This window comes from Symphalangus syndactylus, chromosome 8 (genome assembly GCF_028878055.3).
Source record: "Symphalangus syndactylus isolate Jambi chromosome 8, NHGRI_mSymSyn1-v2.1_pri, whole genome shotgun sequence".
Taxonomy (NCBI): domain Eukaryota; kingdom Metazoa; phylum Chordata; class Mammalia; order Primates; family Hylobatidae; genus Symphalangus; species Symphalangus syndactylus.
Genome location: NC_072430.2, coordinates 20561005 through 20798933, shown reverse-complemented (window position 1 = coordinate 20798933; position 237929 = coordinate 20561005). Strand labels below are relative to the sequence as shown.

At 42.2% G+C, this 237929-nt stretch overlaps 3 protein-coding genes, 1 non-coding gene and 1 pseudogene across 14 annotated transcripts; 3 read left to right on the top strand and 2 right to left on the bottom strand.

The window, feature by feature from the left end:
• Window positions 1-15799: 15799 nt before the first annotated feature.
• On the bottom strand, window positions 15800-96068 carry ATG2B (autophagy related 2B). 4 transcript variants are annotated; one of them, XM_055288257.2, is made up of 42 exons: window positions 95469-96068; window positions 79487-79649; window positions 77545-77697; window positions 76968-77070; window positions 75551-75713; window positions 73670-73849; window positions 66731-66827; window positions 66024-66209; window positions 64842-64996; window positions 64647-64752; window positions 63719-63980; window positions 61525-61675; window positions 60690-60782; window positions 60364-60552; window positions 57676-57949; window positions 55478-55580; window positions 54124-54319; window positions 53679-53821; window positions 49288-49445; window positions 48723-48895; window positions 48111-48261; window positions 46968-47167; window positions 46727-46807; window positions 43907-44013; window positions 43646-43738; window positions 42669-42739; window positions 42120-42196; window positions 41684-41854; window positions 40036-40177; window positions 37400-37602; window positions 36267-36493; window positions 35171-35279; window positions 33736-33930; window positions 32680-32781; window positions 26505-26583; window positions 25980-26187; window positions 23059-23128; window positions 22626-22708; window positions 21846-21967; window positions 21470-21624; window positions 20695-20844; window positions 15800-17040 (listed from the first exon to the last, which is right to left on the bottom strand). In XM_055288257.2, exons 1-42 carry the CDS (start codon window positions 95628-95630, stop codon window positions 16810-16812), a joined length of 6237 nt encoding a protein of 2078 aa, XP_055144232.1. In that variant the 5' UTR covers window positions 95631-96068; the 3' UTR covers window positions 15800-16809. The 4 variants fall into 4 exon arrangements, with proteins under 4 accessions (XP_055144232.1, XP_055144233.1, XP_055144235.1 ...); XM_055288258.2 differs by having other exon boundaries at window positions 64842-64993; window positions 95469-96060; XM_055288260.2 differs by lacking the exon at window positions 95469-96068 and adding an exon at window positions 82204-82267.
• On the bottom strand, window positions 55280-55373 carry LOC129489088 (uncharacterized; annotated as a pseudogene).
• Window positions 96069-96115: 47 nt separating the features above from the next.
• GSKIP (GSK3B interacting protein) lies at window positions 96116-119845 on the top strand. Of its 4 annotated transcripts, none has more exons than XM_055288252.2 (4): window positions 96135-96223; window positions 112249-112349; window positions 114811-115069; window positions 118082-119845. In XM_055288252.2, exons 3-4 carry the CDS (start codon window positions 114812-114814, stop codon window positions 118241-118243), a joined length of 420 nt encoding a protein of 139 aa, XP_055144227.1. In that variant the 5' UTR covers window positions 96135-96223; window positions 112249-112349; window position 114811; the 3' UTR covers window positions 118244-119845. The 4 variants fall into 4 exon arrangements, with proteins under 4 accessions (XP_063501559.1, XP_055144227.1, XP_055144230.1 ...); XM_055288255.2 differs by lacking the exon at window positions 96135-96223 and adding an exon at window positions 96439-96580; XM_055288253.2 differs by lacking the exon at window positions 96135-96223 and adding an exon at window positions 98021-98042.
• LOC129489067 (U2 spliceosomal RNA) lies at window positions 117186-117377 on the top strand. The gene has a single exon (XR_008659883.1). It is a non-coding gene; the product is annotated as a U2 spliceosomal RNA (small nuclear RNA).
• Window positions 119846-125099: 5254 nt separating the features above from the next.
• AK7 (adenylate kinase 7) lies at window positions 125100-226787 on the top strand. 5 transcript variants are annotated; one of them, XM_055288246.2, is made up of 18 exons: window positions 125100-125232; window positions 131666-131854; window positions 138550-138658; window positions 142789-142883; window positions 155053-155163; window positions 172381-172461; window positions 177191-177279; window positions 180970-181060; window positions 189385-189462; window positions 190996-191145; window positions 195876-196004; window positions 197611-197740; window positions 207131-207259; window positions 208334-208402; window positions 216800-216997; window positions 221330-221550; window positions 224906-225064; window positions 226329-226786. In XM_055288246.2, exons 1-18 carry the CDS (start codon window positions 125128-125130, stop codon window positions 226365-226367), a joined length of 2172 nt encoding a protein of 723 aa, XP_055144221.1. In that variant the 5' UTR covers window positions 125100-125127; the 3' UTR covers window positions 226368-226786. The 5 variants fall into 5 exon arrangements, with proteins under 5 accessions (XP_055144221.1, XP_055144224.1, XP_055144222.1 ...); XM_055288249.2 differs by lacking the exon at window positions 189385-189462 and having other exon boundaries at window positions 226329-226787; XM_055288247.2 differs by lacking the exon at window positions 208334-208402 and having other exon boundaries at window positions 226329-226787.
• Window positions 226788-237929: the final 11142 nt, after the last annotated feature.

Genomic DNA, 237929 nt, shown 5'->3' with positions numbered 1-237929 from the left:
GCCAAGTAGAAAGACAGGAGGAGCTTTCACTCCAATCCGCTCCCAGCTTTGGGTCTGTCCTGGGCTCCAGAACCGCGTGATCAGGGGCCATATGTGGCCTTCACTGATCTCTGCAGTAGGAAAGTAAGAAAACTGCCCCCACTCTGCCCCATCATCACCCCAATTCATCATGGGGAGTGGGCGGCCCTAAGGCCCTCCAAATCCCAGCCTTGGGGAAACTCCCTGATGTTGCAATGGCCACAGGCAGGCTCTTGTTCTCCGGAGATGAGTCACAAGTTTGATGAGGAGCAGGTCAGAAGCCGCCCTGGGAAGTGTTCCTCCCCAACCCTGCTCCCACCACTGCTCCCAGCAGCCTGGGCATCCAACCAGGGCTGACCCAAGCCCTTGGCTTTGGCTGAGCTCCGCGCTGGCCTCTGTGCACCTTCAGCTCCTTCCTGCCATTCTCTTTCCCTGTGCCCAGCCCCTTTCTCCAGAACCCCTTGATTCCCTCTCAGCACCCTCATGCCTCCCCGGACCCCCCCAGCTCAGGCCCCTGACAAGAAGGGCCTCACCGCGGGGCTGCAGAGTGCACAGTGCAGCCAGTCAGAGGCCCAGGTCTCTGAGTCACGCATGCCACTGTTCCAGTCCTCACTCCACCACTGCATGAGCCTGGCCGACCACCGAAACTCGGCATCCCATCTGTAAAATGGGAATGAGGAGAGCAGTGCCTCACTGTGTTGTTGTGAAAATTAAGTGACCCAAAGGACTTTCTTATTCCCTTTTTGGAAAGAGGTAATGAGCAAAGAAGGGAAGGAAAGGGGAGAAAGGACAAGAGGAAGATCAAAGACATATGTGAGACACCAGGACAGTGCCACCCCAGCAAGCACCAACAACCATTTCTCCTATGAGCAGAAGAGGCTTGAACTATGACTGAAATGAATGCATGTCAAAGCACATTCTGAATAAAATCCCAAAAATGGTGTCCGTGTCACTCTCCTGGTTGTATATGGCACCATCCTCATGTGAGATGTTACCATTGAGGGAAACTGAGTAAAGAGTAATGGGGCCGGGCACAGTGCTCATGCCTATAATCCCAGCACTTTGGGAGGCCGAGATGGGCAGATCACATGAGCCCAGGAGTTCAAAGACCAGCCTGGGCAACATGGTGAAACCCTGTCTCTAGTAAAAATACAAAAATTAGCCAGGCATGGTGGTGCACACCTGTAGTACCAGGTACTTGGGAGAATGTGGCAGGAAAATCAGCTGAGCCCATGGTTCAAAGCTGCAGTGAGCCATGATTGTGCCATTGCACTCCAGCCTGGTCAATAAAGTGAGACCCTGTCTCAGAAAAAAAAAAAAAAAAAAAAAAAAGAATGAGTACAAGGCGTCTTTCTTAACACTGTATGCAAATCTACTAAAAACCTTAAGAAGAATGCATCATTAAGTTCAACCACTATGCCTTACAGATGAAGAAACCAAGGTCCAGAGACAAGCAGACTTGTCCAAGCTCACCGAGTAAGCAGGGCTCCTGCTGAAGGGCTCTGTTCAGACCCAAGATGCCCGCTGGGCCCTGGTGACAGGTCTCAGTCTCAGGCTGGGGTCAGAGAAGAGGCCTGAGTGCCAGGGGTCTCATTTGACTGGCCGTGATGATTGCACAGACTCCCTATGGCCGGGATTGTGTTTAAGGCAGTAAACAGGAAGCCAAGCCTACTTTCCAGGAGCTTCAGGGGACAGAAAACTATCAGGAAGGATTGACTGGGACCTAGCAAGTATGAGAGGAAGACACTTCAGGGCTTCAGTCAACAAGGGGCTCGGTGTACTGTAGCTGCCAAAACAGCTGCCAGCTCTCAGCTGCATTAAAAGGAGTATAGCCTCTAAAATGAGGGAGGTCATATTCCATTAATTTAGCACTGGACAGGGTCCATTAGTACTGTGTCCAGCTCTTGGCTGATTCCAAAGACAGGGATCAGACTGGTGAGAGGATGCAACAGCACACCCTCCAGACACATGGCAGCAGAGGGCTTACCACAGAAGATAAGACTTATGCGGAGAGAGGAACAAACGCACTTAGTGTTACCCCAAAGGGACCAAAGAGAAAAAAATCCTGAGAAACACATTCTGTCTTAATTTAACGATGGGCTCTTTGACAGGCAGAGCTGTCCCATGATAGAACTGATGGCCCTCAATGACGTGGGTTCCTGGTCTCTGGAGGAGCCCAGCAAAGCTGCAGGATCTCTTGGCAGGAGGCTGCAACAAGAACCCAGGAAGCATCTACTGCACACTCACCCTTGAGGAGCTCACTGCATGTAAGGGAGGCAGAAAAGAGCTCATTCCTCAGTGTGAGATGTCTCGTCATGGGGTGATGAAGTCTGCTGCAAGGAGTTCCAGAAGGAAAGGGGGTTCCTTGAGCTGGATCTTAAAGTTAAGTAGGACAATGAGAGTGTTGGTCACCTGCAACTTTTCCCTCACCCAAGTTCTCAGCCAACAAAATCAAGGGCTGGAAGATGTATGCCAATCCCAAGGAGTGACTGTTGCCCTCTGGGCCATGTGAGTCAGTGAAGACTGAACAAGGAATTGGCATGTTTGGAACTGCATTTCAGAGAGATCACTTTCACTAGAATATGGATGATGGCTTGCACAGTGTATCAGTTATCTATGCTGCATAACAAACCACCCCCACACTTAGTGGTTTAAATCAATCACCTCAACTCATAATTCTGTAATTGGCCATTTGGGCTGGGTTTAGCCGGGTGGTTCTTCTACTGGTCTTGGCTGGGCTTACTCATGAATCTGTGATCAACAGCCAGGCAGCTAGTCACTCTGCTTCTGGAGAATGGGCAGGAGGCTGCAGCAAGCACAAGGCCAACATCAGATGGAATTAAAACCCACTGATGGGGCCGAGGGTGGTGGCTCACACCTGTAATCCCAGCACTTTGGGAGGCCAAGGAGGTCAGGAGTTCAAGACCAGCCTGGTCAACATGGTAAAACCCCATCTCTACTAAAAATACAAAAATTAGCTGGCCATGGTGGTGCATGCCTGTAGTCCCAGCTACTCGGGAGGCTGAGGCAGGAGAATGGCTTGAACCTGGGAGGTGGAGGTTGCAGTGAGCTGAGATTGCACCACTGCCCTCCAGCCTGGGTGACAAGACTCCATCTTAAAAAAAAAAAAAAAAAAACCCACTGATGGGTTAGGTGAACTGATGGCAGACTAGGGAGTACCCCAATCCTGATCTCCACAATCTAAGACAGAATCAGAGCAGCTTCTTCATTCATGGCTTTGTGTGTCCAACACTTACTGAGTGACCAATACATGGCATGTAAAATTGTAAAAGTAAAATTGTTAAAGTAAAATATAAAATCCCACCTTTAGTGAGTTCACAGGATGTGAAAAAGCTCATCATGCCCATTTTATAGATGGAAAAACTGAGGCCCAGAATGCTTTGCCCCAAGACAGAGCAACTTCGTCAATGTGAGTTCTGGAACCAAGTGCCAGCTCTTCTACTCTGAGTACTGTAGCCCAACACAGTGCCCCCTAGAAAATGGTTCCTGAGCAGCTTGTCTTTTGAGTAGAAGGACCATTTGGTCAATGTTGATTTGGGGTTGGGAGGTGGTGAAGGGCAGAAAATTCTTCTTCCTCATTCTTCTGTGGGAGACATTACTACTGCTCACTGAGAATTCCAGTTCTCCTCTTCTGAAAAATGGGAGATTGAAGGCATTGAAATTCCCCACCCTATAGAGACTAAGAATGGCTTCTTGCTTGCTTTGGCCAATGTAAGCAAAATTGTGTGTCACTTCTAGGCAGAAGAAAATTCAAGGTCATAGTCCTCCATTCTTTCTCTGCTGTAGAAAAACCTGAAAAGCTATGTTAATATAGTGATATCATTAAGATCTGGAGACTTCATCAGCCTGAACCTCTGAGTGACTAGGAAAAGGAAAGTTTCCTACCAACCTACATCAAAAACGTAGGTGAGGAGAAAATAAACATTTGTTGTTTTAAACCACAGAGAGTCAAGGGTTTCGTTACTGCAGCAGAACTCAGATCATCCTGACTAACTCATCAGGTTTTGATGAAGATGGATTGCTCCCTAAACCCTTGGCTTCTTCCCCACCCCTGACTCCACTCCCTGGAAGAGGAGTGACTTCTCTGATTATCCAGTTTCAAAAAAAAAAGGAATTGGGCCTGGCCTGTAGCCTGTAGAGCTCAGTTCCTTACTCCATTCTCACTCTTTGGGAAGTGCCTGACTGCAGGTTGGTCTTCTCTTGCCCATAAGGCAAGCATAGAGTTAAAGGCTCTGCCCTAGTGGGGGAAGTCATCAGCATTGCCTGGGCCCGCGTAAGTCAGCCTGATTCTGGGATTCAGTATCAAAAAGTCTATTTTCTGGCCACGTGCCTGAGTGATACCTTCCAACCTAGCCCTTATCAGTAATAAAGAGAAGAGTGCAGGCCCTGTGCACTGACTCCACCGTCTGCCTCTTTAGTGCAGAACTCATGAGGGAAAACAGGAGTGTCTTCACACCCCAGCTCTTATTATCCTGTCCATCTCTTAATATAGAGGATGCAAATTTCAAATATCTGTTATCCCTTGGAGAAAGCTTGTTGGTGAACTATAAATCTGATTCATGGAAGATTTTTCACAAAATCCTTACTAATATCTTGTTGAGTTCTGATGTGAGGTGTATTAGCCTTATAGATATTTTGGACTCGATAGTTCTTTGTCATGGATGTCTGTCCTGTGCATTATAGGATGTTTACCAGCATCCCAGGCCTCTCTGTGTTAGATGTCCAGAGCAGCCTCCCTCTCCCAGTAGTGGCAACCAGCATGTCTCCAGACATTACAAATGTCCCCTACGGGGAAAAATCACCCCCTTCCCCAGCTGAGAACCACATTTTAGCTGATCCGATCAAGTTATTCAACAATAGCCTCAAGGAAAGCCTGGTTGTCTGGAGAGACTTCTTGGAGGTGGTAGGACTGAAACTGAATCACAGGTTGAATCACTCGCTGCTGGCAGAGTCCAATTAACAAGAGCAAGGCCTGGTATAAAGAAAGTGATTTATTTCCAAAGCTTCACTTAGGGGAAGAAGTACAAGCTCCTGCCTTAAGGGTACTGCTTTGCTTTTGGGGCAGAAAGCAGGGGCTGTTAAACTGGGACTTGGCATGAATGGCACGCAGGGGAGGGAGAGGGCAGGTGGGGGTCTACATGATTCTTCCTAGTTCTGCCTGCAGTGGTGCCAGCTTAACAATCTGGCAGAGCAGAACTAGGTTGTAACGTGGCCTGTTGTCTCAAGATACGGTCCAGGTGGGAGAGAGTTTTCTAGCGGGCATACTTGAGGTTGTAAATTGACTAATGTCTCTCGAGGCAGTCTCCTGGTGGGAGAGGTGCTAGGCTCTGGAGCTTCTAAGCAAGTACACGGTTAGATAAGCTTGCCCTGTCATGAGTGTCTGGTGAAGGGAAGGTTATAAATTGCATTTCTAAAGAGCTAAGTAGGAAGTGGGGAACAGGGGGAAAGGGGGAAAAAGCAAGGAAGAAAATAATTTTAAAAATCTAGCTCACTCTCTTTCTCTTACAAAAAATGGGGGTACTCATTTATAGGTCTTCAGCCCTTGAAGAATTGGACTTTATGAAATGAAGGAGAGAGGCCATGGTGCTGGGAAGGAAAGAGTGAGCAAAGAGAGGCTTGGAGGCAGGCGCTGATGGGATGGCAGGGGAGCAGGAGGATCACACAAACAGCAGCTGGAATGATGACATAGCCAACCATGCACAATCAGTCCGAGCCATCTCTGGCATGCATTGCACGTACAAATATTTGCTAACATCATTAGAGCGGAATCTCTCTGTAAGTGCAATACCTGGCGTCAGCTTCTAGTCACTATTATTGATTTTGGGGTCATTCCCTGGTGTTTCACAACACCCCCAGCCAATGCCTTGTGGCTTCTTCCAATGTGATTTTCCCTTCACTGTCCTACAGCCAACCTTGTGGCAGGGAAAATGTAAGACTGGGAAGAGGTGAGAAAGGAAGAATGGGATTCATCCATCATGAACAAAATGCCAACGTTCTTAGAACAATCAGGATCCAATGGGACCAGGGTGACCTTGAAGGAAGTAAATCAAGCATAGCGATGCCATGTCAAATCATGTCTTCATTTAAAATTTTGAGGTTTTGTTCATCATGGATGTTTTTGCATTAATTTTTATTTTTTAAAACTTTCATTATTGTTTGATGACAGATGTGCTCCCGCCGTAGACTTTGCGCCCAGGTGAGAGCCTCACTTGCCTCACCCTATTCCCACCCTGACTGGGAGGGTGGGGACTGCATTTCCAGCAGTGGGATCTGGCAGAGAAGCTTCCGCAGGCTTCTATTTCACACTCATCTGTAGACAATCCTCAGAGAAGGCCACAGAAGCTCTTTATCTGTATACAAAGCACATTTCTATTCTCTCATGCCCCAAACATGGGCTTTATCAATCTGCCGTCAAAGTGCCACCAGGGGCAATTTTCATGTTGAGAGAGGGCCTGGTGTGCTGGCCCCCAGCCCCGTGTTTACAGGGAGAAATCAATCATGGAATAACATAATGTTTTTCTTTTTAAGCTACGCAGTGTCCTTGACTAAGAGGAAGCTGTCACCGACAAGCCTCGTGAAAGAGTTAGGATAGTTCGGATGCTTCCAAGTCCTTCCCACCGCGCGTGGGGTCGGAATTTGCACGGGCTGGGGTGCCATGCTTGGTAGGGGGTGATTTCCAAACCAAAGTTCCACTGAGAAGAGGGCGGGCGCCCCCTGCTGGCATCAAGGGTAGACTGCTCTTTCCCCAGACGATTCTGCACCCACTTTCTTTCAAAGCAAGCCCTTACATGGGTCACTACCGATCTGTTCCAAAGCGAAACAGAACACAGAAACAGGACAAGGCAACGATGCCTCTTGAAGGGGGTTGTTTAAAGATCTCTTCAAAAAAAATTTAAAAATAAACCTGTTTTGTGAGCATGTCAATAGATACAACTCCTGTGGGAAGACAGTTGACAATAGCTACCCAGATTTCAAATGGTGTCCCATATTGACACAGTGTTATCCGTTATAGTGATTTATCCATCAGATATACTTATCAGAAATGGAGAAGCAGCAAAGTTAAGTGGCTCAAGGTGAACCTTTAGGGCAGAGATTTGGCTGAAATTCCAGTTCATAGGCACCAAAGCAAATGGAAATTAAAGGCTGGGCCATGTTAAGATTGCTTTCCAAATAGAACGCGGTATGGACAATTAAGAAGAAATTAAAATGGAATCTGGTGTGAAGAAAATAGTCATGTCCTGAAAGAGTGGGAGTTGAGGGGGAGTAAAACTTTAAACTGAAATGGAGGCGAGGGAAACTGGATTTGGCCTTTGAAGTGTTTATTATTAATGGAAGGAGGATTTCTGTCTACAGCATTAGAACATTGATACTGTATTGAAAATAGCATAGATGTTGGCATTTTTTCCCACTCATCTTTTACTAAATGCTAAACAGTTTATGGAGGGATTGCCTTGAAGTCTCCATCACAGAAAATAACTGGGCCACATCTGGGCTGACAAAATGTTCACGTTAGAGTTCTGGAAGTCAAGTGAGTACTTTGCACTGAGCAGTTGTGTTTTCCTCTATACTTCAGTGGAATCCAAATTTGAAAGAATGGTTTGTCCTCTTCTGGTAGCCTTAGAAATTCTTACTGTAAGGATGCACTAGTGTTCATTTTTCTCAGTTATTCCAAATCCCAAAAAACTTGGCCTCCAACACCCTTTTTGAAACTGATTTTTAAATACGACCCTTGTATCTCTAAGATTAAATTTTCTTGTAAGTAGGCAATCCTAAATATCAGGCTAAAAAGGAGCTGGCTCCCCCACCTACCCTGATGCCACCCCAGATCTGTGTTTAATGCCAGGGAAGCAGAAGTCCAGACACCCAGAAACAGGAGAAGACCAGGTGGTGTCTTCAAAACCAGGAATTCCAACTCTAACACTGCTCTCAGTGGTGTATGTTCCTTTCCTCAGCATTGTGAACTGCCACTCAAATCTCTCGGGGAGCAAAGCAAATTGATTTACATTTGTAAGAAACAAATGGCTGGGATGATTAACTGTTTCATCTCTTGCATATTAGAGTTTGACATCTTTCTTTTTTTTTCTTTTATCTTTTCTATGGTGTGGAGAGTTTGATGTCTTCTCACTGGATTCTGAGCTCCCTGGGAGCAAGGACCATATCTTTCCTCTCTAGCACAGGCATTTGCACACAGTAGGCATTCAAGAAACAGTAACAATATCTAAGTCTTACATCATACTTACCGTGTGCCAGAGACACACTGTTCAAAGCACTTGAATCCTCCTACCAATTGTATTATTATTTTATACAGAAGGAAACTGAAGCACAGAGAGGTTAAGTAACTTCCCCAAGGCCACACAGATCAGAAGTAGTGGAGCCTGAGTTCGGCCCCATGTAGCCTAACTCTAACGTCTACACTCTTAGCCACTGTGTCATGGTTCCCAATCTTGTCTACACATTAGTCCCCTGGGGAGCTTTAAAAATGCACCCTAGGGATTGGGATTTACCTGATCTTGGGCATGGCCTGCACTTTGGCAGTTTTGAGAGATCCCCTGGTTCTCATGTGCAGACAAGTTCTGAGACCCGGTGCATTACACTGCCCTGCCCCATTCACCAGCAGATGTTTGCTGAATGGGATTTGCTCTGTGTGGAACTGCTTTCAGGGATATAAACAAACAAGCCCAGGGGAAAATACTCCTAACTCTGGCAACAGCAAATTATCTTCGAGTGCAGCGGAATGTAATTCCAATAGAGCATGTAAGCACATGGGTCTGCAGTCAGATATTCCTGCATTCAGAGTCTAAATGGGCTGGTTATGATCTGCAGGTAGCAGTCAGGCCAGGTGCTCACCAACCTCACTTTCCTTCCTTCCTGGGTACACAGGTAGACTCCATTACCCGTGTTTCCTGTTGGCTGTGACCATGTGACAGAATTCTGACCAATGTGGGCATAAGTGATGTTTGCTTCTGTCTCCCTGGCTATGTCCTGGCCATAAAAGTGGTCCTCCTGTCTCTCCTGTGCAGAGATCCCAGCTGGGGATTCTGAGGTTCCAGGGCATGCAGAGCCACAAGATGGAAGGAGCCTGGGCTCCTACATCACTGCTTGAAGGAGAGCTGTCAGATATTCCAGAATGCCAACTGGACTTTCTGTAAATGAGAAATAAACCTCCCTTTTTGTTAAGCTGCTGAGATTTGGGGATCTAGCTGTCACTAGTGACTCGTGTTCCTTAACAAGTACATCGTGTGGCTTGGGGTAGGTTACCTAACCTAAGCCTTAGTTTTGTCATCTGCAAAATACAAATAATGGTACAAATATGAACAAGACAAAGTAGATTCACTCTCCTCTCTTCTGCCTCTCTCCACCTTGCCCTCTGTGAGGTGGAGAAACCCTGTGCCTGGGCCAGAGCCAGGTTCTACCCATGGAAGGCTCCAGCAGGAGACAGGAGGGCAGGAGAGTGGGGGTGGGGGTCTATGCCTCTGGCTGCTTCCCTCCACCTAGGGTCATAGCTCTGGTCAGGCAGGCCTCTTTCAGCTATTAAGTTTTGGGAATTGCTCCCTTAGTCTTTTCAGGACTGCAGCTGTGCCTGGTGTTTGGTCTCTTGAGAGATGGATGAAGAAGGAGGGGCATCCTAATCCCATTCCCACAAGGAGAGCCACAAAAGGAATGGCCATTGGCTCACATGACTTTGAGGCCAGGGCAGGCCCAGAGCTGAAAGGGGATTAGCGAAGAGCTACCAAGTCTTCACTTGGCTCAGAGACAGCCACGAGGTGCCTGTGGGCTTCCCTTACCCTGTGCTGCCCACCCTGTGCTGAGTATTTCCTTCCTAGCACCTGTCTGTCACATGGAGTGGTCACATCTCCTGCTGGGACCCTGGCTGATACTGAATGTGAATGTTACATTGTCAACACTGATACTGAATGTGAATGTTACATACCCTGGCTGATACTGAATGAGAATGTCCCCCTGCCCTGGTGAATGGGGCAGGGCAGTGTAATGCACCGGGTCTCGGAACTCGTCTGCACGTGAGAAGAACCAGGAGATCTCTCAAAAATGCCAAAGTGCAGCCCACACCAAAGACCAGCTAAATCCCAATTCCTGGGGTGTATTTTTAAAGCTCCCCAGGGGACTAATGTGCAGACAAGTTTGGGAACCATGACACAGTGGCCAAGAGTGTTGTCGAGTGCCGAGCAGAGGAGTCGCCACATAGGAAATATTCAATCATTGTTGAACTTTTATTTCATATATATTTATATTTTAAAAATTATTACAAGTATTGCTAAAGTCAAGAAAACGTGAGCTTACATTGAATAAAGGACATCTGTAAGTAGTAATCATGCGATCTTGGGTAAAGAATTTCCCCTCTCTGGGCTTTGGTTTCCTCACCTGCAGACAGGACTAGATGACCACTCCGGTTCACTCATTCATTCACTCATTCATTCATTCACTCATTCACCATTTGCTGATCCCTAACTCTGGGCAAGGCACTGTGCTAGGCACCGGGTCCCTAAGTCCCTTGCCCTCCTGAAGGAAGTCAAACAGGGAAACAGACATGGATCTACAGTATGCGGGGAGTGCTGCAAAGTTTAACAAAGGAAAGGAGAGCATGCTATAGTGGGAAATAGAGAGGAAGAGAGGAAGAGAGGGTGGCCAGGCTGCCTGAAGTGGAGCCTCTGGGCTGAGACGGCAGGAGCAGCCAGAGATCCAGACGGAGCATCCGAGTGGGGGCGGCCATAGCGCGTTCTTGCCCCAGGCTGTGCATGATTTTCCCCAGGAGAGCTCTTAGCCCAGTGATTTTTAACAGGGGATTTTTGTCATATTTGGCATATTTGGCCACGTCTGGAGACATCTTTGGTTGTCACAACTGGGGGAGGGGAGTTTGTTACTGGCACCCAGTGGCCAGAGGCCAGCAGGGGGGTGGGAGGGTGGCAACATCCCCTGCATCCTACAATGCACAGGCTGGTCCCAAATGTCAACTGCTGAGGTGGAGAAACCTCACTTTAGCCCCATTCTGAGATTTTGCTTTAATCAGTGTTGACTGTGGCCTGCGGTGCAGCATTTATAGAAAGAAATTCTTCCAGGTGGCGCTAACCCCTACTCACGGGCATGCAGAACTGAACTGCTAGGGTGGCTAAGCACAGCCAGAAGAGGGGAGAGGGGCTGGAGACGCCGGGAAGAGATCAAGCACATTTTCTTGCTCAAATATTCTAAGAGCCTTTAATCTCAATCTTCTAGCAAAATTCTGTGGTTTCCCAATTAGTGAAGAGTTTTTGCTAAGTTAGGTAACTGTTCCAAGTTTTTCTTAAATGAAGTCCTGGGAAGAGCATGAGGTCTGGGAGTCAAACCATGTGACGGTGAGCAAGTTTCTTGACCTCTCTGAACCTGTCTCCTCATCTGGAAAACAGGGACTCTAGTAACTGCCTCTGAGCGGGGGCTGTGAAATTATAAAAAGAAGACACTAGGATACTTGGCACACAGTAAGCATCTCACAATTGTCCCCAGCCCTCTTTTCAACAAGAGCCATGGGTGAAGTGTGACTTGTCATTTTTCCCTAATTGTTCAAAGTGGACGTTACATAGTGACATCTGTCACAACAAAATCTTTTAAAGTAAGTTGCCTTTTAAAATAAGTATGTCTGGCCGGGCATGGTGGCTCATGCCTGTAATCCCAGCACTTTGGGAGGCTGAGGTCAAGAGTTCGAGACCAGGCTGAGGTCAGCCTGGCCAACATGGTGAAACCTCGTCTCTACTAAAAATACGAAAAATTAGCTGGGCGTGGTGGCAGGTGCCTGTGATCCCAACTACTCGGGAGGCTGAGGCAAGAGAATCACTTGAACCCAGGGGACAGAGGCTGCAGTGAGCTGAGATTGCTCCATTGTACTCCAGCCTGTGCAACAAGAGAAAACTCCACCTGAAAAAATAAATAAAATAAAAATAAGTATGTCTTTTAAATATTCCCTTCATAAGTAAAAATACTCCTCCAAACAGTTATCAGTTTAGTGAGATCAAACTAGGAGGTGTGTTTGCCACAAGTCCTTATTGCAGGGATAGGATAACTAATAGAGGGACTAAAATCCAAAGCGGGGAGGGAAGAACTGTTAAAACTCCATACAGCTCAGACATCAGTAGCAGACAGACCCAAGATCTGCTATCAGAAGCATCAGGGGCACTGGAACATCATTTACCAATAACAAGGTCTGACGCAGATGTACACCTCACCCCAATAAGTATTTTACACAAGTTTTGGGAACACTTCCTGGTGAAAGGCAAGAGTGTTTAAAGCAAAATCCAAAGAGTAAATATTTTAATTTTTTCTTCAAGAGTATTCTTATTTTCATATTATTTAAATAGTCACATTAACAAGGTACATTTCCACAAAAATACTTGTACAGCATCAGTATTCTTATTCACATCCATAATTGCCATAATTAGGAAAAATTAGGAAACTTAGCAAGGACAGTCAATACACATATGTTCTTTTAGTTGTGGTGAGATAAATTCAATGACTAAAATAAGTCAGGATGTATCAACATAAAAGCTGAACCAGACACCCCTACCAAATTTCTCAATGAAAAAGCAAATAGCCCTGGGTGACCAGCAAGTTATACAAACAATGCAAGACAAATCCAACTAGAAATTGGAAGCTGCCATTTCATATACACAAAATACAAGTGAAACAGCAAAGTAAACATATTTTTAGAGGGAGGTGCTGCTACCCAGGACATTAGAGATATAACTGAGCCAGCTGAGATGACATCTACAATCTCTTGAAATACAGCAGATGGCACTCTGGTGCTTCCTATGAAGCAACATGCTTGAAATCAAGGGCCCAACAATTGTTGTAGGAAAGCAAAATATACCTCTAACACCCACGTTTACCAAAAAAGCTGACATCTCAAACTCTTGAGTTGTTGAGACTCAAATTTCTCATCCCCAAAGAAGCCTATTACGGTGGTGTGTCGGATGCTTTTTGTATCTCTGATATGCAGGCACTATAATGGGGGGAAAATACTTCGGAATAAAAAGATTGGCTGACTTGCAACTGTGCATATAATGTCTGTTCAAGGGGGCAGTGTGCCTAGCGTGGTCTGAAAATGTTGAGATAAAAAGAAGTTGGCATTAAAGCACTATTTGTCTTATATGAAAAGAGTGATTCTATCTTCCAGTAAACAAGATTTCCTGCAATGAAAAAGAAATCTTTTTCCTTCATTATCTATAAACTATACAAATAACTTTCCTTTTTAACCTAAGACTCAAAAATTTATATTTTATTTTATTCTATTTGATACCAATTGGTATATCCAGCTGATGCATTTGCAGATACAAAAGAATATCGCTTTGTGTTTGCACAGTCCCTTCCTTTCAAAGAACTTAAAGAACTTGATGGAGAAAAGAACTTGACAGACATTCTCTCTAAAGTCTTCAGTAGGTCAAAGGTAATGAAGGAAAACAGAAGGGGAGTGCTCGTCAGAGCCCACCATGGCCCACAGTTCTGAGGATGCGGGTGCAAGGACTCTGAAGCCAAGCAAAGCAGAGGGATCTCTCAGACGCCAAGTCACACAGCTCTTTACACATCGAAAAACTGAGTTAATGTTAAGACAATGATTAGTCAATCCTGAAACCATTTAGTGCAATTGGGGATTCCTCATTTTAAGTCGCTGCTTTAGAATTCGGCTCCCCTGCTGTCTGTGTTCTGGCGGAAGTGGCACATGCTGCCTTTGGACAAGCAGCCTCTGCAGGGGCAGACACAGTTGTCTGGACTTTTTTGGAACTGAATAAAGACACAGAACATCGTTTTTAAAGGAGACAGTTAAAAAGTAATGCCCTAAAAGCCAGAAATATTTCAATCGGCTTGAAAAGTGACACACAACAGGAGCAGGAAACACGTTTTTAGTATTTTGCCATCTTAGGCACACTGCTACTTGGAAAGATTTTTTAAGTGAACTTTGCCTTACAAAAATATTGATAAATATATGTACTTAAGTGAGAATCCAAATCGTACCCAAACTTCATGAAAGTGAAAGTCTATTGCTATGACGTCTAGAAGAAACACTGAGTTATCTAAAAGGCAGTGTTCAGTGGTGGGCAGAAAGGAAGGGAAAACGGGGGGTTCCAAGTTAGCTCCATTCAAGAGGAAGACACGGCTGTGGCCTCAGCTGCCTCTCTACTCGTGATGTAAGGGGGTCTTAACATGTCAGAACATTGTGGGGTCCTGCAACTTGCTGACAGATCTCGATGGAGCTGCTTATGGGACTCCATGGGGGGAAACTGTAAGGACTCAACATATCACTGGTGGACATGCGCGATCTACTCTAGTCAGAAGCATGACACCAAACCCAACCACGCAGGCACAGTGGCAGTTCAGAAAAATATTGCTCCGAGAGATCTGAGATCTAAGGTGGCCCCTGGCTGCTCAGTGTGATGTCACCAGAGAGGACCTCAATGGACAAGGCCCAGTGGTCTGAGGCTCTGTACAAAGCATGACGCCACATGCAATCATTCTCACACGCACACACAGCCTAATCATCCACAACCCCTCCTTGGGCTTTGTCGTAAAAAACCCTCCATTTACCAGGAGGGATGCTGAGGCTTACAGGGATCAGATGTCCTGGACAAGTCACTCGTTTGGTAAGCTGCAGATGTGGCAAACCACGGATTCTAGCCACACTCTTTCTACTGTGTCATCACAAAAGTTTGAAAAGACACTTGTAAAAAAGAAAAAGTTTAAGGACATTTAATAATGTAGAAGTGTTCAGATATAGATAAACATCTTTCCAGAATCTCAGGTAAAGAACATCCTGGCTGAACTGACAATGAATCTTTTTGAGACACAACGTTTCTGTTCCCAAAATGATTACATCGACAGCAGGTGCAGGAGGGTAGAACAAAGAAAGAACCATGGAGATTACATTACAAAGATATATGTTTAAATGAGATTTGTAAACTTAATTTGTTTGCAACTCAGGGTGCAAAGAAGAGAATAATTATTTTTCTCTATACTGTAGTTAACTGAACTTAAGTATAACTGTGGAAAGTATATTCAAAAGTTAGAGAGATTTTACAATTTTAAGTTTGATCAAGTGTTTTCCAGTTTGACTAATCATAACTGGGTTAACACACAGAGCAAGTTTCCTTAAGGGCAAATGGAGAATGCTGGCATCTGAGTGGGGTGGTGAGAACACACCCCACAGCCAGAGGCGCCTTCCCGGTAACACAGCATGCCTTCCTGTTAGTCTGTCGCCAGGACCAGGCTCTATCCGAATAACAGACGGTCCCACGGTGCTTAAACAGGTGGTTATGCTGTTGTCTTTTTAAGTTTTTTGGCAGTAAAAAGGAAACTAAAATTAAAAGCTATATAACCCCATTTTTATAAATTCTAAACATTTTGATTTTGGGTTTACATTGCTTTCCTGCTTAGAAAATTTAGAGAACAAAATTGATTTAACTTCATTTTCCAAGCCCCAAATTGAAATGCAGTTCTGAAACTGAAGTTCAGTAATATTCCCCCAACTTTAGAAAACAGGAAGTCAGGTCATGCAACTTTAAAAAGTGGATATATACAAAGTTCCACCTTTTCTTTCTGCTGGATCAATCTAAAGTCAGGAATTGACAACAATTTCCCTCTTACTCGTAGGTAATGATTTACCTGATACTAATAAAAATCAATTTTCAGAAAGTGTTCCCAATTATCTTGTGGTAAATCACAGTACTGCATCTATGAATATGCTCTAAGAAAAGCAAAATATTCATGGAAGCATAAAACAATATCACCTTTAAATAAAAACACTTTATTCACTCCTGATAGGTTATCAAAATGTACACTGTTAACCAAGTAAAAATGGTACACTGAAATAGTTAACTAGGGCATATTTGAAGAATTTTGTTTACTTTTAAAAGAGGAAAAATCACTTCCAATCTTCCCTTCCACACATTCCTAACAAGCCTGCACTATACCTGCTTAAAACTGAAAATATAAACAATTACATGGGCCCCACTTCATTATAGAATGTATTTTCCTGTACTCTTAAAGGAAGCTATTACATTGAAGTTACCTTCCTTTGCCAAAAACTTTCGGACAAGTTTACTGCTTTTTATATTTTGTGTAACTTCATAAATTATACAAGAAATATAGCACACAACTTGAATTAATCTAAAAACACATACACATAAACACAGGATAAAGTGCAACACAACAGAACATGTCTGCAACATTCACTTTCTCAAACCCCCACAGAAGGATTTTCGGAGTAAATGGAAGTAATGTTGTTCTCAAGTGCATGAACACTAAATTCAACAGAATAGGTTATTTTTCCACACTGATATTTATATTGAAAATCCTATTTGCTTTGCTTCCCCTGTGGCTTCTGTCTCTCATTTTCAATTAAAGTTCTGAAGCTGTGATTCTTTTTAAACCTTAAGAAAATTCAACTCCACAGAGCTACACAAAGAGTGTTAGAAGGCAGCTTCCAATGATCTCTCATCGGTAACAAGGAGAATTACAGTCATCTTAACAAAAGTGAGCCTTCCACTAACTTGGCAGCAAATGCTTTAAGGACCTTTGACACCAGCCACCAAACATTTCTATAGGCAAGTATCAACTATAAATGTCAGAAGTTTTTGGTTGCATGTTGTTTTGATGTTAAATTATTTAACTAAAAAATGCTTTTGTTCCTGAGATGAGCACAATAAAATTAAACGAGCTTCCTCTGAAGCTGCTGTCGGGATTTTGAGCTCCTGGTTCCACTCTCCTTATCTTCACGCTGTCAGTTCCAAGCCATCAGTCATCCCCGTGGCGCCATTTCTGTGACTCGTCTTGCCGGACATCTGGCCTAATTTGGTTTCTCATGCCACCCAACACGTTTGACGTTGCTTCTGTGGCAACAATCAGAGGTTTCACCACTGCCGGAGGAATCTGGCGCAGAACCTCGCCCACGGCACCAGTCATCCCTCTGCTCTCGTGTTCTCGAGCCGCAGTTTCATAAATGGTCTGAGCCGTGTCTGTGATTCCCTGCGTAGAGGTGGGAGGTAGGAGAGAGGAGAGCAGTGAACAAACTCTGGTCAGAAAACTCTCTAAGCTATCCTGCAGTACACACTTTTAAAGCAAGTAACATTATGTTTGTAACCAGACAAAAAAAAAAATGCCATGATTTTAGATAACCCAGGATTATTATTTTTAATGACAGAATTCTAACGATAAGGGAAAGAGGCAATTATGACTCAGTATTTTGTTGTGACACTAGTGTGTAGGAAATGTAGGTAAACTAAAATTTCGCATTGGGAAGACAGAAATACGGGCTTTGCTGGTACTATTAATCACTCCAGTTACATCAAACTTGGCAAACAAAACTTCTTGAATATATTCACTAAAGAAATATGGTGATAGTTCCCTTTCATTCAACCTAATTCTACTAAGCTCTGGGAAATTACTTCATTTGTTTTAAATTACTGGCTATGTATTAGGAAAAAAAATGGAAAATTCAATTAAGATAAAAAGCTAAATAGAACATTTTATTGGATTAGAGAATTCTGAGAACAAAAAGCAGGAACATGTTTAATAATTCTCAACAAAACTTTAGTAGCATTTTCCATCTTTCTCACAACATAATAAAATAATGATTGCTAAGCTTTCTTTTTTGTTTATTCAGTCTCTACGCTAGTAATGACTTCTAAGCTTTGAAGCTGAATATACAAACATGTAGGTCAAACCAATGTGGTAAAACTTCACATGACTTCTGAATCTTTACCATGTATCTAACTCAGAAATCCCTAGGGAACTCAAAGCAACATTCCATTATTATTATTATATTATTATTGTGACAGCTTCAGTGATGGGGACAGCATAAAGGAACTTTGATTTCTCCAGGGAAATCAAGGACCTTGTCCTAACCCAGAATCTAGCCATCATTTTGGCAAGTTAACAAGAGCATCCTATCTACCCAGTATATCTGGCAAAAACGTGTAATACCACAGAGCAAAAAAAAAGATGTCTAGAAGGCCGGGCGCGGTGGCTCACGCCTGTAATCTCAGCACTTTAGGAGGCCGAGGCAGGCAGATCATGAGGTCAGGAGATCTAGACCATCCTGGCTAACACAGTGAAACCCCGCCTCTACTAAAAATACACAAAACTAGCCAGGCGTGGTGGCAGGCGCCTGTAGTCCCAGCTATTTGGGAGGCTGAAGCAGGAGAATGGCGTTAACCCAGAAGGCAGAGCTTGCAGAGAGCCAAGATCATGCCACTGCACTCCAGCCTGGGCAACAGAGCAAGACTCCGTCTCAAAAAAAAAAAGTGTCCAGAAAAACTCAAAGAAATAATAAGTACTACTTTAAAAACTATCTAGAGGATAACAGCCAATAAGAGAAACCATGAGCACAACAAAGAAAATGTTTACAACTTGTACATTTCCCTGCACCATCTCCCTCCCCTCTCCACCAGCTCCCCTCCCTATCCCACCCGCGATAAACAGGAGTAGATGAGTAGAGTACGAGGCCGACCACCACTATGTTTGCAGACGACAGAAGTAAATTCCAATCTCAGCCCTATTATTTAGCTGTGTGACCTTAGATAAGTCATTTAAACAGGGAATTAAAATGCTGCCTTCCTCCTATGGTGATTGTTAGAATTAAATAATTCATCTCAAGAGCTTGACAGAGTTTGGAAGACAGTAAGTGTTCAATAAATAATTCCTACTACCACCCTCATAAGTGCCTGACTACCACCAAATAGAACTATGTAAGTAGGGGTTGACATACTTTTTCTGTAAGGGCCACATAGAAGGTATTTGTGGGCCATGGTCTCTGTTATTTATTTTTTGTTTTGTTTTGTTTTACAATCCTTTAAAATTGTAAATACCATTATTATTAGCTCAAAGGCCCATACAAAAGAGGCATGGCCAGGTCTGCCCTGCAGCCTAGTCTGCCAACCTCTGATCTAAAAGATGAGCCTATCTATGACACACACAAGGCATTTTCTCTTCATCTTTGACTTACTGACATCTAAAATGGAAAAGAAATACCAAGCGCCACTTAGGAACTTTTTTTTTTTTTTTAACTTTAATAGAGAATCCAGAGTAAGTCCAAACAAGCACATCCTACCATCTCAATCCACACTTACTAATCTCACCCTCCCTTCCCTCATTCTTCCTAGTGACAGCTTAGAGAAAGAGAACTAAACTTTAAACCCAAATACCCAGTTCCAATCCTGGCTCCACTCCCTTCTCGCTGTGGTACTTGGGGGAGGCCACTGTCTGGCAGAACCCGATTCCTCATCTGTAAATTAGAAATATCGCCTGTCTCTAATAGCAATTACCATACATTTGGCACAAAGTAAGCACACATTTATTTTAAAATTAATATAGATTAAATCAGGCCACCATTTCACAAGTTGTTAAATATCAAACTGCTATTACATCTTACTGCCCACTGCCCTTACTAACCCCAGTGTCTGTTTCACAGATATAATTTTAGCCTATTGATAGCTGGCTCAATCCTGACATCTGTAGGAGCAAGTCTGACTGGTAATTATCTCTTTATTCTCCCCAGTAAATCTTTTTTTCAAAGCTGACCATTGGTCTTACCTTTATTTATCCACTAATACATTTCTTGGGGCCCTACCTTCGTGGACTTCCTGCCGTTTGGGACCACAGAGGCTACTTTTCTCAAGTAAAAGACCGTCCTAGGCACATCTGACTATTGTTAGAATATGACTGAGAAAAATATCTTTCATGAAATCCTAAAACACAAATCATAAGTCAAATGACCTCAAACTCCCTTATGTCATATTAAAAAGAATGTCAAAAAGAGTATGCCAGGGAATGACCCTGACAACACCCAGAAAAAAAAAAAAAACAGGGTTCACTGGCACAACCGTGTCAGAGAGCAATTCAGCAATGCTTACTAAATGTCGAGATTCCAACAGTTACTCCCCAGTTGACCCTAAAGAATTTCTTGTACATATGAACAAAAAGACAGTTAAATGAGCACTCCCCATAGTGGTGTTTCAGGGGAAAAATGGAAACTGAATGCCCACCAACAGGAAAATAAATAAATTACGATATATTCATACAGTGAAATACCATAAAAATGTGGAAATTAGACCTACATGGATTAAGATTAACATGGATCTATCTTGAAATAAGTTGAAGAATGAGACACATAACACCATTTATGGAAACTTTTAAAACATTAACACTAGTATGTTTTGCTTATGAATACATACTTATATAATAAAACTATAAAAACATGTACAAAAAAAATATGTTCCACGTTCAGCATAGTGAAGGCACGGGAATAGGATCAGGGTGGGAGGTTCATCTGAAAAGTTCTAGTTCTTAAGCAAATCTGAGGTAAGCAGGGCAGAGTATAAATGTGTTAAACCAGACAGCAATCACACGGCATTTGTTTCTATCACTCTCTGAGTGCTTCTGCAGGTGAAAAGAGAGGATCCGTCCACCCACGCAATCACTAGTCTTCGTGTCAGCCTACTGGTCCCAGACTGGCCCCTTTCCGTCACCTCACACAGATATGGGCGCATGTTATTAGCGGCAGTTGCCATTCTGCTCCCAGGGATTTCTACAGAATAAATTTAAGCCATTAAATGCTCTTTAGGTGAAAGTTGGGAAAGCACACAGAAGGGTTCTGATGTGTCCACCCAAGTATTCAATTACCTCTTTCACAACACTGTAGGCCTTGGCCACACCTTCCCTCAGGTCTACTGGCTGGTGGGCTAACCGATGATGAGGAAACCTTCTGGTCTTCTTGGGCTCGATAGAAAGGGTACCAGGAGACACCATATCATAAGCAGTCTCTGCAGCTGCCTGGATCATTTTGTCAAAAGGAAGAAATGAATTAGAAGAAAGTCTGAAAAGTTACGGACCAGCAGAGTACTTCCTACAGGGAGTGAGGAAGAGCAGAGGAACTCACAAACCCTAACGAAGACACTTCTGCGTATCTGAATTCTTTACCACAAGAATTGATGACTTTTATAACAAGAACATAAAAGTATAAATTAATAACTAACACCTGGATTGAGCTAAATTTTTAGCCCCTCCTATGTTCACTGAGAACACTCAACATTTCCACATCAGTCTATGGAGCTTAATACTTACTAGAATGACCTTTAATACTTCTGTTTAATCTACAACGCCTTCTTCAAATTTAGCTATGATCCTTTCATACAAATATGGTGAAATCAATCCTCTGCTAACAACGTTTACAATTTACCTGAAATAGGCAAACAAATCTGACGCTGTATTCTACTGCTTTATTCTAATTATTTAACACTAAACATTTAAGCAATAAAACAAGCATGACATTAAATCACTATGAATAAAGTATCTACTCACATTTTGTATATCTTCACAGTATTGTTTTAAAAACAAAAGGACCCAACCATTTCACAATGGCTCTTTTTAGATAGACTAAGGCAGTCTAAAAAGATACCTGTATGGTTTGAACCATTCTGTTTGTGAGTTCTAGAGCAGCCATCGCTGTCGAGGTACCAAAGGAAGCAGCACCTCTCTGAAACCCTCTGACAATGCGGCCATCCTTCCGGTACTGCTCTATTGGGAGCCAGACCAAGTCCTTTAGGCCTTGTACTACAACAGTCAACACAAAATCAACATCAGTGCCAGAGTTCAGACTTTTCTATCATTCTAACCCTGGGGTTTTTAACTCCTAAAACTGGAGGCAAAGTTTTGTGTGTACGAGTACATATGTGAGTTTTCTAGACTAATGGTCCTCACATAAATTCTCAAAGGGATAAGAATTACTGATCTGAAAAAATAACATCTTTTGATTAAAAAAGAAGAAAACTCACCTAATTGTACTAGTGAATGCATAGGTCCAACACCTCCCAGGATTCCTGGTAGCTGGTTCTTCTTAATGTCATTAAGCCACTCAGTGATTGCATATGAGAATAATTTGTCAACACCTAGTAAACTAGAGCAAATGATTATTAGTATGTCAGAAGGAGAAATACATTTATAGACATAGATTAGTTTGAGGGTTTTTTTTTTTTACTTAAAACAAAATCTACAAATTATAAGGACAAATATTACAGATGCTTCAAAAACAGCTAACATTTTTCAAATCAAAAAGAAACACAAATCATCCATTTAACTCACAACCTGAATTTCTCCAAATATACATACATACACAAACACACATATATATAATCCAATTCTAATGTTAATAATTTCTACAAGACTCAGGTAATACGTATTAGTGTGTTTTTCCAATGTTCTTATTTCTTGAACATCTAAGGCTTTGGCACAGGATTAACCCAAAGTTTCTAAATTGCCAGTAATTGCTACTAAGAACTTCCAGTCTTTTCACTGAATAAGCTAATTTACAACCTTAGAAAATTATTTAAAATATCCTAAACTACAACTGTTTTTTCCAAACACTACTCTTTTCAAACTACTTCTAATCCCTCAGAATAGAAATCAGTGCCTAAATCTTGAGTCCCCTAAAAATGAGCTCTCTAAATAAAATACTGTAAAACTGTGTATGCTTGCTAAGAAAACTCAGTTTTTAAATTTGTTGTACACTAACTTTGATAACTTCACTTAAAGCTTCATATAATAAATTCACTTACCCATGTCGATAGGAAAGCCTCTTGAGCTTTAGTTCAGAGCAGTTTAACTGAGCCAGACCAATTAAAATCCCAGCTAGTGTACCCTTCAAAATTAAAAAAGGCCAAATTAACCTTACTGTAAATTAAGAGACTCAACATCTAAAATCATTGTTATTTTGAAAGTCAAAGCAATAGTCATTATTGATACTAAAACACTTAAAATATTTACATACAGCAAAAATATATATTTTACAATACATATGACCCAATTTATACCAAATTTTACTTATGGTACTTAAGTAAATATTTACATTAAAAACAATTAAATTTAAAAACCTTGCACTTCATTTCAAACATATATATAAACTATGACAAAGCAAAGTTAAAAATAAAAACGAGTTCATTAGAGAAACATAAGATAATTTTGTGGAGTATATTTGTAGAGTTTCCCAACCTGATCCATTGATACATGTTTCCCATGATAATCAAGTCGAATGGGAACTTCTGACGTGAATCTAAATTCTCTGAAGATAAAGGAAGAAGGGGAGTTATTTACATTTACAGTTACTAATAGGTGAAGTTAGATATTTGTTCAATCGGAGAATAAAAACAAAACCACAAAATAAATCATGTAAATATCTTAAGAACTAAATAAAAGAGAATGTCTTTTAGCTCCATCTTTTCCTAATATAACAATTAAGCAAATGTTAATCGTTTCATATATTATCATATTTGCATTTCTCACAAAAAGCTTTCCTTAGTTACGTCTATATAGTGTAGGAAAGTAAAAATAAAAAATACAAAAATAAAATGTAATAAAAACCTTTTCTCAGTTTATGAAATAATGTACACTTACAAAAATTTATTCTTATATATATTCACAATTCAAAGAATAAATTAATAAAAGCAACCTTCAAGATTAAACCAGATAGTCATGACCAAGAAATATAAAGAGAAGGCCTAAGGAATTATTTTGACTGTCTGGTAAAGAAGAGCCAGCAATCCTGGCATGAACCCCAGATTCATCTATGAGATGCAACTGTGGGCAAGTGACTTGAACTCTCTGCTGCTCAGTCTTCAAAAATTGTTAAAATGCCACCTACATTGTTAAATTTTGTGAGAATCCTTGAAACTAATGCTTCTAAGTAAACAGAATTATCGACAAACAAATATAGGGAACAGTGTGAGAATGAAATTATAATTATACAGTTGTCCCTTGGTTTCTGAAGTGGATTGCTTCCAGGGCCCTTACGGATACCAAATCCCTTGATGTTCAAGTCCCTTATATAAAATGGGATAGTATTTGCATATATGCCACACTTATCCTTTCATATACTCTAAATCATTTCTAGATTACTTATAATATCTAATACAATGTAAATGCTGTGCAAATCATTCTTGTATTTTTAATTTGTATTATTTTTATTGCCATTTTTTATTAATATTTTGATTGAATCTCAGATGTGGAATTCTAGATATAGAGGGCTGGTTGTACACTGATGGTACACATCTAACAAAATGATCTGGCTTCCAAAAGTTGGCTACAAACAATGTTTGGAACTTGAAACACAGTTTTCCCACAGAATTAATGTTGGTGGTTACATCCTAAGCCATCTCACCAAAGTCCACTGCGCCTACAACAAAATGGAGATGCTATATTTACACCAATCACTACCAGAAGCCTCAGACCCCAGGTCACGCCCATGCCCTGAATACTCAGCTCCACTTGGCTGTCTGGCCAGTGCTCTCCAATACTCTCCTTTCGCATTCTTTTTTTTCTCCATGGCACATATTAATAGGACAAACCATTTATTTTAATTATTTGTAATCTCAATTTGTAAACTCAATTAAATATTTTCTCTACTTTGTTCATTTGTGCCTAGATCAAAACCTGGCAAACAGTTAAGTGCTCAGTAAATATTTGTAAAACGAATAAATGTTTGGAGGAAGGGGGCTCTCATGACATTACTAAAAACTGTACTGGATTTTCTGGATTAGAGACAAGAAAATCTGTGTTCTAGTCGTGCCTTGGCCACTAACTGTGGTCTTGAGCAAGTCAACTCATCTCTCTGGGCATTCACTTCCTCATTTGTAAGGTGTGTAATTTAGACTATGGCACTGATTAGGAGCCTTTGAGAGTACAAATGAAAATCTATAAGCTATTCTCAATATTTTAAATAGTCTAATGGAAAAAATAAACATTTACCTAAGTAAGTATAGGGCTTGTGTACTTTTTAAACCTAAATAAATGAGTAACCCTACTTCCTCTGGGCTAAAAAAAGGCAAAATTCTTTGCTTTCAGGCCCATGTTTACAAAAACCAAACTGGCAGTTTATAAATGTGACTAATAAAATAAGAAAGCAAATTATCACTTAAGATACATGTTTTTGTAAAACTAAAAGGATCAATGTAGGAAATTAATTTTAAAAGGTCCTTCTTTGGCGGTGGAAAGATTTAGAACCACCAGGAGTCATCTATTCCAAGATCTTTCCAATTATCGTATTCCATTTTTTCTACCTATTTTCATCACTATGCAAAATATTTAAAATGTGACAACCCTTCCAAGTAGTAATACTGCTGACTTTGGCCCATGCCTAAAGTCTAACTTCAGAACCTAGAGAGAAAGAGAGAAATCAGCAACCCGGGATAAATGAGAAAGTAGCACAGAAAATCAGGGAAGATGTAACTGCTCCTCATAACAAGGGGGCACTGATCTTCAGTCCCTTCTCTTTCCCACAGGGCCAAGCCACCATCCCTACCATCAAGGGTTGGAAAAGAAAGAAGACGAGAAGAATGAACAGGTCTGGAAATGAGGAAACTGCAGTGTGCTGTGCTCGAGCTGGCCGAGCCGCTGGGCAGCAGTCACAGCCAACGGCAGCAGCACAGGGGACCTGGGTCTCCCAACGGTGCCCACTGAGCAGGGAGGGAAGGGTCAGGAAAGACACATAATGACTGGGAAGGGCAGACAGAGAAAATAGGCAGAAAATCCTCACAAGGGAAAAGACAGACAGGCATAGCCAGGTTGAGATTCGTAAAGGAAAAAAAGCAAAAGGATGATATCCCGTTGGGCTGGTACGAACATGCCATAACAATGCTGGAAAGAGGGGACAGAGGAGAAAAAGAAGGAAGAAGCTAGAAGAAAAGGAAATTCCTGCCAGACAATTGAAAGAGAGATGAATTTGGAACCAGGTTACTATGTGCAAATAAGGGGGATGCAATTAGATGGGGACCACATACAGATAAATACACCAGCTGATGATTTGGCAGTGCAAAGAAAAGCTGATGGAACCTCGTGATTACCAGCACACACACATCACAGAACAATCTTCAAAAGTCTAAAATACCTTCATTTGTTATTAAAACTAAATTAGTTACCTAAAAAACACAGGCTGATCCCTAAAAGATGCTTCTTCAGCAGAGAAGTTCTTCTCTTCCATGCCATTAACTGCTTCCACTGAATTGGCACTATCATTTTGGGAAGGCTGTTTTGGCCCAGAGAAAGAAATAACCAGATTTGGCTCCTTTGAGGTACTCAAATGCCTTGGCAAACTGCAGGTGACATCAGCTCCAGGAGACTTTTTAACTGAAAATGTAATGTGCATGTTTGAAAAGTTAGATATGCTTCTTCTGAGCAACCATTTAAATCAATCTTGATCTAATTTGTTTTTCTACATTTTATTTAATCAAAACATGACTCTTGTTACAGAGAAAAGTTGCTTTCACCTTTTAAATTATTACTTTTATATAAACAGCATTCGCAAAAATCAACAAAAATAAACACGGAACACATTTACGTAAGTGGGAATAAATATTGTAAGTACATTCTCAAAAAAGCCTCATAACAATTAAAATCAATCCAAGTACTTGGTATAGCCTTTTCAAACTACACATATTTAATACCTTCTGCATCTGGAGTCATTTGAAGCTCTACTTCTGTAGAAAGACTTGTGAAGAAATCCTTCAGGAAGAACAAGGCATCCTAAAATTAAGAGATGTAATTTTAACTAAGGAAGAAAAAAATCACCTATTTCTAAAACTATGAAACAAAGTATCTTAAACTCATATATTTTACTCATTGTTCAAATATAGCTACAATTTATTGAATCCTTTCTCTATGCCAGTCCTTATTCCTATTCTCCCCCCACCACACATACACACACGCACACACAGATACACGCTTCCCTTTTAATTCTCATAACTTTATGAGGAAATTAATTTATAGGTATGAAAACTGAGAGACAGAAGTTAAAGATTACAAAGGTAAAAAGGACTAAATCAAAGCACATTTGAGTTTTCTTAGAAATGGAGCACTCTCACTCTTGGCCCTGGCTCTCGTTCTGCATTGTGGTGATAATATTACCAATGATCACGTGCTGGACACTTTTTTTTTTTTTTTTTTTGAGACAGAGTCTCGCTCTGTCACCCAGTGACACAATCTTGGCTGACTTCAAGCTCCACTTCCCGGGTTCACGCCATTCTCCTGCCTCAGCCTCCCGAGTGGCTGGGACTACAGGCGCCCGCCACCATGCCTGGCTAATTTTTTGTATTTTCAGTAGAGACGGGGTTTCACCATGTGGACACTTTTAAGTGTCTTCAAAGTTCCAAATGACTTAACTTCTGCTTTTATCATACACTATATTGCCTTAATACATTTCATCATTGAACATGATATTGAAAATAATCAAAATAATCCATTCAGTGTGGTCTCTCCCGAAATTACACAATTACAAACAAAAACTGCATGGCTCTGTCTTCACATTGTACGTACATGCCATATTTGCCCATTACAGGCAGCTTCGTTTTGCCTATCTCACTCAAACTGACAAATGTATCTTCGAGGATATATTTGTATATATGTCTGAGCCTGATCTTATTCTTTCCTTTCATTAAAAAAAATCCTAAACTGGCCGGGTGCAGTGGCTCACACCTGTAATCCCAACACTTTGGGAGGCTGAGGCGGGCAGATCACGAGGTCAGGAGTTCAAGACCGGCCTGGCCAACACAGTGAAATCCTGTCTCTACTAAAAACACAAAAAATTAGCCAGGCGTGGTGGCGGGCGCCTATAATCCCAGCTACTCGGGAGGCTGAGGCAGGAGAATCACTTGAACCTGGGAGGCGGAGGCTGCAGTGAGCAGAAATCGCGCCATTGCACTCCAGCCCAGGTGACAGTGTGAGACACTGTCTCAAAAAAAAAAAAAAAAAAAAAACCAACAACAAAAAACCTAAACTAATATAAAACATTAATACTGTGCCAAAATGCAATGTGAAGGGTCAAAATATTTGGTGGCACACCAAAACAGTTTGACAATTCCAAAAGCTCTGTCTACTGATCACATATCTCAGAAGTACAAATGATGCAAATGAGAAGGATATCCTAGGTAACATGCATATGGGAGACTAAGCAATGGACTGCAGAGCAAGCAGGTGGTTTCGACAGTAGTGGAAATATTCTGGTTCTGAAGCAGGGTAGTGGGTTCATGAATTGTTCATTATATTGTTATGCTTTACATATATATTAATGTATGTATTTTATATATTATTTCCATTATACACATTTAATATATATAATTCATATTATACCAAATATTACATGTTTACAGTTTAACAGCATACAAAATGCTATTCTTTGGCCACTAGATGGTGATATTTTAATGCCATAAATGGTGGGACTCCATGATTACCTTCAAAAAAACAGCAAATTTTCGGGTATCAATTTGCTCTTTAAGAAAAAAAAAAGGGAGACTAAAGAGACAATAGTTTCCACTCATTTTTCACCACAAGTGCACAAAACAACAGATAAAGAGATGCTAATCACCAGCCTTTTTTTTTTTTTTTTTTTTTTTGAGACAGAGTCTCTCTCTGTTGCTCAGGCTGGAGTGCAGTGGCACAATCTCAACTCACTGCAACCTCCACCTCCCAGGTTCAAGCAATTCTCCTGCCTCAGCCTCTTGAGTAGCTGGGATTACAGGCACCCGCCACCAAGCCCAGCTAATTTTTGTATTTTTAGTAGAGATGGGGTTTCACCATGTTGGTCAGGCTGAGTCTCGAACCCCTGACCTTGTGATCCACCCGCCTCGGCCTCCCAAAGTGCTGGGATTACAGGCGTGAGCCACCGCGCCCGGCCACTAATCACCAGCTTTTTAAAATGTTCTCAAAATTTTTTGATTTTGGTATTTATGCTAAACTCTTTACAAATCAGTAAGACCAACAACTCAATTTTATTTTATTTTACAGATGGGGGTCTCACTCTGTCACCCAGACTGGAGTACAGTAGTGCAATCATGGCTCACTGCAGCCTCCACCTCCTGAGCTCAAGCGATCCTCCCACCTCAGCCTCCTGAATAGCTGGGAATATAGGCAGGCACCACCATGCCTAGCTAATTTTTTTTCTATTTTTTGTAGAAACAAGATCTCACTATGTTGCCCAGGCTGATCTTGAACTTCTAGGCTCAAGCAATCCTCCTGCCTTGGCCTCCCAAAGTGGTGGGATTACAGGCATGAGTAACCCGCACCCGACCCAAACAACCCAATTTTAAAACTAGCAAGACACGGACACTTCAGAAACAGAAAAGAAAATACACAAATGGCTAATAAGCACATAAAAAGATGTTCAGCATCACCTGTTATCAGGGAAATCCAATTTAAAACCACAGTGTACACAAAGCATACCAGCTAAAATTTTAAAAACGACAATACCAAGTTTGGCAAGGCTATGAAGCAGCCGCAGCTCTCATGGCTATTGGTGGGAATGTGCAATGCAACAGCCACTGTGAAGAATTGTTCGGCAGCTTCTTAAGAGAGCTCAACATATACCTATCTTATGACCCAGAAATTCTACTCTTATATATGTATTTACTCAACCAAGAGAAATGAAAACGTATGCCCATAAAAAGACTTCTATATAAATTTCCTAACAGCTTTATTCCTAAGAGCCAAAACCATGGAACAACCTCAACGTGAACCAGCAGGTAAACAGATAAACTGTGGTATATCCACAGCAAAATCCTACTCAGCAATAAAAACGACTGTGGATACATGCTACAACATAGATGGATCTCAAAGACTTAACGCTAAGTATAGGAAGCCAAGTACAATTCCATTTACGTGAAGTTGCAGAACAGGAAAAAACTAATCTATGGTGACCAAAAGATCAGTCAGTAGTCACTTTGGGATGGTGAAGATGAACTACAAAGGGACATGAGTGAAGTCTTCAGGGTAAGGAAAATGTTCTATATCTCAACTGGGGTAGTAGCTACTCAAGTGTGTAAATCTGTGAAACTTCCACTGAACACTTAAAAGCTGTGCATTTTAGTATATGTAAATTATACCTCAGTGCAATCAATTTTTTTAAACTTTCAAAAACTGTTTATGCTAAACTTTGACTGTAAAATATGTCTAGTTTGAAGATCCTATGATAAAGGATATTAATACTGCACTATCACTTACAGTGTTAAAAGAATTCCTTTTAATGTCATACTCAAGCAATGAAGCAATAATGATGAAAAACACAATTGTGCAAACTGGTGCTGCTCCATGTTCATCCTATAGAGCCTGGGTTGAGCACTTACTTATCTTACTTAGCAGAATGGTCTCCCAATCCCAGTCCACAATCAGAGTAAGGCTTTTGGTACCTTTACAAAAATCTTCACCTGTCTAGCTCCACTGCACTCCTTAAGACCCACCTTGAATGTCACCACCTCCAGAAAGCCTTTCCTGAGCATCCCTCACCCTTCCAAACTCCCAGTCTAGGTTACAAGCCATCTTCTGGTCAGGCATATCATCCCATGCCTATCTGTATCACTTGAACTCACCACAGCACATTAAAACTATCTCTTTTATGTCAGTCTTCTATAAAGAGACAGATAGAGATGTCTTATTCATCTTTGTATCCCCAGCATCCTAGTATAAAACCTGGGACAAGGTAGGCATTCACCATATGGTTTTGAATGAATTGATACACTTTCCCTGCAGAGTTCCAGGCAGTACAAAACTAAAATGGACAATAGGCTAGCAGAGTCAGGAAATCCCGCCCCCTTCCTATTTTGAATCTCAAACTGCCTAGTTGTATGACTTCCATCATCCACTTACCCACCAGATGGAACTCATTCCGTCTGCAATGCTTATTGCCTGCCCTATGGGAACACTGAGCTTTGGAAGCAGTTGCACTTTTATGACTTCCTCAGGGTAGTCATAAAATTTATTTCCCTGATGGTTCTAAGATTAATAACTCCCCACTTTAAAATCATAATGCTTTATAGTTCTAAGTAAGAAATTATGTTCAATATTAAATTTAAAAGTCTATTAAAGAAAACTAGGGTGGGCACAGTGGCTTATGCCTATAATCCCAGCACTCTGGGAGGCCAAGGTGGGAGGATTACTTGAGCCCAGGAGTTCAAGACCAGTCTGGGCAACATAATGGGACCACGTCTCTACAAAAAAATAAAAATAGAAAATTAGCTGGACATGGTGGTACACGCCTGTAATCCCAGCCGTTCAAGAGTCTGAGGCGGGAGGATAGTTTGAGCCCAGGAGGTCAAGGCTGCAGTGAGCCATGATCTACACTCCAGCCTGGGTGACACAGTGAGACACTGTGGGGAAAAAAAAAAAAGAAAGAAAGAAAATTGGGCTTGCTAAGTTTCACAAAGTCATGCCAGAAAGATGTATCTTACTCAAAGTCTTGTTCACACTGATGATCTCCAGAGATCAATTTTCCCACAAATACTTCATTGTATTTCCACTAGGCCAATCAATATATGGATGAATTTAAAGTATGGATATCAAAATATCTTCTTTTCATAATGATAAAACATAAACTTAAAGTACTGATTGGCAAGTCTAACCTAGCTCAGAGGCTATAAGCATTAACGTAGAGCTATGCTAAGCTTCTGTACTTCACAGTACATTTTCTCTAAGACAGTGCCTATTTTTTGTTTATAAATATTATTTAAGCTCAGTCTTGAAATACTTCTTACCAGCTTTTAGTTATTCAAGTTTTATTTAAACTAATGAACATTATTCAACCAGTACTATTTAAGCAAATTAATAACTTCCACCCCACAAATAAATACTCTACTTCCAAACCTGAGCTCATATCAACACAATTTCTGTCAAGAAGGTTGTTATTTCAAAGCAGATTAGTTAAAAACTCCATTTATGTTCTGCAATTATCATATGCTATATTGTTATTAAATAACAGCAGTTAACATTACTGATCCCTAACCTAGTGTGTCAGGCACCCAGCTAATGTTTTTCACACACTAATTTATTTAATCTTCATTTTAAAAGCATTATGATACACATATTACTATTTCTCCCATTTTATCAGTGAAGGAACTAAGGCTTGGAGATGTTAAGTAACTTACCCAAAGCCATACAACTAGTAAAAGCTACAGAACTAAGACTGGAACCCAGGTCTGACTCCAAACCCATGCTTCTTGCCATTCTATTACTATACCTTGGCTGTGCATCCTATTTTCATACATCTTGGAAAAAAGTTTCTGGAAGAAGCACCAGCTATGTTTTAAACAGCTCTCTGGGTCAAAGCAAGCCCAGAAGAATTTGATGGGATGCCTGCTAGAATACGGGAAAGTGGATTTCACTGTGCCCAACTCCAGTTTTTTTTAGGGAAAGTCTAAATCTCTGTTGTTTCTGACCTCTTTATGTATACCAATTTACTCATTTGTCATTTTGCCCAGCACAGAAAGAATTCTCTTCCAGATGCTGCAATGAAGACAGAGCAGCATTCAATTCATCAGGGAATCCTCTAATACTCTCTGAAAATGTATGCATATCTGAACTGGGAGTAGAGTACTTAAGGATTAGAGAACAAGAAGCAGGTATTAAGGTCTACATCACACCATGAGTAGGAGACTGGGGAATAACATCTAATGATGTTTACTCACCCACAGTTCAGATTCCAAACATCTAATGAATTTGCCCTATTCTTTATCAGAAGTTTGCTTTACATATGTAACTGTGATAAAAGTTCAATAATGATAAACATTATAATTTCCTTATTCTGAACATGCAGTCTAATCTAACTGTAACGGCAGGAATTACGCTCATGCTACAAACCTGGTCAATATTGAGGCGGAGCGGCATCAGCGACACTCTCAAGCAGCACTCTTGTGGGGACCTGCCAGATTCCGGACACACGTGTAAGGCTTTCACTGTCAACTACAAGGCAAGAAAGAGAATAGCATTTTTCCACAATAATATGATGACCTTCTTCTCTTTAAAAATAAGAAAAAAAAAAGAAAAATTCCTATTCCTATACCATATGAGAAAAAGAGGAACTGTTTACCCTCTTTCCTTAAAAGACTGAATCAAACATTCTTGGGTCACATGCCCCCATCAATAATCTGATTAAAGGCTGGGCGCGGTGGCTCATGCCGGTAATCTCAACACTTTGGGAGGCTGAGGTGGGAGGATTACTTGAGTTCAGGAGCTCCAGACCAGCCTGTGCAACATAGGAAAACCCCATCTCCACAAAAAACAAAAAATTAGTCAGGCATGGTGGTGCATGCCTGTAGTCCCAGCTACTCAGGAGGTTGAATGGGAGGATAGTTTGAGCCCAGGAGGTCAAGGCTGCAGTGAGCCACGATCTGCACTCCAGCCTGGGTCACAGAGTGAGATACTGTCGGGGGGAAAAAAAAAACTGCTTAAAGATATAGACTCTCTTTAGAGGAAAAATTGCAAATGGATAATGTTGTACTTAGTAACAGGAGTTTACTGAAACCCTGAAGCTAACCATAGGCCCGTATGCCAAAATCAAATTCTGTGAGCGACCTCCAAAGTCCTGAACGAATCATTTCTACCTTACTAAAATGTAAAGAGTGTTAGAAATCTGGAACACCTTCAGCAATACTACATATTTTGTATTGATCACTAGGGACTTCTACTGTTCCTCAGATATCAATTTATTAGCAATTAGAGTTAATGGACCCTAGAAGTGACATACTAAATAATTTTTAAACATAAAACTTTAAGCAATACATTCAAAAAGGATTTTTCACATTAAAATGAGAAAAGATATCTAGTAATTTTCCCTACTTTAACTCTCCTGCAGCTAGATATAATAAAAACATGTTTCCAAAACTAACATAACACAACAATGAGGTTAACTCTTACCATGTTGGAGTGAGCTTTCCGAGGCATTTCTTTACTGCAATACAGATATAAAAATTTATTCATTTGTGATGTCGCCAAACGATCTCGAATCTCAAGATCCTGAACAATGAACACCTGCCGGGAGACTGGGTGTTCTGAGAGGCTGGAATCACAGTCAGGTTTGCAGGGGGGGTAGACTTCATGCTGAAACTTCACCTTAACAGATAAGGAGAAAGAATGCAGAACAATTCTTTACATTTTATTAGATTGTATTTTCTCTTTAAAATGCAAAATATCACTCATCTTTCCTTTGAATTCTACCTCAGCTTACAATTCCACCTTCAAGAAACTCAACATGACATTCCTTCACTTGTTCACTCATTTATTCATCTACAGTGCTCCCTGCTTGTCCAAGGTTTTGCTTTCCACAGTTTCAGCTACCCATGGTCAACTGAGGTCCAAAAATATTTCAGTATTTTGAAACCAAGAGAAACACCTTTCCTATAACTTTTATTGTAGTATACTGTTATAATTGTTCTATTTTATTATTCATTATTGTTGTTAATCTCTTACTATGCCTAATTTAGAAATTAAACTTTATCATAGGTATGTATGTATAGGAAAAACACAGTATACATAAAGTTCAGTACTATCTGCAGTTTCAGGCATCCACTGAGGCTATTAACCATGTATGCCTGTGGATAAGGGGGACTATGTGGACCCTACCATACACAGAGAAGCTTGACTAATATTTCTATTTGACCTTGGTAAAATCTCTTATTTCCAAGGAAAATTCTCAATAGGAATAAGACATAAAATTATTATCTTGCATACCTATGAAATTGCTTTAAAATGAATCAGCAGAGGCAGGGTTCACGTTCCAAAAGGAGGCACAGATATGATTAAATACATGGAATTGTCATCACTACAATATTGCTATGCTAACCATCCTAAAATATGACACTTGGTACAATCTCAGACAAGCTGGTAGAATTAAATGCATGTGATGCCATCAGTAGTCTGGCCCTACTGGTCTCTAGTCATTCACAAAGGACCTGTCAGATGCACTGTCCAAACACAGGCTTTCCCAGACAGATGCTCTAGGGTGGCATCTCCTCAGTCTGACCCTACCTCAGACTTCCTGAATCAGAAACTCTGGGATGGAGCCCAGAAACCTGTGTTTTAATAAGCCCTCCAGGGGATTCTGAGCTTGCTCAACTCTGAGAACCACCGCTCTAGCGGTAGCCCAGACAAACAAAAATAAAAGAAAAACACCTCAGTCTTCTTAGAACATTTGAGAATGAAAAAGAGGTTAAGAGTTTTATATAAGATCCTTGCACTTTTCCAATCCAAAGGGTTGGGACTTAAGGCTCAAGAATACGTGGTGGGGGATAACAAAAGAACCCCCCCCCAATAGCCTACTTAAGTGGATTTTTCCTTTCAAATGCCATCTTACCTTGCTTAGCTGTATTTCCATTAAAAAGTCATGGTTCCTTCCTTTTCCCCCACATACTGTATTACGTCCATGTCTTGTGGGTGTATGAAAAGGCGAACTGTGGGGACTACTAAAAATGAGCAAAAAAAAAAACAAAACCCTTTTGTTAAAGGAATATTCAAAGAAAGTCAATGAATGACATTAAGGAAAATAAGATGAAAGACAAAGTAAGAGTACAGAGATATCAGAACGCTGCCACAAATTACTAGAAACCAAAACCGTATCTTCTTTACTCTGTAGACATTGAAACATGCATTTTATTATTGCCATTAGAGTAATCATCTGCTTGCTAAATACTCAAAACTATAGGAAAAGCTAATTATGATGCTGGGATCCGTATCACAGGATACACTTAGAAATGAGACCTCCTTATAAGCTTCTTGTTACTTTGGAAACCCTTTATAGTCAGAACACAAGTCCTAGGAATCCCAACTAACACACAAAATAATTATAGTAAAGTTGGACGTGTTTTAAAGTCACTTTTAAGCAGAAAAAGTTGCTGAACTATAGTGTCAAATGTTATTGCTCCATGCAGCCTCCACGCCATGCCCCACTTCAATAAGGAAGTCTGCCCCCTACAAGGATTCTGTCCACCTGATTCTCTCCCAGCGACCGGCACACTGCACTTGTCTCACAGGCGCTCGATGACCACTGGCTCTCTGCTCAGTGCCCTGCTGGATGCTGGGGACAGGGCATGCCCAACCCCGCCTCCTGACACACTTCCTACATTTCACTGCCCTCTGTCACTCACATGACTCACAGGAACTACTCATTTTTTGTGAAATAGGTACATGGTAGATACCTGAAAATTTCTGCTGAATGAAAATGATGAGAGTCAACATTTTAGTAAAAATACGAATAATACAAATAAGTTCACAATTGGAAAACTGTAAGAGTGACATTTAAATTACAGTTTTTAATACTACTTGATTAATAATTCTTAAAATGATAAATTCTATTTTTCTTTTTTCTCTCTAAAGGGGAAATGAAAAATTCTATTTTTCTAACAAAAGAATATATTGGCCTCCCAAATAAACTTATATAGAAATTAACTTACATATAACTTTTAGCCGGAGAAGTGGGAGGGACTGTTCCAAAATCCTTTCCTCCATAAAGATGCCAGACAAGAGAGACCTCCTTCACCACATAGCGAATCACAGGAACGGGAAAGTGTAAGGGGGCTTTGCTCGTATCAGTCTTCTTAACGGGCAGACTGAAATAATTGTCTCTTATCACAATTGCATCATCAACCATGATTTTTATAACTGGTTCTTCTTCCTTCTCCTAAAATAAATAAACAGGTAACACATACTCTCTTTTCTAATTAGAAACAACTGATTATGCTGCACATCTCAAGGGGCATTCTTGCTTCTACATTCTTTTTAATAATTCCAGTATATAAAATAAGGTGATGGTTACTGACATTAGTCATCACAAAGATATTCTGCTTTATTAACCATAAAATAAACTCTCTTTGTTCTACGTAAACCACTCCATAAGGATTTTTTATGGTTTACAATTCGGCTTTCACTACTTGTTTGATGATAAAAAAGCAAAAATTTAGTGTGTGGGTATATTTTTTTTGTTTAAAGTCAATACTGCAAACCAAAAGTTAACGAATTTCAACATATGGATGATATTACCATGTTTTTAATAACAGGTTTATCCTGAGTTTGATTGTTTGGATTGTTAAAAATTTAACCAGAAGGTTCTCAGAACTTTGTAAACAAATACAGTCACCTACTGGACAATTCCTGGAAAGTTTCCAAATACACACACACACACACACACACCTATATGTATACATACACACAAACACAGCCCAACCATCAGCCTTCACACAAACCACATCTTATCTTTTCCAATTCTTGGACTAGCAATTCTGTCCAGCAGATCCTCCTGCCATTTAATTTCACGATCCTTGAAGAGTCATCTTACTACATAAAAAATCTGGAGTTCAATAATCTATGTTGGAAATTTTGCAAATAGCATTCTTCTCTGAGTCTTTAGGAGATGTGTCACAGAAATAGTACAGTAACCATTTACAAACTGTCAACAGTATATTAAAAAAAAAAAGTAATTCTGAACTATAAAGAATTTACAAAATCAACAGAATTTTCTCCAGGTACCCTTTGGTCAATTCAATTTGTAACACCATTCAAGGCTTCAATAATGTTATTAATTTATTACCTGCATGGCTGCTTTTGGTGCAAAAAGAATGCAAAAGTCATCATTCTCATTGGGCACACCTGTCATTGCATCACTGATGAAATGGTGAGAGAATGAGGCATAGGTGGGGCCGGGCTCCTGGGATACATTCCCACTCTCATCAGGAAACAGGAAGAGGTCTGAACAACATGGCTCCTGAATTTGAGATTTTTCATCCAAAACACCTAGATAAAAAGATTACAACATTTTGGCACACTTTGAAATATCAACAACAACAAGCATTTTAACCATATGTCAGATATATGTTGTGTGCTTTTACCTGCAATATCTCATTTATTTCCTAAAATAAGTCTATGAATCTGAGGCTTAAAGAGAACTTAAGTAACATGCACTGAAACACCTCAGCAAGAGTCAGAAATACAACAAAAACCACTAATAGGCCAGGCATTGTGGCTCACGCCTGTAATCCCAGCACTTTAGGAGGCCAAGAAGGGTGGATCACCTGAGGTCAGGAGTTACAGACCAGCCTGGCCAACATGATGAAACCCTGTCTCTACTAAAAATACAAAAATCAGCTGGGCATGGTGGCACACACCTGCAGTCCCAGCTAACTGGGAGGCTGAGGTAGGAGAATTCTTTGAAGCCGGGAGGTGGAGGTTGCAGTGAGCTGACATCACATCACTGCACTCCAGCCTGGGTGACAGACCAAGACCCTGTCAAAAAAAAAAAAAAAAACTAACGAAAAGACTAATGATAAATTTGAAATAGCAATGTCATAAGGACAGTTTCCTCCCAGTTAGTTGGCGTTGGGGAAGCTCAGGACTTCAGCAGTTGCTGGTTAGTGTTGAGTGGAGTTTTGCTTTAGCCAGGATTTCACCTTTGACAATACTGTCCTATAGGCGGAGCTCTGGAAGAAACTTCTTGGACAATATTACAATGCGAGGGGAAACTGGTTACATTCAGCAGAGCCTAAATGTAGGGGAAGGGAAGAGGGAGGGGAGGGAAGAATAGCTGTTGAGCAAGCATTAGGTGGCAGAGGAGGCAGCGATTCAAGTATGAAAAGAAGACCTCTTCCTGGGACCTGGGATACCCAAACTGGATACCTAATCTTAGGTAGCTTTCGCAAAAGATTACATGTGCACCAAAATCTGCATGTCAGCATACATTTTAATATGTTTATATTACATATTAAGAGTCACTCACTCTTTCCCCATTCATTCATTAAAACCAAACACTGTGATGGGGCTGAACACTAAACTGAATCAAGAGACATACTGGCTTTAAGAGACTCACAGATTAGATTTTAAATTCTTCTACAGCAGTACCTCAGAATTACTCATCCTTACAGGTAGCCAGGGCCTAGTACAGAATCTTGTATATTGAAGCCACCCAGTAAATAATCACTAAATATTCTTTCCCATGTAATTAAGGTGGCTGCATACACACACACACACACATAAATATATATAAATATATATAAATACATATATATATAAAATTTATTAATTTTTTGAGACAGAATCTTGCTCTATTACCCGGGCTGGAGTGCAGTGGCACAATCTTGGCTCACTGCAACCTCCGTCTCCTGGGCTCAGGTGATCCTCCCATCCCACCTAAGCCTCCCAAGTATCTGGGACTATAGGCGCCTGCCAACACATCCCACACCTAGCTTTTTTTTTTTTTTAATTGGAGAGATGGGGTTTCACCATGTTGCCCAGGCTGGTCTCAAACTCCTGACTTCAAGTGATCCACCTGCCTCAGCCTCCCAAACTGCTGGGATTACAGGCATGAGCCACTGTGCCCAGCCTAGCTGCTAATATTTATTACAAATAATGTAGTACATAGAACACTAGAAGCCCCAGTTTGCTTCCTTGGTTCTAATTTATCCTAAATTAGCAAGAAAGCAACAGTTAACCCTAGACTTTTACAACACCATGAAATAATTTTTAATTAAGATTTCCCAATATATAGATATAGTTATGACCATTCAATTAGAAAAAAATACTGTTGAAATAGAGGCTTTAAAATGTTTACCTGCTTCCCTTTGGCTTTCAAGGATCTCAAATCACCTGGGTCCCTCTTTGCTTATCCAACTTTATTATCTAATTCTTTTCAATAAGAGAACTTTTGTTTCAGTAACAGCCCGAATGTCATGGCTAAATAACTGAGGCTCATGCATGCCTTTGTCTGTGCTCTGCTGATGTTAATGATCTTGCCAAGATTACCTTCTCCTCCTCTTTACATACCTAAATCCCATCCACTTTTAAAAAGCCAAGCCATCTTACTTTACTAAAGTCTAATAAAATTATCCCAATCCTTTCCAAACAGTAGAGGATATACCACATTTGAAGTGTTTTCTTATATCATTTATCAATCAGTCTAAGTACTGGCACCAGTCTTGTGCCCATTTGTTTTACTAGGCTACAAGCTACCAGAAAACATAAGCACTGCCTTCTACTCACTCTGTATTCCTGACACCATCCTGGCCAGAGTTACCTATTTACTAGACACTGAGTAGACACAAGCTGAATGATTAACAGATATCCATAAAAACTCATATGCGTCTTTAATAAGTGACTTATTAAATTTATGAGAACACAAATAATGTAAGCCCCAACATTAATATCAGTGCTCCCTGAGAAGAGTCCTGGTCTTACCATTAGCCTGTGGTTTTACTGACGAGGTGGCTTGTTGCATGTCGATCTCCTCCATAGCATCACTCATCAGATCTCGTAACATTTGTTGATCTGCTTCAGGAAGTACTGGACCACGTGAGGATGATCGACCACTGGACTCTACCTATAGCCAAAAAACCTAATTAAAAATAACTGAAAATGCTCTTAAGAACCAAACTACTTACATTTATTTTATCCCAGAAATACATTACATTGTACAAAAACATCAGAAATAGAAACCTACTCATTTTTCTATGCCCAGCAGCTGTTATATTTCAAGTTTTTAGTATTATCACCCTAACAAATACTGGCAAAGAGCAATAAATGTGTCATCACCTCAAAGCAAGCACAGTGAACTGGGATCTTGAAGAGGCAATGCATTTGAAAACAGGGAAGCTGAACAAACTGCAATAAAGCTGGGAAAGAGGGGATAACTAAGTAAGTTTTATCTCCTCAACTCTGATGGTTGCAATGACTTTCATCCTTTTGACATAAAGCCCCTGTAGGATGAAGCCTCATTTCTTGGACACCGAACAACAGTAGGGGGCACACACAGCAGGGGAAATCTACTAAACGGTGATTCAGAGTTCAGTTCCAGCACCAAATACTTAACCATTTTGGTTGGTGAACTGTAGATTCATGAAACCCAGATCGTGCTTTTTATATGTGAGCATGACTCTAAAACAGCAAGTTCCAAGCTGAAAGGGATAATTTAAAATAAGAAGAATGTTTTTTAAAAGGGAATAAACAGTGGGGGGGGTGTCATAAATCACCTTATCGTGAGAATACAGCAGGAACAAGGAGTCACAAACAGAAATGTAACGCAAATAAAGCGTAAAATAATCCTGAACAAAAGACAACAAACACAACGCCAGTCAGGCCTTTACTAGAGTACATAACAGAGGCTCTAGAACCTAAGGGGACTGAGATTTCTGTCCATAAGAGAGACCACAAAGAATAACACTGAAAAAGAAAAAATGCTAAACAAACTGGACATTCTTCAATTTGGACATAAGAGAAGTTAGAAAGGTGACACTTGGGGCAGAAAAGTGCATTGAACTGGACACCAAAATATCTGGGTTTGTTGCTGTTTCTGCTACTCTTTAGGGCAATCATCTAAATTCTCTGGGTCTTATTAATTTTTAACCTCTCTATCTCACCAGGTCATCATGAAAGGAAAAGGAAGTCATACATGAGAAAGTACATTGAAAACTGGATTGTCTTAGAGATAAGAAATAGGGAAAATATGATGATATAAGTAAGTCTTCTGGTAACAATACTAACACCTGCCATCTATCTTTTCGTAGCATTTTTACATACAACTTGCATAGAACAAGCTTTTGCATGATAAATGTTTTCTTTCTTCCCTTAGGACAGATGAAAAAAGTCTAGAAAAAAAAAGTATGATGTTTGTTAAGAAGATTAATGGAAACAAAGAATATCAAAACAGCAGAATGGTTTTCCAAAAAGGCCCATGAAATCACCCTTTCAGACCCCATTATTCTGAGGTAAAGAACAGATGAATGACTTTCAAAGTTTCTTTTCTACCTTATGACTGTCATGAAGACCTCAATAATGTAAACATGTCACGACATGGCAGGGACTGGAGGAATCACATTGCTGACTATACCTTAGACCTTCTTTGAAAGGCTCCAGGCTTCATATCTGCCTTGTTAGGTGTCTGCAAGTCACCATAGCTTGCAATGTACTGAATGAGATTCATTAATGCAGCACAAGAGTCTGAGCACGTTCTGATATGGACAACATCGCTGGAACAGTGTAACTCAAAGCGGGGCTCAGTCTGGACAAGACACAGAAAAAGGGATGAAAATGTTTTCCAAATGAGACAAAAGTTTCTTGACAAAAGTTTTTTTTTGCATAGATTTACATTAAATAAGATATATGATAATCTGTCTCGCTACATAAAAAAAGTATTTAAATAAATCAATTTTTAATATATTTACTCTATTTCTGACCAAAATTAGGTACACGGAAAAATGTTAAACTCAATTTTTTTCTCTCTTAAAAAATAGAACTTAAAATTTTCATTTATTTTAATAACTTACTTGCTCTCCATCAGAATCAGACTTCACCGCAGTAATGGTTAACTCCAAAAGCCCCATATCCATCACACGAACATAATCTAAAATTTTTAAAATTAAGAAAATCTCGAGTACAGCTTTCAAAAATGTGTATCCAACCAACACCCAATACAACTAGCATTCCTTTAAAATTCATTGCAGAGAGCACTACAAATAATTATAATGCAATGAAAATATAGTTTCATCCCATAAAAGTCCTAAAATTCACTTTATTTTTTGTTAGAAACAAAAATTATCTTAAAGAAAAATTTGTAGTATATATAGTAATTTGATGTACTTAACTAGCATTATAAGAACATTACAATTTCAAACTGAAAAACCAGTATCTGAAAAACGAAGCTGTGAATATATATACCACATGATCACTATATACTTAAAGACACTTTAATCTTTAAGGATCTTTAATAGGATTCTTAGTTCACTAGCATTATCCTAGAGTTAAAATGCTTTAAAATTATTCACACACAAAAATAAAGCAGAATTCATCTACTCCATTTGTTTTTTAACTCTTACCTCTATTCAGATTTATAGTGACAGTATTGCATTTGTCAGATAGATGTAAAGCAGCTTCATCCAAGATTATTCTGAGGCAAGAACGATAAAACCAACATCTGAAAAACTAAGCTTTGAGTATCATACCCCATAATCACTGTATGCTTAATTGCATCATTCTTTCTGGTATGAACATTGTTGAAATCATAAGCAGTTTCTAACTTATAACTGTCATCTAACATTTTTAAAAAACTGTTTATGAATACTAGGAATATTTAAATGGTGTAAAGAATTAGATTAAATCATCTACTCAAATTAATTCTAAATTTTTGGCAGTTTTTAAAGAGATGCCCAAATTCACAAGGTTTAAACTATAGTATAAAGATAGAGTGGGCCAGATGCAGTGGCTCACACCTGTAATCCCAGCCGTTTGGGAGGACAAGGCAGGAGGACCACCTGAGGCCAGGAGTTCTCAACTAGCCTGGGCAACATAGCAAGACCCCTTCTCTACAAAAACAAAAATTTTTTTTTTAATCAGCCAGGGATAGTGGCACACATCTACAGTCCTAGCTACTCAGTAGGGTGAAGGCAGAAGATCACTTGAGCTCAGGAGTTGAAAGCTGTAATAAGCTGTGATCATGCGACTGCATTCCAGCCTGGGCCACACAGAGCAAGACCCTGTCTCTAAAAAATAAAAAAATTAAATAAAAATTATAAAGTGTATCAGGTACTATGGGAAGTTTACCATATGTTTTTAAATGCAAACTTTTTAAAGAATCTCCAGAATTAATTTCTTCCCTAAAAATGAAATGCAATAATAAATAGGTAGATGAAACATGTCACCTGAGAAAAATTGGGTAATTTGGGTAAAAGGTTATAACTATTAGTAAAAGAACGTTTAACAAAAAATTGAGACTTTAATAAAATGGTTTAGGTAAATATCAACTGGTATGTTTTGAACAGATTTGTTTAGTATACAATGAAGTTTACACGGGTACCTGAGAGTAGAGGAAGATTTATCCAATGCAGCGCTACTAGAAACACTGAATGTTTCCACGGTAAGAAGAGATCGGATTGGCAAATAAAGGGGTCTAATGCCAAAGAGAAACAAAAGAACATCAATTTGCTACGGCTCCAGAAACTCTATTAAAAACAACAACAACAACAATTTGAGCCTTAACTCCACTGAATTATGTATTTTTTTCAAAATTTAGTAGTATTTTAAATAAAACTTTATTTTGTTCCATTTGTGAACTTACCTATAATCAAGTGCACAGCTCCAAAGATGAACATGAAAAGTTGTAAATGAAGTTGGAGGATTATATCCCAAAACAGGTTCATCAGCAATATTCAAGAAGTATAAAATCTATAATCACAAAAAATTAAAATGCCCTGCTTTAGAAGAAAAAAAAAGGTTTCATATCATATCCTTAATACCAATGTAAACCAGAATATCTCACAGAAAAAATCATTTAATTGGAAAATCATAACAGTAAAAGGAAAAAAATCATCATTTTGAAGGAATTAGTTTCAAAAAGTACTTGCATCAGAAAAGAAGGTAATGGATACTGACGGATGTGTTCATTTGTTTGACTATAATAAGCATTTTACTACGTATACCAAAACATGTTATTCACCTTATATATAATAAAAATAAATTTTTTTAAAAGTATTTGCAAAATCAGAATTTGAAATGAAGCCTATCCAACAACTCCAATGCTACAGAAATCTTAGAAAATCATACCTTATGAAATTAATAACAATGTATGCATAATATAATTTCATATTTTTTGGCTTGGCACAATTCTCGGAAAAAATAAATTTTGCTAAAGACTGCTTAAAACTATCAATCTGGCTTCCCATATAACTCATATGTGGGGGCGATTGGTTTTTCATATAAGTCATTGTTGAAGGAAGCTCTTTTTTCCTTAATTTATACCTAGCTCAGTCTAAAAACCAGTCCCTCTCACCAACATCTGTTCTTTCATATTTCTAATCCAAACAAATAAGGAGGTTCTGCTAAATGTCTCCCTTCCAGCTGGTTATTCACGCTAACCACTTCTCTACTCCTACCAGATAGAAAGTCAGACAGATATCCTCATGTTTCCTAAATGCTTTCATGAGAAAAGAATTTTGAAAACATTCAAGTTTTTAAATAATGTATTATTTTCCCAGCACAATTAAGAAGTTCTCCTTTACCGGCTGCCCCGTTTGGGAAGTGAGGAGCGCCTCTGCCCCGCCGCCCCGTCTGGGAAGTGAGGAGCGCCTCTGCCCGGCCGCCCCTTCTGGGATGTGAGGAGCGCCTCTGCCCGGCCGCCCCGTCTGGGAAGTGAGGAGCGCCTCTGCCCGGCCACCCCTTCTGGGATGTGAGGAGCGCCTCTGCCCGGCCGCCCCGTCTGGGATGTGAGGAGCGCCTCTGCCCGGCCGCCCCGTCTGGGAAGTGAGGAGCGCCTCTGCCCGGCCGCCCCATCTGGGAAGTGAGGAGCGCCTCTGCCCGGCCGCCCCGTCTGGGAAGTGAGGAGCGCCTCTGCCCGGCCGCCCCATCCGGGAAGTGAGAAGCCCCTCTGCCCAGCCGCCACCTCGTCTAGGAAGTGAGGAGCGTCTCTGCCTGGCCACCCATCGTCTGGGAAGTGAGGAGCACCTCTGCCTGGCCGCCCCGTCTGGGATGTGGGGAGTGCCTCTGCCCGGCCGCCCCGTCTGGGAGGTCTACCACAGAGGCCAGAAGCAATGTGGGGGCTGGACGTGGTGGCTCATGCCTGTAGTCCCAGCACTCTGGGAGGCCGAGGCAGGTTGCTCACTTGAGGCTAGGAGTTCGAGACCAGCCTGGCCAACATGGTGAAACATATGAAAAATACAACAGACAAACCAACCAACCAACCAAGCAACAACAAAACAGGTCTACCCTGGAGTCGTACTCTAATTTTTTCTATTTTCCTCCCTTTCTGATCCTTTATCCCACTTTCTTTTTCTTCCTCTTCCTTCTCCTTCTTCTTTGTCAAATAGAGGATTGAGTTATTGTCATTGATCCATACAAAGTCCCTCTCTCATTTATTTTCTTTAATTCCCACCCCCCATTTCTATTCCCCGTCTTCCCACGTGCAACCTTCCTAATATGTTTGATATACATCTTTTTGTTTGTATGTACTTTTAGAAAATGTTTATTGTTTTGTGTGCAAAAAAAAAAAAATTTTTAATTAAAAAAAAAAAAAAAAAAGAAGTTCTCCTTTACAAGAAACATGAGAAGCAATTATAGTGCACTAGTTTTCATTCTCACATAAGGAAAGCTAACTTCTTACTCAAAGTCTCCTCTGAAAAATAACCAACTGTATTTTATTACCATAAAAAGTTGTTGAACTGGAAATTAATGAGAGAAATCCTGATAAAATGCTTTAAAGCAACATCATATTATTGGCCTAGGGAATTATATGGAAATATTGCACTTAAAGAACTTCTGATTATAAAAGCAATTCAACACACCATTCACTGCTTCTCTATGCCAGGCATTCTACAAGTCCTGGGATACAGAGTCCCTTCCCTTCCTTTAATGACATATAAGATGAGAGGTTTTGAGGACCTCATTTTAAGGTAAAAAACCAATTACATTCTGAGGTGATAATACTGGTTTTTGTTTTGTTTTGTTTTGTTGAGACAGAGCTTCGCTCTTGTCACCAGACTGAGTGCAGTGGCATGATCTCAGCTCACTGCAACCTCTGCCTCCCGGGTTCAAGCAATTCTCCTGCCTCAGCCTCCCGAGTAGCTGGGATTACAGGTGCATTCCACCACGCCCAGCTGATTTTTGTATTTTTAGTAGAGACGGGGTTGACCAAGCTGGTCTCGATCTACTGACCTCAGGTGATCCACCTGCCTCGTCCTCCCAAAGTGCTGGGATTACAGGCATGAGCCACCATGCCCAGCCAATACTGTTCTATTTCTTAACCTAAAAGGTGGTGACACAGTAGTATTCACTTAATGATAATTCACTGAGCTGAACATGTATGACTTATAAACTTTTCAGTATGTGTATTAGAAGTCAACACAAATTTTTAAATAAATTGATACATACATAACAGCTCTCTTACCTGCTCATGCCAGCTAAGCCCAGAAGGAAGCATTCTATGCTGGAGAGTGGCTCCTTTCAGTCCTACAGCAATGAGAAATTCCTATACAGAACAAGACAAAGAATGACATTTACCACCTATGTAATCCTATAACTCAAAAGTTTTTCCAAGAAAATAAATATGTTGCCTTTTATGTAATTATTTTTAGCTAGAATCAAATCAACAGCAAGTACTTAATGGCATAAAAGTACAAAACACAAACCTTTGTATTGGATTCTGATTTATCAGACAATATTTTAACGGCAACAGACAGCATATTCAAACTGTCTCCTCCAACTCCATCTGAAGAAGTTTTACTGAGGCCATCTTCTTCAGAGGAATAAATAGTAGGTTCCAACCAGTGTGGACGGGTTGAGCTGGGAAGTCGTGTTTCTGTCGGGAGAATCACTCCATCCACTATGCCTAGAGATCCACATTGAGGTAAAAATAGTAACAAAATGATTACTTGAAATTAGCTAATCAACTTACATGACTCAAAAATCCATGTAATTCCACTGAATATAACTTAAGGAGGCATGATAACAAAAACCAGCATGGTATTAATAATCCACTCCTCTTTGCTAATGTTAGTATGACTGACAGCGTACAGCTTAAAGAAACAGAAGATTCTGAAATGCTAGGAAAATTAAATAGAAAACTATCACAAACATCTCATGTCTATGAAACAAGGTAAACTCAGGTAACTGCTCAAAAAATGGTAAGTTCTATATCTGGAACCAAAAGGAAATATTCCTTAAGGGAGAATAAAGAACATAAAGTCCCATCGACTGATGAATGGATACATAAGATGTGATCTATCTTTACAGTGGAATATTATTTGGCAATAAAAAGGAATGAAGTACAGATACAACTTGGATGAACCTTGAAAGTGTGTCAAATGAAAGAAGCCAGTCAAAAAGGCCAAATATTATATGATTCCATTTATAACAAACTTCTGAATATGCAAATCCATAGAAACAGAGTGTAGGTTAGTGTGTTTATAGGAAGGAGAGAGTGGAAGGGGTGAAAGGTTATCACTAAAGTGTATGAAATTTCTTCATGGGGTAATAAACGTGTTTTAAAATGACTCTGGTAACGGTTGCACAACTCTTGTGAAATACTAAAAACCATTGAAAGGTACACTTCAAATGAGTATGGTGTGTGAATTATACCTCAACAAAGCTACTGCAAAAAAAGAACCTGAAGTTGACTTCTAATTTGAAAATATTACTTTGACAGCAGAATGAGAATCCTCCACAGAAAATAATTTCTAATACCAAAGTTCTGTTCTCAATAGATTTTCTCTGTTAAACAAGAAATTTAAACATGTCTAAAGAGAAGAAACCAAGACACATGTTTGTCCTACCTTTATGGTATAGACTGAAACTGCTAGAATGAAGGCAAATGTAGTGCTTGTCATCAAAACCTTCATATTTTGTCACGCAAAATAATGAACCACTATTGAACTCTAACCAGAATTCACCATGCTTGTTTTCCAACAGATCTCCATTATCTTGCTAGTAAAAAAGATCAGAAACACACAGAAGTTATTACTTAAATGCAGAAAAGTAAGCATGTTCCTTGAGATGCTCTTTGTTGATTCAGCTTAGGAAAATCTCCCATACTGCAGCAAGGCAGTCTAATCCTTGAACTATTCAATATCATGGTATAAAATAAAACTGGATAACTTAAATGCTATGTGGAACCTCTTCTATCAGATGAATCTCTGTACTTTGTTGTCACCCCAGAAGCAGAATTAGCACCTGTTTTCCAAAGGGAGAGCCACACAAAGTTTGATCTGCAATGAAAGCTAATCCCCAAAGTTGCTATCATCATGGTTTGCCCCAGAACACTGGTCTTCATCAGTCCCTGAAACAACCTCAAAATATCAAATACTTCAATCACTGGATATATATCCTAGCAGATTTATTTAAAATAAGATACATTTGAAAAAACACTTTGGATTTGTAAACCTCACCTTCACATCTGTGAACACGGCTATTAATCCATGATTAATATTCAGAAGAACTGAGAGAAAACTCTGAGAGTTCTTGTTCTGAGAGTCTAATTTTTTTTTCCTGCGAGAACGATAGTTGGGATCAACAGTGGAAAAATACTGCAAAGTCTCCTCCTCAGATCCACTTTCCTCATCTATGAGAAATAAACACACAATTACATTCTGATAGCATATTAAAACAGCAATGTAAAAATGATCACGAAAATATTTTATATTTATAAATGTAAAATATTTATATTATTTTTAGTTCTACAAATATGGTGTGAACACAGAAATATATATGGTTTTTCTCTTTAGCCTTGAACTTCAATGTGCACACTATCATTCTAAAGAGAACATATTTAAGTAATAATGATATTCTCAATATACAGAAAGAAATGAGGAAATATTCTTATAAATTACTAAAAGAAATTGCAAAATATAGTTACAAAGAAAAATAAATTTTTAAATCCACAATTCAAAGGTTAGTACTTTGTTAATTGATAAACTAGGCATTTTAAATCAAAACAAATTAAAAATATATTACCACAGTGAACTGCAGATTTAAATGCGCTAAAACTATCTTTGTTGAAAGTATTAATGAGCTGACTGGCTACTGAAAGCCCAATGCCATAGGAAATATTCTCGAATGTCTCTACTGGTGAAGGAGCTGTTGGTTCCCACAGCAGCAAGTCATTAAAGATCCTATAAAGACAAAAGTTGAAAAGTAAGTACTTAACTCCTAGCTCAACAGAAGGCAAACTTAAAAAACCCTTTTAAAAGATCATATGAACAATAATTTTTTAAACGGCAAAATGGAAATTAGATCCTACAAGAATTTGGAAAAAACAACAAAAATAACAACTGCATTCTTTCAATGAAAAAATAACTGATATGGCTATAATGCAGGGCAGTGACAAAGAATCTGCACAATTAGATACCTAAATAGATACTTGCCTAATTTTACCTGTGTTATATACACCAAATTACAAATTCATATTATATTTCAAAATACACCTTAGAGACAGAAGCTCACGAAAAATAAAAACCCACAAAGAACAGAAAAGGAGGACAGCTCATCTACATGAGCGCACTTTGTAAACTGGAACTGATCCTGCATCATCTCATTGACCCCTCAGTCCTGTGGGGTGTCCAGGGCAGAATCATTATTCTCACTTTACACTTGAAGAAACTGTCTCATAAAGGTTATGTGACCTTCCCAAAGTCACACGGCTAATTAGTGGAAAAATGGGGATGAAAGTCCAGATTATGTAGATTACATCCAGCTCCCAATTCAGTTCTTTTTTTAACGCAAGTATTTATCTGTGGGATCAATTCAGTTCTTTCCCTAGAAATACCTGATTTTTCTCTCATCAACGACAGAAAGCACAGCTTCACTGGGAAGACTTCATGAGATGAAGAATGCATATGGAGCAAAAAACAAGGAGAGAAAAACCCTTATGACTAGCAAGACTAGCCCAATCAATACTGGCAACCAATGGGAAGGCATATGTCATACCTAGGCTGTCACCACATCCTACTTTTTCAAAGAACTACCTGTCACTGCTCAGATGCCCCTCTGTCCTAGCCTCCTCCCCTCATCTATCCTCGAAGCTTTCAAGAAAACTCAAACTTCATCATGACTTCTAGTAAGCCCATTGTAAGATCTGGACCCACAGCATATCCTTCAGACAGACCCACTTAAATCACAGCACCTACAGCACCCTGCTGAATTTCCTCATTTCCCCTTTGTAGACTGCAAGGCGCCCAAGAGAGGGACTTGTGTCGATCATCTCTACGTGTGCCTAGCACAGTGGCTGTCACATAACAGGCACAGACAGTTGGTGAGGACAGTGCATGACTCACATGGAAGTGCTGCCAAAACCCAGACTCATCGTAAAGCCTGGTGTGAATACCAGTCAAGGCACCACGTGGTGAGGCAGCCCTGCCCCCTTCTGTGAGAAGCCACTGCCAGGACAGTTCCTGAGCTTCTGAAGTCCTAGAAGGTGTACACCAGGACTGAGGATTGCGACTCTCAGGAGATTATAATCCACCCACCTATTATGTTCTCCTTATTTATATTTTGGTCTAAACACAGTCCTGATATCATTAGTACTATCAAATATTGGATGGTGCTTGTAATATCAAGAAATATCAAGAAAACAATGCTTAAGATACATAAGGACATATCACCATGACTCTGTGTCTATGAGGCTGAAACAAAATAGATGCTCAGTACATATTTAATGAAAGCAATTAGAATTCTTTTTTATATTCTATTTTAAACAATTTTCGACACAGAAAAAATTCTCCTGTACCTAAAACCATATTGCTAAAAACAGCCTGTTGACCAAGGCACTAAAGGAGTAAACCAACATTTTAAATATATAAAGGCAGAGTTGGTTATAACTCCTGCTCAGAAAAAAACATAAAAGGATAGTATTTACATATTAAGTGAAACTGGAATGGGGTATGAGGATTATATGGTAGTATGTATCCAGTTTAGCTTCCTGCTTCTGAGAGCTGAATTACCAGTTAATGTAGAATGTCCTTGTATGTGGGAAATACGCATTCAAGTACTAAACACTGAAGGGACTCAGGTCAGCAACTTACTCTCAAATGGTTAGGGCACGGGGAGTTCTTTGTACTGTAAAGCAAATCTTCTCTGAGATGTTTGAAAATTATTTAAACAGTATTAATTTGAAAATACAAAGCCAGATAAGGGGCAAATGATGCAAACCATGAGGAAGTAAGATATGAGATTTATATGATCCCAGAGAGTGAGGGAGCACTTCAGTATTTATGCAATTCTAGGGGCCTGAGAGACCAAAAACTGGTTAGTGGAAGGTATTTAATAGAATAGAAACTCTCTTAAGCAATCCACTAAACCAACTACCCAGATTAACAGATACATACTCCAATACACGTTCTAATACATACTCCCTGACTTAAACAGTCAGCTACCCAATTACCCCCAAGTGCCACAACAACGGAAGCCCCCAATATGCTAACTGCCTGCTGCTGGTGGACATCTCTCTAGCAGAGCTGAGAACCGTTCCTATCAGTGGAGTTACATATTTCACATACTCACCAAAGACCAACTGTGTCTGGCTTCAAATCTGCTTGTATTTGTTACTTTCAAGGATAGTTTAAATAAAAACTGTGCTGTTTTAATTAATGCAGACTGGGGTAAAAAAAAATCTTAAAAACCTACAAAGATTCTCCTCTTACATATCTCTGAAAAAAATTTTTTCACTCCACTTTAAAGAAACTGGAACTAAAAACAGTAGACAATGCCTTCTGGGTACACTTTATGCAAAAAAAAGACAAAACAGTCAGATGCCACATGCAGGATTAAAAAAAAGAAAAGGGGGAAAAAAAAGACAACATAGAATTTCAATCAGTAGCTCATATTCAAAGAAAAGGCCTTGTCCTGTATTTAGAAATGAAGTGGTAAATAAATACACGTTTATAAAGTGAATGTTTAAGGTATGTATTACTGTTCTTGATGCCCTGATTTAATCAAAAGCAATCTGTTCAGTCAATGCAGAATGAGAAAAAAATAGGTCAAGTCTTTTTGATCTCTGGGCTAGGCCTTGAAAGAGTCATTTCATTTCCCTCAATCTCAGCCTTGCACATATATCAGCTCTTTGCAGACACCCCTGAACTATGAAACAAAAGGAGGAGCCTAGAAATCAGTCATTTTGAAACTGTATATCATATATAAACAAACCCCAACATTTAAAAACAGTTTGAAACCTCTCTAATGTGAATTTAATATAAATTAGGGCTATTTATAATGTATATTATAAAACAAATATAAAAATATAAATTTTAAAAGATTATTTTTAAAGTTAAACGTAAGTGATAACATTTTCTTCCTATACCAGAGTGGACTGTTCTCTGAATCTCATTTTCAAGACCACTGAAGTAATGTGAACCCTAGAAGAATCCTGGAACTTAATTTTCTGATTCTAAGAGCAAAAGTCAATAGCACCCAGTGAGAAAACCCAGGGTTTATTACTAACATTTAAGGAATAAATACCGAGTGGTATCTGATACCAAGTAAACCTACAGCAGAAACAACAATCTGAAGTTTCTGAAGATTCATGAAACTAGAATAACTTGTCTACATGTAGGAAGCTAGTGACGACAAACACTAAGGACTTCTTTTTCTAGAAACCCACACGACAACCCTTCAGGTATGCTACGGAGAAATCCCTTCAGTGGGTAGGAATTATAACAGACAACCACTAAGTTCTTACGATATGCCATACACTATTCTCAGAACTTTCCAAGTGTTATATCATTTAATCCTCCAAACCCTTATAGGTGGGAGCCAGGATCATCTCCATTTTACAGATGAGGATGCTGAGTCTTACAGACGCTAGATAAACTGCTCAAGGCCTTCAGAGTCTACGACCCAGAATTCCATTTGTATCAAAATATCTGCCTGGCATAAATATTGAGAGGTATCTAAATACAGTAAATTTAAATTTTGTACATGTTCACAGAATTTTGAATTCCAACAAGATATCTTTTTGAATGCTGAAGAAAAGATGCTTCTTGTACAATGACTGGGGTTCTGATTCTACTCCAGCATTGGCTAGCTGTATTAGCATCTCTTAACTCTTCACATCACTGTACATGAAGAAAAAAATCGTATTTGATGGGTAACCTGCAGTAAGCTGAAGACGGCAATCAGCCAACCTCAGGGCTGAGGAAATAAATATCTCACACACCCAGCACCATGCTAGTTAGGAAACTCTGCTATGACAATAGCACCTCCTAACGGCAACAGTCACCATCAACACCACACAAAGTACACAGAGATGGCACATAATATTCAGGCAAGGAAAGGAAAGGGGGAAGAGGAAAATCAGGGAGGCAATTAGAAAGTCTGATTCCAAAGATTCAACTAAATGTGTATAAACTCACCTATTATAAAGCTTCTCATAAAAGCTCTTATTAGGTAGTGTTACATAAATATTTGGTAACGTAAGTTCCAGCACATAGTGAGAATTGCTGATTGCTTTATCCTGAAATTCTGTCATTTCTACAGGGTCTCCTGGCATCACCATCTAAAACATAATAGTTTAGGGCAAAAAAAAAAAAAAGGCATCCAATAACCATTTTATGTTTAAAATAGTAGTAGCATCTTCTTAGCCTATCCATAGGACTTGGTATGTGAGAAATAAATAAGCAGGAAACATTTAACTAGAGAAAATATACACCAAGAAAAAATAGGTATTATTCAATTTTGAAGTTTAAGACCTAGCAAAAACACTACACAAACCATTTTTTTAAAAATAAAAAATTAAAAGCATTGCTCTATGATAGAGAATAATAGTATTATTCCTTTGTAGCTTGCTCACACTTTTACCTGTTCATTTTCAAACATTACTCTACGAGAAGAAAAAGGAGATGGGGCTGGTCTTCTTAGATCACAAACATCTTTCAAGGAATGAGCACCTCCTTCCTCTTCCTCCTGGTAGTGACCATCATTCTCCTCTTCTTCTTCAGCTGCAATTCTCTCCAAAATGGAATGCATGGCTGGTGGATTTATTTTCAGTACAATTCTGATAGCAAAGACAATTTTAAAAAGACCAAGATCTAAGTGTAAACAGCAAAACTTTAACTTTTGTGCAAATTAATACAAACACCACTGGTTAAATCTTAATGATAGAATTAAACTTCTCTACAAAGTCTAATTATGTCTAAGGTAACCCACATATGAACATGTTGTAAACTTAAAAGTGTGGAACTGAAACAAGTAAGTAACAGAAAGACACCAACATTTTATACTTGGCTAACTGAAGGGGGCAAAAAGGTTATTTTTAAATTTCATTAAAAGACAGCAAACTTTACCTAAGGATTCTAGTTATCATTAAACCAAATCCTCTCACATATAGTCTGTTCTGCTATAATAAAATACTTGTGTACCTAAGAAACCTCATGTTATATCAACCTCATATTATATCAGTTGTTCAAAGGGAAAAGGGAGAAGCTGATTAGGAAACAGTTTCAAAACTCTAACAACAAAGTTATCTTTTCATCTAGTAATTTCAATAATAAAGGGCCGGTGCTGTTTCTGTTTTGTAACCACAAAACCTAAAGATCACTGAGTTAATGCAGCCTATGACTACAAAAACTAATGAGCTTTTCACTCCAGAGTAATCCCTTTCCTTTCCTAAGCTTCTACAGAACATCTCTAGCACAGACTTTTCATTCTCCTTTGATTACCATATCCACCCATTGTTATAAGGAGGCATAGAACCCTCAAAGAGAATAGCTGTGCTGCAACTGCAACTCTTATTCCCCAGGTAGTGGTGTTATTTGGTTCGTAAATGATCACAGGCTTTTTTCCTAATTGATACATATCCTAATGTAAATTGTGCTTCTGAATTACTTAACTGAAGTAGATCCAATTCTTATGAAACTTATGCTCTAAACTCATGCTTATTACCAGGTGTGTATGAGCAACACCTGTCCTAAGAATCTAATCGGTCTAATAGACAGTGGAGAGGAGGAGTAAAGCAAGGCAGGCAGAAAAATGGCACAAGGTTTGAGGGTGACACATCTCACACATTCATGGGAACACCCAACCATCATGCTTACGAACCACAAAAGAATCAAGGATGGACATGTTTTAGCTTATATTTAATAGCCAAAATGCTGGTTTAAAAGAATATTTTTAAAAGGAAAATCCTATTAAACCTATGCATTTGCTTACTCACCGTGGCCAGTCAAAGTCATCTGACGATGTTGTATCTCCATCTACTCCGCTAGACACATGGAAAAACTTAATAGATGGATCTCCTTTCTCTTCCTGGAACGATCCTAAAAAAAAAAAAAGACTGATTTACTGAAATATGTTTCTTCTCAAGTACTAAAAGAAGAGATGGAGGAGCAAAGATCCTCTCAATCAGGAACATAATGCAACCTTAAGTTCTACAGCATTTTTCAATTGTTCTGGTTTCATGTGTACATGTGGTAGACAGAATGAGCCAATAAAGATTCTGTTTTGTGTTCAAACTCAAATTCTTAAGTACCAAGGTACACTGCATAAAGTACATAATGACATAGTAAATACAGCAAGCACTTACCACTTACTAAGTGCCATTAGTGATTATTTCTTCATAAAGTCTATATAATCTACCACTAGAAAGATAACTACATTTCTTAAATATGTGTTTTGTACCAAACACTGTAAGAAATACCTCTGTTCAAAATAATTCTATACGGGCTGGGCACGGTGGCTCACACCTGTAATCCCAGCATTTGGGAGGCTGAGGCAGGCGGACCACCTGACGTCAGGAGTTAAGAGACCAGCCTGGCCAACATGGAGAAACCCCGTTTCTACTAAAAAATACAAAAATTAGCTGGGTGTGGCGGCATCCAACTGAGGCATGAGAATCACTTGAACCCAGGAGATGAAGATTGCAGTGAGCCAAGATCATGCCACTACACTCCAGCCTGGGCAACAAAGCAAGACTCTGTCTGAAAAACAAAAACAACAACAACAACAAAAATTCTATATGTGTTTTTTTTTTTTTTGCTTCCACCTTTTTATTTTTTTTTATTTTTATTTTTATTATTATACTTTAGGTTTTAGGGTACATGTGCACAATGTGCAGGTTTGTTACATATGTATCCATGTGCCACGTTGATTTCCTGCACCCATTAACTCGTCATTTAGCATTAGGTATATCTCCTAATGCTGTCCCTCCCCCCTCCCCCAACCCCACAACAGTCCCCGGAGTGTGATGTTCCCCTTCCCGTGTCCATGAGTTCTCATTGTTCAATTCCCACCTATGAGTGAGAACATGCGGTGTTTGGTTTTTTGTCCTTGCGATAGTTTACTGAGAATGATGTTTTCCAATTTCATCCATGTCCCTACAAAGGACATGAACTCATCATTTTTTATGGCTGCATAGTATTCCATGGTGTATATGTGCCACATTTTCTTAATCCAGTCTATATGTGTTTTTTAAATCCATTTTACAAATGAAAAATGGCTTTCCTCCAGAATAATGAGTTTCTCACCACTGGAGATAAGGGATGATCTCACAACACCTGAAGGCCCTTTCATGAAGTCATAATTGACAAAAGTCAATTTTAAATACCTCTTAAGATATGTAAAACCGAGAGAGAAGAGAAGGGGAACTTTTACAAACTATTCTCATGAAGGCGTGGGAGTGTGGTTGTGGAGAGAGGGTGTCATGGCAGAGGCAGGTGGTCTAGGAACCACAGGATAAAAGGTTTTCCAGGTCTTCATAGACTTGGTTCACTTAAAAATTTTTATAAATTCCCTTCATTAACTGACAAAAACAAAGTAATGCAGAAAAAATCAAAACAAGTTTTACAAACAAAAGTCACTAGCGATTAGTTAGTATAATGGTTGAAAGCTCAAGCTCCACTGTCAGACTTGGGTTCAAATCTTGATTCCCCCATTGACTACAACATGATCTTGGTAGATACTTCCTTCTAGGTCCACAGATTGTCTCATCTATTAAATTATAAAAATAATTGGAAAAATAAACATATGGTGATTATGATGACTAAAAAAACAAGACAATGTGTATCAAGTGCTTAGCATAATATCTAACATACAGTGGCACTTAACAAGTTCTATTATCAGACCTACAATAAATAAACGAGAGGTGATAATAAAAATGTAGGCTAAAGTACTACACTCTCCTGCAGTAAACAGGAATTTTAACAAAGTGAATGAATCATCATCCTTAGTTTTTAAAAAACTGCCTATATCACATATTTGCATACAATACTAGAAAGACATTGTTGCTGTTGATTTTAACATAATGTTCTTTAATTTTACTATATTTCAGGGCTGTCAGATACTTTTGTGATGTAAGTTTCACTAGCAGTTGTTTGTTATCTAGTATGGTTCTTTTATAGGCACATTCAATCTTACCAATTAGTTCTCTAAAGGTAAGTTCCAATTTAATTTGTTCTGGGGTTGATCCTCCTATAAATTCAGTCTTAAATTCTAGATCTATGAAGGCTAAATAAAGGATCTCCTTCTGAAGTGACTTCTTAAACCATGGTCCTCTTTCTTGATCGGATCGAAGATCAGGTATTGGGAAGCGAACAGAAAGGTTTAATGCTGGTGTGGCAACTTGTACTGATATCCGACAATTTGCAGGACTATGTGAATCATCTAGAAACACTTCAGTGAAAGCCTTGTGCTAAAACACAAAACATCAAAAATATGCCAAAATATTAAAGTAAATGAACATAAATTACACAGTATTCAACATTACAATATGTATAATCACTATCTCTCCATTTGGTATAATGCATTAAAAGTCAATTCAAATTAACCACTACCATATTAATTTAGTGTAAAAAAATTTTATAATGCAACAACTATTAGCAAAAGTGAAAACTACTGGCAAAAGTTAAACTCTGAAATAAAAAATTAAAAACTGAGCCAAAGTGAAGACAAAGGCACTACAGATTAATATTTATCTTACTATAAATTTATAAAGAATACAGTGTAAATTAGCCTACGAACAAATTCAATACGGTTAAAAATCACTATAGTGTCCAACATTCAGTTTGATAGACTTTTCCACCAATATATGACTTTAAAGATTCAATGTGAAATCAGATGAATTATGCCAAATACAATCGCTGACTCAACTTTGTACTTCTAAGATAAAACCCAGAGGCTGGCACATCACAGGTTCTAAACAAATATTCACTAAATGACGCACCCTGAGCTCCTATCCAATCCAAGGGTATGATCTCATCAAATGGTTCTATGAGACCAAGATATATGCACCATTTACCCAAAGCCATCTTACGATAAAAGGGTGAAAGAACATCCCATTCAAACAGAAATCTATTTCTATTTTTTCTCTAAAATATATTGAAACTAAAAAAGCTTTATTCCACTCTACGTTGTAACACTCCTCAGTTTCTTCAATCAATTTCTAACCTCCATGATTAGAAAACTCCCTTCATATGCTAGACTTACAAATTCTGTGTTTGTTTTTTTGAAACAGGTCTTGCTGTATCACCCAGGCTGGTCTCAAACTCCTGGGCTCAAGCAATCCTCCTGCTTCAGCCTCCTGAGTTGCTGGGACTATGGGTGCAAGCCACCACACCCATCCAGACTTGGATTTTCAACAAATCTATTCTAACTCTCCCCATTTGATTTGCTAATATTAACCACCACTCTCAGGCAAAAATAACCCAACAGATTAAACCATCATCCGATTGCATATATAGTTAACAGCTAATATACAGACTACCCCACAGAAACTAAAATAACTAGCAATTGATAACAATAACAAATAAAGAATGCCCGGCCTGGGAAACACAGGGAGACAAAATATAAAAACTTAACCGGTGTGGTGGCACATGCACGTAGCCCCAACTATCTGGGGGGCTGAGGTAGAAGGATCACTTAAGCCAAGGGGGTCAAGACTGAAGTGAGCTGATACCGTACCACAGCACTGCAGTCTGGGCAATGGATGTCCATCTCAATAAAATAATAATAATAATAATAATAATAATAATAATAAATAATGCTAATTTGATGTGAATACTCAATACTAAGAGAAAAGCAAAGCAGTAGAAAAATAAAATATCTTTTTCCTTTTCTTTTTAACTAAGGTTGTCTCCATCTGATCCTGGTCCTCTGGCCCCAAAATTCCTAACAGACTTCTTGCAAACCTGACTGATTTAATTTGCTTAGAAAAGACCCTAGGCACCAGATCCAAGTAAAAGTGATATAATGTGATGTTCAATAGATTATTTTCAAAAGTATATCCCATATTGTTCGGGCTTCATGTTTTAGGTAGTTCAATTTATCAAATGTATAAATAGATAAAATTTTATAAAGACATTATAATCACAGCTTATAAAAATTCAGATAGACATGAAAAGTAAAGGAAACCTAATTCCACTGTAATATAAACAATGCTACTGACTGGCATATTTCTAGCCATTCTTTTTCTATACATTGATTTTATTTACACAGGTGTGACAAGTTTATGTAAAGCAATATGTTCTACTTTTTCATTTAATCCTTGATAAACCTTCTTCATGTTGTTATACCATCTTCATAACCACCATTTTCTTTTACTTTTTCTTTTTTTGAGACAGAGTCTCTCTCTGTCACCCAGGCTGAAGTGCAGTGATGCGATTTCACTGCAACCTCCGCCTCCTGGGTTCAAGCTATTTCCATGCCTCAGCCTCCTGAGTAGCTGAGATTACAGGTGTGTGCCACCATGCCCAGCTAATTTTTGTATTTTTAGTACAGACAGAGTTTCACCATGTTGGCCAGGCTGGGCTCAAGTAATCCTCCCACCTCAGCCTCCTAAAGTGTTGGGATTACAGGTGTGAGCCGCCACGCCCGGCCATAACCATCATTTTAAATGACCACATAACATTTCAGTGTGTCTCAAAACTTATTTAGCTAGTCTACTATCAAGACATAAAAGATGTCTCCTTTTTTTATTATTACAAATAATGCTGTTTTAGTAATATATACTGTTTAATCTATTAAAAATACTTAAGTTCAGAAATTATCTCAATAACCCTATTAGCTAACCATAATTATGATTAGTATTTGCAGCTTTTGAATACTTACCAGACTAATATGTTTATTATATGAAGTATACATGTGGGATGCCATCATCTCTACTGTGGCAAGTTTCTGTGGTTGAAGCAAAGAATTTAACCTGTCCACAATACTGATATCCAGCTCACAACACACTGGATTTAATTTAATTTGCAATTCTGCCTTCTGAGGAACTGAACTAAGTCTTGCTTGATTACCCTTTTAAAAATAAAAAGAAAAGACATTAATACAATCACTAAAAACTACTATATAATTGGGTTAAAACCTTATAATTGTGACAAAATATATATCAGATGAAAATTTACAGGCTGCAATTATAGAAAAAGATCTCTTACCTGGGGCCCTCTATTCTCAGAATGCTTATAATGAAGCTGAAGACACACAGGGGAATGGGAACCAGTTTCTTCTTTGGAATGGAACGTTAAAAGCTTAAAAGTAAAGATGAAGATAAATTAAATGTATTAATCACAAGAATTTACAGAGGTGCCCACATAATAATGAGAAAGGCTTTCTGAAGTCAGAAATCTGATTTTAAGTTTCATTTTTGTCAATTACTAGCAATGTGAACCTTAGACAAGTTAGTTAACTCATGTGGTATCTCGGCTGTAAAATGTAGGTGAGGATTCAAATAAATTCATTTCCAAGAAAGTGTTTTTGAAATAAAACAGTATAAAGGGTCAAAGCAACAGCAATGAACGTAACTTTGACAGTTTTCTAAAGTTTCTTTAGGTCACACTTTTACATTAGGAAAAATATCAGAATAATGGTAAATGAACACAAGACATTTAACTTGTCTTGAACAGTGCTTAGCACACAGCAGGCATTTAATAATTATTTGTTCAATAACCAAATTCTTCTGAAATGAAGAGTGCTTTGAACATGAGTGAAATGAAGTCAAAAAAAAAAAAAAAAAGAAATGAAGTCATTTCTCTCATAACCCACCTGTCACTCCTAAACAAGTCAACTCTAATTTAAAATTCTAACAGATCCTTATAACGATGTTGAGTGACATTCTTAAAAATGTTTCTATAGAACACAAATGCAAAAAGAAAATGACCATATTCCTATGACTTTCTATACATTTTTAAAGAAAATCATTGCCTCATACAATTATTAAAAAGCAAGGTAGATTTAAAAAATAATCTTAAAGAAAAAGTATTCAACATTTACCTCTGTATAGTGAGGAGGAACAGAATGAAAATCAGTTGGAAATAGGCACTCCAAAAATTCCATTTGCCCAATGGACATATCAGTACTAAAATACCGGGAAGCTGATCTTTGTCTTTGTTCATAGGATATTTTAATGCCAGTACCTATAAATCTATATAAAAAATGCACCACTTAAGATTATTAGTGTTAACATATAACAATCATCCACCTAGTCTGACAAGTTCAAGCTGTTATCAGTAATTAATACTCCTAAGGAAATTAACCAGAAAGATTGCTTCAAATTTCTCTGTCCTTAAGATAAAAAATCAGTTCTGTTGATGGGAAATTTTCCAGGATCTATTTATTTCCCAACACTGCCCTTCCTCTTCCACATTTAAAAATTTACATTGCAGGCCAGGTGCAGTGGCTCACGCTTGTAATCCTGGCACTTTGGGAGGCCGAGGCAGGCGGATCACGAGGTCAGGAGATCGAGACCACGATGAAACCCTGTCTCTACTAAAAATACAAAAAAATGAGCCGGGCGTGGTGGCGGGCGCCTGTAGTCCCACCTACTTGGAGAGGCTGAGGCAGGAGAATGGCGTGAACCCGGGAGGCGGAGCTTTCAGTGAGCTGAGATTGTGCCACTGCACTCCAGCCTGGGCGACAGAGCGAGACTCCGTCTCAAAAAAAAAAAAAAAAATTTACATTGCCAAGGTAAAATCTTTCAGATCTGTAAAATATATGAAATAGTCTCTTAAAATTATCTAAAAACAAAACATTATGCAATATTTCAAAAACTTTAGTCGGTGAGGACCAAATGAGGTCCACCTCTATTTTCTGTCGCTTTTGTTCTATTTTCCTACTGGCAGATATTTGAAACTTTGTCAAAAATGGGGGGAAAAAAAGTGCAGGCATAGTGGCTCATGCCTGTGATCCCAGCACTTTAGGAGGACAAGGTGGGCAGATCACCTGAGGTCAGGAGTCGAGACCAGCCTGGCCAATATGGTGAAACCCCGTCTCTCTTAAAAATACAAGAAAAAAAAAGAGGGGGTGAAAGAAAACAAAATGTTTTTACAGTTTGATTACAAATACTATAATCCTAACCTCCAGAGTTTTTCTTGTATTAGGTGTAAAACTACTTTTCATATCAATTTTCATACTCTAAAAAAGTTAAAAAGATTAAATAAAAGCCTAAAGTATTTTCTAAAAGTACTAATATATGATATGTTTAAACCACTGTATAAGACGTCATTCAACAATTTATAAATCACCTTCACATTAAAATTGTAAAACAGAGTTTGCATGTTAACAATACCAAAGGCTGGGCGCAGTGGCTCACGCCTGTAATCCCAGCACTTTGGGAGGCTGAGGCAGGTGGATCACTTGAGGGCAGGAGTTCGAGACTAGCCTGGCCAACATGGTGAAACCCCATCTCTACTAAAGATACAAAAACTAGCCTGGCTTGGTGGCACATGCCTGTAATCCCAGCTACTCAGGAGGCTGAGGCTGCAGAATAGCTTGAACCTGAGAGGCAGAGGTTGCAGTGAGCTAAGATTGCGCCACTGCACTCTAGCCTGGGCGATGGAGTGAGACTCTGTCTCAAAACAAAAAACAAAACAAAACAAAAAAAACAACTATATTACAAGTTCAATTATCTCCTCATCTATTAAGACTCAACCCATGAAAGGATCACTCACTGGCTATTTGGATAGCTTTGATTTTTCTTAAGCAGAAGTTGAAACATAGCATCCAAGTTTCAGGATCAGCCTTGGTAATGTTTCCCACCCCATGGCCAGTGGCACATGGATCAGTTCCAATAGTATTATTTTATTTTTCATCACCACTGTCATCTCTGCTAATGCCAGTGACAATAAGAACTGTTTCCACGATTGCAATGGTGTCAATAGGGATGAAGGCAAAAATGTGGTTAAAGAAACCTGACAAGAGCTGGGCAGGGGACTAAAAGAGATCACTTCGAAAACTCCTATTATCTAGATCTGTTATTCTGCATGCCAAATAACCTGAATGAAAGATTCTAAACATCTTTGCAGCATTGCAAGAAAACTTCACTCATTCCATTCATTTAAAAATAAAATGTGAATTAGAAAAACAAATGCAGATAGGCAGATATGAAAGTCCACATGTGGTTCTTTTTCAAGGATCATTAGCATATGTGGAAGTTTAAAGGATCATTAATACATATGTGAGAGTTTACCTAAGGTGATCATGTGAGCAAGCTTCTGCAAACACTGCTCGGAAAGACTTAAAATCTTCTGTTGAAAATCTTGCTGGATCAATCTTTTCTATACAAGTAAAGAAAGCTACTGCCATAGGTGTCAATGGATTAAGGTTCTGTGACGTTTCAGGTGGAGATAAAGGATCAATGTGAAGCACAGAGATTGAAAAAGTTCCCACAGCTAGTCTAAAAATAAGTTCAGGCCTTGATTCATCCACTGAAACAGATCTAGATGGGAGAGCTGAAATACAAGTATTAAAATTATATACATAAAATTTGACACATAAAACTATTAAAATTATAAAACATTTACTCATTTATTAGCTTTAAAAAACAGATGATCATACAACAGTTTGAATGATATTAAACAATTTAAGTAAAATCAACTGCTATCTTGCTGCATCTTATATCCAAGATTTTTGTACTAAAGTACAAGAGTATGTGACAACAGTATATGTACAAACCAAGCTTTTATATTAATAAAAACATACTGGAAAACTCAAGATTAACCAAAAACTGCTCACCACATTTTCCTTTAAGCCTTGGGTCTATATCAATTAAATTTTGCAGAAAAGAAACCTGAGGTTCTCTTTCAAGGAAAATGTAAGCAGTGAAACAAAAATCACATGATTGACTGAGGGTCCTAAACTGCAATAATAATATGACACGTACAGTGTACTTTTAACTAAAAATATTTAAGTATTTAAATACACAAAGAATACAATAAATGAGCAACTATTCTAAAACACTTCACAGTGAATTGTTTAACAATGGTTCATTTTGCTTTCTGAACTTTGTAAATGGCCAAGACCAGAAAAAAAAAAAAGAAGAAAGAAAAGCACCAGTAGAATGGCATTTTAAAAATTCCAGCGGAAACTATAACAACAAATGTCTTATTTTTACTTACGTGTCTTCTGTAAAGATGTTGGGTGAACTAGGTTGGATGGAAATGTTGACCCTCTTACTGGCTGTTCTTTATGATGATCAAGGAACTCTCCCCAAGTGGGCTGAAGCTATAAAAGATTTTTTTAAGCACATGAATGAAGTGTGGAATTTTAGAAGCAACTTTTCAGTCTAGAAGAAAAATTAAGTAATACTTTACCACAGTAGCACTTAATGGAGATCCTGCTGGGGTATTTGTATATGTACTAGTTAATGATAACTCAAGGTCCATGTTTGGGGGGTCCCCAAGGGGTGGAAGAGAAGAGAGACTATGAGACATGTCCATATCAGCCATGGAGAAGAATACTTCTTCTTCTAGAGAGAATTAAACTATGTCACTTGTATTATAATCCCACCAATTCAAGTCTTTTAAGTTAATATACGTTAATACAATCCTCTTCCTTCAGATTATATGAGATACAGTGATGCCTCAAATTTTATGTTACTTTCAGTGGTGTAATTTATTTGAATCCAAAATATTAATGGCATAGTAAAAACTCAATATAAATTAATAAAAAATGAAGCTATCCTACTGATGAACATGTTTTCTTTTGTTTTAAATATATAAATGCAGTATTACCTGGTATATTTTTAATGTGATATGCCAGTTTAGGAATTAAAATCAGATTTTAAAATAGTATAAACATATTGCAACCTCTAGTTTCATCTGGATACAGTTATTTCTTTTATTCAGAGCCAAAAATATTATTTGGAATTCCATTTACATTTCAGTTCCTTCTTTTGGAATTGTTTTACTCTCATGCAAATGAAGTTTATTATGGCCAAAATTTTTTGAGTAGGGTTTGATTTCTTATTTTGTCCAACATTCCATACTTAAATTGATCCATATTATTTATGTTATTAGCACTTATACATTGTGAAACACCTATAAATGTAAAGTAAGCTGGGTAGAGATGATTATTTACATATAACTGATGGAAAGATCAATGGAAAGTTTCCTTACCAAACTTTAGTAGTTTAGTAGTTTCTTAATCTAGAAATCATTACATGAGCACATAATAATTTGGCAAAATATATAGCTACCTAATTTAACTTTCACATAAATTTACATTTTTGTAAATTGGTTTTCCTTAGACTAAATCATTTACAAAACAAAACTACACAATCAAAATCAAAAAAATATACTATAGCACCTATGTGCTGGTGCATTACTATAATATTGTGATTAGATTAATTATAAATTAAAAGTTGTGGATTTCTTACAATGTGGATTTTTTTGTTCTTTCATTCCTAAACTTCTGTTCACAGCAGCCAAAATTAAGTGTAATTTTATCTATGATTATAATATATGATTCTGGTGTCAACTGTTTGAGTTGCTTACCACGGCTAGAAGGTGTACGAGCTGTTTCTGTCTCATAAAAGCTTTGCTCTGAAGATACACCCACAGAGAGGGAATCTTTTCTCAAATAATACCGGTTTAATTCCATCTGAATTCGATACTCGTCTTCCTGCTGCATGGGTCGATTTTTCCTATCTTTATTAGCTAACCCTATTTTGCTAGAATTTTCTATAAGCATACAAAAGGAAACCAAAACAGTAATTAAATTTGGAGTTTAAGCATTTCTTTCCCAAAACCCATTTATGGAACAACAATGGCAACTTAACACCACAGTGCAAAACCACTGCTATTTAATGAGTCAGAGCTCTAAGCAATAGCTTTAAGCAACTAGCCAGGAATCCCAAAATCTTATCTCTGATAGAAGCCATTGAAAATATTTTCAAATGTGTACCACTTACTGTGTTCAAGAATTATACTTTCTCGGTTGTATGAAGTACTATCCCCAACCAAAGAAGTCAGAACAATTTTAGAAAAGTTAAGAATGTGACACACATAATCTGAATGTGAATATGTCCCACTGTAACACAATTCAAAACACCCAATCAAATTTTACTGTTTAAGATTCTTATTTGCTTCTTTCAATTCATATATTCAAAAATAATAGACTTTCCTACATGTACATACATATTTTAAAGTTTTTTAAAATTTAAAAAAGTAACAAGTATATATAATAACAGAATTATACTTGCCTGGTCCAGCAATAGCTGCCAACATATCCAAAAGCAAGTGCACCTGTCTTGGTGACAGGAGTAGATGAATAGAGTCTATCTGTCCATCAACATCCAACTTAAGGGAAAAAAAAAAACTATTCATGAGGAGTATTCTTTATAACCTTATCACCATAAATGTCAGTATATTTTCATGAACTGAGATGAATACTGAGTTTTTAGTCTTGGAGTCCTTCATCTGAGACTCTCTCTACTAATTCACACCATCAAAATGAAAAGACTTAAAGGCCACCAAACTGTTGTTCTACAAGGAAAAATCCTCCTGAGAAATTCCATGCTGACAAGTCCAATGTTATACTTCTTGTCTCTTCAAGTCTTCTGAGTACTTAGAAGTATTTGAGGAGGACTTAAGACATAGTTTCCAAGGATGAATATTAAGGTAGCAATAGCACAGTATTCATCGACTTTCAAAAGACTGAAATCATAATCCTTAAAGTCTGATTCACATCAAGAACAAATAAAGTTGGCTTTCTTAAGTACACTACCAATCATACTCTAGCAGAGCATGTAAGGACCTTCTCCACCAACACTGTGCCCTCCCCGTACCTACTGCGGTCTACAAAGCCCGCTCTGCACGCGAGGGGACGCCACTACAGAAATGTGGACAGAAGATGGTGCTTAGGTGGACTTCCTTTCTCTTTTCCAACTCTTTGCCCACTTTTCCATCTAGAAATAAAAGCTCCATCCCACTCTCTTGATGATTCCTGAATACTCTGACAAAAGCAATTACTTTATTCTCTATATTACATTCTAAAAATCAGATTATCCTTGCCTTACTTTTCACTCGCCTCCTAACACTGACTCCTATTATTTTTATGTCATTTTGCAACTGAAAAATAATAGAATTAACAAAACATTTATATCTAGAAAATGACTACTTCCCAGGAGAAAAAGGGATTCCTTCTGATTCTAAAAAAAAAAAAAAAAAACAAATAAACTACATAATGATTGAGAAATTTCGATGACCTAAGAAATCCAGTAAAATTAATCATTATTATCACTTTTATTTTTCGCATTGGGGTACCATGCTAAGTGCTTTTATATATATTTCCTCTAATTCTTATTACTGTTCCTGTTTTACAAGTGAAGAAATGAGTTCACAAAGATTCAGTGAATTGCACAAGGCCCATGTAGCAGATCCAGAGCTGGATTTTCACCTAGGCTGACCTGGAGGGAAAGCCCTCACTCCTTCCATGTCATGGCTCCCCTGTTCTGCCCACAGACAGCTTATTTTATGGGGCACCTTCCTGACTACCAACATCCCAAGCCATGAGCCAACCTAAGGCTGAGAGGAGAGAGAAAATGTGTTTCTAACTACAGGCCAAATTTAAAAATTGTTTTATAATTTCACAATTGTTGTACTGAAAGCACAATCTCTGACTTTCATTAGAATGGACAAAGAGTTTCATTTCTAATTCATTGAAATTAAAATTTTCATAGAAATATTTCATTATTTGTACATTCTAAGTTTGGCATAAAAAGAACAAAGTACTTACTACTTTCTTTTGAAAATATAAAAGAACACAACTAAAAAACAAATTTCAACTCAATGTAACATGGTAAGTGAAACAAAACATCTCTAAATTCAATACAGGCAGTCTCCAATTTTCAATAAAATGCATTCCTAAAAACATACGCTAAAACTGAATACATGAAACACAGACTTACACACTACTCAAGGGAATACTATTCTGAGAACTTAAAAAAAAAAAAAACATGAAATCTTTCATAACATTTTGAATCTACAGTTGAAAGAGTTAAGGCTAACGTACATCAGAAAGAGATTAAAGACCTGACATTTTCAGCACCCCTAATTAATGCCATCTTTATCTACACTATATTTTATGAGATCTATGTTTCTCAATACTAAAATCCAGAACTTGTCTTTTTCCATTTAGCATCATTTGCATTAAATAAAAACAAATTATACTCAAATACTCAAGTCATTACACAAAAATTACTCTATAGGCAAGGATAGTACCTCTAAATATTAAATATTGGCTGGCACACAATGCCACTACGCAGTTTTTCCAGATGTTCATTTGTCACCTAATATACAGAACTCTAAAAGTAACATATATTTATACATTTGTACAAATGTATACATAATGTTTTATTATAAAAGACATTTGTACAAATCAACACATCATGTGCAAAAGTTTGGGTTTACATAAATAAAAAATACAAATGTTGAGGACTATATATAATTAACCAAAACAGAACTATAAAAGTTATTGCTATGCTTCCTCCTTACAGACATGGCAAACGCATTCCCCAGAGACATAAGCATATTATTAATATTAGTTTCCCAAGGATGTTACCACAGCAGAGGATTCCCTGTAGAGTTTACATAATACTTTGACTATCTGTTCTGCTAACAATCCCAACATGTTACTTGTAAAGGGCCTTTTGACATTGTGAAAGGATTTTGCACTATCTGAAGAAGGACAGAGCAGTAAACAAAAGGGGCCTGAGTAATCAGTAATAGGAGTGTCTTCCTTCTACTTTCCTCCTCCTCCAACTCTAGTCAGAGGTTCCAATCCAAGGAGGGATTTCCGGAGATTCTTCAATCCTCTGAAAAATCATTTTATGTATATTGACACGTACTTAGTGGCTCCCTCTTCTATGTCCACATAGCAATTTCCATACCCCTTACTGTATCTTCTACCAAGGCAAAGGTTGTATCCCATTCATCTTTGCATCTGTCCGAAGAACTGGGACAGGTAAGTGGCTGGCATACGGTAGTCACCTGAACATCTACAACTAGGGAGATCAGTAAATAAACAAATGAATAAATCCTGGTATCTTCTTAATTAAAACTATGTTTTATAGAGATTATGTAGGAAATTTGTTTTCGAGGTGTGAAAATAATGCTTGACAAATACATTTTTAACTAAGTAAATGCAAGTTTCCTGGTTCTCCATAAGACTGATCAATATGATTCCCTAAGAGGCAAATACAGTTGTAATTATACAGTGTCTTTATACAGTGTCAAGGCTATGAGAAGGAGAACCCTCATATGCTTTTGGTGGGAATGTAAATTAGTACAACCACTACAGAGAACAGTATGAAGGTTCCTCAGAAAACTAAAAAACATGTTTTTGTATGCTTTGTCAAAGATCAGTTAGTTGTATGCATTTAGTTTTAATTCTGGGTTCTCTATTCTGTTCCACTGGGCTAAGTGCCTATTTTTATACCAGTACCATGCTGTTTTGCTAACTACAGCCTTGTAGTATAATTTAAAGTCCAGTAATGTGATAACCCCAGATTTGTTCTTTTTGTTTAGTATTGTTTTGGCTGTGTGGGCTCTTCTCTGGTTCCATATGAATTTTAGGGTTGTTTTTTCTAGTTCTGTGAAAAATGACAGTATTTTGATGGGAATTGCACTGAATATGTGGATTGTTGTGGGCAGTATGGTCATTTTCATAATATGCATTATTTCCATCCATGAGTATGGGATGCGTTTCCATTCGTTTGTGTCATCTATTCTTTCAGCAGTGTTTTGTAGTTTTCCACTTGTAGAGAGATTTCAGCTCCTTGGTTAAGTATACGCCTAGGTATTTTATTTTATTTGCAGCTGTTGTAAAAGGGATTGAGTTCTTGATTTGATTCTTAGCTTGGTCACTGTTGGTGTATAGCACTGCTACTGATTTGTGTATGCTGATTTTGTAACCTGGGAGTTTACTGAATTCATTGACCAGATCTAGGAGCCTTTTTGACGAGTCTTCAGGGTTGTCTAGGTATATGATCATAGCATCGGTGAACAACTATAGTTAGACTTCCTCTTTTCCAATTTTGATGTCCTTTATTTCTTTCTCTTGCCTGATTGCCCTGGCTAGGACTTCCAGTACTATGTTGAATAGCAGTGGTGAAAGTGGGCATCCTTGTCTTGTTCCAGTTCTCAGGGGGAATGCTTTCAACTTTTCCCCATTCAGTATGATGTTGGTTGTAAGTTTGTTATATATGTCGTTTATTACTTTGAGGTAAGTCCCTTCTGTGCCTATTTTGTTGAGGATTTTTATCATAAAGGGATGCTGAATTTCATCAAATACAAAACCATAAATTGGTTAAAACACCCCCTATTCAATAAATGATGCTGGGAAAACTGGCAAGCCACATGTGGAAGAAAGAACCTGGATCCTCATCTCTCACCCTATACAAAAATCAACTCAAGATGGACCAAATATGTAAATATAAGACTTGAAACCATAAAAATTCTATAAGAAAACATTGGAAAAACTCTTCTGGACATTGGCTTAGACAAAGAATTCATGACTAAGACCCCAGCAAATGCAACAAAAACAAAAATAAATGGGACCTGACTAAATTAAAAAGCTTCTGCGCAGCAAGAGAAATAATCAGCAGAGTAAACAGACAACCTACAGAGTAGGAGAAAATATTTGTAAACTATGCATCCAGCAAAGGACTAATATCCAGAATCTACAAGGAGTTCAAACAAATCGGCAAGAAAAAAATAATCCCATCAAAAAGTGAGCAAGGGACATGATTATATATTTCTCAAAGATATTTAAACAGCCAACAACCATGAAAAAGTGTTCAACATCACTAATCATCAGGAAAATGCAAATTAAAAACACAATGAGATACCACCTTACTCCTGCAAGAATGGCCATAATTAAAAAGTCAAAAAAAAATAGATGTTGGGATGGATGTCATAAAAAAGGAACACTTTTACACTGCTGGTAGGAATGTAAACTAGTACAACTACTATGGAAAGCAGTATGGAAATTCCTTAAAGAACTAAAAGTAGATCTACCATTCGACCCAGCAATTCCACTGTGTGTGTGTGTTTGTGTGTGTGTGTGTATACATATATATACACACATATATATACACACATATACTTACACATATATATGTATGTGGTGTATATATGTATGTGGTGCATGTATATATATATGTGGTGTATATGTTTATGTGGTATATATACACACCACATACACATATACACTACATATGTATACACCATATACAAATATATGTATATTTACACACACACACACACACACACACACACACAGTGAAATACTACTCAGCCATAAAAAGGAACAAAATAATGTCTTTTGCAGCAACTTGGATGGAACTGGAGGCCATTATTCTAAGTTAAGGAACTCAGGAATGGAAAACCAAATACCATATGTTCTCACTTATAAGTGGGAGCTAAGCTATGAGAATGCAAAACATACAGAGGTATATAATGGACTGCGGGGACTCAGGAGGAGGAGAGGTTAGGAGGGAGGTGAGGGATAAAAGACAACATATTGAGTATAGTGTACACTGCTCAGATGACAAGTACACTAAAATCTCAGAATTTACCACTAAAGAACTCATCTATGTAACCAAAAACCACCTGTATCCCAAAAACTACTGAAATTTTTGAAAAAAAGAAAACAAAGGGACAACAACAAAAACTAAAAATAGAACTTCCATATGATTCAGCAATTCCACATTAGGTATATACCCACAAGAAAGGAAAGCAATATACCGAAGAGATAACTGCACTGCCATGTTTACAGCCCACTATTCACATAGTGAATATATATGATATATATGAATATGATACATGTGATATATGTGATATATGTGAATATATGATATATCATATATATGATATATATACATGGACTCATCCTATATGTGGGCCCATATATGGACCAAAATATGGACTCATCCTAAATATCCATCAACAGATGAATGGATAAAGAAAATGTGGTATGTTTGTACAATGGAATATTATTAAGCCATAAAAAATAATGAAGTCCTGTCATTTGTAACAACATGAATGGAACTAGAAGCCATTATGTTAAGTGACATAAGCCAGGCACAAAAAGACAACGCACGTTCTCACTCATAGGCAGGAGCTAAAAAAGGGATCTCATGAAGATTCCCCTACTCATGAAGAGTAGACTGATGGTTACCAGAGGCTGGGAACAGTGGGAAAATGAAGGGAAAAAGAATATAAATATACTGATTATCACTTAACTTACACTTAAAAATAGTAAATGCTCCTGGTGAGGTGGCTCATGCCTATAATCCCAACACTTTGGGAGGCTGAGCAAGGACTGCTTCAGCCCAGGAGTTCGAGGCCAGCCTGGGCAACATAGTGAGAACCTGTCTCTACAAAAAACATAATACAAAAATTAGCCAGGCATGGTGGCATGTGCCTGTAGCCCCAGCTACTTGCAAGGCTGAGGCGGGAGGGTTGCTTGAGCCCAGGAGGTTGAGGCTGCAGTGAGCCAAGATCTTGTCACTGCACTCCAGCTTGGGCAACAGAGGGAGACCCCATCTCAAAAAAAAAAAAAAAGGAAAGAAGATATATTATATAGGTTTATGTCAAAAAATTTTAAAGCTATGAGACAATGGAAAAAGTCTATCTCTTTTCACAAATATTATACAACTATATAAAAATGGTCATTCTGTTCAAAATAGATGGGTAGATATTTTTACACACATACAATTATAAAAACATCTTCTACAGACTTCTTGCTTGCCAAATCTCTTTTCCTTTAAACTTAATTTTATGACAATAGAAAGAATTTTTTTAATAAATCCCTAGTTATCTGAACTAATGAAACCATGTTTAATACCAAAAAGAGAGGTTTGTCAGTTTCAAATTGTCAGAATAGGGGAGAGTGAGTGTAGAAGGCAGCTCTTTATAAAACATGAGCTGCAACTGTAGGGCAAAGGTAGTCCTCACATAAATTTGATTTTGTGACCTGGGATAGAAGCATCAACTGAGAGTAAAAATGCTAACTCGGTGACAGCGGTACACTAGTTACAGGATAATCTGCAGTAATCAATCAGTGAATCACTGCATAGAATAAAGAATACTTGTACTTTTATTTTGGTTTTACTATAGAAAGTGAAACAAACACTGACCTTAGCTCCAGGAAGCACTTCATTCTGTTTCAACGTGAGACTCAACTCCAACCTACCAATTAACCCTCCAATTTGCACTGGGTCAGAAGGTGCTATCTCTGGTAAATTTCTAGTTAGCTGTGGGTGTGGCTCATAAACAATTTTGGGGTTCCAGCTAGGTGACAGCTTTGGCTCAGTTTCCTACAATAAAGTGACAAAAATAATTATTTAAAATACTTTCATATAAATAAAATGAAATGTAAAATAGAAATGTCAACTTGAGAAGAAAAAAAATATTTGACATGTAAAACTGTATGACGTTACAATGGACAAACCAGTATCGTATAGCTAAAATGAAACACAGTAATATGTTAGCACAGTCCACTGGTAATAAAAGCAAGTCATGAAAAAGGACTTCATGAAAAAAAGCACAGTATCTGCTCAAGTTACAGCAGTAAGAAAACCTAATGGGCACTGTATAATTAAGAAAATCTGATTTGTAAAATAACAAAAAAAGGCAAATTATACAGTGACTGACATAAAAGGACTCTCCTCTTGGAAGGGATTTAACAGAGTTCCTTAATTATAAAGCTTTTTAAAGAGATGATTTGTAGAATAGTTTCATCAATACAGTCCCTGTGTAAGGTAAATTTGAACACTGCTTAATTTCCTCTGTTTTTATTGTAAAAAAAAAAAAAAAAATTAGACGTTAATATAGACTAAACATCTGTAAACCAAAAACCCAAAATTCAAAATGCTCCAAAATCCAAAACTTTTTGAGTGCCAACATGACACTCCCATAAGGTCAGGAAAATACACTTGACCTCACGTGATGGGCTGCAGTCAAATATTTGTTTCATGCACAAAATTATTGAAAATATTGTATAAAATTACCTTCAGGCTATGTGTATAAGGCATATATGAAACATAAATGGGCCAGACGTGGTGGCTCACGCCTGTAATCCCAGCACTTTGGGAGGCCGAAGCTGGTGGATTGCCTGAGGTCAGGAGTTCAAGACCAGCCTGGCCAATGTCGTGAAACCCCGTCTCCACTAAAAATACAAAAATTAGCCAGGCATGGTAGCACATGCCTGTAATCCCAGCTACTCAGGAGGCTGAGGCAGGAGAATCCCTTGAACCCAGGAGGAGGAGGTTGCAGTGAGTCGAGATTGCACCCCTGCACATCAGCCTGAGCGACAAGAGACTCTCTCCAAAAAAAAAAAAACCATAAATGAGTTTTGTATTTAGACTTGGGTCACATCCCCAAGATACCTCATTATGTCTATAAAAATATTCAAAAATCTGAAGCACAGTTCCAGCATTTTGAATAAGAGATACTCAACTTCTACACCATTTTACCCCAAGATACAGTACCCAACATTTCTCTTTCAAACTAATACACAGCACACTGGTAGGAATATAAATATTAGTATTTTCAAATATCTGAAATATATATTACCATTACTGAATATTTGCATTAAATCTCAAGACAGAGATGAAGACATATTATATATCCTAGCAAAACTTAATAGCCCCCATTTAAACCTTTTTAAAAATCTATGATTATGGTTTTTAGGGTGTTTTTCTTTTTCTTTTTTTTTTTTGAGACAGAGTCTCACTCTGTCGCCCAGGCTGGAGTGCAGTGGCACAATCTCGGCTCACTGCAAGCTCTACCTCCCGGGTTCACGCCATTCTCCTGCCTCAGCCTCCTGAGTAGCTGGGACTACAGGCGCCCACCACCACGCCTGGCTAATTTCTTGTATTTTTAGTAGAGATGGGGTTTCACTGTGTTAGCCAGGATGGTCTCGATCTCCTGACCTCGTGATCTGCCCACCTCTGCCTCCCAAAGTGCTGGGATTCCAGGCGTGAGCCACCGCGCCCGGCCCGTTTTGTTTTTCTTACCACTGGTGCAGTTGAACACACTGGGGAAGATTTTGCTGATGCAGAAAACTCATCCCAGAAGAGAGACACTCCAGAGAGCTGAAGTAACTTGTGAGCAAAAGCAGTGGGTTGATGCACATTAATTCCTGAGGATTCGTCAGCAGTTTCATCACAGTACAGAGTTCTGAAATTTTTTTTAAAAAGCATTTACAAAAAGCTCCTAGGAAAACCTATTTACAATAAGAAACGCACATAGCTTTTTTAAGTTAAAGGGTTTTTTCAAGTGTTAGCACTTCTTAGAATATGCCTATAATATGGTCAGTCTCACCGTGCTTTACTACTGTAAATATTTTCATGAAGAGGTCTTAACTCCAAAAAGGTAACTTTATGAGGCTTAAATTGAGAGAAAAAAATTAATAACTCCCTTAAGTTAGTTCTAAGGAAAACAATTCCTGTACTCCCCCACAAAACATCTCTTGGTAACAGTGTGACAGCATTTGGCTCCAAGTCACAAATGACATTTCTTGAATTCCTATATGTGACTAATTTTCAGTTTAAACAAAACACATAATGTGGTTCTAAATGCATGAAATTTTAGACTTTTAAAAATCTACTATTTAAGGCAATGGACCCTTATTCCAAAGATCTGCTAACAATAACTGTTTTACTAATAGGTGTTTTGTGAAAGACAGAAATCATTAACACAGCTGCTTAAAATTCAGTAGAGACCCCCAGCAGATCCACGTACGAAGTGTCTCTGGTGCTCATGCAGTGTACACGCTTCATCCTGCTCATTTCTGTTGGCAGTTCATACAGCATTAACACACGGGTGACCAGTTACTCCCTCAAATCAATACTTAGGTGTATGTATGTAAATTAACCTTGCTTTACAGCTATGTATAAGGGCTTCAAGTGGGCATATGCAAAAAACTAAAAGCAACGTACTTATATTTTTTAAGTAAATATTGCACATATTAACCTTAAAATAATCCTTAGAAGATCCTCAAAACAGTGGCCTTAGCCTTTCTCACTAAAGCAGCACTTAGATTAAGCACTGCAAAACAAAAATGTTTTTCACGTTAATGAAATATGCCTAAATATTGCATTGTTAATATGAAAAAACTGAAACTTTCCCACAGGAATGCCTTAAATTTAGTGGCACTCAAATGCTTATTATTCTGATCTGATATTAACTAAAACAGAGTAACTTGCTTTAAATTCAACATGGTGTTATATATAATTATACCCCAACTGGCACTTTCAAGTTTTCAATAATGGAATTAGAATAATAAAATTAGCAAATAACTTGAAGAGCAACACTTTACTCTGAAATTATGCAATATTTTCATATCATTAGCTCTAATCTCCAAAACCTCCCTGAAAATGTAATATAAGAGTTACAATAGGGTCATTTATTTTTAGACATAAGAATTCTTACCTTTCTATTCGAATTTCAAGTGCAGTTCCAGTTTTGGAATTTTCTGGCACATGTTCAATTCTCAAAACAGTATCTATAAAAGTGACTTTTACTCTTCTTAGTACTAAAGTAAGCAAGTAATTTTCAACGTAAGAGACCACATATATACTAAATAAAAACTTCCAAAAAAAATAAATAAGTACTAGTTTGATAAGAACTTTTGTTTACAAAATAAAGAAGCTGAATTTCTTTCCATTAAAATCCTTAAATCCTGAGTTTTGTAATAAATATTTTGCCTTACTGAGCACTTAACCATGCTACATCTCAACAGATGCTTGGGACAATGACTAACACTATCTGTTGTATTCTAATCCAATCACTATGCAAGCATAATAAATGGAGAAACTAAGGTACAAAAAAAAAAACATGCAATTAAATGGAATATTTAAAATACCTCAATTCTAAAGTTCTGAAGTGGGAACAGTAATTCTTTTAAAAATCCATTCCAATGGATTTGCCTTATACAAAGCTTATTACATGAAGGTACGAAACTACTAAATCAAATCTAAATTTTTGAAAATTCTCAGTAACACCAAACCTGTTTCAATGGTTTCAGCAAACTTTTCAAGTCCTTCAAAAGGCTGGGATCCTTCTCCTTGTTCATCTGTTAGTTTCTGGCTAAGACATTCTTTTGCCAATTGCATACTGCTGGTCATAAAACTTGACCAATACATAGGCTCAGAACCAGTTGCTGTGGAAAATATAAATTAATCCTAAATAATTTCTCAGAGTTACAACAATGCCAGTTCTTAAAATAATACATTTCAAATAGATAAATTCTTAATCCTTTAAGAGATTTTTAACATCATGGTGTTACCCAGGTAAACAGTATTCTAGAAAGTACTCTTGAGATTTAAAATCACCTTATAATAACCAAGAAGGAAAAAAAGATCACAGAAAAAAGTCCAGAGAATGTGCTCTCATAACATGTTATATTTTACCAAATATCAATTCATGTATTCATTCAACAAATACTTAATGGGTATCCTACAGATGCATGGAACTGTTCTAAATATTATAAGCAGGGGTTGACAAACTTTTTCTGTAAAGGGTCAGACAGTAAATATTTTACATTTTGTGGGCCATATGGTCTGTATCACAACTTCTCAACTCTCATATTGTAGCACAAAACAGCCATTAAAGTAAATAAACAAATAAGCATGCCTGTGTTCCAATACAACTTTATTAACAAAAACAGATGACAGGAACAATTTGGCCTGAGGTTATAGTTTACTAACCCTGCTGTTGAAAGTAGAAAAAATAATAGTAAATTCTGCCCTCAGAGAACCTACTATATAGTTAAAGAAATAAGATATGATTAGTAGACAACTATTGAATGTCAACAGAAAACATTATGAAAGCTAAAAGAAGAGGTTAATTCTTCTTTAGTTAATTATTTCCTTCTAGCTGAGAAAATTAACAGGAAATGTGGCAGAAGTAGTAGATGATACAGGCTTTGGAAATTAGTATATATGGAGATAAAATAAAAGAGCATCCTTGGAGGAGGAAGCATATGAGATGTGAAAAATCATTTCCAGATCTTCCCTCATGAGAAAATTCTCCCCACACCTCCCTACATTATTCAAAGCAAAGTGACAGAGATTGCAAGAATTACTGCCTTCCAAAATGGAATTTAAAAGTCTTTCTAATGCAATGCTTTAAAGAGAAAAATATTTGAAAGTTTGCCTTCCCATAGAAAAATATTATATCCACTCATCATGGTTAAAAGATAGAATATTCTTGTAAATTAAATGCCAGATTACTAAAGACGATTTCCATGCGTGCATTATCAGTTTTCAAAATACAGAGTTTCACTTTAATTCTACTAAATATAATTTAAACTTTCATGTTTTGGGCAGCACTTGGGATTACAATTCTGTCATTGCATACCAACATACCTGTCACCTAGACTGTCAATTCTATCTATCATTTTTTTCTATATTTATAAGTAGCTATTCTGCTATAAAGAAGAGCATTCCTTCTCCCTGTCCACCTTACATACTTATTTATCTGTATCAGTATGGTCCAAGAGATCTTTTATTTCATGTGTTACAAACCATTATTGTCATCATTCTTTGTAATACTCAAATTCTCCCAAATTTGGCCAAGGGAAGCCCCCTGACACCCAATCCCGTGTCCCTTTAACATTTCCCCATCAATCTTTGAGCATTCTTCCTTGCTTTCTGGCACAATACTTTTTGATCTTTAAAACCCAAGCCTCATTTTAGATAACTGATAACAAATAATTAAATAAACCAAATAATCTGTATACTAAAGTTTCTGTGAATAATCGGGGAAAGAAACAACTCTAAATGTGTAAACATGCACATTCTACAAAGAGCCAAGTCGTAATGTATTATCAACTGAAAATTTCACAAATACAAAGCAAAAATACTAAATTTAATGTAATCAGGTTACTTTCCCAGTCTCTGAAGAATAAAAATAGAAACACACAAAACAGAAACATACAACACACCAACCTGGGCGAGGTCTAGGCCGGAAGACCATTTCTAATCCTCTCACTTCCAGTGCACAATTATCCTGCAGTAAAGAGCCCCATGGAACTGACAGGGAAATTGACTGAATGAATCCTTCAGTGACTTCTAAGGGTGCATCTGCTGACTCCAAGATCTCATTGAGACACTAAGGAGAAAAAACAGGTTCATTCTGAATCACAAGAACAAGAACACAAAGTTGTGAACTTATTCAAAGGTGTCAAATATGCCCACACACATGTTAGGCACTAGGTATAAAGCAAGCAGAGACTTGTACAAGCACAGGCAATCAAAGCAAAAGTGGACAAATGCTTCTGCACAGCAAAGGACACAATTAACAAAGTGAAGGGATAACCTGCAGAATGGCAGAAAATATTTGCCAACTATCTATCTGACCCAGGATTACTAATCAGAACATATAAGGAGCTCAAACAACTCTACAGGAAAAAAATCTAATAATCCTACTAAGAAATGGGCAAATGATTTGAATAGACATTCCTCAAAAGAAGACATACAAATGGCAAACAGGCATGTGAAAAGGTGCTCAACATCACTGACCATCGGAGAAACACAAATGAAAACTATAATGAGATATCATCTCATCACAGTTAAAATGGCTTCTATCCAAAAGACAGGCAATTAAATGCTGGAGAGGATGTGGAGCAAAGGCAACCCTCATACACTGTTGGTGGAATGGTAAATTATTACACCCACTATGGAGAACAATTTGGAGGTTCCTCAAAAAAACTAAACATAGAACTACTATATGATTCGGCAATCCCACTGCTAGGTATAGTCCCCAAAAAAGGAAATCAGTTTATCAAAGAGATATCCACGCTCCCATGTTTACTGCAGCAATATTCACAATAGCCAAGATTTGGAAGCAACCTAAGTGTCCATTAACAGATGAATGGATAAAGAAAATGTGGTACATATATGCAATGGAGTACTATTCAGCCATGAAAATGAATGAGATCCTATCATTTGCAACCACACGAATGGAACTAGAGGTCATTATGTTATACGAAATAAGCCAGGCACAGAAAAACAAACTTTGCATGTTCTCACTTATCTATGGAAGCTAAAAATTAAAACAATTGAATTCATGGTGATAGTAGAATGGTTACCAGAGGCTGGGAAGGGTAGTAGGGTAGCGGGGATGGTTAATGGGTACAAAAATATAGTTAAAATGAATAAGCCCAAGGGCCAGGCATGGTGGCTCACACCTATAATCCCGGCACTTTGAGAGGCTGAGATGGGCAGATCTCTTGAGGTCAGCAGTTCAAGACCAGCCTGGCCAACACGGTGAAACCCCGTCTCTACTAAAATTACAAAAATTAGCCAGGCGTGGTAGGACGTGCCTGTAATTCCAGCTACTTGGGAGGCTGAAACAAAAGAATCACTTGGACCCAGGAGACGGAGGCTGCAGTGAGCCGCTGCACTCCAGCCTGGGCGACAGGGAACTCCATCTCAAAAAAAAAAAAAAAAATGAATAAGATCTAGTAATTAATAGCACAACAAGGTGGCTACAGTCAATAATTTATTGTACATTTTTAAATAACTAAAAGAGCACAACTGAATTATATGTAACACAAAGGATAAATGCTTGAGGTGATGCATACCCCTTTTACCCTGATGTAATTATCAGGCATTGTATGCCTGTGTCAAATGTCTCACATACCCCATTAATATATACACCTACTATGTACCCACAAAAATTAAAAGTTAAAAATTAAAAAGAAAGCAGAGACCAAGATAAAGATGATCCCAGTCCTCACTAAGCTTACAAGATAGTATACCATGAAAGAGACAAGTAATTAAAGTGTGATGATTGTATACAGAGGAAACACACTGTGCTATTTGAACACATAATAGAACCTAACCTGCAGATTCAAGGCAGCCCCCTTGAAGGAGTGCTATTTTAAGCTGGGACCAGAAGACCAGAAGGAGTTAATCAGGCAAAATGGTCCAGGCAAAAACAAAGCATGTGGAAGGATTCAAAGAAAGCAGAAGTCAAAGAAATACACGCACACATATTTGATACATCACAGTATTTGAAAAAGAAAAGTTGCTTTAGGCTTCAGTGTGCCAGGGCGAAAACCCAGAGACAAGGCTATGTAGATAAGGAAGAGGAGGATCCAAAGAGCCTTGTAATGCATGTTAAAGAGTCTGAAATTTATCTTAAGGGTGATGTGAAGCCATTGAAGGGCTTTAAGCAAGGACGCCATGACGAGATTCAAACCCTGTGTGGGCCCCTTCAGTTGCCATGTACAGCATGAAGGGAAGATGCCAGCAGGAAGGTTGTTATGAGTAATAGAAGCTAGAGAGGCTGGTTTGGCACAGACAGCAACACTGAGGACAGTCACAAGTGGATAAATTTTTGTAACATATTTAGGAAGTAGAATAACTAATTGGCATCATGAGGGGTAAGGAAAGAAAGAATTATGAATGACACTTAGGAGGCTGGCTTGGGCAGTTGCTTAGATAGAGGTGTCATTTACTGAGATACAGAAACACAGGGAAGCAGGTTAAAGGGAAGATGAGAAGTTCACTTCCAAAGTACACATTTAAGGAGACCTCCAGGTAGAGGTGCTAAGGAGGAAGTTGGAGCTTCCTCCAGCTAGAGCTCAGGAGAGCCATCTGGGCCGGAGATACGGATTAACATTACAAACACAGAGGGTAGGTCGGGTATGGTGACTCACACCTTTAACTCCAACACTGGGAAGCCGAGGCGGGAGGATCTTGAGCTGAGCAGTTTGAGACCAGCCTGGGCAACACATCAAAACCCTGTCTCTACAAGAAATACAAAAATTAACCAGGTGTAGTGGCGCACACCTGTAATCCCAGCTACTCGAGAAGCCGAGGTGGAAGGAATGCTTAAGCCCGGGAGGCAGAGGTTATAGGGAGCCAAGACTATGCCCCTATACTCCAGCCTGAGCAACTTAGTAAGACCCTGTCTCAAAAAAATAATAAAATAATAAACAAATGGGTAACTGAAGCCACAGTGTGAGGAGGGAAATGTTTGGGAACTTATATAGAGTACAATAAGACGCAGCTTAAGACAGAACTCATAGACACCAATATTTAAGAAAAGGGTTATGAAAGAGGAGCCTGCAGAAGAAACTAGAAAAAAGTAAACAGAGACGTAGAAGGAAAATTGAAAGAGGTTCATGTCCCAGAAAATCATGGAAGAACAACATGACAGAGAAAAGTGGTCAAGATCAACAAAAGCTAACAAGAAGTCAAAGATTTTTAAATGTCTACTGAAATCAGTAATATTTAAAGTACTGGTGATCCCATTAAAAGCAATTTCAGTGGCATGGTGGAGCAAACCAGACTACAACAGGAGACAGACAGAATGAACGTAAATGCAATTTTAAAAAGACAATTTACTTTTCAAATTAAAATAACAAATATTTATTAAATGCCAGCTTATATGTAAAGTGCTTCCTGCATGCTATATTGCATAGGGTAGTATTATAATTCTTTGTCTGTACCCTAGTGTTGAATAGTGAGACTTGATCGGCTCGTTTTATTTTTGGAGATTACTACTTTTAAAGGCTTTCTTCATGCTGACATTTGTATAATCCTAAAGACTTTCCCAGTAGTACATGGGCATAGATGGTTTTAAGGTATAAGCATCCAGACATATTCTTTCCTAAAACGGACTGAGAAGACTACAGACAGTGGTGGCATTATGCTGGGTCTCCTGTCCCATAGTTCCTTGTACAATCTTCCTTCTCCCACTTAGCCAAAAAAGCCATATTTTTCCTCCCTTCAGAAATTCTCCCTTATGTACTGTCTAAGGTATAAAAACCTCCAGACAGGGCCAACAGTACATTTTCTGCCTTTTCCCATCTTATACTTTTTTTGGCATGACACTCAGAAATTCAAAGAACTCAGTGATATTCCTCCTGCAAAGTCTCTCAATTCTCATTTACTGATTTATCACATCAGTATTTCTCAAGCTTATATCTAGTTTTTAATTTAGAATAAAATGTGCGCTGAGCCCTACTGAATTCCAGCTATAAGTATATTCACCTATGGATGCACTAACAAATTAGGGAGGAGGGGATCACAACCAACCTCTATCATTAAGAAATTTATTTCCAATAAAAGTTTTTATGTTTGCTAGGTACACTGGCTCATGCCAGTAGTCCCAGCAATTTGGGAGACTGAGGCAGGAGGATTGCTTGAGTCCAGGAATTTGAGACCATCCTGGGCAACATGGTGAAACTCGTCTCTACAAAAAATACAAAAATTGGCCGGGCGCAGTGGCTCAAGCCTGTAATCTCAGCACTTTGGGAGGCCAAGGCAGGCACATCGCCTGAGGTCAGGAGTTTGAGACCTGACTCTCAAAAATACAAAAATTAGCCGGGCATGGTGGCCCACGCGTATAATCCCAGCTACTCGGGAGGCCGAGGCAGGAGAATCACTTGAACCCGGGAGACGGAGGTTACAGTGAGCCGAAATCGCGCCACTGCACTCTAGCCTGGGCGGCAGAGTGAGACTCCGTCTCAAAAAAAAAAAAAAAAAAAAAAAAAATTTGACAGCATGGTAGCCCGTGCCTGTAGTCCCAGCTCCTTGGCGGGCTAAGGTGGGGATAATCGCTTGATCCCAGGAGGTCAAGGCTGAAGTGAGCTGTGATCACCCACTGCACCCAAGCCGGGTGACACAGCAAGACCTTGTCTCAAAAAAAAAAAAAAATGAAAAAAAAAATTTTTATGCTTAATTATCAAAACGCATAAATTTATACTGTTTTGATCAACTATACACTTAACAGTAATTGTAATTATAACACAATCCAGAAGAAAAGTAACACTTAAAGCCCCATGATTATCTGAAGGAAATAAAGTTATGCATCACAGAAGGACATCTGGTCAACGACAGACCATATATAGGATAGTGGTCCTGTAATATTATAATGGAGCTGAAAAATTCCTATCACCTTAGTGACATCGCAGCCATCATAAGGCAATATAGCACAACACATTACTCACATGTCTGTGGTGATGCTGGTGTAAATAGACCTCTTGATCTGCCAGTCATAAGTCTAGCACAAACAGTTATACACAGTACATAATACTTGAGAGTGATAATAAACAACTATGCTACTGGCTTCTGTTTTAATATCTATACTATACAATTTAATCATTATTTTAGGGTACACTCCTACTTTAAAAAAAAAAGTTAACTGTAAAACAGGCTCACGCAGTTCTTTCAGGAGGTACCCAGAAGAAGGCATTGTTATCATAGGAAAGGACAGCTCCGTGCATGTTACTGTCCTTGAAGACCTTCCAGTGGAACAAGATATGGAGGTAGAAGGTGGTGACATTGATGATCCTTACCCTGTGTAGGCCTAGGCTGTGTTTGTGTCTTAGTTTTTGACAAAAAAGTTTAAAAATAAAAAAAAATTAAGGCCAGACGCAGTGGCTCACGCCTGTAATCCCAGCACTTTGGGAGGCCGAGGCGGGCGGATCATGAGGTCAAGAGATCGAGACCATCCTGGCTAACACGGTGAAACTCCGTCTCTACTAAAAATACACACACACAAAAAAAAATTAGCCGGGCGAGGTGGCAGGCGCCTGTTGTCCCAGCTACGTGGGAGGCTGAGGCAGGAGAATGGTGTGAACCCCGGGGGGCGGAGCCTGCAGTGAGCCAAGATCGCACCACTGCACTCCAGCCTGGGTGAAAGAGCGAGACTCTGTCTCAAAAAAAAAAAAAATAAAAAAATAAAAAAAAATGCTTATAGCGCCCTAAGAATATAAAGAAAAAATATTTTTGCAATAGCTGTACAACGTGTGTTTAAGCTAAATGTTATTACAAAAGAAATAAAAAGTTTAAAAAATTTTTTAAAGTTTATAAAGTTACTGTAACCTCAGGTTATTATTGAAAAAGAAAGATGTCTTTATTAATATAGTCTAGCCAAAGTGTACAGTGTTTATAAAGTCTACAGTAGTGGAGAGTGATGTCCTAGGCCTTCACATTCACTCACTGACTCACTCAGAGGAATTTCCAGTCCTGCAAGCTCCATTCATGGTAAGTGCCCCATACAGCCATATCAATTTTTATCTTTTTTAAATTTTTATTTTTTATATTTTATGCCATATTTGTACATACCTTTTCTATGTTTAGATACACAAATACCATTGTGTCACAGTTGCCTACAGTATTCAGTAACATGCTGTGCAGGTTTATAGCCTAGGAGCAACCGGCTGCACCATATAGCTTAGGTATACAGTAGGCTATACCACTGGGTTTAGGCAAGTACACTCTATGATGTTCACACAACAAAACTGCCTAATGACCCATTTCTCAGAACACATCCCTGTCGTTAAGCAACACATGACTGTACTGATAAAATGAATATAGTAAGCCCTAGAGCAACCACTAAGAAATAATTTAAAAATAAATACCAGGCCAGGTATGGTGGCTCACACCTGTAATCCTAGCACTTTGAGAGGCCGAGGCGGGCAGATTGCCTGAGCTCAGGAGTTCAAGACCAGCCTAGGCAGCATGGTGAAACCCCGTCTCTACTAAAAACCCAAAAAATTAGCCAGGCATGGTGACATGGGCCTGTAATCTCAGCTACTCGGGAGGCTGAGGTACAAGAATCGCTGGAACCTGGGAGGCTGAGGTTGCAGTGAGCCGAGATTGTGCCACTGCATTCCATCCAGGGCAACACAGCGAGAATCTGTCTCAAAAAAATTATACATATATATATATATAATTATTAAAGGAATTAAAATGTTACGCTAGAAAATATTTGCTTAATGCAAAAGAAAGCCTAACGGCAACAGAAAAAATTTAATATAAACAATTTCAATTTATATATGTTTTTATTGTAGAGAAATGGCAGCATGATCAATAAAAGACAAGCATAAACTATATAAATTAGAATGGAATCTTGCAAAGAAAGTAAAATGGACACAGGAGTTCAATGGAAAAAGATACAATGTTAAATTTCCAACTTTAATGAAGAGATTGCTCAAGCATTTTTTAATGGATAATGTGTATAATTTTTAAATCCCACTGGATGAAAAAAGTTATATTTTAATATCAATATTTAAACAAGTTGTTCTCTACAACTATTTAAAATTATAATAAAAAAGTAAGTCAATTTTAAACGTACAAGGAATATGTAGTTTTTTAAAAAAAATTTCAGAGATAATTGAGCAAACACGGTTAAAGACCACTCCTTCATTTATTTTTTCCAATTTTTAAGTTCAGGGATACATGTGTAGTACATCCAGGTTTGTTACATAGGTAAATGTGTCCCATGGTGGTTTGCTGCACAGATCATCCCATCACCTAGGTATTAAGCCCAGTATCCATTAGCTATTCTTCCTGATGCTCTCACTCCTCACCCTCTGACAGGCCACAGTGGGTGTTGTTCCCACCATGTGTCCATGTGTTCTCATCATTCAGCTCCCATTTGAGAACATGCAGTATCTGGTTTTCTGTTCCTGCATCAGTCTGCCAAGGATAATGGCTTCCAGCTCCATCTGCGTGCCTGCAAAGGACATGATCTCATTCCTTTTTATGGCTGCATAGTAGTCCATTGTGTATATGTATACTTTCTTTATCCAGTCTATCACTGATGGGCATTTGGGTTGATTCCGTGTCTATTGTCAATAGTACTGCAATGAACATTAGCGTGCATATATCTTTATAATAGAACAATTTATATTCCTTTGGGTATATACCCAGTAATGAGATTGCTAGGTCAAATGGTATTTCTGCCTCTAGGTCTCTGAGGAAACGCCACACTGTCTTCCATGATAGTTAAACTAATTTACACTCCCATCAACAGTGTAAAAGCATTCCTTTTTCTCCACAATCTCACCAGCCCGTGTGTTTTGTTTTTGTTGTTATTGCTGTTGTTTTACTTTAATAATAGCCATTTTGACTGGTGCGAGATGGTATCTCATTGTGGTTTTGATTTGCATTTCTCTAATGATAGTGATGTTGAGCTTTTTTTTCCACATTTGTTGGTCACATGTATGTTGTCTTTTCAGAAGTGTCTGTTCACGTCCTTTGCCCACTTCTTAATGGGGTTGTTTTTTTCTTGTAAATTTGTGTGAGTTCCTTGCAGATGCTGAATTTTAGACCTTTGTCAGATGGATAGCTTGCAAAAACTTTCTCCCATTCTGTAGGCGGTCTGTTCATTCTGATGATAGTTTCTTTTGCTGTGCAGAAGCTCTTTAGTTTAATTAGATAAACATTTCTCAATTTTTGTTTTGTTGCAATTGCTTTTTGCATCTTTATCATGAAATCTTTGCCCATGCCTATGTCCTGAATGGTACTGCCTAGATTTTCTTTTAGGGTTTTTATAGCTTGGAGTTTTATAATTAAGTCTTTAATTCATCTCGAGCTCATTTTTGTATATGGTATAAGGAAGGGGTCCAGTTTCAATTTTCTGCCTATGGCTAGCCAGTTCTCCCAGCACTATCAGGGAATCCTTTCCCCATTGCTTGTTTCTGTCAGGTTTGCCGAAGATCAGATAGTTGCAGGTGTGAGAAGCCTACTCCTTTAAAACTGCATATGTTCAGGTTACTTACTAGGTAGCTGGGTGGCTTTGAACAAATCCTTAATTTCCAAGTCTCAATTTCCTGGTCCATAAAATAGAAATAGTAACTCCACAGAGTTACTGTGACCATTAATGAGGTAATATATGTAAAACTACCAACATATTAATAGTTCCTGGTACTAAGCAAACACTTTTTAAATGTAGGCCATTGTTCTTTATCTTTCACAGTACCTACCTGGTACAATGATGAGCTCTATAAAGGAACTCAAGGTGTGCTTGACAATATGAAGAAAAGCAAACATTAAATTATATATTTCTTAATATGTAATTCCATAGATTAACTAGGCAAAGAATACATCTTTATTAGTTTAAACCAAGGCATGAGAATTCAAATCGAGATAAGACAAAGCATAAAAATGCACCTGAGCTGGCCGGGCGCGGTGGCTCACGCCTGTAATCCCAGCACTTTGAGAGGCCGAGGCAGGGGGATCACAAGATCAGGAGATCGAGACCATCCTGGCTAACACGGTAAAACCCCGTCTCTACTAAAAATACAAAAAAATTAGCCAGGCGTGGGGGCGGGAGCCTGTAGTCCCAGCTACTCGGGAGGCTGAGGCAGGAGAATGGCACAAACCCGGGAGGCGGAGCTTGCAGTGAGCTGAGATCACGCCACTGCACTCCAACCTGAGTGACAGAGCAAGAATCTGGCTCAAAAAAAAAAAAAAAAAAAAGTGCATGAGCTAATTTAGATTAACATTTAATCAGCACCTACTACATACAGGACACTAGAGTGTACTTTTATACCTACATTTATACCTTCATTAAATCTTCATAATAACCCTCCGAATTAGGTATTTTTGTGCCTACTTTACAAACATGGCAATTGAGGATCAGAAAAACTAAGTAACTTGCAAAAGATCTTCAATTAATCACTGCAGAAACACACAAAAAAGAGAAATGTATTTTCACAATGGAAGATTTTGCAGGAGGCTAAGCAAAATCATGTGTTAACATATCATAATTTTTTTAAATGTAGTACTGGTTTGGGGGCTGGCTCATAGAACAAGCTTTTAAGACGCAATGGAAAAACTCTCCATTCCTTTAGTGCAAGTATTTTTAAAAATGCAGTCAAGGACCACATGTACCAGAATCTCCTAGGATGTTTATTAAAAATGCAGATTCCTGAATTTCTAGAGCCAAAATCTGTATGGAAGGGGCCAGAAGCCTGAATGTTAGCAAATTCCCAGGTGAACCCAGTGCTGTTATGTCTGAGAAGCTCAAGTTTCTTGAATCTGGGGTACAGTGGTGTACAAAAAAAAAATATAAAGTCAGAAAGACAGGTTTCAAATCTTGCTGCACGGTTTAATACTAAGCTTGGTAAGTTATTTAACCTCACAGTAAACAGAAAGTTAGTACCCAATTTAGAGTAAAATAATGTATGTAAAAGCACCCACACAGTACAGTATATAGAGATGGAAAGCATTTAATAAATGATTACTATTATCTTCAAAAATAAACTAAAACCCCTAACCTTGCTCCACGTTCCCCCTAGCCATCAACCCCATTTTCTCTGTCAAGGTAGTTATCTGCTCAAACTGCAAACTACAAGCGACCTTCTAACCCTCAGCTCCTCTGAAACTGCTCATAACCACCATTAAAATGACAAATGCAGTAAACAATATTCAGTCCTCATCTTTCTTGAATTCTCATCTCTACCTAGTTCCTAGGACCACTCCCCCTTTTTGAAATTCTAACTTCCCTTGACTTCTGTAACACTTCACCCTCTCAGTCTTTTTTCTGATCCTTTACAACTTAAAATGTTGGAGTTCATCTAAGTTTCATCTTCAGCCTTTTTTGTTTCTCAAGCTGATCTACTTACTACCCATGCACTTTGTGCAGTTCCATCTCCTGCCACTGTGTTATTCACTATTGATACTCTGATAACTCCCACATCTTTACAACTGCAATCTTCCTATACATATATTCCCAGTGCCTCCTGAGCTTCTCTACCTGGATCTAAAGCCCCCACATTCTAAAGACCCCTCAAAAATCAATATAGTAAAACTTATTCTCTACCCAATCTCAATCTCCCCCTCCCACTCCCAACTCCAGACAGTGGAGAAAACCTGCTCCTTCTCTAGAATTTCCTATTTCACCATCAACTAGGTACCACAAGTTACGGTCATCAAGGTTCTTCCCTCTACTTGTGTTTTTCAGATGTTTTCACAGTTTTTTTTTAAGAATGTTTGACACATTCCATTTAAAAAATGGCCCATCATAAAAGACTTTAAAAGGTAAGTAGAACTGCTTGCTTCACGTATTAAGTATTGCCACAACTAAAAGTTTGAAACTTTTGTACCATATTGTTATCTCTGGAAGAGATGGGATTAAGCTCATTACTTCATACCTCATATATTTCTTTACTATTTGAATTTTTTGTAATGAGCGTCTATTAATTGTATAGTAAAAATGAACTATTAAAAACCTAACAGTGTTTAAAAGCATATGTAGGCAATGACTTAGCCTCTGCAAATTGTCAACCTTAGATAACCATGTAAGAAACGGGACTTGATGGAACTCTCTTCTCAGTAAACACCAAGTTTTCTGTCCCAATTTTGTGGCAGAGAAGTTGAAATAAACTTAAACCTCTAAATACAGAAAGGTTTATTACAGCAGTGAAGAGTAATATTAAAGGGGCCTGGTACGGTGGCTAATGCCTGTAATTCCAGCAACTGGGGGGGCTGAGGTGGGAGGATCACTTGAGCCCAGGAGGTCAAGATCAGCCTGGGCAACATAGTGAAATCCAGTCTCTACAAAAATTAAAAGAAATTAATTGGGTTTCGTGGTGTACACCAGTAGTCCCCACCTACTCAGGAGGCTGGATTGGAGGACCGCTTGAACCCATGAGTTTGAGGCTGCAGTGAGCTGATCACACCACTGTACTCCAGCCTGGGTAACAGAGACTGTCTCTAAAAAAAGAAAGAAAAGGAAAAAAAGAAAAAAACTGATAAATGTTAACAGTTTTGGAAAGTCAACAGTTCCAGAATTTACACTGTACTACTAAGCTACAAAATAATTTCCCTAAGTATAAGATGTTTAAATAGGTTATATTTATGTCCAGTCTTACAACCACTTGGGCAAAATCCCATATATCTTGTAGCATAAGGTACCTTGAAATTCAGTCATTCTGGGAAAATCCAAGGCTACTATAGTATAGGAGTAGTAAAAATTCTCAACCTACTTGGCTCAAGCAACATTTTCCACACCAGTTCTACGAAGTGTTTCCTCACCAGTCCTATCAAGTATTTTTTTTTTTAGTCACCAATATGCTAATGAGAAAATAACTCTTAAACTAAAAGTGGAGCCACCTGAACTACTCAGCAAATAAATGCCCCACTATAGAGTCCTTTAGAGCTTTTTATTCTTCTGTTTAAGGGTATTTTGCTTTCAATTATCATCAATGAGTTTCACACATATAAACAGAAAAAGTGAAGGTAACGCTCTAGTCTTCAGGTGGCCTTTGACAAATAATCAGTAATCAATGTTTCTTGAACTGAAGACAATTTTAACACCAAGAGAATATAAGCAGCAATCGAAACATTATTAAACTGAAGTTAAAAGGCCTCAGGGGCCAGGCGTAGTGGCTCACGTCTATAATCCCAGCACTCTGGGAGGCCGACGTGGGCAGACTGCTTGAGTTCAGGAGTTCAAGACCAGCCTGCACAACATGGCGAAATCCCATCTCTACAAAAAATACAAAAATTAGCCAGGTATGGTGGCATGCACCTGTAGTCCCAGCTACTGCAGGGAGGGGAGGAGAGGTAGGAGGATCGCTTGAGCCTGGGAGGTTGAGGCTGCAGTAAGCCTAGATCACGCCACTGCACTCCCGTCTGTGTGACAGAGTGAGACCCTGTCTCAAAAATAAAATAAAATAAAAGGCCTCAGTGTAATAAATTGTTAATGTCTATCTTCTTGAGCTCCTGTAAAAGGCTCTTTGTTTAGTTCACTGCTATATCCCCCAGCCCCTCAGAGCGGCACATGCTAAGAGCTCAATAAATGTACTGAATCGATTAATGAAAGAAATTCCATTCAAAAAACAAAAATAAAGGCACAGTCATAGAGTTAAAAAGGAATGAGTCATTAAATCCAGCTTCCCATCCCAAATAGAATTTCCTCCTTTCAACATTTTGCCATTTCAACCACTTCTAGGGACAAGGAGTTTATGAAATTTTTAGACAGCCTATTCCAATGATGGAACAATTCCAAACCCCTTGCCTCTATTCCTCCCTCCACTTCATGCCACGTTTAAGGTAGTAATCTCCAAAACTGGATGTATATATCCTAAAGTATTATAAGATGATTCATAAGGATGTGAGAAGAAAATGAGATATTCTATATTAAATTTTCCAAATTAAGATTAAAAAGTTGTACTTATATTTAATATACAAATGGGCACTGGCACCTTCCTTCAAGCCATATATCAAACTGGTACAAAGAGAAGACTAGTAGTTCCACAACAGAGAAGGATTAAGAGTGGTGCCCTCAGTTGTATGTTCCTTCCACTTCTGCACACTGAAACATTTCCGCATACATTCTACAGAATAAAACCAGACCTTTAAACAGTAGAATCTTTGCAAAGAGACAGTGAATGACAATTACTTTCTGGTCTCCTGGTTTCTCCTATGGCCAAGTGTTTAAGGGTTGGATTTAAAGATAAGCATTTTCCTTTTACACAGAGAAGAATTCTCCACTGACTATTTATGTATTTATGACAATGACTATCAATAGTACATGCTACCTAGCAGATTTTTCCAAAAAACAAAACATACTTAATCTCTTTTCAAAATAAAGATAGCATTTTAATAATGAGTAAGAAAGCAACCACTTTTCAAAGACTACTTTGAGGAGAACATTTGAAAAACTGTATTTGGAAATGTTTCCATTGTTCCATGATTTTGTTGCTGAAAACAATGTCTATTAAAAACATTGCTTATTTTTTAAGTCATTATCTATATAGTTTACAAAATGTTTAAAAACATGAAAAGACTATTCCAACCAATCTAAGTCTTCTGAACAAAGAGCTTGAAAAACTGAATTTTAAACCTAATTGTGTATATATATGCAATGTCAATTAGTCATAATAACAGAAAAACTGATTGAGAGCAGGAATGAAAGGAATGTCATTGCTGAGTTCAACAAAATTCTTTCCATAATTGATCATTTAGAATTGAAACAGTAGGAGTACAGCAATTCTTCAATTAGGATCAGTTTTTCCATTAGGATCTATGAATCTCCGAAGGTACCTTTTTTTAGTCATGAAAGTCATTAAAATCAAGTATCTGGCTGGGTCCTATGGCTCATGCCTGTAATCTGAGCACTTGGGAGGCAGAGGTGGGAGGACCACTTGAAACCAGGAGTTCAAGACCAGCCTTGACAACAAAGCAAGAGAATCCTCTACCAAAAAAAAAAAAAAATCAAGTCTCAAAATAAACTGAATTTGGAATCAGAACTCTGAATACCTGTATCTAAGGGTCACAACAAGATGTATCCTAACCATCAAAACAGCATATGAAAATAAATCAGCAACAGCAAATGTTTACTGGATGCTTTATCATTTTAGTTTACAAAACCTGCCCATCAAGAACAAGACATCATCCTCAGATTAAGTTTAGTAATAAATCATTTTGCCAATGATTCTGAACTCAAACTATAAAATTCAAATATCACTACCTCTGATTTCCCATAAGGACTAAATAAAACCTCACAAATGAAAGTGCCTAGTACAATGCCTGACATAAATACATACTCAATAAACATTAACTGCCTTTCTTTTGATCTTAGGCCATGTGATGTAATACTTGCTAGATGTGTGACCGGGCAAATTGCTTAACTCCATCTGTAAAATGGAAATATTAATGCCCACCTTATAGGGTTAAAGTCATTAAAGAATAATGCATACAAAGCCCTTCCACCCACAAAAGGCATTAATAAATCCTGAACCCTCTTTTTTCAAGATAACCTATTCATAACTGTATCAAAAGTATAGAATCATGGGTTGTTGAATTCAAAAATATCCTTCAGAATCCCTCTGTTTTGGAAGAATTACAGGAATACAATACCATAAGACGGACGACACAGAGATGAAGTGTATGCTCCATTAGTGTTTATTGAACTCAGGTGAATTGCTAAGTCCATTATCACTTGGCTAATTGTGGCGGCCTGGAGAGTCTCTCCAGGGGTAGGACTCTCACCTCCTGGTGAGGGACTGGTTCTTTCTTCTCTCAAACCAGGGCTCTTTCCACTATCTTGCGTACTCTCCCTAGTTTAAGTCAGGTACATACTGATAAAATTATATACTGATTTACAGTCTCTAGCACAAATTCACTTAAGAGTCATAATAAGGTATTTCCATAATTTAAGATTTTCTGTGGCTAAGGAAGTAAGGGTTGGACAAAGGGTAGAAGTCACTCTACTCCTGTCAAACCCAAAAGTGAATATACTTTAAGTAAAATACTATGCATTGAACACACAAATTGAAGAATTACTGAAGTAAGGGTTGGACAAAGGGTAGAAGTCACTCTACTCCTGTCAAACCCAAAAGTGAATATACTTTAAGTAAAATACTATGCATTGAACACACAAATGCAGGTACGACTGCATATGATGAGTTGAAATTCAGATGAAGCACCTGTATAGCAATGAGTGAACTCACAGCCTCTAGATGACTAGTGGAAGGCAGGTTTTAAAATGTCTGAAAATTGCAGCTTCAGCGCTTTTACAACACCTGCTTTTACGATCTGTCACGTGGAGCAAAGAGGCATAACTCAACAGCACTACTAGGGCCAGACGACCATTCACAGGCTGGGTACACAAATCTATCTTGTAAACATATAATCAAGCAAAAGCAGGCAAACCGGCACAGGAGGCCTTCACCTAACTTTCTTCCAGATGGCAAACGCTGCACGATGACAAACAAGGCAAACATGGTGCGCAAGTAGCCAACCCAAAACAAGTAACTAGGGATTCTGACATCCAAAGGTCCTCTTCATCCTTAATCGTTCCAGAATGTCATCCCACAAGGCAGGGTTTGTTTGCCACAAAATCCTGCGGCCCCTCACCTCCCAAGGGACAGTTCTGGTCACCTCCTCCCACGAACCTATTGAGCCTGCTTCACAGACCCCCAAAGCACTGACTCAATTACTCCCATAGTGTAGATTCCATTACATCTGTTAAAGTTTCCGGAACACGTGATTTAGGAGAGCAAACTTGTTAGAAACAGATTAAACAACACTCAACACATTTCTCTGAGCCGTGCCACACTCGGGTCCAAACAATTCCCAAGGAGGGACCGACTGTCACCAATCTTGGATGGCACTGGTTCAAAGCGCCCTAAAGAGGGAAGCGAGCCCCGCCCGGCTCGCCGCCGGCAGCTCTTACCCATTTGTCCAAGGGGACCTGGGCGAGGGACCCGGTGCCTTGATACAGGTCCAGGCTGAGCTGTTCCAGGCTCAGCTTCTCCTGCAGAAAGTGGCCCAGGTACCTCTGCAGGAGGTACCGGCAGGCCCTCTTCTTGATAGACTCCGAAAACGGCCAAGGCATGGTGACTGCTGGCAGCCGGGCTGACTGCGGCTGCGGGTGGCGGCGGCTCCGGCCTCCGGGTAGCGACTCCGGCTCCAGGCTGCGGCGGGGCCTAAGCCTGGGGCGGCCCCTCCATCCCTATTTGGCGCCGGGAGTCCCTCAGGGAGACCCCATCGCCGGCGCCGCGCCGCTCGCGCTGGGCCTGGCGGAGGCGAGACGCAGAGGGGTCCTCCTGGCCCCAGGCCAGGGGACTTCCGAGGAGGGTCCCAACCGGCTCGGAGAGACTGCACGAGAGCGCGAAAGGAAGCGGCAGGGGCTAAGGCAGACACCTCCACTGCCGCCGCGCGACGAATTTGTTGTCATCCGCGAGGCGCGTTCCCGGCTGTAGCGACGCTCCTGGCGCGTTCCTGAGACCCAGACTCCCGGCGCGCCGCCGGACGCTGGCGGAAGTGACGCCACACTGGGAGCCGCGGAAGGCGGGCAGAAGGGCGGGGGCCGGAGCAGTTCCGGCTCCGAGGGGGCGGGGCGGGCGAAGGCGGGGAGGGAGGGGGCGGCACCGCCGGTCGGCTCCAGTCGCCTCCGGAGGGAGGAAGAAGAGGTCGCCTGGCGCGCAGGTGAGCGGCGGCCGGGGTGGCTGCGGGCGAGGGGCGGCCCCCGAGAAGGGCTAGGGGCTCGGGGCGCCGGCGGGGCGTCGGGCCTTCAGGATGGGGACGCGACGCCATGCAGCGGGCTGGGCCGAGAGGGGCGGCAGGTTGCAGGGGCCCCGCGCCCGTGTTAAGAGGGGTCTGGGGGCCGGTCTGGCCGGCCTGGCTCTCCCGGCCCCCCTCAGACCTCGGCGCCCCGGAAACGCACACTTGGGGCTCCGCCGTCTCCGCTGGGAGGACTGGAGCCCTTCTTGAGCACCCGCGCCCGCACCCGAGCATTGACCGGTGCCCATTGTCAGCAAGTTCTTCGGCCCCCGCCTCATTCAGGTATTGTTTCCGAGGCAGCTTCTTCGTTGCCGTTCGCCTGGCGGTTTGCAGAGCGCTTCTCGCATACGCTCGCTTAATCCTGGGTGTGTCATACCAACAATTAGGAAACTTGGATTTTCGAAGCATCTGTGGGCAAAACTGCATTCTTTGAGAAATGCTAAAGGCTCCTGACCCCGCGGGAACCTGGGTGAAGAACTTGGGCTGTTTCTGGCAGTCTGCGCAATCGTATTTCTGCCTTTTGGGAGGTAACTCCTGCAGAGGCGGAGCCGGCTGTTAAGTCAAGTCAACCTCGAAAGGCCTGGGTGCGGGTGTTCGATGGCCCAGAAGCCAGATGTCCTGGGTTAGAATTCCGGCACTGACACCTATTAGCCGCCCAGCCACTTTGAGCGGCCACTGCCCTCCCCAAGCCCACGTTTTCTCCTTTGCCGAGTGTGAGCGGATTAAAATCTTATGTGCATGGATTTGTTAGGAAGATTAAATGATATGAGTAGGGCACGAACCTGAACAGAGTCCTGAAACATACAGCTGTTTAATCACAGTGAATTAAGACGACCAGTTTAAGGAGTGAAATATTTACTGTCTCGGCAACTTTCATGAATGCCTTGGAAATACAGCCCAAAATATTGGTAGATGGAGAAACATCTGGTTCCCCTTTCCACAACCACCTTTTCGTTTTAGAACCGGGGTACTCTATGCAGTTGCTTGGATTGTTGATTTCCCTCATTCTTTGTAGACTTATCCCAAGTATTCTCAGTAACTTAGATTCCCTTGCTCTTCATTCAAAAATATTTGTTAAGGTCCATTAAATGAAAGTCACCACAGTTGATGATGTGAACAGTGTCAAGAATCAGGCCGAACCTTCAAGGAGTGTATGTTCTAAAGTGGAAGCATGGTGGTGCCTGCTTGTGGAGGCTGAGGCCGAAGGATCGCTTGAGCCCAGGAGTTTGAGGCTGCAGAATTGCATTGAGGCTATCCATAGAGTGCCTGCAATTTCAAATATCAGAAAGGATCGTACGAGCTACGATCATGCCACTGCACTCCAGCCTGAACCACAGAGCAAGACCCTTTCTCTCAAAAATAATAATAATAAAGTGGAAGTTTGTTCATTTATTCAGTAAATATTTATTGATTGCCTTCTGTGTGCCAAGCACTGTTCTAGGTACTGGGGATACAGCAGTGAACAGATAAGTCTTCCTTCCTGGAACTTACATTTTATTGAAGGGAGGAGAAACACAATAAATGAGTGAATAATATGCTTTGTGGTGATAAGGGCTGTTGGAAAAACGAAAGCAATGTAAAGGGAGTGGACATGGGGAAGAGAGAAGGGACTTGCCATTTTTATATGCGATGGTAAGAGAAATTCTCTTATTTAATAAGATTGCATTTTAGCAGAAACTTGGAGAAAGCTGGGAAGTGAGGCACATGTATACCTGGAAGAGTTGTTTTCCACGCAAGGGGAACAGTAAGTGCAACACCCTGTCACGGGAGAATGCTTGATGAGTTTGGGGAACATCAGGAGTGAGTGAAGGAAAAAGAAGCTGGGCAGTTGGGGGAGGCGCAGAGGAAGCGCATCATGTAAGGCCTCCTAGGCCGTTGATAAGAACTTGGAGCCGGGCACGGTGGCTCACTCCTGTAATCCCAGCACTTTGGGAGGCCGAGGTGGGCGGATCACTTGAGGTCAGGAGTTCAAGACTAGCATGGCCAACATGGTGAAACCCTGTCTTTACCAAAAATATATAAAAAATTAGTCAGGTGTGGTGGCATGCACCTGTAATACCAGCTACTTGGGAGGCTGAGGCAGGAGAATCACTTGAACCCGGGAGGCGGAGGTTGCAGTGAGCCGAGATTGTGCCACTGCACTCCAGCCTGGGCAACAGAGTGAGACTCTATCTTAAAAAAAAAAGAACTTTGGCCTTTACTCTGGGTGAGGTGGATTTAGGAGAGGAGTGACATAGTATGGCCTACGTTTCTATGGGATCATGCTAACTGCTGTGTTAATAGTCTGGTGTGGAAGTGGGAGGGCCAGAGTGAAAACAACAAAACCAGTTAGAAGGATATCACCGTAATCCAAGGAAAAGATGACAGTGGTTTGGACCAAAGCGGTAGCAGTGAAAATGATTAGTTAGAAGCAGTTGGATTCTGGATATATTTTGAAGATAAGACATGTTTGTAAATAATAATTCTAATATTTACCATAAAAGGAATACAAGCAAGGTGGTATGAAAAATCAAAGGTGGGATCTTGCAAGAAATTGGAATAGGCTTTGGAAGGTTTGAAATAGACTTCTGACAAATAGATACAATTTGGACTTCTTTAAGCAGCTATTAAATAAGTGGTTTCCTTTTTCAATATAGAATTGCATTCCAGCTATCCATAGAGTGCCTGCAATTTCAAATATCAGAAAGGAAAATTAAAGCGAAGGTTTTGCAATAACAAATATGCTCTATTCAGAGTATTGTGTGTTGCCTTGTAAACTTTATGCTTTCTAGGAGAAATTCAGTATAAATGTTAAGGTTTAGGACCTGTCATTATGATATCTTTGGCTACAGTAGGGTACAAACTCATCCCAAATCACAGTGCCATTTTTGTGTTTTGTCAAAGACAAAGTACCTGTTACAAAATGTTAACACCTTGCATTAATTGAGGAAGATGAAAATAATTACCCTGGCCAGGTGTGGTGACGTGCTCCTGTAATCCCAGCACTTTGGAAGGCCAAGGCCAGAAGGATCACCTGAGACCAAGAGTTTGAAACCAGCTTTGGTGCCAGAGCAAGACCCTATTTCAAAAAATAATAATAAATTTTAAAAAAGAAAATAATTACCCAACCGAATATTGTCAGCTTATTAAGAATTATATAAAAGTTTGAAGTGACAGGCGAGAGGCTGTATGCCAGAGGCTAAATAGGTCATGTCAAAATACTCGTCCTTCAGAGAAATCTGTTAATATGGGAAATGAAAGAAAAGCCAAGGAGATGTATTTGACCTTTTTTTATGACTTGCACCTGAGGTAACAGGAATATGCTGTTAGGGCTCCATGCCTCAGGGCTCTTGGAGGAATTGTACAACACAGCAGCAAGCCAATCTCCCACATAATGTAAAGAGCACCTAACTTGGACCCACGTGGCTTGAGCTTCAGGGCCAGGCTTTCTTCTTGAAAGATAGTGTTAAATACTTTTAATATAATAGATTATATTTCTTCAGCTGTTTGCCCAGCACAGTTCTAAGCACTTTCCATGTATTCATTCATTTAGTTCTCTCAATATCACTTAAAGGTAGATGCTATTTTAACATCATTTTAAAGAGGAGGAATGTGTAACTGAGAAAGATTAAAACATCTTTTTCCAAGTCCCAGAGTAAATTAAGTGGCCAAGCTAAAATTCTAGCCCCAGTCAGTCTGCTTGAGAGCCTGTTAACCATCACACCTTCCTGGCCTCTCGTTCATATTGAGAGGATTTACCAGGTTGTAATGTGTGATACAAATAAAGGTAATCGTGATTAAGATATTGTGTCCTGCCCTCAGCTGACTGTTAACAATGTCAACTGAAAGGTCAGACTTTCAAAGTGAAAATTTGCACTCTGTAATGTTCTTGAAATCTTTCTGGGACTGTTCGTTTGTCAGGCTAAGTATATATGACTGTCTTTGCCCATTTGTCATCAAGGACAAAGCTCTTTGATGCTCTGAACTCGTAATGAAACAAAATAGTCTAATAAATTAGGAAGTAAAGAATAAACGATTTAGTAATCAGTGTCATAATAACCAGTTTTATGAATCCTCCAAAAACACAAACACCCGAACACCACCCAAAAATTATGGAGAAAGAGCTGGTTCCTAAATAATTTATGTATGATGTTTTAAGGAATCATTTATGGAAACTTCACATCAGGTGATACAATCTACCAGAATAAATAATGGCAATTGTCAAGTATTCCAATTTTTGTCTCTTTGCTAGAAACAGAATATTGCTCAGGATCTGGTAGAGAACCAATTTGGAGTTTAAATGGAAAGCAGTGAGGTTTTCTATTTTATGTCTTTGTAGATACTGATTTATGTTTGTTAGAATGTACTTTAAATATAGTGCCAAGTAATACTTATTTCCTAGAGGATTATATAGAAATAAGAAACTGTAATACCTGGATTTTTTTTTTCTTACATTCTATTTTTGAGTGTCTTTTCCTAGAGTCTCATTTACAGTTTCTGGTTTCGAAGGAAAGGTTTACAAGGTTGTATTGCTAATCTTTTTTTTGAGACAGAGTCTCACTTTGTCACTCAGATTGGAGTGCAGTGGCGCAATAGCTCATTGTAGCCTCAACCTCCCAGGTTCAACCAGTCCTCCTACCTCAGCCCCTAAGTAGCTGGGACTATAGACTTGTGCCACTAATTTTTGTATTTTTTTGTAGAGACAGGGTTTCACCTTGTTGCCCATGCTGGTCTCGAACTCCTGGACTCAAGCAATCCACCCACCTTGGCCTCCCAAAGTGCTGGGATTACAGGCATGAGCCACAGCACCCAGCCAGTGTTGCTGCTTATTTACAGTTTGTAAAAACTCAAATTAACCCTTTGTATTTATTTATTCTGAGTTCCCTCCTCAATCAACAAAAGCACTGCTATGGTTTGGATGTGGTTTGGCCCCACCAAGCCTCATGTTGAAATTCGATCCCTGGTGTTAGAGGTGAAGGAGGTGGGAGGTGTTTGGATCATAGGGGTGGATCCCTCATGAATGGCTTTCTCTCTGTATCTCTCTATATAATCTGTCTCCCTCCCTTTCCCCTACTCCCTCTTTCTCTCTCACTTCCCCTCCCTCCGTCCTTCCTTCCTTCACCATGTGATCTGCATATCCCAGCTCCCCTTCTGTCATGAGTGGAAGCATCTAAGGCAGAAAATTGGTACTGAGAGTGGAGTGTTGATACAAAGAGATCTGAAAATGCGGAAGCAGCTTTAGAACTGGGTAATGGGCAGAGGTTGAAAGAGCTTGAAGGGCTCAGAAAACAGGAAGATGAAAGAATGTTTGGAACTTCTTAGAGATTGGTTAAATGGTTGTGACCAAAATGCTGATAGAAATATAGACAGTAAAGGCCATGCTGAGGAGAGTTCAGATGGAAATGAGGATCTTATTGGGAACTGGAGCAAACATCACCCTTGTTACACTGTAGCAAAGAACTTGGCTGCATTGCCTCCATGCCCTAGGGCTTTGTAGAAGGCCCAACTTGAGTGATGATGACCTAGAGTATCTGGTAGAAGAAATGTCTAAGCAGCAAAGGGTTCAAGAAGTGGTGTGGCTGCTTTTAACAGCTTACAATCAAATATGGGAGGAAAGGAATGACCTAAAGTTGGAATTTAAAAGGAAAGCAGAGCATAAAAATATGGGAAAATGTGCAGCCTGGCCTTGTGTTAAAGAAGGAAAGAGCATTTTCAGGAGAAGAATCCAGTTAGTTCAGATAAAAGGGAGCCAGGTGCTAATAGCCAAGACAATGGGGAAAAGGCCCTCAAGGCATTTCAGAAATCTCCTAGGCTGTCCCTCTCATCACACGTCCAGAAGCCTAGAAGACAAGAATGGTTTCCACAGTCAAAGCTGTGGGCGCACCTGTCCTGTGCCACCTTGGAATGCTTCTCCCTGCATCCTGGTTGTTCCAGCTCCAGTTCTGTTTCAAAGGGCTCCAGGTACTCAGCTCAGGCTGCAAGCTGTGTGTCTTTGCAGCTTCTGTGTGTTGTTAGGACTTCAGGGCACAGAATGCAAAAGTGGCAGAGGCTTGGCAGCTTCCACCTAGATTTTAGAGGATGTATCAGAAGGCCTAGGTGTCACAGAAAGACTCTGCTAGGACATTGCCAAGCAGAAATGTGGTGTTGGAGCCCCAATGGAGAGCCTCCACTGGGATATTGACTTGTAGAGCTGTGGGAACAGGGATGCCATGGGGACCACAGAATTGCACAGCCACTGGCAGTGTGCACCCTCATCCTGGAAAAGCCTCAGGCATTTGACTCCAACTCATGAGAGCAGCCACATGAGATGTACCCAGCAGAGCCATAGGGATGAGACTGCCCAAAGCCTTGGGAGCCCACCTCTCACACCACTGTGCCAGGATGCAGGACATGCTCAAAGGAGATTTTGGAACTTGAAGGTTTAATGTCTGCCCTGATGGGCTTCAGATTCTCATGGAGCCTCTTAGCCTTTTCTCTTGGCCAATTTCTCCCTTTGGAAAATAGCATTTATCCAATGACTGTTCCATCATTGTATCTTGGAAGTAAATAGCTTGGTTTTTTACTTCACAAGCTTATAGCTGTAAGGAACTTGCCTTGAGTCTCAGATAAGAATTTGGACTTCTGAGTTGGTGCTAGAACAAGTTAAGACTTGGGGACTATTGGGATGGAATGGTTGTATTTTGAATGTGAGAAGGACACCAGATTTGAGAAGCGAGGAGTGGAAGGCTATGGTTTGGATATGGTTTGTTTGGCCCCATCAAGTCTCTTGTCAAAATATGATCCCCACTGTTGGAGATGGGATGTGGTGAGAGCTGTTTGGGTCAGGGGACTGGGGCAGGGTGGGGTGGGGGGGCCAGTTTGAGGTGGGAGAGGTGTGGATCTGTCATGAATGGCTCGGTGTCTTTCTCCCAGGAATGAGTGAGTTTTCACTCTCAGTTTCTGACAGAACTGGTTGTTGAAAAGAGCCTGGGTCTCCTGCTGTCTATCTACCTACCTACCTATCTGTCTATCTCCTCCACCTCCACCCTTTCTCACTGTGTGATCTTCACACACTGGCTCCCCTTCCACCACGAGTGGAAGCAGCTGGAGGCCATTGCAAATGCTGGCACTGTGCTTTGTGTACACCCTATGGAACCATGAGCCAAATAAACCTCTTCTCCATATAAATTACCCAGTCTCACATATTTCTTTACAGCAATACAGAGAGACTAAGACAAGCACAATTCTGTTGTCTAGATTTATAATTACTAGAATATAAATATGTCTGTGTTATTGCTGAAAATGGGGTGCAGAATAATTTTATAAACCAGTGTATAAATGGGAAAATAGCCATTCTTACTTGAATTACAAATACTTTATATTTATGATACTACATATGATTCTGAATTAAAATGTTTTATTTCAAAACATATATGTCTGTAAGCTATTGAAAACAAATTAAATGTTATGTGTTACAGAGAACAAAGGTTAAATTGAGTTTTAGCTTTGCCTAAATTCTAAATCTTGCTGATAATAATTAGTAAACTTTATTCATCTTTACTTTCAAAACAGTTGTTGGAAATGCAGATAAATTCAGAACTCTTGTTTTATTTGTAACTGATGCTACCAGTTAAGTGTCTGAATAATAACCTGACTTCTCTAAGAAAAAGATTTCTGCTTCCTACACCCTATACTTTCCAAAAGACTGCAATTTTTAAATTTTTTCTTATTGAAAACGTAATCGTTTTCTTTTCACCATAGAAAAATTAGAATATTAAAAAATTAAAACTATCAACAATCTTTTTTTTTTTTTTTTTTTTTGAGACAGAGTCTCACTCTGTCACCCAGGCTGGAGTACACTGGCGCGATCTCAGCTCACTGCAGCCTCTGCCTCTCGAGTTCAAGAGATTTCTCCCGCCTCAGCCTCCCCAGTAGCTGGGATTATAGGCACGTGCCACCACGCCCGGCTAATTTTTTCTGTTTTTAGTAGAGATGGGGGTTCCCCATTTGGCCAGACTGATCGCAAACTCCTGACCTCGAGTGATCCACCGGCCTCAGCCTCCCAAAGTGTTGGGATTACAGGTGTGGGCCACCACACCCAGCCAAAACTATCAACAATTAATTTTTAACAAAGAGCAATAGCATAACTGAAGTGGAAAGAGCTGCAAAAACTTAGAGAAGGCCTAACTCAGCCCTAACCTTGTATCCTTTTACCAGCTCCTGCCTCTGCTTATTAACTTTATACTGCCAGACACAGTGCCTGAAATTTTCATCTTGTTGAATTAATTCCTTGGGTTAGGGCTATACTTCTAAAATGTATTTTTCATGCAAATATTCCTCACTCGAACGTACCTTTTAGAGGCAAAGGAAACCCTAGACGCATAGGAGTATAACCTGAAGAGGATATGGCCTGAGACATCCAAACATTTGTGTACTTTTTCATTAAAATTCTAGGCAGTTGTGTAATATTTCCTAATATTGATATAGTAACAGTGATGTGTATTTTCCAAGAATATCTGCCATGTTTGTCCTGAGTCTTTGTATACGCCTTGTCACAGAGCCGAGTATCACACTTGAGAAGCAGAGAGTTAGAATTTTCTCTGTTTCATTCATTCAGGAAATATTCAATGAAGTCCTACTTTATGCCAGACACTGTGCTGGTGATGTGTATATCACAGGCTCCCATCGTCATGGGTCTGTAGTAGTACAGACACAAAAATTATTTGCCATGAGGCTTAAGTACAGCATTACCAAAGCAGAGATGCCGTTCAGGAAGATACACTGATTGACCATCTTGAGAGCAGATACACAATCCTGAAATAGGTTTGTCTGAGCTGAATTTTAGAGGACTAAAAGTCTTCAAAGTAGTGTTAAAATAAAAATTTTTAAGTTAAAAACATGGATCTCATAAAACATATGGTAAGCATGTGTCAAAATGCATTTAATTCATTAATGAAACAAACAGCAAGATGGTAAAAGTTGGTTCAGAGTAGTATAGGTGATCCCTGAGAAGCATCATACAAATATGGTGAGCCTGTTGCCCTGTTGTATTGCCTAGAGCCAGGCATGGCACTGGGAAGAAAAATCCAGGTAAAGCCTGATGGTCTCCCTGAATTGAGGACATAGAGCTAGAAACCCAAGAAGACCAAGGCAGCTAGGACAGAGAACTAGAAAGTAAATAGTTTCACAGAAAGCAAGGACTGCGAAGATATACAAAGGGTCTCCCTCCAGCCTGCAGCTGAATACTAATTCATGGCTGTGAGTTCACTGCCCTAGGCTGGGGAAAGAACTACCAAAAAAATGAGTGGAGGGGCCAGTTGCTGTGGTTCACACCTGTAATCCCAACACTTGGGAGGCTGAGGTGGCTGGATCACTTGAGGTCAAGAGTTTGAGACCAGCCTGACCAACATGATGAAACCCCGTCTCTACTAAAAATACAAAAATTAGCCAGGCATGGTGGTGGCCGCTTGTAATCCCAGCTACTCAGGAGGCTGAGGCAGGAGAATGGCATGAACCCAGGAGGCCCAGATTGCAGTGAACTGAGATAGCACCACTGTACTCCAGCCTGGGTGACAGAGCGAGACTCTGTCTCAAAAAAAAAAACAAAAAGGAGGATACTCAGTTTGGGACTTTCTGAAGCAGAGGTGATATGAAAATTATACATCTCATTTCTTTGGAGACTAAATTGCTGGATCTTCATCTTTATTAGATAATATCAAATCATTTTCCAAAGTGTTGTGCCAGTTTACACTCCCACTCAGTGTCTAAATGTTCTCTGTTCTGCATCCTCAATAATACTTGATTTAGAAAATTTTTTATGCATAGACTCAAAAAGGAAAATGTTTTACTGATCTGCAAGATGTTAAATGTTACCTCATTTTAATTATTTCTATGATTTCTAACTGCGAGTGTATTTTCATGTGTTTAATAATCATTTCTGTTCTTCCATTAAAAAAAAAAAAGAATTAGAGGAAACAATTTTCTGAGCTAAAGCAGGACCAGGGATAATTCCCATTCTTATCACACAGAATAGAAACCCTCGTAATTCATAAGGCATTGGGTAGAGTACTCAGAAAGGTTTTGCCTCTGTAATGGGACAGAATTAACTAGAGATTAAATGCAGATCTTGTCTAAAAGCAAGACCCAGAAAGATCAAGCTGTTTCCAGATAACTACTTCCCAGGACAGTGCTCAACAGTATTTATTACTTTCTTTTTTTTTTTTTTTTTGAGACAGAGTCTTGCTCTGTCACCCAGGCTGGAGTGCAGTGGCGCGATCTCAGCTCACTGCTAGCTCCGCCTCCCGGCTTCACACCATTCTCCTGCCTCAGCCTCTCCGAGTAGCTGGGACTACAGGCGCCCGCCACCACGCCTGGCTAATTTTTTGTATTTTTAGTAGAGATGGGGTTTCACCGTGGTCTCGATCTCCTGACCTCGTGATCCGCCCGCCTCGGCCTCCCAAAGTGCTGGGATTACAAGCGTGAGCCACCGCACCTGGCCTTATTTATTACTTTTTAAACTTTTTCTCACCATGCATCTAACCAAATGAATTCAGTAATATTTAAAATAATATAAAAACATTCAGCACCACATTCACCATGTCTGGCATCCAGTCAGAAATGACCAGGCATGCAGAGCAGCAGAATATAACCTATAATTGAGAAGAAAAATCTGTCCGTTGAGGGTAACCCAGAAATAATACTTGAAATTAGTAGGCAGGACATTACAACACTTATTACTGCTGTATTTTATACGTTCAAAAAGCTAGAAAAAAGATTGATTAAGCAAAGACACGGAAAATGTGTTTAAAAGATTAAAAGACACAAATAGAATAGATACTGAAGAAAAGATTAACAAACTTGAAGATGTATCAATAAACAATTCAAAATGAAACAGTGAAAAAAATACAGCAGTGAGGAATAGGACACCTTCACTTGGACTAATATACATAAAATTAGAGTCCCCAAAGAGGGTAGGGACACATAAATGTTTGAAGAAATAATGGCCAGAAATTTTCCAAATTTGTTGAAAACTATAAACCTACAGATCCCAGAATCTCAATGAAACCTAAGGAAAAGAAGCATGAAAAAACTACACCAAGAGGAACAAAGATTAACAATGACATCAAATGTCTCATGGGAAACAAGACAAGCAATGTGTGATAGTCGAGAAACATCTTTTTAATTTTTTTATTTTAGAGACACAGGCTCTTACTATTTTGCCCAGGCTGGTCATGAACTGAGCTCAAGCAGTTCTTCCACCTTAGACTCCCAAATAGCCGGGACTGCAGGTGTATGCTACTGCATCCAAGAAACATATTTAAAGACTTGAAAGAAAAAAAAACTGTCAGCCTAGGATTCTCTACCCAGCAAATCATCTTTCACAAATGAAGGTGAAAGGGAGACTAGTTCAGACATAGGAAAGATGAAAGGATTCATCAACAGCAGACCTACACTACAGGAAATGTTGAAAGAAGTTATTCAGGTAGAAGGAAAATGATACAGATAATACATGTAGATATAGATCAGTACAAATGAAGGAGCACAAAAATGGTAATTATATAGTTACATATAAAATACTTATTACCTAAATCTCTCTGAAAAATAATTGACTGTTTAAAGCAAGAATAATAGCATTATGATGAAGTTTATAATTTATGTAGAAGTAAAATATGTGACAAAAATAGCAAATGCTATATAGTAGTGTTTTGTAAAGTTCGTATACATGAAGTAGTATAGTATTGATTGGAGGTACATTGTGATAAAGATGTATACTATAAGCTTTAAAGCAACCACCAAAAACATACAACAAAAAATATAGTTATTAAGAACCAAAAGATATAAAATAGAATCCTAAAAAGTGGTTAATTCAAAAGCAAGGAGGAAAATAAGGAAAAAGGAGTACAGATGGGACTAAAAGAAAACAAATAGCAAGATAGCAAATTCAACTCTATCAATAATTACAGTAATCAAATTAAATGTATTGGTCTAAACACCCTTAGTCCATTTTTGGTTGCTTATAACAGAATACCTGAAACTCGAAAATTTATAAAGAAAAGAAATTTATTTCTTATAGTAATGGAGTCTGAGAAGTGCAAGGTAGAGGGGCTACATTGGAGAGGGCCTTCTTGCTGGTGGGGACACTGCAGAGTCCTGAGGTGGCACAGGGCATCACATGGCGAGGGGGCTGAATGTGCTGGCTCACATCTTTCCCCCTCTTCTTACAGAGCCACCAGTTCTACTTGCATGACAACCTATTAAACTGTTAATCCATAAATGGATTAATCCACTCTTTGGGTAGAGCACTCATGACCCAGTCACCTCTTAAGGCTTCACTTTTTGGTGCTGCCATGTTGCATTGGAAATTGAATTTCAACATGAGTTTTGGAGGGGACAAGTATTCATACTAATAGCACACCCCAATTAAAAGACGGAGGTTGCCAGATGGATAAAAAAGCAGGACCACACTACATACTGCCAGTAAGAAACCCATATTAAATAAAGATATTTGTATTTCCATTCCCAAGATCTTAAAACAGCCTGTTATATCAAAATCAAATTCCTCTCTCTAGGTGTCAGCATGCTGTCAAATTGGGCCATCCCTGCATATCCTTGTATTTTAGCCCGACTAGTTCTTGCCACACCCTGTGCTGACCTTTGCTTATGCTTTGTTCCCTACGCAGAATTTTTCACAACTCTTAAGACCTTTTTGCTTATTTATAACTCTTTATCATGCTCATTCCAGACCAATTTTGACTGACCTGTACCCTTAGTCAAGCCCCATCATAACTAACCATTACGTCATAGATTATAGAATGTCAAAGCTCTTAGAACAGTAACGAATTTTCTGCCTATTTACCTTATTTTGTAGATGAGAACTCCGTAAGACCAATGAGATTGTGTGGCCCACTCAGGTTCATACAAGTTTAGTGATAGAGTTTGTAGTAGGACCAAGACATATCATTGTTTTCTATAATTATCTGCCACTCACAATTAAGTACATTTGGGGAGAATAATTATGATGTGTGTGTATGGCATTAATATTTGTGCAAATATTTCATGTGCCTGTCTTCTTTCCCAAATTAGACTGCAAGCTACCAGTAGACATCTTTTATTAGTATTCTAGTGCTTAAAAAAAAAGATATGTAGGTACAGAGTGGATTATGGTATTTGATTAATAAACTTAGAATCTAAGTAGACAAGATTATAAAACATAGGATAATGATTCATTAGTTTTTACTATTTGAAACAATGATGATTGATTCCTTTACATACAGTAATTAGGATTCAATTATATCTCAAGTTCCAAATTTTGCTACTCATTTATAAAGTTTGATTGAGTGCCTTTACATCTGCTGAGATTTTTCAACCTTAGTATAAACTCTGCTTATTACATTATCTGCAAGTTTTCACAGAGGTCTAGACCTGTGCCATCTGATACAGTGGCCACTAGCTATTTAAATTTAAATGAACCAAAATTAAATAAATTTTTAATTCAATTTCTCCATCACAGTAGCCAAACTTCAGATGGCTATTAGCTGCTGTATTGGAGGGCAACAATAAAGAACATTTCCATCATCACAGAAAGTTCCATTCATCTAGAGTTTCTTACATGATGATAAATTGTTTTGTGTGCAAAAAGGGAAAGCAAAGATTTTTACAGGATTCACATTGATGAGTCAACCATTCTGGTAACCTGATGGCAGTTCTAAAGTGTCAATAGTAATTCTAGTGGTTGTTCCTTCACTGAAATGGGCGTGTATTTTCTCATCCTCAATGGTACAGGCTTCTAGTCAGGTACACAGATAATCCATTGAGCAGAAAATACATCTATTGCATCTTTACCTTCTGTTTAAATGTATATTTATATGTTGTAAATATTTTAATTGTGGTAGAATATTTATATAAATGCTTATAATAAGGCGTCTGCTCAAAATATTTTTACCTTCTGGGATACATAATCCAAAGTGTGGAAGCTGCTTCTCAAGTGTCCGTCAACAGGGCAACCTAGCTGCTCACTGCTCTGCCTCTGTAACTCCTGTCATCACCAGCTAACTGACTTCATGGTTTTTGGCTCTTTTCAAACTCCTTGAGAGAGCATCTGATTAGCTAGACCACCATCCGGAAGTAGTTGGACAAAGCTCTTGACTTGGGACATAAATAAACCCCTTGCCAACCTTGAGATAGTGCCTTTAATTGAAATACCCATCCCCAGTACATGTTGCTATGATGATGCTGGAATTAAAATACAAAGCATGAAACCTATGATTCAGAAACCTTTCCAGAGAAGGCAATGGGCTTGGCAAGTACTCTAGGCTTCCTTTTAAGAGAAGCATGTAAACTGCCTAGCACCTTATGTTGCCCATCAAATGTGTTCACTGAAAATAAATGATGGCCAAGCGCAGTGGCTCACACCTGTAATCCTAGCATTGTGGGAGACCAAGGCAGGAGGATTGCTGGATCCCAGGAGTTCAAGACTAGCCTGGGTAAACATAGGAAGACCCTGCCTCTCCAAAAAATAGAATCACTCGGGCCTGATGGCACCCACCTGTAGTCCCAACTACTTGGGAGGTTGAGGTGGGAGGATCATTTGAGCCTGAGATTGTGCCACTGCACCATGGCCTGGGCAACAGCAAGATCCCGCCTCGTAAATAAATAACTCTCCAAAAAAAAAAAGGAAGAGCAGAAAATGAAGTCATTTGAATGTTTTTATATATGCTAAAGATTGAGGAAGGTACCATAAGCTGAGGAATTCAGATGGCCTCTAGAAGTTAGAAAAGGTAAGGAAACAGATTCCTTCCTGAAGCCTCTAGAAGGAATACAGACCTGCTGACATCTTGCTTTTAAACTTGTCATCTCCAGAACTGTAAAAGAATAAGTGTGTGCTATTTGAAGCCACTAATTTGGTAATTTATTATAGTAGCAGTAGGAAACTAATTGATATCCAGATTCTACAAAGCTTTTATTAAGCACTTTCTACATGGCAGGCACAAAAATATTCATCATCATCATCTGAGCTCCATTTTCTAAACCTTTTTACCTTCATAGGGCTGTTGTAGAGCTAAATCAATCACTGCCTTTCATTATGGGTAGACTCCTAAATCCAATAGAATGCTTTCTGTTGCCCATAAGATAATAGAAATTTGTTGGCTCCGATAACTGAAAAGTGCAAATCCTGGGAAACCAGCATGGGCTCTGGCCACATTTCTCTGTGAATCTCTTGGCTCTGTTTTTTTCTGTTGTCAGCATCATGCTTGGGCTAGTGGCCCCATCTCAACATGGCTACTTGGAACAGCTTGAGCTGTGTGCTGTGACTGAACTATTCTGATTAAAGTGACCAAGAAGGCCAGGCGCAGTGGCTCATGCCTGTAATCCCAGCACTTTGGGAGGCTGAGGCAGGCGGATTGCTTGAGGTCAAGAGTTCAAGACAAGCCTGGCCAACATGGTGAAACCTTGTCTTGACTAAAAATACAAAAATTAGCCGGGCCTGTAATCCCAGCTACTCGGGAGGCTGAGGCGGGAGAATCGCTTGAACCCGGAAGGCAGAGGTTGCAGTGAGCCAAGATCACGTCACTGCACTCCAGCCTGGGCAACAGAGTGAGACTCTGTCTCAAAAAAATAAAGTGACCAGGAAGAATTTCATGTATTAATTAGTTTGGAAGAGTCTGTATCTGGGGATTGGAGTCAATCTCAGCCAAATTGCTTGGTTACTTTGCTTAGCACGGAAAGGGAGCATTATGGTTGCCCTTGGAAAAAAATATGGGTGGTCGTAGGCAGGGAAGAGAATATTGGTAAATAATCAAGAACCTGTTTCAACCAACACAAAACAAGTTGTAGTCATACCTTAAAATAATAGCTAAAAATGTTATTTATGTAATGCCCCATTAATTTATATGTATCATCAAAAGTTCTAAATTGTGTGTTATTCAAAGACATTTCAGGGAAAGTGTCTTAAAAGTTCAGTCTTAGGAAAGGTGTCTTCCTCTTTTTTGCAGCTCGGTGCTAATTATCACAACTGTTTGGTGACCTACTTCACTGACCTGTGAGGATTTCTTCCCTTCAAGTACTGGATTCTTGATCTTTCTGCATTATCAAGGTCCTAATTGCAATGAATTACACTCTTGCTTAAAAAAAAAGCTTTATAAATGTAAAACTTTCTCATATAAACATCTTTTTATGTAATGATCATCATTTCTGACATCTCTAATTGAAGTACTTGATAACTTAAGCAAAATTAAGATGTTTGATATTCATGATGTCAAGAGATTTATAGTAGTCATTTCTAAATCTTCAAAACTATGTAAAAAAGAAAGGGTTCATTTTGTATATATAAGACCAAATATCTTAAGCAGTATACTGATTATTTTTGGAATAAGGTAAAATCTGGGAAGCCAAATTTTTTTTCTAATATAAGAAGTCAATTTGAGCTTTCAGTTACCCGACAGATTGCTCCAGCAATAATTGGTAATTTTATAATTAACTTCTGTTGTTTGTAGCGAGTGACTAATTCTGTAAAGTGCTATGAGAGACAAGATAAGGAGTCTTTAAAACATATTATTAATTGAAATGAGATTGGAGGAATACATTCTACATTTGCTATGTAGTTTTTTGAGATAGCTTTACATACGTTATTATAAATTGCATTCAGCAAGTAGTTCTGACTTTTGTAATGTGCAGATGACATTCAGCTGTAGGAATTCCAGCTTCTTAAGATTTTTGCTGGTAATTTAGAGCAGTGGCTGCACAGCAAAATCACTCAGGAGCTCTGAAAAAAATAACTCGTCTTCCAGAGATTTTGATTTTGTTTTTCTGCAGTGAGGAAAATGTATCTGTAATTTTATAAGCTCTACAGGTAATTCTAATGACTAGCTTAAAGGATTTTGAATGTCACTATCTCGAAGGGTTTTGAATATTACACAAATAGAGCATAACTTGGAAATAGCGATGGATTGTGCAATGTACCAGATCAGTGGTTTAAATAAATGCCCATAAAAATTGTCCATATTGTCAGAAAAAAATTGAGACTCCTTCTAAAAATGCATTTAAGGGCCAGGTGCGGTGGCTTGAGCCTGTAGTCTCAACTACTCAGGCGGCTGAGGTAGTAGGATGGCTTGAGCTCAGGAGTTCTAGGCTGTAGTGCACAGTGATCACACCTGTGAATAACCACTGCCTGCCAGCCTGGGCAACATGGTGAGACCTTGTCTCTTAAAATACGATGAGTTTATTACCAGTCTAATCTAACTCCGGTGTGCTGAGGGGGTGGGACTAGACCTTGACCACAGTCAAGATAGGAAATGAATGTTGATTGAATATGTGAGTGAAGAGTTACGCTTCATTCACGACAGCAGATGCATAATCCATATCAGAGAAGTGAAACTTTACTTTTAAAACCTGCCAAGCAAAAAGAAAGTACAATAGCTCACCATAACTTGTTCTGTAAAGCCTTTTGTGCATTCCAAAGCACTTGCACATTCATTAACTTTTCTCATTCATACATTTCAAATTTTAACAATACATATAGCCAGGAAGATCTTTTTTAACCCCAGTCACAGAAGAAAAGCTAAAACCACACAGCAGCCTGGCAGTAATATTGGATCAAGTTAGCATGAGAAATGAGAGATAATATTTTTCAAAATATAACATTTGAGTCAGTTCAAATTAGTGGTGAAAAGATGAGTTATTCAGTAAATGATATTGGTACAGTTGGCTATCCATTTGGAAAATAAAGTTATGCAAAATAAATTCCAGATGGATGAGTTAAATTCAGATACAACGAGAATTTAGGGGATTTTTAAAATGTAATCATGGGATGGGGAAGGTGTAGAGCAGAACCCCAATCCAGAAGTCATAAAAGGAACTACTGAGAGGTAGTATACTGTGGTAGGTAAAGACTTGCACTCTGATTTCATGCAATTTAGATTTATTTCCATTTCTGCTTATTGCAACTGTATGATCTTAGAACTAAAAATATCCTTTAAACATCCAAATGGATGTTTACTCAAGGAAATACATATTACAACAATGAGCTATCATTCTTTGCCTCTTAAATTGGCAAAAATTTAAAAGAATTGGAAAGAGGTGAAAAAGAGTACAGTCCCTCATATTCTATTGGTAAAGTATAAGTCATACTCTTTTTTTGAAAGGTAAATTGACAGTATCTATTAAGTTAAAATAAGTATGTCCTTTGACTCAGCAATTTCAGTCCTAAATATCTGTCCTAGAGAAATAATTATACATTTAAAAATATGTACTAGGATTGCTACTGAGGCATTATTCAAAATAGCTAAAAAACACAATATTCTAAATGCTTATCAATATGGAAATTGACCTGTTGAGGGTAAGTGGAGAAGGGAGATTCTTTTTTTGAAAATCTGTGGGTGTCTGTGATTTTGCTGTGAAAAACCACTAGAAATGTTTTTAGATAGTATTTTTCCTAAAAATTGTTAGCTAGTGTTTTGTACTAAGTAGCAATTGTAAGACATAGCTAATTTTAATCAAATGTAGTTTGAATGTCTTTCTATAAACACATTTTATAACTGCTTTTTTTTTTTTTACAGAATGGAAACAGACTGTAATCCCATGGAGCTAAGCAGTATGTCAGGATTTGAAGAAGGTTCAGAGCTTAATGGTTTTGAAGGAACCGACATGAAAGACATGAGGCTAGAAGCTGAAGCAGTTGTAAATGATGTTCTCTTTGCTGTTAACAACATGTTTGTCTCGAAAAGCCTGCGGTGTGCGGATGATGTGGCCTATATCAATGTGGAAACAAAGGAAAGAAACAGATATTGCCTAGAACTCACTGAAGCAGGGCTCAAGGTAACTCACTTTTCTTTTTAGAAAAAAAAATTATTTCTGTCTTTACCACTTTATCAAAAAGAGGGGTAGTGGGGAGGGGAAGAGTGTTAAAAGAGAACTGGATATTCAGTAGCTTCCAAATTTTTTTAAGATACACTTTTAACCTAGAAATTTTTATTAATTTTAAAGGCTTTTGATCAATATGGGGAAACAGAATTTTTTTGAAAAACATTTGATTTGCAGGGCGTGACTTTGTTTTAATCATGACCCCCTAAACTAATTTATTTCTCATCTATAGCTAAATGTGTTCACCAAAATTATATATACATTCTTTGCATTGAAAGGGTTTTGCAGTCACTGTGTTGAAAAGATTTTCGTCAACCTCTTGAAAATGTCTCTTCTGTTAAAATAACATACTTGACAACACTGTTTTCCGACTCTTCGATCAGAAATAAATCAGAGCAGAACATTCCGCCCCCAGATTTACAAGAGTGTCCCATTAACCCTTTATTATGAGTATCTCTTTATTTTGAGAGCTTTCCTAGGCAGATTAACCTTTCCATTCTTTAAACCAAAATCGTGAGTTTCGAATAGTAGAAAACATCACCTGAGAGCAACTTTTAATTAAAAAAGAAAAAAACTACAGGGCAGAACTGTGGGCTCTTACCTGTAATCCCAGCACTTAGGGAGGCCAAGCTGGTAGGATCATTTTAGGCCAGGAGTTCAAGACCAGCCTGGGCAACGTAGCAAGACCGTGTTTCTACAATATATTTTTTGTTAATTAACCCAGCATGGCAGCACTTGCCTGTAATCCAGCTACCTGGGAGGCTTAGGAGGGGGCCCATGAGTTCGAGGTTGCAGTGAGCTAGGATTGGGCCACTATACTCCAGCATGGGTACACAGACCCTGTTTTTAAAAATTAAAAAAAAACTATTATAAAATCTTTGACCTACTGAACAAAGGGATAGACATTAGAAAATCTAAAATCTAGTTTTAACCTTACTAATCAGTGAATCTTCAGTCTTAGAAAATGTCATACATTTCTGTGTTTCTATATTTGTTCAAAGTAATTGTACATTATCATAAGGTGGTGAGCAAGGCCTGCCTAAGCAAGTAAGAATGTCACATGATATTAAGTACATAAACATCTCTTTACTTCACTGGATTCAGTTTGCTGAGGATGAATCATGTATACTGTATATTCCTTGATGGAGCAAATTGCAAGGCCAGCATCTGTGCTACCCTCAGTTCCCTCACAGCTGCTGCAAAGATAGCTGTTTAGCTTTAAGCATAGTACCTGAATTAACTAATTTTTGTGCACTTCTTTTCACATCCTTAAATTTGTACTAAAAGCTCAGAGTATTTAGAGATGAATCTTAAATCAGAAGTAGAGATAAATGACAGAACTAGTAAGCTAATTCTGTCTTGTGTTGGTTAATTCTAAGTTGGCTGTGGAGAGGTAGAAGGAGTTCTGATCAGAGAGTCAGCAGTCTTAAATGTGAATTTAAATGATCTTGGGTGAGTCTGTCTACTCCTGAGAGAGTTCCTGCTTCTTAATCTATAACTTGGAGATTTAGAAAAACTTAAAACGATTTGGGGAATGATTATATGACTGTATGATACAGAAAGATCTGAACCATTTGTAAAACCTGACATGTAGTAGGTGCTCAAATAGTTGTTTTTCAGTCTGATTCAGTTAACATTTATTGAGCAACTATCCTGTGTCAGCAATTGAAAATCAAACCATGAGTAAGACATGATCCCTGTCCACCAGGAAGATCACAGTCTCGCAGGGATAAGAGGAAGAAGGCAAACTGAACTGTACTCCACTGTAGAGAGTGCAGTAATCGAGCATGGATCTGAAGAGGTGTGATTCATTTTCCTGAGGTGTCTGCCTCTGCTTTTCATTAAAAAAAAAAACAAAAACCTTCTATTTCTAACATAAACTTTCACCTCCTATGGCTTAAATAGATGTCATAAAAATTTAGGATTTATATAGGGAATTTACAAACTTCAGTCAGCAAAAACTAAATTAATTTTGCCCTATATTGTGCTGGTGAACCATGATATACCTTATAATCTTGTCAAAAAGAAAAGCTGTAGCTGTGTTCACAGGAAAAAAAAAAAACAAAAACACATCACCTCTCAGCCTTTTGCCTGAGATCAATTGGAGTATCTCTTCTTATCAGTTTAATATCTGTTATGTCCTCTATCCAAGAACAATATATTAAATGGATTTTTGGAGCAGGGAGATAGAATAGGCTCTTGCTCCGTTCACTTCACACATCGACCTGGTATTGCAAATACATCCAGAAATAGTGTACCCCTACCAAGAAAAAAGAAACACATTAACATTCTCTTTTATCTCACAGAGTTGAGCATTTATTCCCTGTCAGATAAGAAATATATTAGGTGAAAGTGGCCTTTCAGATTACTAATAATAAAGCTAAACAGTTATTAAAACTAATAAACTATTAAACTAATTATTAATAAAACAGTTATTAAAATTAACAACTAATATTAAAACTAAATTAGGAATAATTTCTAGAATTCTGTTTATAAAAGGAGTGAAAATAATGATAAAATATGAACTAATGATATATTACCTATTATAGTACTTAATATAGTGGACCCTCAATATATGTGGAATTAAATGGGGTAAATAATAGATGTATGTTTCAGAATATGAAAATGAAATACCGTTTTTGTGTAGCTTTTCAAATTCTTTCTCTGCATTTCCTTGAGCTTCTAAGTAAAACCTTTTAAATTTTGAAAATTCTATAGGGAGCATTTTAGTGGTGTTTCTGTGTTATACATTATAAGTTGCTGAAGTATTAAAGGTTGTATTTAAAATGTGCATACTCTGACTTTGAGAAATAGTTTCACTCAGTTACCCGTGTATCTGGTGGTCTAGTGGCTAGGAAAAAAAATAATTTATTTTTTTGAAAGGATGATTACTCACGTAAACACTTGGATTTTGCTTTCTGTACCAACATGAAAACTAATGAATTCACTGTTGCATTTCTCTTGTAGGTGGTAGGCTATGCTTTTGACCAGGTGGATGATCATTTACAGACTCCCTACCATGAAACAGTCTACTCCTTGTTGGATACACTCAGCCCCGCCTACCGAGAAGCATTTGGAAACGCACTGCTTCAAAGACTGGAAGCTTTGAAAAGGGATGGACAGTCATGACTACACTTTTTCCTTTCAGAGGGGCCGGTGCTGGTACAGAATGTTGATATAAAGCTTAAAATTCTTGCATATGGTCATAGAAAATGCATCTTTGGTTTTGCGTTTTTATCACTTGCTTCCAACTTAGGCTTTTGGCTCAGAAGATTATTGAATAATGATTTGTCTTAGTTTCTGTTTCAGTAAGGGAGTTCTGAGGCCGTTGCTATGATACCATCATTAAGACATTCACATGTCTTCATATAATATCTCTTCATTTCAAATCCTAATCAGTATTTCATACTATTACAGGGCTTTGATGCTGCCAGCACTGTCTTCTACATAGGAAATTCTAGATTTGCACAGTAATAGAGGAATTAGAAGTACCTAACTATACACTTTGATTCAGCCTGCTAAATCAGGGGTTCAATACTAGCTTGGACAAACTTTGTAGTAATTAATTGCTACTAGCCTTATTGGAAACAAATTATCAACTAGTTTCCCCTGCACAAATTTTGAAATTCACTGCTTCACTTAATCTATTTATATTACTAATAATGGATTAATAAAGATGAATTAATTATATATTACTTAACTAGTATTAAATGAAAAACAGGGACTGAAATAGTTCTGTGTTCCGTGTTTGCAACAGCCAGCCAACTAAGCAGAGGAGAAACCGTTAGCAAATGAATGTAATAATTACTCATTTCCAAGATATCTAAGCACATAAGCAAATACAGGAACAGACTTCATTCTTTTTCTTAACAAAAAGCATCTTCAGTGTGTGATTTAAAAGAAAGAAGATTCTGGTTTCCTAGAAAACAATATTTTGGCCTGTGTTTATTCTTATTCTGAATGTGTGTTTACATAATGTACAGTATATATTCAGAAAGTATTTTTGCTTCAACGTTTACTTTCTATGATGTAGTGCTTTGGTATTCCCACAGCACCCCACCTTCCCCAACAGATGTACAGTGTTCTGTCTCCATTCGAAATCTACAATGTAATATGAGTGCATTGTATGGGTTTGAAACCAAAGGATGAATGAAGCATTCAGAGATTTAATATTTGAAAAAGGGATAGTCAGTATTTTATATTTTATTACAGGTACTGATATTTATAAATTTAATAAACTGTACCATGCTGCCGCATGTTTTCAAGTACATGTTGAACAATAAGGATTGGGGAGTTGTTTTTTAATGGTCACCTAAAGCGGCTGCTGTAGAAATGTTGAACTAAAATTTTGCATCTGGTCACACTTTATGCATTTGTCATTTGCAGATATTTTTCCATCATTATTAAAAAATAGGAACTTTTAGGCTCTGAATATCATGTGGACCAGAGCAAATTAAAGTTCAGTTTGTGTCACAATTTGTTGCCAGACTTCATTGGAATGCTTTGTTTGTTGATGTATATTCATTCTCAGCTTTATTTTCAGATGCTTAACTGGGCAATGAAGTCTAACTTCAGGTTGAACTTTCTCATGCTTAATCTCAGGCTAAATGTAAATGATATTTGTAAAGTTTGAATAAAATTCTGTTTACTCATTTTGAGTTAGTATGAAGAAAAGTGATTGTATGTTTAAGAATTGAAATTGTTCATTTTGTGATAAACGATTAATTCCAAGAGCTTGTTTCCATTTTTTAATTCTGCATTGTTACATTTGGATTTGAAGTGACTGAAGTGAGCTTTCTCTTGTTATTACTATGAAACAGGAGTGAGGAACAAGAGGAGAGGACATTAATAAAACTACACAGATATCCATGAGAATTTAGATATTAAAACCTCCATTTTACCTGGTCCGTTTAAAGAACTTAACCAGCAGATAGGCCAGGTGTCGTGGCTCACACTTGCAATTCCAGTGGTTTGGGAGGCCCAGGCAGGAGGATCACTTGAGGCCAGGAGTGCAAGACCAGCCTGCGCAACATAGATCCTATTTCTACAAAAAATTATAAAAGCATGGCCTGGTGACACACGCCTGCAGTCCTAGCTATTAGGAAAGCTGAAGCAGGAAGATTGCTTGAGCCCAGGAATTGGAGACTGTGGTGAGCTACGATTGTGCCACTGCGCTCCAGCCTGGATGACAGAACAAGACCCTGTCTCTTAAAAAAAAAAAAAAAAAAAAAGAAAATTATAAAACTTAACCAGATAAATTAAGCCTTGATTTCACTTCTAAAGGAAAAAGAAAAAAAAAACTTTTATATAAATAACTCTTACAAATCAATAGGAAGAAAAAATGCAAACAATGGGCAAATAATATGGTCAACTCAGAAAAAAAAAATAGATGTCAATAACTACTTGAAAGAGGTCCAACCCAACCATTAACTCAAGAAAGAAAAATTTTAAGTGATTGGGTCATTTCACTTGCTAATTTTGTGATTCTTCTTATTTAAACAATACCTGTAAGGATTTAATGAGGAAGCACTCTTACATTCTATTGGAGGGTATATTGTTGAAATCTTTCTGGAAACATTGGTAATAAATCCTGTACAAAGTTTATAACTTCTGAATTTGTTAGTATACTAGCAACCTAGCATAGGGAAATAATTCAGCAAAAAAACTAGTATATAAGGATGTTCATTTCCCCTAATGAAAAATTGGGAAGGCTCTAAAGAGTGGTAAAGTGATGCTACATCTTTTGATGGAAAAATATGCAACCACTAAAAATCATGAAAAAATGGCAATGGGAAAAAATTGTGCTACACAAAAAAAGGATATAAAACTATACATACTGTGTTTTGAAAAATAATTGTATATGTAACAAAAAAAGATTATAGGCTGTTAGTAGTCATCACTAGGTGATAAAATAGGTAATTTTCATTTTCTTAATACTTTTTCACATTTTATACATTAGCTTGTATGTACTAATTAGAAGCAGGAAATGCAATAGATGTGGGGTTTAAGCTAGCTAGAGGCTGTCTAGCAAAAGTACCAAGCATTGCTGAGTTGTATCTGCTCCCAAGATCCTTGAAGAGGCAGTATGATTATGAAGAGAAGAGTACACACCTCATTTCCCATGATGACACTCTTCCCACCTTTCCTCTAGGTTCGGCTGCTACTAATGTACTTACAACCATTAGCTTCTTCTATTGCACACCGTGCTGTTCTCTCCCCGGTGTTCAAAAACATAAAATGTGCTGTTTGAATGTTGAGGAACATAGTAAGAAAACACTGAGATTCTGATAGGTGCCACATTGACTTCAGAACTTTCTTTCCAATCCCTTTATTTTCTGGATGATAAAGGTGAGATAGACAGATTGAGCACCTTGCTCAGCAACTGCCTATGAGCAGTGCAGTTGGATCAGAACCTAGGTCTTCTGACTCCACCAGCTGTCCCCATACAGTACGTGTTAATAAAAACCATCACATTAACTTCGTGTTTATACGAAAACTGATTTTTTTTTTTTTTTTTTTTTTTTTTTTTTTTTTTTGTTTGAGACGGAGTCTCGCTCTGTCACCCAGGCTGGAGTGCAGTGGCGCGATCTCGCCTCACTGCAAGCTCCGCCTCCCGGGTTCACGCCATTCTCCTGCCTCAGCCTCTCTGAGTAGCTGGGACTACAGGCGCCCGCCACCACGCCCGGATAATTTTTTGTATTTGTAGTAGAGACGGGGTTTCACCGTGGTCTCGATCTCCTGACCTCGCGATCCGCCCGCCTCGTGGTCTCGATCTCCTGACCTCGCGATCCGCCCGCCTCGGCCTCCCAAAGTGCTGGGATTACAAGCGTGAGCCACCGCGCCCGGCCGAAAACTGATTTTAAAAGAGGGAAAGAATAACAAAGGAAACATGTTAGTTGGTATACTAGAATTAGTAGAATCTCTGGCCTGGGTGCGGTGGCTCACACCTGTAATCCCAGCACTTTGGGAGGTTGAGGTGGGTGGATCACCTGAGATCAGGAGTTTGAGACCAGCCTGGCCAACATGGTGAAACCATCTCTACTAAAAATACAAAAATTAACTGGGTGTGGTGGCACACACCTGTAATCCCAACTACTGGGGAGGCTGAGGCAGGAGAATTGCTTGAACCCGGGAGGTGGAGGTTGTAGTGAGCCAAGATTGCCCCCTGCACTCCAGCCTGGGTGACAGAGTGAGACTCGATGTCAAAAAAAAAAAAAAAAGAATCTCCTTTTTTAACCTACCAATATATATAAAATTATCTAGAAGCCATTCCCCCTGTAACTATGGCAAGCTCATTTCATGAAAGAAACAGAGGTAATTTATAATATTTCATTGTACCATGACTGGTTGAATAACTTTCAAAGTGTTTACCTGCTTAACTGCATATCAGCAAGGAATGCAGAGATGAACTAAAAATCTGAAAATGAATCAGGTGAATTTTAGAATAGTTGAACTAGTAAGTCATTTGAAAGAATGCTGAAGTATATTTTCTAAGTTTTGCACTGATCTTGCATGAATACTTTTACATTTAAATTGACATTACTTTCTTGTTGATTAAAAAAAAGCAAAAAATTGCCGGGCCTGGTGGCTCACACCTGTAATCTCAACACTTTGGGAGGCCGAGGCGGGTGGATCACAAGGTCAGGAGTTCAAGACCAGCCTGGCCAAAATGGTGAAACCCCCATTCTCTACTCAAAATAGAAAAATTAGCCGAGTGTGGTGGCACACGCCTGTAATCCCAACTACTCGGGAGGCTGAGGCAGGAGAACGGCTTGAACCCAGGAGGCAGAGGTTGCGGTGAGCCAAGATCGCGCCACTGCACTCCAGCCTAAAAGAGCAAGACTCTGTCTCAAAAAAATAAAAAATAAATTTGCTATGAGCAAACTGTTCCCAAATTGAGTTGGCAAAACTTCAAAGCGTTAGTTTATCAAAACAAGTTTTAATGAGAGTTGCATGTATAAAAAAGAAAATGGGGTGGGGACAGAAAAACGAAATATAAAGGCTCCCATCTGTACAAGTGTGCCTTAGCCTTGCAGGAAAAAAAAAGCAATTAATTTCACCTTTGGAGACCACTTCAGAAAATGCTTCACATATGTCTTATTTAATCCTAACAGCCTTGTTAGGCTGGTGGTATCACTCCTATTTTACAGGCAATTTAACAGCCTAGGGAAAGTTAAAAGATTGGTCCCAGCCTCCCACAAATGACTGGAGAGCTGAAACTCAAAGCCAAGTCTCATGAGTGCCTGAAAGCCCGGAGCCTCCAAGCTGTCTGGAGATCTTGGGCCACCTCCTTTTTTTGAAACAATCAGTATTTTTTATAAAGAAGAAGGCCAGGTGGGGTGCCTCACACCTGTAAATCACAGCACTTCGAGAGGCCGAGGCGGGTGGATCACTTGAGGCCAGAAGTTCAAGACCAGCGTGACCAATATGCTGAAAACCTGTCTCTACTAAAAATACAAAAATTAGCCGGGCATGGTGGTAGGCGCCTGTAATCCCAGCTACTCCGGAGGCTGAGGCAGGAGAATCGGTTGAACCCGGAAGGCGAGGTTGCAGTGAGCTGAGATTATGCCATTGCACTCCAGTCTGGGTGATAGAGCGAGACTCCATCTCAAAAAAATTAGTTAAAAATTAAAAATAAAAAGAACAAGAAGGCTGGCGTGGTGGCTCATGCCTGTAATACCAGCACTTTGGGAGGACGAGGCAGGAGAGTCTCTTGAGCCCCGGAGTTAGAGACTAGCCTGTGCAACAAACATAGTGAGACCCTGTCTCTATTAAAAATAATAAAAAGAACGAGAAGAAACCACGCACACACAATTGCTGCAAGTGTTAAATATTTGCATTTAAGGAGTTAATTAATGCTTAAGGCATGAAAGCAGTTCAATATGATTAGGCTGTTCCAAGGCAACCGCGTATTCTTAGTCCACCACAACCTTTATGGTCCAGTGATCACCGAGTTGAATGTTATCTTTTAATTTGTGGATTTATCTCAGCAACTGCATGTATAATCTCCTGTGGAACGGTCCAGTCTAAATTTCGTCCCTTGGTGAATGTGGGCGAATCCCGGGCACCCACGGCCTCTGGTCGCCCCAGCCGACACCAGGGGTCTTCCTGGAACTTGCATCTGGAAATAACCCCCAAGGGAGCTGAGCCTGCAGACCAAGCCGCAACTGCCGCAAGGCGGGACCACACTAGCGTCGCTCGGGTGTTCGGGAGCCCGAAACTCCATGGCAACAGCTTTTCTTCGCAGCTGAGGCTTACGTCCCGTCGCCCCGGCCGGACCACCCCATGGGAGAGTGCTGAGTAACTCCCACGTATCGGGGAGAGTCCTAGGCTGTGGGCCATTCCCTCTTCTTCAGAATTCTCATTATTTTTAGTCATCGGGTCAAGCGGACACAGGGATGTGTTTCCAGACTTTCCGAACAATGGAGATAAAAAGGCACAGCAATCATATGGCCCCCTGGGACAGACGCCCAGGGAGCCTCCGAAAGAAACCGTGCACTGCCCAAAGGCTGACAGTGGGCAGCAAGCCAGGGTGAGACCTGGGCTGCACGCGCGGCGCCGCGGAAAGCACTCGCCGGGACATCCGCCTGGCGCCCAGAAGCCTAGAGCGCCCGCAGTTGAGAGCCCTGAGCCTCGCTTCGCCCGGCGCGCCCCGCCCAGCCCGCTGCACGACACGCCCCGCCCTGCCCGGCATGCCCCGCCCCGCCCCCGGCACGACACGCCCCTCCCTGCCCGGCACGCCCCGCCCAGCGACCGGCACAGCCTGCCCCGCCCCGCCTGGCACGCCCTGATTAGCGCCGGGCACGAGACGCACCGCCGCGCCCGGCACTCCCCGCCCAGCGCCCGGCACTCCCTGCTTCGCCCGCGACACGCCCCTCCCCCGCCCCGGCAAACTGTGCCCGGCGCCAAGGCCCCGCCCCCAGAGAGAACCTGCCCCGCCTCCCTGGCCCGGGCCCCGCCTCCTTGGCAAGCAGAGTGACGCTTTCACCTTAGCAACCAGCGCGGCTCCCACCATGGCTGAAGAAGAGGAAACTGCTGCTCCCACGGAGAAAGTTATCCGGACCCAGAGAGTGTTTATAAACCTGTTGGACTCCTACAGCAGCGGAAACATCGGGAAGGTGAGCGGCGGCGGCGCCCGAGCCTCACGCCAGCTCTCAGCTCCCAGCCCTCGGTCCCCGGTCCGCAAACCCAGCGAGGGTCTGCGCCACAGGGCGCTGTCGGGGCCTTTCTTCAGGGAGGGTCCCGCGTCCTGGGCACCACCAATGCCCCCTGGACCTCAGTCCGCACCCAGGCTGGACAAGGGATTCTACATGGAAGCCCAGGTGTCTGGAGATCACTGGTCCATCCCCTGTTCCTCCTTTTAATGAGGGGAAACTGAGGCTAAGAGGGAGGAAGGGACTTGCCCAAGATCACATAGAGAGTTGAGGCCAGAACCTGGACAGAGACTCCAGGTCTCTTGCCTCCTACTAGGTTCTCTTTCTACCCTTCCATCGATTTTGAAATTTTTTTTTTTTTTTTTTTTTTTACGGAGTCTTGCTCTGTCACTCAGGCTGGAGTGCAGTGGCGCGATCTCGGCTCACTGCAAGCTCCGCCTCCCGGGTTTACGCCATTCTCCTGCCTCAGCCTCCGAGTAGCTGGGACTACAGGGGCCCGACACAGCACCCAGCTAATTTTTTGTATTTTTAGTAGAGAGGGGGTTTCACTGTGTTAGCCAGGATGGTCTCGATCGATCTCCTGACCTCGTGATCCACCCGTCTCGGCCTCCCAAAGTGCAGGGATTACAGGCGTGAGTAAATCAAATTTTTATATTGCCCATGGGGCGTTTTTCATTCATCCATCCCTTCAATATATGGTTTTTGAGCATCTATTATGGACCAGACACCGTTTGGGTCCCTGAGTTCCATTAAGTTTCCTCACCTTTCTCTGTCTTTATCCCCGGAAAATGAAGATATTCAGAAAAAGGGCTCTGGGGCCCTTCATGCGAATACGATCAGTTGTCAAAAGAAAGCCATGATTTTATCATTCCCTGTGGGTAGGACCCGTCCATCTTAATTCTGTCCTCTAGAGCTACAGAGAAATCTAATCTCACCCTGGACAGACTTCTCTGAGGCTAATGACTGCACTTTCGAACAGGACAAATCTGCTTAAAACAGGAAGAGGCTACAGTACATACCATCTGTATTAGTTTTCTAGGGCTGTGGTAACCAATTGCCACAAACTGGATGACCTTATAAAACAGAATTTATTCTCTCGCAGTTCTTGAGGGCAGAAGTCCAAGATCAAGGTGTCAGCAGGGTTGGTTTCTACTGGAAGCTCCAGGGGAAGAACTGTTGCTTGCCCCTCTCCTAGCTTCTGGTAGTTGCCAATAATTCTTGGCACCTCTTGGCAGTAGACTCCAATCTCTGCCACCTTCTTCACATGGTGTTCTCTCCCCTGCGTCTCTGTGTGGAAACTTCCTTCTTCTTATAAGGACACCAGTTGTTGGATTAGGACTCACCCTATCCAATATGGCTTCTTTTTAACTTGATTACATCTGCAAAGACCCTATTTCCAAATAAGGCCACATTCACAGGTTCTAAGAGGACAGGAATTTGGTGGGGGTAGACACTATTCAACCCAGTGTACCATCTAAAACGCATCCATCAAAAAACAGAGATTTAGGCGCCTGTAGTCCCAGCTACTCCGAGAGGCTGAGGCAGGAGAATGGCGGGAACCCGGGGGGCGGAGCCTGCAGTGAGCCGAGATCGCGCCACTGCACTCCAGCCTGGGTGACAGAGCGAGACTCCGTCTCAAAATAAATAAATAAATAAATAAAAATAAAAATAAAAAAAACAGAGATTTAGGGTGGGGCGCGGTGTAATACTAGCACTTTGGGAGGCTGAGGTGGGTGGATCACCTGAGGTCAGGAGTTCAAGACCAGCCTGGCCAACATAGTGAAGCCCTGTCTCTACTAAAAATACAAAAATTAACTGGGCGTGGTGGCAGGCGCCTATAATCCCAGCTGCTCTGGAGGCTGAGGCAGGAAAATCACTTGAACCCAGGGGGCGGAGGTTGCAGTGAGCCGAGATTGCACCACTTCGCTCCAACCTGGGCAACAGAGTGAAACTCCATCTCAAAAAACACACACACACACACACGAAAACAAAAACCAGAGATTAAGGCATGTAATTATACAAGATAAACAATATACGTATATATTACATATGACCTATATCTACCAGAAGGGACTCTAAACACATGATACATCTTCCAAATTATCAGAAAAGGTAGGAAAGAAGAAGCAAAGACACAAAACTGTAACAAAAAGTTTTTAAAGAAAGGAAGCATTACCAAACAGGTGTAGTATAATCTTATTTGTGTTTTTCAAAAAAAATACAGACATAGAGAAGATAGATGATTTATCTGTACACAGAAAATGTCCCTGAGGTCAGGAGTTCGAGACCAGCCTGACCAACAGGATGAAACCCTGTCTCTACCAAAAATACAAAAGTTAGCTGGGCGTGGTGGCGGGCGCCTGTAATCTCAGCTATTCAGGAGGCTGAGGCAGGAGAATCGCTTGAACTCGGGAGGCGCAGGTTGCAGAGCCAAGATCACGCCACTGCACTCCAGCCTGGGCAACAGAGTGAAACTCCATCTCAAAAAAAAAAAAGGTAACATTTAATCTAACATACACAGGATGAGGCTCAAGCCAGAGAAAATAGTTCTCGGAGGGCACAACAAAGGCACAGATTCCAAAGTAGGAATAGGGTTGGCGGTTTTTGTGTGCCCAGTGGCCAGGGGGCAGTGCACCAGGGCTTCCTGGGCCCACTTCTTCATTAGGTGCAGCAAGTACCATGCCCAGGACCCATGAGACTTTTAGGGGCCCACAAAAAGTGTGCTAATTTCTTTTAAAATCAGAAGGAAACAAATCAAATTTTAGAGTCAATGAATGTGTTTGTCTTTATAGCATGCAATTGAGAAATATAATGTTTAAATTTTTTTTAATGGAGGAAGGGGCCCAGAGAGCCCAGAAAATGGCCCTGCTCAGCTCCTAAGCAGGGATGCACTCATGGTCTGTGCTCCATATAAATTTATTACATAGATTAGTGGAGCAGAGGCCGGCAGAGAGGGCCAGGTCATGGATGGCCTTGGCCAGGAGTTTCGTTTATACTCTAAATTCAGCGGGAAGCCTTGAACAACGCAGGGATTAGGGGTTTTGTTTTTCAAAAAGATACAGATACAGGCTGGGTGCAGTGGCTCACACCTGTAATCCCAGCAATTTGGGAGGCCAAGGCAAGCAGATCACTTGAGGTCAGGAGTTCGAGACCAGCCTGGCCAACATGGCAAAATCCCATCTCTACTAAAAATACTAAAATTAGCCAGGTGTGGTGGCTTGTGCCTGTAATCCCAGCTACTCCAGAGGCCGAGGCATGAGAATCACTTGAACCTGGGAGACAGAGTTTGCAGTGAGCCGAGATCGCACCACTGCACTCCAGCCTGGGCAACAGAGGAAAAATCTGCCTTAAAAAAAAAAGATACAGATATAGAGAAGACAGTTAAAACTCTGCACATAACTCTTATTTATTTATGTATGTTTAGAGACATGGGTCTCATTAACATTGCCCAGGCTGGACTCGAGCTCCTGGGCTCAAGTGATCTTCCCACCTCAGTGTCCTAAGTAGCTGGGACTGCAGGCTGTGTATAACTTTTGACTCCCTAGAACTAAACTACTAATAACCTATTGTTAACAGGAATCCTTACCAATAACATAAACAGTCAACACATATTTTGTTCACATAAAATATACTGCGTTCTTACAATAAAGTAAGCTAGAGGAAAGAAAATGTTTATAAGAAAATCATAAAGAAGACAAATATGTTTACTATTCATTAAACAGAATTGGGTTGTCCTAAAGGTCTTCATCCTCTGTGTTCATGTTGCATAGGCTGAGGCAGAGGATGAAGAGGAGGGGCTGGTCTCAGGGGTGGCAGAGGTGGAAGAAAATAAGTGGCTAAGTGGACCTACAAAGTTCAAACCTGTGTTGTTCAAGGGTCACCTGTATAAAAAAGGGAGGTGACGTGAACATGATTGAGATTAGGAATGAAGGAGAATCTAGGCGTGGTGGCACACGCCTACTTTCCCAGCTGCCAGGAGGCAGGATGGGGAGGATCACTTGAGCCCAGTTCGAGGCTGCAGTGAGCTGTGATCGCATCACTGCATTCCAGCCTGGGAGGTATACATAGGGCAGAGTAAAACCTTGTCTCCAGAAAAAAAAAAAAAAAGAATGAGGGAAGGGAGTTTATCTCCTTCCTTAATCCCCTTTTGATTTTGAATTTTTTTTTTTTTTTTTGAGATGGAGTCTTGCTCTGTCGCCAGGCTGGAGTACAGTAGCATGATCTTGGCTCACTGCAACTTCTGCCTCTTGGGTTCAGGCGATTCTCCTGCCTCAGCCTCCCGAGTAGCTGGGATTACAGGCATGTGCCACCACGCCCAGCTAATTTTTGTATTTTTAGTAGAGACGGAGTTTCACCATGTTGGCCAGGATGGTCTCAATCTCCTGACCTCGTGATCTGCCTACCTTGGCCTCCCAAAGATCTTGATTATTTTTTATAACAATATTTTTGTAATGAAACTTCTTTTAGTATACAGAGATCTTTCTCTAGCAATCCTCCTGCCTTGGTCTCCCAAAGTGCTGGGATTATAGGCATGAGCCACCAACGCTCTGTCCAGAGATCTTTTTCAAAAACTTTTCAATAAGAGAATTTTCTAGTTGGTCCTTAATTAATCAGGGCCTTTCTCAAATTCCAGGTAATTACTGATCATCTGCTCCAAGGAACATGGGAGTGGGAATATGAGGAATATAAGAGAAATGGAAGCTGTGTCTCATTTTAGGCTTACAACCCAGTTGGGCAATGCCACCCCAGCCCCATCTCTTTTTGCTGGGCATCAATTTCCTCAACTGTGAAAGAGGATACAAAATTGAATATGTATGTTTGAGAGATAAATGAAATGAAAACATACATAATTTACTTGGGAGAAATATATTCCAATAGGAGGTTGAAGCTGGCAATCTTGAATGCTAACCTGGACTGTTTTCTATCAAAATAAATGAGTTGGGACTTTTTGCTTATTTGGTTTTATTATATCTTTATTCCCAAGGTACGGTAATGCCATGATTATTTATATATGCTTAATAGATAAAATAAAATGATTGTTGACATATATAAGTAAGTATTGACATATAAACGAATGAAACTCTTAATCACCACAAAAGCCACTTCTAAGGATAGCTTTTGGAAAGCAAGAACAGAAACTTTGCCAACTTCTTTCTATTTCCTTATTCAATACTGTAGCCACTGGCTACATGTAGCCTTTGAACACTTAAATGTGGTTAGTCCACACCAGCCTGGGCAACAACAGCAATACCCCATTTCTACAAAAATAAATATAAAAATAAAAAATTAGCCAGGCGTGGTGGCACACACCTATAGTCCCAGCTACTCAGGAGGCTAAGGCAGGATGATTGGTTGAGGCCAGGAGTTTGAGGTTGCAGTGAGCTATGCTCGCACCGCTGCACTCCAGCCTGAGCAACAGAACGAGACTCTGTCTCAAAAAAAGAAATGTGGCTAGTCCAAATGGAGATGTTCTTTCAGTGTAAAATGCAGATTGAATTTCAAATAAAAAAGTAAAATAGCTCAATAATTTTTATATTGATTACATATTAAGTTGATAATATTTTGGATGTATTGCATTAAATACCGCAGCATTCAATTTTTTTTTTTTTTAGGCGGAGTCTTGCTCTGTTGCCCAGCCTGGAGTGCAATGGCACAATCTCGGCTCACTGCAACTTCCACCTCCCAGGTTCAAGCAATTCTCTTGTCTCAGCCTCCCGAGTAGCGGGGACTACAGGTGTGCACCACCATGCCCAGCTAATTTTTGTATTTTTAGTAGAGACGAGGTTTCACCATGTTGGCCAGGCTGGTGTCGAGCTCCTGACCTCAAGTGATCCACCTGCCTCAGCCTCCCAAAGTGCTGGGATTACAGGCATGAGCCACTGCACCTGACCTCACATCATTTAAATTAATTTTACCGTTTGTTTTTACTTTTTAAAATGTTGCTACTAGAAAATTTAAAACTACATAAGTGCCTGTAGTCCCAGCTACTCAGGAGGCTGAGGTAGGAGGACCCCAGGAATTTGAAACCAGCCTAGGCAACATAGCAAGACCACATCTTTAATGTAGTTCCTATTACATTTCTGTATTTCTGTTGGACAACACAAACATCATCACTGTGACCCAGCTCTGCCTGCTGCTGGAGGAGTGCAGTATCTGGAAACAAGTGAATTAAGCTCTCTGACCTTGAGTTCCTCATCTGTAAAATGGGGAATTCTAACAGCACCCACTCCTCCAGGAATTCAATCAACTTAAATGAGATGACAGTGTGCAAAGCATTTGCTTTGCCTTGGTGGCGCCCAGCAAGCACTCGGGAAAGGGAAGTTTCTAGAGTCATCATTCACTGGCCCCCCGACTCTAATTTGCACTTACCATTTGGGAAATTTCTGTTTCCTTGCAGTTTCTATCCAACTGTGTAGTTGGGGCTTCGCTTGAAGAAATTACAGAGGAAGAGGAAGAGGAAGATGAAAATAAGTCAGCTATGCTGGAAGCTTCCTCAACCAAAGTGAAGGAAGGCACATTCCAGATTGTGGGCACGCTGTCCAAGCCTGAGAGCCCGCGGCCTGACTTTGCGGTGGAGACGTACTCTGTAAGTCCCAGAGGCTCTGGCCAGGAGTAGACAGAGGGAAGAGTCGGCTTCCGCCCCAACGCCTCGACAACTTGTTTTACTGTTTGCCTCCCCTCCCCTCTGTTCCACAGACATGGCCAGGTTGAGGGAATGGCTTTCTCCTGTAATGGAGATTTACCTCGTAGACCCCACTTTCACTTTTGGGCTAAAGCAAAGAGTTTAAATTAGATAGTATTGGAAAGGATGGATCTAATTTGGACTTTCAGACTCATACAATTCTCCTCTCCAGCATATTCTGCCCTGCATTATCCAAGACAAGTCTGTGCCATGATGGGCGCCGTCTGTGAAGGAGAAATAGGCCGGGCGTGGTGGCTCACGCCTGTAATCCCAGCACTGTGGGAGGCTGAGGAGGGAGGATTGCTTAAGGCCAGGGGCTCGAGACCAGCCTGGGCAACATAGCAAGATCCTGTCTCTATTTTATATTTATGAAAATAATTTTTTAAGAGAAACATCCTTTGGTAATGCGCCATTCAGGAATAATATACCATTGCTGTCTCCAGAAACAATGGTGTCTCCACGTGACAAATTCAACACAGTCCTAGTCCTGAGACATTTAAATGTCTGAGAAGAAGTGGCCCTCTTCTTCTCCCGGGCCAACTCCTCTCTTACCCTGCCTGCTACTCTCTGGAGCCTACCATACAGCTTTCCACATGCTGTATCCTGGAGAAGCCTTCTCTCCTTTTTTTTTTATTCATCCTTCAAGACTTGTGTCACTTCCTCCAGGAAGCCATTCATGATTCCTACTTCTCCCTCACTCCCAGTTTGGATTCTGAGCTCCCATATCATCCTTTGCCTTCCTAGATCATACTGCTTTTCACACTCATTGTTATCACCTGTCTATGGTGGGGGTCCATGGACAATGACTGTCGGGTCCTTGAGGGCGGAGACCATGACTTGTTTATCCCCGTGTTTATCCATGTATCTGTGGCACCTAACACAGCCACTGCCACAAAGTGGCCTCAATAAATACTTGTGGAATGGACAAATGCATGCCCTCCAGACATCTTTGAGACCTTCCCATTCACCCCCTTCCCCTGTCTTCTGGGTATTCTTTCCCATTCACCTCCCTTCTCTCTCTTCTTGCCACTGGCTTCTTCCTCTACACCTACACATATGCTCAAATCATTCCTACTGTAAAAAACACTTAACTTGGCCTCCCTGCTGGCCACCAGCCTCTTTCTCTGCCCCTGGCCCCTGCCACCACTGAACTTCAGGAGACCAGCCGCATTTGCAGGCCTCACCCCTTCACCCCCGCCATTCACTGGTCTATCCAATGCTGGCCGGCCCTGCCCACAACACTTCACAGGAGGTGCCCTGGCCAATGTCACCAGCAGTCCCCTGACTCCCGAGGGGCTTAGCTCACCTGGCTTCACAGCAGCAGCCTGGCTTCCCGAGAGAAACTCGCCTTCCCTTCTTGTGCCTCGGTTCTGCACTGACTAAGCGCCCAAGCCCTCCTTCCCAGCTTCTTTCTCTGGCTCCTTTTCCTCTTTTAACCCTTTAAATGCGGTTTTCCCCAGAGCTCACTCTCTTCCTACAACAGGTGACCTTCTTAAATCTTATCCAGCCCTATAGCTTCAGCTCCCCAGATAGCCAGTGCTTTTCTTGCCTGTCTGTAGCATCCAAATCCAGCTGCCTCCTAGACCAGTCCCCAGTTGTCCTGCAGGCATTGCTAAATCAACATATCCAAAATCATATTTATTAGATCCTCCTACAAAAACACTCTTTTTTTTTTTGAGATGGAGTCTCACTCTGTTGCCCAGGCTGGAGTGCAGTGGCGCGATCTCGGCTTACTACAACCTTGGCCTCCTGGGTTCAAGTGATTCTCCTGCCTCAGCCTCCCGAGTAGCTGGTACTACAGGCACGTGCCACCACACCCGGCTAATTTTTTTTTTTTTTTTTTGAGACGGAGTCTCGCTCTGTTGCCCAGGCTGGAGTGCAGTGGCGTGATCTCGGCTCACTGCAAGCTCCGCCTCCCAGGTTCACGCCATTCTCCTGCCTCAGCCTCCCAAGCAGCTGGGACTACAGGCGCCCGCCACCACGCCCAGCTAATTTTTTATATTTTTAGTAGAGACGGAGTTTCACCATGTTAGCCAGGATGGTCTCGATCTCCCAACCTTGTGATCCACCCACCTCGGCCTCCCAAAGTGCTGGGACTACAGGCGCTAGCCACCGCGCCCGGCCACACCCGGCTAATTTTTTGTATTTTTAATAGAGACATGGTTTCACTATGTTGTCCAGGCTGGTCTTGAACTTCTGATCTTAGGTGATCTGCCCACCTTGGCCTCCCAAAGTGCTGGGATTACAAGCATGAGCCACCATGCCTGGCCCAAAACCACTCTTTGTATGACTTTGTACTACTGATTTTTATTAAAGACCTTGCTATCTATATCAATTGGGGCTGTGTTGGACCGCATGTAGTAGAAAACAGAGGTGACCCAAACTGGCTTAATAAATAACGGAAATTCATCAGCTTATGTAGCTAGTGGTCCAGAAGTGGAACCGGCTTCCGAGCTGATCCACAGGCTCCAGCTCCTCTTGCTGCCCCTTCCTGGGCTCTGCCCTCCTTGAGGGATGACTTTATCTTCAGGCTGGCAGTAAGGCTGCAACAGTCCAGGGCCTTAGTTCATACACAGTGACACTCTGGCAAAGCAAACTTCCAGAAGGTCTTGGAGAAAGGAGGATGGACATTGCCAGCAGTCCCTGGCAAGCATCTCTTTGAGTCTCACAGTCGTGAATGGAGTCATTGTCCCTTTCCTGAGCCAGTCACTTACCCTTAGATCAATTAGGCTCATCCTTTAAGCCAGAAGAGGGAGTTAATTTCCCACAGCCTCTCTGAAAGGGGCACCTAAGGAGTTCTCAGCCTTATCTAGAGAGACAGGCAAATGCAGCTTCAAATCCCTTCCTGCCAAACAGGTCGGGGCCTCCTATGCTCTGATCTTGAGATCCTGGAGCCTCCATTAGCACAAAGTCCTGCAGATGCCCCTCCCTTGGAAGGGTGGGATCTACTGGAGATGGTGGGGCTGAGGCTGGTCTTCTGTGGTTGAGTGGAGCCTGCAAGACAAGTAAGGGAGGAAGGAAACACCGTGCAAGGGGGAACGCCTGGGAAAGCATATGGTGCGCTGTGGCAGAGAAAGAGCATGGGTTATGGGGAGCCACGGGGAAGACACAGGTGGCAGGAAAGGTGAGGGAGAGTGCTCGCTTCAGCGGCACATATGCTGCAGTTGGAATGATACAGAGAAGACCAGCAAAAAATGAATAAAAGGTGAGGGAGAGGTGAGAATGGAAACCGTTAGCCTGGTTCAGGTTATGAAAGGTGCCTCTACCTGGCTCAACAAGCCACCTGCTATTCCCTGAGCATTCTGGGCTCTGCCAGGTGAGCTGGTATTCATCCTTCCAGCCCAACTCAAACATCTTCTGCTATGAGACAAAATCATGTCTTTCTCTTAGTCCATTGAACCTCAAATGTACCTCTATGACAGCCCTTTCCACATTTGGGGCTTCTGTGTCTGGCTGTACAGGTTGCACACTGTGCAAGAGTGCCTGGCTAAGGGTGTGAGTAGGGGCTGAAGAGCAGCCTGTTATGTTGGCTGTCCTGGGCCCCAGAGTTTAGCCCTTCTTGTAATTTTTTCACCAAGCAGGTTACTTTTTTTCTCATTTGTACAATGGCTTCATATGTGCTTGGTCAGGCTGTTGTCTACATTAGACCATAATGATTTGGTATAAATCTTCTCAAAGCGCGCACACACACACACAGACACACACACATACACACACACAGACACACACACATACACACACACACACACACACACACTGCTCCTTAGTATCAGCAGCTATATATTATTCATGTTTGCCTCTATTACTACAGTCAAAAGCAGGGCCCACAAATGTTTGTTGGGTGAACAAATGAATGCACAAAAATGGTCACTCCACATCAGGTCAGGACAACCATTCTCCTGAAAATGTGGCTATTTCATCTTAAATAGAGCCAACCATAATTTGACACGTGTGCATGTTTTTCTATGGACACCACTCCCATCTGCTTTTACAAGCTGCAAACATAGATGCTGTATCTTCTTTCTCTTAGGCCACATCTAGAATACACATCTTTGAGTCCTCGTATTCCCCCAGTGTTTTCTTCTTTTCTTTCATGTGTCATTTCTGGATCTTGATCCATCCCAGGTGTACTGGGAAGGTAGTTTCCTTTCCCACTGTCATGCTATTGGTAAAGTAAAAATCAATGTTTGGATCAAAATTGTCAGTGGCTTCCCTCTTGCACATTCAGCCGAGAGAAGGAAGTGAATGGCTGGTGGTATGGGTCGAGTTGTTTCTCCCCCACCCCCAAGAGATATATTGAAATCCTAACCCCTGGTATTTCTGAATATGGCCATATTTGGAGATGGGGTGTTTGCAGAGGAAATCCAATTAAATGGAGGTCATCAGCCAGGCACAGTAGCTCACGTCTGTAATCCCAGTACTTTGGGAGGCCGAGCGGGCAGATCACCTGAGGTCAGGAGTTCAAGACCAACCTGGCCAACATTGTGAAACCCTGTCTGTACTAAAAATACAAAAATAGTGGGTGCCTGTAATCCCAGCTACTCGGGAGGCTGAGGCAGGGAGAATTGCTTGAATCAGGGAGGTGGAGGTTGCAGTGAGCTGAGATTGTGCCACTGCACTCCAGCCTGGGCGACAGAGCGAGACTCTGTCTTAAATAAATAAATAATAAATAAATAAATAAGTAAATAAATAAATGGAGGTCATTAAAGTGGGCTTATCATCCAGTATGACCAGTGAGCTTATAAAAAGGGGAAATTTAGACACAGATGGCACACAGGTAGAACACCATGTGAATATCAAGGTGGAGATCAGGGTGATGCATATACAAGACGAGGAATAGATTGCCAGCAAACCAGCAGAAGCGAGGGGAGAGGCACAGAACAGACTCTCCCTCTCAGCTCTTAGAAGGAACCAATCCTACAACACCTTGATCCTGGGTTTTTTTTTTTTTTTTTGAGACGGAGTCTTTCTCTCTCCCCCAGGCTGGAGTGTGGTGGTGCGATCTCGGCTCACCGCAACCTCCACCTCCTGGGTTCACGCCATTCTCCTGCCTCAGCCTCCTGAGTAGCTGGGACCACAGGCGCCCGCCAACACGCCCGGCTAATTTTTTTGTATTTTTTAGTAGAGACGGGGTTTCACCGTGTTAGCCAGGATGGTCTCGATCTCCTGACCTCGTGATCCACCCGCCTCAGCCTCCCAAAGTGCTGGGATTACAGGCTTGAGCCACCGCGCCCGGCCGATCCTGGGTTTTTAGCTTCCAGAACAGTGAGACTTTGGTTGTTCAAGTCATGCAGTTTGTGACAGTTTGTTACAACAGCCCTAGAAAACTAATGCAGATTCATCCAAAAGAATCTAGGGAACAGGGCTGGAGAAACTAACAACTTAGTGCATGCTGTTGAATTTAACAAGGACGTATTAACCTTGCCAAGCCAGAATTGTCATTTCCTAAGGAAAGGCATCAACTTCCCTTTGTTCTTCAATAAAGGAAGAGACCCAGCTTGGTCTAAAAGGTTCTACTTTAATACAGTTGGTCAAAGAACTGCGGAAAATAGCTGATGTTCAGGACAGTGGGAATAACAACTAATGCAAATCTTGGTTTGGAAATGCGGGGTCCTTTTATGGTTCTTAATGCACTCAAGGTATTGTACTATTGGGAAGTGTACTGGTATTCATGCAGCAAGGATTGACTAGTTAAAACACAATGATCAACAGCTGGCACCGTGACTCACGCCTGTAATCCCAACTTTTTGGGAGGCCAAGGTGGGCGGATCACCAGAGGTCAAGAGTTTGAGACCAGCCTGGCCAACATGGTGAAACCCCATCTCTACAAAAAAGAAAAAAAAGCCAGGCATTGTGGTGTGTGCCTGTAGTCCCAGCTACTTGGGAGGCTGAGGTATGAGAACCACTTGGACCTGGGAGGCGGAGGTTGCAGTGAGCTGAGATCATGCCATTGCACTCCAGCCTGGGCAACAGAGTGAAACTGTGTCTCATATTAAAAAAAAAAAAAAAAAAAAAGCAACAAAAATGATCAGCAAAACAGCAAAGTTACTTCTATTTAATGTATAAACTTTACATTTTTAATCATTAAAAGTTTCTGTATTTTTAAAATATTCCCAGCTGTCAACTGTAATAAGGTACCTTACATCTAGAAAGAGAACAGATTAAATCCATCTTGAGAATTCTAAGACAATCCACATTCATCATTCATCAGTACTTCTGAGTGATTCGTGATATATAATTGCTCAAATAATCTTGCATAGAGTTTGAATTAGTTTTAAATGCCTCACTCATTTTCTTTCAGTGTGTTCTAATTCTTCCCTTCTGAATTGGAGTTTAAACAGCATGCAGAAATAGAACCTAAGATTATTATGCAATTTTTAAATCATCTGTTCCAAGCTGTTTTCATAAACTTCTTTGTTACTTGAAAACTACACACAGAAGAGAGTCACAATTTCATTTTAAATAGAAATCCTCCTGCAAGTGTTTCCTGTGGGACTCCTCAGTGTAGCATATCTATTTTGAAAATTATCATTTCATCGAAATATTAAGATTACCTTGTTAGCGTCTTGCTGCAAATGGCTGTCAATTTTCTTTTTCAGGCCATCTCTCGAGAAGACCTTCTCATGCGCCTGCTGGAGTGTGATGTTATTATTTATAACATCACTGAGAGCTCACAGCAAATAGAGGAAGCCATCTGGGCAGTCTCTGGTCAGTGAGGTGTACTCTTTCATCCCCAGGGATGCTATTGTAGTGCTGCTTACTTCACCTAATAGTCATCTAGGAACACTAGGCAAAGCAGGGCTATAGAAAAACTGGTCTGAGACTTACCTAAAGTATGAAATCCATGATAGTAATATGGATAGATACTTCTGAAGAATAGAATATTTTTAATTATCAAAAAAATGAAGGCTGGCACAGTGGCTCATGCCTGTAATCCTAATACTTTGGGAGGCCGAGGTGGGGGGATTATTGAGCCCAGGAGTTCAAGACCAGCCTGGACAACGTGACAAGACCTCATCTCTACAAAAAGAATAAAATAAAATAAATGTATATTTTTAAAATGAAACATTACCCAGGCTGTAGTGCAGTGACCTGATCACAGCTTACTACAGCCTCGAACTCCTGGGCTCAAGACATCCTCCCGCCTCAGCCTCCTGAGTAGCTGGCACTACAGGCTTCTGCCACCATACCCAGCTAATTTTTTTTTTTTTTTTTGGTAGAGATGGGGACTTGCCATGTTGTCCAGGCTGGTCTCAAACCCCTGGCCTCAAGCCATCCTCCAGCCTCAGCCTCCCAAAGCACTGGAGTTACAGGCGTGAGCCACGGTGCCTCGCCAAAACATTTAACTTTAAATGCAACCTGACTCATTCTATAGACACTGCATAAGGAGGTGGGGTTGAATGTACGGACAGATACAAAGACAGATAAGAAAAGGTACCCCAAGGCACAAGTCATCACACAAGAGACAAGGCACCCAAGAGAAACTTTAACTCAACAAAGAGGGGGTGCACTCACAAGAAAGTTATGTATAAGAGCCACGTGACTTTAAGAGGGGAGGAATTGTTTCTAACCCTAAATATTTGATTCAATTCAACAAATGTTCCCTGATGGCAAAGGTCAGGGAAGGCTTGTAGAGAATGCTTGTATTTTGAAAGTGCTTTGAGAAATGTAATGAATTCTAAGGACCTCAACTCTAGGAGAATGAAGTGGTGTTTAGCAAGGTGGTGCTTTTGTGATTCATCTCCTCCAAAGCAACCTCATTTTTTTTTTTGAGACAAGATCTTGCTCTGTCATCTTGCTTTGAAAAATGTAATGAACTGTAAGGACCTCAAGTCTAAGAGAACGAAGTGGTGTTTAGCAAGATGGTGCTTTTGTGATTCATGCTCCCCCAAAGCAACCTAATTTTTTTTTTTTTTTTTTTGAGACAAGATCTTGCTCTGTCACCCAGGCTGGAGTGCAGTGGCACTGTCTTGGCTCACTGCAATCTCCACCTCCCGGCTTCAAGTGATTCTCCTGCCTCAGCCTCCCAAGTAGCTGGGATTACAGGCATGTACTACCATGCCCAGATAATTTTTGTATTTTTAGTAGAGACGCGGTTTCGCCACCTTGTCCAGGTTGGTCTTAAACTCCTGACCTCAAGCGATCTGCCTGCCTTGGCCTCCCAAAGTGCTGGGTTTACAGGAGTGAGCCACTGCACCCGGCCAAGCAACCTCATTTAAAACATCAAAATGCCTCCATAGGTGCCTCTTGATTGTGAATTTCAGACATTAACCACTGACTTCCTGCTGTCACAGATGGGCATCGGCCTTTCTTAGGACCACCCTCTCCCCCTCAAGGAAACGTAACCTTTTCTCAAGTTTGACACTGCATTTCCTTTCATGAGCTTTAAAATGTAGAGTGTTTTACTGCTTCCGTCTAATAAAGAGGTTCAAATAATCAAGAAAATTTTACTTTTCTATTTAGAGGAAAACCTTTAGCTGAATTACTTTGTTTTTTTGAGATATAGAGTGTTTGTGTCTGTAAGAAAATATAGTCAGAGATCCTTCAATCTGTCACCAGAGTCACCTGGGGGGTATGGGGTTGGTAGGGCATGAGGTTGGTAAGGGATGGGGACTTTGTCATTTTACCTAATGCATATTCTTAGATTTTGTTTTTCTCGCAATGGATATGTATTCCTTTCTTTCTTTTTTTTTTAAAGATAGGGTCTTGCTCTGTCACCCAGGCTGGAGTGCAGTAGTATATCATTCGCTTACTACAGCCTCAAACTCCTGGCCTCAAGCAATCCTCCTGCCTCAGCCTCCCCAGTAGCTAGAATTACAGGTGTGCATCCAGCTATTTTTTTTTAATTTTTTGCAGAGACGAGGTCTAGCTATGTTGCCCAGGGTGGTCTCCAGCTTCTGGCCTCAAGCAATCCTCGGCCTCCAACAGGGCTGGGATTACAGGAGTGAACAACCACAACCAGCTATGTATTATTTTTAGTAATGTTTTATTAAATTATTTTTAAAAGTCTTAGAATTCTCGTACCTTGCCTTTCACAGATACTATGGAAAGAAAGCAAGGTGACAGAAGAGAAAGGAATACATTATTAGAAAGGAGAGAAAATATTTGCATATAGATGAAGGGTGTGTTCAAAGGGGAACAAGCAGATCATTCTAGACCTATTATAAATATCATAAATAAAAAAGGATAACCCAGTTAGAGGACCTCAAGGTGTGCCAAGTATTCACAAAATAGGCCAAACTGAAGCTCAGCAGAGCAGAAAGGTTAAAAGAGCAAAATTAAATTGAAGAGAAAATTTTTGTTATTAGACTAAAAATAGAAACAAAAGTAACACTTAAAGTTTGGAATAATATGTGATCATAGTGTTCTTAGACTTAATTCAATAACACTTTCTCATTTTAGGGTAGAAATCCATACATTTATTAGATCCAGGATATCAGCATTTCATTTTGTTGCTTGTTTAGGGCATCACCTCATGATACTAAAATCATACCATGGCAGCTGCATCACTTAGCCCCTCTGACAGTTTAATTAGACCTCACTTTGCAGCTTTGATATGTTTCTTTTTTTTTTTTTTTTTTTTTTTTTTTGAGATGGAGTCTCGCTCTGTGCCAGGCTGGAGTGCAGTGGCACAATCTCAGCTCACTGCAAGCTCCGCCTCCTGGGTTCACGCCATTCTCCTGCCTCAGCCTCCCAAGTAGCTGGGACTACAGACACGTGCCACCACGCCTGGCTAATTTTTTGTATTTTTAGTAGAGACAGAGTTTCACTGTGTTAGCCAGGACAGTCTTGATCTCCTGACCTCGTGATCTGCCCGCCTCAGCCTCCCAAAGTGCTGGGATTAGGTTGAGCCACCGCGCCCAGCCAATACATTTCTTGAAAATTATACATCAGGAAGAATATGTTAATGGAATCCCTTAGCCAAATACGTTCAAGGAGATTCAATGCTTAAATGTGTAGAGAGCCTTTTTGCAAAGCAGCAAACCCTTTGGAAATAAAATGCTCACCTTTCTCTCCACCTCTATTCTAAATATGAATCCCTGCAAGTTGTTGATTACCAAACGTTTCTGCCTTATCAGTGCTCTCCATTACAGCCCACAGCCCCAGGGGTGGAGTGGGAAGGGTGGGCACACCCCGAATTACTTCCTTCCACGATGGCTTTCACTGAACAGGATTGCCTCATGGGAACTCCTAAGAAGCCCTTACCTTCTGATGTGGGGCCTCTGCTGCCCCATCCCCAGCCTGCTCCCTTTTCTGGGCAGCTGGCTAGGGGGCATGGTGGGGACAGCACGGGCCTGGCAGCCAGACAGCCTGTATTGGACTCTCTGCCCCATCACTTCCCTCTATGATCCTGGGCAAACTGTGCCTCGGTTTCTGCATCTGTAACCCAGAATAGCTATCTCATAGTGGGGGGAATTCAACAAAGCCCGTGAGTTGTTCTAATTCATGTCAGCTATGATCCTTACTGTCACGAGCCCTCCCAAAAAGGAAAAGCACATGGCCAGAGGCCGGAAAACAGAAAGGGGCCACAATTTTGAGCTCAGCTCAGAAGGGATCAGGCAACCGATGAGCATAGTGGAGAGAAAGGGCTGCAGTGGAGAGCACTGATGAGACTGAAATGCTTGGTTGTGAACAACCTGCGGGGATCCGTATTTCAGATACAGGTAGAGAGAAAGGAGGGGGAATTTGAAGAACGGTGATGGGAACAGGTCAAAGAAGTATCAGAGATAACAGCACCCTGGTGTTAAGTGGCTCCTACTGGTGACTAATAGTACACGTGATTTAGAAACCAAGTTGTGCATGGGTCCAAATAACCACTCTGCTTTTTGGCCCCACAGCACTCAGTGAAGAAGTCAGCCACTTTGAAAAGCGAAAGGTATTTATTTTACTATCGACGGTGATGACTTGGGCACGATCCAAAGCCCTGGACCCCGTAAGTAGAGCATTAGCTTTCCTTTATGTAACATTTCAGCCTTAACACCTTGTAATCTGTGTGCGGAGGGAACTTCCTATGGCGAGTTGTGTATTCTCCCACTCCTGAATCCTATCCCATAATAAGCACCCAGCAGAGTTTACTGACTCTAAGCACATTCAATTCTAAGGGATTTCATTGTTTTATATGCCTCTAAGAAGGAAAAATATGCTGCCTATGAAACTATAGCAAAGCTTGCTTATCACTTTTGCTTTGTATTTTAAACATTGAAAGAGCTCTCTTTTAGACTTACTTAGACCCATATTTTTGTCACGTACATTCTTGTGCATACATTAAGAAGAAATATAGGCTGGGCACGGTGGCTCACGTCTGTAACCCAGCACTTTGGGAGGCCAAGGCGGGTGGATCACCTGAGGTCAGGAGTTCAAGACCAGCCTGGCCAACATGGCAAAACCCCGTCTCTACTAAAAATACAAAAATTACTGGGCATGGTGCCAGGTGCCTTTAATCCCAGCTACTTTGGAGGCTGAGGCAGGAGAATCCCTTGAACCTGGGAGGCGGAGGTTGCAGTGAGCCAAGATCGCACCACTGCACTCCAGCCTGGGCAACAGAGTGAGACTCCGTCTCTAAATAAATGAAGGAAGAAAAAGAAAAAGAAAATACAAGTAAAATATAGTGATTATAGTATTCCCAAACTTCCTCATATTCAGAGTCCATCTCTGAATCACACCACATTCTTTTTCCACACAATTCAGTATAAAACCCCTAGAGTATGTGGTTATTACGTTGCAAGAAAACATGAGCCACAGTCATTCTTCCAACATTGCTTATTTTCTTGACTAATGTCAAATTGACGTTTGCTGCTCTGTTCCCGTGCCTTTGTGCCTATGCACTACCTTTCCATTTCAGTGCCGAATCACAGTACACTCTTTTAAAAGGCAGTTAAATCAACCCGAGTAGTTGACTCAACTTGAAGTGATAACAATAGCAACGGTATGTTCAAGGTCACTGAGTCACCGGCTGCGAAATTGCCAGTGCTTCCTGGCTGACCACAATGATACGCCATTGATCCCAGATATGTTCTAATTTCAGAAATGTTAAATGTGAAAAAGTGCATGACATGGTCAATGGAATATATTATATATAACAAGGAGATATTTAGGGATTCATCACATTATTGCATCAAATGATGTGTATTTGTTTAATTGTCTTTCCTCTGGTGGACTGAGAACCCCCTGAGGGCAGGGACCACAGGTTTCATGCTCTTTCCTTGTAAAGTTTACTCACCTGCTTTGGATGCCATCACCTTAAGGAGCAGGTCATGGTCATTTTATTCCTGTTATAATCCCTTCCCTCAGAGTGTCCCACTAAGTGTTCACTATAAAACAATTATGAGTCAATGGACTGGCTGACCACTGTGCTAGCATCCTGACTGATTGTCCCAACCAAAGTAAGCAAAATAATGAATAAGTTCAATAATGGACTTCAGGAACAGCTGCGCCCAGAGGATTCAACAATGTCCTCAATGCTCACTGACTCTCTCTCTTTCTTTTATGGTTTCTTTTCTGCTCTGGGTAGACTTCACTCTCTAGTAAGCCTCCTACACTGAATGGACTAAGAATGGAGAAGAGATGGTTCCCCAAAGAAAACATGGGGCAGTGGCTCCTGTGTTAGCTCCTGTCCTTGTGGCTTGCCCTCATCCTCTCACTGTGGTTTTAATTTGCATTTCCCCAATGACAAATGATGGTTTTAAAAGATTTATCAAGGTATAGTCAATGTACTAAGCCAGGTGTAGTGGTGCCTGCCTATAATCCCAGCACTTTGGGAAGCCAAGGCAGGAGGACTGCTTGAGCTCAGGAGTTCAAGACCAGCCTGGGTAACAGGGTGAAACCACGTCTCTAAAAAAAATGCAAAAATTAACCAGGTGCGGTGGCAAACCTGTAGTTTCAGCTACTCAGGAGGCTGAGGTGGGAGGATTGCTTGAGCTGGGGAGGTCTAGCCTGCAGTGAGCTGAGATCACACCACTGCACTTCAGCCTGGGTGACAAAGTGAGATCCTGCCTCAAATAAATAAATAAATTTACTGTATTGTATACAGTGAAGTTAACCTTTTATAGTCCTGAGTTTCAACAATGCATGCAGTTGTATGACCACCACAACAATTAGGATACAGAACACTTTCATCACTTTCCAAAATTCTCTACCTCATGCCACACACAAAGTCAATTCCAGTTGGATTACATAACTAAAATTAAAAAGCAAAAACTTTAATTTTTCAAAAGAAAAATTAGGCCCAGCCCAGTGGCTCACGCCTATAATCCCAACACTTTGGAAGGCCAAGGCAGGTGGATCACTTGAGGTCAGGGGTTCGAGAGCAGCCTGGTCCACATGGTGAAACCCCATCTCTACCAAAAAATACAAAAATTAGCTGGGTATGGTGGTGTGCACCTGTCGTCCCAGTTACTCAGGAGGCTGAGGTGGGAGAATTGCTTGAACCTTGGAGGCAGAGGTTGCAGCGAGCAGAGATCGCACCACTGTACTCCAGCCTGGGCAACAGAGAGAGGCTCTGTCTCAAAAAAAAAAAAAAAGGAAAAATTATAGAATTTATGGAGGATTCCTCAAACAAGACCAAATACTGCTAAATATTTTTTAATTGACAAATCTGGCTGCAATAGGATTAATGAAGTAATAAACAATATTTGTGTTTGAGATTTGCTTCTAAATAATCCAGGAGGATGAGGAAGCCAGTGGGGGTATAGATATAACAAGACCGATTATGCAAAACAAACAAGTTTGTCCCCAACAAGTCTAATTGAAGGGGGCGTGGCAGAAGATGTGGCATCCGTTCGAAGTCAGAGTGAGCTGAGTAAGACTTTTGCTTGCAAGCAACAGAATCCAGCTTTCTTAATCAGAAAGAAGACGTGTTAGAAAGACATACACAATGTCTTACAAAACCCACGGCCAGAGATGCCACTGGGCGCCAAGGACTGGGAGCCATGGGGAGCTCGGTAAATTCTCCCACTCTCCTCTCTGCTTTTCTCTGCTTCTGACTCCTTGTCATCATCACAGGAAGTCTTTTTCGTTTTGTTTTTAGAGACAAAGTCTATAAAACAGAGACCTCCAAAGAAGGGTTTCCTCTGCCAGATTTACCAGGGTTGACTTTTGAAAGGAGAGTTCTAGTCATGGACTCTAAATCGTAATCCCTAGAAGATAGACTTGGGATGGGAAGAAGAAAGGTGAGCTGCAAGGACTCCTGGTACTTTCTTCCTTTCTTTTTCTTTTTTTTTTTTTTTTTTTGAGATGAAGTCTTACTCTGTCGTTCAGGCTGGAGTGCAATGGCGCAATCTCAGCTCACTGCAACCTCCGCCTCCCAGGTTCAAGCAATTCTCTTGCCTCAGCCTCCCGAGTAGCTGGGATTATAGGAGCCCACCACCACGCCCAGCTAATTTTTGTATTTTTAGTAGAGATGAGTTTTCACCATGTTGGTCAGGCTGGTCTCAAACTCCTGACCTCAGGTGATCCACCCGCCTCTGCCTCCCAAAGTGCTGGGGTTACAGACATGAGCCACTGCACCCAGCCGTGACTTCTGGTACTTTCTTAGCTCTCCCTTGGCCTTGCAGTACTTTTTTTTTTTTTTTTTTTTTTTTTGAGACAGTCTTGCTATGTCACCCAGGTTAAAGTGCAGTGGCATGATCTTGGCTCACTGCAGCCTCCAGCTCCCAGGTTCAAGTGATTCTCCTGCCTCAGCCTCCCAAGTAGCTGGGATTACAGGTGTGTGCCACCACTCCTGTCTAATTTTTTGTATTTTAAGTAGAGATGGGGTTTCCCCATGTTGGCCAGGCTGGTCTCAAACTCCCGACCTCAGGTGATCTGTGCACTTCAGCCTCCCAAAGTGCTGGGATTACAGGCGTAAGCCACTGACCCCAGCCACACAGGAAGTTTTAACAGCCAAGGAAACCGGTTCTAAGTAAAGAAAGAGTCACTAACATAATAGGTTGGAAAAAAATCATTGTCAGCTGATGACTTATAAAAGATAAGCTTTGTCACTATGAAAAATGTCCCAACAGCAGCCCTTCTGAGCACCCCCAATACACAAATTGTATTCTCTAAGTCTGTTTTCCAGTAGAAGTAACTCCAGGACTTGGAGTTGGGAGGGAGTTGATTCTGTGTCTTGGGCCAGTGAAAACTGGGATAGGCTGGAACCTATTGTTGATGCTACAGAGCTGAGATCTTTTCAGAGATGTCCTGAGTAGGACTGAGAGGACAGACAGGGCCCCCACCAGCCACGCTGTGAGAAGGCGAGCATCGCGAAAGTGATTCTGTCTGTTGGGTGTTTCCCACCTGCGCCTCCAGAGCCACTCTCTGCTCTTCTCCACCCTGCTCCAAACTTGTAGTCTAGATCAGCGAGCAACCTTGTCCTCTGCTCCCAACTGGGTTTGGCCACTGGGGCTCACTGGTGAGAGGATTGGGGGAATTGAGATGAATGAGGTCAGATCACTTATTCCCCTAGCTCCCTTCTGCAGAGTTGCTGTGGGTAGGCTGAGTCTCTGAACCCAAGCCACTGCACCTGCCAGGCAACCCCCTATCCCTGGGCTCTAATCGTTGCCTGCCCACTCAACACGTTTGGATTTAGGAGTAGTACAGAGCACCTGTTCCTGGCTCCAGGTGACGTGGTTTCCCTACACCCTGCCCACATCTTCGTAAATAGTCCTGTTATTAAACTCTCCTGAAACTACCCAACGTTGAATATGCTGTTTCTTTCCCATGAGGATCCTGACTAATACATTATGCTTAATTGAAATCAGTTGAGTATGTGAAAAGCCATGACTCCATAATGTAACTCAGAAAAATAAATGTTAGATTGTTGTAGATGCTGCTGGCTTCCTGTCATGAAGCCACCCCACTGTCTTCCTTGCCAGCAGAGCCATGACTTGTTAAGTTCAAGTGTCCACACTGCCCATGAAATCTAGAGAAGGGAGATTCTATCCCCATTCCAGGGGAAAATCCTGATTGATCCAAACTAGCCATGATGGTTCCATTCTTCTTGCCGATGATTGGCTAAGGGGTGGGCATGCAATCCAATTTTGGGATGTGGGATGTAACAAACCTACCCCCCAAAATGTAGAGTGGCTTACACTTGGAGGAAGTTTATATCTTGCTCAGGTAAAATGTAAAACAGGTGTTCCCAATGAGCAAGTCAGTCTTCTCCCAACTCTGATTCAAGATCCAGGCTTCTTCCGTTGGATGGCTCCAACACCTTCCAGAATTACCTCTGGGGCTGTCGTGCACACCTGCATCAGGCCTGTGGAGGGGAGAGAAACACAAAAGATTATGCACGGGAAGCTTTACAAACCAGGCTTGGAAGAGATGCTCATCACTTCTGCAAATTTCTTTGACTAAAACTCAGCATATAGCTGGGGAGCCCGGAATATGTAGTCTAACTGCATCCAGGAAATCAGTCTGGTTTAGTCTCTGGCACAGAGGAAAGATGGCCAGGACACTCCCAGGAAGGGCTCGTCCCTCATTAGGAGAGAATTCAAGGAAGACACAGGCTTTCTTTCTCTGCGGATGTTGTTATGTCTGGACGTGAAGCTTGGACTGCTGCTACTAGTCTTGCTGTGATCCTGAAAAGGAAGGCCACACACAGGAGGCGGAGCTCAGAAGGCATCAGAACAGCAGAGCCAGTTTCCAGTGCAGGGTCTGGGGAAGGTGTGGTAGGTGTTATGTCCGGCCACAAAGGTGGCAAGAAAAAGTCCCTAAAACAGCCCAAGAAATAGGCCAAGAAGATGGATGGAGGATGAAGAAGATAAGACTTTCTTTCTCTTTTCCTTTCTTCCTTTTTTTTTTTTTTTTTTTTCTTTTTTTTGCATGTGGCCCAGGCTGGAGTGCGTGGTGCAACCTCGGCTCAGCTCACTGCAACCTCCACCTCCTGTGCTCAATTGATTCTCTGGCCTTAGCCTCCTGATTAGCTGGGACTACAGGCACCTGCCGCCATGCCCAGCTAATTTTTAAAATGTTTTTGCAGTGACAGGGTTTTGCCGTGTTGCCCAGGCTGGTCTCAAATTTCTGGGCTCAATTAACCCACCTGCCTTGGCCTCCTAAAGTACTGGGATTGCAGGTGTGAACGACCAAACATGGCTGAAGATAAGGCCTTCAAGCAGAAACAAAAAGAGGAGCAGAGGAAATTTGAGGGGCTAAAAGCAAAGGCCATGGGGAAGGGACCCCTCGCCACAGGTGGAATTAAGAAATCTGGCAATTGGCTGGGCATGGTGGCTCACACCTGTAACCCCAGCACATTGGGAGGCTAAGGTGGGAGGATCACTTGAGCCCAGGAGTTCAAGACCAGCCTGAGCAACACAGCAAGACACCATCTCCAAAAATAATAATAATAATAATACTATTTTGAAAAGAAAAGAAAAAGGAAATCTGGCAAGCAGTAAGCTGTTCCTTGTGCCTGAGGCGATGGTGACCCCTGATTCCGTGTGTATCCGAACATCTGGATTCTCTGCATCACATCTTTTGCCACCTATAGCTGGAATGAAGTGTTGTCTTGGAGTCTACTGTACATTTAAAAATAAACTTTTGGAAAAAAGAAAAACAAAGAAAAAGAACAGCAGAGGCAGGCCAGCCCATGGTGCCTGGAGCCACCCTACTTAGGAACACTACTTATGGGAGATGATTTTGCCAGTGTGTAGGTCTTTTTGAGTTTGGTTTTCTGTCGCTGGTAGCAAAAAGCATCCAAATGGATAAAAACTGCACAAAAATCAGTTTTGTTACAAATGAAGGGTAAATAGGCAGGGCGCGGTGGCTCACGCTTGTAATCCCAGCACTTTGGGAGGCCGAGGTGGGCGGATCACGAGGTCAGGAGATCGAGACCATGGTGAAACCCTGTCTCTACTAAAAATACAAAAAATTAGCCGGGCGTGGTGGCGGGCGCCTGTAGTCCCAGCTACTCGGAGAGGCTGAGGCAGGAGAATGGCGTGAACCCGGGAGGTGGAGCTTGCAGTGAGCTGAGATTGAGCCACTGCACTCCAGCCTGGGTGAAAAAGCAAGACTCCATCTCAAAAAAAAAAAAACAAAAAACAAATGAAGGGTAAATATTAATTTATTATCAATTACTTTTAATACATTAATTAAATTAAATAATTTTAATACATTGATTAATCAAATTAATTAATTTAATAAATTAAATAATTAATGTATCAATTTTAATAATAGGACAATCTTAATATATATTGCGGTTGGTTTTTCCCTTAGAACCTGTTTGTTTTTAAAGTCTAGCTATGTACTTGTTTCTGTATGTGTGAGTAAAGAGACATAACCCAGAGGTGACCCTGATTCAGCCAAATACTCCAGAACAAGGGCCGACGGGCTCTGATTATCACACATAATAACCAGTTAGGAACAGAGTCCACCAAGTGATCCACGTGGGCAATCAAACACAATGACCAATTAAAAAGAGAATCCAGGCCGGGCACAGTGGCTGATGCCTGTAATCCTAGCACGTTGGGAAGCCGAGGCAGGTGGATTACGTGAGGCCAGGAGTTCAAGACTAGCCTGGCCAACATGGCGAAACCCCATCTTTACTAAAAATACAAAAAAAATTAGCTGGGTGTGGTGGTGCATGCCTTTAATCCCAAATTCTCAGGAGGCTGAGGCAGGAGAATTGCTTGAAGACAGGAGGTGGAAGTTGCAGTGAGCTGGGATTGCGCCACTGCACTCCAGCCTGGAGACAGAGTGAGACTCTGTCTCAAAAAGAAAAAAGAAAGAAAGAGAATCCAACAGAGTGTTAGAGTGTTACAATAAAACAGATTCGCCCATTGGTCTAATAAAGGGCAGGGGAGATTATAGACTGTGTTCTTTACCTCCTAGAAAGAGGAAGCCTCTAAATGAGCTTAGTAATTATAACAAGATAGTAGTAAGGCAGGCTGAGTTTCCAGAAATGCTGACAGCCATCCATATATAATGTAACAATGAAAGGATCACGGCTGTAACCCCTGCTAAAGGAAAGGTCAACCACTTACCCTTTACTGGAAAGGCAAATGATGCAAACAGTTGGGCGGAACTAAAACCCATATTAAAAGTTCGGGTTCAAAATACACTTTATTTGTTGTGTTTGTAACAAGTGAAATTTAAGGACTAAAGGGAACACAGCCTAGCAACTGGTCGCAAAGGTGCATCATACATAAACAGATCTCTGTCCCAACCAGGAATTGAGGAATGAAAGCCCAAAACCTGCGACCCCCTCTGATTGGAATTTATGGGCTCCAGTGCCACTGGCCAGAGAGAGATTGATCTTCCTTTTCTCTCAGTCACATTCTCAAAATGTCAGGGAAGAGATTGGCCATCCAACCTATGGTTCTCTTGTGGTTCACCTCATGGAATGTGACCATTTCCCTGGCAGCCGTTGAAGACAAAGGGTAGGGCAAATCCAGAAGAGGGGTGTTGGGCCAGTCACAGGGCACAAAGAGGGTGGGTTAGGTGACCTGGCCCAACATGCCATGTGAGCCAGGGCTACAGAGGGGCCAGGACTCAATTCATCCTGAAGGCAAAGCTGACTACACTGTTTCCAGACTGGAGCTGGCAAGTGAAAATACAGGACACCCAGTTAGATCTGAATTTCAGATAGACAGTGAATAATTGTTTAGCATACCTATACCCTGTGCAATATTGAAGACATGCTTGTACTAAAAATTTAGTCATTTGTTTATCTGAAATTCAAATTTAGCTGGGTGTCCTGTGTTTTACCTGGCAACCCTATGTGTAGGCCACTAGACCTGTTTACGAGGACAGTTAATTGTGCAATATGTATTCACTAGGTATCTACTGTGTACACAGAATTGAAGTGGATCTTCCCCTCAACAACTCATTCTCCCAGCTTTCTCCCAAGGACATCTTCTGGCATCTCAGTTGCTCTAGCCTCACTCCCCTCCTCCCACCAGTCAACTCATTGGTAAATTCTGTTCATTCATCATCCTAAATGTATCATAAACACATTTTGTTCTCTTTGAATCTATGGCAACTTTCTAGCCAGCCTCAGCCTTTAGCTTCTTGGACTACTCAAGTGGTTGCGCAGCTGGGGCCTGCCTTTGCGCCCTCCAATCCATCCTCCATAGCACCGCCTCAGCCATTTTGTTGAAATGTCATTCACAACTCTGATATATCAATAAAAAACATGTATCAGAATATCATAGGTACCTCCAGAATCTGTACAAGGGTGATATATCGAGTTAAAAATGCATGTATCAATCAATAGCAAACCAGGTGGCTAAAAGAAATAAATACATGTATTGGAATATTACATATACCCCAAATATATGCACTATGATGTATTAAAATATGTATCAAAATATTAAATATTAAATTCAGATCATGTTGCAGTCCTGCTTTAAAAGCGAAAAACCCAACTGGGCTTAGTAGCTCAAGCCTGTAATTCCAGCAGTTTGGGAGGCCAAGCCAGGAGGATTGCTTGAGACCAGGAGTTTGAGACCAGTCTGGGCATCACAATGAGACCCTGCCTCTACACACAAAAAATTTTTTTTATTAGCCTGGCATGGTGGCAAGTGCCTGTAGTCCCAGCTACTCAGGAGTCTAGATGGACTCAGCTGTTCCCAGGAGGTTGAGGCTGCAGTAAGTTGTGATTGTGCCACTGCGCCCCACCCTGGGCAACAGAGTGAGACCTTGGGACAGAGTGAGACCTTGTCTAAAAAAAAAAAAAGCTTAAAACCCTTCCATAGCCTTTTGTTGCTATTGGAATGAATCTAAACTCCACAGCATGGCTCAGAAACCCTGATAATCTGGCTATCACCTACCGCATCCCCTACCAATTCCCAGCTTGGCTCCAGTCATTTTCCCAGGAGCAATCGTACTCTTACCTCAGTAGGGTTTTTTTTCTTTTTCTTTTTTTTTTAAAAGAATTTTTTGCTTTGCCACCCAGTCTGGAGTGCAGTTGTGCAATCTCGGCTCACTGCAACCTCAGCCTCCCAGGTTCAAGCGATTCTCCTGCCTCAGCCTCCCAAGTAGCTGGGATTACAGGCACCTGCCACCACGCCCAGCTAATTTATGTATGTTTAGTAGAGACAGGGTTTCATCATGTTGTTCAGGCTGGTCTTGAACTCCTGGCCTCAAGTGATCCATGCACCTCAGCCTCCCAAAGTGCTGGGATTACAGGCGTGAGCCACCTCGCCTAGCCTCAGTAGGGTTTTCATTGTGTGTTTCTCCTGCCTCTTCAGCTGTTTCCTTGTAAGCTCTGGGCTTAAAAGCTTTAGATTGGTTATTTAACTTAGACCAATGTGTTGTGATTGAAAGGTTCCATATTGAACACCATATTTTTAAAACCCTGAAACCCTGCTCCAGCACGGATCTCTGAATTTGGAAGGATTTTTGCCAAATCACACTGTTGCATGGCTCTCAATTATTTCTTCTGATTCCAGTAGGTTTTAATGTAGTTATTTTGGTTGCATCCCTCTATGGGACTGCACAGGATGTGGGGATGTGGAGAGACTGAATATGAGGCACAGGTCAGTGAACTGTCAAGAAATATTTTTTTAATTCCTCATTCCCAGGACATACTTAATCTTAGCCAGTGAAACCAATTTTTAAAGCCAGAGTCAGCGACCTGCACCTGCAATGTCCTTTTTAACATGTTATTTATTTTGGGGAGGGCCCATGTGGCTAAGAAAAAAAAGAAAAAAAAGTTTAGGTTAAAAAAATAAAACTACAAGCTGGGGCGAGTTGCCTTATGCCTGTAATGCCACCATTCTGCGAGGCCAAGGAGGGAGGATTGCTTAAAGCCAGGAGGTGGAGACCAGCCTGGGTAACAATCAGAGACTCTGTTTCTACAAAAAAATAAAATAAATGAGCTGGGCGCGGAGGTGTGTGCCTATATAATCCCAGCTACTTGGGAGGCTAAGGCAGGAGGATCACTTGAATCCAGGATTTCAAGGCTGCAGTAAGCTATGATCAGGCCACTGCACTCCAGCCTGGGCAAGAGAGCAAGGCCCTGTCTCTACCAAAAAAAAAAAAATTATATTTAATATTAATACCTTTATGGAATCTCAGTGGCAACTTGCTACCACCTCTGCAAAAGACTTTTAGGTTTTAATTTTGTTTAGATTAAATTTAAATTATAAAATTTGTCTCCTAAAGCATTTTTTTTTTTTTTTTTTTTTTGAGACAAAGTCTTGCTCTTGTCCCCCAGGCTGGAGTGCAATGGCACGATTTCAGCTCACTGCAACATCCGCCTCCTGTGTTCAAGCAATTCTCCTGCCTCAGCCTCCTGAGTAGCTGGGATTACAGGTGCCTGCCACCACACCTGGCTAATTTTTGTGTTTTTAATAGAGACGGGGTTTCATCATGTTAGCCAGGCTGGTCTCGTGCCTGCCACCATGACTGGCTAATTTTCATATTTTTAGTAGAGACAGGGTTTCATCATGTTAGCCAGGCTGGTCTCGAACTCCAGACATCAGGTAATCCGCCCACCTTGGCCTCCCAAAGTGCTGGGATTACAGGTGCGAGCCACCGCACCCGGCCTCCTAAAGCATTTTTATGAAGAGTAAATCACTATTCAAATAAGTGGTATGGTTGGGTGTGGTGGCTCACGCCTGTAATCCCAGCACTTTAGGAGGCTGAGGTGGGTGGATCACCTGAGGTCAGGAGTTCCATACCAGTCTGGTCAACATGGCAAAAACCCGTCTCTACTAAAAATACAAAAATTAGCCAGGTGTGGTGGCACGCACCTGTAATCTCAGCTACTAGGGAGGCTGAGGCAAGGGAAGCACTTGAACCTGGGAGGTGGAGGTTGCAGTGAGCCAGGATCGTGCCATTGTACTCCATCCAGTCAAGGAGGATACTACTATCATCCTCATCAACAGAAAAAGACTCCATCTCAAATAAAGTAAAAATAAAATAAAACAAGCAGTATGGCCAGACTCGGTGGTGCATGCCTATAATCCCAGCACTTTGGAAGGCCAAGGCAGGAGGATTGCTTGAGCCCAAGAGGTCGAGACCAGCCTGGGCAACACAGTGAGACCCTGTCTCAAAGATAAAAAAATACATCAAGCGGTAGTTTTAAGCTTTATTTGAGCTTAAAGGAACATATCTTTAGCCTTAGAAGTCATACATGTCTCTAATTCACCAAGTCTGTACCTTTTCTTTCTTTTTTATAATAGGAGGATTCTGAGGTTCCCTTCACTGAAGAAGATTATCGAAGAAGAAAGTCTCATCCTAATTTTCTGGACCACATAAATGCTGAAAAAATGGTTCTCAAATCTGGAAGAAAGGTAAGTCTGGCATAGTGGAACATGGACATCTTCTGAAGTCTTTAAACATCTCTTTGTTTAGTTTCCTGAGACTTACATCACAGATGTCTGAGCTTTAGGCTTACCCCAGGATACACTGTCTTTAGGAGTCCTGGCCCAGCACATTGGGTTGAAAGCCCTGCATCACCACCCAGTCGAGCTTGAGCCATCACCCACAAAGGGGTCTGTGTGCCTGAAAAGCTGTTTGGCCCAAAAGAGGCAAATAACTCAGAGTTGTAATGGGGAACAGGGGAACCACATTTTCCCTGTTCCCAGAATCTATCTCATTGGTTTCTTAAAACAACTCTGAAAAGTGACTATTAACCTTCTTTTATGAATAAGGAGATGGGAGCTTCCAGAGGTTAAATAATTTGTCCAAGGTCACATAACTAGGATTTACTGAGCACTGTCCTGAGCACATCTCAGCCTTGACTCATCTACTCCTACTAACAAGGCTGTTATCTATGCACATTGTTGTCCTCAGCACATTTCCTGGCGTGGAGCTGAGATTCAGACTGAGAGCCATCAGCCACCAAAGCCTGCTGGGTTTGCTTTTTTCCTTTGGAATCCAAAACCCCATCATTCAATAGAATTTATCTTGACACATCCTTGGTCACTCACTGGTCATTAAGACATTCCTGTAGCTGTTTTTGTTTTTTTGAGACGGATTCTCACTCTGTCGCCCAGGCTGGAGTGCAGTGGTGTGATCTCGGCTCACTGCAACCTCTGCCTCCCGGGTTCAAATCATTCTCCTGCCTCAGCCTTCCGAGTAGCTGGGACCACAGGCACGTGCTGCCACGCTCAGTTAATTTTTTGTATTTTTAGTGGAGATGGATTTTCACCATGTTAGCCAGGATGGTCTCAATCTCCTGAACTCGTGATCCATCCGCCTTGGCCTCCCAAAGTGTTGGGATTACAGGTGTGAGCCACTGTGCCCGGCCCCTTCTGTTGCAGCTATTACGGGATCTGGCCAGCAGCCCGCAATGCAACAGGACTCTCTCTTTGTTCCCAGGTGGATTGGCAGATTGAGAAATAATAGACACACACAAGATGGTGAAAGCTGGGTCCAGGGGGGTCACCGCCTTCTGGTCCCACAGTGCCAACAATGCACTGGATATACCAGCATTTATTATTAAGTTTATTGAGGGCAGGGGTAGGTTAGTGAGGGATTTAGGGTCATTTGATTATGAGGTGAGATGGTCACATGGGGATGAAGTAATTCTTTAACATAACATCTGTATGCAGAAGTACAGTATACAGGGATAAGAATTTACAATATAGTGTGTGCATTGGTAATTTCTAACAGAGCCTTAAAACAGAAACACAAGTCTTTCCATAACCTATGATTAGCAAGATATTAATCAGCAGTAACAGTTGCGGCCAAAGCTGGTTACAAACAATCTATAGAAACAGGACGTGAAGCTAGACAACCGGTTAGACCAGAAATTCTCAGAAGGGAGCATGCCTTAACCCTAAAGAGGCCTAGAAGAGCCGTGGCAACATGAGGGCGTTTATAGCCCTATCTTATCCATATGGACAGGCACCCCTTCATGCATCCGTTTATAGGCTCTCCACAAGGGTCGCATTCCATTCCCAGAGCTATGAACATCTGCTTTTCTGGGATAGGAATCTTGGTGATGTTAAACCTTCCTGACTGCACGTCCATTCATAGGCTCTCTGCAGGGGGAAGCACATCACGTGCTGGTGGCTCATTCTGGCAGTCCAACCTGGCATTGTCTTTACACAATCCTGCATGCAATTTTGTATTTACAATAGTCAGGAGCATTTCATCTTTTATTTCATAGCAATAGTTTCAGGGAGTCTCCCTACAGCAGCAAAATTCATCATTTTGACACATCCATTATAAAATTATTTTATTTCTCTTGCCTTTCTTCAGAACAGATGATGGGAATGCCCTGACAATGAATAAGCAGTGACAGCTGAAAAATTATGATGATGATGATTTTTCATTCAGGGTTTTTATTTTTATTCAACTATAAGCAAACAGCAGAATTAACACAACATTCAGCAACTCCAGACCAGTTTTTCTTACCCCCATGAAGAGCAATCAATTTAACAGACACAGATGTAGGGATTCCTGATAAGCTGTCAGCTAGCACTGCTGCCCATCTACAGGGCCATGCCCCAGAAACAGCAAAGCCACTCTCCCTACTCCTTTTTCCAGGATTGCTCTTTCAACGGACCAGAGTGAGATACCGACGCCTATTAAGGCATCTGAGAGGCCCGTGTTGGGGCTGAGCCTCAGTACCAGCCTCTGGTTGTCTAGCAACGGTGCCATAAAAACACACTGCTACAGTTCTGGTCTCAGGATCACAAAGGCAGAGGCAACCAATCCTTATTTATTTATTTTTAACCTCCCTTAAAGATTCTTTGATGCTTTGCTCTATTACTGTAGACCTGGTCTATTTCTGCCAAATTTTTTCTTTAAATTCTGGGTTGCTATTTTCATATTAACAATTTGATGACCTCATCACAATACCAAAATATCCCCCAAAATGAAGTTCAAATTTGATCAAAATATAAACCAGAGTGAGTGACTAGAATGATAAAGGCCAGGCAGCAGGAAAAGTCACCCTAAGCCACCATCTCAGTGCTCAGGTCTTGTCTGTCCAAAGGGGAGCAGGAAGAGGAGAAAGCTATGGAACATGCAGCACTGAACTGGAGAACACAACTCGGGGCCTCCAGGACGGTTCAGGTCGCCAAGCTGCCCCCTACTTCCCAGACAGCTGCTTGTACAGTTTGGGCACATAGTCGTCCCACTCGGCGTGGTAACACGTGCCGGCCACCGGGACCCCGAGTGCCTACTTTTTACAGAGGGACGCCACCTTGAATTTGCCACGGTGGTCTCCAGAGCGGTTGCTGAGGATGGGCTCGTCACACTTCAGCGGCCTGTGCCCTTGGGAGGCCCCGAGTCCACATAATCCAGAGAGGACTGTGCCACTGCTGATGTCACTGCCCTTCATGTGGACCACCAGGAAATGATGCCATTCCCTCCCTGTATTGGGGATCCTTCCTGCTGGGAGCATCCAGGTCTGTCAAGACCCAGGTGTAGAGTTTCCCTAAATCAGGACCATCCCACGAAATGCTGGTGGGTCTGTTCTTCACCTGGGTGGGGTCGGCACTGTGCCTCGCTCGTCCACCGCCGCCCCGTGCAGGTGACATGCAGCGGGTGCTGCGGCTGCTCGTCCACTTCCTGAAGGCTCCAGGGCCCGGACCGCTGTCTGAGGTTCACCCGCGTGGTGGGGCCGAGCGGAGCGCGCAGCCGGGAGTGCCGCGAGAGGCCAGGCGCAGGCGGCAGCGGCGACACGGGGGTCTCCGCCAGCTGAAAAATCACGGAGGGCTTACTTACTGTGTTCTCAGTATTTTACTCATGGTATCTCATGAGTTCTCAGTGTTTTACTCATGGTATCTCATGTCATCTTCAAGAGTCTCATATACAATTCCCAAAATTCTGTGAGGTAGGTACTACTATCATCCTCATATAACTTGGAGAAAACCCCAAACCTTCTGAAAGTGTCATTACATTGTTCCCATTAGTGGAAGACCAGCGCTAAGTGAACTCTAATAATAGTTCTAAGATGACACCTAGTGGTCTCAGAGGATATTACTATAGGAACTTCTGTCCTATGAAAAACACTTTACCAATACAAACACTGTGAGCATCAAACATTGGAAGAAACAACAGGAAATTAGGAATTCTAGCCCTTTTTCTGTCCATTAACTTATGACTTTAGCCATGTTATTAAATTTCTGGGCTTAAAATAAGTAAATGGGCTAGATTAGATGGTTTAAATTTATTCCAGTTCTAAATTCCATAACTATGTTATTTTATTGGAACCCATGATTTCTTGATCATTATGTCTAATTTACAGGTTGAAAATATATGCTCACACATATAAAGCTGATTTAAGTGAATAACTGTCTAAAATGAGAAATATGATCATCTTAATATCTTTTTTATTACAAAACCTTACACTTGACATTTAAGTAATAAAATCAAAATTTCATTGTAAAAATCTACTGTTTTTATCCCCAACTTTCTTAATCACTCTTTTCTACACCATTAATAAGATTGATTTGGCCAATTTGGTCATCCCTATGATCTTTTTTGGTCAGTGATGCTAATGTTTTTTATCTGGGAGATAGACCCTTGAAAATAATCATTTAACACATTCATTTAACTAATGTCCAGTTAGATCCAATTATGGAGCAGGCACTGTGATGAGGAGCTGTCCTCACAGCCATCGATAAAGCAGACACAGTCTATGCACTCCAGAGGCTGGTTGTCAAGTGGTTTATCTACTGTTATCACATCCTCAGCCAGCACATTCATATACAAGATTACATACACAAAAGGTAGACTTCTATTCAGTATTTTGAGGCAAAGAGGAGACCCTAATAATTATACAAGTTGACAAAATAGTCCTGAATTGCCTGATACCAAAATTGCTTTCATCTTTTAATGAGTCGCACTGATTTTTTTTTTTTTTTTTTTTTTGACACAGTCTTGCTCTGTTGCCTAGGCTGGAGTGCAGTGGCATGAGCTCAGCTCACTGCAACCTCCACCTCCCAAGTTCAAATGACTCTTCTGCCTCAGCCTCCTGAGTAGCTGGAATTACAGGCATGTGCCACCATGCCTGGCTAAATTTTGTATTTTTTAGTAGAGACAGGGTTTCACCATGCTGGCCAGGCTGGTCTTGAACTCCTGACCTCAGGTGATTCACCCACCTCAGCCTCCCAAAGTGCTGGAGTTACAGGTGTGAGCCACCGTGCCCGGCCATAGTTTGTCTTGAAAACTATTTTGTCTGATATAAGTATAGCGACTCCTGCTCCTTTTTGGTTTCCGTTGGTGTGGAATATCTTTTTCCATCCCTGTATTTTCAGTCTATGTGTGTTTTTACAGGTAAAGTGTGTTTCTTGTAGGCAACAGATCAATGCGTCTTGTTTTTTTCATCAATTCAGCCAGTCTATGTCTTTTGATTAGAGAATTTAGTCCACTTACATTCAATGTTATTATTGGTAAGTAAGGACTTACTCCTGCCTTTTGTTATTTGTTTTCTAGTTGTTTTATTGTCTTATCTTCCTTCTTTCTTCCTATCTTGCTGTAGGGATGGTGATTTTCTCTGGTGATGTGATTTAGTTTCTTGCTTTTTATTTTTTGTGCAACCATTGTAAGTTTTTTAGTTTGAGGTTACAATAAGGCTTGCAAATACTATTTTATAACCCATTATTTTAATCTGATAACAACTTAACCCTATTGGCATAAAGAAACCAGCAAAAAGAAAACTAATAACACTATGCCTTACTCCCATCCCCAAATTTTTAAACTTTTTGATGTTTCTATTTATATCTTACTGTACTGTGTCATAAAAAGCTGTTGTAGTTATTATTTTTGATTGATTCATTGTATAGTCTTCCTAATTAGAATGCGATAGTTTACACACCACCATTAAAGTGTTCTAATATTTTGTTTTTCTGTGTACTCACCAGTGAGTTTTATACCTTCAGGTGATTATTGTTCATTAATGTCTTTTTCTTTCTGACTGAAGTACTCCCTTTAGTGTTTCACTTGCAGGACAGGTCTGGTATTGATGAAATCCTTCAGCTTTTGTTTGTCTGGGAGAGTATTTCTCCTCCATGCTTGAAGGAGATTTTCACCAGATATACTATTGTAGGTGAAAGTTTTTTTCCTTCAGCACTTTTCAATATGTCATGCCACTCTTTCCTGGCCTGTAAGGTTTTCCACTGAAAAGTCTGCTGCTAGATGTATTACAGCTCCATTGTATGTTATTTGTTTTTTTTCTCTTGCTGCTTTTTGGATCCTTTTTAAATCCTTTACCTTTGCAAGTTTGATTATTATATGCCTATAGGTTGTCTTGTGTATTAGTCCATTTTTGCACTGCTATAAAGAACTAACTGAGACTGGGTAATTTATAAAGAAAAGAAGTTTAGGCTGGGCATGGTGGCTCACGCCTGTAATCCCAGCACTTTGGGAGGCTGAGGCAGGCAGATCACCTGAGGTTGGAAGTTCAAGACCAGCCTGGCCAACATGGAGAAACCCCGTCTCTACTAAAAATACAAAATTAGCCAGGCGTGGTAGTGCATGCCTGTAATCCCAGCTACTCGGGAGGCTGAGGCAGGAGAATCGCTTGAACCTGGAAGGCAGAGGTTGCAGTGAGCTGAGATTGCGCCATTGCATTCCAGCCTGGGCAACAAGAGCGAAACTCCGTCTCAAAAAAAAAAAATTGGTTTAATTGACTCACAGCACAGTTCCACAGGCTGTACAGGAAGCATGTTTGGGGAGGCCTCAGGAAACTTACAATCATGGCAGAAGACAAAGGGGAAGGAGACACATCTTACATGGCCTGAGACAGAGGAAGAGAGAGTGAAGGGGCAGCTGCTACACACTTTTATAAACAACCAGAACTCGTGAGAATTCACTCACTATTACAAGAATGGCAAGGGGTTAATCTGGCCCCATGAGCCAATCACCTCCCACAAGGCCCCTCTTCCAACATTGGGGATTACAATTCGGCATGAGATTTGGGCGGGAACACAGACCCAAGCCATATCATGTTGTTTGAGTCAAATCCACTTAGTGTTCTGTAACCTTCTTGTACTTGGATGTTGATATCTTTCTCTGGATTTGAGAAGGTCTCTGCTATTATCCCTTTGAATAAACTGTCTACACCTATCTCTTACTCGACTTCCTCTTTAAGGCCAATAACTCTTAGAGGTGCCCTTTTGAGGCTATTTTCTAGATCCTATAGGCATGTTTCATTGTTTTCCTTTTTTTGTCTCCTCTGACTATATATATATATATATATTTCTGCCAAAAACATATGGTTTTATTTATATTCAGAAACAAGTAGATCATGTACATATATATGAAGATAAGGCTGGGCGCAATGGCTCACGCTTGTAATCCCAGCACTTTGGGAGGCCGAGGCAGGTGAATCACGAGGTCAGGAGATCGAGACCACGGTGAAACCCTGTCTCTACTAAAAATACAAAAAAATTAGCCGGGCGTGGTGGCAGGCGCCTGTAGTCCCAGCTACTTGGAGAGGCTGAGGCAGGAGAATGGCGTGAACCTGGGAGGTGGAGCTTGCAGTGAGCCGAGATTGCGCCACTGCACTCCAGCCTGGGTGACAGAGCGAGACTCCGTCTCAAAAAAATAAATAAAAATAAAATAAAAAATAAAATGAAGATAAAAATTAAAGGGATAATTGCATAAGTTTGCATGTAGAGAGCTTTGAAAACCTGTTTACTCTTTTTTTATTATTTTAAGTTCTAGGGTACATGTGCACAATGGGCAGGTTTGTTACATATGTATACATGTGCCATGTTGGTTTGCTGCACCCATGAATTCATCATTTACATTAGGTATTTCTCCTAATGCTATCCTTCCCCCATCCCCCCACCCCATGACAGGCCCCAGTGTGTGATGTTCCCCGCCCTGTGTCCAAGTGTTCTCATTGTTCAATTCCCACCTATGAGTGAGAACATGCGGTGTTTGGTTTTCTGTCCTTGTGTAGTTTGCTGAGAATGATGGTTTCCAGTTTCATCTATGTCCTTAAAAAGGACATGAACTCATCCTTTTTTATGGCTGCATAGTATTCCATGGTGTATATGTGCCACATTTTCTTAATGCAGTCTATCATTGATGGACATTTGAGTGGGTTCCAAGTCTTTGCTATTGTGAATAGTGCCGCAGTAAACATACGTGTGCATGTGTCTTTATAGCAGCATGATTTATAATCCTTTGGGTATATACCCAGTAATGGGATGGCTGGGTCAAATGGTATTTCTAGTTCTAGATCCTTGAGGAATCGCCACACTGTCTTCCACAATGGTTGAACTAGTTTACACTCCCACCAACAGTGTAAAAGCATTCTTATTTCTTCACATCCTCTCCAGCACCTGTTGTTTCCTGACTTTTTAATGATTGCCATCCTAACTGGTGTGAGACGGTATCTCATTGTGGTTTTGATTTGCATTTCTCTGATGACCAGTGATGATGAGCATTTTTTCATGTGTCCGTTGGCTGCATAAATGTCTTCTTTTGTAAAGTGTCTGTTCATACCCTTCACCCACTTTTTGATGGGGTTGTTTGATTTTTTCTTGTAAATTTGTTTAAGTTCTTTGTAGATTCTAGATATTAGCCCTTTGTCAGATGGGTAGATTGCAAAAATTTTCTCCCATTCCGTAGGTTGCATGTTCACTCTGATGGCAGTTTATTTTGCTGTGCAGAAGCTCTTTAGTTTAATTAGATCCCATTTGTCTATTTTGGCTTCTGTTGCCATTGCTTTTGGTGTTTTAGTCATGAAGTCCTTGCCCATGCCTGTGTCCTGAATGGTATTGCCTAGGTTTTCTTCTGGAGTTTTTATGGTTTTAGGTCTAACATTTAAGTCTTTAATTCATCTTGAATTAATTTTTGTATAAGGTGTAAGGAAGGGATCCAGTTTCAGCTTTCTACATATGGCTAGCCAGTTTTCCCAGCACCGTTTATTAAATAGGGAATCCTTTCCCCATTTCTTGTTTTTGTCAGGTTTGTCAAAGATCAGATGGTTGTAGATGTGTGGTGTTATTTCTGAGGCCTGTGTTCTGTTCCATTGGTCTATATCTCTGTTTTAGTACCAGTACCATGCTGTTTTGGTTACTGTAGCCTTGTAGTATAGTTTGAAGTCAGGTAGCCTGATGCCTCCAGCTTTGTTCTTTTGGCTTAGGATTGTCTTGGCAATGTGGGCTCTTTTTTGGTTCCATATGAACTTTAAAGTATTTTTTTCCAAATCTGTGAGGAAAGTCATTGGTAGCTTGATGGGGATGGCATTGAATCTATAAATTACCTTGGGCAGTATGGCCATTTTCACGATATTGATTCTTCCTGAATGTGAGCATGGAATGTTCTTCCATTTGTTTGTGTCCTCTTTTATTTCGTTGAGCAGTGGTTTGTAGTTCTCCTTGAAGAGGTCCTTCACATCCCTTGTAAGTTGGATTCCTAGGTATTTTATTCTCTTTGAAGCAATTCCGAATGGGAGTTCACTCATGATTTGGCTCTCTGTTTATCTGTTATTGGTGTATAGGAATGCTTGTGATTTTTGCACATTGATTTTGTATCCCGAGACTTTGCTGAAGTTGCTTATCAGCTTAAGGAGATTTTGGGCTGAGACAATGGGGTTTTCTAAATATATAATCATGTCATCTGCAAACAGGGACAATTTGACTTCCTCTTTTCCTAATTGAATACCCTTTCTTTCTTTCTCTTGCCTGATTGCCCTGGTCAGAACTTCCAACACTATGTTGAATAGGAGTGGTGAGAGAGGGCATCCCTGTCTTGTGCCAGTTTTCAAAGGGAATGCTTCCAGTTTTTGCCCATTCAGTATGATATTGGCTGTGGGTTTGTCATAAATAGCTCTTATTATTTTGAGATATGTTCCATTTTATTGAGAGTTTTTAGCATGAAGGGTTGTTGAATTTTGTTGAAGGCCTTTTCTGCATCTATTGAGATAATCATGTGGTTTTTGTCTTTGGTTCTGTTTATGTGATGGATTACGTTTATTGATTTGTGTATGTTGAACTAGCCTTGCATCCCAGGGATGAAGCCAACTTGATCTTGGTGGATAAGATTTTTGATGTGCTGCTGGATTCGGTTTGCCAGTATTTTATTTTCGCATCTATGTTCATCAGGGATATTGGTCTAAAATTCTCTTTTTTTGTTGTGTCTCTGCCAGGCTTTGTTATCAGGATGATGCTCATGTTATCATAAAATGAGTTAGGGAGGATTCCCTCTTTTTCTATTGATTGGATTCGTTTCAGAAGGAATGGTACCAGCTCCTCTTTGTACCTCTGGTAGAATTCAGCTGTGAATCCGTCTGGTCCTGGACTTTTTTTGGTTGGTAGGCTATTAATTATTGCCTCAATTTCAGAGCCTGTTATTGGTCTCTTCAGGGATTCAACGTCTCCCTGGTTTAGTCTTGGGAGGGTGTATGTGTCCAGGAATTTATCCGTTTCTTCTAGATTTTCTAGTATATTTGTGTAGAGGTGTTTATTCTCTGATGGTAGTTTGTATTTCTGTGGGATCGGTGGCAACATCCCCTTTGTCATTTTTTATCGCATCTATTTGATTTTTCTCTCTTTTCTTCTTTATTAGTCTTGCTAGTGGTCTATCTGTTTTGTTGATCTTTTCAAAAAACCAGCTGCGGATTCATTGATTTTTTGAAGGGTTTTTTTGTGTCTCTATCTCCTTCAGTTCTGCTCTGATCTTAGTTGTTTCTTGTCTTCTGCTAGCTTTTGAATTTGTTTGCTCTTGCTTCTCTAGTTCTTTTAATTGTGATGTTAGGGTGTTGATTTTAGATCTTTTCTGCTTTCTCTTGTGGGCATTTAGTGCTATAAATTTCCCTCTACACACTGCTTTAAATGTGTCCCAGAGATTCTGGTATGTTGTGTCTTTGTTCTCATTGGTTTCAAAGAACATCTTTATTTATGCCTTCATTTTGTTATTTACCCAGTAGTCATTCAGGAGCAGGTTGTTCAGTTGCCACGTTGTGCAGTTTTGAGTGAGTTTCTTAATCCTGCATTCTCATTTGATTGCACTGTTGTCTGAGAGACAGTTTGTTGTGATTTCTGTTCTTTAACATTTGCTGAGGAGTGCTTTACTTCCAATGATGTGGTCAATTTTGGAATAAGTGCAATGTGGTGCTAAGAAGAATGTATATTCTGTTGATTTGGTGTGGAGAGTTCTGTAGATGTCTAGTATGTCTGCTTGGTGCAGAGCTGAGTTCAAGTCCTGGATATCCTTGTTAACCTTCTGTCTCGTTGATCTGTCTAATATTGACAGTGGGGTGTTAAAGTCTCCCATTGTTATTGTGTGGGAGTCTAAGTCTCTTTGTAGGTCTCTAAGGACTTGCTTTATGAATCTAGGTGCTCCTGTATTGGGTGCATATATATTTAGGATAGTTAGCTCTTCTTGTTGAATTGATCCCTTTACCATTATGTAATGGCCTTCTTTGTCTCTTTTGATCTTTGTTGGTTTAAAGTCTGTTTTATCAGGACAATTTGACTTCCTCTTTTCCTAATTGAATATCTTTTATTTCTTTCTCTTGCCTGGTTGCCCTGGCCAGAACTTCCTACACTACGTTGAATAGGAGTGATGAGAGAGGGAATCCCCTCTCTCCCCAGGATTGCAACCCCTGCTTTTTTTTGTGCTTTCCATTTGCTTGGTAGATCTTCCTCCATCCCTTTATTTTGAGCCTATGCGTGTCTCTGCACATGAGATGGGTCTCCTGAATACAGCACACTGATGGGTCTTGACTCTTTATCCAATTTGCCAGTCTGTGTCTTTTAATTGGGGCATTTAGCCCATTTACATTTAAGGTTAATATTGTTATGTGTGTATTTGATCCTGTCATTATGGTGTTAGCTGGTTATTTTGCCCATTAGTTCATGCAGTTTCTTCCTAGCATCGATGGTCTTTACAATTTGGCATGTTTTTGCAGTGGCTGGTAGCAGTTGTTCCTTTTCATGTTTAGTGCTTCCTTCAGGAGCTCTTGTAAGGCAGGCCTGGTGGTGACAAAGTCTCTCAGCATTTGCTTGTCTGTAAAGGATTTTATTTCTCCTTCACTTATGAAGTTTAGTTTGGCTGGATGTGAAATTCTGGGTTGAAAACTCTTTTCTTTAAGAATGTTGAGGCCAGGCATGGTGGCTCATGCCTATAATCACAGCACTTTGGGAGTCCACGGCAGGTAGATCACAAGATCAGGAGAACGAGACCATCCTGGCTAACACAGTGAAACCCCATCTCTACTAAAAATACAAAAAAAAAAAAAAAAAAAAATAGCCAGGCGTGGTGGCAGGCACCTGTAGTCCCAGCTACTCGGGAGGCTGAGGCAGGAGAATGGTGTGAACCTGGGAGGCAGAGCTTGCAGTGAGCTGAGATCACACCACTGCACTCCAGCCTGGGTGACAGAATGATGTTGAATATTGGCCCCCACTCTCTTCTGGCTTGTAGAGTTTCTGCCGAGAGGTCTGCTGTTAGTCTGATGGGCTTTCCTTTGTGGGTAACTCGACCTTTCTCTCTGGCTGCCCTTAACATTTTTTCCTTCATTTCAACCTTGGTGATTTGACAATTATGTGTCTTGGGATTGCTCTTCTTGAGGAGTATCTTTGTGGTGTTCTCTGTATTTCCTGAATTTGAATGTTGGCCTGCCTTGCTAGGTTGGGGAAGTTCTCCTGGATAATATCCTGAAGAATGTTTTCCAGTTTGGTTCCATTCTCCCCATCACTTTCAGGTACACCAATCAAACGTAGATTTGGTCTTTTCACATAGTCCAATATTTCTTGGAGGCTTTGTTCGTTTCTTTTTACTCTTTTTTCTCTAAACTTCTCTTCTCGCTTCATTTCATTAATTTGACCTTTAATCACTGATACCCTTTCTTCCACTTGATCAAATCAGCTACTGAAGCTTGTGCATGCATCATGCAGTTCTCGTGCCATGGTTTTCAGCTCCTTCAGGTCATTTAAGGTCTTCTCTACACTGTTTATTCTAGTTAGCCATTCATCTGATCTTTTTTTCAAGGTTTTTAGCTTCCTTGTGATGTGTTTGAACATCCTCCTTTAGCTCGGAGAAATTTGTTATTACCGACCTTCTGAAGCCTACTTCTGTCAACTCGTCAAAGTCATTCTCCATCCAGCTTTGTTTTGTTGCTGGCAAGGAGCTGCGATCCTGTGGAGAAAAAGAGGTGCTCTGGTTTTTTCCTCTGACTATATTTTTTAATAGGGGGTTTTCAAGCTCACTCTTTCTTCTTTGATCAATTTTGTTATTAAAGGACTCTGATTCATTCTTCAGTATGGCAATTGCATTTTTCAGCTCCGGAGTTTCTGCTTGATTTTTTAAAATTATTTCAATCTCTTTGTTAAATTCATCTGATGGAATTCTGTATTCCTTCTCTGTGTTTTCTTGATTTTCTTTGAGTTTCCTCAATACAGCTATTTTGAATTCTCTGTCTGAAAGGTCACATATCTCTGTTTTGCCAGGATTGATCCCTGGTGCTTTATTTAGTTTATTTGGTGAGGTCATGCTTTCCTGGGTGGTGTTGATGCTAGTTGATGTTCTTCAGTGTCTGGGCATTGTAGAGTTAGATATTTATTGTTGTCTTCACTGTCTGGGCTTGTTTGTACCTGTCCCTCTTGGGAAGGCATTCCAGACATTTGAAAGGACTTGGGTGTTATGATCTATGTTGTATCTGCTTTAGGGGGCACCCCAAGCCCAGTAATGCTGCAGTTCCTGCAGACTCATAGAGGTATCGCCTTGATAGTCTTAGACTAAATCTGGAAGAATTCTCTGGATTACCAGGAAGACTCTTGTTCTCTTCCCTTAACGTCTCTCCAAATACACAGAGTATGTCTGTCTGTCTGTCTGTCTGTCTCTCTCTTTCTCTGTTCTAAGCCACCTAAAGCTGGGGGTGGAGTGGCACAAGCACCCCTGTAGCCACCACCACTATGACTGTGCTGGGTCAGACCTGAAGCCAGCACAGCACTGGGTCTTGCCCAAGGCCTGCTGTAACCACTCCCGGGTTACTGCCTGTGTTCACTCAGGGCTCCGGGGCTCCACAATCAGCAGGTGGCATTACCAGACAGGCCTGTGTCCTTCCCTTCAGGGTGGCAAGGTCCCCCAGGCCCCAGGTGGGTCCAGAAGTGCCGTCTGGGAGTCAGGGACTAGAGTGATAAACCTTAGAAGTCTACCTGATGTTCTATTGTATTGCAGCTGAGCTAGCATGCAAACCACAAGACGTAGTCTTTCCCAGTCTTCCCTCTTCTTTCCAAAGACAGAGGAGCCTCACCCAGTAGCCACCCCAGGCCACAATGAGTACTGACAGACTAGCACTGATGTTCCCTTCGGGTCCAAGGTCTCTTAAGTCAGCTGGTCTTGACTGCTGCCTGGCCTGGGACTCACCCTTCAGATGGGACTCACCCTTCAGGAAAGGAGGCTCCCCTCTGGGCCAGGGCAGGTCCAGAAATGCCATTCAAGAGTTAAGTCATGGCAGGGACCCCAAGAGCCTGCTTGGTGCTCTACCTAACTTTGGCCTTGCTGGCACCTAAGGTGCAAGACAAAGTCCCCTTTACTGTTCCCTCTGCTTTTCTCAAGCAGAAGGAGTTTTGCCCCATAGTCACCACAGCTGGGAATGTGCTGAATCTCACCTGAAGGCAGCAAGGCTCATCCAAGGCCCTCGACATAGTACCTGGGTATCACTGCTGGTTATTCAGGGCCCAAGGGCTCTCAAGTTAGCAGGTGATGAATGCTGCTGAGACTAGGTCCTTGCCTTCAAGGCAGCAGTTTCCCTTTCTGGCCCAGGGTGTGTCTAGAAATGTCATCTGGGAGCTAGGGCCTAGAATGAGGGCCTCCCTAATCACTGGTGCCCTTTCCTGCTGTGACTGAGCTGGTGTTCTAGATGCAAGACAAAGTCCCCCCTACTCTTCTCTCTCTGCTCCTCAAGCAGAAGGAAGGGGTCTCTTGGGAGACGCGAGCTGTGCAGCTTGGGGTTAGAGGAGAGGTGGTGCCAGTTCTTCCTTGGCTACCCCAGCTGGTGTCTCAGTATGTTGCATGCCCTCCCCAGTCCACTGTCTCTGGGCCTCACTCAGCACTGGAACTCACCTAGAGTTGCAGTCCTTATGGCCTGGATTGTCTTTCAAGTTTGCTTGGAGACACAGAGTGCTGTAGCCCTCGGTGGCGAGGTTTGGAGGCACTTAAGTTCTGACCGCTGATACCGGAGAGCCCCCTCTGACTCGGGCGGGTTTAAATGCTCCTTCCGTGGGCTGGGCTGGCATCAGCTGAGTTTGGTCTGGTTTTTCTTTCTGCTCTAACAGGACAGTGCTGAGTTCAATGCCTCCCAAATGCTGTGTTCTCCCTCCTGCAGTGCCCAGAGATGCTCTCCTGCCAGCAGGGGTGGGTGGCTTTGGCGATTCCAAACTGTTTTTTCTAGTTCTTCAGTGCCTCTTTCAGCGATATGAAGTTAAATTAGGTACTGTGAGGGCTCACCTGATTTTTGGTTCTTATGAAGCTGTTTTTTCTGTGTAGATAGTTATTGTTGTCCTTGCAGGGGAGATTTCCATCCCGCTGTCTTGCCCTGCCTCTGGGCTTATCTTTTGACTGTTTGGTAGACTTTGGTTGAAAAACTGTCTTGGACTGTGGGAAGGCAGTTAGCAGGCATTTGGAGGCAAGAAATGAGCCCTTTAGGCTACATTTTCAAATCAGTTGGCAGAAAGTTGTCCGTAAGTCTCTCTTACAATTTTTAAAATCCCTATTGTATTTGTGGTTATGTCCTACTTTTCAGGCCTAATATTTGCAAGGTGAGATCACTACCTTCCCACAACAGCCTGAGTAACATTCTTCCTAAAAACTCCTGTAGGCCAGGCCGGGCGCGGTGGCTCACGCTTGTAATCCCAGCACTTTGGGAGGCCGAGGCGGGCGGATCACGAGGTCAGGAGATTGAGACCACAGTGAAACCCCGTCTCTACTAAAAATACAAAAAAATTAGCCGGGCGTGGTGGTGGGCGCCTATAGTCCCAGCTACTCAGAGAGGCTGAGGCAGGAGAATGGCGTGAACCCGGGAGGCGGAGCTTGCAGTGAGCCGAGATTGCACCACTGCACTCCAGCCTGGGTGACAGAGCGAGACTCCGTCTCCAAAAAAAAAAAAAAAAAACTCCTGTAGGCCAGACGCAGTGGCTTATGCCTGTAATCCCAGCACTTTGGGAGGCCGAGGCAGGCGGATCACTTGAGGTCAGGAGTTCAAGACCAGCCTGGCCAACATGGGGAAACCCTGTCTCTATTAAAAGTACAAAAATTACTTGAGCATGGTGGTTCTCACCTGTAATCCCAGCTACTTGGGAGGCTGAGGCAGGAGAATCACTTGAACCCAGGAGGCCAAGGTTGCAGTGAGCCTAGATTATGCCACTGCACTCCAGCCTGGGCAACAAGTGAAACTCTGTCTCAAAACAAACAAACAAACAAACAAAAAACTCCTGTCTTCTTGTACCATCCCCTGTTTGCCTGAAGAAGCTCAAGCGAATTTTCTGATTGGTGGGTTTGGGGAGGGCCTGGCCATGTGAGCTTGGCCCCTCCTCCTTCCCTTCTCTCTGGGGCCCCGCGGATGGTGGCTACTGTGCATTTCACCTTCCTCATGCCCTGAGACTTACAGCAGCAGGCCGCCATATGCAGAAGTCCCTCGTTGTCCAGTGTTGCCTGGGACTGGTTTGGAAAAGTTCATCCTATTCTGGATTCAGGATTAGGAGGCTCATCATCATGGCTCACCTAAGGCATGGCCTCCAGTAGAACTCATATCAATAATAAAGATGGTATTTTGAGCTTATCTGGTTAAATACTGAGGCAGAGAGTAGAGGCTGAGAAGGGTAGTAGGGGGTGCGGGGAGGGAGGGATAGTGAATGAGTACAAAAAAATGTTGGAAAGAATGAATAAGACCTACTATTTGATAGCACAGCAGGGTGACTATAGTCAGTAATAACTGAACTGTAGGTTTTTAAATAACTTAAAGAGTATAATTGGAGTGTTTGTAATTCAATGGATAAATGCTTAAAGGGATGGATACCCCATTCTCCATGATGTGCTTATTTCAGATTGCATGCCTGTATCAAAACATCTCATGCACCCCCATAAATCTATATACTTACTATGTACCCACAAATATTAAAAATTAAAAATAAAGAAATATTGAGGCCAGTTCTTACAGTGCCTAAGCTGCTCATCCAGGGTGAAGTGGACAATCCATGTGAATTTCCATCCTTGTGTTAAGGCCCATTACCAGCTTCTTGGTTTCATTTACTAGACCATTAAAGATCCTCGTGGAAAGACCTGTTTTTCTTTCCTCTTTTCCCCTTCAGTGCCCGGCATAGAGCTTACAGGTACTAAGTTTTCACAAAAACCCTGGCTTTAATTTAATTAGGAGTCCTTGTTAAATTTTAATAGTAGTCAGAGGTATTCCTGAATAGTGCAGGGGTGTTGTTTCTCCCTTTAAGAGATAGGATTTATATCCCAAACAATACCTCAGTAACCTGCAAGAGTTGACGGAAGTTCTGAAAGTGCTCATTTTAACTACTAAAATAATCTGGTTCAATATGATTAATAATATTACATCCAGCTTTTTTTTTCTGTATTTTATCTAATAGGCCAGAAAATTTGCAACTTACGTAGTTGCTGCTGGACTTCAGTATGGAGCGGAAGGAGGCATGTTACACACATTTTTTAAGGTATGGCTTTTCAGTGATGATGTGGAATGTTTAAAAGTGTCTTATGATACAGATACACAATTTGAAGGTGTTTTTGATTGCTTTGGATGTGGTTAGTACAGTAGAATAGCAGAAAATGAAGGAAAGTATGGATGTGACCACAAAGACCTACGTTTCTTTCCCATTATTAACTTGTATTCACCACTCTCAAAATAATAACGAAAAAGATGTATCTCCTTTCATTCATGAAACAAATATTGATCTAGTGCCCATCAGGTGCTAGAAACTGTTGTAGGTACTTGGGATACAGTAAAATAATAAAGTTCCTCCTTTTGTGAAGCTTACATTCTGACGGGGTGGAGAAAGAGATAGATAATAAGCAAGCCAGTAAATATTGAGTATTTCAGATGTTGAAACAGGGTATGGAAAACAACAAAGCAGAGAAAGGCAGAGAGTGCTGGGGAGTAAGGTTGCGGGGGTTGGGGGTGTTATATCTTGTATAGGAAGGTTGAGGAAGGTCTTTCCAACAATGTGATATTTGAGTAGAAAGGGAAAGGCAATGAGGGAGCTGGCTAATTGGCTTTCTGGAGACAGACATCCCAGGCAGTGGGAATTGTAACTGCAAAGAAGTGAGGCAGAAATGTGCTGGCTACATTTGAAGACCAATATAGCTCAATCTAGCAGAAGTATGGGAGAACAGTGGTAATGAGGTCAAAGCGGTAATGAGAGAGTCAGACCAAGCCCAGCCTGGTAGCCCCTCGTGAAGCTCTGGCTTTCTTTCTGAGTGAGATGGGCAACCATTAGACTGTTTGAGCACCGAAGCAACATAATCCATGTGATATAAAAGGACAGCTTTCTTCTTCTGCTGTGCTGAGGATGTACTATTTGGGGCACAGGCAGGAGCAGGAAGCAAGGAAGCCAGTGAGAGGGTAGTGCCTAAGACCTGGGTGGGCATGGTGGGGATACTGGAAACTGTTCAGATTTCAGACGTATTTTGAAGAGAGAGTCAATGGGATTTGTTCAAAGCTTGGATGTAAGGATGACAGAAACAAAGTAAAGGATAACTTCAAGGGTTTTGATCTAAGCAACTAGCAGTATGGCACTGCCATTTATTGAGATGGAGAAGACAGGGAATGGAGCTGGTTGGGGCACAATGCAATGAAAAGTTTAGGAAGTTTGAGATAATTAATATCCAAGTATAGACACTGGGAAGGCTATTGGACATAAAGAGTTTAGTGATCATGGGGGAGGTCAGGTCTGGAGATATAATCATGGGAGCTGTCAGAATACAGTGGGTACTTAAATCCTTGGGACTGGATGACATCAACTAGTGAATGAATACGGAGAAAAGATAGGGGCCTGAGGACTGAGTCTTGGAACCCTCCAATATTGGAGGTTATAGGGAAATGGGAGGGAATTAGGAAAGGAGGTTGAGAAGGGTGGGCAGGAAGCAGGAGAGGAAATAAGAGAGGAATAAATAATTATTTTAAAAAGTGGTTTTGGCCGGCTCACACCTGTAATCCCAGCACTTTGGGAGGCCAAGGTGGGCGGATCACAAGGTCAGGAGATCAAGACTATCCTGGCTAACATGGAGAAACCCCGTCTCTACTGAAAATACAAAAAATTAGCCGGGCATGGTGGCAGGAGCTTGTAGTCCCAGCTACTCTGGAGGCTGAGGCAGGAGAATGGTGTGAACCCAGGAGGCGGAGCTTGCAGTGAGCCGAGATCACGCCACTGCACTCCAGCCTGGGTGACAGAGTGAGATTCCATCTCAAAAAAAAAAAAAAAAGTTTTTAAAAAGAAAGAATGACAAATTGTGTCAGATACTACAGATAATCAACTAAGATGAAACCTACAAATTGACCACTGAATTTTTTGGCACTGGGTAGGACAAAAGTCTAATAGACGTAGGTTCAAGAGGGAACAGCTGGAGGGGAATTGAAGACAATGAGAACAGAGAAATATTTCAAGGAATTTTCCTGTAAAAGGAGGGGGGTGCAAAGAAAGAAGGCGGAGTTAAAGGGTAAAGTGTAGTCAAGGGAGGTTGGTTGAACTGATTTTTAATTTTTATTTGATTTATTTATTATTTATTTATTTATTTAAAGAGGGAGTCTTACTCTTTCACCCAGGCTGGAGTGCAGTGGCACAATCGCAACTCACTGCAATCTCCACCTCCTGGGTTCAAGCAATTCTCCTGCCTCAGCCTCCCGAGTAGCTGGGATTACAGGTGTGTGCCACCATGCCCGGCTAATTTTTGTATTTTTAGTAGAGACAGGGTTTCACCATATTGGCCAGGCTGGTCTTGAACTCCTGACTTCGTGATCTGCCCACCTCAGCCTCCAAAGTGCTGGGATTATAGGCGTGAGCCACCGCGCCTGGCCTTGAACTGATTTTTTTAATACAAGAGATAGGACAGTTGCAGAGGAGAAGCTCAAGGAAGCTCTTACTCATTGTCCGTTCTCAGCTACTTCCCACCTACCTGCTCACTGAATCTTGGCATTCGCAGGCCTCGGCCCTAGACCTTTTTTCTTCGCCCTTTGCTCTCTCTCCCTTGGTCTGTTGATTCCTGTGACTGATACCAATGACTCAAACTTCGGTCTCCAGCGAGGCTCTCTCTCCTAAGTTCTAGCTCTGTAGGTCCAGCTGCCTACTCAGCACCTCAACTTGGATGTCTTTCCCAAATCCAAACTATACCTACAGTCATCCCCAAACCTGCCCCTCCTCCAAGGCCCCATCTCAGAAAATGGGGTAACCCTCCAACCAGCTACATGATCAGAATCCAACTCCTCCCTCCTTACTGCAAACCAAAAAGTTTCTGAGACAGGTCTCAGTCAATTTAGAAGTTTATTGTGCCAAGGTTAAGGATGCACGCCCAGGAGACAGGCCTGTGCCTTTCTCCAAAGATGACTTTGAGTGCTTCAATATTTAAAGGGAAAAGGGTAGATATTAGAGAAAGAAGAAAAAATTTTTTAAAGATGTGGGTAAGCCAGGCGTGGTAGCTGATGCCTATAATCCCAGTAAAGCACTTTGAGAGGCCAGTGTGAGTGGATGGCTTGAACCCAGGAGTTTGAGACCAGCCTGGGCAACATGGTGAAACCCTGTGTCTACAAAAAATAAATAAAAGGTGTGGGTAGATAAGAGGCAGGTGGGCACATTCTTTTGAGTCTTTGGTCAGCTGTTCGACATGAGGGAAGGGTAGAGGAATAGTCACTTATGCATTTATCTAGCTCAGCGAATCTGCATTTTTACATAAGATAAAATAAACATAGGGCCAAGGAAGCAATCAGATAGGCATTTGTGTCAGGTGAGCCTAGGGATGACTTTGAGTTCTGTCCTTGTCCTGTACCTGTGAAGATAAGCTGTCAATTTACATTGTCAGGGTGAAATTCAACAGAACTGTTTTCAGGTAAAGCTCTTGGGGCCTACGGATAATTTCCTAGTGGGCAAATTGTGAGGAAGGTATGAGGCCAGGCATGGTGGCTCATGCCAGTAATCCCAGCATACTGGGAGGCTGAGGCGGGTGGATCACCTGAGGTCAGGAGTTCAAGACCAGCCTGGCCAACATGGTGAAACCCCATCTCTATTAAAAATACAAAAATTAGCCAGGTGTGGTGGTACATGCTTGTGATCCCAGCTATTCGGGAGGCTGAGGCAGGAGAATCGCTTAAACCTGGGAGGCAGAGGTTGCAGTGAACCGAGATCGTGCCACTGCACTCCAGCCTAGATGACACAGCAAGACTCCATCTCAAAAAAAAAGAAAAAAAAAAGGAAACAAAATAAAATCTTTGAATGAGAGACAGATTTGCTTTGTGTAGTTCCTAGCTTGACTTTTCCCTTTGGCTTAGTGATTTTGGGGTCCCAAGATTTATTTTCCTTTCACATTACCCATCACAAAATTCCCAGTTACTGCAGTCAGCCTCCTCAGTATCTCCCTTCTCTCCATCCCCACTCCCTGCACTTCCTACCTCCAAGCTAAGCTACCCTATTTCGCCTGCACACCTGCCATCACCTCTCTCTCCCCATCGGACTCTCCTTCCCACCACTTCTCCACAAGGCAACAAAAGCAAGCCTGCTGGTGTCACATCACTGCTTAGAACCCTTCAATACTTTGTCTCAAAGTCCAAAATATCTTACAAGACCCAGTGGTCTACTGTGACCCCCACCCCTACCTCATTCACTCTTAACAACAATTCAAAATAATCTAATATGTGACACTTAAACAGTACTCAGCATGTCTGTTTGGTTACTGAAATACTTAATGCAAAGAAAAGATGAGGATTTAGACTCTGAGGATTGGGGTTCCAGTCCAAGCTCTCACAAGTGTAACCTCCTGCATGCTACTTTATCCACTAAGCATTTCACCCCTGTACTGATGGTAATTATTTCCCCTCACCTCATCCCTACTGGTGGGGGTAATTTTAAATTTTAATTTGTCTTTTTGTGAGAATTAAGACATCATGCATGTGAAAATATTTCTTCTCTATGTAAATGGCATGCATATAGCTACTAAATACGACTGGGAGGTTGTAGACTTCTTGAAAAGTATTTCAGTCCCAAGGCTACACATTATTTCTCTTGGCAGAATTTGATCCTAAATCTCATCAGGGCTGATTTATAAAACTCCCCCTAGAGGAAATTACTTAAGCAGATAGCTAGGCCTTTTGGATGCCTCCTCCTGTAGACTTATGTGTGACTGTAATAGCCATCCACATATAACTGGGGGACATGATTTTGCTTTTCTTTCTTTCAGATGGCTTGGTTGGGTGAGATTCCTGCATTACCAGTTTTTGGCGATGGAACAAATGTAATTCCAACAATCCACGTTCTTGATCTAGCAGGGTAAGCATTCTCCCAGAGACGTGACCTTCGTAGAATTGGTTAATGTGTTTGTTTGTAGGCTAATGCTTTTTGAGCATTTACACAATGCTAAGACCCTTACATGCATTATTGTGTTCATTCTTCGTAACAACCCTATGCAGAAGGTACCGTCTTCTCCATTTTTCATCTAATGAAATAGTGCCCACTGTTCAAAAGTTCTACATTTCTGGTGACAAGTTCAGGTTCATCTCTTAAAAACTATCAGCAGAATAGCAATGCCCTCCAATTTTGGAAAAGAAAGAACTTGGTATGTACATTCTGAGGACATAGTTTCTTATTCCTTTGTGCCAGATGAGATTAATACGTCTAACCCATCAACTGAAATTCTAGAATTCAGATGGAAAACTGTAAACCTGAAGCTTTTTCCTTCTTCGACAGTTGTAGGTAAAGTTGACATATGTTTTTTATACTCACAGAGCATCTAAACCCTGTATTCAGACAGGTCCAGAAACCCTTCTCCTTTGAAGACCCTGACTTAAACGTGAGGTCAATGAGCTGGTTCACTGTGTTTGTGGTCCATCAGCTCCAGCTTCCGGGGACTTCATTCTGTCACCCCTGTGGCACATCCCCAGAAAGGAGCAATTTCTGCACTTCCCTGAGGTTCTGGTTTTCAGATTCCCACTCTTTCTCTCATCCACTGGCCACGAGTAAATTAGTCACAATCTCAGATAAATTTCTAGATTTACTGGGAAATGAAGGAAGTTTAAACTTCAGGGCCACACCCCTGAGCAGATCCCTTTCCAAGACCCTGAACCTAATTTTTATTATTTTTCTTAAAGAAGGACCCTATAAGTCAGGGATATTCAATCTTTTGGCTTCCCTAGGCCACATTGGAAGAAGATTTGTCTTGGGCCACACGTAAAATACACTAACACTAACGATAGCTGATGAGCTTTAAAAAAAATAACAAAAAACAAACCTCATAATTATTTTTTTTTTTGAGATGGAGTCTCGCTCTGTTGCCCAGGCTGGAGTGCAGTGGCACAATCTCGGCTCACTGCAAGCTCCACCTCCTGGGTTCATGCCATTCTCCTGTCTCGGCCTCCCGAGTAGCTGCGACTACAGGTGCCCACCACCACGCCCGGCTAATTTTTTGTATTTTTAGTAGAGATGGGGTTTCACCATGTTAGCCAGGATGGTCTCAATCTCCTGACCTTGTGATCCACCCGCCTTGGCTTCCCAAAGTGCTGGGATTACAGGCGTGAGCCACCGCGCCCGGCCCAAAAACTCATGTTTTAAGAAAGTTTACAAAAGTGTGTTGGGCCACATTCAAAGCCATCCTGGGCCTCATGGGGCCCACAGGCCCCAGTTTGACAAGCTTGCTGTAAATGGGCTAAGCTTCAGGCACTACAAAACCCTGGATCTGCTCCATCCCTGGGGATGGAGGGGCCGAAACATACCCATTTTTTTCTGCAGAGATTTTACATTATGACATTACTGGGTTTCAAAGATATAGAATAGTCTTTTACATTATTAATATAACTTACTTGGCATTAATCCTTAACATATTACTTCCAAACATAAATTAGAGGGTGAGATTATTGCCATTACAGAAGGACTTGGGGCCTGTTAAAAACAAGTTATAGCAGGCCATTGTTTTGGACTACATTCTTGTACGAGGCCCCAATAGACCAGACTGAAAATCAAAATGGAGTCACCCATGCTAAATTTCCAGTCACCAAACTGAAACTAAGCTGTTACCTGACCTTTCGAGAAAGCCAAAGAGAGCAACAACAGCTAATTTCCCAAACAAGCCAGTTTCAGTCTTCAGTAGGCATGATAATAAAGCTCTCTGTGTTTTAATCCTTACGACAAAAAGTAGCCTAAAGTAACCTGGTACTAACCTATCAGTTATCTTTCTTTTTTTTTTTTTCTTTTGAGATGGAGTCTCGCTCTGTCGCCCAGGCTGGAGTGCAGTGGCACAACCTTGGCTCACTGCAACCTCCGCCTCCTGGGTTCAAGCGATTCTCCTGCCTCAGCTTCCCAAGTAGCTGGGACTACAGGCGCCGGCCACCACACCTGGCTATTTTTTGTATTTTTAGTAGAGACAGGGTTTCACCATGTTGGTCAGGCTGGTCTCGAACTCCTGATCTCAGGTGATCCACCTGCCTCAGCCTCCCAAAGTGCTGGGATTACAGGCATGAGCCACCACGCCCGGCCCCATTAGTTATCTTTCTGTTGTTCTCCTTGTCCCTGTCTTACAAGGAAACTAACTTTGAAATGACCAATGTGCTTTTTGTTCTTTGTTTCTGCTTCTGCAGCCCTTTCTGCCTATCAAACTACCCGCCTCTGCTCATTTCACTGACACACTTGTTCTATTTTATGGAATGAAATGTTGCCTGATTCTAGAATCACAAATAAAGCCAAGTGAAATCTTTAACTAGATTTGTTATAATTTTGTCTTTTGACAGACCCCTCTAAGTAGCATTTTTTCCCCAGAGGTTTCTTTGAAGATTGTCAAATATTTAACAGAGGGAAAAGCAAAAAGCTGAAATGTTCTGAGAAATGGATACAAAATAGGCTAGGTGCAGTGGCTCATGCCTGTAATCCCAACACTGTGGGAGGCCAAGATGGGAGGTTCGCCTGAGCCAAGGAGTTTGGGACCAGGCTGGACAACATAGTGAAACCCTGTCTCTACAAAAAATACAAAAATTAGTTGGGTTTGGTGGCTCGTGCCTGCAGTCCCAGCTACCTGGGAGGTGGAGGCGGGAGGATCACTTGAGCCTGGGAGGTTGAGGCTGCAGTGAACCGTGATTACACCACTGCCTGCCAGCCTGGGCGACAGAGCGAGACTCAAAATAAATAAATAAACGAATGAATAAATAAATAAATAAATATAGAAAAAAAGAAATGAATACAAAATAAATGTGAACTGCACATTTGGAAGCATGCATCCGATTTATTTTCATTTTATTGAAAGGAAGCTAAGGTGGAGGTAGAATTGACAAGCCATTGTGGTAGACATCTATTCACTATTGTTTCTCTCTGGAATTGTTTAATTTTTGTTCCAATCCCTGCTCTGCCTCTCACTAGCTGTGTGAATTTGGGAAAGTTACTTACAGGGATAGGAGCAGTACCCACATGCTAGGGCTGTGAGAATTCAGTGGGATCACACCTGTGCCGCCCTCAGCACAGAAGCAAGCGCTCGGAAACCTTGGCAACTCGGAATAGGAAAGCAGGCTCAGGCACTGTTGCTACGTGACTTCCTTAAAAGAGCCACAGCGTGTCTAAATCTGTGTCTTACTTTGTAAAATACCTCCCTAAAGCACTGTTGTGAGGCTCACATGAGCCACTAGATGGGGAGGGCTTCATAAACTGGGGTCCTGCTGGAGGCAGGTCCCCTTGTTGGGAGACAGGGCAGTATGCTGGAAAGAAGACAGGTCCAGAACCAGATGGATCTGACCTCAAAAGCTGGTTCTTCCACTTTCGCAGTAGCTCTTCAGCCTGAGAAATGTCACCGAACTCCTTAGCATCTTCCTCATGTGGAGAATGCAGATAACCATCCCAACCCTGACCTTATTGAAAATGGAGATAACTTATCAAAGCACTAAACCCCACGCCCAGCCATGGGGGTGGTGGTCAGTGAATTCTAGTTTACTGCATCTCTTTCGCCTTTTCCCTCTGATGATTATTTTACCTGTGGGTCTGCAGAGTGATAGAAAACGTCATAGATCACGCGCCAAAGCCTCACTACCTGGTTGCTGTGGATGAATCTGTTCATACCCTGGAAGACATAGTCAAGGTACAGTGGGTTCATCCCATACTTTGATGACATATCGTAAATAGTTTTGCTGGCTGGGCGCGGTGGCTCATGCCTGTAATCCCAGCACTTTGGGAGTCTGAGGCGGGTGGATCACCTGAGGTCAGGAGCTCAAAACCAGCCTGACCAACATGATGAAACCCCATCTCTACTAAAATACAAAAATTAGCCGGGCATAAAGGCGGGTGCCTGTAATCCCAGCTACTCTGGAGGCTGAGACAAGAGAATTGCTTGAACCCGGGAGACGGTGGTTGCAGTGAGCCAAGATTGTGCCACTGCACTCCAGCCTGGGCGGCTGAGCAAGACTCCGTCTCCAAAAAAAAAGAAGTTTTGCCCCCAATCAGTTGTGCTAACAAAACTGGGACTCCTAAGAAGAATATCCGTAAAACCCAAACTCACTATCTGCATTTGCAGTATATACTTTAAGGTTACTACCAAAATAGCCTTTCTCTTTTATATGCACAGAGGGAAATAAGAAAGACCGCTGTAGGGCTCAGATTAAGAAGATGGCGATCATTGCACCCCAGACACACACGCAGATGCCACACCAGAATACGAAGATCCGCCAATAGGCACTTGCCCCAAAGTATTTATATGATCAGGTTCACCAACCTACTGGCCAATTCCAGGAGCTCTATTTTTAATATTATTTATTTGTTTATTTATTTGTTTTTTTGATACAGAATCTCACTCTTTCGCCCAGCCTGGAGTGCCGTGGTGTGATCATAGCTCACTGCACCCTTGACATCCTGGGCTCAAGAGAGCCTCCTGCGTCAGTTTCCCAAGTAGCTGGGAACACAGGCGTGCACTACCATACCGGGCTAATTTTCATTCTTTTTCTTTTTTTGTCAAGATGGGGTCGCCTGCCTGCCTGCCTGCCTGCCTGCCTGCCTGCCTGCCTGCCTGCCTTCCTTCCTTCCTTCCTTCCTTCCTTCCTTCCTTCCTTCCTTCCTTCCTTCCTTCCTTCCTTCCTTCCTTCCTTTCTTCCTTTCTTTCTTTCTTTCCCTCTCTGGCCCAGGCTGCAATCTACTCGGCTTGCTGCTGCCCGCGCCGCGGACTGCCTGGGACTGCCGGCGTGCGCCACCGCTGCCTGCCTTTTCTCCTTTGGATGCAGGCACGCGTTCGCCATCTTGGCCACGCTGGTCGCCGACTCCTGACGCCCAGTGCTCTGCCTGCCTCAGCCTCCCGAGGTACTGGGACTACAGACGGAGTCTCGCTCACCCAGTGCTCGGTGTTGCCCGGGCTGGAGTGCGGTGGCGTGGTCTGGCCTCGCGGCAGCCTCTACCCCCCGGCCGCCTGCCTTGGCCTGCCAGGGTGCTGGGATTGCAACCCCTGCCCGGCCGCCGCCCCATCTGGAAGGTGGGGAACGCCTCTGCCCGGCTGCCCCATCTGGGAGGTGAGGGGCACCTCTGCCCGGCCGCCCCGTCTGGGAGGTGAGGAGCGCCTCTGCCCGGCCGCCCCGTCTGGGAAGTGAGGAGCGCCTCTGCCCGGCCGCCCCGTCTGGGAAGTGAGGAGCGCCACTGCCCGGCCACCCACCGTCTGGGAAGTGAGGAGCGCCTCTGCCCGGCCACCCACCGTCTGGGAAGTGAGGAGCGCCTCTGCCCGGCCACCCACCGTCTGGGAAGTGAGGAGCGCCTCTGCCCGGCTGCCCTGTCTGGGAAGTGAGGAGCGCCTCTGCCCGGCCACCCACCGTCTGGGAAGTGAGGAGCGCCTCTGCCCGGCCACCCACCGTCTGGGAAGTGAGGAGCGCCTCTGCCCGGCCACCCACCGTCTGGGAAGTGAGGAGCGCCTCTGCCCGGCCACCCACCGTCTGGGAGGTGAGGAGCGCCTCTGCCCGGCCACCCACCGTCTGGGAGGTGAGGAGCGCCTCTGCCCGGCCACCCACCATCTGAGAGGTGAGGAGCGCCTCTGCCCGGCCACCCACTGTCTGGGAGGTGAGGAGCGCCTCTGCCCGGCCACCCCGTCTGGGAAGTGAGGAGCGCCTCTGCCCGGCCACCCATCGTCTGGGAAGTGAGGAGCGCCTCTGCCCGGCCACCCATCGTCTGGGAAGTGAGGAGCGCCTCTGCCCGGCCACCCTGTCTGGGAAGTGAGGAGCGCCTCTGCCCGGCCACCCCGTCTGGGAAGTGAGGAGCGCCTCTGCCCGGCCACCCATCGTCTGGGAAGTGAGGAGCGCCTCTGCCCGGCCACCCCGTCTGGGAAGTGAGGAGCGCCTCTGCCCGGCCACCCATCGTCTGGGAGGTGAGGAGCGCCTCTGCCCGGCCGCCCCATCCGGGAAGAGGTGAGGAGCGCCTCTGCCCGGCCGCCCCGGCCGGGAAGAAGTGAGGAGCGCCTCTGCCCGGCCGCCCCGTCCGGGAAGAAGTGAGGAGCGCCTCTGCCCGGCCGCCCCGTCCGGGAAGAAGTGAGGAGCGCCTCTGCCCGGCCGCCCCCGTCCGGGAAGAAGTGAGGAGCGCCTCTGCCCGGCCGCCCCCGTCCGGGAAGAAGTGAGGAGCGCCTCTGCCCGGCCGCCCCGTCTGGGAAGTGAGGAGCGCCTCTGCCCAGCCGCCCCGTCCGGGAAGAAATGAGGAGCGCCTCTGCCCGGGCGCCCCATCCGGGAAGAAGTAAGGAGCGCCTCTGCCCGTCCGCCCCATCGGGGAAGAAGTGAGGAGCGCCTCTGCCCGGCCACCCATCGTCTGGGAAGTGAGGAGTGCCTCTGCCCGGCCGCCCCGTCCGGGAAGAAGTGAGGAGCGCCTCTGCCCGGCCGCCCCGTCCGGGAAGAAGTGAGGAGCGCCTCTGCCCGGCCGCCCCGTCCGGGAAGAAGTGAGGAGCGCCTCTGCCCGGCCGCCCCGTCCGGGAAGAAGTGAGGAGCGCCTCTGCCCAGGCGCCCCATCCGGGAAGAAGTGAGGAGTGCCTCTGCCCGGCCACCCATCGTCTGGGAAGTGAGGAGCGCCTCTGCCCGGCCACCCACCGTCTGGGAAGTGAGGAGCGCCTCTGCCCGGCCGCCCCGTCTGGGAAGTGAGGAGCGCCTCTGCCCGGCCACCCACCGTCTGGGAAGTGAGGAGCGCCTCTGCCCGGCCGCCCCGTCTGGGAAGTGAGGAGCGCCTCTGCCCGGCCACCCATCGTCTGGGAAGTGAGGAGTGCCTCTGCCCGGCCGCCCCGTCTGGGAGGTGAGGAGCGCCTCTACCCGGCCGCCCCGTCCGGGAGGAAGTGAGGAGCGCCTCTGCCCGGCCGCCCCGTCCGGGAGGAAGTGAGGAGCGCCTCTGCCCGGCCGCCCCGTCCGGGAGGAAGTGAGGAGCGCCTCTGCCCGGCCGCCCCGTCCGGGAAGAAGTGAGGAGCGCCTCTGCCCGGCCGCCCCGTCTGGGAAGTGAGGAGCGCCTCTGCCCGGCCGCCCCGTCCGGGAAGAAATGAGGAGCGCCTCTGCCCGGGCGCCCCATCCGGGAAGAAGTGAGGAGCGCCTCTGCCCGGCCGCCCCATCCGGGAAGAAGTGAGGAGGGCCTCTGCCCGGCCACCCATCGTCTGGGAAGTGAGGAGCGCCTCTGCCCGGCCACCCACCGTCTGGGAAGTGAGGAGCGCCTCTACCCGGCCGCCCCGTCTGGGAAGTGAGGAGCGCCTCTGCCCGGCCACCCACCATCTGGGAAGTGAGGAGCGCCTCTGCCCGGCCACCCACCGTCTGGGAAGTGAGGAGTGCCTCTGCCCGGCCACCCACCGTCTGGGAAGTGAGGAGCGCCTCTGCCCGGCCGCCCATCGTCTGGGAAGTGAGGAGCGCCTCTGCCCGGCCACCCACCGTCTGGGAGGTGAGGAGCGCCTCTGCCCGGCCGCCCCGTCTGGGAAGTGAGGAGCGCCTCTGCCCAGCCACCCCGTCTGGGAAGTGAGGAGCGCCTCTGCCCGGCCACCCACCGTCTGGGAAGTGAGGAGCGCCTCTGCCCGGCCACCCATCGTCTGGGAAGTGAGGAGTGCCTCTGCCCGGCCGCCCCGTCTGGGAGGTGAGGAGCGCCTCTACCCGGCCGCCCCGTCCGGGAGGAAGTGAGGAGCGCCTCTGCCCGGCCGCCCCGTCCGGGAGGAAGTGAGGAGCGCCTCTGCCCGGCCGCCCCGTCCGGGAGGAAGTGAGGAGCGCCTCTGCCCGGCCGCCCCGTCCGGGAAGAAGTGAGGAGCGCCTCTGCCCGGCCGCCCCGTCTGGGAAGTGAGGAGCGCCTCTGCCCGGCCGCCCCGTCCGGGAAGAAATGAGGAGCGCCTCTGCCCGGGCGCCCCATCCGGGAAGAAGTGAGGAGCGCCTCTGCCCGGCCGCCCCATCCGGGAAGAAGTGAGGAGGGCCTCTGCCCGGCCACCCATCGTCTGGGAAGTGAGGAGCGCCTCTGCCCGGCCACCCACCGTCTGGGAAGTGAGGAGCGCCTCTGCCCGGCCGCCCCATCCGGGAAGAAGTGAGGAGCGCCTCTGCCCGGCCGCCCCGTCCGGGAAGAAGTGAGGAGCGCCTCTGCCCGGCCGCCCCGTCCGGGAAGAAGTGAGGAGCGCCTCTGCCCGGCCGCCCCGTCCGGGAAGAGGGGAGGAGCGCCTCTGCCCGGCCGCCCCGTCCGGGAAGAAGTGAGGAGCGCCTCTGCCCGGCCACCCATCGTCTGGGAGGTGAGGAGCGCCTCTGCCCGGCCACCCACCGTCTGGGAAGTGAGGAGCGCCTCTGCCCGGCCGCCCATCGTCTGGGAAGTGAGGAGCGCCTCTGCCCGGCCACCCACCGTCTGGGAGGTGAGGAGCGCCTCTGCCCGGCCGCCCCGTCTGGGAAGTGAGGAGCGCCTCTGCCCAGCCACCCCGTCTGGGAAGTGAGGAGCGCCTCTGCCCGGCCACCCACCGTCTGGGAAGTGAGGAGCGCCTCTGCCCGGCCACCCATCGTCTGGGAAGTGAGGAGTGCCTCTGCCCGGCCGCCCCGTCTGGGAGGTGAGGAGCGCCTCTACCCGGCCGCCCCGTCCGGGAGGAAGTGAGGAGCGCCTCTGCCCGGCCGCCCCGTCCGGGAGGAAGTGAGGAGCGCCTCTGCCCGGCCGCCCCGTCCGGGAGGAAGTGAGGAGCGCCTCTGCCCGGCCGCCCCGTCCGGGAAGAAGTGAGGAGCGCCTCTGCCCGGCCGCCCCGTCTGGGAAGTGAGGAGCGCCTCTGCCCGGCCGCCCCGTCCGGGAAGAAATGAGGAGCGCCTCTGCCCGGGCGCCCCATCCGGGAAGAGGGGAGGAGCGCCTCTGCCCGGCCGCCCCGTCCGGGAAGAAGTGAGGAGCGCCTCTGCCCGGCTGCCCCGTCGGGAAGAAGTGAGGAGCGCCTCTGCCCGGCCGCCCCGTCCGGGAAGAAGTGAGGAGCGCCTCTGCCCGGCCGCCCCGTCTGGGAGGTGAGGAGCGCCTCTGCCCGCCCACCCATCGTCTGGGAAGTGAGGAGCGCCTCTGCCCGGCCACCTATCGTCTGGGAAGATGTGAGGAGCGTCTCTGCCTGGCCGCCCCGTCTGGGAAGTGAGGAGCCCCTCTGTCCGGCCGCCCCGTGTCTGGGTAGAAGTGAGGAGCTCCTCTGCCTGGCCGCTCCGTCTGGGCGGTCTACCACGGAGGCCAGAAGCAATGTGGGGGCTGGACGTGGTGGCTCACGCCTGTGGTCCCGGCACTCTGGGGGGCGAGGCGGGTTGATCACTTCGGGCTAGGAGTTCGAGACCAGTCTGGCCAACTTGGCGAAACATGAAGAATACAACAGACAAACCAACCAACCAACTCAATGACAACAAAACAGGTCTACCCTGGAGTCATACTCTAATTTTTTCTATTTTCCTCCCTTTCTGATCCTTTATCCCACTTTCTTTTTCTTCCTCTTCCTTCTCCCTCTTCTTTGTCAAATAGAGGATTGAGTTATTATCACTGATCCATATAAAGTCCCTCTCTCATTTATTTTAACTCCCACCCCCATTTCTATTCCCCGACTTCCCATGTGCAACCTTCCTAATATGTTTGATACGCATCTTTTTGTTTGTATGTATTTTTAGAAAATGTTTATTGTTTTTGTATGCAAAAAAAATTAATAAAAAAAAAAAAAAAGATGGGGTCTCACCATGTCACCAGGCTGGTCTGAAACTCCTGAGCTCAAGTGATCCTCCCACCTCTGCCTCCCATAGTGCTGGGATTACAGGGGTAAGCCACAGTGCCTGGCTAAATTTGTTTGTTTTTAATTTTTTAGAGACAGGGTCTTGCTCTGTCACCCAGGCTGGAATGCAGTGGTGTGATCTTAGCTCACTGCAACCTCAAACTCCTGGGCTCAAGTGATCCTGCCACCTCGGCCTCTGAAAGTGCTAGGATTAGAGGTGTGAGCCATTGTGCCCAGCTTCAGGAGTCTAGATCTGGGACAGCTTCCTCTTCCAGTCCAGGCTGCTCTGGCTAAAGCAGCTACCATGTGGCTCAGCTAGCGCAGCCTTCTCCTGCCCTTCTCCTGGCTACTCCCTATTCATTTTTAAGATTCAGCTCAAGCCTGGGCAACATGGTGAAACCCCATCTCCACCAAAAAAAAAGATACAGAAATTAGCTGGGCATGGTGGTGTGCCTGTAGTCCCAGATACTCAGGAGGCTGAGGTGGGAGGATCACTTGAGCCCAGGAGGCAGAGGTTGCAGTGAGCCAAGATTGTGCCACTGCACACTAGCCTGGGTGACAAAGTGAGACCCTGTCAAAAAAAAAAAAAAAAAGAAAAAAATTTCAGTTCATCTATCTTCCTGTGCACTCTCCCTGCCTCATTCCCACCTCCTGCACGGGACAGGTGTGTCTCTTCATCCCAAGTTGTTTTAGTCTGTTTGAACTGCTGCAACAAAATACCATAAACCGAGTAGCTTATAAACAATAGAAATTTATTATTCACAGTTCCAGAGGCTGGGAAGTGCAAGATCAAGGCAGATTCTGCCAGGCACGGTGGCTCACACCTGTGATTCCAGCACTTTAAGAAGTTCAGGTGGAAGAATCACCTCAGGCCAGGAGTCCAAGACCGGCATTGGGCATAGTGAGACCCACTCTCTACAAAAAATTTTAAAAATTAGCCAGGCTTGGTGGTGCACATCTATAGTTCCATGTACTTGAGAGGCTAAGGTGCGAGGATTGCTTGAACCCAGGAATTCAAGGCTGCAGTGAGCTATAATTGCACCACTGCACTCCAGCCTGGGCAATAGAACAAGACCCTATCTCTAAAAAAAAAAAAAAAAAATTACGGCATGGCCCGGCATGGTAACTCACACCTGTAATCCCAGCAGTTTGGGAGGCCCAGGCAGGCGGATCCTTTGAGGTCAGGGGTTCGAGACCAGCCTGGCCATCATGGTGAAACCCCTTCTCTACTAAAAATACAAAAATTAGCCAGGCGTGGTGATGCATGCCTGTAATCCCAGCTACTCAGGAGGCTGAGGCAGGAGAATTGCTTGAATCTGGGAAGCAGAGATTGCAGTGAGCTGAGATTGTGCCACTGCACTCCAGCCTGGGTAACAGAGCAAGACCCTGTCTCAAAAACAAGCAAACAAAAAAATTGCGGGGAGAAAAAAAAAGGCAGATTCAGTGCCTGATGAGGGCCCGCTTTTTGGCTTCATAGATGTCACCTTCTCCCTGTGTCCTCACATAGTGGAGGGGCAAAGGCACTCTCTGGGGTCCTTTTATAAGACACTAATCTCATTCTTGAGGGCTCTACCCTCAAGACCCACTTTCCTAAAGGCCCCTCCTCCTACTACCATCAGCTTAAGGGTGAAGATCTCAACATGTGAATTCTGTGGGACACAGACATTCAGACTACAGCACAGAATCCCCTTTGCTGAGCTGCAAACACTACACATGATAAATATCTGTGTACAGTTCTGTCTCTCTTTTCACACTGGGAGCTCTTGAGGGCAGATCCTGGGCCACACTCATCGTTATCTCCACTACCTAGCACTAATGCTATTTTTAAAAATTCAATTATGTTCACATTCATTTGAGGGTGTTTGTTTGTTTGTTTGTTTGTTTGTTTTTGAGATGGAGTCTCGCTCTATCGCCCAGGCTGGAGTGCAGTGGTGTGATCTCGACTCACTGCAACCTCTGTCTCCCAGGTTCAAGCAATTCTCGTGTCTCAGCCTCCTGAGTAGCTGGAACTACATGCACACGCCACCATGCCTGGCTAACTTTTGTATTTTTAGTAGAGACGGGGTTTCCCCATGTCGGCCAGGTTGGTCTCAAACTCCTGATTTCAGGTGATCCGCCCACCTTGGCCTCCCAAAGTGCTGGGATTACAGGCGTGAGCCACTGCGCCCGGCCCATTTGAGTTTTATATAAAGTAAAACCTTCCAGGTAAACCAACTAATATTTCAATTTTCCTCTAACAGTGTATCAGTAAAAATGCTGGCCCTGGGAAAATCCAGAAAATACCCAGAGAAAATGCATACCTAACCAAGGACTTCACGGTTAGTATATGCGGTGTTTTGTTTTGTTTTTTTTAACTATCTTTCTCAATAATATTGAGTATTGTTATTTTTTTAATATCAGATAGGTTTTGGCTAAATAACATCGATCTGTGAGGGATTTGGAGTCAGAAGGCCTAGGTTCCAATGCCGTCTTCAACTCCTACCACACCACCAGATGTTCTACCCTAAGACCACTTACTCTTGTCTTCAGTTGTCTTTTCTGAAAAACCCCCAGAGGTCTTGGTCAGAAAATGTATTTGGGCCGGGCGCGGTGACTCACACCTATAATCCCAGCACTTTGGGGGGCCGAGGCAGGTGGATCACCTGAGGTCAGGAGTTTGAGACCAGTGTGACCAACAGGGTGAAACCCTGTCTCTACTAAAAATACAAAATTAGCTGGGCATGGTGACACATGCCTGTAATCCCAGCTACTTGGAAGGCTGAGACAGGAGAATCACTTGAACCCGGGAGGCAGAGGTTGCGGTCAGCCTAGATCACGTCATTGCACTCCAGCCTGGGCAACAAGAGAGAAACTCCATCTCAAAATAAAAAAAAATAAAAAAATAAAGAAACAAAACAAAATGTATTTGGATGCTATTTGATACGTAAAATGCCATTCAAACACTGGGAATTATTTTCTTTGTCCTCTTTCTAAAATTCAAAGCAGGCTGAGATTCCATCACAACAACAAAAAAAAAAATAGGGTTTTTTGCAGTGTGCTTTTCAAGCTTGCATTAGAATGCAATTCTTTTTAAGAATAAATTGCATCTAAACATTGCACTCGAATATGTTTCTGAAAGGACTGATATTATTGGTTGCCTTAAGGAGCAGAACTGGGTGGGTGATGGTCAAAGGTCAGAGGGAATATTTTTCTTTCTCTTTTTTTTTTTTTTTTTTTTGAGATGGAGTCTAGCTTAGTCTCCCAGGCTGGAGTGCAGTGGTGCGATCTCGGCTCACTGCAAGTTCCACCTCCCGGGTTCACGCCATTCTCCTGCCTCAGCCTCCCAAGTAGCTGGGACTACAGGCGCCCGCCACCACACCTGGCCAATTTTTTGTATTTGTATTTTTAGTAGAGACGGAGTTTCACAGTGTTAGCCAGGATGATCTCGACCACCTGACCTTGTGATCCACCCGCCTTGGCCTCCCAAAGTGCTGGGATTACAGGCATGAGCTATGGCGCCCGGCAGGGATATCTTTCTCTACACCTTTTGTTCTTTTGGATTTTGAACCATGAAACTGCAGTATTCAAAAAGTAGATGCAATTAAAATTTTTAAAAAAGAAAATTTGGATTTCCAGTATCTTCCTACTTGTTCAGCCAGAAGGTAGCCCGCCATCAGAGTAGACATGGAGACTGTTTAGAAGTAACGTAATATCACACAGGTACTCTGTAAATACTCAGTGCTGGATTAATTGACTTCCACGTTTAGTGAATGTATATTGTTTTTCTTTAATAACTGTAGCGATTTTGGTCTGTTAGGACAGTCAGAATTAAACAAAAAAAGACAAATCTCTAATTGTGCTCTATCTTTCAGCAAGATTGTCTTGACCATTTACTGGTCAACTTAAGAATGGAAGCGCTCTTTGTGAAGGAGAATTTTAATATTCGATGGGCTGCCCAAACAGGATTTGTGGAAAATATCAACAATATCCTCAAGGAGTATAAGCAAAGCAGAGGATTAATGGTAACTATCACTGTTTCCCACTGAAACTTCTGATTCAAGCAAAATGAATCAAACATCTAGTGTGATGATGCCAATGGAAGTATTTGCTTTTTTAAACGTTCAAATTTCTAATTTCAAGTTTTTCAAATTTGACAAATTTGTCCAGGTCTAACAAATTTACATGTATATCAAATTAATACCTGTGAACCAAACGTGAACAGTTTTAAATATTAGATAATAATGTATGCAAATTTATCTAATTTAATAATTAGATAATATCTAATAATGTATGCAAATTATATAATTTAAACATTAGATAATAATGTATGCAAATTGCACATGATAGCAAGCTCAAGAGTGATATTGCAGTGTTGTCCATATAAAGAAGAATATTAAATAGGGAAAAATATCAAGTGCCTTACTGGCTGGTTTGTTTCAGTCCTGGGTGTACATGTGGGAGGTAGAAGAAGCCTAATTACTACTTTGATCTCTTTCTAAGTGGTCAGAGGACTCACTGGTCATTTTAATTATCACAACTTTTCAAGGTAGATATTCTTTTTTAAAAATTAATTAACTGAAATGGACAAATAGATTACATACATGTATCCTGTACGACATAATGTTTTGAAATATGTAGACATTGTGGAATGGCTAAATCGAGCTAATTAACATCTGTTTTAACTCACACACTTACCATTTTTTTATGGTGAAAGGTAGATATTCTTATCTCCATAGTATAGATGAGGAAACAAAGGCTCAAAGAGATGAAGCAACCTTTTTTTTTTTTTTTATTGCGACAGAGTCTCACTCTGTTGCCCAGGCTGGAGTGCAGCAGTGTGATCTCAGCTCACAGCAACATTCGCCTCCTGGGTTCAAGTGATTCTCATGCCTCAGCCTCCTGAGTAGTACCTGAGATTACAGGTGTGCACCACCACACCTGGCTAATTTTTGTAATTTTCGTAGAGACGGGGTTTCACCATGTGGACCAGGCTGGTTTCAAACTCCTGGCCTCAAGCAATCTGCCTGCGTTGGCCTCCCAAAGTGCTGGGATTACAGGCTTGAGCCACCGCGCCTGGCTGCAGCAACTTTTTCTTTTTCTTTCTTTCTTTTTTTTTTTTGAGACAGCCTTGCTCCATAGCCCAGGCTGGAGGGCAGTGGCACGATCTCGGCTCACTGCAACCTCTGCCTCCCAGGTTCAAGTGATCCTCCTGCCTCATCCTCCTGAGTAGGTAGCAACTTTTTCAAGATCACACAGCTAGTCAGAGATTCACACTAGGTAGGACGCAGACTTAACTAGAATGTCCACATCTAACCGCAGGGCCGCCACACCTGCCTCTCTGAAATCAGATTAAGCACCTGCATAGAGCATTGGATTTATCCCAGGGAAACATTCTAAAGACAAAAGTAGGTCATACATGAGAAAGTGTTTTGAAAACTGTAAAATGGCGTATGTGAGTAACAGGTGTCATCATAATCATAATTATCACTGTTGGAGGGAACGCTCCACATAGCAAGCATAGTGTCACCATCATATCCTTAGAACCGTATTCTCTTGGGAAAAAAAAAAAAACATGTCTAGTTAAGAATAAGCAAAACATGTACCACTTAGCAAAAGAAATAATGATCTCTTTAAGCATCTAAGATCCTCATTGTGGCTGTACCGGGAGGTTATCCTGAGATATACACAAACCCAACCTCAGAGGTTAGACTACTGTCCTCTCTAGGTCAACTGTAACAACAACACACAGAGTAGAAATATGACAAGACACTTTGAAGAGACCGTATGGTTCCTGATGAGCAAGACTGGACAAGAACATGATAGAAGGAATAGTATATCTAAAAACTAAATAGGGTATGTCTGTCCCTAGGGGCAGTTAGCCACAGGAAACACTACCGAGGCCAGTGTAGACCCACAGGTGTCACCCGGTGACATCCCCAAAAGATGGAGTCTCAAGCCAGGCACTTGTGTGATCGCAGTTCCTTTAGCAAGGAAAAGTCATTGCTGCTTCAGAGACAGATGCATCAAGCCACCTTGACCCATTGCTTCCAGTCAGTTCATCCTACTCCCCTTGTTCTGATCAAAGCTCATCAAGCAGCCCTGTAAGACATGGCTCCCAGTGTCTGTCTGCTTGAAGGGAGTAAATGTACCAAATATGTGGACTTGGAGTATTTGATTCGGTGGCAGGTCATACTTCTCACTGTAAATAAATGAGTAGATTGGCATCCTGGTTTTACGCCTGAATAAAGTGAGCCCATGCCAGGAGAAAGGACCCACCGTTGGTCCATGGACAAATGAGACACCTGAACTTGCTCAGTTAACTGCCGGTTCTCAGGCCTTGATGAATGCACTGCACCTCTCCAGGGGCCCAGCCCTGCTCATCAGGACTCAGCTCCGGAACTGCTTTCCCTCACACCTGCCTCCTTCCACTGCCTGCCATCATCCCTATCCGACGGGGCCGCACTCCTCACCAGAACCATCCATCATCTGTATCCGATGGGACCACACTCGCCAGAACCATCCATCATCCCTATCCAATGGGACAGCACTACTCTCTAGAACCACCCTGTGTGCTGCCTACTTCCTTCACCGTCTTGGTTTCCTCAACTGTCAAATGGTAGTAATGATAATAAGCAATTCGGTGGATGAAATTATATAATCTGTAAGCATACAGACACTCTACCAATGGGAATCCTTTTCATGCGCTCAATTCTAAAATTTACCTTGCAAAATATGGGCCCTCAGTTTCACAACTATTTGGACCATTTTGAAATAAATAACTATATGTTACTGATATGTTGACCTCTGTTAGAAATGAATATTTACTCATTGATTATGAACACCATAGGGCTTCTTTAGCATTCAATCAAGTTTATCAGCAGGAGAAATGGTGTGTTTTTTTTAAATATGTTTTTAAAAATTGAGACACGGTGTTGCTCTGTTGCCCAGGTTGGAGTGCAGTGGTAGGACTGCGACTCACTGCAGCCTAGACCTCCTGGGCTTAAGCACTCCTCCTGCCTCAGCCTGGGCCACCAAGTAGCTGGGACCACAGGCACATGTGACTATGCCCAGCCAATATTTAAAAAAAAATTTTTTTTTTGTAGAGACGGGGATCTCACTATATTGCTGAAGCTGGCCTCGTTTTTTGTAGAGAGGAGGATCTCACTATATTGCTCAGGCTCACCTCGAACTCCTGGGCTCCAGGGATCCTCCTGCCTCAGTCTCCTAAACTGCTGGGATTACAGGCATGAGCCACAATGCCTGGCCTAAACATTAGAATAAATTAACTGTGTTAAAAATAACTGGCCAGGTGCGATGGCTCATGCCTGTAATCCTAGCACTTTGGGAGGTCGAGGTGGGTGGATCACCTGAGGTCAGGAGTTTGAGACCAGCCTGGCTAACATGGTGAAACCCCATTTCTACAAAAAATACAAAAAAATTAGCTGAGTGTGGTGGCGTGCGCCTGTAATCCCCAGGTACTCAGGAGGTTAAGGCAGGAGAATCGCTTGAACCCAGGAGGCGGAAGTTGCAGTGAGCCAAGATGATGCCATTGCACTCCAGCTTGGGCAACAAGAGTGAAACTCTGTCTCAAAATAGTAACAATAATAATAATAATTGAAGACCAAGCCAGGTGCAGTGGCTCACACCTGTAATCCCAACGCTTTGGGAGGCTGAGGCAGGAGGATTGCTTGAGTGCAGGAGTTCGGGACCAGCCTGAGCCACACAGTGAGATCTCATCTCTACAGAAAGTATAAAAATTAGACGAACATGGTGGTGTGCATCTGTAGTCCCAGATACTTGTGAGGCTGAGCTGGGAGGATAGTTTGAGCCCAGGAGTTCGAGGCTGCAGTGAGCTGTGATTGCACCACTACACACCAGCCTGGGCAACAGAGGGAGCACCTATCTCAATACAAAACAAAACAAAACAAATAATTAAAGACCAAATTCAGTACAGAAATAGTATTCAGTCAGTAAATTAGGCCCTTTGCACACTGAACCAGAAATTCTTTGCTTTGTTACTGTTCCAAAGGTAGCACAATGCCCTGTACTGTGCACTGTCTTGTGAAACTGGCAGCGGGTAATTCCTGAGCACTTACTCTTTAGTGATCTGAGTTGTTCCTGACACATCTTCTTATGTGGTCCTATCCACCAGCCCCAGATCAGCCCATGTAGTTGGTGCCTATTGAATACCTACTGAATGAATGGACATGAACCAGAACATGAACTGTCTGACCAGGGGGCAGATGCTTTTGGGATGATGTGGCAGCCACCCTGGTGGTGGCGGTTGGGGTAGAGGCGTGACTCTGGAGTCTCCACAGAAGAGTGAGAGTTAGCCTGCAGGGTCCAGAGACTTTATTTTCAAAAGGCACTCCCAGCCAGGCGTGGTGGCTCACTTCCCGGCAGTTTGGGAAGCTGAGGCGGGTAGATCACTTGAGACCAGGAGTTCAAGACCAGCCTGGCCAACATGGAGAAAACTCGTCTCTACAAAAAAATACAAAAATTAGCCGGGCATGGTGGTGCGCACATGTAGTCTCAGCTTCTCAGGAGGCTGAGGCAGAGAATCGCTTGAACCTAGGAGGTGAAGGTTGCAGGAAGCGAGATCATGCCACTGCACTACAGCCTGAGCAACAGAGTGAGACTCTGTCTCAAAAAAAAAAAAAAAAAAAAGCACTCTCCTGAAATAAAAAACCACTCTGTCTAGCTACAGATCATTCAGAGCTTACTGTATGTTCCTTACTCTATCCTCTTTCAGCCAATCAAGATCTGCATTCTCGGTCCCCCTGCTGTGGGAAAATCCAGTATTGCTGAAGAATTGGCCAAGTACTACAAACTGCATCACATCCAACTGAAGGATGTCATTTCTGAAGCCATAGCAAAACTGGTAGCACTTTAAACTATTTTCCTGGGCATTTTAATTAATTACTATATTGTTCTTAGGGTAAAAAGATGTATATTATTCTAATTAGCCAGCCGGACGCAGTTTAGATGATTCCAATTTTGTTGGCAACATCTAAGGCATCTTAATCAGTAGCCAGGGGAACATCTGGCTTCTCTTCCCCCTCGGGCCTGAGCAGAGTGTTGACTTTGGCCACATTGGCATCAGAGAGCTTCTTCACAGCCTGTTGGATGTGGCACTTGCTGGCTTTGGTACCTGCAATGAACACAAGTGTGTGTTTGTCTCCTCTCTTCGTGGCCAACTCAGGGGTCAGGGGAAGTTAGTTGATGATGGCAGAGTGGTCATGCTGGTTTCTCCTGAGGACACTCTTGGGAGGATGTCTGGGCTGTCCCCAGAGCCGCAGTGTCCTGGGACACTGGAAGGTGGATGACGTGTGGATCTTCTTTTCTCTGTGGCTGTGGACACCTTTCAGCACTGCCTTCTTGGCCTTCAAAGCTTTTGCTTTGGCTTTGGCTTGGGGAAAGAAAGGAGCTTCCTTCTTTACCTTCAGAGCCATCTTGTAAAATGGCTTTTTTTTTTTTTTTTTGGAGATGGAGCCTCACTTTGTCACCCAAGCTGGAGTGCAGTGGCACGATCTCAGCTCACTGCAACCTCCCCCTCCCGGGTTCAAGCAGTTCTCCTGCCTCAGCCTCCCAAGTAGCTGGGATTACAGGCGCATGCCACCATGCCCGGCTAATTTTTGTGTTTTTAGTAGATACGGGGTTTCACCATGTTGGCCAGGCTGGTCTTGAACTCCTGAGCTCAGGTGATCTGCCCGCCTTGACCTCCCAAAGTGCTGGGATTACAAGTGTGAGCCACCATGCCCAGCCTGAAATGGCTTTTAACTACTTTATTGGGAATTTTAACATTTTAGAAATGCTTTTTTTAGTTTTATAATTAATAAGCAACTAATTTTATATGTCAATAAACAGGAGATTTGTTATTTTAATTGGATTTTCTTGTTGCCCCCAGTTATGAAAACACGACACTCTACAAGGCCTTCCTCTGAGACGGAAGCAGCTTCCATGGGTTGCCCTTGAAATTTAGTCTGCCTCCAGCTGTGGTTCAAAGTATAGATTGTGTTCTCTCTGTTGCCTGGAACACTTTTAGGTGTTTTATTCGTGTCGTATGTTTCTCAGGGTATTATCAAACTTTATTTATAAACTGCTTTGTATCATTTTATTGGAAATGGCAGATACTGAGCTAGCTTTCATAAATGATTATTAAAAGTCTTGATTTCTACAACGTGTGGTTCCTTCAAGTAAGATACAACCCAATACCTTAGAATAACGCATTAGAAAAATGTTGACTCAAGCAGTTCTGGCATTAGCACAAAAATATACTATTCTCTTAAATATGCTGTAAGAAAAACCTCAAGGATCTCGTGTGTCTTTGTGGATATGCACATCCTGCAAAATTTTGCATGACAGCTGTCATAGGGTACATGTCCTATTTGGGTCCCAAGCTTTTTCCAGGATCACCTGCCAGCTGATTTGTGAGTAGCAAATGAATGCGGGACATCATCCAATGTGAATATCCCTGTGGTATGCAGGAGGCGATTGTTGCCCCTAAGGATGTAGGGGAAGGAGAAGAAGAAGTCGAAGAGGAGGAGGAGGAGGAGAGTGTGGAAGATGCACAGGAGCTCCTAGATGGCATCAAGGAGAGCATGGAGCAGAACGCAGGTAACACACACCCAGCAGAGAGCCGCGCTGCTCTTGTGAACAGTGTCTATTTTTTAAAAATCTGGTTGTAAAAGACTGTTTAAAAAAAAAAAAAAAGACTGAAGTACAGGCAGGCACCATGGCTCATGCCTGTAATCCCAGCACTTTGGGAGTCTGAGGTGGGAGGATCACTTGAGGCCAGGAGTTTGAGACCAGCCTGAGCAGCACAGCAAAACCCCATCTCTACAAAAAAATACAAAAATTAGCTAGGCATGGCCAGGCGCAGTGGCTCATGCCTGTAATCCCAGCACTTTGGGAGGCCGAGGTGGGTGGATCACCTGAGGTCATGAGTTTGAGACCAGCCTAGCCAACATGGTGAACCCCATCTCTACTAAAAATACAAAAAATTAGCCAGGTGTGGTGCCGCACACCTGTAGTCCCAGCTACTCAGGAGGCTGAGGCAGGACAATTGCTTGAAGCTGGGAGGCGGAGACTGCAGTGAGCCAAGTTCATGCCATTGCACTCCAGCCTGGGCAACAAGAGTGAAACTCCGTCTCAAAAAAAAAAAAAAATTAGCTGGGCATGGTGGCATGTGCCTATAGTCCCAGTTATTTGGAGGTTGAGGCAGGAGGATCACTTGAGCCTGGGAGATTGAAGCTGTAGTAAGCATGATCATGCCCTTGCACTCCAGCCTTGGTGACAGAGTAAGATCCTGTCTCAACAAAAAAAAAAAAAGAGAGAGAGAGAAAAGTACAGAAATTATAACAAAAAAAATTCCTTCATAATCTCATTGTTAACATTTTGGTGATGATCTGTTGGTAGGATGGGGAAGAACTTCCTAAGTTAAAAAGAAAAAATCAGCTGCTCACGGTGGCTCATGCCCTTAATCCCAGCACTTTGGGAAGCCAAGGTGGGCGGATCACCTGAGGTCAGGAGTTTGAGACCGGCTTGGCCAACATGGTGAAAACCCGTCTCTATTAAAAATACAAAAATTAGCTGGGCATGGTGGCACGTGCCTGTAATCCCAGCTACTTGGGAAGGTGAGGCAGGAGAATCGCTTGAACCCGGGAGGTGGAGGCTGCAGTGAGCCGAGATCGTGCCACTGCACTCCAGTCTGGGTGACAGAGGAAGACTCCATCTCAAAAAAAAGAAAAAAAAATCACACTTATGTTCATAAATCACTGGAACCCAGGAGGCAGAGGTTGCAGTGAGCCGAGATCACACCACTGCACTCCAACCAATCAGTTGGTTATCCTTTTAATTGGGCAAACCAAGAAAAAATATTGCCACTGATATGATAAATTAATATCCTTAATATATAAAATGTTCAGGCAAATTGATAAGAGAGTTATGAAATCCTTAATAGAAAAAAATGGATGAGGCCGGGCGTGGTGGCTCATGCCTGTAATGCTAGCACTTTGGGAGGCAGAGGCAGGTGGATCACGAGGTCAGGAGATCAAGACCATCCTGGCTAACACGGTGAAACCCCGTCTCTACTAAAAATACAAAAATTAGCCAGGCACAGTGGCAGGTGCCTGTAGTCCCAGCTACTCGGGAGGCTGAGGCAGGAGAATGGCGTGAACCCGGGAGGCAGAGCTTGCAGTGAGCCAATATCATGCCACTGCACTCCAGCCTGGGCGACAGAGCGAGACTCTGTCTCCAAAAAAAAAAAAAGGTTAGAAACAGGGTGCCAGGAGCAAGGAAGTATGCCACCCCCTGAGGAGAGACAAGAATGTCTAATAATCAGGCTAACAGGACTCAGCAAATATTGAACTTCATTTATTTATTTACTTATTTATTTATTTTTGAGAATGAGTCTCACTCTATCACTCAGGCTGGAGTGCAATGGTGTGATCTCAGCTCACTGCAACCTCTGCCTCCCGGCTTCAAGCAATTCTCAGCCTCCTGAGTAGCTGGGATTACAGGCACACACCACCATGGCCAGCTAATTTTTTGTATTTTTAGTAGAGATGGGGTTTCGCCATGTTGGCCAGACTGGTCTCGAACTCCTGGCCTCAAGTGATCTGCCTGCCTTGGCCTCCAAAAGTGCTGGGATTACAGGCGTGAGCCACTGTGCTTGACCGAGCATAATTTATTGACGAAGACTTATATAATTGGCCTTTGCAAGGGCCCAGAAATCTTTTCCAAGGCTTAACCTAACAGTTAAGTACCAACTGAGCTCTTTTCACGCTTGGGAAGGTGACCACATAGAACAAGAATTAGAGCAGAGATAGTGCTCAGCTGAGGACACTCACTGAGGCCCCCAGGGTCCAGAAGAGGCTGTACTCGCACTCTGTTCTTCCCCCAGGTGTGAGAAGCCAAACAGGTTCAGCAGCCTCTGACAAGAGCGATGTAAGAGGGGCCCTGGGAGGGGGCAGAGGAAGTGGTTGTGTGGGGAAGATAAGTCTTTAGAACAGCCAGCATCCCTCGAAGCTCCTCACCCACATGTGACTCCCCACTTCCCCACTTCCTACAAGACTGGAATCATTCGGTTCCTTTTAACTTTCTCAAGTGTGTCCAAAAATCCCTTCTATCCGTATTTACCTGAGACGAAAACACGGACCTTGCCTATGTTTGAACAAAACAAGACCTTTGAACCCATGGCACTGAGATTAGCTCACTTCTCCCTCACATGACTGCATTTGTTATCACATGATTCCAGTGATTCTAGCAAAACGAGTTTCCCAGTCCCACAGTGAGGCCCCTCCATGTCCTAACTCCACTCCCATCGGCCCCTGACGGTGCAGCAAAATAAGGGCTTTGTTACACCATAGAGTGTGCTAATTACAGATTTTGTGCTCACTTTACATATTTCAAAAGCATTGTGAAATTACTGGATCTAGTTGGTAGGATTCCTGGTGATCATTGGACTAGTCTTTCAACTTTTCTCTGAGTTTGAAAATAAAAAGGGGAAGAGCCGGGCGCTTGTAATCCCAGCACTTTCGGAGGACAAGGCGGGAGGATCATGAGATCAGGAGATCGAGACCACGGTGAAACCCCGTCTCTACTAAAAATACAAAAAATTAGCCAGGCGTGGTGGCGGGCGCCTGTAGTCCCAGCTACTCAGGAGGCTGAGGCAGGAGAATGGCGTGAACCCGGAGGGCGGAGCTTGCAGTGAGCCGAGATCCTGCCACTGCACTCCAGCCTGGGCGACAGAGCAAGACTCCGTCTCAAAAAAAAAATAAATAAATAAATAAATAAAAAATAAAAAGGGGAAGAAAAGTCTGTAAATGTACCAACTTGTTGATGTCTCTACTGTACATGGGTCATTGTAAAATCTTGGCTTGCAGCTAATTTTTTTTTTAAACAAAACGCATATTATTACTGTAATCAAGGCAAAGTTTCTTAAAACAGTTAACCTTGGCCGGGCTTGGTGGCTCATGCCTGTAATCCCAGCACTTTGGGAGGCCAAAGAGGGCGGATCATGAGATCAGGAGTTCAAGACCAGCCTGGCCAACATGGTGAAACCCTGTCTCTACTAAAGATACAAAAAATTAGCCAGGTGTGGTGGTAGATGCCTGTAATCCCAGCTACTTGGAAGGCTGAGGCAGGAGAATCGCTTGAACCCTAGAGGCAGAGGTTGCAGTGAGCTGAGATTGTGCCATTGCAATCCAGCCCTGAGCGACAGGGCAAGACTCCACCTCAAAAAAACAAACAAACAAAAAACCCGTTAACCTTGGCAGTGGAAGTCTAATCAGAACCATGACTCATGAATTAACATTGCGTTCTTTTTTTTTTTTTTTTTTGAGACGGAGTCTCACTCTGTCACCCAGGCTGGAGTGCAGTGGCACAATCTCGGCTCACTGCAAGCTCCGCCTCCCGGGTTCACGCCATTCTCCCGCCTCAGCCTCTCCGAGTAGCTGGGACTACAGGCGCCCGCCACCACGCCCGGCTAATTTTTTGTATTTTTAGTAGAGACGGGGTTTCACCGTGGTCTCGATCTCCTGACCTCGTGATCCGCCCGCCTTGGCCCCCCAAAGTGCTGGGATTACAAGCGTGAGCCACCGCGCCCGGCCAATTGCGTTCTTTTCTGCTGTTGAGACTCGCTGTTTCACATACCATCTTCCACAAGACTTTATTAAACAAGAAGATGAAGAATGCACTTGCAAGTCACCAAGCATGGCTTGACCACTTGCGTAGTTCCTGATTTCAGACCAGTCACTGCGTCTCTCTGAACCTGTTTCATCCTGTGTTAAAAAAAATAATAATAATAAGAGGAGCCGGGCGCAGTGGCTCACGCCTGTAATCCCAGCACTTTGGGAGGCTGAGGCGGGTGGATCATGAGGTCAGGAGATCGACACCATCCTGGCTAACATAGTGAAACCCCGTCTCTACTAAAAATACAAAAAAATTAGCCAGGTGTGGTGGCAGGCACCTGTAGTCCCAGCTACTCGGGAGTCTGAGGCAGGAGCATGGTGTGAACCTGGGAGGCGGAGCCTGCAGTGAGCCGAGATCTTGCCACTGCCCTCCAGCCTGGGCGACAGAGCAAGACTCTGTCTCAAAAAAAAAAAAAAAAAAAAAAAAGGAGAGGAGGGGAGAAGACAGAATAAATCCACCAGCTTGGAGGATTAACTGAGGATAACATAATGATAACCAAGAGAACATGAATGAAATTGCACTGTAAACCCTAAAAACTTACACAAAGTACAGTATCACCAATAACAGGGAAGAAGCCTGGACATGGCTGCATGAAAGTCACTGAGAATTCGATCCTGGTGCAATGTTACCAGAAAGGGGGTCTCATCCTAGATCCCAGGAGCAGGTTCTTAGATCTCACGCAGGAAAAAATTGAGGGTGAGCCGCAGAGTATAGTTAAGTTAAGACAGTTTATCAGAGACTACTCTATTACAGAGTAGGGTGTCCTCAGAAAACAAGAGAAGGAATGCCCCACAGTGAGAAGAGATAGTTTATTGAAAGCTATTCTGTCACACAGTAGGGCGTCTTCAGAAAGCACGAGGGGGAAGGCCATACTATAAACAGTGCTTGCGTGTATAGGTTGTTAAGAGTAGTGTACTTGGCCAGGCGCAGTGGCTCACACCAGCACTTTGAGAGGCCAAGGCGGGAGGATCCCTTGAGGCAAGAAATTCCAGACCAGCCTGGGCAACATAGCAGGACCCTATCTCTACAAAAAAATACAAAAAATAGCCAGGCGTGGTGGTGCATGCCTATAGTTCCAGCTACTTTGGCGGGGACACAGGAGGATGGCTTGAGCCCTTGAGCCCCAGAGGTTGACGCTGTAGTGTGGCCAAGACTGCACCACTGCACTCCAGTCTGGGTGACAGAGCAAGACCCTGTCCCCCTCACCAAAAAAAAGGGAGAGAGAGAGAGAATAGTGTACTTTATTATAAAGGCTTATGGTCAACTTGTGACAGGCTATTAGTATTGTTTCTTATGTTACTTAAGAACATAAGTATGCTATGTTACTATTGATTTCAGTGAGAATTTACAAGTGTACTATTGTCTTTAAAGCAAAACCTATTCTTAAACTAAGAATGCTTTTTGTTCTCGAAATATCAGGACATTTACATAAGTTCTGGGTCTTTAGTTAGTTAGCATCATTAACTCGGTCCCTCAACCATAAATATCTTGTGACCAAAAGTGCTCAACCCCCCAGGAATGTCACCCAGCAGGTTTGGCTTTATCTGGCCTTTATTCAAGATGGAGTCACTCCGGTTAGGACAAAGGATATTCATGACCAAGTCTCCAGACCCACTAAGGATGTATGTAGCTTGACAAGCCACTTAGTATGGATCCAAGTGTACCCTAGAAATATTTTGTTAATTTTATTTTACCTTAATATACATTTGTACAGGCAATAATTAAATGACTATTACACAACAATTCAGTGAGTTTACTTGCTTTCAAGAATAATGCATGTAGTTACAAATGAGAGGCAGAAACACTGTATTAAAGACCTAAAAATAAGGCTGGGCGTAGTGGTTCACGCCTGTAATCCCAGCACTTTTGGGAGGCCAAGGCGGGCGGATCACGAGGTCAGGAGATCGAGACCATCCTGGCTAACATGGTGAAACCCCGTCTCTACTAAAAATACAAAAAATTAGCCGGGCGTGGTGGCGGGTGCCTGTAGTCCCAGCTACTTGGGAGGCTGAGGCAGGAGAATGGTGTGAACCTGGGAGGCGGAGCTTGCAGTGAGCTGAGATCGTGCCACTGCACTCCAGCCTGGGCGACAAAGCGAGACTCCGTCTCAAAAAAAAAAAAAGAAATCACTGCTCGCTGTTTGGTCATCATCAGTTGAGACAGTACAGTTTCCTGGGGATGAGGGACAGAAGCCAGGCTGTCATCCCAAATGCCGTCCCTCACATTCCCACCACTGCTCAGGGGAGCAGCTCTCTATTTTTAAACACATTTTAGTAATTATGAATATGTGTTCATATGAACATTTTAAATATTACTGGTATTTGAAAGATAACACGTTTTTTTTTTTTTTAGAAAAAGCAAGATGACGTTTTTGAAAGCTATGTGGGAGGGCTGTGCTCATTCATTTTCAAACAGAAAGTGCAGTTGCCTGTATAGAGCTGAACCCTGGCCAAAGGTCATGGGATTATCTCTCTTTTTTTTTTTTTTTTTTTTTTTTTTTGAGACGGAGTCTTGCTCTTTCGCCCAGGCTAGAGTGCAGTGGCACGATCTCGGCCCACTGCAAGCTCCGCCTCCCGGGTTCACGCCATTCTCCTGCCTCAGCCTCCCTAGTAGCTGGGACTACAGGCTCCCGCCACTGCGCCTGGCTAATTTTTTCTATTTTTAGTAGAGACGGGGTTTCACCGTGTTAACCAGGATAGTCTCGATCTCCTGACCTCGTGATCCACCCGCCTCGGCCTCCCAAAGTGCTGGGATTACAGGCGTGAGCCACCGCGCCCGGCCTGGTCATGGGATTATCTCTAAGAGATCACATTTCTCAAGAGAAAGGCACTTGGGCTGGGTCCTTTGTGTACTGGGTCATGCCTCTTAAGCATCCCATAATTACCAAAAAATGCTGCTGGAGGTCCCTTCTTAATTACTGAGCACTTTCGTTCAGAATCAAGCAGAAATGAATGGCTAAGCTCAGGGCCTGAAATAAACTGAGGGAGGCATTGAAGGGAATTGCAGCTAGATTTCTAGATTAAGTGCCTTTAATTTAACAACAAAGCCTTTGAAAAATGAAAATAGACTGATTAGGCCGGGGACGGTGGCTCATTCCTGTAATCCCAGCACTTTGGGAGGCTGAGGCAGGTGGATCACCTGAAGTCAGGAGTTTGAAACCAGCCTGACCAACATGGCAAAACCCTGTCTCTACTAAAAAATACAAATAAAATTACCTGGGTGTGGTGGTGCACACCTGTAATCCCAGCTACTCAGGAGGCTGAGGCATGAGAATCTCTTGAACCCAGGAGGCCAAGGTTGCAGTGAGCCAAGATTGCACCACTGCACTGCAGCCTGGGTAACGGAGTGAGACTCTGTCTCAAAAAAACAAAAAAGAAAATAGACGGCTTAAATAAAACCAGACTTAGAACATTAGTGAATCCCTTGACACGTTTTTATTTGGCTTCATTTCTTGGCACCCCTGTGAACCTTACTGGGAAGTAATGTAGAATCATTCAGAGGAATTTCATTATGTTAAATAATACTTAAGATCTTTTTTTTTGTCTTAGCCATAATATTCAAATTTCTGAAAGACACAGTTATTTTTGGAACCTGCTACTGCCTAATGGGTGGTGTGACACTGAAAGGTAGAAGAAAGGAGAGGTGTTTTGTTTTTTGTTTTTGAGATGGAGTTTCACTCTTGTTGCCCAGGCTGGAGTGCAATGGTGCAATCTCAGCTCACTGCAACCTCCGCCTCCCAGGTTCAAGCAATTCTCCTGCCTCAGCCTCTTGAGTAGCTGGGATTACAGGCATGTGCCACCATGCCCAGCTAATTTTGTATTTTTAATAGAGACGGGAGTTTCTCCATGTTGGTCAGGCTGGTCTCGAACTCCCAACCTCAGGTAATCCGCCCACCTTGGCCTCCCAAAGTGCTGAGATTATAGATGTGAGCCACCGTGCCCAGCCAGGAGAGGTGTTTTAATTAGATCAGTTTATTGTCATTGATAGACTAAGAAAAAGAAGCCTGAAATTATTTATTTTACATTATGTAAAATGAGGGGGGGAGAGGAGGGAAGGAGGAGGGAGAGGATGAGAAGGCAGAGAAGGCGGAGAAGGATGAGGAGGGAGAGGAGGAGGGGGATTCACTGATAAGGTAAAAGTATAATAGATTCACTGATAAGGTAAAAGAATAGTACAAACTCTAGAAAGAGCTATGAAGATCAATTTCTCTAACTTGTCAAACTTACATTACTATAATGTACACATTAAGCAAGGTAAGGATGGGGCTGTGTCTTGAACGTTGTAGCTGTTCAATAATTATGTTGGAATGATAGATGGATATTGTGGTGGAGTTGCATCATGTTGTTATTAAACCACTGTGTCAGTTTTAGAACAAACTCCTCCCTCCTCATCCTCCCCAAGCAGTGCCAGGAACCCAGTGTCAGGGCTTGAGAGGGAACTGTCCAGTGGGGCTCAGGTCAGAAATGCCAACTGGAAAAGACAGGGAGAAGGGAGCCATGTTCTTTTCTGAAGCGTTACAGAGAAAAGTGCCTTTGAGGGTCGGGTCAAGTTTGATTGTTAGTCACATCCAGCACCTTCTTTTAGTAAATCGTGTGCTAGCAACGTACATGAATGCTCTCTCACAATGCTCACAACAGAAGCATTTATTATTGTATAGTAAGGTTACAGAGGTGTAATATCAAAACAGAAACCCTGCGAGCTGGGGGAACTCTCTGCATTACTCCAGTTGCTGCTCCTCAATCAATTTCACCAAAAATTGGGATTACAGAACATTTTGAAAGTGCAGACATCAGCACTCGCCCATGCTCTTTCTTGCAGACAAGTTCACTGGGTTCTCCTACATTATTGTGCATTAGAATTCACATCATGTTCAAAATACAAAATCACATATTTTTTACTTTAAGGGCCAAAATGTAATCCCAACATTTTGGGAGGCCATGGTGGGAGGATTGCTTGAGGCCAGGAGTTCAAGACCAGCCTGGGCAACATCGTAAGACCCTTTCTCTACAAAACGTTTAAAAATCAGCGGGGAGTGGTGGCAAGTGCCTATAGTCCCAGCTACTTGGGAGGCTGAGGTGGGAGGATTGCAGACCCTGAGAGGCTGAGACTGCAGTGAGCTATGACCACACCACTATATTCCAGCCTGGGCAACAGAGTGAGACCCCATCTCTTTAAAAAAAAAAAAAAAAAAAAGCAAAATAGGGATTTCCAATAGTACCTTTGACTACACAACAATTTTTGAGATAACTTTAAAACAACTCTTATGTAGAATGTGACTCCACAGTAATATATACATATATGCTTTTTTATCAGGTCAACTAGACGATCAATATATAATTAGATTTATGAAAGAAAAGCTAAAATCAATGCCTTGCAGGAATCAAGGTTATATTTTGGATGGATTCCCAAAGACCTATGATCAAGCAAAAGACCTGTTCAATCGTAAGTTTGAGTGTTTTGAGTATTTATATTCAAATAAGTTGCAACTTTATTGTTCAGAGAAGTAGTCACTCAATTAAAGTAAACAGAAGACTAGAGAGACTATTTATTTTTGAGCTTTGGCTCACCTTTCTTTAGGTAGCTTTTTCTTTTTCTTTTTTTTCCCCCGGATGGTGGCTCAAGGTGCAAAGCCTTTTACAAATCTTTTAAAATTTTATTTTATTGTATTGTGGCACAAACACTTAACATGAGATCTGCCCTCAGAACAAGTTTTAAGTGTGCGATACATTTTCGTTGGCTATAGGCACTGTGTTGATCAGGAGATCTCTAGAGCTTATGCATCTTGCCTGATTAAAACTTTACACCTGTTGATTAGTAATTTCTGCTTTTTCCCCTCCCCAGCCCTTGGCAACCACCATCCCACTCTTTCATTCTTTGAACTTGACTACTCAAGTTCCCCATGTAAGTGGAATCATGTAGTATTTGTCTTTCTGTCACTGATTTCACTTAGCATAATGTCCTCAAGGTTCATCCTTGTTGTTGCATATAGCAGAATTTCCTTTAAAAAAAAAAAATAGACCATTCGTCACCCAAGCTGCAGCACAGTGATATCTACAATCATAGTTTACTGCAGCCTTGACCTCCTGGGCTGAAGCGGTTTTTCTGCCTCAGTCTCCCGAGTAGCTGGGACTACAGGCGTGCATGACCACGCCCAACTAATTTAAAAGTTTTTTGGAGGTTTCACCCTGTTGCCAGGTTGATCTCTGAACTCCTGGCTTCAGGTGATCCTACTGTCTCAGCCTCCCAAATTGTTGGGATTACAGGTGTGAGCCATGATGCCCCACCATTTCCTTTTTTTAAAGGCTGAATAGTATTCTGTTGGATGTATATACCACATTTTCTTTATCCATGCATCTATCAATGTACATTTAGTTTGTGAGACTATTTCTAAAATACATGTGCTATTTATGGCTAGTTTTCATTAGTGCTTGCTACTTAAGATATTTGGATTTTTTTGCTGTGATCCATAGCAATAATATATTAATAAACACAATGAGGAATATTTTGTTTTCTTAGAGGAAGATGAGGAGGAGGAAGATGAAGTCAGAGGCAGAATGTTTCCCTTTGATAAATTAATTATACCTGGTAAGTTTATTTCCCCAAGATCACATTGAAGAGAATGTTCTCTGGGCTGGGCACGGTGGCTCACGCCTGTAATCTCAGAACTTTGGGAGGCCGAGGCGGGTGGATCACCTGAGGTCAGGAGTTCAAGACCAGCCTGGCCAACATGGCGAAACCCCATCTCTACCAAAAATACAAAAATTAGCTGGGTGTCGTAGCATGTGCCTGTAGTCCCAGCTACTTGGGAGGCTGAGGCAGGAGAATCACTTGAACCCAGGAGACGGAGATTGCGTGAGCCAAGATCACGCCACTGCACTCCAGCCTGGGCGACAGAGACTCCGTCTCAAAAGAAAAGAAGAATGCTGTCTGACATCTCTCTCTTTTCTCTTTTTTTTCCCCAGTAACTGGGACTACAGGTGCCTGCCACCATGCCCAGCTAATTTTTTTTTTTTTTGAGACGGAGTCTCGCTCTGTCGCCCAACCTGGAGTGCAGTGGCACGATCTCAGCTCACTGCAAGCTCTGCCTCCCGGATTCACGCCATTCTCCTGCCTCAGTCTCCCCAGCAGCTGGGACTGCAGGCGCCCACCACCGTACCCGGCTAATTTTTTTGTATTTTTAGTAGAGACGGGGTTTCACCATGTTAACCAGGATGGTCTTGATCTCCTGACCCACCCACCTCGGCATCCCAAAGTTCTGGGATTACAAGTGTGAGCCACCGTGCTCAGCCTCTTTTTTTTTTTTTTTTTTTTGCTACTCCTTAAGGAGCAGGGCTACACCATAGGCAGTGTGCCTAGAGTAGCTCAATACCCGTTTTGTGCCAAAACAATCTTTTTGAGTTTAATAAAGTAGGATTTTTTATTTAGGAAATAAATTAAAAGATATTCTCAAGCATAAACTTGCAAACTAGAGAATGCACCAAGGGATAAACAAGAGGAATATTAAAATTGCTGAAATGAATAGAAATCCCTATGGGAACGTTGTCTTCTACTGCTCTCTCCTGTAACAAAACAAAAGGTAGCAAATCTGTTGATGGCTTGACTTCCTGAGTCATGTAGGCTCCTTCCCTGCCCTGGTTTTGGTGCTAACCATGCCATCATCTCTTCCAGAAGACATTCAGCTTCTGACTTGAGATTGCACAGGTCCAAAGCTTTTCAGTTCACTCTTAACTCCACAGCGGTTTTATTCTATCACATATTTACACAGGGATTTCACAAAGTACTCTTGAAAGCAAAGCGTAAGCAATTTATCGTACACAACAGGATTTACTTAGTACTGAGCAGGCATTTCTTTTTTTTTTTTTTTTTTGAGACGGAGTCTCGCTCTGTCGCCCAGGCTAGAGTGCAGTGGCGCAATCTCGGCTCACTGCAAGCTCCGCCTCCCGGGTTCACGCCATTCTCCTGCCTCAGCCTCTCCAAGTAGCTGGGACTACAGGCGCCCACCACCACGCCCGGCTAATTTTTTGTATTTTTTTAGTAGAGACGGGGTTTCACCGTGGTCTCGATCTCCTGACCTCGTGATCCGCCCGCCTCGGCCTCCCAAAGTGCTGGGATTACAAGCGTGAGCCACCGCGCCCGGCTGAGCAGGCATTTCTTGTGACCTTCCCATAAACATTAAAAAGTGTTGTTGTTTTTAGTCAGTTTGCTTGAGGTGGATATTCATAGGGAATCATTTTGGGTCCTATGATCACTAGAAGAAAAGCTATTTTCAGCAACTTAGGACAAGGCTGTAACTGAAAAGGGCCTGCCTGCTCACTGGTATCAAGTCCCCAAGGAAGGCAGCTTGTGGCTGTTATCTTGTCTTGGTCCAGCACAGTTTGCAGAGAAGCTTCTGGAAGCACTGAGACCACCAGATAGCAGTCATCCTTGGAGATAGATATTTATTGTTTGCCTGTGGGCTAAGTTGATTGGCCAGACACAGTGCGTGTAATGCCAGCACTTTGGAGGGTCAAGGTGGGAGGATCTCTTTAGCTCAGGAGTTAGAGACCAGCCTGGGCAATATAGTGAGACCTCATATCTACTAAAAAAAAAAAAAAAAAAAAAAATCAAAAAAATTAGCCAGGGGTGGTGGCATGCACCTGTAGTCCCAGCTACTTGGAAGACTGAGGTGGGAGAATCACTTGAGCATGGGAAGTCAAGGCTGCAGGTGCCCTGATTACACCACTGCACTCCAGCCCAGGCAACAGAGCAAGAACCTGTCTCAAAAAAATTAATTAAAATATCAAATAAAAAGTAAAGTTTATTCATCTACTTTATTGTTGATTATTAAATTCTAGGTAGGTGTGTCCAGTGTATGTATGTGTATCACTTCTAGGCAATATTCACTCATTGCAAACTCTGTGCTAAATCATAACACCCTCACTGAGGCAGCTGGATACATTTCGGTTCAACTGGCAATTTGTCGTGCACAATTTGTCATGTGCCAGGCACTCATTGAACCTTTCCACAATCCTGCAAGGCCGGAATTACACCCATGTTTACCCAATCCAGAAGCTAAAGCCCAGAGATGTATGCAAGTCCACTCACTAGTAAATGGTAGGGGGATTAAATTAAAACTCAGGTCTTCTCACTCCACTGCCTCCAAAACAATTAATGAAACCTGCCTGTAAGACAAGGAAATGGAAGCATAGAGGTCAAGTGACCAAGGACTCTTAAACGTAGGCCACTGGGCTGTCCTCTCTTTGTTGGACACAGTGCAAACATGTCTAAGACGTAATCTATTCGGAACGTTAATCTGTTGTTAGCAAACTACCCTCTTTCCAGAAAATGTCTTTATTTTCTATTTCCCTGAAAGAAATTAGGGCATTGTTTCATTTGTACCTGTGGGATTTTAATTGAGGGAGGGAACTGAATGGTGACATAGAGAGGTCAATGCCATTGAAATAATTTACACTTAGGATTCCCTAGAGATGGGGGCACATGGGGAGTGCCAGGTTTGGTCAGGTGGCAGAAGAAGAACAAGGGAAAGGTCTAGATCAAAGCCGTTGTTGGGGTTTCTTTGGGAAAGCCAAGACAGGCCACAGTGAACTGTTCGGGACTGGCTAGTTTGAGTTTAGGGGTGGTCTCTAGTTGCCTGGGGCCTAGTCCCGGGATGATTTAGAGCAAGGGAAATACTGGCTTGCTGTGTGAGATTAGATAAACGGATTGAGTGGCTTGCATAGGAGGGGCATTCCCAAGCAAGTTGTTACTATCTTTAGGTATTGGCTGGGCCTGGGAGGGGCAGCAGTCTCTCCCCAGATCTGTAAGGCCTCCCTCAAGATGTCAAAACAGGCACACGGTGTGGTGGCTCACGCCTGCAATCCCAGCACTTGGGGAGGCTAAGACAGGAGGATTGCTTGATTCTAGGAGTTGGAGACCAGAATGGGCAATATAGCAAGACCCCCATCTCCACACACACAAAAACATTTTTAATTAGCTGGGTGTGGTGGCATGTGCCTGTGGTCCCAGCTACTCAGGAGGCTGAAGTGGGAGGATCTCTTGAGCCCAGGAGGTCAAGGCGGTGGTGAGCCTCGATCATGCCATGGCACTTCAGCCTGGGCAACAGAGTGAGACCCTGTCTCTTAAAAAAAAAAAAAAAGAAATCAAAGCATAAGATACAGAAAGTAACAGAACACATTCCAAATTATGGTAATCCAGTTCTAGATGGTATTCTCTCCCATTGAGCAACCACTGTATTTTACCACTACTGTTAGCCTATGTCCAGTTTGATTCTTTCAAGACCTCTTGGTCGAAGGAGATAAGTTTAAAGTTGTACCTACCTGATGAATATTTGGAAATTTGTTAAAACATGGCTTTTTCGGCCCGGCATGGTGGCTCACGCCTGTAATCCCAGCAATTTGGGAGGCTGACGTGGGCAGATCACCTGAGGTCAGGAGTTCAAGACCAGTCTGGCCAACATGGTGAAACCCCATCTCTAATAAAAATATAAAATTAGCTTCCTTCCTTCCTTCCTTCCTTCCTTCCTTCCTTCCTTCCTTCCTTCCTTCCTTCCTTCCTTCTTTTCCCTCTCGGGCCCAGGCTGCAATCTACTCGGCTTGCTGCTGCCCGCGCCGCGGACTGCCTGGGTCTGCCGGCGCGCGCCACCACTGCCTGCCTTTTCTCCTTTCGCTGCAGGCACGCGTTCGCCATCTTGGCCACGCTGGTCGCCAGCTCCTCACGCCGAGTGCTCTGCCCGCCTCAGCCTCCCGAGCTACTGGAACTACAGACGGAGTCTCGCTCACCCAGTGCTCGGTGTTGCCCAGGCTGGAGTGCGGTGGCGTGGTCTGGCCTCGCGGCAGCCTCCGCCCCCCAGCCGCCTGCCTTGGCCTACCAGGGTGCTGGGATTGCAGCCCCTGCCCGGCCGCCGCCCCATCTGGGAGGTGAGGAGCGCCTCTGCCCGGCCACCCATCGTCTGGGAAGTGAGGAGCGCCTCTGCCCGGCCACCCACCGTCTGGGAAGTGAGGAGCGCCTCTGCCCGGCCACCCCGTCCGGGAAGAAATGAGGAGCGCCTCTGCCCGGGCGCCCCGTCCGGGAAGAAGTGAGGAGCGCCTCTGCCCGGCCGCCCCATCTGGGAGGTGAGGAGCGCCTCTGCCCGGCCACCCATCGTCTGGGAAGTGAGGAGCGCCTCTGCCCGGCCACCCACCATCTGGGAAGTGAGGAGCGCCTCTGCCCGGCCGCCCCGTCTGGGAAGTGAGGAGCGCCTCTGTCCGGCCACCCATCGTCTGGGAAGTGAGCAGCGCCTCTGCCCGGCCACCCATCGTCTGGGAGGTGAGGAGCGCCTCTGCCCGGCCGCCCCGTCCGGGAAGAAGTGAGGAGCGCCTCTGCCCGGCCGCCCCGTCCGGGAAGAAGTGAGGAGCGCCTCTGCCCGGCTGCCCCATCGTCTGGGAGGTGAGGAGCGCCTCTGCCCGGCCACCCATCGTCTGGGAGGTGAGGAGCGCCTCTGCCCGGCCACCCATCGTCTGGGAAGTGAGGAGCGCCTCTGCCCGGCCACCCATCGTCTGGGAAGTGAGGAGCGCCTCTGCCCGGCCACCTATCGTCTGGGAAGAAGTGAGGAGCGTCTCTGCCTGGCCGCTCCATCTGGGAAGTGAGGAGCTCCTCTGCCCGGCCGCCCTGTGTCTGGGTAGAAGTGAGGAGCTCCTCTGCCTGGCCGCTCCGTATGGGAGGTCTACCACGGAGGCCAGAAGCAATGTGGGGGCTGGACGTGGTGGCTCACGCCTGTGGTCCCGGCACTCTGGGGGCGAGGCGGGTTGATCACTTCGGGCTAGGAGTTCGAGACCAGTCTGGCCAACTTGGCGAAACATGAAGAATACAACAGACAAACCAACCAACCAACTCAGTGACAACAAAACAGGTCTACCCTGGAGTCATACTCTAATTTTTTCTATTTTCTTCCCTTTCTGATCCTTTATCCCACTTTCTTTTTCTTCCTCTTCCTTCTCCCTCTTCTTTGTCAAATAGAGGATTGAGTTATTATCACTGATCCATATAAAGTCCCTCTCTCATTTATTTTAACTCCCACCCCCCATTTCTATTCCCCGACTTCCCATGTGCAACCTTCCTAATATGTTTGATACGCATCTTTTTGTTTGTATGTATTTTTAGAAAATGTTTATTGTTTTTGTATGCAAAAATTAATAAAAAAATATATATATATAAAATTAGCCAGGCATGGTGGTGCACGCCTATAATCCCAGCTACTTGGGAGGCTGAGGCAGGAGAATCACTTGAACCCGGGAGGCGGAGGTTGCAGTGAGCCAAGATCACGCCACTGCACTCCAGCCTGGGGGACAAGAGCGAGACTTTGTCTCAAAAAAAAAAAAAAAAACCCATAGATTTTTCATGTGATTCCAGATAGCCAAATACAGTGACCTCCTTGTTATCTACGGTCTTACCAAGCAGAAATCTATTACTCGCTATCCACAGTTAGCCAGTGCAAGGACAACAGACTTTCTGAATAACTGTCTTGAGATACTGCAGAATCTTGAAGTTCCCTGTGAGTCATAAAGAGAATGAATGAACATTTTTTAAAAAATCATCTAGTGAGAAGTATATTTTATCATATTAAAAATCTTTGAAAATTGTAAAGCCAAGGACGTTACTCATTATTTGATTAACTGGAATCTTCCACCTCCTGATCAGCCTGGAAGAAAGATAGAACATATTTTTGAAATTCATAGATTATTAACATAATTCATACATTTTCTTTTTTTTTTTTTTTTTTTTTTTTTGAGAAGGAGTCTCGCTGTGTTGCCCAGGCTGGAGTGCAGTGGCACAATCTTGGCTCACTGCAAGCTCCGCCTCCTGGGTTCCCTCCATTCTCCTGCCTCAGCCTCTCTGAGTAGCTGGGACTACAGGCGCCCGCCACCACGCCCGGCTAATTTTTTTGTATTTTTAGTAGAGACGGGGTTTCACCGTGGTCTCGATCTCCTGACCTCGTGATCCGCCCACCTCGGCCTCCCAAAGTGCTGAATTCATACATTTTCTAACAAATGAGTATCATATTAGGGAAAAAAATAAAAAAGAAAATATGTTTTCATATAGATGTCTGACATCATAGAGCTTAAATGGATTCAATTTTCAGCAAATCTGTTGACATCCTTTTGATTTCAGTACCGTACCAGCATTTGGGGGTTCAGATGTCTACCTTCCTTTTCAAAAGGCAGCCACTCATGAAAATCATGACAATTAAATGGTAAATTAAAAAAAAAAATGCTGGGCATGGTGGCTCACGCCTGTAATCCTAGCACTTTGGGAGGCCGAGGCGGGCGGATCACAAGGTCAGGAGATCGAGACCATCCTGGCTAACACGGTGAAACGCTGTCTCTACTAAATATATGAAAAATTAGCCAGGCATGGTGGCAGGCGCCTGTAGTCCCAGCTACTTGGGAGGCTGAGGCAGGAGAATGGCATGAACCCAGGAGGTGGAGCTGACAGTGAGCCGAGACTGTGCCGCTGCACTCCAGCCTGGGCAACAGAGCAAGACTCTGTCTCACAAAAAATAAATAAATAAATAATAAGAAGAAGGAACAACTTACTTGCGAAAATGCCTCTTGTATGCAGAATGGAGGTAGTGTCAAACTATTATGAATTTATAGGATCTTATTCCACACGCTGTCTCAGCCTTTGTTTTCACAGTTAACATCTGCAGCAGATGATGTTCACACATGTCCACATGCCTTGGGGACACACCTCCTGTGGGCTTTCCCCAGTATGCTTACCTTTTTCACCCACTCAAGGAAGCTTATTAGAATGCAAGGAAACGAGAATGGCATTATGATGTTACAAGCCAATACAATTTTAGAACAAAAATCAAATCATTCCCAAGTTCTGTTGAGCTCTAATAGATAGCAAGCTATTTGTGATGCACCTGGCCACTGATCTGGGCACCAGTATACGCTGGTCCTGTAGTTGAGAACATCTAAGAATCACAACTCACCTTGGAAAGTTTATTTCACTGATCCACACTTGAATCTCTCACTCGCTCAACAATTATCCATTGAATTTGTACTAGAAGCTGGAGGAACAGCTGCTTTCACAGTTTAAAAGAAAATCACAGGTGGGTAAAATGGTCATCATTATTAACATGATCTGTATGTTCAATTTGATAAGTGCTGACCATATCATGTTGAACATAAGTGTTTCATAGCCAATGGCATTGAGGAAAGAGCTGGATCCATGAAAATTCCAAGGGGAGTTCCCATTTTTATTAATTTGGCAAACTGGCGATCAAAGCATTTTGGTTGTAGCCATAGCTCTCTTTGGAAGCCTGTGGTAATTGTACTGGATAGAAGGCAATGTGAGGTCAGGAGCTGTGGCTTATCCCTGCCAGCACTTTGGGAGGCCAAAGCGGGAGGATTGCTTAAGGCAAGAATTTGAGATCAGCCTGCACATAGTGAGACCTTGTATCTCTCTAAAATAAATATACATACATATATGTATATATATATATGTATGTATTTTTTTAAAAAGAGAAAAGAGACAATGTGAAAATTAACCAGGAAGCTGATATCACAGGGTTATCTGAGATTTGCTACTTATGATTTCTGCTGCTTTTATTAGTTAGAAAGGGAGGAAGGGAGGAAGGGAGGAAGGAAGGGAGGGAGGGAGGAAGGAAGGAAGGAAGGAAGGAAGGAAGGAAGGAAGGAAGGAAGGAAGGACAGAGGGAGGGTGGGGGAACGGAGGGAGGAAGGAAGGAAGAGAGGGAGGGGGGAAGAAAGGGAAAATAATAGATTGCACAAAATACTAATTGGGCCTCATAGGGTGATCTCTGGAAATGGGGTGATTTTCATCTATTTATCCTCCGTGAGAGGCAGCAAAGCCAACTGGACAGGCTATTTGTGGCAACAGGAGGTCTTGGCTGGTAACCAGGGGCCCATGCATTCTCCAGCACCCTGCTAGTTAGCTGCGCTGTATTGTGCCAACTCTGGAGTCTCTCCTTCTCCCCAGAATTTGTTTGTGCACTGGATGCTTCGGATGAGTTTCTGAAGGAGCGTGTGATAAATCTTCCCGAGAGCATTGTGGCAGGGACCCACTATAGCCAAGACCGATTCCTCCGGGCTCTGAGCAACTACCGGGACATCAATATCGAAGATGAGACTGTCTTCAACTATTTTGATGAAATTGAAATTCACCCGATACATATTGGTATGAAATGAATTCAAGGATAATGTGAATGTCCAGGACCCCCAGCAAAGCTTGGTGCAGGTCTAGCTGTAATTGTGGGGGTGGGGGAGGGTGGGGAGTGTAACTGTGGGTTGGGGCACAAGAAGCCATGGAATACACAGGGCACTCCTCCTGGGGAGTCATTCTACGTGGGGATTTGGTGGTGGGAGGGTGTTATTATTGTATGAGAATTTATGGATATATTATGAAGTCAAATGGCAAATCCTTTTTTTTTTTGGGTGGGGGGATGGAGTCTAGCTCAGTTGCCCAGGCTGGAGTGCAGTGGTGCAATCTTGGCTCACTGCAACCTCTGCTTCCCAGGTTTAAGTGATTCTCCTGCCTCAGCCTCCCAAGTAGCTGGAACTACAGGCACACGCCACCATGCCCAATTAATTTTTTTTTTCTTTTTTTTTTGAGATGGAGTCTCTCTCTATTGCCCAGGCTGGAGTGCAGTGGCACCATCTCAGCTCACTGCAAACTCCACCTCCCGGGTTCACACCATTCTCCTGCCTCAGCCTCCCAAGTAGCTGGGACTACAGGTGCACACCACAGCGCCCAGCTAATTTTTTTTGTATTTTTAGTAGAGACGGGATTTCACTGTGTTAGCCAGGATGGTCTCGATCTCCTGACCTCGTGATCCACCCGCCTCAGCCTCCCAAAGTGCTGGGATTATAGGTGTGAGCCACCGTGCCTGGCCGACAAACTTTTTTTTTTTTTTTTTTTTTTTAAAGAAATGTGTGTATGGTGCTGGCTGCTTTGGCCATTCCCCCAGGTTCCCTGGGGGCAGTGTTCTGTCCCTGTTAAATTATGGGGCACTTGTGCTCTTCCAGACCCTTTCCCTGCCTTCTGACTGGCCAGCCCATCCCTGTAGCTACCCAGAAGAGCAAATAGCACTTCACTGCATTCCTTCTTGTTTCCTGTAAACACAGCTCTGAGCTTAGCACGCAGCAAGCACTCGTGATCCCGCATCACGTCAGCCTCATCATCACCATTATCATTCCTGGCTCCAGCTCTCAGCTTTCACAGCTGCTGCTACTTCCCTTGGCTTGTTGAACCCCTGACCTACCTTTCTGGTTTTCTGGACCTTGACACTTATTCCTCCTTTGGGCTTGGTGAGAAAGAACCAGCTTCTGCCTGGTGGAAGCTTCCTGGCCAGGCCCACCCTTGGGCCTCCAGGGGCTGCTCTCTACCCCCAACTGCCCAATGGGACAGCATTTGGGCCCTGGAGTCTCAGGAGGCTTAGTGCTAAGGGATAATGTCAGCAGGAGGCAGGAGAACTAATTCCAGTTGTGGCTGGGCCTCAGTTTTCTCATCTGTGAAATAGGAAAATAATCAGGCTTGCAGGATTGTTACAAACGGTAGAGAAGAGAGATACAAAGTGCCTGGCACGTTGAAGGAGTTCAACAAGTGGTCATTTTGTTATTCCTACCAATACTAAGGCATAACATGACATACTATTATGAAATAAAAAAAATGGCTGGGTGCAGTGCCTCACGCCTGTAATCCCTACACATTGGAAGACCAAGGTGGGTGGATCACCTGAGGTCAGGAGTTCAAGACCAGCATGGCCAACACGGTGAAACCCCATCTCTACTAAAAATACAAAAATTAGCTGGGCGTGGTGGTGCGCACCCATAATCCCAGCTACCCAGGAGGCTGAGGCAGGAGAATCATTTGAACCCAGGAGGCAGAGGTTGCAGTGAACTGAGATCACGCCACTGCACTCCAGCCTGAGTGACAGTGAGACTCCGTCTCAAAAAAAATAATAATAAATAAATATAAAAACAATTTATAAATCTGCAAATTCTTCTTGTCCGCACCCTCAGCAGTGACTGGGTTTTGTCCTCATCTAGACATGTTTCTGCATGTTGGACATGCTTTATATGTAAAAGCTAAGGGTTCTGCACCTCCTAATATGGAAATTAGTTTACATTATTTAGAGAACTAGGAAAGAATGGAGAATACATTTCAGAAAAATAGTGACTGTCATCTTTTCACTTAGGTCCAAAAAACTGCTTATAGGAAGATCAGGAGAGCCCAGGGGAAATGTTGAGAAAAAAAAGAAATAACAGGGAGGAATGAATGAGTGGCCATTGTGTTCCATCTCATCCTGTGCCCATCTCATTTGGCCTCATCTGCAACTGACAACTGGGAGATAATATAAAAGCAGAGGGGAGAAATGTATCCTAAGGATGGGAGGCGGGGAGGGCATCTCACAGCCGGGGATGCAGCCCGGCCTCTGCAAGGTCTGGAATGGGGCCCTGGAAAGATGCTGGGAATCGCATCCTCTCATCAGCTCTGGACTCTGCTTCTCTCTCAGTGTCTCTTTGTCCTCTCTCTCTTTGGGCCAGTGTACTCTCCCCCTCTGTGGCCTGTGTGGTAGGCTGAGGCCACCCCACACCCCAGAGTTACAATGCTACACTGGGAGCCAAGGCCAGAGCTGACTTCACTCTGTCCAGTCCCACATTCCCTGAAGGGCAACTCTGCTGGTCACAGATCGGGCTGAGGTGCCCCATCCCGGTCTAATCAGCAGTGGCCCCACTCTGGGGTCAGAGTGGAATATTGCTAGGGGGAATCATTCCCGAGTACCTTCTCAAAGGTGTCCAGTTAGTGATATCAAGATTGTAATTAATCAGGGAGAAAAGCATTTATTTATTTATTTATTTATTTTATTTTTTCTTTTTGAGACAGAATCTCCCTCTGTCACCCAGGCTGAAGTGCAGTGGCGCAATCTCGGCTCACTGCAACCTCCGCCTCCTGGGTTCAAGCGTTTCTCCTGCCTCAGCCTCCCAAGTAGCTGGGATTACAGGCATACGCCACATGCCCAGCTAATTTTTGTATTTTTGGTAGAGACAGGGTTTTACCACGTTGGCCAGGCTGGTCTCAAACTCCTGGCCTCAAGCAATCTGCCCATCTCCGCCTCCCAAAGTGCTGGGATTACAGGCGTGAGCCACCACACCCAGTGAGAAATGCATTTAAATGTCACAGGTCAGACAATGAGGAGCTACCCGATATGACTTTTACTTTTTTTTTTCTCGAGACAAAGTCTCGCTCTGTCACCCAAGCTGGAGTACAGTGGCTCAATCTCAACTCAATGCAACCTCTGCCTCCCGGGTTCAAATGCTCCTGCTGCCTAAGCCTCCCAAGTAGCTGGAACTACAGGAGTGCATCACCACGCCAGGATAATTTTTGTATTTTTAGTGGAGATGGGGTTTCTCCATGTTGGCCAGGCTGGTCTTGAACTCCTGACCTCAACCTACTCGGCCTCCCAAAGTGCTGAGGTTATAGGTGTGAGCCACCGTGGCCAGCTGTTTTTTGCTTTTTTAAAGGCTTGCTTCTGTTCACCAACCAGTGCATTGGCTCTGCTCCTCCTCTCTTCCCATGTTAGATCCCGGTGGTGCTTCTGGTCTAGGTCAAGGTCATACAAACATGGGAGGGGTGGTGGCTCATGCCTGCAATCCCAGCACTGTGAGAGGCCGAGGCAGGAGGACTGCTTGAGCCCAAGAGTTCAAGATCAGCCTGGGCAACATGGGGAGACCCTGTCTCTACAAAAACAAAACAAAACAATAAAAAACAAACATGGGCGGGGTGGGCACAGCAGTGACTATGAATGGGCGTGGGGCAAGCAGCTATCCAGAGGAAGGTCTAAAGGGGCTTAGTACCAAAATGTGTCCGCTGCACATCGTTCTCTGCAGACACCTTCCAAGCAGCCCTAAGAGAGTGGTATAGAATTTACCACCTTGGTGACCGTGGAGATCTCAGTATTTATCAATAAACCATTTCTCTTTTTCTTCTCTTTTGTCTTGAAACTAACATTTTTTCAGATATTCTGGAGTCTGGATTTTTTTCCTATTCAAGTAGACTTACTGAAATGGTTATTTTTTTATGAATTGAAAACATATCCCAGAATCATTGATTTTCAGAATGGTCACCCTGTTTGGCCTCCCACAAGTGCAGGACTTCCTTCTGTAGAAACCTCTGAAAGAAGTGTCCCAGTCTTTGCTTGAATACTTCCAGGCATGGAGCGCTCATTACTTTTCAGGCAATCCATTCCGCCATCCAACCACTCAAATCAAGTCATTGTTAGAACTCATTGACCCAAGTCCAAATTTTCCTACCCGCGGCTCTCAGACTCTGGTCTGATATTTGCCCGTGAGAGAAGAAATTCTGAACTATGCTGGCAATTAGAAAAGAAAACCCCATGTGGTAATTTACATAATTGACTATCACAAGTTTATAGTAATAAAGAATTTTCCCAATTGCAGGCAGGCCTAGAATATAAGTATGTGTTGATCTCTCTCCTGGTATTTAAAGATGTAGGAAAACTTGAAGATGCTCAGAATAGACTTGCTATCAAACAGCTCATCAAAGAGATTGGGGAGCCTCGAAATTACGGTTTAACAGATGAAGAAAAGGCAGAAGAGGAGCGGAAGGCTGCGGAGGAGCGGCTGGCCAGGGAGGGTGCTGAGGAAGCAGAACGCGAGCACCAGGAGGCCGTGGAGATGGCAGAGAAGATAGCTCGCTGGGAGGAGTGGGTGAGTGGTGAGTGTGTTTGTGAGTCTGTGTATCTGTGGAACAGGGGCGCAGTGCCTGGCAAAGCCATTTAGGCCAGTTCCACTTCCCATCCTGCTCTAGGGAAATGTCATGGAAACACCCTAAACAAATTTGTGTTTGTTTTTTGTCATTTGTACCATTTAAAAAAGGATATCCATGGTCTTCTGCTTAGTTTTTTTTTTCTTTTTCTTTTTGTTTGAGACAGGGTCTGGCTCTGTCACCCAGGCTGGAGTGCAGTGGCGCGATCTTAGCTTACTGCAACCTCTGCCTCCCGGGTTCAAGTGATTCTCCTGTCTCAGCCTCCCCAGTGGCTGGGACTACAGGTGTGCACCACCAAGCCCAGCTCGTTTTTCTGTTTTTAGTAGAAATGGGGTTTCACCATGTTGGCCAGCCAGGCTGATCTCAAACTCCTGATCTCAAGTGATCCACCTGCTTCTGCCTCCCAAAGTGCTGGGATTATAGGCGTGAGCCACCATGCCCAGCTTGCTTACTATTAATAACAAAAACTAGCCATTAGCAGGTGTATTAGTAACACAAATTCCTGTAAATGTGCAATGTTTTACTACACATTGATGTCATGATTTGATTTTATTTTCCTCCATTTACCCATCTAACCTACCCAGGTGGTCAGCTTCATTCCACCCCTCCTCATTCCCCAAATCACTGAGTCTTGTAAGTGAGTCTGCTTCCAAAAATAGCACTCTTAGGCTGGGCAGGGTGGTTCATACCTGTAATCCCAGCACTTTGGTAGGGTGAGGCTGGAGAATCATTTGAGCTTAGGTGTTCAAGACCAGCCTGGGCAACATAGCAAGACCTTGACTCTACTAAATAAAAATTAGCTGGGCATAGTGGCATGCCTGTAGCCCCAACTACTAGGGAGGCTAAGATGGGAGGATTGCTTAAGTCTGGAAGATTGTTTGAGCCTGGGAGACTGAGGCTGCCATGAGCTATGAAGATGCCACAGCACTCCAGCCTAGATGACAGAGTGAGACCCTGTCTCAAAAAACAAACACCACCGTCACCAAAAATGGCACCCAAATCTGTCCCCAGCTCTCTACTTCTGATCAGGGGCAGTGTTTCTCATCCGAATTATGCAGTGTCTTCTCACTGTCCTCCCCAGCTCCACCCTGGTCCATCTCCAGTCTGTTCCCATGCAGCTGCCAGGTGATCCTTCCAAACTGCAGACCCACAGTGGCCATTCTCTGCTTACGACTCCTCACAGGCTCTTGATGATCACAATTTGATAGAAGTCCAAACTTGCCATTGTGGTCAAGGTCCTTTGTGACCTGGCTGCTTCTGATATTTCCCAATTTCAAACAGTGCGCCAATGGTGGTCTTGGTCATCTGCATGACTCATTGCCTCACAGACACCTGGCATCTTTACCAGAAGTCATCTTTCTAGTGAGGCATTTCCTGGTGTCTGTAAAATTCAATGTCTACCCCTCCCCACAACCTGTCACATCCCCTTTTATACTTTTTAATTTTCCTCTTTGTACTTACTCTACCTATTATGTACATTTTATGTATTTATCTTGTTTCTTGCCTTTTCTCTGCACAGAACTTAAGTTACATGAGGACAGGATGTCTATGTTGTTCACTACCATATATCCAATGCCTAGAATAGTGCCTGGCACGTAACAGGCACTCAACAAATGGAAAGAAGGAAGGAAAGAAGGGAGAAAGGAAGGAAGAAGGGAGGGATGGAGGGAGGGAGGCAGGCCCAATGCACACATCTTTGGGTGCCTGATTAATCTTCTTAACATAAATTCCTAAAGTTTGCTGGGTCGGACTAGACATGGTTTAAGTTTTGATACATATTTAAAAACTGCCCTCCAGCAATGGTAAACCAGTTTACGCATCATCTAACAGGTGGCTATTTCCCTACACCTTCTCTAAAGCTGCTTTCTCAATTTTGCTCACACATGTCAGGCTGATAAAAACTGTTCTCATTGTTTTAATATTCATTTTTCTGATCACTAATCTTACAGCTTTTTCTGTTTGTTAAGCATTTATGTTTCTTCTCATGTTGCATATTTTCTTTGCCCCTGTTTGGGCTGTGTGTCTTTTTCTTATTATTTTGCAAAAAGAACTCCTGATAAACTAGTTCAATAGAAACAGGAACGGCTCCAGTTGGCCTCCCAAGTGGTGCTGCTAGAGTTCAAATCCCACTCCACTCTCTCTGTAGGTATGTGGCCTTGTGCAAGCTCCTGTCTATGTCTCAGTTTCTCCATCTGTAAAGTGGGGATAATGATAGTATCTACTTCATACAGTCATTGTGGTGACTAAAGGGGTAATATACATAAACTATGCACAGCACCTGGCAAGTAGTGTGCATCACATAATATCCTCATCCCATCTTAACTTTTTTATAATATGTTGCAGTTTTTCTCAATTCATCATTTATCTTTTAACATTATTTATGGTATTTTCTCTGACCACACAAAAGTTTCATGTTTATATGTAGTCAAATCCATCCACCTGTTTCCCATTTTGATCTCTGGGTTGGGAATCTTGCTAAGAAAGACCTCCTTTCAAACAAATATCAGCTAGGGCTCTGTCTTGCAAGTGATAGAAAAGCAAACTCAAAATGACTTCACCATAAAGAAAACCAGAAAAGTCCAGAGGTAGGGCTGGCTTCAGGTGAGGCTTGATACACTGGCTCAAATGATGTCACCAAGGACTTAGGATCTCCCTCTCTGTCCTGCCTTGCATGGGAAGCTTCATTCTTAGGTGCACCTACCATGCATGGCAGGGTACTTGATGTACTGATCTTTAACTAGAATTTTTTAAAAAGACAAGTCAACAATGTACAAGTTATTATTATTAGTCATGTATTTGTACTCGTACTGTTTGCAATTTAGGTATTGTAAATTGTAACCAATTTTGATGTTGTGCTGATCCTTAATTAGAATCTATGGCCAGGAGGTGGCTGGATGATGGGCTGAAATCCCACTCAAACCAAACCACTAGGCTGAGAAGGGAGATTTCTCAAAAGAAATCTGGAATTATGATTCCCAAGAGAGAGGGTGGCTGTATGCTGAGCAAAGAATTGCACATGTCACTATCCCAATGCCCTCCAGACTTTCTAGTGGCATTTCTTTTTTTTTTTTTTTTTTTCTATTTTGCTTCATCTGGGCAGCTAGAAATTATTTTGGTGTAAGAAGTGATCCAATTTATTATTTTCCAAATGGCTAAGTTGTTGTAACACCATTTATGTCTTTTCTCTGCTGACTGGAAATGCCACCTGTATCACAGATAGCACTGTAGGGTGAACTGTGTGAGTGTTCTCCCCTTTCTCACTGTATATTTACTTTACCCCCAAACATTCTATTTTAGAATAAACAACTGGAGGAAGTGAAAAGAGAAGAAAGAGAATTACTGGAGGCTCAGTCAATTCCCCTGAGAAACTATTTAATGACCTACGTGATGCCAACTCTTATTCAGGGCCTGAATGAATGTTGCAACGTCCGACCCGAAGACCCTGTTGATTTTTTGGTAAAATATTTAATTTTTTAAAAAAGATCAATTTGAGGTTGGGTGTGGCGGCTCACACCTGTAATCCCAGCACTTTGGGAGGCCAAAGTTGGGGGATCACTTGTGGTCAGGAGTTAGAGACCACCCTGCCAACATAGTGAAACCCCGTTTCTACTAAAAATACAAAAAAAAAAAAAAAAAAAAAATTAGCCGGGTGTGGTGGCGCGTGCTGTAGTCCCAGCTACTCGGGAAGCTGAGGCAGGAGAATCGCTTGAACCTGGGAGGCTGAGGTTGCAGTGAGCCCAGATCGCACCACTGCACTCCAGCCTGGGCGAGAGAGTGAGACTCCGTCTCAAAAAAAAAAAAACAAAAAACAAAATCTGCCTGAATCTTTTTTTTTTTTTTTTTTGAGACGGAGTCTCGCTCTGTTGTCCAGGCTGGAGTGCAGTGGCACGATCTCAGCTCACTGCAATCTCCGCCTCCCAGGTTCAAGTGATTCTCCTGCCTCAGCCTCCCCAGTAGCTGCGATTACAGGCATGCACCACCACCCCAGGCTAATTTTTGTATTTTTAGTAGAGACAGGGTTTCACCATGTCGGTCAGGCTGGTCTTGAATTCCTGACCTCCTGATCCGCCCGCCTCGGCCTCCCAAAGTGCTGAGATTACAGGCATGAGCCACCGCACCCGGCCTAATCTGCCTGAATCTTAACAGAAAACCAGTTGAGATAGCAAAATTATGTTTCTGGTTATTTGGGAAATAGCTTCTAATATATTCACCATTTATAATAAGATTTTTTTTCCCTCATTGGTCAAACCCATGTAAGATTTTTATTATTCATTTGAAAGTAAAAGATGTATGTACATTTATTTATTTATTTATTTATTTATTTATTTATTTATTTATTTATTTTGAGATAGAGTTTCACTCTTGTTGCCCAGGTTGGAATGCAATGGCACAATCTCAGCTCACTGCAACCTGCACCTTCCGGGTTCAAGTCAGTCTCCTGCCTTAGCCTCCCGAGTAGCTGGGATTACAGGTGCCCGCCACCACACCCAGCTAATTTTTTGTATTTTAGTAGAGACAGGGTTTCACCATGTTGGCCAGGCTGGTCTCGAACTCCTGACCTCAAGTGATCCACCCGCCTCGTCCTCCCAAAGTGCTGGGATTACAGGCATGAGCCACCAAGCCTGGCCCTGGATGATTTTTAAATTGTAAACATTACTAATACAAATACATGACTAATAATAACTTGTAAATTGTTGACTTGTCTTTTTTTAAATTGTAGGCAGAATATCTCTTCAAGAACAATCCTGAAGCACAGTGAAACTTTAAAGATCTAGTATTATCTACCTTTACAGAACCACAGATCACTTATAGTACTTTGAAAAATTGCTTTGAAAAATGCTTTTCCAGTTCTTAGAAAATTCTTTTTTTGTAGATAAATATTCTATAAACTAGAATCTCTATTAAAAGCTATATGACATGAATGACTATGTCATTAAAACTATATTTGAAATGTAAATTGATAAAGACATTTGTGCACAGCTCATGAGACAAATACTGATTTAATATTTTATTCTTTAGTCAGGTCTAAATATACCGCTTCCGTACACTAATGTTTATAGGTATTTATAGCATGAAGAAAATCAGACTATATATTGTAGACTATATATTATTCTAACATGTAGGCTAATTTACATGACTTGTTATTGCCCCAATAATAATGTTATTAGAAATGGAAATAAATTGAAGTGGTTTATGCCTGTTGACTCGCAGTAAATCAGACAAGATTGGTGCCTGTAAGGTGGCTTTTTTTTTTTGTGATGAAGCAATGGTTAGGGAAAATAAGACAGCAATGGGCTGGGCGCAGTAGACTCATGCCTGTAATCCCAGCACTTTGGGAGTCTGAGTTGCAGCAATGGTTAGGTTGCTTTGAGTTCAGGGTCAGGATCCCAGACAATGAATCGGAGAGAACTGTAAACCTTTAGGCGGAGAAATCTGCATAACAGGATAATTCCAATCTTTGTGATAAGTAAGAAGTTGCTAAATATTTTCAACACACTTTAAAACATAGGCATAAGTTATCAATCGTATAGTCTTTTCCAGTTCTAAAAATCCCATAAGATTCCTAGAATTACCCTAAATGAGAAATTAGTTTAGGTTTAATGGCATATGTATTTTATCCCTTTAAATAATGTAACCTAATATAACTGCCTGACTTTTTATTTGTGGTAAAATACATGTAACATAAAATTGACCACTGTAACCATTTTAAAGTGTATAATTCAGTGGCACTAAGTTCATTCATAATGATCTGCAGCCACCACCGTCTAGTCTAGAACTTTCTCATCACCCCAAATGGAAACCCAGCACCTATTAGGCAGTCACGCTCCATTATTCCCTCCCCCCAGTTCCAGGCAACCATGAATCTACTTTCTGTCTCTATGGATTTACCTATTATAAATAAAACCACACAATGGGTGGTCTTTCATATCTGGCCTCTTTCACTAAGCAAAACGTTTTCAAGGTTCATCTATGTCATACAATGTATTAGTACTTCATTCCTTTTCATAGCTGAATACTATTCCATTGTATGGACATAACCACATTTTGTTTAATTGTTCATTTGTTCATGGACATTTGGGTTGTTTCCACCTTTTGGCTACTGTGACTACAACTGGCATGAACATTTGTGTGCAAGCTCTTATTTGAACACAGGTTGTCAGTTCTGTTGGCTAGATACCTAGGAGTGGAACTGCTGTCATATGGTCATTCTATGCTCAACTTATTGAGGAATTGCCACACTGTTTTCCACAGTGGCTGCACCATTTTACATTCGCACCAGCAGTGTATGAGGGATTCCAATTTTCTGCATCCTCACCAACACTTGCTATTTTCTGTGTGTTTTTTTTTTTTTAATGGTGATCATAGGGGGTGTGACGTGGCATCATATTGTGACTAAGCATCTTTTAATGCACTTGCTGTCCATTTCGATGTCTTCTCTGGAGAAATATACAGGCATACCTCATAGACATTGAGGGTTTGGCTCCAGACCCCCACAATAAAGCTAATATTGTAATAAAGCAAGTCACCCCAATTTTTTTGTTTCCTAGTGCATATGTTATTTTTCCACTTTATTTTCCACTATCTGTTAACTGTGCAATAGCATTATGTCTACAAAACAAGGTACCTATCTTAATTTAAAAATACTTTCTTGCTTCATGCCTGTAATCCCAGCACTTTGGGAGACTGAGGCGGGCGGATCACGAGGTCAGGAGATCGAAATCATCCTGGCTAACATGGTGAAACCCCATCTGTACTAAAAATACAGAAAAATTAGCCGGGCGTGGTGGCGGGCGCCTGTAGTCCCAGCTATTCAGGAGGCTGAGGCAGGAGAATGGCGTGAACCCGGGAGGCGGAGCTTGCAGTGAGCCAAGATCATGCCACTGCACTCCAGCCTGGGCGACAGAGCGAGACTCCTTCTCAAGAAAAAACAAAATTATTGCTAAAAAATGCTAACAATAACCGGAGCCTTCAGTGAGTTGTAATCTTTTTGTTGGTAGAGGGTCTTGCCTCAATTCTGAGGGCTAATGACTGATCAGGGTGGTGGCTGCTGAAGGTTGGGGTAGCTATGGCAATTTCTTAAAATAAGACAGCAATGGGCTGGGCGCAGTAGACTCATGCCTGTAATCCCAGCACTTTGGGAGTCTGAGGCAGGCAGATCACCTGAGGTCAGTAGTTCGAGACTAGCCTGGCCAACATGGTGAAACCCCATCTCTACTAAAAATACAAAAATTAGTCGGGCGTGGTGGTATGTGCCTATAATCTCAGCTACTTGGGAGGATGAGGCAGGAAAATCGCTTGAACCCAGGAGGTGGAGGTTGCAGTGAGCCGAGACTGTGCCACTGCACTTCAGCCTGGGTGACTGAATGAGATTCCATCTAAAAAAAAAAAAAAAAAGACAGCAGTGAAGTTTGCCACATCGACGGACTGTTCCTTTCAAGAAAAATTTCTCTGTAGCATGTCACGTTGTTTGATGGCATTTTACCCACATTAGTACTTTTTCAAAATTTGAGTCAATCTTCTCAAATCCTGATACTGCTTTATCAACTAAGTTTATTAAATATCCTAAATCCTTTGTTGTACATTTCAACAGTGTTCACAGTGTCTTCACTAGTAGATTCCATCTCAAGAAACCACTGTCTTTGCTCATCTATAAGAAGCAACTTCTCATCTGTTTAATGTTTTATCATGAGATTGCAGCAATTCAGTCACATCTTTTGTCTTCACTTCTAGTTCTCTTGCTATTTCCATCACATTTGCAGTTACTTCATCCACTGAAGTCTTTTTTTTTTTTGAGACGGAGTCTCGCTCTGTCGCCCAGGTGGGAGTGCAGTGGTGCAATCTGGGCTCACTGCAAGCTCCGCCTCCCGGGTTCATGCCATTCTCCTGCCTCAGCCTCTCCAAGTAGCTGGGACTACAGGCGCCCGCCACCACGCCCAGCTAATTTTTTTTGTATTTTTTAGTAGAGACGGGGTTTCACCGTGGTCTCGATCTCCTGACCTCGTGATCCGCCCGCCTCGGCCTCCCAAAGTGCTGGGATTACAAGCGTGAGCCACCGTGCCCGGCCCATCCATTGAAGTGTTAATCACCTCAAAGTCATCCAAGAGGGCTGGAATCAACCTCTTTCAAACTCCTGTTAATGTTGTCATTTTGACCTCCTCCCATTACTCAGAAATGTTCTTAATGGCATATAGAATGGTGAATCCTTTCTGGAAATTTTTCGATTTACTTTGCCTAGATCTATCAGAGGAATCACTATCCATGCCACCTATAGCTTTATGAAATGTATTTCTTAAATAATAAGACTTGAAAGTCGAAATTACTCCTTGATTCATGGGCTGCAGAATGTTGTGTTAACACGAAAACATTAATTTCTTTGTACATCTCCATCAGAGCTCTTGGGTGACTACATGCATTGTCAATGAGCAGTAATATTTTGAAAGGAATCTTTTTTTTTTCTGAGCAGTAGTTCTTAACAGTGGGCTTAAACTGTTCAGTAAACCAAGCCATTGCACAGCGGTTCATGCCTGTAGTCCCAGCTAGTCAGGTGGCTGAAGCAGGGGGTTGCTTGAGTCCAGGAATTTGAGGCTGTGATGTGCAATGATCACATCTATGAATCACTACTGCACTCCAGCCTGGGCAACATACTGAGACTCTGTCTCTTAAAAACAAAATTTCAGTAAACCATGCTGTAAATAGACGTGTTGTCATCCAGACTTCATTGTTCCCTTAAGAGAACACAGGCAGAGTAGATTTAGCTATATTCTTAAGGGCCCTAAGGTTTTGGGAATGGTAAATAGACATTTGGCTTCAACTTAAAGTCACCAGCTACATCAGTTTCTAACAAGAAAGTCAGTCTGTCTTTCGAAGCTTTGAAGCTGAGCATTGACTTCTCTTTAGGTAGGAGAGTCCTAGATGGCATCTTATTCCAATATAAGGCTGTTTTCGCTATGTTGAAAATGTTGTTTAGTGCAGCCACCTTCTTAAATGATTTTAGCTAGATCTTCTGAGTAACTTGCTGCAGCTTGTACGTCAGTTTCACCTTGCACTTTTAGGTTATGGAGATGGCTTCTTTTCTTAAACCTCATGAACCAACCTCTGCTAGCTTCAACTTTTCTTCTACAGCTTCTGCACTGCTCTCAGCCTTCATAGAATTAAAGAGAGTTAGGCCCTTGCTCTGGATTAGGCTTTGGCTTAAGGGAATGTTGTAGCTGGTATGATCTTCTGTCCAGACCATTCATACTTTCTCCATATTAGCAATAAAGCTGTTTCACTTTCTCATCATTTGTGTGTTCACTGCAGTAGCACTTTTAATTTCCTTCAAGAACTTTTTCTTTGCATTCATAACTTGGCTAACTGGCACAAGAGGCCTAGCTGTTGGTCTGTCTCAGCTTTCAATATGCCTTCCTCACTATGCTTAATTATTTCTACCTTTTAATTTAAAGTGAGACACTTGTGACTCTTCATTTGAACAGTTAAAGGCCATTGTAGGGTTATGAATTGGTCTAATTTCAATATTGTTGTGTCTCAGGGAAAAGACAGGTCTGAGAAGAGGGACAGAGATGGTAAAATGGCTGGTCGGTGGAGCAATCAGAACACACATTTATCAATTAAGCTTGCTGTCTTATATGGGCATGGTTTGTGGCGCCTCAGAACAATTACAATAGTGACATAAAAAAATCACTAATGAGGCCGGGCCTGGTGGCTCAAGCCTGTAATCCCAGCGCTTTGGGAGGCTGAGGTGGGTGGATCACGAGGTCAGGAGATCGAGACCATCCTGGCTAACATGGTGAAACCCCGTCTCTACTAAAAATACAAAAAATTAGCTGGGCGTGGTGGCGGGTGTCTGTAGTCCCAGCTACTTGGGAGGCTGAGGCAGGAGAATGGCATGAACCCAGGAGGCAGAGCTTGCAGTGAGCCGAGATCTCACCACTGCACTCCAGCCTGGGCAACAGAGCTAGACTCCGTCTTAGGAAAAAAAAAAATCACTAATGAATAATAATAATAAAGTTAGAAATAGTGCAAGAATTATCAAAATGTGACACAGAGATATGAAATGACCACATGCTGTTGGAAAAATGGTGCTGATATACTTGCTTGATGCAGGGTTGCAAAAACCTTCAATTTGTAGAAAACAGTATCTGCAAAGTGCAATAAAGCAAAGGACAATAAAATGAGGTGTACCTGTATATTCAAGCCCTTTGCTCACTTTTTATTTGGGTTGTTTGTCTTTTTGTTGTTGAATTGTAAGAGTTCTTTATATATTATGGATACAAGACCCTTGTCAAACATATGATTTGCAAAGATTTCCTTCCATTCCATGGGTCTTTTCACTCTGTTGAGAGTGCCTTTTAAGACACAAAAGGTTTGAGTTTTGAGGAAGTTTAATTTACCTATTTTTAATTTTGTTTCACTGCACTATTTTTGGAAACTTTTTTTTTTTATATATAATTTCAACTTTTATTTTAGATTCAGTAGGTAACCTGTGCAGGTTTGTTACATAGGTATATTGTGTGATGCTAAAGTTTGGGACACAAATGACCCCATCACTCAAGTGGTGAGCATAGTACCCAACAGTTACTTTTTCAACCTTTGCCCCCGCCTTTCCTCCCACCTCTAGTAGTCTCCAGGGTCTATTGTTGCCATCTCTATGTCCATGAGTACCCAATTATCATTAGCATAGGATAATGGCCCCCAGCTGCATCCATGCTGCTGCAAAGGGCATGATTTATTTTTTATGGCTGCACTCTATACTATTTTTGACCCTTGTATTTTAATTAAAAATCCCAATAAAAAGAATACATTCTCCATAGTTTGAAATCATTAGTCTTTATAATAGTTACATTTTCATGCCTTCATTTCATGACCTTGCTTCCTGGTTTGCTGAAAAACAAAAAACAAACAAACAAACAAAAAAACAAGCCATCAAAAGAGAGCTTCTTTGTCTTCATGGGCATGGAACCAGTAAAAGAAAAAAAAAAAAGAATAAAAGAGAACTTCTACATCCTCCCACTACAAACCTATCTCTACCTTCCCTTCTGCTACAGAGAACTGTGTGTGCTCCCGTCTGAGGTCAGCCCTCAACTGTGTCCTCGCTCCTGTCCCTCCTCACATAATCAGATTCTACTCTTAAAATTGTCTGCTCTCTCTCGTAGCTTAATTTTTCTCTCACTTCTGGATCATCATGCCAAGCTTTAAACATGAGGTACTAGCTTCCGTACTTCAAAACAAGACAAAACCAAATTAAAATGCAAAAACCTTCCCACACCTCCACATCCTCCTCCAGCTATGGTCCCAATATAGCAAGGTTACTAGTGAGCTCCATATTTCCAAATCCAATTGGTAATTCTCAGGCCTCGTCTTACTGGGTGTCTCTGAGCATCTGACACATTTTATCATTTCCTCCTTGAAACACTTTCTTCCCTCCATCTGAACGTCTAGCGGGCATGCTAAACTTTAACATGGCCAACTCTGATTCCTGATCCCCCTCCTCCCTCCCCTCTACCTGCTGCTCCCCCATCTTCCCACCTCAGTTATTGGTAACTCCATCCTTCCAGTTACTCAGGCCCAAAACTTTGGAGTCATTTTTGATTCTTTTCCTTTTCTCTTTCTGCCTTTTTTTTTTTTTTTTACCTAGATGGAGCCTCTCTCTGTCACCTAGGGACTGGAGTGCAGTGGTGCAATTTTGGCTCACTGCAACCTCTGTCTCCTGGGTTCAAGCGATTCTCCTTCCTCAGCCTCCTGAGTAGCTGGGATTACAGGTGCATGCCAACATGCCCAGTCAATTTTTGTATTTTTAATAGACACGGGGTTTTGCTATGTTGGCCAGGCTGGTCTCGAACTCCTGACCTCAGGTGATCCACCTGCCTTGGCCTTCCAAAGTGCTGGGATTACAGGCATGAGCCACCATGCCTGGCTCTTTTCCTTTTCTCTTACCCCCCACCCAATACATCAATGTATTATATTGGCTCAACTTTCAGAACGTATCTGGAGTCTCTGTGCTTCTCATCCTTCCAACACTACCATCCATTAATCCATTAACCCATTACTCCATTAATGTATGAATGGGTTAATGCATGCATGAGGACAGGGCCCACATCACCCAAACATCTCTTAAGGGTCCCATCTCTCCACATTGCCACATTGGGGATTAAATTTATGAGTTTCGGAGGGGGCAAATATTCAAATCATAGCAAGCTGGCATCATTACAATAAAATAGGTAGGGGTCCCCTAAGGAAGATGTGTGAGACCTCTACTGAAACTTACAAAACATTACTGATAGTAATTAAACATGAAATAAATGGAGAAATGAAGGGACAGACCATATTAATACTTTATAAAGCCCAATATTGTTAATACTTCAATTTTTCCCCAAAATGATCTATAGAATCAATGTAACTCCTATCAGAATCCCAGTATCTTTCTCCCTCTCTCTCTTTCATTCATTCCCTCCCTCCCTCCCCCTTCCTTCCTTCCTTCCCTCTTTCCTTCCATCTTTGCTTGCTTCCTTCTCACTTTATTTTTTGGGGGGATGAAAATCAGTAATCTGGGCCAGGTGCAGTGGCTCATGCCTGTAATCCCAGCACTTTGGGAGGCCGAGGCGGGCGGATCGCCTGAGGTCAGGAACTCAAGACCCGCCTGACCAACATGGAAAAACCCTGTCTCTGCTAAAAATACAAAATTAGCCGGGTGTGGTGACGCATGCCTGTAATCCCAGCTACTCGGGAGGCTGAGGCAGGAGAATCGCTTGAACCCGGGAGGTGGAGGTTGCGGTGAGCCGAGACTGCGCCATTGCACTCCAGCCTGGGCAACAAGAGCGAAACTCCGTCTCAAAAAGAAAAAAAAAAAAAGAAGAAAAGAAAAGAAAATCAGTAATCTGGTTCTAAAATGTATATGGCAATGCAAAGGACCTAGAATAATCAAAACAATTTTGAAGAACAAACCTAGAGGACTTACACTCTCCAGATATCAAGACTTATTACAAAGCTACAGTGATTAGAACAGACACATAGATCAAAGGAGCAGAATCAGGAACCTAGAAATGGACCCACACATTTAGTCACCTGACTTACAGCAAAGGTGCCACGGCAATTCGATACGAAAGTATGATCTTTTAAATAAATGGTGCATGGCCATCAACTAGAGATCCACATATTAAAAACAAAGCCAAGCCTTGACTTCTATCTCATACTGCGCACAAAATTATTTTGAAGTGGAGCATAGAATTAAATGTGAAAGTCAAAAAAATGGCTGGATGTGGTGGCTCATTCCTGTAATTTCAGCACTTTGGGAGGGCAAGGCAGGAGAATCACCTGAGGCCAGGGATTCCAGACGAGCCCGGGTGATGTAGCTGGGACCTCCTCTGCACTAAAAATAATAAAAAAAATTAGCTGGGCATGGTGGCATGCACCTGTAGTCCCAGCTACTTGGGAGGCTGGGGCCGGAGGATCACTTGAGCCTGGAAGAGGGAGGCTACAATGAGCTATAATCACAGCACTGCACTCCAGCCTGGGTGACAGAATGTAAGACTTTGTCTCAAAAAATAAATAGATAGATTAAAAAAAGGGGAAATGAATTTAATGAAAGGACTGCTCAAGAGTATAGTACTCATTGGATAAAAATGCTTGTATTATTATTTTTATTTTAGTAATTAATAAGTCTGGTCTTTGATTTTTTGAAAAGTATTGGCCCAGTGGATCATCAGAGTTCACTACTGAGTGGGATAAAAATCTCTGTGTCACACAGTATCTCCTATGACTACTCCTAATTGACAGCAAAATACAATCCTTGTAGTTCCCAATATATGAAGAGCTTCTGTTCTCAAAAACATTTTCACGCATTTTTTGTTTCTTTGTTTGTTTGAATGCACTGTGGGCTTCTGGGAATCAGTTTTGAAATTCTTTCCACTATTTATGACATTGTTCTGTGGAAGATGTAGTCCCCCCTTATCTGGGGTTTCTCTTTCCTGTTTTGGTTACCTGTGGTCAACCATGGTCTGAAAATAGTCAATGAAAAATGTTAGAAATAAGCAACTCATAAGTTTAAAATTCCATACCATTCTGAGTAGTGTCATAAAATCTTGCACCTTCTTGCTCAGGTGGACATGAATCATCCCTTCATCTGGTGTTTCCACACTGTATACACTGCCTGCCAGTTAGTCACTTAGCAGCCCTCTCTGTGATCGGATCAACTGTCAAATATTACAGTGCCTGTGTTCAAGTCACTCTTATTTTACTTAATAATGGCCCCAAAGTGCAAGAGTGGTCATGCTGGCATATTGTTATAATTGTTCTATTTTATTATTGTTGCTGTTTACCTCTCACTGTGCCTAATTTATAAATTAAACTTTATCATAGGTATATATGTGTAGGAAAAAGACATAGTAAATACAGGGTTTGGCACTACCCTCAGTTTCAGGCATGTGCTGGGACTCTCTGAAGGTATCCCCTGCGGGTAAAGAGAGACTATTATACTTAAAATTCCAGTAGAACACATCTTCCCCCTTCTCCGCAGCCAGAAGAAAACAGGCACTAGGTGATGGGGCAATAGTCATGGAGACCAGCAGCAGCTGGAGGGAGGTGCGCAGGCGCACGCACGGCGTGCGTGGTGGCGTCAGCAGTTCTAGAACGTTGCTGTGGTAGCGCTCGGACTCAGGACAAGCAAGGCAAGGGTAATAGTAGACTGTTACCAATATACCATTAATTGGTCTTACCTTACTCTTCACTTTCCTTGACTAGAGTTTTATTCTTAACTGGGTCCTAAATATGATCTGTGAGCATCTAGATCATTACTCATTCATGAAATTTGAGTTGGAGTAGTCGCTGGGTGTATATAAGGTCCTTTCAGAGCCGAAACATGATTCCAAGCCATGATTCTTGTTTTCAGAGTTTATAATGTTTCCAGCCCAAATTTCTCTTCTTAGCGCCGGAAGCATATTTTCAACTGCCTCATAGACATTTCTGAATGTCCCGCAGGCAGTTCAAAATCAACACATAGCTACTACTCTCATCCACTCACCCAGTTATCCTCCTCTATTTCCAATTTCATTTATCAGTAGCTCCAATCACTGTCACCCGCCCCCACCCAGAACCTCTGAAATCATTTTGGTCTTCTTCCTCTCCATCACCTCTCCCATCCAGAATTAACTATGCCTTCTAAATCTTTCTCAAATTGCTCCCTTCTTCTCTTCCCTATTTCTTTCTTTTTTTTTTTTTTTTGAGATGGAGTCTTGCTCTGTCGCCCAGGCTGGAGTGCAGTGGCGCTATCTCGGCTCACTGCAAGCTCCGCCTCCGGGTTCACGCCATTCTCCTGCTTCAGCCTCCCGAGTAGCTGGGACTACAGGCGCCCGCCACCACGCCCGGCTAATTTTTTTGTATTTTTAGTAGAGACGAGATTTCACCAGATTAGCCAGGATGGTCTCGATCTCCTGACCTTGTGATCCGCCTGCCTCGGCCTCCCAAAGTGCTGGCATTACAGGCTTGAGCCATCACGCCCGGCTTTCTCTTCCTTATTTCAAACTTCATTTCTCATCTGAATGATTGCAAGAGCCGCCTCACCCATCTTCCAGCTTCAAAACCTCTCCTAGTTCAAATTCGTTCCTTACACTTTCAGTCATCTTTTCAAAAATATAAATGTAACCTAACTCCTGTTTTAAAACTTTCAATGGCTCCTCCATTCACAAAAAGAAAAATTCAAAATCTCTCAGAATTAACTTCAGGTCTCAGCTCAAAGGTCAGTTCCTCTGAAAAGCCTTCTCTATCTGAAGTTGGCCTCCACCACAATTCTAACGCCTGGTTTATTAATGCCGCTTATCACAATCTATAATTCCTTTGTCTGTTTATGGAGTCATTATATGCTCTCCCATCTCCCCCTACTCCCTTTGAGACATGGTCTCATTCTGTCACCCAGGCTTGAGCGCAGTGGCATGCATGATCTTGGCTCACTACAGCCTTGACTTCCTGGGCTCAGGTGATTCTCCCACTGCAGCCTTCGGAATAGAGGACTACAGGTGTGCACCACTATGCCCCTTATCTTCTGCCTCTCACTTAACTTTCCAGCTTTATTTTCACCACTCCTCACTAAATATTTTGTGGTTTAGTCACTTAAAACGTTTCCCTTTCTCCAAATACATTATTTGCACGTTTTAATTTTTATTATTATTTTTTTCTGAGGCAGAATTTTGGTCTTGTTGCCCAGGCTGGAGTGCAATGGCACAATCTCAGTCCACTGCAACCTGTGCCTCCTGGGTTCAAGCAATTCTCCTGCCTCAGCTTTTGAGTAGCTGGGATTACAGGCGCCCACCACTATGCCCGGCTAATTTTT

Coding starts and splice junctions, on each gene's coding strand:
- AK7 (XM_055288246.2), top strand. CDS start 125,128: ATGGCTGAAGAAGAGGAAACTGCTGCTCCCACGGAGAAAGTTATCCGG. Junction 177,280..180,969: donor CACGTTCTTGATCTAGCAGG/GTAAGCATTCTC, acceptor GTGGGTCTGCAG/AGTGATAGAAAACGTCATAG. Junction 221,551..224,905: donor TAGCTCGCTGGGAGGAGTGG/GTGAGTGGTGAG, acceptor ATTCTATTTTAG/AATAAACAACTGGAGGAAGT.
- GSKIP (XM_063645489.1), top strand. CDS start 114,812: ATGGAAACAGACTGTAATCCCATGGAGCTAAGCAGTATGTCAGGATTT. Junction 115,070..118,081: donor TCACTGAAGCAGGGCTCAAG/GTAACTCACTTT, acceptor TTTCTCTTGTAG/GTGGTAGGCTATGCTTTTGA.
- ATG2B (XM_055288257.2), bottom strand. CDS start 95,630: ATGCCTTGGCCGTTTTCGGAGTCTATCAAGAAGAGGGCCTGCCGGTAC. Junction 36,494..37,399: donor CACCAAAAGCAGCCATGCAG/GTAATAAATTAA, acceptor TATTTATTTTAG/GAGAAGGAAGAAGAACCAGT. Junction 33,931..35,170: donor TGGAAATACAGCTAAGCAAG/GTAAGATGGCAT, acceptor TTATCTGTTAAG/GTGAAGTTTCAGCATGAAGT.